The 288,358-nt window shown below is 40.5% G+C and overlaps 1 protein-coding gene across 2 annotated transcripts; it reads left to right on the forward strand.

The window, feature by feature from the left end:
- Window positions 1-1,010: 1,010 nt before the first annotated feature.
- hsd17b4 (hydroxysteroid (17-beta) dehydrogenase 4) lies at window positions 1,011-122,650 on the forward strand. Of its 2 annotated transcripts, XM_072281451.1 has the most exons (24): window positions 1,011-1,208; window positions 5,450-5,503; window positions 11,686-11,793; window positions 20,144-20,203; window positions 25,078-25,099; window positions 30,707-30,753; window positions 32,202-32,286; window positions 32,405-32,592; window positions 35,428-35,519; window positions 35,625-35,649; window positions 49,868-49,996; window positions 52,141-52,241; window positions 53,405-53,638; window positions 67,422-67,473; window positions 69,694-69,765; window positions 71,487-71,587; window positions 74,278-74,343; window positions 76,282-76,351; window positions 95,076-95,182; window positions 96,742-96,828; window positions 106,112-106,201; window positions 113,850-113,988; window positions 120,238-120,365; window positions 121,963-122,650. In XM_072281451.1, the coding sequence occupies exons 1-24, from the start codon at window positions 1,151-1,153 to the stop codon at window positions 122,050-122,052; spliced, it is 2,205 nt and encodes a 734-aa protein (XP_072137552.1). In that variant the 5' UTR covers window positions 1,011-1,150; the 3' UTR covers window positions 122,053-122,650. The 2 variants fall into 2 exon arrangements, with proteins under 2 accessions (XP_072137552.1, XP_072137553.1); XM_072281452.1 differs by lacking the exons at window positions 1,011-1,208; window positions 5,450-5,503; window positions 11,686-11,793 and adding an exon at window positions 19,699-19,901.
- Window positions 122,651-288,358: the final 165,708 nt, after the last annotated feature.

Genomic DNA, 288,358 nt, shown 5'->3' on the forward strand with positions numbered 1-288,358 from the left:
GTTTTGGAGATTGGGATTGTCTGAGTCAATTGTGGTTGAAATTTGGGGAAACAACAGTAAAGAACATAAAATAAAATTTTATAGCTCTTGTCAATACATAACACCTGATATATTGGAAAGGCTGGGCGGAAATGGGAAAAATTAGGTTATATGGTGTGGGGATTTTAATGCTCATAGTACTCTGTGGAGTAGAAACGACACAAATGTGAGTGGGATGGTAATTAGAAACTTTCTGGAAGGAAAGTGTCTGGTGTGCCTGAATGATGGCCAAAGTACAGTAATAAATCTATTTAACATCTCTGTTTCTGCCAAAGATCTTGCACAACTATCTGAGGACATAACAAATGTGTGTAACTGGGAAGTATATAATGATACAACAGTGGGGAGTGATCATTTCCCCATAATATGTACAATGGGAATCGATGCATATCAGAGAAAAGGTTCTAATCCCCAGATGGAATTTTTAAAAAGTAAATTGGGATATATTTGATGCTTTATGCGTAAGTGGATTTCCTAATAATTTTGTAAGGATATCGAGTTGAGTAAGTTGTGCCCTGCACTCAGCTCAAGAGCTAAGAAGTCAATTCCCAGATCACTGGGAGATAATAAACGGAGAGCTGCACGAATGGAAGTAAAGGAGCTGTGGAGTGGAATAAATTGCTGTATCAAGATCTTTGGGACAGACACAATTTAACATGGGAAGTTTGTTCGGATATCACTGCCAACTAATGTATATTAGTAAACAACAGGAATTCTGCAGATGCTGAAAATTCAAGCAACACACATCAAAGTTGCTGGTGAACGCAGCAGGCCAGGCAGCATCTGTAGGAAGAGGTGCAGTCGACGTTTCAGGCCGAGACCCTTCGTCAGGACTGTATATTATATTAGTGTCTATTCGACTCTTGTTTGAGGTTTTTTCTGGAGGGAGGGGAAACTTAGTAGGTATATTTCCTGTCTCTTTGCTCCATACTCGAATGCACCTTATGTTGGTTTGCCAATCACCATTAAACTTTACAAACAGAAGAAGTTAACGCTGACTGACCACGTCCCCCTTGGTTGGCGATGCATCGCAGTTTGGAACTACACCACCCAGGGTGCAGTGCGTGTCAGTATTGCGTCTGCTCAGCGGCGTCCGGCTCAGGGCTGCGAAATGGTCGTTCCTTTGCGCTTCGACGGAAAGGTGGTACTGGTGACGGGGGCTGGAGGAGGTCGGTAAATGTCGGTGTACTTTGCGTTTGCTGAGGTTTACAAAAAATGGTTCTGCATGTTAGGAAACGGCGAAGTGTTGAAATGAGGGAGCCAGAGCAGCTGGGCCGAGGTTAAAGGCTGGCAATTTGCAATCACTGATAGTGCTCAGGGTTTACAAACTTGCATGAATTCACTACTTTTAGTTTTTATTTGCTTTTCTTTGATGATAGTATGTTTTTTTCCCCAAATCCATGTATTCTGCTGATGTGTGTTGTCATTTTGAGTTTAAAATGGCACTTTCTGCTCGTTCTGTTTATTCGAAAACATAAGTACAGCTCTTTGCATTTAAACAGGTTCATTAACTATTCTGGAAACATCACTAAGCTAAAAGCTGTACGTTTGGCCTTAACATTTACCTAGAACAAATAATAAACACAACAAGTGATGCAAGGAATTGACTCCCCAAGAAGCTAATTTATCTTTTAAAACATTAAACATACAAAATAAGTGGTACATTCTTAGGCAGTTTCTTGTGATTGAGGATGACATCTGCTCGGTTATGGGGGTTCTGGAGAGGCCAATGTGGTATCCAGTGGCAGGACAAGAGGTAGGTGGTAGATAGTGTTCCTTTTGCTTGTTTTGTAGGGCTTCTCTGTGCTTGTAATGCAGTGTTGGGAAGGTTCAGCAGGTTGGCCAGCATCTTTGTGGATAGAAGCAGAGTTGACCTTTCATCAGATGATCTGCTGGAAGAGCTCAGCAGATTGAGCAGTATCTGTGCAGGCAAAGAGGTGGCTGACAATTCAGGCGGAGACCCTGCATCAGGACGTTGGCTGTGTACTTGCCTCTGCAGATGCTGTTTGACTACTGAGTTTCTCCAGCAGTTCTTGCTCCCAAGTTCCTCTACCTGCAATCCTTTTTGTCACTTTTAATTAGACAATCTTCAAATAAAAGAGGACATACAACTTAATGTTAGCAAGCTGGTAACAGTTGCAGGGGTTCCAATTTACTTTTAGGAAATTAACTTTTTTGCTTTAATTTTTTTTTAAATTAAGTATGCTTTGTTTCATAGTGATTCCAGGAATGAGGCACTTCGGTTAAGTAGCCCATAGTTCCTGCTTGTTCCGCTCTACTGAACTTGTATCCTTGTATCTTGACTCCATACTCTATTAAGTCTCTTCCCACTGACATCCTTGCATGCTTTCCACCACTTGATCAGCTTTTAGTACTCTGGCCCCTAACTGCCTCATTTTCACCATGGATATGTGGTCCTTGTATGCTTTCACTCACCCCTCCCCCTTTAGGAAGCTCTTGGGGCTCTCAGTTTCTTTCTGGATAACAGACCCAACTAGCTCCTCCACCTCTAACCTCCTCCATCTGGCACAACTGATGTTTACGCTCATTAACTCTTTTGGATCCTTGCACTTTCTCCAGACCAAAGGTGTTCCCACGGGCGTGCGTATGGGCCTGAGAAATACGTGTCTTATTGTTGGCTATGTGGTGCAATGCCTTTTCCAATTCTACACCGGCAATGCTCCCCAACTCTTTCTCCACTGCACTGACAGTTGCATCAGTGCAAAGCTCGTCAGTTGCATCAACTTCTTTTTAAACTTCCACCCTACCCTCATATTTACTTGATTAATGTCCAACACCCCTCTCCTTTCTTCATCTCACTGTCTCCATTTCAGGAGACAGAATCCCACAGTTACCTTGACTATGTCTCTTCCCACTCTGTTGCTTGTAAAAACATAATTCCCTTTCTCTATTCTTCTGTCTGTTACAGAAAATGGGATCTTCCGTCTTCCTCACTGCACATTGCTAAAGATGGAGCCCTCACCCGTATCTTCCCTTACCTCATTACACCTTCCTCCCCAGCCCCCCATCAGCCTACACAAGCTATCCTCTGCATCTTCCATTATCTCCAGTGGCATCCCACCACCAGGCACTCTTCCCTGTACTCCAAGCGCCATGTCCTGCAGGGAACCCTCTCTCCATGACTCCCTTGTCTGCTCCTCCTTCCCTTTCCAGGCTCTTATCCCTGCAACTGGGCTGAGTGTTGCACTTCAGTTCTGACGAAGGGTCTCGGCCTGAAACGTCGACTGCAACTCTTCCTAGAGATGCTGCCTGGCCTGCTGCGTTTACCAACAACTTTTATGTGTGTTGCTTGAGTGTTGCACCTGCCCCTCTGCCACCTCTTATCACCAGCATTTGTGCACCTAACAGTCCTTCTAGTCCTGGCCAGCTACTTTAAATTCATTTCTCAGTCCCACACCAACATGTATGCCCAGGGCCTCCTACCCTGCTGAGTTGATCCTGGACACAAATTAGAAAAACACCATCTCTAATTCCACTGTGGTAGTCTCCAAACTGACAGCACAGATGTTGATTTCTCTAACCTTTGGTAACAATTCCCCTCTGACCCTTACCTTTCTTGATCTGATTGGCTCCTATCACTGTCTTTCTCCTCCCCTTCCCTATCTGCCCATCATCCACACAATCCTCTCCCTGATTTCCTTCTGCACCTGCTTCCCTTTATTTCATGGTCCACTGTCCTCTCCTATCAGATTCCATCTTCAGCCCTTTGCTACTTCCACCTTTCACCTATTTGCTTTATTCCCACTCTTCTCCCTTCATCATCCGCCAATTACACCCAACCCCTCGGCTGGATCTATATCACCTGCAACTCTTGCTCTACCCCTTCTCCCTTCCCCCTATCTTTTTATACTGGCCACCTCCTTTCTTACTTTCCAGTCCTGATGAAAGGTCTCAACCTGAAATGTCACCTGTAGATTTCCCTCTACAGGTGCTGCTTGACCTCTTGAGTTCCTCCAGGTTTTTTGTGTGTTGTCGTCATCTGTAGTCTCTGGTGTCTTTAGTTATGTGGAGAGACTGGGAAATCGAGTTTTACCATAAACAGGTAGTGCACTGATGGAGGTATTTAAGGGCATAGCATTGAAGACAAAGAGAACTTGATTTAGTTGATGGAGAAGTCGAGTGTTAGGGGAAAAAAACAGAGAACAAACGTGTTTAGCAAAAGAACCAAAACTGACATGATCTATTTACACAATGAGTGGTCAGTGGTTGGAATGTATCATCAGCATCTCCTAGTCTCATGCTGAAGTCATGTCTCAAAGCAGTAGTTGTCTGAATGATGTTTATAATTAGCTAGAATGTTTGTGAATGATTTAAGTGAATTGTATTGCTTGAGTAAAGGATTGTATTTTCTTCCATTCACAATTGAAATTGAAGATTTTAAACTGTAGAGCAGTTTTAACATTACAATAACCAATAGTGTGTTCATAGAACTTTATTGTTTTAGTATCATCTTACTTTCTTTCTTGTAATAAGTTTCACACTCCATTTTCCAGCTTATGGTTTTTAATATGCTAGATAATTATCATGATAAATGTTACTTCTCAAAGTAATTGAAATTCAATTAAAAGGAAGTCAGAGGAATTAGATATGGAAAGAGATGGTTTGGGATGAGGATTGATGTGGACTACTACCTACAGTATCAGTCTCCTTGTTTAAGGATGCATTAATGTATTCCAAAAAAGGTTCAATACATTAAAACCTGGGATAGACAGGGAAAGGTTTGAAGAAGCTTGTTTTGTATCTGCTTAGTTTAGAAGAGTGAAAGATGATGTAATTAAAACACACATTCCTGGGAGATCTTAAGAGTGGATGTAGATGGTGGCAAGAACATGACGACCTTTCGCAAGAATTAAGGAAAAGAGAACAAAATGGACAGGGAAAAGAACCAGAACTGACATGAACAATTCACACAGTAAGTGATTCGTGAATTGAATATATTGCCGGGGTAGTACTGGATGAAGAGTTCTAAAAGGAGTAGATGAATTTCTGAAAGGAAATAATCTATAAGGCTTTGGGAAGAGGTTGGGGGATTGGAACTGGCTATAGTTTTTTTTTCATAGACATCTGCAAAGACCAGTGGGGGGGGAAAGATTCTATGTTTCTATCATCCAGTGATGTGTGTGATCAGTTCCTAAGTTTTAGTGACAGAAGAAAATAATTTCTGTACTCTATCAGGTCATTAGGCATCTTCATTGAATTGCCCCAAAATCACTCTGCTAGCCAAAAGACTGCAAGCATAATTTATACATTTATACAAGTGGCTCATTGGGCCAGCTGCTTAATTGGGCCAAAGTGTACTGGTCCCACTGTGTTTCAATTAATCAAACTCCACTGTATAAAAATGTTTTTGGCTGCTCGGCTTTTCAAAGTTTACTTTTTGTTTTTAAAGGTTTGGGAAGAGCTTATGCATTATTATTTGCGGAAAGAGGAGCTTCTGTTGTTGGTGAGTGCTCTTGAAGGTCAGATTCCTATTCCCCATAATGTATATTCTGTGTTTTAAGTTGGTCCTAAATACCCCAGATCTTCTGAGATGTTGACTTGCTGGATTGTGCTGCTGTGGGCATGAAAAATGACTGATGTTTCAACTGAGAAACCATCTTCCATGTACTCTCAGCATTGGTGAGTTCCATTTGCCTGTATGACTTTGGAAGACACAAGTAAAACCATTACGATTGTTAGTGCTGTTTGTGCAAGCAATGCATTTTCTGCAGTCAAAGTAAGAATGTTGGTCAATTTTCTTCCACCTGCAGTTGTACAGGGCCCTGGTGAGACCACACCTGGAGTATTGTGTACAGTTTTGGTCTCCAAATTTGAGGAAGGACATTCTAGCTATTGAGGGAGTGCAGTGTAGGTTCATGAGGTTAATTTCTGGGATGGCGGGACTGTCATATGTTGAAAAATTGGAGCGACTGGGCTTGTATATACTGGAATTTAGAAGGATGAGAGGGGATCTGATTGAAACATATAAGATTATTAAGAGATTGGACATGCTAGAGGCAGGAAACATGTTCATGATGTTGGAGGAGTCCAGAACCAGAGGCCACAGTTTAAGAATAAGGGGTAGACCATTTAGAATGGAGTTGAGGAAAAACTCTTTCACACAGAGGGTTGTGGTTCTATGGAATCCTCTGCCTCAGAAGGCAGGGGAGGCCAATTCTCTGGATTCTTTCAAGAAAGAGTTAGATAGAGCTCTTAAAAATAGCGGAGTGAAGGGATATGGGGAGAAGGCAGGAAAACGGTACTGATTGTGGATGATCAGCATGATCACGGTGAATGGCGGTGCTGGCTCGAAGGGCTGAATGGCCTACTCCTGCACCTATTGTCTATAGTCTCACTGCTTGCTCGGGTGAGATTTTATTAACATTTTAGCACAGTTCAAAATTGAGCCAGGGTTTCCTGGTCTCAGTGCCTTAAGTTGTGTTCTCAAAGCAGTAATTCTCTGAATGCTGATTATAGTTAGATAAGACTGCCAGTGAATGATTTAATTGTATTGTTTTGCTTCAGTAAAGCGCTGTATTTTTTTCCTTTCACAATTGCAATACAAGATTTTAAACTGTGGGGCAGCTTTAACATTGTAATATATAAAAACCCGATAATATGTTCATATAACTTCATTGCCTTTTGGTATATTGTTATTTTCTTAAAAATGCTTCCTTCTAAGTTTTACACCACATTTTCAGCTTCTGGTTTTAATACTGAATTAATTATGTAGATATTGTTATTTCTCAAGGTGAATGAAATTCCATAATAAGGAAGTCAGCTGAATTATAGAGGGTATGGACCAGAGAACATTTGTTTTATTTGTCCTCATTGAAGGATGAATGTCTTGGGAATGAGTGTAGTGCACCTTAACCAGAATGGTATCAAAGGGATGTAGGTGGGTTAAGTAAGTGGAAAAAGATCGGCAAATGGAGTATAAAGTGGGAAGTATATATGACATTTTCCATTTTGATAGGATTTTTTAGTCGGAAAAAGAAACACGAGTTCTGAGGTGCAAAGAGGTCTTGATATTCCAGTGCTAGGATGCACATGGCAACAAGTAATTAGGACAATGTTGTTTACTTCGAGGAATTAGATTATGGTTTGAGAAGGGATGGATGAGACGACAGATAGAGTACTACCTCAGCAGTGGTTCTCAATCTTTTTCTGCTCATGGCCCACTTGTGATTTTCATTTACTCCCATGAATCCCACCCTCCATAGTTTCCATTAGTTCCTAATTTTTTTTTGGTCAACTGTACTAACTATCCTAATATACAGTCCATATTTCTGTTTTAGCAGGTTATAGGTATATGTTAAATATAATTTTACAGGTGTATATGAAAAATAAAATTATTTCAAAGCTCTGAATTGGATACTTTATAATATATATGATATTCTTTTAACAGCAATGAAAAAGTGTTTAATATTGTTTGGGTATTTAGTGAGATCCTTGTGACTGATGCAAACTAGCTAGTTTTTTGAATATCTGGTTGCAACTTGGTTAAAGATAATCAAAGATCATCTCTTTTCACAACATCAAAATAGTACGAGCTTTTGATAGCAGATGAAGAGCTTGACTAAAACCACACTCAGTTAGATGAGTGTTGGGAAATCCACTTATAAACAACTTTGCTTTCTCTCAGAACATCACTAATTATCCAGAAATTTTGCTTTCTGTATTCGAGTTTTGCTTGAGTTGTTATATCACTTTGAAGCTCAATAAGACATTCTTGCGATGTGGTGTCAACATCATTCACATTCACCTCAAATGGATCCACCACCCAATCTGGAATATGCATCTCCAGTAGGCCTCTGAACTGAAATTCCTTATCAGTGTGCAGTTGTTTCAAATGATCAAGATAAATAACCAGATCATCATTTGTAATTCTATATTAAAGTGGCCAGTGAAAGGAATTCCATAAACTTGTGACGTCCAATATTGCTGCTGAAAAGTTTGAGTTTTCCAAGGAAAGTGGTAATAGCCTCCTTGCATGATATGAGATTACAGAATTTTCCTTGTAACTGTTTGATTAATAAATTCAGTTTTTCAAATATATCTGACAGATAAAATCTGTCACACTTAGCAGCAATTTGTTCTCTAAGATGTTTATCACTTAGAAATACTGCAGTACTATCCTAAAGTGCAACAAAGCAGCAAGGCTTTTGATTACCTTTTGATTACCATCAGAGCTCTGTATGCATTAGTAGCCATTCAAAATCTTCAGTTTTCCTCACAAAGTTGATGGAAAAGACTATTTTGAGCCAAACCCCACGCCACCCCACCCATGTAATTCAAGAGCAGGGAGGTCATGCTGCAACTGTACAGGGTACTGGTGAGGCCACACCTGGAGTACTGTGTGCAATTCTGGTCTCCATACTTGAGGAAGGATATACTGACTTTGGAGGCAGTGCAGAGGAGGTTCACCAGGTTGATTCCAAGGATGAAGGGGTTAACCTATGAGGAGAGATTGAGTCGCCTGGGACTATACTCTCTGGAATTCAGAAGAATGAGAGGGGATCTTATAGAAACATACAAAATTTTGAAAGGGATAGATAAGATAGTAGGAAAGTTGTTTCCATTGGTAGGTGAGACTAGAACGGATAAGCAACCTTAAGCACAAATGATTTTCTGGCATGCGTTATTCATTAATATGAGGCAAAACATAACTAGATGTATTTAAATGGATAATTCCCATATTTCAAGTTATTTTTATGGCATTTATCTGGCCCACCGTCCGCTCATTAATACGCGATCCGGCCCACAGAGGCAAAAAGGTTGCCGACCCTTGGACTAGAACTAGGGGACATTGCCTCAAGATTCAGGGGAGAAGATTTAGGATGGAGATGAGGAGAAACTGTTTTTCCAAGAGAGTGGTGAATCTGTGGAATTCTCTGCCCAGGGAAGCAATTGAGGCTTATTCACTAAATATATTTAAGATACAGTTAGATAGGTTTTTACATAGTAAGGGAATTAAGGGTTATGGGGAAAAGGCAGGTAGATTAAGGGCTTAATTAGGAAAGGGAAAAAGATTATGAGAGAAAGCTGGCAGGGAACATAAAAACTGACTGTAAAAGCTTTTATAGATATGTGAAAAGAAAAAGATTGGTTAAGACAAATGTAGGTCCCTTACAGTCAGAAACAGGTGAATTGATCATGGGGAACAAGGACATGGCAGACCAATTGAATAACTACTTTGGTTCTGTCTTCACTAAGGACAACATAAATAATCTTCCGGAAATAGTAGGGGACCGAGGGTCTAGTGAGATGGAGGAACTGAGGGAAATACATGTTAGTAGGGAAGTGGTGTTAGGTAAATTGAAGGAATTGAAGGCAGATAAATCCCCCAGGCCAGATGATCTGCATCCCAGGGTGCTTAAGGAAGTAGCACAAGAAATAGTGGATGCATTAGTGATAAGTTTTTCAAAACTCTTTAGTTTCTGGATTAGTTCCTGAGGATTGGAGGGTGGCTAATGTAACCCCGCTTTTTAAAAAAGGAGGGAGAGAGAAACCGGGGAATTATAGACCGGTAAGCCTGACATCGGAGATGGGGAAAATGCTCAAGTCAGTTATCAAAGATGTGATAACAGCACATTTGGAAAGCGGTGAAATCAGACAAAGTCAGCATGGATTTGTGAAAGGAAAATCATGTCTGGCGAATCTCATAGAATTTTTTGAGGATGTAACTAGTAATGTGGATAGGGGAGAACCAGTGGATGTGGTATATTTGGATTTTCAAAAGGCTTTTGACAAGGTCCCACACAGGAGATTAGTGTGCAAACTTAAAGCACATGGTGTTGTGGGTATGGAATTATTGTGGATAGAGAATCGCTTGGCAGACAGGAAGCAAAGAGTGGGAATAAACGGGACCTTTTCAGAATGGCAGGCAGTGATGAGTGGGGTACCGCAAGGTTCAGTGCTGGGACCCCAGTTGTTTACAATATATATTGATGACTTAGACGAGGGAATTAAATGCAGCGTCTCCAAGTTTGCGGATGACACAAAGCTGGGTGGCAGTGTTAGCTGTGAGGAGGATGCTAAGAGGATGCAGGGTGACTTGGATAGGTTAGGTGAGTGGGCAAATTCATGGCAGATGCAATTTAATGTGGATGAATGTGAGGTTATCCACTTTGGTGGCAAGAACAGGAAAACAGATTATTATCTGAATGGTGGCCGATTAGGAATAGGGGAGGTGCAACGAGACCTGGGTGTCATTGTGCACCAGTCATTGAAAGTGAGCATGCAGGTCCAGCAGGCGGTGAAAAAGGCGAATGGTATGCTGGCATTCATAGCAAGAGGGTTCGAGTACAGGAGCAGGGAGGTACTACTGCAGTTGTAAAAGGCCTTGGTGAGACCACACCTAAAGTATTGTGTGCAGCTTTGGTCCCCCAATCTGAGGAAAGACATTCTTGCCATAGAGGGAGTACAAAGAAGGTTCACCAGATTGATTCCTGGGATGGCAGGACTTTCATATGATGAAAGACTGGATCGACTAGGCTTATACTCACTGGAATTTAGAAGATTGAGGAGGATCTTATTGGAACGTATAAAATTCTAAAGGGCTTGGGCAAGCTGGATGCAGGAAGATTGTTCCCGATGTTGGGGAAGTCCAGAACGAGGGGTCATAGTTTGAGGATAAAGGGGAAGCCTTTTAGGACCGAGATGAAGAAAAACTTCTTCACACAGAGAGTGGTGAATCTGTGGAATTCTCTGCCACAGGAAACAGTTGAGGCCAGTTCATTGGCTGTATTTAAGAGGGAGTTAGATAAGGCCCTTGTGGCTAAAGGGATCGGGGGTATGGAGAGAAGGCAGGTACAGGGTTCTGAGTTGGATGATCAGCCATGATCATACGGAATGGCGGTGCAGGCTCAAAGGGCCAAATGGCCTACTCCTGCTCCTATTTTCTATGTTTCTATGTTTCTAGATGGAGCTGAGTTTACAGACAGATCAGCCATGATCTTATTGAATGGTGGGGGAGGCTCAATGGGCCGGATGGCCTACTCCTGCTCCTATTTCTTATGTGCACATACTCATAGACTAAGCTGTTTTGCTGCCTCATTTTTATCATTAGCATATTTTCACATTTGTTTCGTTCGGGTTTCAATTAAATTACATATATTTGTTTTTTATTTATATATTTTAGTAATATTTCATTAAAACAGCAAACTTATCATGGTCCATTCAGAAACTCTTGTGACCCCTAGTTTCTTCTATTTTTTACTTGTGGCCAGTACGACATCGGCATGGCTACCTGGGTGTCCATATGGCCCACATTGTGAACTACAGATGTACATGTTAATCTCTTTATTTAAGGAATAAATGATACATTAGATCCATTCTGAAAAATGTTTAGCAGACTTGGAATAGACCAAGATATGGACTGTATTTGCTGGAGTTTAGAGGGATGAAAAATGATATAATTAAATTGAATTTAGATGAGGAGATATTATATTTTAATTTTAGGAGATGTACAGAGATACTGTTAAAATGAAGTATACGTTTCTAAATTTCCTAAAATATTTTTTTTAGGAATGGGGAGTTCAGGGATTGAACTTGCTACTCTTGCTTATGTGTCCCTGCCCACATCATAGAAGCTTGAAATAATGCTTTCTGTCTGTAATATGTATCATTTTTTTTTCTCTTCAGTAAATGACCTTGGTGGTGACATCAAAGGAGAAGGCAAATGTTCATCTGCTGCAGATAGAGTGGTGGAAGAGATAAGGGCAAAAGGAGGCAATGCTGTGGCCAGCTATGGTATTGTGTTTATCTTTTTTTAATTTCAGTTTAACAAGTTCCCTTATTTTACTGTAGAAATGCATCAGTATCTGTTTCCTGACTAGGCTGTAGAAGATCATAACAGTTTAACTACCAAGAAAAATATATTTGAGACAATTTAACTATTCTTTTTAACTATCAACGTACAACAAATTGCAGCTTTTGTAAATGTCCTAATTATATCCATTGTTCCCTCTAAGGTGTGCACATCTTTTGCTACTAGCGCGCAAAGGAATTTGAACTGCGCAAAAAAGGTTGTAACCCAATACCTCATTGGTATGTTAAGTATGTTTTACGATTGTATGCAATTACATTCCCTTTTCTGGTTTGTCATGTGGACGGTGTTGACAACTTGGAGTTTGCGATGACTGTCTGCAGTTTTTAGAACTGGCTTATTTATACTCCTTTTATTGAAGGAGGAGGAGAAGATGGCAGCGCGATGCAGTGCGCATGGCCACTCTGGTGAATGATATCTGTAATCTGTCAAGTAGAGTACTGTGCACAATTCTGATTTGATGGAGACAGACGTGAGAGTATGGAAGAACATCTGGAGAAACTTCTGAAATGCCCGCTTCGCTGCCGCTGCTATTGTGTGGTCCGGAATCTCCGGAGGAAAAGGCCCCGAATCCTCGGCTATGCTTGTTTTGGCGGCCGGGGTGGGGACCGAGGCGCTCGGCAGAGGATGGTGCTCGGGAGGCTGTATCGGAGGGGCTGGTTGGAGGCTCGAAGTTTTCGGATGGATGGACTCAGTGTCGGCTGTTGTCGGGTGCTTCCAATGGATTGGCAGTTGTCGGTGCCTGGAGGTTTATGGCAGGGAGTTCCTCCCTTTTGTCGCCTACTATCAGGGACTCGGGGGTCAATCGGGACTTGGAGACTTTTTTTTTACTGTGCCCATGGTCTGCTCTTCATCAAATTATGGTATTACTTTGCACTGCTGTAACTATATATTATAATTATGTGGTTCTGTCAGTGTTAGTCTTTGGTTTGTCCTGTTTTTCTGTGATATCACTCTGGAGGAACACTGTATCATTTCTTAATGCATGTATGCATGTCTAAATGACAATAAACAAGGACTGAGTGTTATCATAATCTAAATTATTCAGTGCGCACATGTTGTTGTCACTGGGCAAAAAAAATGCACAGCACAAGATTGTTGCGCACACTGGTCATTACAAATGAGAGAGAACATTGATTATATCCTTGATAGAATTAGGCTTGAAGTCTTCAGTGAAGAATGATTTCATGATGTTGTAACAATAGGTTGTGGTCATACTGTTGCGGTTTTATTTTTGGCATAGTTTTTTTGCTTATTGTTTGTTTACCTTACTTTGCTATTTGTAGTGGGGGAAAAATTACCAGTCTTTCAGTCAATTAAAACAGAAAGTAGTGACAATGTTGATTGAACACGGCATTTTGAAAATGGTATGGCATGCAGTCTCTTCTGACTTTACCAATAAAAGGGTGAAAATTCTACTTTTTTTTCCATCCGTATTCTTGGTGTTGCAAAAATTGCATTTGGGTAGGTAATTGAGCTAGATAAATTCTGGCTAATACTTGCTGTTAACTAATTTGTAAAGAATGTGTCTGAATAATGTTGTTTGACAGAGTGTAAATTCTGCCAGGATGACTTTACTTTATACTTTATTGTCGCCAAACAATTGATACTAGAGCGTACAATCATCATGGCGATATTTGATTCTGCGCTTCAAGCTCCCTGGAGTACAAATCGATAGTAAATATTAAAAATTTAAATTATAAATCATAAATAGAAAATAGAAAAGGGAAAGTAAGGTAGTGCAAAAAAAAAACGAGAGGCAGGTCCGGATATTTGGAGGGTACGGCCCAGATCCGGGTCAGAATCCATTCAGCAGTCTTATTACAGTTGGAAAGAAGCTGTCCCCAAATCTGGCCTTACGAGTCTTGAAGCTCCTGAGCCTTCTCCCAGAGGGAAGAGGGATGAAAAGTGTGTGGCTGGGTGGGTTGTGTCCTTGATTATCCTGGCAGCACTGCTCCGACAGTGTGCGTGTAAAGTGAGTCCATGGATGGAAGATTGGTTTGTGTGATGTGCTGGGCTGCGTTCACAATTCTCTGCAGCTTCTTCCGGTCTTGGACAGGACAACTTCCATACCAGGTTGTGATGCACCCTAGAAGAATGCTTTCTACGGTGCACTTATAAAAATTAGTGAGGGTTTTAGGGGACGGGCCAAATTTCTTTAGCTTTCTTAGGAAGTAAAGGCGCTGGTGGGCCTTCTTGGCAATGGACTCTGCTTGGTTGGACCAAGTCAGGTCATTTGTGATATTGACCCCAAGGAACTTAAAGCTTTTGACCTGTTCCACTTGAGCACCACCGATGTAAATGGGGTTGTGCGGTCAGCTACTCCTTCTGAATTCAACAACCAATTCCTGCGTCTTGCTGACGTTGAGGGATAGGTTATTGTCTTTGCATCATGCCATCAGGTTCTTAATTTCCTCTCTGTACTCAAACTCATCATTACCCGAGATGCAGCCTACAATTCTGGAGTTAACAGCAAACTTACATATTGAGTTCGATGGAAACTTTGCTACACAATCATGGGTGTACAGTGAGTACAGCAGGGGGCTGAGTACACAGCCTTGTGGGGCACCAGTGCTCAGAGTGATTGTGGAGGAGAGTTTGTCCCCTATTTTTACAGCCTGGGTCCTGTCTGTGAGGAAGTTGAAGATCTAGCTCTAGATCTGAGTGCTAAGGCCCAGGTTCCGGAGCTTAGGAATCAGTTTATTTGGAATGATGGTATGGTTGGAATGAAGGCAGAGCTGTAGTCAATGAAATGGAGCCTTACTTATGTGTCTTTATTCTCCAGGTATTCTAAGGAGGAATGTAGGGCCAGAGAGATGGCATCTGCCTTTGACCTGTTGCTCCGGTAGGCGAATTGCAAAGCGTCGAGGTTGACCGGTAGACTGTGGTTGACGTGTGCCATAACCAATCACTCGAAGCACTTCATAGCAATTGATGTCAGAGCCACATGTTGACAGTCATTCAGGCATGCCACCTTGCTCTTCTTCGGCACCGGAATTATCGTCGCCTTCTTAAAACACGAGGGGATCTTAGACTGAAGCATGGAGCAGTTGAAGATGACAGCAAACACTCCAGCTAACTCGCTTGCACAGGCCCGGAGAACCCGTCCCGGGATGCCATCTGGGCCCGTTGCCTTCTTTGGATTTATCTTCAGGAAGGCCCTTCTGATGTCCTCAGTGATGATGAATCTTGATGCCACCAGGTCGGGTTCATCTGGAGGGAGGGGGACGCTCCTCTTCTGTTTGAATCTCGCGTAGAATACGTTAAGTTCGTCAGGAAGAGAAGCGCCACGGTTATTGATATTCCCAGCCTTTTCTTTGCGCCCAGTGATCTCATTTAGACCCTGCCATAGTCTACCAGCATCCCTCTGGTTAGCCTGGGCTTCCAACTTGGCTCGATATTGCCTGTTGGCTGCTAATGTGTTGGCAGCATCAGTTTGAGTGGCTTCCTGCTTACGATGAAGCCTTGCACTCTTCCACCTACACTTGCTTCATGTGATTCTGTGCAACTAATTGAATAGGAGGACTGCAAGTGTACTGTTACCTGAAGCCAAACGTTTGTCAAAGGACACTAGGCCTTTGCCTGGCAACCTGAGCATCACCCTTCCCACACCTCCCCAAAAGAAATATGGAAGTCATTTCATTGTTTTCTGCTGTCAAGAGGTCTTTCTTATTGTTTTTAAAACACTTTGATGGTAAGATGCATTCAAATAGTTCTATTAAAAAAGGTGCAAGTAATTATAAAAAATAAAAATACTTCAGCTACTAGAAATGAATATTAATGAATGATAAAGTAAAATAAAATCAATGATTTAACTGCATTTTCTTTTGTAATCAAGTTCAGTAACCTGTTAAAATGAATGGGCCCATGATAGCTGCACCAGCTATAAGCAATGGCAGGCATAAATATTGTACAGGTGAAACAAAATGCACCTGGTTACTTGGCTTAGCAGGTGATGCCTCTCAGCTGGACTGAGAAGTCAGGGATGCTGGTGGCTTGTCATCAGAGTCTTGAAGACACAAGGTATAAATGAATCAAACATGTAGAGCTGCAATGTGTGGATATTCAGTCTGAGGTTCTTTGGGATATGACTAGGGTGACTCAATTCTGATTACTTCAACACTTATTTTTTCAAATGTAGAATTACGGTTTGCAGATGTAATGTTGGGATTCATTGATTTTGAAATTAGTATTGTTTTAGAACTTCTGTGCAACTCCCTTATTTTCCCTTGCTGTACACTCAATGGGCACTTTATTAGGTACACCTGTTAATACAAATACCTAATCACCCAATCAAGGCAGCAACTCAATTCATGAAAGCATGCAGCCATGGTTAAGAGGTTCATTTGTTGTTCAGACCAAACATCAGAACGGGGAAGAAATGTGATCCAAGTGGATTTGACTGTGGCAGGATTGTTAGTACCAGACCTAGTGGTTTGAGTATCTCAACAATTGCTGATCTCCTGGAATTTTATGGCACTATAGTCTCCAGAGTTTGTACAGAGAATGATGTGGAAAACAGAAAACCACCCAGTGAGTGGCAGTTCTGTGGGCAAAAACGGCTTGTTATGAAAGAGGGCAGAGGAGAATGGCCAGACTGGTTCAAGCTGTCAAGAAGGCAATAACTATGCGTTACAATGTTGGTGAGCAGAAGAGCATCCCTGAATGGAGAACACTTCAAACCTTGAAGTGGATGGGCTTACAGCAGCAGAGGGCCATGAACAAACATGAGGTACCTAATAAAGTGACCACTGAGTATCTACATGAAACATAAGTTTCTGAGCCGTTTCATTCTAGCCTGTAATGGACTTGCAGCCCCATCAATATTTTCTGGTGCCAGTGTCTTGATCAGTAATGTGAAATAACTGTCTGACATTTTATCTGTCAAGCACATTCCAATGCTAGGCTACTCCTATTTAAGAATCCCCCCATCTCCTAGAGAATATTTTATTTCTGCCTCCCTTTATAGGGGTTCCTAATGGAGATTGATGCCCCTGTATTTCAGCACCATTATTTTGGTAACCATTTACTCTTCTCCTAATTTTTCCATCATTTCCTATGTTTGTTAATGGCTGAGTATTTATAAATCATTGGCTCTTTTTTATGGTAAAGGCTATGTTACTGTAGTAAATAAAAGCAATTGGCTCAGCTGTTATTGACTGTACATGGGCTATAACTGAAAATCACCAGTCTTTGCTGCACCATCAAGTATAATTAAAAGATAAATCATTCTTAACTGTAGTCTGGTGCCTCATATATGCTGGTTTTGGATTTCACAATGTGTTGCATACCCTGTAACAAAAATTACTTTGGGTCGTACAGCCTTAAGGTTGATGAAAGACTGAAAGAATGGAATGGACAAGTGCAGCTCTGTTATGCATCCATCAGTCTGTAAATGTGAACCCGAGCTTCCAGTGTCTCCCATCGTGTTCTCACACTGCACATTTGCCTTCTTCATATTGGATCTTTGTTTAGTTTCTGATCCTTAGGGTTCTTCTGGGAGTCAAAGATGGCGAGCAGTCATAATTGGAAGATTTTAGTTTATTTCAGAGTACAAACAGACATACAAATCCAAAGTAAGCTAAAGAGACCGCTGAGAAATTATGCCAATGAACACAAAAGGGTGTAAAAGGAATAAAAGACAGCACTTCTGAAGAATCTATCAATTTTATAGATGAGATAAAAGAAATTCCTTAGTGATAAGTTAGTTAAGACTACATAATTAACACAGTAACATCAAGTGGGTAATGTGCTAATACTTGTAACATAGAACATAGAAATTTACAGCACATTACAGGCCCTTTGGCCCACAATGTTGTGCGGACCTTGTAATCTACTCTAGAGATTGCCTAGGATTTCCCTAGCGCATAGCCCTATATTTTTCTAAGCTATCTAAGAGGCTTCTAAAAGACCCTATTGTATCAGCTTCCACCATCGCCGGCAGTGCATTCCACGCACCCACCACTCTCTGTGTGGAAAAACTTACTCCTGACATCCCCTTGGTACCTATTTCCAAGCACCTTAAAACTATGCCCCCTTGTATTAGCTATTTCAGCCCTGGGAAAAAAGCCTCTGACTATCCACACAATCAATGCTCCTCATCATCTTGTGCACCTCTGTCAGGTCAATTCTCATCCTCCATCACTCCAAAGGGAAAAGGCCAAGTACACTCAACCTATTCTCATAAGGTACACCCTCTATTCCAGACAACATCCTTGTAAATCTTCTCTGCACTCTCTCTATAGTATCCACATCCTTCCTGTAGTGAGGTGACCAGAACTGAGCACAGTATTCCAAGTGGGGCCTGACCAGGGTCTTGTATAGCTGTAATATAACCTCACGGCTCTTGAACTCAATCTCTTGAATTTAGCCAATGAAAAATGAGAAAGGTGATAAACTACTGCTTTGGCTGCTATACTGCTTTCTGCCAGTAAGTGTGAAAAATACATGAGTTTGTTAAAAAGTACAAATCTTATAAAAAGTTATTAAGAAAAGTGTCCAACATTGGCTAATTCAGCTAAGATTAACATAAAACTAAGAAACAGCGAATTCTGACTCACATCTTGCCACACTGAGTTTGGCTATTCCATATCATCTGCATTTGGTGTTTACATTCCAGATTTCCAGTGTTTGTTTCTGAATTAGACTGTTTTATATTTTTACTTTTTATTAGTACCTATTTAGGTTTATTAGTATCAACTTAGGTAATTTTACATTTTCCATGCTTTTATTACTTAATCTCTTTTGTTTTCTCTTTCCTTCTCCATTTTCTCTGTACCTTGATCCCAATGTGTCTGTAACAATGAACATAACAGGAAATCCTGGAAATATTCTGCATGGCTGTCTGCGTTTCTGGAGATAAAAGAGAACAAGGCCTTATAACCTGAGTGGCTTAATTCAGCCTTTCTCTCTTGTATACTGCCTGAGTATTTGCAGCTCTTTTCTTTTAACATTTCACTCTCCATGGCTTGTGTCTCTAAACTGATTTATTTTCAAAACCAACATTTGACTGCTGCACTAGGGCATCTTTGTTTTGAAAATCAAACTGCATTATGATTGAAATCTTAAAAATTATTTTCGAAGTTGTCTGAGATGTGTTTCTGGATCTCAGAATTTTTATGGGACTGTTTGACTTTGTATTACCAGAAAAGCATGTTTGGGCTGTCAGTCTGTTCCAAGTTTATGACTATAGCAGTGTCTTCTGAGTTACATGAAATTAATAAATGTACCCAGGATGGAAAGAGAGCTGCTGTAGCAGCTCTAAAACAATATTAGCCTGAAAATCAAAATGGAATACTAATCCAACCACTGCATTTTGTAAGTTTACTTCACATGGAGAAACGAAGAATAAACATGTAAGGATTGACGTGGCACAGTATTTCATAAAGTTATTGTGACAGCACTTCCTTTGGCCTTCAATATTGCTTTGCTTTTCTGTTCTTGTTTCTGCTTAGTTCATCACTGGTTTCTGTAAATATTCCCTTTCGCACAATTGCGATAGAGGTGTTTGTTGTGTTAGAAATACGTATTATGTTTTATTGATCTTTAAAATAGAATGTAGGCATGGGTTGTGTTAGATGCCAAGTAATATTTGGATGAGGCTAACAGTATGTTCTAATAATAAGGGATAGGTTCGGTTTGGATTTTTTTTTTAAACCGCAATATGTTCCACTGTATTATAGTAGCCTGTGGGATCTGTGCGGATCAAGCTGTTTCCTGAAACTATGAACATCGTGAAATGATAAAGGAAAAAGATGTAATACAGTAAAACTCTTAACTGTCTGCTGTCCAATTATTTGAAAATCCTAATGGTTTGGTAACTGGCTCGTTAAGTAGATGTTTTCTACCCTCCCTTTTCTCTTACCTGGGTTTTGGTTCCCAACTCATTCTAACGCATTCAGACCCTGATTTCTGAGCTACATTTCCATTACTTGGCTCTGGTTTCCGTGCTCGCTCTAGCATTTCATGGCTCGTTCCCATGCTCCTTTGCTCAACGGGGCTCTGATTCCTATCCTCTCTTCCCAATCACCAGGTCTGTGATTCCTTTTAAAGCACTGGCAACTGATTTAATTAATCTGTGGCAAATGTTCAAAGACTTGTTCAGTAAATGCATTAACATTTAGAAAATTGAAATAAAATTAAAGCTATGGTTGAGTTGTGCAATAAAAATGCAATATGCATTCTATGCACTTGGAATTCTGAGGACTTTTTACAAGCAATATGCAATTTGACTTTCATTTAGCAATTCTAAATGTGGTTTCCTGTGACTTCCAGATTCTGTTGAAGAAGGAGAAAAGGTTGTTCAGACTGCTTTAGATACCTATGGAAAGATTGGTGAGTGATGATTTATTTGATGGTATTTACACTTAATGACGACCTACAAAAAATGAGCTTGTTGCAATTTAATGGGGCCAGTATGTTGTCCATGTCCTTTGGGATGTTAGCTGGTGCTGCTTGTGTTGTATTGAGGGAGGTTGAATTAATTTGGTGGGGGTGGGGGTGGGGGGGAGGGGATGGATGCAATGGGCTTAAGCAGAGAGAGGAGACAGAGTACAGCAGAGAGAGATAAGAAAAAGAAAATATTCAGGGAAGTAATAATATAGTAATGGGGTGAATGAGACAAAAAGTTACAGGTTTGTCTAAGAAGGTGTTACATGTATACTGTATACTTACAAATACTTGTAAGTCTAGTCATACTATTGTGGACTGCAGGCACAAATAACCATGTGCCATTTTGATACAATGGCATTAACTGAGGACTGGCTCAAATGCAGAATGTGCACTTCCTACTTGGGAAAAATGCAGGAGTTGGAGTAGTAGAGATAATGAGAGAAATTTAGTTATCCTATTAATAATGAAAATAACACTGTAAAAGGAAAAGTAGAGTGATTCCTGAAATTGTACAAGGGAACATCCTTGGTCAGTATGTTTTCCAGTCCAGTGAGAGAAGTGTTAAAGAGAGGAATAAGCTCTCATTCCAATGGTGGATGAGCTAGTGGGGTTAGTGAAAGTCATTTGGGGAATGGTAATCATATAATTAGGATTAGATGCGATATGGGAAAGAAGAGGATAAGGAGGAGGGATAATTTCAGTGAGTTGTTAAGTGATCTGGGCATGTTTGTAATCAAAGATTATTAAGCAAAATAGTAAATGAACAACAAGTCACCTTCAGAGAAAATAGTCTGATTGAAAATCAGAGACATTACCACAAAAGGAAAAAGGAAAGTCATTGTAAAAGCTTCTTGGTTTATGAAAGATATTGAGATTAAAAATAAATAAATGAAATTTATGATAATTGTTGGGATCATAATTTAAGAATCTGGCTGAATTTAAAAATTATATGGGGGGGAGAAAAGGAATCACAGTGGAAGTAGTGATTAACTCAGATAGCACTCAAATCATCGTAACAGCAATCGGGTAGTTTTTGTTAAATATGGATTGGGTTGATTCATGGTCAAATAGACAATTGTTTACTGTTGTTTAAGGTCTACAACCTACAAGAACAATTCCATTGCTTTTCAATTATTTTAAGTTAGAAAGTTTGATTTAAATGTTGAGGACTTGGCTCTTCACTTGCATTGCATAAAAATAGAGATGGTTGGTAGCAATGAAAATGTACAAAGGTCACATTAACCAGGTAGTTTGCATCCCAGAACACTGAGGAAAATAACAAAGTTAGAAATTATATACCATTTGACCAACATTTTCTGCTCTAGTAAGTGAAAATAAAAAACAGGTACTGTAAATCTAAAATGGAAACAAAAATGGTCTAAATATTTATTAGTCAGGGTGCATCTTGGAGAAGAGAAATGGCTAAGGTTTCAGGTTGAAGGTCTTTGTAAGAAATAGCAAGTAGACAAAAGCTCGAGAGAACTATAGTGTGGTGATACTTGTTTGTAAAAGCAGTGTGACCATGGGAATAAGCTGCAAACAAGATTATCTGGTTAGTAAGTGAACAGGAGCAGTTAGAGTGAGAACATGGACAAAAGTATGAAAACAAAGAATGTAGGAATAGCAGAATCAGGTTTATTATTACTATCTTATGTGAAATTTGATGTCTTGCAACAGCAGTGTAGTGCAAAAACATAAAATGACAATTCAAAATAAAGGAATAATGAGGTATTTTTCATGGACTGTTTAGCAATCTGTTGATGGAAGGGAAGAAGTTATTCTTGAATTGTTGAGTGTGGGTCTTCAGGCTTCTGTTTCTCCTCATTAAAGATAGTAATGAAAAGAGGGCTGTCCTGGATGGTGTGGCCCTTAATGATGGATATACCTCTTTCTTGAGGCACTACCTCTTGAAGGTGTCCTTGATGTGGGGAGGGTTGTGCCTGTGGAAGTCTCCAACCCTCTGTAGCCTCTTGTGATCCTGTGCATTGGAGCCTCCATACAAGGCTGTGATGCATCCAGTCAGAATGATCTCCACTGTTCATCTGTAGAAATTTGTAATGGTTTTTGGCAACATAACAAATCTCCTCAAACATATAATGAAGTAGAGCTGCTGGTATGGCTTCTTCGTGTTCATTTCAGTGTGTTGGGCCCAGGACAGTTTCTCTGAAATGTTGACACCTAGGAACTTAAAGCTATTCTACCTTTGTATCACTGGCCCCTTCATGAGAACTGGCGTGTGTTCTCCTGAGTTCCCCTTTCTGAAATCTGTGATCAACTCCTTGGTCTTGCTGATGTTGAGTGTGAGGTTGAGATTATCTCATTCCTGTACATCATCTCTTTTCCATCTGAGATTTTGCCAACAACCATGGTGTCATCTTTAAATTTATAGTTGTTATTTGAGCTGTACCTAGCTACACAATCATGAGTGTAAAGAAAATAGAGCAGCGGGCTAAGCTCAAGCCCTTGAGGTGTGTCTCTGTTGATTGTCAGCGAGGAGATATTATCGTCGCTCTATACTGACTGTGGTTTTCCTAAGAGGAAGTTGAGGATCCAATTCCAGAGGGAAATACCGAGCCCCAGGCAGGTAGGGAAAAAAAGAGGAGGGTGTGTGATTATTCACTTTATTAGAATAAATAGAAAAGGGGATTTTTTTTTTGTTTAAATCGAAGAGATTGGGAGGTGATTGTATCGAGAGGGACCTGGATGCCATTATACATATTGTAATGGCAAGTTCAGATTCAGGTTCAAATTTACTTGTCACAGGATGAAGCAAACAATTGGGAAGGTAAGTAGTATGCCAAGAGGATTTATTACAAGAATAAAGACTTTTTATTGTTAGAAAGGGCTCAGATGAATAAATTAAATAAATAAAATAAAAACAGTTTTGGTATTCCTATTTAATAACAGACAATGGTTCATGAGATAAATCCTACTTCCCAGAACCTATCTTGTGATCAAATATTAAGTAGCACAAGTCTGTACTCGCTTGGGTTCAGAAGCATGAGAAGTGATCATACTGAGACATAATTCTTATTGTGCATAAAAGGGTAGAAACAAGGATAATGTTTCCCTGGTAGAGTGTTCAGAATTAGGACCGCAGGTTCAAAGTAAGGGTGTTAATCATTCAGGACTGACGTGAAAAGAAGTTTCGCCACCCAGAGTATTAAACCTTAAAATTCTCTACCTAAGAGGGCTGTGGAGATTCAGTCACTGAATACTCTATAGAAAGAGATCAATAAAAGGATAGATTGTCAGTGCAGGGAGGTTCCTAACTCAATTTATTGCAGCTACTTCTGATCATCTCACTATTGGGTAACTTGTCGACAGTTTCAGAGGGTATTTATTGGGATGGTAGTTTGTGAGAGAGGTTATAGAAATTGAGATTATTTCCTTAAAGCATAGATGAAGAGATTTGTTAGTATTGATGGAACCTGCTTTTACTATACTGTGGGGAGAGGGAATAATTACCATTCATAGGGAATACTTTAAATCTGATAAATTGTCAGAATTGTTTGCATTTGTTATGTATTGAATTCCAATGTGTCAATTTTTATAATCATTTGTATTTTCTGGAGTGAAAATTAGCTGGTGTTGAAGCATGATGTTCCTGAGTATGTTGTTGTATAAATTTAATACATTTTAAATATTTAAAATATGGTGGTGATATCACTCTCACTGAATGATTCAATGGGAGGCTTTTTCCTTTAGGAAAATAAGTGTAGTTATTGAGTTGAATGTCAGAGATGACAATAGTGGTACATGTTTCATAAACACAGACTGTGACTACTACTCATGACTCTGCTGTTGCTTCCAGATAGGGATGCTTGAGTGCTCTTCATTCGATAACATCAGCAATGACAGATTACGAGAGTGATCAGTTGGAGCTGGAGCAATTTTTTTCTTCGCTCATTTATCTTGCATTGCTAAACCTGTGCTTCAGCTTGTCTGTTTCATTACTCTGTTTCTGAATTCCTGTTCCAATAGGCTTCATTGAAGTTTAAAGAAAATATTCACTAGAGTCATGGAGTTGCAGGGTCTGCAAACAGGCCATTTGGCCCACTGACTATGATTTTCATCTATGCTGGTCCCACTTGCCTGTATCCCTTTAAGCCTTTCCTATTCATGTACTTATCCAAATACCTTTTAAATGTTGTTAACTGCTTCAATTACTACTTCTGGTAGCTCATTACATATATCAGCTACCCTCTGGGTGAAAAAGTTGTTCCTTAGATTTTTAATATGTCTTTCCCCTTAGATTTTTAATAAATGTTTCCCCTCTCACATTAAACCTATGCCCTTTTTTAGTTCTTGATTCCCCAACTCTAGGAAAAATTCTATGCACATTGAGCCTATCTATGCCCCTTGTGATTTTATACACATAATATCACTGCTCCTGTCCTCTAATGAATAAAGTCTAAACCTGCCCAACTTCCCTTCAAGACTTGGCAACATTCTTACAGATCTGTTCAAGATTAACTGTCAGCTACATCAGACATTCTTGTTCTCCTTGCTTCAGCCCTTACCTTGTGTTTTAGGAGATTTTGTTACTCTAGGAAGAATGGCAAGTGAGAAGTTTCAGGGGAATTTTGGAAGCTTTGAAAGTCAGGCAGGCAGGTCACTCAGATAACTCAACCTTTTTTAAATATGCTTTTATCATTGAATATTTCTGGCACAATATTATAGGTCTTCATCCCCACAATTTCAGGTTGGTATTCTGGATGATTGTGTCATATTTTGAAAACATTTTTGAAAAATTGATTTTAAATTCTGGTTCAGCCTTCCAACTTAATAAATTCTTTTTTTCTTCTTCCTTGTAGATATTGTTGTTAACAATGCTGGGTGAGTAGTTTCTGCAATACCTCATTTATTTATCTTTTCTAAGTATTTTGATTCTAATTGCTGGCTACCATAAATGTTGTACATATGGAAATGCTGATGAAGGTGAGCATGTTTGACATATATGCACTGATTAAATATTTTTTTGAAACAGCGCATGTTCACACTGAGAGTGCTGGAGGAACTCAGTGGGTCAGACAGCATCAATGGAGGGAAATGTTTAGTTGATACTTAGTAGACCTTTCACCTGGAGCTATCTGACATGCTGAGTTCCTCCAGCACTTTTTGTTTTGCTCCAGGTTACAATATCTGTAGACTCTTCTGTATCTATGTTCAGTCTGAAGATTTAATGTGAAGTACCTGCCATAAAGTTGCGTAATTCAGTGTGGCTCAAAAACCTAGTGAAATGACACAAGTTTGTTTGGCCTTGGCACTGAGGTGACCCACCAGTCCCAGACATCCCACCCTGCAAAAACTCATTTTAGGGAGGTAGCACCATCAATTTGCAGGAGACTTCCGGAACTTCCGGGAGAGGTGGGATGTCTGCAATAGAGTAGCTCCTTAGCAGCTAGTCAGCTAGTTTAAATAACGTTAGCTATGCTAATGAACGAATGACATCTGTTAAACTCACCTCAACGTGTCTTTTACTGTCTTAACCCACCATGGGCAATAGAAAAGTCACTGTTGCAAACAGTGCAGTGAGCAACAGTGTCATTATTTTTGACCCCTATTAGGCAGGGGTACACTTTAGTGTAGTCTGGGGTGATGTACATTTTATATTTTCTTTTTTTGGAACACTGTGCCATGTTCTCTCCCTCTCGTGGTCGTGTGCTTGCTCTCTCTCTCTCGCTCAAAAAAATTGATTTCTGGGACATTTTATATAATTTGCGGGCATCAGGGAGCCACTATTAATATGTGGGAGGCTCCCTGAACTTCCGGGAGAGGTGGGATGTCTGTAGTCCCATAGCATTGCTGTGCTTTGCCTGACCTCTTTTCAACTTCCCAGTCAGGTTTAATTATTGATCTCTCAGTAAAGAAAGCCTAAGGAAAGAGTAATCATTGCTTGATAGAATTTTGAATTGAATTTTAGTGTGTAAAGCTTTGGTCAGATACTATTTTAAACTCACTAACAAGAAGAAAATGTACTACAGGAAGAATGCAACATCCACGGTCAACTAAGCAAGTTAAGAGTGCTAGCAAAGTTGAAGAAGAGGGCTTACAATGTTATGAATGTTAGTGGTAGGCCAGAGGATCGAGAAATCACTAGAACCAAGCAAAAGGTGCTGAAAAAATTGATAGTGAAAATTAGGTTTTGTGAGTAATGTAGCAGATTATTAAAAAATCTTAGCTAATCATTTCATCTATGTCAGAACAATTTTTTGTTTCCTTAAATTATAGAACTGTGAAATAAATAATGGGTAATAGGTTAAGAATGTCAGAAATTCAAAATAAATTCAGTCCTCTTGGTAGAATATAGTAAAAGATTTAGTGATAATAGATAATCAAAGAGGGGAAAAATATAAAGCAGAATGAAAAGTACCATGCAAATTAATGAACGATTGTCCAGCAAACCACCTGAATTTAATGGCTCACATCATAGGGTTTTATAGGAAGTGGCTGTCTGGTGAATATTTTAATTGTAATCTACCAAAAATTTCCAGGATTCAGGAAAGCTCCAAGTGTATTGGAAAACTGAAAACATAAGACCACTATGAGGAGGGAAGTGGATGGTGAGCAGGAAACATTTTTAAGGAGGGGCACTAGATTCCTTAATTAAGGTGGAATAGCAAGATATTTGGAAAAGCGCAAGACAAACAAACAAGTTCAGTTTGACTTTTAGAAAAGGTATTTTAAAACAGAATTTAGTGTTTTGTGGGATGTAACACAAAATGGATAAAGGAGTATTAGCAGAAGTGAGGTATTGCCCTGCAGAGGGCACATAACAAGTTACTGTTATAATGCTGTTCAGCACATAACATCTTCCACGAAACGTAACCTGGGACTGACTGTAATTAGGAAGGTATGAGAATCTTAAGGGCTATGGAGCATAAAGGGAAAGAGGATTTGATCCAGCTTTACCAGAGCTGGATACGGTGTACTGCCATTTTAGTCTTTAGCCTTCTTGGGAAGGATGTGCTTGTGTTGATGACAATGTAGAAGGTGGTTCATTATGTTGATTACTGAGATGAAGGAATTGACATTTGAAGAAAGGTTGAGGAGGATGGCCTTGACACATTGAAGAAAAGAGAAATGAGAGGCATACTGACTAAAACATAAGAATTTGAGTGGGATTGACAGGATATATAATGAGAGGAAATTGCCTTTTGTGGAGATATCTAGAACTAGGTTGCATAGTTTCGCAATATGGGATTGCCTATTTAAGACTGAAATGAAGGGGAATTACTACTTCTGTGATTGTGAATCTTTGGAATTTATTATCCCATGGAGCTGAGGAGGGAGAATTAGAAATTGCAGACTGAGACGAGGGATGTAACTAAGATGGGAAAAGTGGTATTAAGGTGAAGGATGAATTAGTTGCGCTCTTATTCAATGATGGAGCAGACTACAGTGGCCAGTGGTCTGCTCCTGCTCTTATCTTTTAGTGTATGTTCACAATCCTACAGATCAAGGAGGAGACACAGAAAGGCACTTTTGACTGTGTCTTTTCTTCCTGTAGACCAGTGGTCCCCAACCACTGGGCCGTGGACTGGTACTGGGCCGCGAGGAAACGATATGATTTAGCGATATGGGTCAGCTGTACCCTTCCTCATTCCCTGTCACGCCCACTGTTGAGCTTGAACGCACGTGAGGTCATTACCCATGCCAGAGGTCATCAGTCAGTATGAGTAAAAAACAAACGTCGCTTGAGAATTCCTTTGAAAGAGGTGGAAGAGGACATAAAAGCTCTAATGATGATGTTAACACAGACAGCTGAGGCAGAGACTGCAAAAAAAAAAGAAAGCTTCCTTTAACAGAAAATACGACGAGTTGTACATAAAATAGGGCTTTATTGCGACCGGTGACTCGCACGCTCCAATCCCTCTGTGTGTGATATGTGAAGACAAGCTGTCTAATGAGGCAATGAAGCCTTCAAAACTGCTTCAGTACCTTGAGTCCAAGCACCCTGCACTTAAAGACAAACCCGTTGAGTTTTTTCAGCAGGAAAAAATGTGAGCAAGTGGGACAGAAGTAAGTGCTGAGAGCCACCACCTCCACAAATGCTGCTGCTCTGAGAGCGTCGTAATTAGTGGCTGGCCGTATTGCTAAGGCTAAGAAGCCTTTCACTGTTGGTGAAGAATTGATTCTGCCTGCTGCCAAGGACATGCTGTGAACTGTTGGGAGAAGCTGCAGCTAACAAGATGGCACAGGTTTCTCCTTCAGCTACCACAGTTTCAAGGAGAATCAATGACATAGCGGAGGACATCGAAGCACAGCTGTTGGAACAGCTTAACGAGTCACCATGGTATCCTATCCAGGTCAACGAGTCTACTGATGTCGACAACAAGGCAATACTGCTGGTTTATGTGTGGTATATATTTCAAGACGACGTGCAGGAGGATACGTTGTGTGCACCACCGCTGCCAACTAACATAACTGGGGCAGAAGTATTCAACTTTTTGAATGACTACATGTCAGGCAAACTGGACTAGTCATTCTGTGTTGGAATATGCACAGACAGGGCTGCAGTTATGACTGGACGGCTGTCTGGTTTCACTATCCGAGTCAAAGAGGTTGCTTCTGAATGCTAGTCTACACACTGTGTCATACACAGGGAAATGCTGGCTAGCCGAAAAATGTCACCTGATCTTAACAGTGTATTGAGTGACGTTGTTGAAGTTATCAATCACATCAAAGCAAAAGCCCTTAACTCAAGTCTGTTTGAGCAGCTTTGCGAGGAAATGGATGCAGAGCACAAACACCTTCTCTTTCACACTGAAGTCAGGTGGCTATCAAGGGGGAGAGGCCTGGCCAGGGTTTTTGAGTTAAGAGAGCAGCTACAGAAATTTCTTTCAGGAAAAAAGTCACCACTGGCAGCACACTTCAGTGACGAGGAGTGGATACCAAAACTCGCTTATCTATGTGAGATCTTCAACCTGCTCAGTGAACTCAATTTGTCACTTCAGGGGAGAATGACAACTGTCTTCAAGTTGGCAGATAAAGTATCTGCTTTCAAAGCCAAACTGGAAATGTGGGGACGGTGAGTGGACGGGGGCCATATTTGATGTTCCCAACATTAGCTGGGATTTTGGGACAGACTGAGGCTGTACCGTCTTTCTCACAGCTGGTGTGCGATCACCTAACTTCTCTGTCGACAGAATTTGAGCGTTACTTCCCAACCGCAAATGACCCAAGACGTGCAAAGGAATGGGTCCGTGACCCATTTGTGAATGTCCCCGGTGAATCATCCATGGTAGCGCGGGAAGAAGATCAACTCCTCGAGCTTGCAAATGACGGTGGGCTGAAAAGTATGTTTGACATAACACCTCTACCGGCATTCTGGATCAAAGTCAAGGCTGAATACCCTGAGATAGCCACGAAAGCACTGAAAACGTTGCTTCCATTTCCAACGTCATATCGCTGCGAAGCAGGATTTTGTGCAAAGAATGCAACGAAAACTAAATTGCGGAATAGACTGGACATAAAGGAACCCCCTTCGACTATCGCTGTCTCCCATCACCCCTTGATGGGACCACCTTGTTGCAGGGAAACAAGCCCAGGGCTCCCACTGATTCAGCGATATTGGTGTGTTGCAATGATTTTATATGTTCATATGGGGAAAATATGTGCTGTGTGTTTAATATCCAAACGTTACTTAAAATGTTATGATGCTATTGCGTTATAAGTGACTTATAATTGACTTATCACTATATTTATGGGAGGAAAATCTGCGCTGTATGTTTAATAAGTTCGTTAGATAAATCCTTTTAGAAATGAAATTGAGTGTATTATTAGCCACTTACAAGTGACATATATTTTCACCTATATTCCAGTCGTGATAACATCCCCTCTACCCTCCGGTCGGCCAGTCCGCAAGGATATTGTCAATATTGAACCGTTCTGCGGTGCAAAAAAGGTTGGGGACCCCTGCTGTAGACGACTCCCAAAATGTTTTTAGAAACAGTCCCAGAGAATTTCTGGAAAAGGTGCTTGAATGCTTATTAAGTCTTAATGAAGTATTCCAGAAAGTCTTCCAATGTGCTTTAATTGTGCTCTTCAAATCTCCTGCAGTGTATTATGCAGCACATAAGATCCTGTGCAGAATAATTTATTCCTGATTAGTGAAGTGCGTTAGCTACCCAAGTACCTTGAAACCTCTTTGATGCATGGCAGCATAGCAATTAGTTGTCCAAATATCCCATGGCTGGATTTCTTTAGTGCAAGTTTTATCTCCTTTACAAAAAATAGTATATTTCCTCAAATATGGACCAGTTAAATATTTTACATCCTAGTTTTGCCAGCACTTCTTTGGCATCTTATGCGGAGGAAAATCATCTCATGCAAGTTTGTCTTTCTTTTACATCTTTAGAATTGAGTTTGTTTTTTAAAAATTTTATTTGGTGATATTTGATTAGTTCGAAATAGGTTATCATTTATTTTTAATATTTTCAGGATTTTAAGAGACCGTTCTTTTGCAAGAATAAGTGATTTGGATTGGGGTGAGTATGCGCAGAAATGAGCTGTGGTTTGAATTAAACCTTGTAACCAGATTTGCTACACAGCCAAGCTTTTATGTGAATCATTTTCCCTTATTAGATTTTCATTTAAATTATTCATCTCTCATAAGATATTTAATTATTTACAACTATTATATGAATTTATTGTAACTGCATAAGCAGACATGGTAAGTGTTGTTATACTAATGTCAGATCAGATGACTACATAGTATTTAGCACTATTTATTGGCTTAGAATTTTTGCTACAGTTTTAATTAGTTTAAAACCAACTATTTTTTTAAAGTACACAAATTTCTACAGGAAAGTTCAATAAGCTTTCAAATCAATTTAGACATTACCAACAGCACCTCCTGTCGGTCACCTTTGAGTCTGCAGCTTATTTCTCAGTTCCAGCATTTTCAAACCGATTGCTCTCTTTAGGAAGCTATTTCCTCTATATGTATGTGTTTAATTAAAGGTTCTAAAATTGAAATACTATATTTGTCCATGCATTTATTTTTAGTAGGCTTGACTACTCTGTAATGGTAATAGGTCTCTGTAAAAAAAAAATCCCTCAAGTGGCTGCAGCTCATTCAAAATGCTGCGGTTAGAGTCCTTACTAAGACCAAGAAAGTAGAGCACATCACTTCCGTTCTCAGATCACTACACTGGCTTCCTGTCCATCGGAGGATTGACTTAAAAAAATATTACTACTGGTTTACAAAGCACTAGGGCCAAAATACATCTTTGATCTCTTGTTGCATTATGAACCTTCTCGAGCTCTCAAGTCATCTGGGGTGGGTCTGCTTACTGTCCCCGGGGTCAAAACTAAACATGGCGAAGCAGCTTTTAGTTTCTATGCTCCACATATCTGGGATAATCTTCCAGAGGGTCTGAAGTCTGCTCCAACTTTAAGCTCTTTTAAATCGAGGCTTAAAACTTCTCTTTTTGTTGTAGCTTTTAATTAGAACCTCCTGCACTATAGCTTTTATTTCTTTATTTTTATGTTTGATTTTATCTTTTTATATTGTTTGAAATTTAATGTTTGATTTTTATATCTTGTTGTACGTAAAGCACTTTGAACTCCCTTGTGTTTGAAGAGTACTATACAAATAAATGCCTTGCCTTACATTGAACCTATACTTTCTTGCTCAGCTTTCACAATTCAATATAATACTATCTTCTGAATTTACTGTATCCATTCCTTATATTATCTTGTGTATCTCTGAGTGATCATTCTCTTGTTGCCATTTTGTTTGGTAAAAAGCAGGAATTCAATTATTCCTTAGAGTCCTGATATAAGTATTCAGCCTGGTGACTTTCTCCCTCCAAAGCACTTTAAACATTTTAATTAATATTCCCTTTGACTTGAATGAAAGCACTTTGTTTTTGTAACTTATTATGCACTTTTTAAATTCAGCCACTGTTTAAAAGAAATATTTGCCTTTAAGATTTAATCCAGAGAGTTCACTTGAAGGGTTCATTCAAAGTCACAAGGGCAGCATGGAACTACATGAAGAATCAAAAGTATGGCAGGTAAAAAACTGAAAAATATGGTCCTTTTATTTAGTTGCAGTTTTATTTTGAAGACCTATTGCATTGTTTAGTCTGTTTTTTCAAAAAAGTCTTAGAGTTTGAAATTTTTTTTTGCTAGAATTATTATGACCACATCTGTTTCTGGAATTTACGGTAACTTTGGACAAGCAAATTACAGTGCTGCTAAACTAGGACTTCTGGGTCTGGCAAATACCTTGGCTATTGAAGGTCAAAAGTACAATATCCAATGCAATACTATTGCTCCAACGGCTGGTTCCAGATTGACCCAAACTGTACTTCCTCAAGGTAAGTAACGTAGGAGCATTAGAGAGCTGCTAAAGTTAATTGTTAATGAGAGTTGTTGTTCACTAATACCTCCTTTAGGACCTCTGTTAGGCAATCTCTGGGGACTTACTTCCACTTGGGTTCTGAGGTATCTAATGGAGCCAGCTGAACTCTGGCACACGCTGGAGATGAGATGCCAGACGGGATGGACTAGTTGGTTAGTTTGTGAGGTAGTCCACTACTGCCATTGTGTTGGGCTTGCCTGTGTATTTCCAAAATGGACAGGAGTTCTTGATTCTAACCCAGATATCCCTCCTCCATAGTGATTGGTCATGAACCAATGATTTCTAAGTGATGGTGGGGATCTGTGTGTTTTTCAAGGAGGCTTTGAGAAATCCTTGAATCCTTTTCTTCTGTTAGTCTCTTTTTCCAACAGAGTTCATGATACAGTGCTTTGGGGGCGCAGGTGAGGTGGCCTGCAAAGTATAGCTGAGTGTAATTTGGGATCTCAGTGGTGGGGAAATTGGCTGGAAGAGTACACCATTGTTGGCCCATGTTTCCTTATAGTAGATTCAAATGTTTCTGAGGAGAAAGCTCTGATGGTATTTCTGAGTTACCTGCTGTAGCCCATGTCTCAGAAGAATATAGAAGAGCAAGGATATCAAAGATGGCAGGCAGACAGTGAATTTTGTTGCATTTGAACTCTTGACCTTAACATCCTTGTGTTCAATTCACCAAAGGTTGTGCTGGTGCACTGAAGATAATGGTGAATTTCATCTTTGCAGAGAAGTGTTTTACACAATCTCGAGAGTGGTCTGCATTTTCCAGTTTTTTGGTGTGAACTGTTCTCATCAACGGCGACTTTAGTACTGCCAGCACCTCTTGTTTGACAGGTGTTCAGTCTAAGAATCATCTTTTGCTATGGTTCGGTAGACTCAGACCTTAGTCTCCAAATATGTGCCAGTGCAGATCCCCTCTGCATGCTGTAGCTAAACTGCAGAGGTCCATAGAATATCATTTTAGTGGCTTGTGGAGTATTCCCATTTCAATAATCTCATTTGTGGTAATTATTGTGAATATTTAAACATGTATTTCCTTTTAAATAAGCCAATGTTTTGAATTTAATGAGCATTTTTACCACGAATTATGTGATGTCATTTTGGGATTTCAATCAATTAAAGATTTTAGGCTCAACATTATGAGTGACATTTTCACAGGAAGCTAAAAGTTCCTGTTTCCTTGGCAATGTGTATTCCTTGACTGTGGCTGCAGAGATGAGCACAATGGTGAAACTCATTTTGTCCATGATTCTTATAGCCAGCAGAGAGAGCAAGAAGCCTTCAAAAAAAATCAGATGAGTCTTGACTTTAGCTCAGAGGCACAGCATACTCTATCTGCAATCTTTTTTATTTGTTAACAGTTAATGCTGTATTTTAATTTAATTGTCTTTCCTTTGACAAGAATATAGTGACTTCATAATTAGATTAAATTCAAACTAAGATCAAAGACTTAATCAAACCATTTATCTTCAGTTAATAGTCCAGATGATAGTAACTTTAAGTTTGTGGTCATATGTGCCTTTGTTGTTGACCTTATCCGGATCCTGTATTGTTCGTGTAAATCCAAGGCTATTTTTCATCTTGATGTGCATCTTTCTGATATGAAAGCCTCTGCATATGGTACTTAGACACACCTGTTAGGGTTGCTATTTCTGAGATGCATCATTCTATTTAAATACCTAAGGTGACAAAAATAATTTAAATAAAAAACCAAAAGGAGTTAGGTCTGGATTTCCATCAGTGGAATATAAACCATATCCTTTAAATTGCTGTGAAAGGCTGTCCATCCAAAAATCTTCTCTTCCCATAGAAGATTTTTGGATGGACAGCCTTCCAAGGTGAAGTAAACTTGGGTTTACTATATTTCAATCTTAGTATTGTGCAGAGGTATTGCTCAGCTGAATTCCTTTGGCACCTTATCTGATGCAATGATGATAATGTCACAAAGGGCAAATACCACATGATAAGTTCATGGTCTAAGGTAGAAGGAGTCAATTTTAGAAAACCTAGCACATTTATTTTTCAACATAGTCCCCTCCTACATTCACACTCTTAGTCCAGCGGTCGTGGAGCATACAGATCCCTTCTTTGTAAAGTCGGCGTCTTGGACCTCCAGAAAGTGGTCCTCAACAGGGCTGATTGATAAGTTCGTGGCCTAAGGTAGAAGGAGATGATCTATTAACTTCAAACTTTCTGCATAATCACTCAAAGAGTTGAACTGCACGTGCATGTAACGAGAGCTGTATAACTCCTTCTACCTTAGGTCACAAACCTATCAATCACACCTGCAGTGGACCACTTTCTGGAGGTCCAAGATGCTGATTTCTGCAAAGAAGGGATCTGTGTGCTCCACGACCGCTGGACTAAGAGTGTGAATGTAGGAGGGGACTATGTTGAAAAATAAATGTGCTAGATTTTCTAAAATTGACTCCCTCTACCTTAGGCCACGAACTTATCAATCACCCCTCGTAGAGATACTATGGTGCTGTTACGTGTCCATGCAGGAATAGATCCTGAGGGGGAAAAAAATTACTTGCCATTCTACTTTCACCAGTTCATTGGGCAGACCTGCTTCTGGACTTTATTTTTAAATGCAGCTTAAGTTTGTTTTGAGGGTCCTTTAAAGTTTAGTTATCTGCAGAATGCTGCATATGAGCTTGGAATTTAGGGGTAGTTGAGTGGGGAGGGAGAATGATTCTGTTTTAGATATTTGAAGAATTGGTATTGGTCTTGCATCTTGAAAAATGGTTACACTTTTTAATTAGATACACAAATCAATGTATTCTTTTCATTCTAGACTTACTGGATATTCTCAAACCTGAGTTTGTAGCACCTTTGGTGCTCTGGTTGTGCCATGAAAGTTGCAAAGAAAATGGCGGCTTATTTGAGGTAGGATATTTATCTCAATTTTGATCAGATTTCGATTCATCTTTTGTTTGCTTTTTACATGCAAATATGTTGAGAAATAACATTTCATTTTTATTTTTCAATCAGGTGGGAGCAGGCTGGATTGGCAAATGTAAGTGATGATGTACGCTAGAATGTTATAGAATAATCTTCAGAAATGCTGATACCGTAAAGCTCCATTAATCTGGCATGCTCACAACTTTGGTACTAGATAGGCATATTTTCCAGACTATTGATGTTATTCCTATCAATTACTCCAACTCAATTTACTTTCTTGGACTATATTGCCTGTCGACACATTTTGCTGTAGGTTTTGATGTACATATGACAAATAAAACTAATCATTAACAAATCTTCCATTGAACCCTGAGTTGAATGGAAATGTATTAATGATTAGTATGGGATGCAGGGCCCTGACAAGTTTAAAAGGAGTGCAGAAACTGATATGTTAATAGAGAATTGTCAGCCTGCATGTCAGATAGGTTCCTAAGGTTGTGTCATAGGCGGGGGTGGTAGTGGGGGTAAGCTCCCACTACCTATAGAGTGCGCCAAAAGCCGTGCATCTCTAACAGCCTCTGACAACCAAGTCCAACTCTTGACCTCCAATTGTGGCTTAGCTACTAGGCCCGGCAGAACTGCTTTTATTGGCGAGAAGGGACAAAGTAGGATCACTGGCGCCTCAAAACGAATTGCTTTGGGCAGGTGGGGCTTGTCAGTCTTGGACGACAGCCCACCTAGGAGAAGGAAAGCTCTGATTTTAAACCTCCGCTGCCTTGCGGCCATACTCACCCATAGGAGAGGCTTTGGGAGTAAACCCTGAGGAAGAAATCTGGAGCAGGGGACCATTGCAACTTCACTCTGGCAACCTCTGCGACAACATTGGTTCCAAGCTGTGTTGGTGCTTGTCCTTCCCTTGGACTACATCAGTGACATGGAGAGGGGGAACCCGCTGCATGGGCAACAGCTGGTTCTTCAGAGGACACAGAGGCGCAAACCCATGATCCCCTGGGATTGACAGCTGCCTACCATGCCAGATGTTGAACTATCTCACATTTTTCATGGAATGCATATTGGATTATTGGAGTTTTACTGTAGTAGACATTTCATACTTTATGCAGATATTTGTGCAAGTCAAAAAATCAATTTGAGAGGATTTAAAGTAAAAAAAAAGTTTTTAAAACTGGAAAGTTTTAATGTGGGTTTTAAAAAAATCTTGGGGTTCAGTGTTTTAAGCTATAACTTCATGATTTTTAACTATTGTGGCATTTCTCAAATGGCTGCAGTAAACATTTAATTTTGTACAAATGTTACAGTTGTCCTTTTTTGGTAGAGACAGTGTCAGAGACTTGAGCACTGACACAACAATCCATATTGAAGCAGTACTGTAATTTTAGATTCTGGATAATTTGTATATTTGAGTTATTAAATTTTAACTTTGTCACCTGCATATATATAAAAAAAATCATTGGACAATTCAAAGAAGGGTAGAAATGATCCTATTTGACCTGGCTACTAATAATATTTCAGCCAGAATTTTGAAAGTAGATGATCTATTTCTGTGACACTTCTGTTAGTACTTGGTTATCGAGTTGTAGAACACTACAGCACAGAAGCAGATCCTTCAGCCCTTCTAGCCTATGCTGAATGACTAGTCTGCCTAATACTATTAACCTGCACCTGGACCATAGCCCTCCATGGAAGATCACCTCAAGATAGGAAGCACTGTATATACTCTATATGGTTCATGACCTCACTGCTAATTTGCCTCATTTCCATAGACTCTTATGTCCACCTCCTGAGTAAATACAGATACAAAAATTGTCCCACCTCTTTCAGTTCCCTGTATGGATGACCACTCTGATCTCACAGAGCCCATTTTCGTCCCGTGCTATCTTTTTGCTCTTAATATATGTTGAATCCCTTTGGATTCTCCTTCACCTTGTCTGCTAGAGCAGCCTCATGCCTACTTTTAGTCCTCCTGATTTCTTTTTTATGTGTTACCTTGCATTTCTTACACTTGTCAAGTACATCATTTGTTCCTACCTACCTATACCTGCAATACACCTCCTCCTTTTTCTTAACCAGGGCCTCGGTATCTTAAAAAACAAGTTCCCTAAACCTGTTATCCTTGCTTTTTTATCTGACACAAAAATACAAACTCTGTACTTGCAAAATTTCACTGTTTCACTTACAAAGTACGCATTTGCCAGAAAGCATCCTGTCCCAATCCACACTTGCAAGATCTTTTCTAATACCATCAAAACTGTCTTTCTCCAATTTAGAATCTCAGCCTGACAACCAGACCTACCCTTCTCCATAATTATCTTGAAACGAATGCCATTAGCTGCAAAGTGTTCCTCTACACAAACTGTCACCTGTACTGTCTCATTCCCTAAATCGAGATAGTATTGCACTTTCTCTAGTTAAGACTCTATGTAAAGATTAAGAAAATTTTCTTGAACACATTTGGCAAACTCTTTCCCATCCAGTCCTTTTACAGAAGGGGAGACCGAGTCAATATGTGGAAAATTAAAATTGCTGCTATCACAACCTTATGTTAATTGCAACAGGCTTCAATCTTTCTACAAATTTGCTCCTCTGGCATCAATAGATAAGCTCTCCGGTCTCTTCTTTCTGAACGCTGCCATGCCATTTTCTCTGAGTAGTAATGCCATCCCTTCTCCTTTAATCCCTTCCACTCTATCATGTCTAAAGCAATGGAATCCCGGAACATTGAACTGCCAGGTCTGTAACCAGGCCTTGCAATCAAGGCAACAATGTCATAAGTTCGTGAGCTGATCCATGCCCCAAGCTTCTGACTTTGTATGTAGGTTTAATTACATCTTTTCCCACAATCACTCCACTATCTGCTCTGGTTCCCATCTACCTGCAACTCCAGTTTAACCCCCCCCCCACCCCCCCGGACCTCACTTCCCCACTCACCATGTGGTACTAGAAAACCTTCCCCTGGGATATTAATCCCTCTCCAATTTGGGTGCGAACTGTCCTTTCTGTAGAGGTCCCACCTTCCCTGGAAGTAAGCCCAATGGTCCAAAGATCTGAAGCCGTCCCTCCTGCACCGTCTCCTTAGTCACATGTTAAACTGTACTATTTTCCTAGTTCTGGCATCACTAGCACATGGCATGGGTTGGGTAGCAATGCTGAAATCACAACCCTGGACATCTAGCCCTTTAACTTAGCTCCTAGCTCCCGGAACTCATTTTGCAGGACCTCGTCACTTTTCCTACCCATATCATTGGTACTGATGTGGATCACAAACTCTGGCCACTCACACTCTGAATTAAGAGTGTTGTGGACTCGATCCGAGATGTGTCTGATCCTGGCACCTGGGAGGCAACAGATTATCAGGGAATCTAGTGGTCCACAGAATTTCCTATCTGTTTCCTTAACCAATGAATTCCCTATTACTACAGCTCGCCTCTTCTCTCTCATTTCCCTTCTAAGCCACAGAGCCAGACTCAGTGCCAGAGACCTGACCATTGTGATTTTCCTCTGCTAGGTCATCCCTACAACAGTATCCAACATGGTGTATCTGTTGTCGAGGGGAACAGCCACAGGGGAACTCAGCACTGGCTGCCTATCCCTTTCTCCCTCCTGACAGTCACCCGTTTACCTGTGTCTTACACTTTGGGTATAACTTCCTCCCTGTATTTTCTGTCAATCAGGTCCTCAGCCTCCAGAATGATTTGTAGTTCATTCAGCTCCAGCTCCAATTCCTTAGCATGGTCTGTAAGAAACTGCAGCTGGATGCACTTCCTGCAGGTGTAGTTGTCAGGGCACTGGACGTCTCCCTGCTTTTCCACATCCCGCAGGAGGTGCTTTCTACTATCCTGCCTGGCATCTCCACTGCTCTAACTCAGCAATAAGAAAGAAAGAAATATTAAAGAAAAACATTTGTCTACAGCTTCCATCTCTCCTTGCCGAAGTCTTGGAGTCAAAGCCTGAGCTCCCCACTCAAACAATGGCCATTCACTTATACCTGTCTTCTTTTTATTGGATCTTGACAAGTGCCTAATTACACACATTTCAATGTTTCCTTGGGAATTGTAGTGTGCAGAATGTCCCGACTCTTCCCCCATCCCGCTTGCTCGTTTTGAAACCTTTCTCCTGCTGTGCAATCCCATGTCTCCTCAGGAATTGTGGTGCGCAGCTTGTTCAGATTACTGCTGATTCCACAGTACAGAGGTGGCCATAAACAAATCTCTTTTGTCTTCATAATGTGAAAAATATTGATAGACAAGATACATAGCTAAAATGTATAATAATTCTAAAAATTTAAGTGTCACTGTTGATGTTAACGTCCTTTGTAGAGCTGCGTGGCATATTCCTCTGTGTTCATTATTTGTGAGACCTTTTACACCTACATGGATGTGACTCTTTGTCTCCTTTATTTTGTATTATATCTTGCATAATATGTGCAATTCATATTTTCACTGACATGTGTCTTGTTCTGTATTTTAGTTTATTAATATGTGGTGCTTCTTTCCACTGGTCTGAAACTGAAATTCTTAAGTCACTTTGCCTTCAAAATGTATGGCACGTATCTTGCAAGCAAACTCCCAGATGATCTGTTTTAGCGACATTGATTAAGGGATAAATATTGGTCAGGAAAACGGAAAGCAACTCCACATCTTTCCTTCAGAATAGTTCCATGTGATCTTTTACATCTGTCTAAGACAGGAGTTTAAAGCTCAGTGTAAAATTTCATCCAAAAGAAAGCATTTCTGTTATTTAGTACACAGTCAGTTCTGTATTTGAATGCCAACTAAGATATTTGTGCACAAGTCCTTTGGCACAGTATTTGAAACTAACACATTGATTTGGATGACTTGAGCATTGGATACACTTAAAAAATGTATGTATATAAATTCAGAAATGTATGAATGGTCCTGCTTTGCAAGTGGAATGAAGCTTCCTCTTGGTGGTGCTATAGGTCAGTTTTTTTACAATATGATCATCTTGTCGCAACCATTTTACATGCTAAGTGGCATTCATCATGTGATTTGTCCAGAATAGTAGCAATTACATATATTTTGAAACCATCTTGTCAAATCAACATTGAAATAAAAATGGAATATATTTTCATTTGACTACTTAAGAGTTTTCACTGGATAGAGAAGAGCCAATGTGCTTGATAGTAAGTTACTTATCCCTCAGATTTTGGCATGCTGTTAATCACTCTTTGAAAATGTGATCACTAAAGTCCTTGATAGTATTTGTAGATTTAACTGTGAATTAGAATAAGTTGGAATTTGGAAACAATATAAGAAATGTGAAATTCAATCTTTTGACGTGGAAGGTAATTCATCATTTGATAAAAATGAAATAACACTAATCCAAGTATAAAATCAGTTATTATTGTTTGGTATGCCAATACCAATTTTTTAAAGATGAGAATTATTAGATTAATCACTTCTTATATCCCTGCAATATGTTTGGTGTACATTTGGTTGAAGGACAGCTTATATCTTGCTGTAATAAGGCTATTAAATTTAGCAGTATGGACTCTTGACCTCACAGTCTACTTTGTTACTGCCTTGCCCCATACTGTCTATCGGCACTGCACTTTTTCTACAACATTATAACATTTTGTTCTGCATTTGATGTTGCTTTCCCTTGAACTACCTCAATGCTCTATTGTAGTGAATCAATCTGTATGGAAGGCATGCAAAACAAAATTTTTCACTGAACCTCGGGTTGTGTGACAATAATAAATGGATTTTCATTGCATCCAGCTTTGGGGCAATGAAAATCTAAAGACCTAGCTAAGGCTTGTTTTAATTGCAAATTGACAAGCAAACTGAAGACTTATAAAAGTCAGCCACAGTTCACAATATGGTATTTTTGTGGCAGTCATCACACATACTTTGGTTGTAATGCAGCAACTCTTAAATTGCATTTTTTTGTGATGGCGTTAAGTAACTTGTAAAGTTCTTATTAAAGAGTATAATATTTTGAATTAATTTGAAGCTATTTTGAATGGTAAAGACTGCTCAGTACCATCAATATCTTTCATGGTAGAAGTCTGGGAATCGAGCACTGAAATTGGCCACCCTCTCATCTTTTTTCTAGCACCTCTTTTTTAGCTCTTCCTTCCACCCACACATTGTAATCCTCAACTATATGCACGAAAGTATTGTACTATAGGGATTTCTTTTTAACTATTAAGTGTTTTGAAGGTTGCAGTTTACTGGATTGTTTGACTTTTCTGTTCAAGTAAAATACTATATAGGCCATAAAGAGCCTATACCGATTTATTTGTGCTGCTTTGAATCAACTTCAGACCATTTGAAATGTAATTACAGACAAAATTATACAGAGCTACCACTTCTTCATTAGGACTCTCTACCAACTTTGTCACCTTATCATTTGAAGCTTGTAAACCAGTTCTTTGCAGAACCTGTACCCCAAAACAGTCCGAAATCTATCCAGTCATAAACAAGTTACCCTTCAGTGGAAAAAATAGAGATATTTTGACAATTGATTATCTGGAAACTAATGCCCAAGGCAAAATTAGCATTAAAACGTTTGACAAAATGTTATTTGGTCTGATCTGAGGTTTCTGAATAAACCAAGTTTGTCAATTTATCAATGAAATACAGCTTTTATTAACAAGGTTAACAGCATGTGTTAATCGATTTGCACTTTTGTTGCAGATAAGCAAATAGTTAATAAGCCTTCTGGAAAGAAATTGGATAATTTTTGGCAAATTGCCCAGTGTTGCTGATAGCCTGAATAGATTTATGAGAATTTTGCCAGGTCTTGGGACTGAATTATGGGGAGATATTGGGCAGGTTTGGACTTAATTCACTTTACGGTAGAAGAATAGGAGGTGATTTTATAGCTGTGTTTAAAATTATGAGGGACATAGATAAGCTCAGTGTGTACAGCCTTTTTCTCAAGGTTGGGTTATCTAGAATTAGAGGGCATAGATATAAGAGGGGAGCAATTTAATAGGAAACTAAAGGGCCATTTTTTCACTCAGAAGATGGTTCATATATGCAATGTGCTGCCAGCATCTTGGTGATGATGAGCAAAAATGAAATTCATATTTGTAAATGACACTTGGGGGGAAAGAACAGCCTCTCTAGCTAATTTTCAACCACCCTGCATAACAGGCTATTGAAGTCAGAGGATTTGTTACTCTAGTCCAGCCTTTCTCAAACTTTTTACCTTGGAGGAACTCTTAAAATAATTTTCAGGTCTTGGGGAATTTCTGCATAAAAATTATTATATATACAACTCACAGTACGTTAGTGTAATCAGTTAGTTATAGGTATAGTAATACAAGAATAATTGTCAATGCCTTTTTGAATAGAGAATTAGTTTTTAGCCAACGTTTCTTGGAAAAAAAAGGTAGTTAAGTTTAGCTTACCATTCTTGAAATTATTCTCTTTCTTTCCCTTTCATAAATTTAAAAAACTTATTTTCACTAAGACTCGACTTTCTGATATCCTTCCTCACTCTCAAGCCCGAGTAGCAGTGGAAACATTTCAAGATTTCCTTTTGTAAAATGATTTTTCCAAAGATTTAGTTTCCTTTTAAATCCAATGATCTTCTTGTCACTTGAAGTCAAAGCATTTTCTCCAGGGGCTTGCAGATTTGTTCAACTGGTTCATATGATGGAAAATGTCTGCCAAGTAGATTAGTTTCTACAGCCATTCTTCATCCTCAAAGCTCTCAGCAAAATCTTGAAAGTACCCTTGCAATTCACCTTTCAGCTCAAACACCGTGTTGAGAGCTCTTCCTTTGCTAAGTCACCGGATTTCTGTATGTAGCAGGAGATTGGTGTGCTCTTTGTCCAGGTTTTCACACTGTTTTTTAAATGTTCTCAAGCTGAAAAAGTTTTAATCATTATTTGCAAATCTTACAAATGCTACAATTAAATTTATTGTTGAAGTCTGTTAACTTATCAAGCTAGATAGAGAAGCTGTTGTTTTTCTGTTTAGCACACAAAACCTCTTCATTATTGTGGCATGTCATCAATGTGTTGACTTACTGTACTGTTTGAGAGTGAAACCTTTTCAATTTCTTGTACTGCATCTTCTATCATAGGAGTTAATAAAATATAAAAAGGATAGGTATTATAAATAACGAAATGAGAAAACCGTAAAAAATACGGAAACTTCACAGTACAATTCACCTCGAACCTACACAATTCACACTCTGCAACATTTACAACAGCAAAGCAGCAATCCAGCAATTGAATTGCAGTGCATAAAAAATTCTTTCTTTAGAATGAAAATTTCCCTCCAATTTTCTCCTACACCGGTAGGGTTTGTTCGCTCTCATAAGGGGAAGTTGGGTAGGATAATTCGGGGGAGAGAGGTGACGTCGCAACCTAAGTTGGGCGAGTCCATTCAATACTCAGAAAACGCTCTTCACGCTCCTCACCAGCCGACCGTCCTCTCCTCTGTGCAATAGAGTGCTCGCCAATTATCATCGGCCTCCCCTACCTCGCATCAAGAAGAATGGACTCAATCCAATAAATATGGTCCTACTGTGCACTACCATACTGGGCTGAGAGACCAGATTGCTAATGGGGCTTCACGGTCACAGTACACCGCTACGAGCGCTAGCATCACGAGTAGCACGAAGTTCAAAATCTATGTTTTTTTTTAATTGATCTCTGGTGGAACCCCTAGTGACCTCTTGTGGAACCCTGGTCGAGAAGCCCTGCTTTGGTCAATGGTGTTGACTATATGGGTAAATGTTGCTGGAGGAAATAGTTGAGGCAGGCACAATAATAACGTTTAAGAGACATTTGGGCAGGTATGTGGATAGGAAAAATATTGAGATATATGGGCCAAATGTAGGCAACTGGGACTAGCACAGAAGGTTTTCTTGGTTGACATGGATGATTAGGGAACAAGGGACTGTTTTTTGTGCTGTATTACTCTGGACTCTAGCCCCATCAATTTACTTTTTATTTTTCATCTGGTGGTAATTATTCACAAGACCTTAAGACAGAGGAGCAGGAGTAGGCCACTCAGCCCATTCAGTCTGCTCTAGTATTCTATCATGTTTGATTTATTTTCCCTCTCCACCCTGTTCTCCTGCATTATCTCTGTAATCTTTGATACCCTGACTAATCAAAAACCTATCAGCCTCCACTTCGAATATACCCAATGACTTGGCTTCCATAGCCATATGTCTGGCCCTATCCTCCCCCCAATGTAGGAAAAGTCCTTACCGCATTCACTCTATTTCGGCTTTTCAATATTTGACAAGTTTAAATGTGATTACCCCGCATTCTTCTAAACTTCTGCAAGTATTAATGCTCTTCATAACCTTTTCATTCCTGGAATCATTCTCATGAACCTCTTCCGAACCCTCTCCATTGCCAGTACATCTTTTCTTAGATAAAATTGTTAACAGTGCTCCAAGTAAGGTCTGACCAATGCTTTATAAAGCCTCAGCATAACATCCTTGCTTTTATTTTCTAGTCCTTTCAAAATGAATGCTAACACTGTACAAGGACTCCCAAGTCCTTTTGCAGATCTGGTTTTTGAGTATTCTCCCCACTTAGAGAATAGTCTATGCCTTCCAGCAAAGTGCATGACCATACACTTCCCAACACTCTATTCCATCTACCACTTTTTTTCCCATTCTCCTATTCTGTCTTAAAGTCCTTCTGTGGACTCTCAACTTCCTCAGGACTACTTGTTCCTCCACCCACCTTCATATCGTCTGCAGACTTGGCCACATAGCCATCAATCCCGTCATCCAGAGTGTTGACATATAATGTGAAAGAAAACAGTCTCCACACGACCCCTTTAGGGCACCACAAGTCACTGGAAGCCAACCTGAAAAATGCCCCTTAACTTCCACTGTTTTCCTCCTACCAGTCACCCAACCTATCCATGCTGGTGTCTTTCCTGTAATACCATGGGCTCTGATCTTGTTAAACAGCTTCATGTGCAGCACCTTGTCAAAGGCCTTTTGAAAATTCAATAAACACCCATCCACTGACTCTCCTTTGTCTATTCAGCCTGTTACTTCCTCAAAGAATTCCAACAGATTTGTCAAACAATATTTCCTGTAAAGGAACCCATGCTGACTTTGACCTATGTTATGTGTCTATGTATATATCTAATCCACTATGATTCAATGTTGTAAAACAATAAGTCATGGAAAACCTTTTGACACCGATCAACAGAAAAAGACTCTTGTGTCAAAGTGAAAACAGATCTGTACAAAGTGATCTAAATTAATTACAAATGTAAAACACAAAATAATTGATTGCATAAGTATTGGCCCCCTTCAAGTCAGTATTTAGTAGATGCACCTTTGGCAGCAATTACAGCCTTGAGTCTTTCTGAATACGTCTCTCTCAGCTTTGCACATCTGGACAGTGCAATTTTTCCCCATTCTTTACAGAACTGCTCAACCTCTATCAGATTGCATGGGTATTGTGAGTGAACAGCCCTTTTCAAGTCCAGCCACAATTTCTCAATTGGATTGAGGTCTGGACTCTGACTTGACCAATCCAGGACATTAACTTTGTTGTTTTTAAGCCATTATTTGGCTTTGTGCTTGGGTCATTGTCTTGCTGGAAAACAAATCTTCTCCCAGGTCGCCGCTCTCTTGCAGACTACATCAGGTTTTCCTTCAAGATTTTCCTGTATTTTGCTGCAGTTATTTTGCCCTCTACTTTCAACCAGACATATCATTTAGTCTGATGGCCAAAAAGCTCAATTTTGGTTTCATCAGACCATAGAACCTCTTCCAGTTAACTTCAGCATGTCCCACATGCCTTCTGTCAAACTGTGGCTGAGATTTCATGTAGCTTTTTTTTCAACAGTGACTTTCTCTTTGCCATTTTCCCATAAAGCTGCGAATGGTATGCTCTTCCAATTCTCGGTATCCCCCTCCTGCTTTTCAATAACGATTTTGCGGAGTTGCTTGGAGTGTTCTTTTGTCTTCATAGTGTAGATACTGATTCATCAGCAGTTAGACCTTCCACATAAAGGTGTATTTTTTACTACAATCATTTGAAACACCTTGACTGCACATGGTGATATATATATACTTTTGGTATGCTCTTTAATATTATTGTTTAACTTACCTTCATCTTTCCTTCTGGCTTTCGAGTTACCTTCTGTTGGTTTTTAAAAGTTTCCCAACCCTCTAACGTCCCACTAATACTTGCTATATTATATGCCCTCTCTTTTGCTTTTATGCTGTCTTTGACTTCCCTTGTTAGCCATGGTTGCATCATCCTCCTTTAGAATACTTTTTCATCTTTAGTGTACATCTACCTTGCACTTTTCGAATAGCTCCCTGAAACTCCAGCTATTGCTGTCTGCCATTATCCCCGGTAGTGTCCCCTTTCAATCAACTTTGGCCAGCTCCTCTCTCATGCCTCTGTAATCACCATTGTAACAGAATACATCTGACTTTAGATTCACTCTCTCAAACTGCAGGGCAAATTCTGTCATATTACGATCACTGCTTCCTAAGGGTTCCTTTACCTTAAGCTTCCTAATCAAATCTGGTTCATTACACAACACCAAATGTAGAATTGCCTTCTGAACGGGGCTCAAACTCAATGGACCTTCTACAAATTCCCTCTTTTGGAATCGAGCATCAATCCAATTTTCTCAATCTACTTGCATATTGAAAACCCCTATGACTATTGTAACATTGCCCTTTTCACATGTCTTTTCTATCTCCCATTGTAATTTGTATTCCACAACCTGGCTATTGTTTGGAAGCCTATATATAACTCCCATCAGTGTATTTTTACTCTTGCAGTTTGTTAGCTCTACCCACAAGGATTCTACATTTTCTGACCCTATGTTACCTCTTTCTTAGGATTTTATTTGTTTTTTTTTACCATCAGAGACACCCCGCCTACCTGCTTTTTGATACGATGTGTATCCTTGGATGTTAAGTTACCAGCTATGATAATCTTTCAGCCTGAATTCAGTGATGCCCCAACATCATAACCTCCAATCTGTAACTGCACTACAAGATCATTTATCGTATTTTGTATAACGTGTGCATTCATGTATAACACCCTTTTAGATTTTGCCCCTATGTTACACTTCAAATCATTCCACTGACTTCAATTTTGTCCTATCATCTGCTAGCCTTTCCTCACAATCTCACTTCACGCTGTATCTACTTGTATGCTACCTGTCCGATTCTCACCCCTATCACGTTGGTTCCCACCCCCGGCTAAATTAGTTTAAACTCTTGCTAACAGTTCTAGCAGACCTGCCCGCAAGGATATTGTACCCCCTTTTTTTTGAGTCATACCTTCCCCAGAAGAGATTCCAATGATAGAGAAATCCAAAGCCTTGCCCCCTGCATCAATTCCTCAGCCATGCATTTATCTGCCAAATCATCCTATCTTTACCCTTGCTGATGTGTGGTACATAGCAGTTCAGAGATTCCTACTCTGGAGGTCCTGCTTTCAGCTTCCTACCTTAACTTCCTATGTTTCTTCTTCAGGACCTCCTCCCTTTTCCTATGCATGTTGCTGGTGCAAATGTGTATTATGACTTTTGACTGCTCATTCTCCCCCTTTAAAATGTTGTGGACCCAATCTGAGGCATACCCGATCCTGGCATCTGGGAGGTAACATATCATCCAGGTGTCTCTTTCGCATCCACAGAATCTCCTTCTGTTTCTCTAATTATGGAATCCTCTATCACTACTGCACTCCCCTTCTTCCCCCCGCCCCCCCTTCCCCCTGAGCCACAGAGCCAAACTCAGTGCCAGAGAAGCTGTTACTACTGCTTCCTCCTGGTTGGTCATGCTCTCCCCCCCACCCTTCCCACTCCAAACAGAATCCAAAGTGGTATTGAGGGGGAACTGCCACAGAGCTACTCAACACTAGCTTCCTATTCCCTTTCCCTCTCCTGACAGTTACTTTGGGTGACTACCTCCCTGTAGCTCCTTTCTATCACCTTCCTATTCTTCATTATGAGTTGAAGGTCTTTGAGCTGCAGCTCCAGATCCTTAACATGGTGTCTAAGGAACTGCAACTCAATGCACTTCATAAAGATATAGTTATCAGAGAGACTGGAGATCTCCCAGAATTCCCACATCTCACATGAATGACTTGTGTCTAATCCTGGACCGATTCTCTCCACATTATGTACTAATTGATAAAGAAAGAGGAAAATTATACTTACTAGAAATTTACTTTGAGCCTCCATTTGTTGTCCCTAAAGCCTCTTGAACCACTCTAATACTGCTTCACTTATGCCTCGCTTCTTTTATTGGCCTTTGCTGACTTCCTAGTAGATTGTTACGATTGCAGCCTGCTGAAAGGTCCTGAAAGGCTCAGAGCTCTTTTTAAATATTGTGTCACCTCAGCCAAATAAGTGACTGTTCATGATGATTACAGCCCGCCTTAGATCAAATATTGAAAGACCTGGGTGATCAGGTTTTTAATTTTGAATGAAATTGAAGGAGTACTTGGAAAGAAACATTGAGATGCAATAAATTGGTGATTACCCTTCTTTAAGTTCAGAACCTTTGTTTCTGAATTAACTATGTCAGTCTCCATCTTAATGAAGAATTCCACCATATTATGGTCGCTCTTACCCAAGGGGCCTCGCACGACAAGATTGCTAACTAACCCTTCCTCATTGCTTAATACCCAGTCTAGAATGGGATAATATCAATACCATTAAGATAAACAGCCATGTTGTTTTGAGGAAACTTATTTTGCCAAGATGTCAACAGCTGATTGTCTGTTAGAATCAGCAGAATATCACTTATAAAGATGCAAATCTCCTCCTGTACTATATGGAAATATAAAAGGTTTTAGCCAGGTTGTGTGCTGGAGCTCTGTGATGAGGTTGAGGCTCTAGTATGTTGATTTTGAGGTAAGTGCTATTACCTGAGGCAGGGGAGACAAAAGTAACTATTTTGTCAGTATTATGACCAGCAAAAAAATGATGAAGATGTTGACATGTGCCAAGTTCCTTTAATCTAGAATGGTGGTATTTTCAGGGGGCTTATTCTTTCACAAAACTAATTTGGTTTGGTAAAAACATTTTTAAATTGAAATGCTCCGTATATAATACAAGTATTATTTGAATCCTCATATCAATGCACTGTTTGCTTAGAAATTAAAATTAGTATTTCTCTATCTCGAGCTATTTGTTTTAAGTTGCATAATTGTGTTCAAACTTTTGAGAAATGTTTAGAAATGAAACAAATCTCTCGTAATTTTGAACAAATTTTATAAAAGTTAAAAGTTTTCTCCTTCAAAGGCAATAGGAATCTTGGAAACAATTTCTATTGTGCTTGGCTTAATTTAGCAACCTTTTTAATTGTTCTCTTTTAAGTGCGTTGGGAGCGAACTCAAGGTGTTACTGTAAGACAGAAGAATCAACAAATGACCCCCGAAGCCGTGCGTGACAACTGGAAACAGATCTGTGACTTTGATAATGCATCGAAACCCAAAAGTGGTCAAGGTAATTCTTGAAAATTTTGTAAAAAAAATATTAAGAGTTTGTGAAAGTGCAAGAGCCAAGTATTTGCTAGGGGTAGAGCTCTGAAATGGGCCACATTTAAGGAGCTAATTAAAATAAATATCACTGTGCATTGATATCATCAACAGTAAAAGAGTGATGCTTAATATTGTTGTGACTAATAATAGACTTGAAATGAGGTATTTGGTGATTTTTGACGCAATTTTGGAATGTAACATGAAATTGCATAGAAGGAGGTCATTACACCTATTATGCATGTATTGGCTTCTTGAAATATGACCTCTGTATAACTCTGTAGACAATGTTTCTTCAAATTAAAGCACTATCCCCAAATACCAGCCTGTAGCATCTGATTTAGCAATCATTCCAGTGTTTATTGACCTATATTGCCTTGATTTTTAACTGTTCCTATTTTTGTACGTTCAAAGGTTCAAAGGTCGAATTTAATGGCAGAGAAATGTATACAATATACATCCTGAAATGCTTTTTCTTCACAAACACCCATGAGAACGGAGAACTGCCCCAAAGAATGAACGATAGTTAAACGTGAGAACCCCAAAGTCCCCCTGTGCATAAGCTGCAGCAAGCAACGATCCCTCCCTCCCCATCAGCAAAAAAAAGGCGCATTGATACCGTCACCAAGCTCAAGCGTGTGCTAAGCAATAGCAAAGACACAGACCAAAGTTAACCCAAAGGCTTCGCATTTCATCCGACGTTTGACAAACCACAGATTCTCCCTCTCCCTGGCAAGGGAGAGGGAGGTGTCCCCCATTTTCACAGCAAGCAGGAGAACATAACAATAGCCCACTGGATAACGGTGTTAAAAGTCCGCTTCATCGCTTTGTTCAAGCTCTGTGTCTGAAGATCGCAAAGACTCTTTGGGCCCATAGCGAAAGATTTTCCAGCCTCCCTGACGACATACGAGTCTCCTGCCATGACACCGACTCTCGATCCGCCCGCCTCCAGAGCCCCGAGATCTTAGGCTTCCGACATGATCGAGACTCTCAGGCCAAACTCTTGGCATGTGGAGTATTGGCCAGTCGTGGAACCCCGAGAACAGGTCCCATTCCTGCAAAGGACCAAAGCCTGTGTGTAACTCCAGATCAGGGTCTGCAAAAGAACCCCGAAAGGGGAAAAGTTAAGATATTAAAGTGGAAATAGAGCTATTTCTGAAGATGCAAGCAAAGGAGTTGCCGTTAAGCGCCATTATCCCTCCTAAGCTCAGCCTATGTATGCACGTATGTTGAATCCCGCCATAGCTTTGCTGCGCCTCTTACCTTCTGTACAATCTAGTCTTTAAACCATCCAATATCACTGTGCTCTTCCAATTCTTGGTTCTTTGTCCTCAGTTTTAATTGTCTGACTGTGCCTTCAGTTGCCTAGGTTTTAAGTTCCATAATCCTGACCTTTAATTCCTTTACCTTTTTTTTTTATGATGCTCTGTAAAAGTCTCCAAATGTTAGTCATGAAGTAATAACTTTTATATGGCTACTGCTAAATATTGTTTACTAACCTCTGGGAAGCAAGGAATTAGGATACTTCATGATTATAGTTCTTTTTAAGATGTACCTAAATCTTGTATCAAAGTTAACATGGAATTGGTTCCACTATCCTTTCCGGCACTTGACGCCTGTGAGTACTAGAACATTGTTAATCTGCTTATTCTATGCTCAGGATTACCTCAGACAATTCTACTTTCTTGCATCGATACTAACTGGATGTTCAGATGTTGATTAAGTGACATTCTCCCCCTCCCCCCCCCCCCCCCCCCCCCGTGCGTAGTTAAGGGGTCAGGGTTTGGTTCTCCTGCTGTTACAGGTTGAGGGGGGGGTTGCTGCTTGTGCAAAGAGAGGGGGGCTTCGGAGCTTTGATGTTTCTATCATTCTATGGGTTTTTTTATTTTTTGCATTTTAATGAAGTAGATGAATTTCAGGTTGTATCTGATGCTCCGATATTAAATGTACCTTGAAACCTTTGTTACTTTGTTCTGCTACTCACTAAAGCAGATATGTATATATTATTTTAAATTGCCTAGCCAAATGTAGCTCACAAGGTTTATAAATGGTAAAAAAAAAAAAAACATGTGAAGTATGAGTTGCAGGTTATGCTCTTGTATTTTGTTGCAGATGCACTTAATGAGCTACTGAACAAGCTGGACACTAAAGAGGGAATCTCCACAAATCTGACCAGTAGCCCAGTGCAGACTAACACGTCAAACATCAGTCCAGTAAGTGCCATGTGTAAATATGTTGCCAAAATAATTATCACAAAGAAAGTCCTTCTATATCAAGTACTTGTCTAGAATATGATCTGTGCATTTTTGTTCTTAAATTTGTCTTTAAGGACTTTGCGACAGAATGCCAAATAATCCAAGTGGTTTATCTCCTTGGAATAGTTAGCTCGTTGGAAAAGGAAGTTTAGATTGTGCTTTATCTTCATGTACGCTACTTCTGTCACCAAGGTATCGAAGAAGAGCTAAATTTTCCTATTACTCATGTCCTAAAGTAAATCAGTATAGATAGTGACCCAAAAGTATTTCAAATCTATAATGGACTCTTCAGATGTATCAAATATATCTTGAATCTCTGCTACATAGGTTATCTAAATTTCTTTGTTCTACTCATTTAGATTTAACTTGCTAAAGAATTCAACTCATTAATTGCATCTCCCTTTTCATTTGCATTCATTTCAAACATTTTTCTTAGTTCCAAGTACTTAAACGTCTTAATGTTTCAGTGTCTTATCCTTGTTTGAGTGCAGGGCGGTCTCCATACCTATGATATTTCATTATTTGAAACTCTTGTGGATGCTGCTTTTCCCAAAGTTGGAAAGCTTCTTTTCAGGCAGCTATGTAATTCTGGAAATTCTCGAGGAGGAAGTCATTCTTGGTTGCTCAGGCACTCAGTTCTTTTTTCAGTTCCTCAGATATGAATCAGTCTATATATGAATGCAACAAGATTCAAGTGGAACACCAAATGGTGAATAACATCTCTTGCTTCTCCTTGATAGTTAGTAACCACTGTCAAATTTTATGCCTCGATCCCCTAGGGTGGTCACCACTGACTTGCCATTTAACTTGGCCAATTGCATAAGTGCGGTAGCTTCTAGTGCTGACCAGAAGCTTGGTGTTATCTCTTTCTTTGTATTTGTGATGTTTTTCATTGCTGTCTGGGACTATTTTCTGCAGTTGAAGACATTGGTATTTAAATGTTTGTAGTCTTTTGCCCTAGTCAGTGGTCTGAAGGGCTATAATCTGATCTAGGAACCCATTAGTAGTGTGATACTTCTGTGCTTCAAAAATTATAGGTGTTTTTTTTCACCCCTAAATCTTTGTTGGAAATTGGTTTGAAAACTGCAGATTTAATCAACCTCAATGTCTTTTTAATACAGGTTGAAGCTATCGGGAAAAAAATGCCTTTGAAGGTATATACCTACAACAATCTTCAGCCTATTCTCTATGCTCTTGGAGTTGGCATGACCACAAAGGATCCAGATCACTTGAAATTTCTTTATGAAGGAAATGAAGAGTTCTGTTGTTTGCCTACTTTTGGAATAATTCCTGCCCAAGGTTCTGTTTTTGATGGTTTTGGATCACTTCCTGGACTGAATATCGACTTCACAAAGGCAAGTCTGGTAGTGATTTTGAATAACCGTTCACAAATTTTTGTTGTTCATGCATAAATTTCCTACAGTTAGTTTCTTGTAGAACCTTGTCATCCGTAGTAATTGTGGGATTTAAGACTTCATGGTATTAAGACTCCACTGTGTTAATATAACTTAGCCAAACTCATTTGTGTTTTTGACGCTGTCAAGATCAAGCATATTTAATCATAATATGTGTAAAACTTTAGTTATGTATTGGTTGTTGAATGTTTCTAGGTGCATTATTCTTTTTGTGTGAAAGGAACAAAATGAAATTTGTCTGTATTTTACTGCCTACAACCCCAGTATCTAAAGTCATTTTGGAAACACTACTAGTTATTTAGCTTTTTTCCACCACATAATTTTCTGTTATTTCCTATTGCTGTTAGGGTCTGACATTAATACTGAAGTATAATTCCATATGCTTGTACCTTTATATAGAACTTTATATAGAACTGCAGGATATAGAACTCCATTAAGGACAAAGCCTGAGGTTGAAATGGAGATTGTAATGATTTACCTGAATTGGTCAGTTTGTTCAGTTAACAGTTCATCCATCTACAAATATGCATCTTAACATGTATAATAATGAGTATATTCATAAATTGTTATTTTGAAGGAAATAATGTTTTTTTTTGCATTGGGAACCATTAGATATCTGATCTAAATATTGGGAAGCCATTTTCTCCTTTACTAATTGATTATTCCACTGATTCTGGAATGGTTGAAAGCTGTGACCATACCTGTTTTCCAAATTGAGATGATTTGCAGTTGCTAATGGGATAACCAGTGATACCTTGTGTAAGACATGATGTACTTAAGGAATGTGATATTAAATATGTAAGAATGAAGATCCGCAAAAGACTTGGCAGGCACTTAGAAACCTTGAATGCAAAAGTTAATATAAATTTGCTAATTTTTTGACAATTTATATTTGTTTTATTGTTTAAGCTTAAGTGTATTTCTTAGAGTTTGCAGAAATGATTTTTGCACTAGATGTTTCATATTGTTTTGTCTGACCAACACTTTGTGTAGGAGATCCTTTAATGCTTGGAGCCAGAGATTAATGTATATAAATTTAGCTGATCTTTAACCATCAGATTCATACAGTAAAGCTCAGTTACATAACATGGAGTGAATGATTCTTCTAAACACTGATTTATCCAACCTGTAGCTCCAGAGCTATCAGTTGACTCTCAATTCCAGTCAGTTTAACATTCTTCAACAAATGTACAAACTTCAATGGTTCCATTTAATATCAGAGAATATATATAGTATACAACCTGAAATTCTTACTCTTCGCAGACATTCATGAAAACAGAAGAGAACCCCAAGAATGAGTGACAAAAAATGTTAGAACCCAAAGCCCCTCTTCCCCTCCCACACACAAGCAGCAGCAAAGCAACAACCCTTCCCCACTTATTTCAACAGAAAGCATCAGCACCCACCAGCCACCAAGCAAGTGATAGCCAAGCCCCCAAAATAAGACCATATTCTGTGGTCCAACAAAATCTATTGTTCACCTGACAATTCAACATGCCACTGGCTATCTCTCTCACTAACAAGGGACAGAGAGGTCCCTTTCCACAGCGAGAGAGGAGACCAACAAAACAAACAGCTCGCTGTTATGATGTTATAGTCTGCCACGTCGCTTTTATACCGAGTTTCTTCCAGGCCACTCCTGGAGCTATCGAAAATGGCCAGTTGGGGAACTTATCTGTTGTGAAGAACCACAGCTGTAGATCATGGACTCTGACACGAACTGCAGCCACCCTGAAAAGGAAAAAAAAGAGACATTAATGATAAGAAATTAAGTTGTGTTGCACATGAACTCAGAGAAGCCATCCTCTATCAACATCTTAGCTCAGCCTCAAGCATGTAGGTTTTTGTCTAGGTAGCATTTCATTTTGTGGAATTAAGAAGGAATGTTTTGTTGGGAGGGTGGGTTGGGCAGTGGGGAGAAGAATGGTGACCACATCATGGTGAAAACCTTCACTTATAAAACCTTCACAAGTCTCCTTTCGGCAGCCAATGGAGTAAGACGCTTGTTGGCGCTACTTTTTCCTTTCACAACTTACTTTCCACCAACAACAGGAATACTGCAGATGCTGGAAATTCAAGCAACACACATCAAAGTTGCTGGTGAACGCAGCAGGCCAGGCAGCATCTCTAGGAAGAGGTACAGTCGATGTTTCAGGCCGACCTTGGCCTGAAACGTCGACAGTACCTCTTCCTAGAGATGCTGCCTGGCCTGCTGCGTTCACCAGCAACTTGGATGTGTGTTACTTTCCACTGCTAGTTTTGTTTAAACTTTGAAGATTTATTACTATTAGTGAAGGATTTACGATTTAATCACGATGGCTGGATCCCAAACTGGAATCGAATTAAGACGTGGCAAAATTGTTTCCAAACCTGAACAAACTAAAAGGAGTCAGAAGAAGTCTCTACTTCAGAAAGAATGTTTTCTCTGATGCAAGATATTAATATCACGATCAGAATGGTGGACACCAAGATTGATAAACTGACGAATGCTAATGAAAAGCTTGAAAAAACCGTCTCTGCTGTCTAGGAATCTTTGAAAAATCTGGAATTTCAGTATCAGACAATTAAAAAGGACACTAATAGAATCGGAAGAGAACTGGAAACTGTGAATCAAGTGATTAATGAACAAGAATTAAAGATACCTACCATGGAAAAGAAAATTTTTGAGCTTTCTTCGGAAATACTGAGAATTAAGAAGAAAACAACTGATCTGGAAAGCAGAAGTCGTGGGATGAATTTACCTATACAGGTTTCCCCCGCTATCCGAAGGTAGAGCGTTCCTATGAAACGGCTCGTAAGCCAGAAGGCCCTAAAGCAAAGAAGCAATTACCATTTATTTATATGGGAAAAATTTGTGAGCGTTCGCAGACCCAAAAATAACCTACCAAGTCATGCCAAATAACATATAAAACCTAAAATAACAGTAACATATAGTAAAAGCAGGAATGATATGATAAATACACAGCCTATATGAAGTAGAAATACTTCCCTACAATCATTGCCTGCACTGTTCTCCGTAGCGAAAATCTCACACAAGCGCTGTCCAGTAACCTTTAAGCTATGAAGCTGCCAAGTCATACCAAATAACGCATAAAAATACACAGCCTATATAAACTAGAAATAATGTATGTACAATGTAGTATCACTTACTGGAATTGGGAAGACAGTGCAGAGCACACTGATGATGGTGTGTTAGGCTGAGCTGTCGGAGGTTGGGGTGGTGCAGTGGCCCCCACCCTCCAGGCTGAGGACCGATCCTGATCCGCGAAGCGTACAGCGGTAGCCGGGATGCACCCAGCACATCTTTAAGAAAAAAGCCGAAATAACCAAGCTAATTAAGTACGTGCCGGGCGGCACCTAATTAATTAGCTTGTTTATTTCGGCTTTTTTTCTTAAAGATGTGCTGGGTGCCTCCTGGCTACCGCTACATTCTCTGCGAATCGGTATCCGTCTGCGGCCTGGGGGTTGGGGTGGTAGGACACTGGGGTGTTGACTGTTTCCATCGGGGCAGGCAGGTCATCTTCTTCTGTGTCTGCCTGCCTCGATGTCGAAGGTCGAGGTTTGTCGTCTGCTGTGGCTGATGTGGAAGGCTTGCTTGACTGCTAGCCTCGCGCATTTTTCTATCATACAGTTCTTTGTATGCACTCAAGCCACCTTGCAAATATCCCCTAAACCGACGTACCCTTCCAAAATTAAAGTCGTACTTTTCTGCGATCATTGCAGCGAAAATCTCACGCAGTTGCTTCATGTTAAGTTCCTGGACGACTTCACTTTCGGTCCATTGGCTACTACATTTGGTTTCGATTGTTATCCTTTCCTCTTCCAATTGCATCTGCTCTTCATCTATCAGTTCTTGGTCTTCAGCATCATCTTTGTCAACTTCCACAAACCAAACTCATTTTGTCCTTACTTCATTCACCACGATTGAAACACTTAATTATGTCTAGCTTTACGCTAAGTGTAACACCCTTACGAGCTCTTTTCGGCTTTTCCAATACCTTAGAATTCATCTTGCGAACGGCTGCTCACAGACACGTGTTTAAGCAATGCTGGCTAGAATGCAGTTCCAAATCCGGGGGTGAGCGGGCTGCTCGGGGCATGCGCTGCTTTTTTCGCACGCTGCCTTTTTTCATAATGGTGAAAACGCCTTCTGTTAGTGAAAACAGGGAACTAATGTAGGTCTTTCGTAACAGTGAGGTTTCGTAAAGCGAACATTCAAAAAGGGGGAGATACCTGTACTGGGTTTGCCTGAAAACATGGAAACCGGTGAGCCACTAAAGTTTTTCATGAATATGCTACACTCACTTTTTAGTGAGATACTTGAAGCTCCTCCAATGGTAGATAGAGCTCACTGAATCCTCCGCCGGAAACCTTCTGTTGAGTTGAAACCTCGCCCACTGATTGTATGTTTGGATTACTTTACTACTAAAGAAGCAATACTTCGAGATGCTAGGAAGCGGTGGAAGCTAATTTATAATGGAGTAGAGATTCGCATAGTTGAAGATTTTGCCCCAGAGGTTTATGCAGAAAGAATTAAATACCGGGAAGTGATGGCTGAACTTTATAAGAAGATCTGTTGCCCCTCTTTGCGTTATCCAGCTCGTTTGAGAATTTCCCTGTCTAATGTTCACCCAAAACAATTTGATTCCCCAGAAGAGGCTTAGAAATTTATCAAGGGGTTTAAGCCTGTCTTGCAAGCAATGTAAGCAACTTAAACACTTAACCCTCGGCTGGAAGTTGTTTGTAGCTGGATTGCTGAAAGATTAATCTGCGTTTTATGTCTGCCCAGACATTGTTATGGCTGTTTTACTTTTTCCTTTAGGATTTGTAAGAGTTTAACACTGGTCGTAACATATTATTTGGTTGGATCTATCTTTTTTGAACATATGATCTATTTTTATTAAATGAATTTAAGATGGCCACTGTTAACTGCGTTTTATTTCTCCTTTAGGATTTGTAAGAAATTAACACTAGTTGTATCATATTATTTGATGGGATCTATCTTTCTTGAATATATGATCAATTTTTATTAAATGAATTTAAGATGGCCACTGTTAACTACGTTTTAACCTCTGTTAGACATAATATCAAAATATTTGGAATTTGTTTACTTTATGTGTTGTGTCTTTAGTCAGGGGTGTTAGCGTATAACTTTTTAAAAAAGAGTCTGCCTATTGGAGACAAGGGGTTAAGGGATTATAGTTTAACATGCTGTCCGCCTATTGGATGGTTTTTGGGCTTTGGGGGGAGGGGTGGGCTATTAGTTTAGGTTTTTTCGACTGGGCAGTCCTGAGAGGTTTTCCTGTCAATCATGTTTTTTTCCCCCTCTGATCAAATCCATAATTTGTTCTTCCCTGCGGGTGTGGTTTGTGCTGGCGCACTAACTTATTTTATTAAACCTTAAGTTAAAGCCTTATTATGGATGTTATTAAAATTAATATAATCTCTTGGAACCTGAATGGCTTGAACCAACCTATTAAGTGTAGAAAGATCCTTAAGAAATTAAAAACACTTCAAGCTGATACTATTTTTGCGCAAGAGACCCATATCCGTAGGGAGGATGAAAACTGTTTTTTTCATTTTGGAGGGGTTTTCAGTTTCACTGTTCATCAATAACTAAAATTAGATGGGTATCTATTTTTATTAATTTTAAAATCCCTTTTGTACTTCTTAATACTGTCACTGATTCAATTGGAAGATACTTAATTGTTACTTGTTTGTTATGTGGTCAAAAGATGGCTTTGCTGTGCGTGTATGCACCTAATGTAGATAGCCCTGAATATTTTAAGAGGTTATTTTCTGTGTTGCCGAATTTAAATGAATATAAGTTGATCGTGGGCGGTGACTTTAACTGTTGCCTCAATCCTTCGATTGATAGATCATCGACCAATCCATGGCTTCCTAACAAGGCTGCGACCTGTATTAATTCTTTTTTACTAGAATACAGCCTGGTTGATATTTGGAGATTTCTTCACCCTAAAGATAAGGATTTTTCTTTTTTTTTCCACATGTACATCATAAATATTCAAGAGTTGATTATTTTTTGTCGGGTATGTGACTGGTGCCTTTTGTTGCTGACTGTGCGTATGACGCTATTGCGTTGTCGGATCATGTGCCCACGAAACTAATACTGAAGTTCCCTGATAATATAAGGAATGCACCTCAGTGGAGATTTAATGCTACACTGCTGCATGATTCAGCATTTGTAAGTTTTATTAAAGAGCAAATTTCTCTATTTTTTGAATTAAATACAACTGAGGATATGTCAAATTTAGCTATTTGGGATGCAATGAAATCTTTTCTTAGGGGACAGATAATGTCATATTCAGTAGCTTTAAGAAGGAAAACTAAAGCGGAACTTTTGGTGATTACTAACAGGATTAAAGAAATAGATAAAGTTTACTCAGTAACACCTAGTGAAGATCTATATAAGGAAAGGGTAGAACTTCAAACACAGTATGATCTGCTTCTGACTTTTTCCATTGAGCAGCAACTTTTGAAATCTAAAAGTCAATTTTATATAGATGGGGATAAATCAGGTAAATTGTTGGCTGATCAACTTAAAGCACGGGTCCCCAACCTTTTATGCACCACGGACCGGTCTAATATTGACAATATTCTTGCAGACTGGCTGACCCGGGAGGGGCGGGGGTGTTCAAGTAGGGTTAAACTAAAGATTAACTATGAAAGGAAGCTAGCAAATAATATCAAAGAGGATACTAAAAGCTTTTTCAAGTATATAAAGAGTAAAAGACAGGTGAGAGTGGATATAGGACCGATAGAGAATGATGCTGGAGAAATTGTAATGGGAGATGAGATGGCGGAGGAACTGAACGAGTATTTTTACATCAGTCTTCACTGATGAAGCCATCAGCAGTATACCGGACACTCAGAGGTGGCAGGAAAGAGAAGTGTGTGCAGTCACAATTACGACAGAGGAAGTACTCAGGAAGCTGAATAGTCTAAAGGTAGATAAATATCCCGGACTAGATGGAATGCACCCTTGTGTTCTGAAGGAAGTAACTGTGGAGATTGCGGAGGCATTAGCGATGATCTTTCAAAAGTCGATAGATTCTGGCATGGTTCCGGAGAACTGGAAGATTGCAAATATCACTCCGCTATTTAAGGAAGGGGCAAGGAAGCAAAAAGGAAATTATAGACCTGTTAGCTTGACAATGCTCCTTTGTCTTATCGTCTTATGGTCTAAACTCACCTCAACATGTCTTTTACAGTTAGGGTAGCCAACTTTCTTACTCATAAATAAGGGACAAAAGTAGCAGTCAAATCCCGGTACACTTTACCCCAGGAAAGACTACAATGACCATGAAGCCTTGCGCGTGCACATGCGTGATGTGCGCATGTGATGTGCGCATATGTGCCGATTTTTCCCCACAAATTGATTTTGCCGCCTTCTTCCTGACTATACTGTATGTACATTATTTCTACTTTATATAGGCTGTGTATTTATCATATCATTCCTGCTTTTACTATATGTTAGTGTTATTTATTTTCAGTTTTATGTGTTAATTTAGTATGATTTGTTAGGTTATTTATTGGGTCTGGGAATGCTCAAAAAATTTTCCCATATAAATTAATGGTAATTGCTTCTTCGCTTCACACCATTTCGGCATGAAAGGTTTCATAGGAATGCTCTACCTTAGCAGGGGAAATACGGGACAAGGGCAGCCCTGTATGGATCAAACCAATTTAGCTCAATATATGGGATGTCCCAGCAAATACGAGACAGTTGGCAACCCTATGTTCAAGTTCAACAGTGTGTGACAGGGAATGAGGAAAAGGTGCAGCTTCCTCACGGCCCGGTAGCACATGCTTTGCGGCCCGGTGGTTGGGGACCGCTGACTCAAAGCATCTATGGCTGGAAGACAGATTTTGAAAATACGAAGAGCTGATAGAACTGAAATGTCAGATTGTCAGGAAATTAATAAGGTATTTCTGGATTTTTACCCTAACCTTTATAAATCTGATTTTCCAGACAATCCTACTTTTATGAATAGATTCTTACAAAGACTGAATATCCCCAAAATTTCTATTCAGGATATGAATACATTAGAAGCGCCTATTAAAGGAGAGGAAATAGTAAGGGCTATATCCTCTCTTCAATCAGGTAAAGCTCCGGGACCGGATGGCTTTACAGTAGAATTTTTTAAGACTTTTACTGAAATACTTACACCTTATTTATGCCAAATTTTCACTGGTTCTATATCCTCTGGGACACTTCCGAAAACTTTCTATGAGGCATCAATTTCATTAATTCCCAAAAAACAAAAATATTTATCAATGTGCCGCTTACAGACCAATTTTCTTTTAAAATGTGGATTCTAAAATTCTGTCTAAGATTTTGGCCAACAGGCTCGAGAATATTTTACCTAAGGTTATTTCTAAAGATCAAACTGGATTTATTAGGAATAGATACTCATATTTTAATATTCAGAGGTTATTGAATATTATTCATACCTCTCCATCTAAAGAATCTGAATGTGTTGTTTCCCCTGATGCATAGGGTAGAGTGGTCCTATTTATTTGAAGTTTTAGAAAGATTTAATTTTGGTCCAGGTTTTATTTCCTGGATTAAGCTGATCTATCAAGCTCCAATGGCAGCAGTTATAACTAACAATCAAAAATTTCCTTATTTTAGGCTATACAGAGGTATCGGCAGGGTTGTCCTCTTAGTCCGCTGTTATTCAATCTGGCTTTAGAACCTCTTGCTATTGTCCTTTGGGACTCCAAGAATGTTCAAGGTATTAAGGGAGGAGATAAAGTGCATAAGGTTTCATTGTATGCAGATGACTTGTTAGTTTATATTTCAGATCCTAAGAAATCTATTCCTTCTCTGTTACTATATTTTCTGAATTTAGTAGTTTTTCTGGATATAAATTAAATTTGCACAAAAGTGAGGTATTTCCTATTAATAACTACTTGGATCAATGCGATCAAATTCCTTTTAGCATTGCTAAAAATAACTTTACCTATCTTGGTATTAAAATTACCAAAAATTTTAAGGACCTGTATAAATATAACTTTCTTCCATTAATTGAATAAACGCAACAAATACTTTAAAATGGTCTCCTATGACATTATCTTTAATTGGTCGAATTAATGCTACTAAAATGATAGTGCTACCGAAGTTCTTATATGTATTTCAAGCAATCCCTTCCTTTGTTCCTAAACAGTTTTTTGATAGAATAGACTCTAAAATTTTATTTTATATTTGGAATAATAAAAATTCTAGATTGAGTAAACCTCTGTTGCAGTAATTAAAAAAGCATGGCTTTGCCAAATTTTAGAATGTATTACTGGGCAACTAATATTTGATATAATTCGTTTCAGCTTCATTATTCAGACATACATGATTGTCCTTTATGGGTAGATTTGGAGAAGAACTCAGTGAATGGGTATTCTTTGGCCTCTTTACTGGGAGCTTCTCTTCCTTTTTTGCTTTCTAAGATTGATAGCTGAGACCGTAATCCCATTATTAAACATACATTAAGAATTTGGTTTCAGTTTCGTAGATTTTTTGAATTTAATAACTTTGTTCTTTCTAGTAAAATCCATCTTAATTATTTTTTTAAACCATCAATTTCTGATCAGACCTTTTTATTTTGGAAGGCCAAAGGAATAATAACTTTTTTGGATTTGTTTATGGGCGATTGTTTAATGTCTTTCACTCAGTTAGTGGACAAATATGATTTATCTAATGCACACACTTTTTCAGATATTTACAAATTAGGAATTTTTTACGTAGTTTACTTCTAAATTTTCCCTCTGCTTATCCACCCAATATGATAGATACTCTTCTTCAGGTTAAACTGTTTCAAAAAGGACTGATAGCTATCATTTATAAATGGTGTAGCCCCCCCCGCCCCCGGCCACCCTCAGGGTCGCACAGCTCGCTGTCGTCTAGGGAAACAGCCTCGGCCTCGCCAAACTGGGTAATAGTTTGTGTGGATGCTGTGTGATGTACCCCACCCCGCCCAAATAACAGACAATACACCAGATACGATTAAATCATTTACAGTTTACAGATATTACTGGAACTATATAATTAATAGAGATTAAAATATAAAAGGAAAATAAAAGGCGCCACACTTATCAAAGTTCAATCTCTTCGTGCACAAAACAGTTGGAGCTCAAGGACCTTCTTCTTCACGCTGCGACCCCTCGGACCACCTCGACCGGCCACCTGGGACCACCAACGGTGGTCGACCAGACGCTTCACACGAGTCCGTCTCCGTCTCCTCGCCGAACGCCCTCCTCGGGGTCCGACCCCATTAGCGGACATCACAGCACCTCGTCCATCCTCTGTCTCGCTCTCCCGCCTTCTCCCCAAAACCTCGCGCATGCAATATCTTCAAATACACCAAAACCATAACAACTATCCCAATTGGTTAATAGCCCTCTGTTATCACACTCTAAAGCAAAACAAGCTGCTAGCGCAAACTTTCTCAGCTTTTAACACAACAAAGCCGCATTCCCCAGATTAACGTAACAAAGACGCCATTTTAATTAGCCTCCGCAGTAATATAAAAGTCGAAACCCCCTTACAATGGTTATTGAATTTGCGAAAGGTATCTAACGATAAAATTCAAGGTGCGTGGGAATTGGAATTTCGAGAGTCACTTTCAGATAATCAATAGGATAAAATTTTTCATTTGGTAAATACCTCATCTATTTGTGCCCATCATTCCTTGATACAGTTCAAGGTAGTACATCGGGCACATATGTCAAAGGATAAATTAGCCCGTATTTTTCCAATATTAATCCTATTTGTGACAGATGTACAAACGTTTGTAATATTGAGGTGGCTACTTTAACTCATGTGTTTTGGTCTTTTATCAAGATAGACAATTTTTGGAAAGATGTCTTTTAAACTTCATCAAAAGTTTGGAATTTGGACCTACAACTGAATTTATTTACAGCAATTTTTGGGATCATTCCACCGGAAGCAGGATATGTTCCTGTTTCCGCTCAATGGATTATAGCTTTTACAACTTTATTGGCTAGGAGAGCCATTTTGCTTAAATGGAAGGACTCTAATCCACCTACTGTTTTTTTATTGGCTTTCCTCCATTATGTCCTGTGTAAGGTTAGAGAAAATAAGAAGTCGGACACTTGATACATCCTTTAAGTTTGAAGAAATTTGGCGACCTTTTATTCAATATTTTCATATAGTTTGATTTATTGCTCTCCCAGTTACTCTCTTGAAACTTCGAATTTGATCAGAAAGTTTTTCTTTTTTGCTTTACTGTCAATATGGGCTGCCCAGTCCCCTTTTTCTTCCCTATATATAAAATTATAAAAGTTTCTTTATCTTTTTTCTCTTTTTATGAAATGATAAGAGGAGAATTGAGAATTTTATTTTTTATTATATACTATTAGATTAATACTATGTATGATCTTGATGTTTATTTTACCTTATATATGTATTGTTATCGATATAGATATCTGAGATAATCCTCCTCTTGTTTGTATATATGTACTTTTTAAAATTAATAAAAAAATTGATAAAGAAAAAAAGAAAGAAAACCTTCACTTGAGACAAGGTAGTGATTGTCCTTTGAAAGAGGGGGACCCATTTTCTGAAAAATTGAACCGGCCGTTCTCCATCCCACTCACCCAATTCATCTGACTGAACTACAGCTATTCTTTATAATCATGTCTAGTTCAACCTAGCTGCCTTGGGCCTTGTCCATTGCATCTTATGGTTTTTGTCTCTTAGAACCATAGAACCATAGAAACTACAGCACAGAAACAGGCTGTGCTGAACCATTTTCTGCCTAATCCCACTGACCTGCACACGGACCATATCCCTCCATACACCTCCATATACCTCTTGTAGGAATTGTTATTTTCAAATAGATGGTTTATAGAATGTGGTCAACATTATTGGTCACTTTTTGATGTCTGAAATATTTCTGTTTAGGGTACATCTTAATTGTGCTGTAATGTAGTCATGCTGCATGATTTTGTAAACAGTTCTTGCACTCGGGTAAGTGCAATGTTGACTTGGGGTTATAGGTCAGAAGGTGGGATTAGCAATGGCCAGAAATGAAGATAGTGGTAGTAGTTAACAGAGTTGAAGGATGTGGTGTACTGTTCGTTTGCAATAGGCTTTGGCTTAATATGAGGGGACAAGAGGAGTATTCTAGAAAGTTGAACCACTGCACAAGTCTGTGGCTTCCTGCACTATTACAATAAGACTGAATGTAACTTGACAAACAACATCTTTCTTTCATTTGAGCACATTGCAATTTTCAGAACTCGATAACAAATTATTCAAATTTGAGAAAACTGTTCTTTCTTTCCATTTGTATCAGAACCAGTCATTTCTGCCAGTCATCGTTTTGGCTTGGTTTTACCCTTTTTTAAAAATTTCTGACCCTTGCTGTTAAGTAACAACATATGTGGTTAGTTAACACTAACCATGCTATTTCTTGTTTTCTTAATATCTTCTAAACTTCTTCTTACTTTAGCTAACTAGTCTATGCTTATCCATGTTTTACCTTCCTCCCCCTTCTTAAAGTATGGGATCATATTTGCTCATTTCCAATCTGTGCTGTCTCCATAGCGAACTCTCTCCCCCTTGAGTTATAGTTCATCAGCCCTGAGGATTTATTTGTTTTCAGATCCATTAATTTCTCCAATACTGTATTTTAGTGTTTCTTTTTAGCTCCTGAACACACTATACATGTTGCTCTGAACTATTTTAAGGGTTTGTTTTACTGTCTTCTTTTCTGAAGGCAGAGTTAGAATATTTGTTTAATTTCCTTGCCATTTCCTTTACCCTCAAAACAATACAAGTGTCCCCTGCTTTTTGAACGTTCGCTTTACGAAACGTCACTGTTACAAAAGACCTACATTAGTTTCCTGTTTTCGCTAACAGAAGGTGTATTCACTGTTACGGAAAAAGGCAGCGCGCAGAAAAAGCGTGTGAAAAAAGTAGCGTGCGATAAAAAAAAATAGCGCACGCCCCGAATAGCCGCTCTCCCCCGGATTCGGTACTGCATTCTAGCCGACATTGCTTAAACACGTGTCTGTGAGCAGCCGTTTACGACATTCCGGCGATGAACCGTTTCATAGGAATGCTCTACCTTCAGATGGCGGGGGAAACCTGTATCTTCATTGTGGGTCTGTAAATAAGTCACTTTACTTTTCTCTAATGTTTTCCTTTTTACTTGCCTGTAGAATTTATTACTGTCTGTCTCTGTGTTAGACAATAGGTGCAGGATTAGGCCATTCAGCCCTTCGAGCCAGCACCACCATTCACTGTGATCATAGCTGATCATCCACAATCAGTATCCTTTTCCTGCTTTCTCCCCATATCCCTTTACTCTGCTATCTTTAAGAGCTCTATCCAACTCTTTTTGAAAGAATCTAGAGAATTGGCCTCCACTGCCTTCTGAGTTGTATCTGTCCCTTTCGATATTAAAATTTTAATGGCCCTTTCCTGGCTTCTGAAACTTCCAGTTACCTTGCTTGCTGCTTTTTTTTTTTGAATTCTTTCATCTGACCTAATATTACTTCAACTTGTTAACTAATAGATCACTTTTGCTGGTGACTTTTTGTGCCTTAATGGTTCGCATTTGTCGTGAACTATGTCCTGATCCACTTGATTGTGCTATAATTTAAAAGCCTGTTTAAGTCTTAACTTCTTGTTTTGCAAGAGATTCACAAATGTGTGTTGGATTTTCTTGATTTATTATAGATGTTACATGGGGAACAATATCTGGAACTATACAAACCTCTGCCAACTTCAGGTAACAGCAATTTTTAGAAAATCTGTTCTTGTTTGAAATTATTCCAATATAGTACCTTTCAGTGAAAAACTAATATCAATACAATAGCTTTGATGGAAGTAGATGAGGATAAGCTGTTCGCTCTATCAGGAGGTCCAGTAACCAGAGGGAACTGATTCAAACTATTCGGAGAAGTACTAAATAATAGATGATTTACATAACAAATGTTAATGATCTGCAGTCATACCATGATGATAGTGACTGTCAAAACTAAATTGAACTTGAACTAAATTGACTATATACTTGGAAAGTAAAGTAGAAGAATGAGGAGGCATCTCATTGACACTTCTCTAACATTGTAAGGCCTGGATACAGTAGATATAGAGAGAATGTTTCCAATTGTGGAGGAGTCTAGGACCAGAAGGCACAGCCTCAGAATAGAAAGGCACCCCTATGGAGTAGAGATGAGAAATTTCTTTTGCGAGATGGTGGTGAATTTGTGGAATTCATTATCACAGGTGGATGCAGAGACCAAATCATTGGGTATATTTAAAGCAGAAGTTGATAGGTTGATTAGTAAAGGTGTCAAAGGTCAATACTGCTCCTATATCTTGTGTCTTAAATGTATTATAAATATTCCTTATAAGCATTAATGATATGCACAGTAAGCTGAATGATCTTTGTTCTGACATTGTATGAAGTCAGTTTTTCCAGCCTGATTTCCTTGAATACAGTGTGAAATCCTTAAAGAAGAAAATAATCATAAATTACCTTGAAAAGACCAAATAAAATCTTGTTTTATTTGAGATTACAGTTAAATGCTATGGCTAAGAAGTTCAATTGCAACAAGTAACACAAAGAAGTATTTGGTAGTGATCATTTGAGTATTATAGTGGTCATGGTACTTGTCTTGCAACTAGAGAATTGATTTTATAAATCTGTTAACTTGTTTCTTAGAACCAAGAAAATTGTAAAGTTGGTGCCTTTCATGGTAGAGAAGCTGCCACTCATCCATGGTTTGGCCAATATTTGATGGGGATCTTACGCTTTGTGAATGACTCTTAAACACTACAGTGGAATTGGAAAAGCTGATCACGTCCAACCTCTTTCTCAATGCTGAACAATTTAGGTTCTCAATGAACGTGCTTTTCAAGCAACGAATTAAGCAATTGAATCCTTTGATCATATTGCAGTGCCTTTTATGCAGTGTATGTGTAATTTGTGATCTGAATTCATGCTTGTACATCATGGCTTAGTTTCTACCTCATACCTTTTGTTAACAACAGTCTATCAATCAAAGCTACTAATTGACCAAAACGTTTTCCAAATTTCTTAGCAGAGCTTTAGACTAAACACAAAGAATTGAATTTTTTCTCATCAATGTGTAACCTTTAGAGCAGATGCATTGACAGTTGCACCACACATACGCATGGACACAGCCATATACTTCTGAGTTCCACCAGCAGATTGTTTCTTGCCTTCAACTCTATTTGCTCCACCACTCACAGATTGATCTCTTTTTAGCCTCTTCCCTCTTGCCCTCTTGTTGCACTCTTGGTTTTATGCAGGCTATATTCCATCTTCACACTTAGCCCTCATACAGGGTTTTGACCTACAATGTTGACAATTCATTCACCCAACCACCTTCCCTCCAAGATTCCTGCTCAAATCGCATTTTGTTTGGTGCTTCAGATTCCAGTATCTGCAGTCTCTTGTGTAATGAAAATTGTCCTTTCACACTCATTTCTCATTACCTTCACAGATATTTCTCCATGGTTGAATATCTAATACTTGCAGTCATCTGATCTTACTTAAATGCAAGTTTTGCTGCTTGCATAATCTGTAATCTCCTGCCTGTTCAGAACACTTCGCCTTTACAAACACCAACCTCCTCACTAAGCTCTCCTGGGTTCTCATTGTCCCTGAAAACTAAGTTCATGATTCTTATTTGAAACATTAATTTCTTCCATTGGAACTCAGCGCACACCTTACTCCCACTGCACTCCGAAATTCTTTATTGCTTTCGGTCAAACATTTTCTTTGTACCTCTTAGGTACTTGTGCATTTTTTCCCAGTAGTTAGAAATGTATGGATTGAAAGTTGTGTAATTAACATTGGTGCTTATTGAAGCTCTGACTATTGATCTGTTGGAAAGTGAAGCTGTTTTCTTAAGCAGCCTAAATATTTTAGAGAAAAGAAGTTTATTTTTTTAAGGCTAACTATGTTTGTTGTAATTGATAGGGACACTGAAATCAGAGGGTACCATTGCAGATATTCTTGATAAAGGATCCGCTGCTGTTATAATTCTAGATGGCAAGTTTCATATCATTAATATTTTCATTTTGTGGTTATTGTATATATTAACTACTTAAACCAGTTTTGCACTTTCTGTTTGCCTTTGGTAATTTTTTTTTCCTTTTCTTTAAGATTGTTTGCTATGTTTTTAATTAATTGTCAAAATGTAAAAACATAGGCCATTCCGTTGGTTCAGATCAATCTTGACTGTTGCATCCTGGATGTCTACATTCAGACGATATGCAAACCAGGGCCATACGATATAGAGAGCAAGCTGTTGCCCGTGCAGTTGGCTCCCCCTCCAAGCAGCTGATGAATCAGAAGGAACGGCAGGGATTGATACAGTTTGACATCAGTGGTGTTGCAGGAGTTGCCAGTCAGCATTGAACTCAACATAGAACAGCTTTAGGAACTCCAGCTTCGGAGTTTTTTTCTTTGAGGTGTACGTCCGAAGTGTTCCCCATGCAAGGCAGCGGAGGTCTGAGATCTGGGTTTTCCTTCTCCCAGATAAGCAGATGGCTGAGAAACCCCATCTGCCCAAAGCAGCTGGTCTTAAGGCACCAGTAGCCCGCCTTCGCTCCTCCTCCTGTAGGTAAAAGCAGTTCTGCTGGGCTTAGTAGCTAAGTCACGTATGAAGGCCAAGAGCTGGGCCAAGAGGTGCTTTGAGACGCACACTATCGGGAGCTTATAATAGGTAGTGAGAATTTATCCCCACTACCCCCTCTACCACAGCTATGACAGTCTTAAGGAAAATATAGTATTACCAATAATAAAAAGGGATATTGGGTGAAAATAATGTTGTTAAAAAGTTCTACTTTGAATATTTGCCCAGAAGGTTACACATTAAAGGCTCCTTATTTCAGTGTTTATCTTTGTACTGAAATAACCTTTTTCATTGGGAAAAATGCAATAGAAACCATATTTGGGTCAATTTGCACCACTTTGGAAATTCATTGAGCACTTCCTTGTGAGATTCACACTTTCTGCATCAAATGCTATCACTTCCCCTTTCAATCATTGCTTAGGAAATTGGTTCATGTTGAGTTGATCACTGAGCACTCCCAGGACATAGACCATAAGCCAAATGAGTGTTAATTTGTTTCTCTGGTATGGGACCCAGCTAATGCAAGCCCTGTTATTTTGCTGTCCGCCCCTGCTACCACAGTCGTCTTGCTGGCTGCAGCCCTGAATTTTCCTTGTTCCAATAGCCCTTTCCCTTCTTCCACTCTCCAGATACAAGACGTCTTGATCTCCAGATAGCAGACTATGCCATTCTCTTGGAATCAATCTCCAGACTTCTCAACCACAGTCACCACCATTAGCTCTCCCATAGCTCTTTGACTACTGGGTTTCACTTTTATTCCACCTTTTCAGCTTTTGAGATCTAGCTTTGTTTTTGCACCTGCAAAGGCAAATGTGAAGTGAGGTTTGCTGTGGTAGACCAACAGCCAATTTTGAGATACTGTCACCTTGTTTGGAAAGCATTTGTATAGAAAATATCTGTAGTATCCTGCAATTGAAAAGAAGAAATGGGGTTAGACCAGCAGGCTGCAGGTTTTTGATTTCCTACATTCTAGAGTCGAAGGGTATGAGGTTATAAAATGCCTTGCCAATTAAACAAATATTAACCTTCTTTGTGTGCCATTAGATTTGTGAGTTTTTTTATTTTCAGTTCAATTACTGAAGCTTCCAGTGGACTGAATATATAGGAAACTGACAGTAATGCTATTTATTTTCAGTTCATACTTACAATGGAGGAGACTTGATCTGCTATAACCAGTTCTCTGTGTTTGTTGCTGGAGCTGGAGGCTTTGGTGGAAAAAGGTCTGGCAAAGTTAAGGTAAGTATGCTTGAAGAATTTTTAAAAATCTCTTCTGTCATGTTAATTTCAAACAATTCGATCATAATAGTGTGTATGTGAGTACAAAGCATGTACTTCCAATCCAAGCACAATGAATATGTGATTCAATTAAAAACTGGCCATACCAAACATGGAATATTTCATAGTAAAATTTGTGAGCCTGTAGATTCTTGAACTGGTTATAAACTATAATCTTTGACTTCTTAAATTTTAGCAGTAACATTTTATCGTCATGAGTTAAAAATCACTGCAGTCACAAGTGCTTGGAATACATACTTGGTCAAACCTGTAATCTGCTTTTTGTTGAGTTTTACCTTCCTCATTTTGTCTTGGATGAGCTGCAGTTATCTCCAGAACTGACATCTTTGGCCCCATCCTGACACAAATATGTGGCCATTGTCACAGGCTGAACCAGAACTTCTACATTACTAGAATCTTTTTGACCCCTGTAATTCCAACCTGATATATATCTATATCTATATATATAGTGTTGGCGCATGGCGAAGTGGACATCGGTGGCATGGAGAGGGGAGACTTACAGCATGAGGCAACTGCTGGTCTTCCATACAATCTTGCCTAGGCCTGTGCCCTGGAAACCTTCCAAGGTGCAAATCCATGGTCTCATGAGACTAACGGATGCCTATATATACTGGCTCGTTTTCTGGTAATCTTATCTGTCGTTTTGTTACCTCACAGATTTGATTATTCTCTTCAGGCTTTCTGTCATCTTGTATATTCCCAATTCTTGCCATTTAAAACTCTGAAAGTGCAGTGGATTCCAGTTAATTAGGGCATATCAGACAGTACATTTTGGTCCAATTAAGTAGCTGCTCCAATTAGCCGAAGTTACATCGAACTAGTTAAAAATGTATAAAAAAAGGCAAACCACCATTTAATTGAGAAACAAATTGTATATTTAAATGAAATACAGAACGAATTAGAACACTATCAATACTGCTGGTTGTTGTCGTATGTCCGTCGGTGACAGGATATCTGTGCAAGACAGTTTATAAAGCAGAAAAGCCACTGGGGTAGTTCTACACTCTCGACCTCAGAAGTCTGGGTCCAGTGGGACAAGCAGACATCACAACTGGGGTCTTCCATGGTTGCAGTGGATGACCGTAACTTCTTCTGTGCCTTGTGGTGTCATTTGCTCTCCATGTAGTTGCAGAGTCTTTGGATCTCCGCTCGGTTCACTGGAGATGACCGTGTGCTAGGATAGGCATGTCCCTATCTGACTGGGGTATGAGAACTGCCAGCTACTGTAACCTGACATGCACAGGACTGATGCTAGTTAGAATATGTTCAGCAACAATATTCTGCCCCAATTAAACGGCATATTGTCTCAAATAAACAAAGGGAATTCCAGCTATTTTCTCGATTTGATTTTTGTTCTTTAAGAGTTGCCCCAAATAAGTGGCTGCCCTGATTAATCAATGGCCCAATTAACCAAAATCCACACACCCCCTCCTGTTCATTCATCACTTTTGTGCATGATGATCTGTGTTAATTGCCTGAATTCCCCAGAGGCTTAGTCAGTCCCTATTTCTGTCACCTCCTCCAGATATATCATCATTTGAAAAGTTGGGATTTCTCTATCTTTTTCATAGGAATCATGGTCCCTAGATATAAATTGTGCCTTGTGGGCAGCCTCGGGAGAGACAAAGTCTACGGGGGATAAATCCAAACAGCAAATCCAGAGTGGAGCCCCTAAGGCGGCTGGACATTATTGAACTTTATTCCAGCAGCTCCTGCGGCCAAGCTGGTGCCAAGCATATTGCTTCATAAGCTTTCCTTTGGTCTGCTCTGGCGAGGCCAAGAGGGAGATTGCCATATCTTCCACCTCAGCTTGTGATGATAGTCATCATCACCCACTGACCTCCAAGTCAGACGGATGCCAACAACAAATAAAACTGATAGCAAGGAATAATTTCCCAACTGCAGGAAAGCACCTGTTGTCTCATTCAGTGGACACCTAAATTAGTTCTGAAGAAGTATGCAGTTTTGCATTTTGGTAGAATAACCATGGTGAGGAAGTAAATGATAAGTATCAGAAGCTAAACCATTTGGAGGAAAATGAAAGGCATTTGGAAGGCATTCAACTGATCCCTGAAAGTAGTGAGAAAAATATGTAAGGTGTTAAAAAGGCAAATTAAATATGGCTTTACCTTTTCCATTGGTTACATTTCCCCACTTAGTTCCATGTAAACAATTCTCTCTTACATGCCGCCACATACACTGTGGTTTACAGCAGTCTATTAACCTGTCAGTCAATATATCCTTGGGTGTGAGAAGAAACCTGAGCACACAGAGGGAATGTATAAACTCTGTATAGACAGCATAGGAGGCAAATTGCTGGAGCTATGAGGCAGCTGCATTGTTGCAAACGCAAAATACTCTGCAGATGCTGGGGTCAAAGCAACACTCACAACACGCTGGAGGAACTCAGCAGGTCGGGCAGCATCCGTGGAAACATTGACTGATTGTTTCCACGGAAGCTGCCCGACCTGCTGAGTTCCTCCAGCGTGTTGTGAGTGTTGCATTGTTGCAACATTGTGCCACCTGATGCATTTCACTCAGTACATATTGTGTGTCAATTATTCATTGGTTTTGCAGTTGAACATTATATTTTGTGAAAACATTAATAAAATAAGTCTTGTTTTGTCCAGGTTATTGTGCAACCTCCCAATAGACCGCCTGATGCTGTAATCAGTGATGTAACTAGTATAAACCAGGTATATCTTTCTTGCTTATTCCAGTTTTATAAGCTTTCTTTCAATAGAAAATCCATTGTAATGAGGATAAATTTAAAATGCTTCTTTGTTTTTATAACAATAGCCAATATGCTTTCAATTCATTATATTTTGGTAATATACTTATTACAGATCTGCCATATTATAGGAGCAGAAGATTGACATTGGAGACTATATAAACATGGAGCAATTCATTCAGTTTTCAACATTAAGAATTCTGCTAAATGTTATGTTGTGGGATGTGTGCAATTGATGGGAGTAAAAATATGGATCAACATGTTGTTTTCTTGTAAGTTAGATGTAACTTAGAAAATAAAAAGAACACAGGGTTACCTCAATTGATTGGATGAAAGGAAATTCGGTCCTTTTGCATTATATGTTGAATAACTCATTGTCTTTCATCCCACTTGTATATATGATTAGAATGTTATTTTAAACCTAAAGTATTCCTATGGTACAGTACTGACTGCATGTAGAACAGCTATTAACATCAAAGCAATATTTGGCATTAAGAAGTCCTGGTGAAACTTAAGTTATCAAAGGGGAAGCATTTCAGTGTTTTGAGGCATACCTTGTCTAAAGAAAGGTGGTTGTGGTTTTTGGAGGTCATTATCTCAGCCCCAGGGCAACACAACAAAAGTTGCTCTTGACAGTGACCTTGGTCCGAGCACCTTCAGTTGTTTCAATGAGATTCCTTCCATCATAAGAGAAAAACGTGAATATTTATTGTTGATTGCATAAATTCAGTGCAACAATGAAACAATGCTGACCTGCATACCCAGGGAAGCCTGTGTGCATAGATTCAGAATTGGCTTGCCCACGGAAGGCAGAGTGTGGTTGTAGATGGAGTGTATTCCGCCTGGAGGTTGGTGACCAGCAGTGTTCTGCAGGGATCTGTTGTGGGACCACTGCTGTTTGTGATTTTTATAAATGACTTGAATGTGGAAGTGGGAGGGTGGGTTACTGAGTTTGTAATTGACAGGAAGTTTGATGGTGTTGTGGATAGAAACTTGTTGAGGCTTACAACAGGGCATTGATAGGACACAGTGCTGGGCTGAGAGGTGGCAGATGGAGTTCAGTCTGAAAAGTGTGAAGTGAGTCACTTCGGAAGGTCAAACTTGATGGCAGAATACAGGGTTAATATCATGTTCCTTGGCAGTGTGTGGAGAAACAGAGTGATCTTGAGGTCCACGTACATAGATCTTTCAGAGTTGTTGCACAAGTTGATAGGGTGGTTAAGGTGAATGGTGTATTAACCTTCATTACTCAAGGGATTGAGTATGTGAGGCAATGTTGCAGCTCTTCAAAACTCTAGTTAGACCACAGTGGTGTATTGTGTCCAGTGCTGGTTGCTTCATTATAGGAAGGATGTGGAAGCTTTAGAGAGTGTGCAGAGGAGACTTGCCAGGATGCTTGCCTGGACTGGAGAACATATCTTATGAGGTGGAGCAAGCTAGGACTTTTCTCCTTGGAGCGAAGGAGGATGAGAGGTGACTGGATAGAGGTGTACAAGAGGCATAGGTTAAGTGAAAAACTAGAAACAAGGTGGCAATGACTAATATGAGGGGCATATTTTTAAGGTGATTGGAAGGAAGTATGGGAGGATGTCAGAGGAAAGTTTTTTTTACACAGGGTGATGGGTGTGTGGTACACGCTGCCAGGAGTAGTGGTAGAGGTAGATATTTTAGGGATATTTAAGAGACTCTTAATAACATTTAGGCTATGTCCTTAATCTCCACAGATCCAGCCTCTTAATTATAATGGTTACACAAGTAAATCAGACTAATGTAAAAAGCACAGAAAATTTAATTGAATATGAAATACGTGCTGAAATATTGCAAATTTGTAATGCATGACATGCACTTTTGAATGTTATGAAATACTGTACTGAATAAGAAGGGAATAATTCCTTTGTTACAGGCTGCTTTATATCGACTGAATGGAGATTGGAACCCTTTGCACATTGATCCAACTTTTGCATCTTTTGGAGGTAATGTTCTTTCATTCCATTAACATCCATACATATTGATTTCTACTTTGAATGAATACTATTTTGGAGCTTGCATGGCCTTCTAGGATAGTGAATTCTAAAGTTTGACACTCTGAATGAAGATATTTTTCCTTACCTTAGTCTTGAGTGCCTACCCATTGTTCTGAAACCATATACCCTGATTCTGGTTTCCTTTCCTTTCAACTAGCCTATCAAGGCTTTTCAGAATTTTTAAAGTTTCAGCTTAGTTGTATCATTGGCAAATTTATAGGTGGCGTTTGAACTGTGCCTAGCCACGTAGTTGTGGTTGTAGTGAGAGTAAAGCAATGGGCTAATACACATGCTTGAGGTCTGCCAGGTTGATTGTCAGTGAGGAGATGTTATTTCTGATCTGTAATGACACTTTTTCTTCCAATGAGGAAAGCAAGGATACAGTTGCAAAGGGAGATACAGAGGCCCAAGTTTTAGAACTTTTTGATTACTACTGAGGGTATGATGATTTTGAACACAGAGTTGCAGTCAATAAACAGCAGCTTGATGTAGGTATTGCTATCATCCAGGTGATCGTAGGCTGAGTGGAGAGCCAGTAATATTGTATCCTCTGTAGACCTATCTCACGAGGCAAATTGCAGTGGGTCCAGGTCCTTGATTAGGCAGGAGTTGATTCTAACCATGATCAACCTATCAAAGTACTTCATCACAGTAGATATGAGTACAACTGGTTGAGGCAACTCACCCTGCTCTTCCTGGGCAGTGGTATGATTGTCATCCTTATGAAGCAGATGGGAACCTCCGACTGCAGTATGAGAGACTGAATATGTCCTTGAACACATCCACCAGTTGGTTGGCACAGGTTTTCTTTCTTTTTCAATCTTTTTATTAGTTTCAACAACGAACACGTTACAAAAAGTACATAATAATTGGAATTATGTTAATTGATAATAATTACTAAAGTTTACAGTCAGGTAGCACATAGTTAGAAACATCCCAAAATCACACAGATTAACAACAAAATATAAAAAGAGTATGCATAAAATATAAAATATCGTAAAAAAAAGAAAGAAAAAAAAATCCTCTAAAAAAATAATCTACCCAAACTAAAGAAAAAAAAAAGAAAGGGCTATTATGATATCTCAGATAGAACCAACAGTGTCGCCACTTCCGCTCCTCTCCCTATATATTGAAATCACAAAATAGATTGGCAAGGGACAAATTACATCATGTGGAAGTATCGAATAAATGGTCTCCAAGTCTCATCAAATTTAATAGATGGGTCAAAAATAACACTTTTAATTTTTTCTAGATTTAAACAAGATATAGTTTGAGAAAACCAATGAAATGTTGTAGAAGGATTAATCTCTTTCCAATTCAATAATATAGATCTTCTAACCATTAAAGTAACAAAAGTGATCATCTGACAAACTGAAGGGGTCAAATGATGTTTTTCAATCATTGGTAAACCAAAAATGGCAGTAATAGGATGAGGTTGTAAATCAATGTTCAAAACAGTGGAAATAATATCAAAAATATCATCCCAATATTTCTTCAATAAAGGGCAAGACCAAAACATATGAGTTAATGAAGCTATCTCCGAATGACATCTATCACATATAGGGTTTATATGAGAGTAATAATGAGCTAATTTATCCTTAGACATATAAGCCCTATGTACAACTTTAAACTGTATCAACGCCTGTTTAGCACAAATAGAGGAAGAATTAACTAATTGAAAATTTTTTTGCCATTCCTCAGTAGGTAAGGTAAGCTTAAGTTCCCTTTCCCACTCATTCCTAATTGTATTGGAAACATCTGGATTTATTTTCCTTATCATATTATAAATAATTGCTGTTGAACCTTTCTGAAAAATGTTTAAATCCAAAATTTTTTCCAATATATCAATAGAATATGAAATCGGAAAGGTAGTAAGAACAGTATTTAAAAAGTTTCTGATCTGTAGATATCTAAAAAAATGTGATCTAGGTAAATTATATTTATTAGATAATTGTTCAAAAGACATAAAACAATTATCTGAAAATAAATCAGAAAAACGTATTATACCCTTTGTTTTCCAAACCAGATATGCTTGATCCAAAAAAGAAGGTTGAAAAAGAAAATTAGATATAATAGGGCTAGTTAAAATGAATTGATTCAGTCCAAAAATTTTTCGAAACTGAAACCGTATTCGAAGAGTATATTTAACTATTGGGTTATCCATTTGTTTATCCAGTTTAGAAACGTCGAAAGGAAGTGGGGTCCCTAAAATAGAACCCAACAAAAATCCTGAAACAGAATTGCATTCAAGATTGACCCATTGTGGTCTTAGAACTGTATCCCAATTCCATGTCCAAAATTTTAAATAACGAATATTAATCGCCCAATAGTAGAACCTGAAGTTTGGCAATGCTAAGCCACCCTCCTTTTTGGGCTTCTGTAAGTGTCTTTTACCTAATCTAGGATTTTTATTCTGCCATATGTATGAGGAAATTTTTGAATCAACGTTATCAAAAAAGGATTTTGGAATAAAAATTGACAATGCTTGAAATAAATATAGAAACTTAGGTAAAATGATCATCTTAACAGCGTTGATCCGACCAATTAATGACAAAAACATTGGTGACCATTTAGTTATCAAACCTTTAATCTGATCAAGTAAGGGTAAAAAATTAAACTTAAATAAATCCTTGTGCTTCTTAGTAATTTTAACTCCTAAGTAAGTAAATTGATCAGTAACTGATCTAAATGGTGAATATTTATAAATTGGAACCATCATATTTAACGGAAAAAGTTCACTCTTATTAAGATTCAGTTTGTAACCTGAAAATTTACTGAACTTATCCAACAAGGATAAAGTTGCAGGAATAGATTCTTCTGGGTCAGACATATATAATAGTAAATCATCTGCATATAATGATAACTTGTGTATCTCCTTCCCACGAGTAATCCCAAAAATGTTCGGTGAATCTCGAATTGCAATTGCTAAAGGTTCTAAAGCAATATCAAATGATATCAAAGGACTTAAAGGACAGCCCTGTCTAGTGCCACAAAATAATCGAAAAAAGGGAGATCTTTGATTGTTAGTCAATACCGAAGCTAAGGGAGTATGATATATCAATTTAATCCAGGATATAAATATCGGGCTAAAATTAAGCTTCTCAAGCGTAGTAAATAAATATGGCCATTCAACTCTGTCAAAAGGTTTCTCAGCATCTAATGAGATAACACATTCTGGAGTTCTCAGTGAAGGAGTATAAATAATACTTATTAATCTCCTAATATTAAAGGATGAGTAGCGATTTTTGATAAATCCAGTTTGATCCGCAGAAATAATTTGAGGTAATACCTTTTCTAACCTAGATGCTAGTATTTTAGAAAAAATCTTGGAATCAACATTCAATAAGGGTATCGGTCTGTATGGCGCACGTTCAGTGGGATCCTTATTTTTCTTTAAAATTAAGGAAATGGAAATGTGAAAAAACAAAAGTATAATGGAAAGAAGAAAACAAAATGCCATCTTAATTATGCCACGGGAAAAAACATAATATTCCCCCACATACATTATTAAAAAAAAAGAAAATAACGGTAAAATTAAGTATAAAGAATAGCAACACTACTGATCAAAACTGAAAGTCTTATACTTATAAAAGTCAATCTTCAAAAATGAATCGTATGATTAATAGAAATTGAAAAAAAAAACACGAGATGCCAAAGCCAATATCCCAAAGATCGTATATTAATTAAACCGTGGTGGCTGATTCAAATTCTTCCAGAAATCTTCGAGCAGCACTTTAGAGTTGAAAAAAAGTCGTGAGCTGTTCAGAGGAGAAATTCTTAAGCGAGTGGGATACAGTAACGCTGGTTTAAGATCTTTTTGGTAGCATTCCATCATCAGAGGTTTGAAAGCCAATCGCGCTCTCATTAACTCAGGGCTGGAGTCCTCATACAACCGGAATTGATGGTTTTCAAATTTAATCATTCCCTGCCGACGGGCTACTCGTATGAGTTGCTCTTTAACATGAACATAATGAAATCGGATAATTACTGGTCTCGGTTTAGCTTCAGAATCTGATTTATTCCGAAAAATTCTGTGAGCACGGTCAAGCAATGGAGGGTCATCCAGGAACTCAGAGCTAAACACAGTCTTTAAAAGTTTCGAGAAGAATACTGAAGGGTCTCCTGTCTCAACTCCCTCGGGGAGACCAATTAAACGTAAATTCTTTCTTCTGGATCGGTTTTCCAAATCAGTAATCTTAAATTTAAGACTCGCCAACTGTTTATCTGTCGAAGAAACTTCTTGTTCCAAACTCTTGATTTTTTCGTCTTTCTTTCGTGCATCTTCCTTCAATTCAGTGATGGTGTTTTGTTGCTGTTGAACTTGATGATCAAGCGCACCAAAAGCTTGCAAAATTGCTGAAATCTCTTCTTTAAAGCTTCGGCGTATTTCATCAGCATGATCTCGAAACAAATTCGTCAACACTTCTTAAGTTATCTCAGGATGTTTAGGATCGGGTTTCTTTTTTCCGTCGCCATCAGTGTCTTTTGCAGGTTTAGTGTCTCGAACTTCCGGTTTTGTAGCTGGTTCTCTACTCATCTCTTCGAAGTTCAAAATCCAGAGCTAAAAATAGAATTAAATAAAGGTGATCATAGGTATAAAATGAAAAAGTAACGGAGTGAAGCCAAGAAGTGACCTCACTGCGTGAGCGCCATCTGGAGAATGGCACAGGTTTTCGGCACCCTACCAGGTACACCATCAGAGCCTGACAGCTTGCGAGAGTTTACTTTCATGAAAGAAGTTCTGATGTCAAACTCTGAAACAAAGTTACGGAGTCACCAAATACTGCATGGACTTCCATAGATGTAGTTTCATTATCTGTTTCAAAGCCTGTATAAAAGGCATTGAGTTCATCTGGAAACATCACAGCCATTCATGATATTAAGTTCCTCCTTTTACGATGTAATGGCCTGTAAACCCTGCCAGAGATGATGTGCATCCTATTTGGTCTTTATCTTCAATTGGAATTGCTTTTCCGTCGCACTTGGACTTGTTGTATAGTTCTGGATCACCAATTTTGAATGCCGCAGATCTAGCCCTCAGCAGACTATTAATCTCCTGGTTCATCCATGGCTTTTGGCTTAGTTACGTTCAGTATGTTCTCAAAGGCAGACTATATAAGTGCAGTAAGAATCTGTAAGGAGTTTGTAAGTTTGTACATGTTTGTACATTCTCCCTGTGACAAAAGGGTTTCCTCCAGGTGCAATGATTTCTTTGAGCATTCCAAAAATGTATGGGTTAGTAAGTTGTGGACATACTATGTTGTTGTCAGAAGCATGGTGACACTTGTAAGTTGCTGCTTGGACTGTGTTGATCATTGACACAAATTTCACAATTTACTGTATGTATTGATGTACATGTGACAAATAAGGCTGTTCCTTATCTTTGAAAGGCTTCCTTGCCTCTGAAATCAAATATCTTTTGGTAAAGGCTAACATACCATTTGCCCTCCTAAATTGCTGTTCGTACCTGTGAATTGAGCTTGTGAATCAGTGCACCCAAGTCTCTTTGAATATTGACCTTGCCCAATCTTTCACCATTTAACAAATTGTGTACTTTTATGTTAGGTGCACTGAAATGGATGACCTCACACTCTCACATTGTATTCCATTTATGTTTTTATTTATTTGCTTGTCTTCTCCATGGCTCCTGAATCCTCTTTACATCTTTCTTCAAGTTCATAACTTGGCACATTTTGTGTATTTTCTTCTTAAAGACAGATGCAAATTAATTGATCTCACTGCAGATTCCTTATTCCCAATTATAAATTGTAAATACTTCTGCCAGTCTCTGCAATGGGACCACATTTGTCCATGCTAGCCTTTTGCTTTTAGTTCACGTATAAAAACTTACTAATTTTTTAGAAAAACGAGATTCTGCAGATGCTGGAGATACAGAGCAACATCCACAAATTGCTGAAGGAACACAGCAGGTCAGGCAGCATCCATAGAGGGAATAAACAGTCAATGTAATGTTTTGGGCCAAGACCTTTCATCAGGGTTAGAAAGGAAGCCAGAATAAGAAAGTTAAGGGAGGGGGGGGAGGAGAAGAAATTGTTCAACAGCCTTTACATTTTCCACTTATCACCTCCCAGCTTCTCACTTCATCTCTCTTCCCCGCCATTACCCACCCACCTTCCCCCTATATGGTTTCACATATCACCTGCTAGCTTGTGCTCTCTTCCTCCCTCCACCTTCTTATTCTGGCTTCGGCCTTCTTTCTTTCCAGCCCTGATGAAGGATCTCAGCCCAAAACGTCAGCTCTATTCCTCAGCATAGATGTTGCCTGACCTGAGTTCGTCTGGCATTTTGTATGTGTTGCTCTAGTAAATATTTAGGTTTTATGACTGTGTACTCTCATCTTGCCTTTGTTCTTCCTTTGCTGAGTTGTAAATTTGTCCCAATTCTCAGGACTACTGCAGTTTCTGGCAATTTTACAAGTTTATACTGTTGGCTTAATACCATCTTTAATTCTTCTTGTCACTCATGTTTCACTTTTCCTCTTGGGTTTTGGGGATATGAGGCTGTGTCCACTATTCTTATCTTAGCAATATAAATCAAAGAGATATGATGTGTCAGTAAAAACTTTGTGAGCTATCATAGTGCTTGAGAATAATACATTTTGCAGTTATCCTACAGCTGTGATAGACTAAAGGATATGAAAAACACAAGAGATTCTGTAGATATTGGAAATACAGAGTAACACACAGAGCACTGGAGGAACTCAACAAGTCAGATATCATCTGTGGAAATGAATAAACAGTCAACATCTTGGGCTGAGACCCTGCTTCAGGACTGGAAAGGAAGGCGTGAGATGCCAGAATGAAAAGCTGGGGGGAGGGGAAGGAGGGCGAGCTCAAAGGTGATAGGTGAGGCCAGGTGGGTTGAAAGATAAAGGGCTGGAAGAGGAGGAGGAGAAGGATATCAATGGCAATGACTTGAGAATTGATATGAGCAAGTTGCTTCTGCTTGGGTGGTGTCGTTACCTCATTATTGTCGCAGTGGTATTGTTTCTGGTAATCAATGAATATGAACTTTTCAGATAAGGGAAAGACTGATGGGTTACAAATTGAGCTACCAGTCACTGTTTCTGTCCTTGTAGCCATGATGTTGAAATAATGATCTGACTAGATTTTGGGCAGTAATAGTAACAAGTTGTAGGCGGTAGTATCTTAGTCAAGAAGGTAAGTAGCAATAAACTTAGCTTTATTTTTTGTTAAAATTGTTTATATGCATGTTAACTGGCAAATGTAAACCAGTCATAAGACCATAAGACATAAGAGCAGATTTACAAAATTTGGCCCATCAAGTCTGTTCCACCATTCAACTCCATTCTAATGATTTCAAAGGTTCAAAGGTCCAATTTAATGTCAGAGAAATGTATACAATATACATCCTGATGTGTTTTTTCTTTGTAAACATCCACAAAAACAGAAGTGTCCCAAAGAATGAATGAGAGTTAAATGCGAGAACCCCAAAGTCCTCCCCCAGCTTCCCTCCTGCATAAGTGGCAGCAAGGCAACAATCCCCCCTTGCCCCCCAACAAAAAAAAGCGCACCCGCTGCTGAGCACAAGCATGAGCTAGGCAATAGCAAAGACACAGACCTTGCAGTTACCCCAAAGACTATCGCATTTCATCCGGCATTCGACAAACCTAATAAAGGAGAGGGAGTTGTCCCCCATTTTCACAGCGAGCGGGAGACGTAACAGTAACCAGCTGGCTTACTATGTTAATAAGTCCTTTTTGTTGCTTTTAATGAGCTCTGTAGCTGCCGATTGTAAAGATCTTGGGTCTTCGGGCCCACAACAAAAGATTTTCCCGATGACACACGAGTCTCCTGCCGTGACACCGACCCTTGATCTCCAGAGCCCTGAGATCTTAGGCTTTCAAATACAAGCCGGACTCACAAGTTGAACCCTTGGCGTTCTGAACAATGGCCGGTCCTGAAACCCCGAGAATGGGTCCCATTCCCGCAAAGAACCGAAGTCTGCATGTAACTCCAGGTAGGGTCTTCAGAAGAACCCTGAAAGGGAAAAATAGATTAGATTAGATTATGAGGACACGCAGTCCTCTTTTATTGTCATTTAGTAATGCGTGCATTAAGAAATGATACAATATTCCTCCGATGTGATATCACAAAAACACAGGACAGACCAAGACTGAAAAACTAACAAAACCACATAATCATAACATATAGTTACAACAGTGCAACAATACCATAACTTGATGAAGAACAGGCCATGGCACAGTAAAAAAAAGTTCAAAGTTTCTCGAAAGTCCCACATCTCACGCAGACGGGAGAAGGAAGAAAACTCTCCCTGCCATGCCCGACCACAGTCTGACTCTGAGTCGTCCGAAAACTTCGAGCTCTGATCAGCCCTCTGACACCAGTACCGAGCACCATGTCTATCCGAGCGTTTCGACCTCAGCCTCGGTCGCCAGCAGCAGGCAAAGCTGGGGATTTTGGGGCCTACCCTCCAGAGATTCTCGATCGCTCAGTTACAACAGCAGCGAACCAGGCATTTCAGAAATTTCTCCAGATGTTCCTCTGCTTCTCACGTCTGTCTTCATCAAATCAGAATTGTCCATGGCCCCTATTTAACAGATACGATATCATTTCACTGGAGAGCTGCGCGCGCTGCGTCACACTGCCATCTTCTCCTCCCTCCAATTAAAGATGGAAATAGAGCTGTTTCCGAAGATGCAAGCAAAGGAGTCGCCGTTTAGCGCCATCGTCACTCCGCCTCCATCTGAGTTCATGTCATAATCTTTGATGCCCTAACTAATCAAGAACTTATCAACCTCTGCTTTAAATATATACAATAGCTTGGCCTCCATAGCTATCTTTAACAAAGAATTCCACAGATACACCACCCTCTGGTGAGTGAAATTCCTCGTTCTCTCTGCTCTAAAGGGATTCCTTTCTATTCTGAGGCTGTACCATCCTTTCTTAGATAAGGGGCCCAAACTGCACACAATACTCCAAGTGGGGTCTCACCAGTGTCTCATAAAGCTTCAGCATTGCATCCATGCTTCTGTATTCTAGTTCTTTTGAAATGAATCTAGTTGCATTTGTCTTCCTTTCCACTGACTCAACTTGCATCTGGAGTATTGCCTTCATTTCTGCTCACCCTATTATAGGGACAATGTCAAAGCATTGGAGATGATGTAGAAGAGGAGGGTGAATCCACGAAAAGCATTGGCCCAGTTGGGTACCTGATCAAGTATTAAAGACAGGGTCTGGTAGCACTTACATTTACAGTTAAGTGTCTTGAAAGTTTGGCGATGAAACATATCAACTCCTGCCTGCAACTTAGATCTGTTTCAGTTTGCTTACTGAAGTAGCAGGTCCACAGCAGATGCTATCTCAGTGGGAACAACACCCTCCCCAATTCAGGACATACTCTCCTCTCGCTGTGGCCATCAAGACAAAGGTACTGGATCCTCAGGACTCGCGCAACACCACGTTCAGGAACAGTTACTACTCCTCAACAGTCAGGCTCTTGAACCAAAGAGGAATAACTTCACTCACCACATCATTGAAATGTTGCCTCAACCAATGAACTCACTTTCAGGGGCTCTTCATCTTAACTTCTCAATTTTATTGCTTATTTATTTATTGTTATTACTACTTCTTCTTGTACTTGCACAATCTGTTGTCTTCTGCACTATGGTTGAACACCCTAGTTGGTTGGCCTTTCATTGATTCTGTTATGGTTATTATTCTATAGATTTATTGAGTATACACCAAGAAAATGAATCTCAGGTCCATACATGGTGACATATATGTACATTGATAATAAATTTATTTTGAAATTTGAACCAGGATGCTCCCTGTATTAGTGGTCGTGTGGTGTAAGGAGACGTTGGATAAACTTGTGTTGGTATCTCTGGAGTATCAGAGACTGAGGGGAAACCTGATGAGATTTATAAAGTTGGGGCATAGATAGACAGCCAGTGTTTTTTCTCCGGGTTAGTATCCAATACTAGAAAGCATGTATTGAAAGTCAGAGGAGGTAAGTTCAAAGGAAATCTGCAGGGCAGGCGCTTTTTTTACAAAGAGTAGTTTTATGTTTTGAGCATTGATTTTTTTCACTTTCTCATTTGATTTTTTTTTTCATTTTGTTTTCCATTGTTTCTTTAAAAACATAAGACTGTAGGCAGGGATGGTAGCGGACTAGTAGTAGAAAATGCGAGCATCTGTTAGGAGATTCAGATACAAAACAATCCTTAGAACAGCTTCCTATGGTGGGGTAGTGGCGCTTCATGATAATTTGTGTTGCTATTGGAACTAAGGCTGGAATTATCAGTAAACAGCTCCATTCATAGTATGACAAAGGTATATTGTTTAGCATGTTGAAGGTGGAAGTTCTTCATGAAGCATCCTGTAGACATAGCTTGGTGACCTGCAACTGTAATCACCTTACTGCACCTTGGTATGATTTCAGTGTAGAGAAAGTTTTTCATTTCATTCTGATTGGCCAATTTATTAGGGCACCTTGTTATCATGTTTTAGTGAATGCTGCTATGATATTAAGAGTAACAGCTCTCACCACTACTTTTAGGTTTGTGATACTTTCAAAAAAAATCTATCAACTGATTTGATTGAAAAGGTAAAAGAAATAGGATATTGTTTTAGTCTTTTTTGTAGTAGGTTTTGTTTAATGTAATGTATTAAAATAAGGTTAAAGACAATGTAAGAAAAACTGATTACTCAATTCAACATTTTACTCAATGATTCATTTTAATACAGTTCCTTCAAAGCAAACAGGAAATAAATATATAAACAGATAGGACATACAACATAGGGCAGTACTGTGCTGTACTGTTCTGTAGCCCAAAATTCTGCACTGACCTTTTAACGCTTCCCTCTCACATAACCCTCCACATTCTTTGATGAATGTGCCTCTACTACCTTGGCAGCATGCTTCACGCACCTACTACTCTACGTTTAAAAAAAAAACAGTACTTCTGACCCCCCCCCCCCATACTTTCCTCTAATTATAGTAGTCCTTTGGTATCCGCGGGGGATTGGTTCCAGGACCCCCCGCGGATACCAAAATCCGTGGATGCTCAAGTCCCTTATATAAAATGGCATAGTATTTGCATATAACCTACGCACATACTCCCGTATACTTTAAATCATCTCTAGATTACTTATAATACCTAATACAATGTAAATGCTTTGTAAATAGTTGTTTTACTGTATTGTTAGGGAATAATGACAAGAAAAAAAGTCTGTACATGTTCAGTACAGACGCACCCATCGTAGCTCTTCTGGGAACGCTGATGCTGCCAATGCCGATTCTCCCGTGATCTTTAAGTTCTTGTGGCTGTAGCGCTTTACATAGCTAGCCAGCCATTCCTTACTAGCCTTAAACTCTTTCCTCTCGCTCACAACACAAGTAGCAAAGGAACGAGACGTGAGGCAAGCAATGCTCAAACGAGTGCCAGAGAGAGACTGAGGATCTGTGAAATGGCGGGAGGCTACAGCAGGGTATGCCTACACATCACTTCATTCGCGTGGATTCAGCGTAGTGCTTGGTGCGTGGCAAATTCAAGTTTTGCTTTTTGGAACTTTCTGGAATTTTCTTTTCAAATATTTTTGATCCGCAGTTGGTTGCATCCGCCGATGCGGAACCCGTGGATACAGAAGGCCGACTGTACCTTAAATTTATGAACCCTGAATTTAGCTATTTCCACCTAAGGGAAGGGTCTGGTTTTCCACTCTATCTGTGTCTTTTATCTTATACACTTCTTTCAAGTCACCTCTTACCCTCCTTTGCTCCAAAGGGAAATCCCCTAGTTTACTCAACCTATCGTCATAACAAATGCTCTCTAATCCAGGCAGTAGCCTGGTAAATCTCCTCTGCATCCTCTCTAAAGCTTCCACTTCCTTACTGTAATGAGGGAACCAGAACTGAACCCAATACTCCAAATGTGGTCTCATTAGAGTTTTATAGAGCTGTAACTCAAGAGTTACAGTACAGCAAATAAGACACCTGTAGCTGTGCAGGAGCTTCCTTATTTCAGTGGAAGAAGGCTGCACTATCACTACAACCACCTACACGAAGTTGCAACATGTATCCTGTACATCTTGGCAATGGGTTCAACATAGGTGTTGAGGAGAGGAACTTCCAGTGAGGGCTGATAAGAGATAAGCTAGCTGACAAGCTTTATTTACTATTTGGCAAGCAAGAGCCATGTGGTATGGTGAAATATAGCAATTCAAGAATAACTAAAATGTGTGTTGCAAGAAGCAGAACAGCCACATGTTAAAGCTGCAACCAGCAAATGGTCATATGCAATTTGGGATCTTACCAAGGCCAAGCCATGAGATACTCTATAATTCATGAATTTATTGGATGCACATGAGAAAATAATTCATCCATCTTATTTTAGCTGTTACTTTATATCTTGTATATAGTAGTAACTCGTGTTCACTCCAAACGTTATTTTAAAACTTCAAGAAGTATAGGGAAAATATAGGTCTATAGGAAAATTCAGATACATGAAGAGTAAAAGAGAGATGAGAGTAGATATTAAACTGCTGGAACATGATGCTAGAGAGATAGTAATGGGGGACAAGGAAACAGTGGACGAACTGAATAAATATTTTGCATCAGTCTTCACTGTGAAAGACACTGGTAGTATGCCAGAAATTCGACAGTTGTCAGGGAGCAGAAGTGAGTGTAATTGCTATTACTGAAGAGAAGGTGCTTGTGAAGCTAAAAAGTCTGAAGGTAGATAAGTCACCTGGACCAGATGGACTACAATCCAGGATTCTGAAAGAGGTGGTTGAAGAGATTCTGGAGGCAATAGTAATGATCTTTCAAGAAATGCTAGATTCTGGAATGGTTCCAGAGGACTGGAAAATTGCAAATGTCACTCTCGTCTTTAAGAAGGGAGGGAGGCAGAAGAAGGAAATTATAAGCTAGTTAGCCGGACTTCAACGGTTGGGAAAATGTTGGAGAATGAGGTTTCGGGTTACTTTGAGGCACATGATAAAATAGGCCAAAGTCACTATGGTTTCCCTTGAGGTGAAATTTTGCCCGAGAAATCTGTGGAATTCTTTGAGGAAATAACAAGCAGGACAGACAAAGAAGAGTCAGTAGATGTTGTTTACTTGGATTTTCAGAAGGCCTTTAAAAAAAATGCTGCACATGAGGCTGCTTTAGATAAGAACCCATGGTATTACAGGAAAGATAATATCATGGATAAAAGATTGGCAGACTGACAGGAGACAGAATGGGAATAAAAAGGAGCTTTTCTGTTGTCTGCCAGTGACTAGTGGTGTTCTGCAGGTGTCGGTGCTAAGACTGCTTCTTTTCATGTTAATATCAATGATTTGGATGACAACTTTGTGGCAAAGTTTGTGGATGATACATAGATGGAGGGGCAGGTAGTGCTGAGGAAGCAGGGAGTCTGCCGAAGGACTTAAATAAGGAGAATGAGCAAAGAAGTGGCAGATGGAGTATAGTGTAAGGAAATGTATGGTCATGCACTTTGGTAGAAAGAATAAAGGCACAGAATATTTACTAAATGGGGAGAAATTCCAAAAATCAGGGTAGAGTGGGACTTGGAATTCCTCATGTAGGGTTCCCTAAAGGTTAACTTGCAGGTTGAGTTGGTGGTAAGGAAGACAAATGTATTTCTAGCATTCATTTCAAGAGGACTAGAATATAAAAGCAAGGTTGTAATGCTGAGGTTTTATAAGGTATTTGCCAGACTGCAATGAGTATTGTGAGCAGTTTTATCTAAGAGATGATGTACTGCCATTGGAGAGGATCCAGAAGTTCACACGAATGGTTCTGGGAATGAAAAAGTTAACGTATGAAGAGCATTTGATGGTTCTAGGCCCGTACTCATTAGAATTTAGAGGATTGAGGGGGATCTCATTGAAACCTATCGAATATTGAATGGCCCAGATAGAATGAAGGTGGAGAGAATGTTTCCTACAGTGGAGTAGTCTAGGAGCAGAGGACACAGCCTCATAATAGAGGGTTATCCATTTTGAACAGGGATGATGGGGCATTTCTTAAACCAGCGGGTACTGAAATCTGGAATTCATTGGAACAGATAGTTATGGAGTCCAAGTCATTGGATATTTATAAAGTGGAGGTTGATAGGTTCTTGTTTAGTCAGGTGTCAAAAGTTATGGGGAGAAAGCAGGAGAATGGGGTTGACAATGATAATAAATCAGTCATAATGAAATGATGGAACAGAAGATATGGGCTGAATGGCCTTAGTCTGCTCCTGTGTCATGGTCTAAAGTCTCAGCAGGAAAGTTCAGAACATAGGTTAGGTTCTATGGCATATTTTAGCATGTATTTTTCTCTAATTTGATCTGTGTTCTAATAAAAAGATCAGGTTACTCTTCTGCAGCTTCAGGATTACCTTAAATATCTAACACTATTTAGAAGCCTCAGTGTTGAGCACATGACTTACCAGGTATTGACTGCTGACTTGTCTTCCAACTGACTGGGATCTTGGTCCCTGTGCACGCTATAAACTTACCAGGTTCACTGGAAAAAATATTGTACTACAGTGCAATAGCTTAAAAAAAGTCAATTAAAAGTAACTTGGATATTGATGGAATAACAACCAACAGTCCAGAAAATCTACTTATCTAGCACCTTCAAAGTCCCAGGCATGCTGGTTCATAGGATTTTAACTCTATTTATCTATTTCTTTAACTGATCAAAAGGAACAAAAACTGAAATCATTGCGCTAATCATCAAAATATCAATTTTTGGCATTGATTGCTTTCAGCACTATTTGCTATCCTGTAAATTAAATGGTGTTTAATTCATTTTTTTAAGAAGTTGGACAGAAACTGATATTGAACAGATTATAAAGATGCAAATTTACACACCTTAAAAGAAAATCTGACTGTCAGCCACAAAAGTCATCAGATGCTGGAAATCCAGAGTAACACACAAAATGCTGGAGGAAGTCGGCAGGTCAGGCAGCATCTGTGGAAAGGAATAAAGAGTCAACGTTTCAGGCCGAGACCCTTAATTAGAACTCAAAATAAAGGGAGGAGGAGACAGAATAACAAGGTGGAGGGAGAGGATGAAGTACATGCTAGAAAGTAATGGGTGAAGCAGGTGTGGGGGGGGAAGGTGCATGGATGGTGGAAGGGGAATGAAGTGAGAGGTGGAAAAACTAAAGGGCTAACAAAGGAGGAGTCTGATAGGAGAGGAGAAAGGGAAGGAAGGGGGCACAGGAGAGAACTGATAACTAGTAGATAGATAGATGAACTGATTATTGGCTGTAGGAGGAGCAAATTGAAGGTCCATAAGCCTGTCCTTATCAGGGGATCAGAGTTGGAAAGAAATTATTATTTCAGAGGATTTGTCTTAGATTCAGTGCGGAAGTGCCATTACAAAGAAGACATGGCAACTCATCTACTTTCATAGTAGTTTGCACAGATTCCGCATGTCATCTAAAACTTTACGAATATATATAGATACACTGTTGAGAGCATCTAGACTAGCTGCAGCACAGCCTGGTGTGGAAATGCCAATCCGCATGTACAGAAAAGCCTGGTAAAAATAGTGGTACAACGTAGTCCATCACAGGGAAAGCCCTCCCTACAATTCAGCATATCGATAAGGATTGCTGCTGCAAGAAAGCAGCATCCATCATCAAGGACCCCCCATAATTGAAGCAATGCTCTTTTTTTGCAGCTGCCGGCAGGAAGGAGGTACAGGAGCCTTGGGTCCCAATAATCATCAGGTTCCTTAACTAGTGCGGATAACTTCACTCGCCTTGACACTGAACCGATTCCACAACCTTTAGATTCACTTTCAAGGACTCTAGAATATATATTTATTTTTATTATTATGTTTTTCTTATTGCATTTACACAGTTTATCATCTTTTGCACATCACCAATCTTTGTAGTTTTTCATTGATTCTATTCTGATTCTTTGTCTCTACTGTAAATGCCTGGAAGAAAATGAATCTCAGGGTAGTGTATCATGATATGTACAGTACATACTTTGATAATATATTTACTTTGAAATTTGATAGGCGGGGAGATAAACAGAAGAGGTAAGAGGGGAGCCAGAATAGGGAATAGAAGCAGAGAGAAGGGGGAAGGGAAAGAAATTACCAGAAGCTGGAGAAATTGATATTTATGCCGTTAGGTTGGAGGTAATATCTTGGTAGTCGAAGAGCTATGACATGTCAGAATGAGAATCGGGATGGAAATTAAATCATGTCAAGTTAAGTCAGGTTTATTGTCATTTAACTATATACATACAGTGCCTATGAAAAGTATTCAGCCAGCATCCCTTCCATACCCGCCCCCGGAAGTTTTCATGTTTTATTGTTTTATGACATTGAATCACAGTAGATTTAATTTGGCTTCTTTAACACTGATCAATAGAAAAGACTCTTTTGTATCAAAGTGAAAGCAAATATCTACTAACCAGTCTAAATTTATTACAATTATTAAACACAAAATTATTGATTGCATACTCACCTCCTTCCAGTCAGTACTTAGTAGATACACTAATTATAGCTTTGAGTCTGTGTGGATAGATCTCTATCAGCTTTGCACATCTGGATACTGCAGTTTTTCCCCATTCTTCTTTACAAAACTGCTCAAGCTCTGTTAGATTGCATGAGGATAGGGTGTGAACAGCCCTTTTCAAGTTCAGCCACAAATCCTCAATTGGATTGAGGTCTGGACTCTGACTTGGCCACTTCAGGACATTAACTTTATTGTTTTTAATCCATTCTTTTGTAACTTTAGCTTTATGCTTGGGGTTATCGTCTTGCTGGAAAACAAATCTTCTCCCAAGTTGCAGTTCTCTTGCAGACTGCATCAGGTTTTCCTCCAGGATTTTCCTGTACTTTGCTGCATTCATTTTACCCCCTACCTTCACAAGCCTTCCATGGCCTTCTGCGGTGAAGCATCCCCACAGCATGATGCAGCCACCACCATGCTTCACCATTGGGTTGGTGTGTTTTTGATGATGTGTGGTGTTTGGCTTATGTCAAACACAGTGTTTAGTCTGATGGTCAAAAAGCTCAGTTTTGGTTTCATCAGACCGTAGAACCTTCTTCCAACTTTTGTCTTCATGGTGTAGTTTTTGCCAGGATACTGATTCACCAGCAGTTGGACCATCCAAATAATGGTGTATTTTTACCACAATTGACTGCATACAGTGATGTCTGTTTAACTAATTAAGTGACTTCTAAAACCAAATGGCTGCACCAGTGATGATTTGGTGTGTCATATTAAAGAGGGAAAGTACTTACGTAATCAATTATTTTGTGTTTTAGATTTGTAATTAATTTAGATCACTTTGTAGATATCCGTTTTCACTTTGACACAAGTCTTTTTCTGTTGATCAGTCTAAAAAAAGCCAAATTAAATCCACTGTGATTCAATGTTGTAAAACAATAAACATGAAGACTTCCAAGAGGGGGTTGAATACTTTTTTTAGGCACTGTATAGATAATGTATTTAACCATATAATGTATATAGATTAATCTCACATAATGACAAACTAAAGTAAGCAAATTGAACATTGTAAGGTATGAAACAGGTTAACCAGCGACACTTCAAATATGATGCAGCAGGGGAGTTCAAAAGCCTAATGGCTTGAGGGAAGAAACTGTTTCCCACCATGACTGTTCTTGTCTTTATGCATTGGAGTCTCCTGCCTCATGGTAGAAAGTCAAAGACGATACTGATGAATGGGATCCTTAATACTAAGGGCCCTAGGTACACAGCACTCCTGATAAATATCCCCAGTGGATGGTAGGGAGAACCCTATTGTTCTCTCAGGTGTTCTCACAGTCCTTTGTAGCACTTCTGGTCTGATGCTTGGCTGCTCCCATACCAGATGGAGATGCAACTTGTCAGGATGCTCTCAATGGTTCTCCTGTAAAATGCAGTTAAGGTGGGGGAGGGGGTGAGCCTCGCTTGCCTCAATCTGCTTAGAAAGTGGAGCTGCTGCTGTGTCTTGTTCAGGGGAGTGATTTTAAGGAACCAGGAGATGTAATCTGTGATGTGAAATCCCAGGAACTTGGTGCACTTAACTCTCTCCACGGAGGAGCCATGTATTCACAAATTGGTTGGCCATTGGGAGATCCTCCTTGTTGCAGATGGAGCTAAGGTGCTCGACAAAGCAGCCTCCAAACCTACATTGGGCCTCAATGTAGAAGGCTGCACCAGATACAGCTGATGTCCTTGACAGACTTAAACGTGAAGTGTTGCCTCATCTAGATGGACTGTTTGGGTCCCAGAATGGAGGTGAAGGGGGTGGTGAAATGGGCAGGTGTGGCACTTCTTTCACTTGTAGGGATAAGTGCCAGGAGGGAGATCAGTGGGGAGAGATGAATGGACAAGTGAATCAAGGAGTGAGTGTTCCCTGCCGAGAAAGCAGAGAATGGGTGAGAGGTAAAAATGTGTTTGGTGGTAGGATCCCACAAAACATGTCTTTACCTGAAGCTAAAGCTTACAGTCTTCGGTAGAATGAGAAAATTGCAACATTTGTGCAACATCTGCAATCCTTTGGTGAAGGATTATAGCAACACTGAAGCCTGTTAAAAACTATAACAGTGGCAGGAAAATGTATATATTATGTAATATTTTAGTCTATTAGAACTATGAAAAAATATCAGATTGATCAAACTTTTTTTTTATTCTATAAAGGGTTCAGAAAGCCTATTCTGCATGGATTGTGTTCTATGGGGTTTGCTGCACGGCATGTCTTAAAGCAGTTTGCAAATAACGATGTGACAAAATTCAAGGCAATCAAGGTATAAAGCTTCAGATTTTATATCTGATGTGGCATTTGTATTGTCTTATTCACTGAGCACTGGATTGGTTTAGCTCTTTGTGCAAACGTGTTTTATTTATCAATTATACACAAACTGTGGTGTTAGAACATGTGCTCGTTCAGTTTCTTAAATATTTTTTAGAGTACCTGATCCAGCAACCTTTCAGGCAGTGTGTTCCAGACTTCATCCACCCTTTGAGAGAAAAACTTCTACCTGAAATCCTTCCTAAACCTCTTTAGTCACCCCTTCCCCACCTCTGATTCAGCCATCTCTGCTGTTCGGGTTGGGGTCAGGGGCAGGAATGCCTCTATATCAGTCCTATCTAAGCCCCTCATAATATTGTACACTTACCAGGTCCCCCCAGCTTTCTCCATTTCCAGGAAAAAAACCTAGTTTATCCAATCTCCCTTCATTCCATTGTTCAATCCAGGCAACATCATGATAAACTTCCTCAGCATTACTTAGTGCAATAACATCCTTCCTGCAGTGTGGTGACCAGACATCTGCAAGGTATTCCTTCTGTAGCCTAACTTGTGTATTACGAAGTTGAACCACAACCTCTTGCTCTGATATTCTGACAATGAAGGCATAATTCCTATAGGATATAGATATACTGCCTAAACCACCTTTGCTGCTTGTGCTACTTCACTAGGTGGATTCATGGATGCTAATACCAAGATACCTCTGTTCTTGTACTTCCTGGAATCATATCAATTTGTTCCTGCCATTAGTAGTCCTTCTAAAATGTAAAATCTCATACTGTTCAGGATTAAGTTCTTTGTGTCATTGCTTTGCCTAAGTTACTAACTCACCAGTGTTGTTCTCCAACAGAGGGTTAGTCTTTTCACTATCAACTGTACCATCAATTTTAATCAGATTTATAAGTTTACAATACGATTTGTAAACTTATTCATCTTGCCTCTCATACATCAGATTGGAGTGTTAATGTGACAAAATGCAAAGGTTCCTGTACTGATCTCTGCCACATGCCACTTGTCACAGATTTTTAGTCACAAAACACACCTTGATTGTCACCCTTTTCATCCAATTATCAAAACAATTTTGGTTCCAGTTTCCAAATCCTGGGCAATGTGATATGACCTAAATGCCTTGCTTTTCTGGAATAATTTTGCTGTCTGCCTCAGTAGTTAAAACTAGGTTTATATATTTCCTGCTTCAGTGGTTTGTAATTCAAAGTAATTTGCAGACTTCATGTTGGCAAGAGAAATATGGTAAGTTTGTTATTAATTACAAAACCCATAATGCATTTGATTAAAATGTGCAAAATTATGTGCAAGAATAACAGGAAGAGCTGTCCTTGCATATAAATCTGCGGGCATGTTGATGTGCGCATTATCGGTAACTTAGGACTACACATTTCTATATATTTTGGTGTTTTTTGGAAATGTATCTATTTATGATGCAACAGACTTGACGATTGTTAGGAGCCAGTACATTAAACTATATTTACCTTTTCAGTGGCTGTATATTCTTTATAATGTTAGAATGGTTACTGTTAGAAATAATCTTTTCAACAGGTTCGTTTTGCAAAACCAGTCTTTCCTGGACAAACAATAGAAACTGAAATGTGGAAAGAAGGAAACCGCATCCATCTTCGGTCAAAGGTCAGAACTTTCTGATCTTCATTAGCGAAATGTTTTACATTAAAAACAATACAAGTAGTAAACAGACTTCAACTATTGCCTAATTATTTGTTTTACCTGATTGGAATCAGCTTTTTCAGTAAGGGGCTGATGTGTATGGAAACTCCTTTTCATCCCAGTCTTTGAAAATGTGAGATAGCTACAGTAGTAGAGGTCAGAGTTACAGGGATGTTTTTTTCTCTGCCTGTAAGATATCCTGAAAGAAAAGTTAGAACTCCTCAGTTTTATCTGAGAATAAATCAAAAAGTATTTTATTACGTCAACAGAGAGAGAAAAAAATAACCTTTATATTTTGAATTCACAAAGTCCTGGTTGAAAAATTGTTTTCGTGCCTGAAAGCATAGATCATATTTTAACCCATATTACAGAATCACCAGAGGTTAAAACACTACAAAACACTTTTTTTTAAAAGTTAAACCAAGCTCAAGGATTATTTCATGAAGGATAGAATTATAAAGTGTAAGCCAAGCAAAACTTGCATCATACATTCATTCAATGAGTTTTCAACATTGTTCTGGTTGCCATATTATAAACAAGATAAGGAGGAATTAGCGAACATATAGAACGCTCAGCAATAAGATTATCAAAATTGCAGACCATATCCACCAGGAAATAGTATACAGGCTGGATGTCTTCTTAAAATAAATGGTTGAATTGCCATCTTCAAAAATTTTTAAGGGATTGAATAAGAAAGGGATGAGTTTTGCTTAGACAAGCAAAAGCTATGAATACAAGGTGACAGCACCAAGATATCAAGCTCCAATTTCTGATGAGATGTGAATTTATTATTACAGGAAAGATAGGGTGAATAATTCATTTAAGTTTAAGTGAAATTTACATAAACGTGTAAGGGTAAAGAGAATAGATTTCTGTACAAATGTGCAAATTACGAGCAGGAGTGAGCCATTTATTTCTTTTTGTCTTCTCTGCCATGTAAAAAGTTTAAGCTGATCTGATTGTCCCTTTGACTCCATATTTCCACCCTCCCTCATTAACCTTCAACATATTGATAATATGATATCTCTGCTTTTAAAACTATTAAAAATATGCAGATGCAAACCAGGCCAATCCAAACTTACCTTTGTCAGCCCCATCCATTTCGGGTTTCAGTCTGTTAGATCTTTGAACTGCTTCCAATGCATTAACATCCTACCATTGATAAAGGGACCACTGCAATATGTGGTCTCATCAGTGCTCTGTATGACTGCATAAGTGTCTTTTGGGAATTGTGCACAAAGACATTTGGATCCATCTGCATTAATGCTCTGTAATCTTTCATCATTAAGGTAGATGCATTTATTATTTTTCCTGTCAAAGTGTGCAGTTTCTCACTTCCTATTGTTGCACTCTATTTAACATATCTTTGGAAACTTAAGTATCTATAATGCTGCTTTATGTATTTTTGTGAGGCACATTCTATGTAGCATGGAAGTTGGATGCCTGCCAGTCATCAGTTCTCTGCCACTTGGTGGAAAATATCAAGCAACAGGTGATTTATATTTGCAGCCTTCTGAGATTAGTGTTTTCTGTAAACATTTTCTAACAGAAAATAAATGTGTGAATTCTTGAACTGTTTTAATAATAATAAATATTTTAGAATGCATTTTTTATCTGTCTTAAACTTGAAAAGGCCTAAATGGGACAGTACTAGAAAACAGACACAAGCATTCAAACGTGGTATAAGTTTTCATTTCAGTTTTTGAAGGAAGCATACGTAAACAGACTCGGCGATTGTTGCATAGAACACATACACTCAGTCTGAGCTCCTGGTTGCAGACCATATCAGATCCCCCTCCTGTTCCTACACACTGACTTGTCCATCCTGCGCCGCCTTTTCTTTTTTTCTCTCTCTCTGTTTCCATCTATCATTCACCTGCCACAAGCTTCCAACTACATCCCAGCTCACCTCCCTATCTGGCACTACCTGCTTGTCATCTTACATTTCTCTTCAGTCCACCAATTGCCTCGGAATCCTTTCTTGCCACTCCCCTTTTCCTTCTCCTCTCCATGCTGGCCATCTCATTTACCACCCTCCTAAATCCATGCCTGCTTTCTCTCAAAATTTTGAGGTATCTTATTCTCTACTGTATTGAACTACGACAGGATTGTCATCACTTGTGATTTCAATATTCATAATGATCTTTCAAATATGAACTCTATGGCAACTGAATTCATGAGCTTACCCTGCATGTCACTGAGCCCACCAATTGACTTGGCAATACACTTGACTTAATAATGACAAAAGGTTCTCCCTGTCTGATAACACCATCTTTGATCATCTTTGTGTACTTTTTGATGCCCTCGTACCTGTTGACCATTTGTCAACAGAACGAGGCTAGGAAACTCACTACGCCAACTGCACTTTATCGGCTGTGCACAAACAACAATGTAACTATGTTGGCCCCAGGCCAACAACTTAGTACATGAATTCTACTGTTCCTCTGTACCAATACTCACTCAGACAACTTTTCCAATTTATAATACCGAAATAGGGGATCTCTGCTGGCCGGATGATCAATCCTTTCTTCGCCCAGCCCCTGGCATGGAGGTCCTTCCTTGCGATGATGGGTCTTTTGAGAGTTATCGCTGATAGCACACTTGAAGTATCCACTTTTGTATTCCTTCCTTACCAATTCAAATACTGCATTCCAGTGCCATTGTCTGTAGGTCATCTGATTGACCTTTAACACCTTTCTATTGGCTCTACTCCAGGGCAGCATCCATTTATTGCCTTATCCCAGCAAGTGACACATGGTAATTTATGGCTATTTGGTCAGTAACCAATCTGAATCACTCAAGGCAGGCATCAACCCCAACATTCAAAAATCTGCATGTTATATTATATCACCTCACAAATAACTTTTTTGGAAATGATCTCTAATTCAGCAGGTTACCTGAAACATAATTGTGTCTACTTTAAACCACAGAAAGCAAAGCAACTTCATCTCACAAAATGGAGGACATTAAACAGTTCCACAAAATGGCAGCCTCCATCCTCAATCACATGGCAGGAGCAAAGACAATTGATCTGTCTGCTTCCACTGTCCATGACCCATTCGAGTTTGACATTTTCTTCCATATTTTAAATCCACCATGGCCAACATACCTAGAGCCAAGACCATGAAAAAAGTAGTTAAAAAACAGTTTCTTGATGCTGCAATACAACTAAGTTGTTTGAGCTGGGTGGTTTATCTGACCCATGTGATCTAAACTGCTCAGTAAATAAAATAGTTGATTCTTTCAACAATAACTTGACAAATATATTAAATACAGTTGCCCCACCTAGGGTTAAAAAAAATCACTCAGTAAAATATCACCTTGGTTAAATAATTCTGTCTGCAAACTCAAGCGATCATGTAGAGTAACTGAGAAAATGGAGGAGTACTAGGATAGAAGTCCACCACAATATTTTTGACGAAAAACTAGTCTCCTTTAATGCTGCTATCCGCTCTGTAAGAAGAGCCAGTTTTTCCAAAATTATTACAGAGAATAGATGCGATTGAAGAACATCTTTTTTTCAACTATATACTGACTATTGAACCCTGTTCCAATCTGTAATGTCCTCAGTCGAGCATATGCCGCAAAGTGTGAGAAATTTGTGATTTTTTTTATCAACAAAATTATTTCTGTTAGGGAAAGTATTGGTACCGATACTGGTAACCTTTATAGTCAGCTTTGTAAAGAGTCAGCAAAATTTACCAACTATTTCCATTTTGGACCTCTACAAGATTGTAACAAAGTGTAACCTGTCTACTTGCTGTCTCACCCCTGTCCCTATCATACTTTCTAATGACTTTTTTAATAGTGTTTTCAATTAGGAAAATTATTAACCCTTACCTTGAAACTGGAGTTTTTCCAGATGCCTTTAAAATTGCTGCTGTCAAACCCCTACTTAAAAAGCCAAACCTTGGTAGTGAGGTACTGGCTAACTACAGGCCTATGTCAAATCTTCCCTTCCTGGCCAAGATTCTTGAGAAAGTTATTTTCAACAAACTGAACACCTTTCTGAATGAGAATAATAATCTCAAAAAAAATTCAGTCAGGTTTTACAGCAAACCTGAGCATGGAGCCGGCCTTTACCAAAATTGACAGTGACCTTAAGCTCAGCACTGATGCCAGCAGACTCTGAGTTCTAATTCTTCTGGATCTATGTGCTGCGTTTGACACGATTGACCGCAACGTTTTCCTAGATTGCCTTGAGAACTGGGTTGTTCTCTTTGGTACTGCGCTTAATCAGTTTCATTCATTTATCTTAGAGAGAAAATTTTTGTCTTTCTTGGAGACCAATTTTCTAAGAGGTACAGTGTACCTTTTGGTGTTGCTCAGGGAAGTTGTCTTGGTCCTCTACTCTTCTCCTTGTACATGCTGTCCTTCGGAGATAGCATTGAAGAGCATAAATGTGATTTCCACATTTAGATTAGATTAGATTCAACTTTATTGTCGTTGTGCCGAGTACAGATACAAAGCCAATGAAATGCCGTTAACATCTGACCAGAAATGCAAGGAATAGTATTATTTACAAAATAACTGTGAATAAAAATTAAGTGCTACAGCACAGGAATATAAAAGTACTGAGACAGTACAATATGGCTGCAATACTGCTTAGCGCTGTGATGTGAGGTTCAGCAGGGTCACAGCCTCAGGGAAGAAGCTCTTCCTGTGCCTGCTGGTGCGGGAGCGGAGGCTCCTGTAGCGCCTACTGGATGGGAGGAGAGTAAAAAGTCCATGGTTAGGGTGAGACGCATCCTTGATAATGCTTTTTGCCCTGCCCAGGCAGTGTTTATGGTAGATGTTCTCAATGGTGGGCAATTGGGTGCCGATAATCCACTGGGCAGTTTTCAGCACACGCTGGAGTGCTTTGCAGTCCAATATGGGACAATTGCCATACCACACTGAGATGCAGTTGGTGAGTATGCTCTCAATGGTACAGCGGTAAAAGTCCATCAGTATCCTGGGACAGAGGTGAGCTTTCTTGATGCGCCGCAGGAAATAAAGACACTGTTGCACCTTTTTGATCAGGATGGAGGAGTTCAGGGACCAGGTGAGATCATCGGAAATGTGGACACCAAGGAATTTGAAGCTTGATACATGCTTCACTACAGCTCTGTTGATGTAGATGGGGATGTGAGTGTGGTTCCTAGCATGCCTTAGGTCCACAGTGATCTCCTTGGTCTTCTGGGTGTTAAGGTCCACGTTGTTGTCAGCACACCACGCAGTCAGGTGCCGGACCTCGTCCCTGTAGGCCGTCTCGTCATCGCCTCTGATCAGGCCAACCACCGTGGTGGCATCTGCGAACTTGATTGTGGAGTTAGAACCATGTACAGGAACGCAGTCATAGGTGAAAAGGGAGTACAGAAGAGGGCTCAGCACTCAGCCTGGAGGCATGCCGATGTTCAGGGTAAGAGTGGAGGAGGAGAGGTTGTCTAACTTAACTGATTGGGGTCTGTTATTTATGCAGATGACACACAATTGTATATCTCAGTTGAGCCTAATGATGATAACACTTTATCTTTTCTGACTTCTGGTATAGTAATAAACAATAGATAATCAATAATTTCCTAAAACTAAATGAAGATAAAACTCAGATACTTTTGGTTGATCCCAAAGCCAAAGGAGATAAATTCTTTGAAAAATTTGGGAACTTGGCTTGCCTTGTAAATTGAGAAGTAACAAGCTTGGGTGTTATCCTTGATTTGGATTTGAATTTTAAATCAGTGCAGCATTTCTACACTTCAAGATTCAAAATTGTTTAATGTCATTTCCTGTATAAAGTGTAAAGGAGAATGAAATAATTGTTACTCCAGATCCGATGGAGAACAGAAAAATATGCTATAAGAAAAAGAATGCGATAATACTAATAAATATACTGTAAATGCATAAGATAGCTTATGTACATTGATTGTATGTTAATAAAGTGATGCTAGGCACAGGAATGTCTACGTAAGTGACTGACAGGAAATGATAGAATAATGGTTGTTGGAGACATGGAGGGTTAGAGGGTGGAAACCTAAAAACAATTGCAAAGGTACATCCATTTCTGTCATGCGATGATGCTGAAAAAAACTAATTTGTGCTTTTTTTTATTGCATTGAATAGATTACTACAATCCATTTTTGACTAGCTTTCTAAAGCAATCTATTGACAAATTTCGACTCATTCAGGACACCGCTGCTTGACTTTTAACCAAAACCTGGATGAGGGAGTATGTCACTCTCACCCTAACTACTCTGCATAGGCTTCCTGCTAACTTTTAGAATTAATTTTAAAGTTCTCTTACTGGTTTTTAAAGCTCTTAATGGTCTGGGACCGGAATACATCATAGAACACAGAATCATTTTCACCTTATTATCCTGCTTGAGCTCTCGGATCTTCTTCTGCAGGTGTCTTAAATTTAAACAATCTCCCTCAAAAGATAGATGGCAGGTTAGCTTTTCTGAATTATGCTCCTAAACTGTGGAATTCAATACCTAAAACCCTAAGGGATGCTGACTGAGTTGACACTTTTAAATGTCAGCTCAAAACCTTTTTATTTAACCTGCTGTTAACTAACACCTTTTTGTCTTTATTTACATGTTTATTTTTATTTTATTTTCTTGTTACACTTTATCCCATTGTAAAGTACTTTGAAATACGTTGTATGAGTATTGCTCTGTGAATAAATTATTCCTATTATTACTTTGCCTCTGATGCAAGAGTTTCAACCTGAAATGTCGATAATTTCTTCTCACTGATGCTGCTAATCCTACTGAATTTTTCCAGGAGATTATGTGTTGATATGTATTCCCACCTCATTATTACAATTTCGGTGTCCAGGCCTTGGCATTTGTGCATGACACAAGAATCACTTTAGTTGGTGGCTGAAGTAATTGAAATCAGCTAGCTTTGAAACCATCTGTACACCTCTGGCAGTTTGGATGCAAGCAAATGTTTGGGGCCAAGATAAGCAAGCATGAGAGCATGATGGCTAAAATACAGCTTTAGAATTCCAATAGCACAATGCTGTGACAGCTCGGGGCATCAGAGTTTGGAGTTCAATTCCAACGTTGTCTTTAAGGAGTTTATATGTCCTCCCCATGAACATGTGGGTTTCCTCTAGGTTTTCCCCCCGCTGCATTTGTTAGTAGGTTAATTGGTCATTGTAAATTGTCTTGTGCTTAGGCTAGGATTAAATAGGTGACTTGCTGGGCAGTTTGGCGTGTTGTCTGGAAGGGCCTGTTCTGCTCAGTTATCTCAAACGAATACAATAAAATAAATATCTGGACTTCAAAACCCGCCACATTACATAGATGTATGAAAATTAGTGGAACTTTTTAAAAGGCTAGTTTTGCTAATGATTACTGTAAATTCTTACACTTCAATTCATTCAACAAACAGAAGTCATTCAGAACTCTTTTAAATAGTAGAATGCATTTTCTGTTGTATGGTTAAATAAGGTGTTAAGCGAAATCACTGTGGCCTGGTTTTGCAAAACCTTGCTAAGTCAACTGCTTACTCTGCATACTTCAGGCTTGCCATGCACACACTAGCACCCTTTCTTAAAAAGAAATTGTTATTTATTTGTAGGTTCTGGACGTTGTTGGGAAATGTTAGCATTTATTTTCTGTCTCTGATTTCCCACAGGCAATTTCAGAGAGCACTACCACCCTTTCCAATTTGTGCAAGTCTCGATACAAAAGTGCAACTTTGAATCAAATCTGCACCCATAATGTTGAAACTTAAATAAACCAAATAAAATTAAGTTTCTCTTAAAGGCCCAGTCACTTTTTTTCCCCACAAACCTACTTTGAATATTTACTCACCTTTTTAATGGTATGTCGTGATCAAAATTGAAGGCAAATTTCAGAAAGTTTCCTCATTGATCACTGCACTCCCTCATTCGTATTATGCTGTTTGATACTGTTTCATTATGTTTACTTTTAGGAGCTATTTTATTAGTTAATTAGCTTCAAAAGAGGGAATGGTATTTGGTTTGATTTTGCAAGTGCTAGTGGTTTTGAATGAAACCATTTGGTTTCAGCCGATTAAGTGAGAGTAAATCTTGGGCTCAAAAGCAGAAACCTGAAACTGGCTAACAAATAAGGAATACTTTATAAGTTACACTATATTGCATCTAAAAGTTTCTTGATTAGAGAATGCAGGACTTGATGGGCTGAACGCCCTCATTCTGTTCCTATGCAGGGACAAATATTGTGCTAAGATTCCTTGATGTTTAAGCTAGTCAATTGCCCAACTGAGCTTGGAAAGAATTCCAGACAATAAGGATTTGAATTGGAACCACAGGATTGCAGATTGGGAGTTTTAAGGAAAAATAATGCCTTGTGTTTTGAATTAGTTTGCTTTGGTTGAATGTTCTTAATTATGTATTTTTGGTTAACATTTAATTAACAAATATATTTTTTTCTGTATTTGCTCCGATTTTAATTGTTTTCGTTTTCTCAGTCTCAGACTTGTTTTAAATAAGTTCTAAATAACTTTGATTTCCAAGAAGGTCAGAAGCATGTTAAGGCTTTCTGAAGCATTTCAGATGGGAATTTTGTACAATTTTTATTGTTCAAATTATATTGCTAGAGTTTGGGACTTTTTGGAGTCAGTGATATTGGATCTGCAGTGGATCAGGTTAAGTGCAATGATGGGAGGTAATATGACAGGACGATCAAGATTAGAACATATTACCTTGTTAAAGATTGCTCTTCATCATGTACCTCCCTCCAAGGATCATTACTTTGTGGTGGAGAGGCTTGTGAGTTCCTTTGATCCCAGGAGCGATGCAGTATGGAGTTTAGCCATCAGGCACTTAGCTTCTGGTAGGGTCACCCATGGCGGTAAGGTCAAGGGGGAGGAACAAGAACCCAGTGGTGGAGCTGGTAGCAGATGATGTCTCAAAACAATGGCAGTGAAGGTGGAAGAAGGCTGCAGCAGTAAAAGTTCCTTAATCATCTTGCATTCCATGCCACTGGACCCTGATCCCAGTCTATCAAGGACCATGTGGTGGCTACTGTGCATCACCCTCCCCATGTTGAACATGTTGCACACAGGCATTCTCCATTAAGGAAATCCATCCTAACATCCTGGATTAACACCTTAGGAGAACATCATACCCGACTTGAGTGATTGCACTATTATACCTATCGACTTGTATCGTACTGCTTAACATTCAACTTCGTGATTTTTGTTTTTAAAGCTTGTATTTCCCTTTTGAATTTATTTTTAATATTTTGTTTTTTTTTTACCCTCTTTTACTCAGGTAAAAGAAAACAATGAGTTTGTGCTTACTGGAGCATATGTGGATCTGCAAGACACTGTGTATAAGCCCAGAGCTAATGATACTGGCATGGTAAGCTGTATTATTCAAAGGGTGGAAAACACCCTGCTCTCAAATGCCATTGATATTACGTAGTACATTACCTAGTGCTGCAAGGGATGTGTGAGTGATAGTAGAGACTTCAAAAAATTTGGAAGAATTTCTTCACTATGCTTAAAATTGATTCTTAATACAGTGTGTGAATTATTTCAGAAATAATTAAAACAAAGGATACTTTAGTCATAATTTTTGAATATAAAGACAATAATCAATTGAATGAGCATGCAATAACAAAAATCACTAATCATAATTTTGCAGTGTTTTGAGACGTTCTGTATTGAACGTATTATAAAAAGTGTTCACCTTTAAAACTGCTTTTTCTCAGACAACTAGATTGCATGTTTGGACTGAAATTAATACAGATTTATAGAGCATTGCAACAGGCCCTTCAGCCGGCTGTTTTGCAGACCTTCAAGTTTCGTTCTACACTGAACTTTGTAGCACTTGATCTTTTCTACCATGTTTCAGATGCTCATTTAAAAAATTAAAGTTTTGAGACAGTTCCCCTGTAACCACCCCTTCAGGCAGTGCATTCCTGATTTCAAACACACTCTGTGTGGAAAAACTCTTCCTCAAATCCCCTCTAAATCTGTCCTGGTTTCTAATGCTAGTTCATACCCCTTCCCATAAATTATGGGTGGGACAGGGGCATAAACTTTTTCACAGATGTTTAGACAGATCCTTGTGTGCCCATGAATAAAATATCCAAAGATCTTGTAAGAATCTGAGAGTCATAGAGAGATATACATGGAAACAAGCCTTCTGACTCACAAAACTGTGTAAGCTATCACACATCCAATATTACAATGATCCTACCTGGCTCATTTTATCCTCTCCGCATCCCCATCAAGATCACAGATTTTACCTTTGCACTGGCTTCATTTACAGTTGTCAAGCAACTTACCAACCCGTATGTGTACTTTAATATGTAGAAAGAAACTGGAGCATCCTGAAGAAACCCTGCACTCACAGGAAGAAGCTGTAAACTTCAAACCAGACAGTGCCACAAGTCACAATTGAAGTCAAGTTGTTGGCGCTAGGAGGGGGTAGCTCCACCATCTGTGTTACTCTATCATTGCAAATTTTTGAATTTTGACTTTTTTTTGTTTCATTGGTAATTCCAAAGTACTTGTGAAACATTCTGAAATTATTTGGAACTTTTATAGTTGTCCATCTTCCTTCATAGTAGATGAAATGAGGAAAGTACAAAGGGTTGTGTAGCTAGCAATGCCAGTTGAGGTGTGTAGATACCTTTGCCCTGCAAATGTATTTAAGGGTCATGACAGAGAAAATAGACAAGTTAGTTATGCTTTTTGATGGAGATTGTCCACCTCGCAACAAGGTATGTGCCCAGCTGTTACAATATTTTCTATTATTTTGCCTGTGGTTCCTTCCACAGATCATATAGTGTCACATAGTAGTAGGAGAGAAAATTTATGAAGCTACAATTTAAAATTAATTGCTCAAGAATCAATCACAATTCTCAGAAGAGGTTTCCAAACTTGTATCATTCATGTTGCCTGTATAAGTACGGGTCCACAGTCCCTTATCTGAAATCCTTGGGGCCAGTTGCATTTTGGAATTAAGAATTTTTCAGATTTCAGAAAATTGATCATTATATTGATAATTAATCTGTCTCAGTGCAGGTGGACTTTAGGACCCAGGGAAGCTCTGGACCTACGCATATCCTCCCGTATACTTTAAATTATCTCTAGATTACTTATAATACCTAATACAATGTAAATGCTATGTAAATAGTTGTTTCACTGTATTGTTTAGGGAATAATGACAAGAAAAACAAGTCTGTACATGCTCAAACAATGAATGCTGGAGAGAGAACTTCCGCGTTTTCCCGATCCGCGCTCTTTTACAAATATTATTACAGTTTATTTATAGAGTAATGTATTGATAAATGAAATAGTGGGATAATTATAGACCATAAATACACTAGTACATTTTATTTCCAACAAAACCACTCAATAAAACATAAAAATATACAGCTTCAAATGAACTGAATCAAACACATGGGAAATGACTTACTGGAATAAATGTAGAACATAAATACTCTAGGACATATACAGGTTCAAACTAAACTGAATACGTACAGGTACCTCTAGTTAAGCTGCATTACGTCTGGCAAACAAAGCTAAATACTCTACAGGTACCTGATGGGCCAGGAACAGGATTCTCAAGTTATGAAGCAGCACTACGACCGACGGCGTTTTAAAAGACTTCTTCAAGTGTCATCTGTCTCATTAACATAGGTTTATGTCTAAGCAATCTCTCTTTAACTGAGTAAACTGCCATAATCTCTTGCTCACTGATAAATGCACGTTGCTCAAGGCCAGCAATTAACTGATCATACATTTTCACCATATCGTCTATGGCGATTTTTTTCACCTGTGTTCACTATGTCATCATCATTACTACTATCTTCATGCTTATCTGTATTTAACACCATTTCAGCAATTTCCCCATCACTCAAGGAATGCACAACCGGTGCATCATTGCCAATCTAACTTATGTTTTAGGTTAGATTATGAGGACACGCAGTCCTCTTTTATTGTCATTTAGTAATGCATGCATTAAGAAATAGTATAATGTTTATTTTACAATATTTGTGAAATAATACAATATTTACATTTTTGTTTGATAACATTTTAGCGTAAGTTACGAGGTTTGATATCATCATCTCATTAGTGACGCAAAATCCTTCAAAGTCTTGATCTGTAGGTTCATTTACATCAAACATCGTTGTAGGCCAAAGTCTGTGCCAAGCGTTTGTTAATGTTAATTTATCAACATCATTCCAAGCATTAGCAACTGTGTAAATGGCATCCTTAACACTGAACTCTTTCAGGAAGTCTTGGATTCCTACTCCTCTGTCGACTGCAGAAAGCATACAATTCAAAAAATAGTCTTTATACTTGCTGTTCATTGAGTGTAAAATTTCTTGGTCACAAGGCTGTAATAGAGATGTCACACTGGGGGGGCAAGTAAATTGTGAAAACATTACTTTTCACAAGAAGTTCAGCGGGGTATGTGTGGAGCAGTTGTCCAGGAACAATAAAATTTTACAGTTTTCTTCCAGTCCAGCTTGCCTGCAATGAGCTCGTGCCACTGGTATAAAGTGGTTATTGAACCTCTGAATATTGACACTCACCTTCAATGTTCAGTTCTTCATGGTATATTCTAGCTTGTTTCATGATCAACATGCCATTCAGTGGCATATGCTCACTTCTTCGTTGTCTAATCCACTCAATCAATACATTGTCAAGATCTTCATTTTTTGCCCTATGCAGTGTTTTCCTATTTTTCATTAGTTTATGGTCATCACTCTCACTATAAAACTTCAGTAACTTGTCCTTCTGTTTCCTTAAATCATATACAGTGGTAGTTCCGACACCATATTCTTCAGTAAGATGCCACACAAACACACCATGATCAAGCTTCTGCAATAACTCCACTTTCTGCATTGTTGATATTGATAGATGCTTCCTTCTCCTTTTCTCATTGTTACCTATGGGGGTATCTGCAGCTCTTTTTGACATTTTCACAGTGAAATTAAACACAAAGTCAACAGTGAACACAAAATATCAGCGAACAGCAAATTCACGTGTAACCAGTACGAGTGCTGAGCCACAACTGATGTCTGGTGGCCTCTGCTAGTGCTGCCACGTCACACCTGAGTGACGTCAGCTGTTGGCACGACAAGTCTTGTTACGACACGCTCCACACTTCATGAAAAAACTTTGGTTTTCGGAGCTTTTCGGATTTCAGAGTTTCGGATAAGGGATTGTGGATCTGTATTTTTTTCTGAAACTTTATCCAGTCCTAGTTATCAGAGTGGTTTTCTACCTATCCTATTTATTTCACTTAATATCCTGAATAAAATCACACCCCAACTTCTAAATTCCAAGTATCGCGTAAGGTGTTTCTTCTTTTATGTTACTGAGTATGTTAATCAAAATGGCTTCTTTGTTATGTTAATCTTTTATGTTACTGCATATGTTAATTAAAATGGCTTCTTTGTTATGTTAAATTCTGATAAAGTCTCTAGCTAGCACTTTGTTTGGGTTATAACAGAGTAAATGAACCAATGGGTGTCCATGTTATTCTTTCTTGGGATGATATGCTGTCTCATATGGCTGGGAACCAGGGGGTTTTGGCGGGGAGTCGGAGGAGAGACCGTGAGGACGATCATATGGCTGGGAACCAGGGGGTTTTGGCGGGAAGTTGGAGGAGAGACCGTGAGGACGACGGACATGCGGGGAAAGCTCAGGTTGATCATTCCGGGTGGTCCCAAGCTGCGAGTCGACGGGGTCAGGGTGGTCCCAAAGAGGTCCCCGAGCTCCAACGTGTGCACGAAGAAATTGAACTTTGATAAGTCTGGCGCCTTTTCCATTCCTTTAAATAGTGTTCTTTTTGTGTGATTATGTTATGTTATCCATTTGACCTGATAGACACCGGATGTGGAAATATGAAGATGAGGGAAGTGATGGAGTGATCTGAACTTGAGCTAATGTCCACACAAGATGCCAAGAAATGTATTGTTTGCTTATGACATTATTTCATGCAGGAAGACAATGAAGGCAATTCGTTATCTGCATTAAGTGCGCTGATTTTGTTCATCAAAAGAGCATGGTAGCATTAACTCAATGAATTCTTCTGTCAATAATTATTAGGAACTAATACACATTTTTGTAGTACTGTAGTAGTATTGCGGCTGACTGTATCAAAGGCCTTGGTCAGGTCGCTGAATGCTGCGTACAATCCCGTGTTCTGTTCACGGCACTTCTGTATCTGGCACAGGATGAAGATCATGCCGAATATGCCTCTGTTAGCTCTGAATCCACACTTGACTGTCTGACGTTGCTGTCAACAATGGTAGGGATGATTCTATCTCAGAGAATTCTGGTGGGGATTTTCCCGGTGGTGGACAGCAGAGTAATGCCTCTAGTTTAAGCAATCTATTTTCTCCCCTTTGTTCTTGTACAGAGAGACAATTACAGTGTTGTTTAGGTCACTTGGGACTGAACCTTTTTCCCAACGGAGTGCAAACGGGTTTGTGAGTTCGCTCAGGAGAATGTCTCCACCTATTGTGTATGCATCCGCTGGGATCCTATCAATGCCTGGGGCTTCATGGCATTTCAGCTTGGAAATTGTGGTGTTTACCTCGTTGAGATTTGGTGGGCTGTCAAACTTGAGCCTGATCTCATGTTGGGGGTCATTTCAATGGTTGGTTCTTATACTTGATGATTATCCATGAAAAGGCTCTCGTAGTGCTCTGTACATCGCTTCATGATGGCTTCCTTGTCTGTCAGCAGGCTGGAGCCGTCAGATGAGCATAGGGGGGCTTGAATCTGACAAGTTGGACAGTACACTACATACAGCAATCTGTAGAAGGCTCGATTGTTGCCAGTGTCTGCACAGTGCTGTGTTTGCTCTGTTAGGGCAGTCCACCAGTCGTTGTACATCTGTCTCAATTTGGCTTGGAGGGTTCTGTGTGCAGCTCTGTATTCTGTCTTGGCCACTTGATCGTCGGGTCTAGGCAGCACCACTTGATGGGAGGAGCGTTTCTTCTAGAGCAGGTTTGCGATGGTCTCTGGGAGATTCTGTTGAACCGCATCTATCCCCCAAAATCCTTCACCATCCTACAGCAGCTCCATGAAGGCCAAAGTGGTCAGGTTTAACACCTGTCTGTCCCTTTCCCCATCAGTACCAGGCTGTGTTTTGGCACCAACACTCTTTGCCATCTTTTTCAGCATGATGTTACGGGAAGTGAAAGAGACCACCTTGGAGAGCATCTACATTTGATTCCACACTAACGGAAATATTTTCACCCTCCGGCACCTTCTTGCCTGACCAAAAACCATGCAAGAGCCCGTGTTCAAGCCACTATATGCGGATGAATGTGCTCTCCTCATGCACGCAGAGGACCCGCAACAGGCTACAGTTACTCAGTTCACCAAGGCTGCAAGGGCTTTTGGGTTAACAGTCAGTTTGAAGAAAACAACGATCCTTTATCAGAAGCCCCCTCGTGGCATTTACAACCCACTTTAGATCACCAGTGATGGCCATCCTCACACCACAGTTGATCAGTTCACTTACCCGGGCAGCATCAACTCCAACAACGCTACGGCAGTAAGGGGCATTGACAGTCAACTTGCCTAAGCCAGAGTGCTTTGGGCACCTCCAGAAATGTGTGTGCAAGAACCACCAGCTATGTCTGTCCACAAAAATCCGTCTATACAGGGCTACCGTCGTCACAACAGTGCTATACGGCTCCGAAGCCTGCCTCTTGTACCACACGCAAATTAGTTGCTCGAACGCTTCCTTCAGCGCTGCCTCTGCTCCATCATGGGTATCAGCTGGCAAGATCGTGTCTCCAACAATGAGGCCCTGGAGAAAGCTCAACTTCCAAGCATTGAAGTCACTTTACTGTTCAAGCAGTTCCACTGATGTGGCCACATGTCTTGCATGGACAACTCCAGGTTACTGAAAGCAGTACTCTACAGAGAGCTCTCTCAGGGCAAGTGAGATCATGGTGCCCCGTGCAAGAGTTATAAAGACCAGCTTAAGTAGCAGTTCCCTCAGGCAAATATTGAGGTCAGCGAGTTGCAGCAGCTGGCTTGTGACAGAGATCACTGGAGAACGCTGATCCACAGAGCTGCCAAGAATTTTGAGGAATCCAGGGGAGTGACTCCTGAAGAGAAGAGGAGACGCAGGAAGGATCCTACTACCCATGTGACCACATCCCTGTTGTCACCGTGTCCCTACTTTTCCAGAGTCTGCAGATCCAGAATTGGCCTCTACAGTCGCCAACGATCGTGCCATCGCTCCTGAGGATTCTTCTTCCCTCCTGATCTTCGCAAGTGAAGAACCACCCAACATCAGTAGTATTGGTGGTGCTCTAATTTGTTCTGTATTTCAATTAAATACATAATTTGTTATTCAGTTAAATGGTAGTTTGTCTTTTTCTTGTACTTGTAAAACTATTTCCTTGAACCTTTGGGGCAGTCACTTATTGGGCCAAAGATGTGCTGGCCCTGATGTGTTCAGCGAAATTCACTGTATCAAGTAACTTCATTGTTTTAAGTATCTGATTTTAAAGTGTTTTTATTTGTTATTACCATTTTGGAAATGATAGTAATACAGTATGTAATAACATGTTCAATCTTCGATAGTTTTTGGCAAGCTTTTGACTCAGTTTGTCTAATTGAAGTGCTTCTATTGGTGGGTTAGGCAATACTGGAATTTCTGCTGAATATCCTGGAAGCCTTGCTGTCAAGAATCTTGCACTGTGACAACCATACTGATAAAGTTATTTAATCTTCTACCTAGTTTAATTCTGCCCATTTTTCTAAGATTAACAATAGTAAGTCAGATATTGGGCAGTGTCTAGAGAGAAAAACATTTTTAATCCTGAGTTATGGCATTATTTGTGTTCCCAAATATTCATCAATTCTAATAGAATTATGTTTTGAAAATTGTCATGTTTAAGCAGTACCATTATAAATTGTGCTGACATTGCTGTTCCAATGGTAGTGTTCATTTATTACAAGTAGATTTTTTGTGAACTTGTGAATATGCTCAAAGTTGTATTATTTTCTTTTAACAGAGAGCAGACCTGCAAAGTGATGTAGTGTTTGCAGAAATTAGTCGCCGCATTAAGGATGTTGGCAGGGAGATGGTTAAAAAAGTGAATGCAGTGTTCCAATGGGATATCACTAAAGATGGGAAGACAGCAAGACAGTGGAGTAAGTTGTACAGTTTCATAAGATGATATGTATTTTCAATGTAACAAATGTTCTCCTCTTTTAACCTTCCTGACTACAGGGATTACAGCATTTGTGGCAAGTGCAATTCAGATAAAAAATAAACCAGGATGGGCTAGATGGGTTGAGCTTGAAAAGCCCAAATGTGATTGTGAGGTGCACCACAGATTGTTTCCAGGGATGGTTGCTTTGTTGTTTGAGGAAAGATTGAGTAAAATAGACCTTTAAAGTCTTGAGTTTGGAAGAATGGGGATTGATTGATCTTACTAAAACTTATAAATTACCAGAGTAGTTGCAGGCATGATGTTTCAGTTACAAAGATGAAAATAAATTTCTTCATGTTAGTTATAGTGAATCTTTGGAATTATTTAACTTAGGGGGCTGGAGAGATGCTGTTTAGTATACTTAAAAAAAATGGTTCCTAGGTTTTTAGATATTAAGGGAATCAAGAAATGCCAGGTGAGAAGTGCGGATGCCACAGATCAGCTTTGACCTTTTGAATAGCAGAGAAGGCACAAGAGTTAAAATAGCCATTTTCCTGTGTTTTTTATACCATTGGTATAACAAAAATCATGGACCTTGAGTAATAAGCTCAATGAATTACATTTAAATTTAGGTTTAACTTGTAATGAAATAAAATTAAAACATGTCAAATTGGAGAATGTACTAAAATAGATAACTAGGTCTCAGCTGGTTGAATGGTGTTGCAACAGTGACATTCTCACTCATTGTCAGCAAGAACAAGGAATTGATTGTGGATTGTGGAAGGAAAAGTTGGGAGAACACACACCAGTCTTCATTGAAGGATCAGTGATAGAAGAGATGAACAGATTCAAGTTTCTGGGTGGCAACATTTTGGAGAATGCTTCTTGGGCCAAACATGTTGATGCAATCATGGAGAAGACATTCCATCAGCTGTACTGTGTTAAGAGTGTGAGGGAATTTGGTATGCCCACCAAAGACTCTTGCAAGTTTTTATGGATGTGTGGTAGAGAACATTCTGACAGGTTGATATAGAGCAGTGTTTCCCAACCTTTTTTAGCCCATCACCCCCATAAAGCACTTTCATGATTGTCAACGCCTCTCTTAGGCACAGTGTACTTTCTGGCACCCCCGTAGTGTAAAATTATGTCTACCATATGTTAACACGAGAAGAATGATTTTGCATAAAATTTTTATTTGTCTTTAAACCTAGCTTCTTCAGTACTTGTGCGCTGTACAGCAGCTTTCATATCAATGTGATCCTTGGCTTAATGGTTTTTAGCAAGAGCTGAAATATCTGGCTCAAGTTTTGGCAGCAAAAACCTTAAATCCCCAGCGTAACAATGTCCATGTGGTTTGTTTTTGGTGAGTACGTGGTTCACTGCCCTGAATCCTTTTTCAGCAAGGTAGCAGGATAGAAATGCAATGAGGAGCAGTTTGGCTCTTTTTCAAACACTGGGAAACTTCATATGACAGTGTAGTCACATAACACAAAAGCTGACATTTTTTGAAAAGCATTTTTGCTTAATCATCATTCTGAATTTGGATAACTGCAAGCTGTCTTCCTGTTCTTCCATCTTGCAAAGAAAAATGGATTGCGGAATTTCCAGATCGTTCAAATCCCTGAATTAATTCTGAAAATCCTCCTCCTGTGACTGCAGGTGTTAGCAGTACTCTTGCAAATCACCCTTTGAGAAAGAGAGTGTCGTAATTTCCATTCAGGGAAACTGTAAGAACATTCTTTTCCCAATATTTTGCTTATGTATTTCCAATTTTCTGATAATAGTGGACACTGCACTTCTTACCTGGATTACATTGAAATCCTGACCCTGCAGTTTCATATTTAGAATTTTTTTTTGTCATACAGATTGGCTAGGTATTCCACATCTCCATGTAGAAGTTCCATCTCGTTTTTGCCTGATTTATGCATGGGAAACAAATGGGTTTTTGGGCTATACACAGAAAAACTCCAGTGCATTAAGAAAGGGTGAAGTCTTAATTTTTAGATGTGATCTGATTAGAAAATTTAATGTTTTTTGAAAAACAGTATTACATAGATCATCTGATGAACTTGTACTGAACGATGGTTAGACCATATGTAAAGCATCAAGTGCAGTTCTGAATTTAGTGGTACTGGAGAGGGTGTAAAAATGATTTATAGAATGATGCCAAGTATCTTTTAAGTCAGGCTGAACCTATTTTTTTGTTTGAAAAGAGAGGTTGAGGTTGACCTAATAGAGATAAATTCTAACAAAATATCCTTATATTTGAAACATCAGGCAGAGTATATTCCCACTTGTGGTAAAGATGAAAACTGGGACCTTTAAGTAACTTCAAAGAAATATTTATATAATCTCAACAAATTTGGATTCTACTGAGAAATTAAAGCTCCATGCAGAAGTATTATTTTATGGCTGACTAAACAAGTTAATGATTGCACTGGATTGAAATAAGAGCTTATGATATTACAGAGTTAGAAGTTGTGTGAAGGAGAATCAATGGATTTGGTATGCCTGAGACCTGGAACAGTAGGGCACTCTTATTGAGTGGAACGGTGGAATGACCGTACTACCTCTGGAATTTAGAAGAATGGTAGGTGATCTCATTGAAACACAAGGTTGGCTGTGCCCCTTTTCAGGCAAAGAAAGAATGCATTCTCAGAATGAGGGGTTGGAAATTAAAATTAATTTCTTAATAAGGTAGTGAACATAGGGAATTCTTGAAAAAGGATCTAGTGCTTTTCTGGCATATATGACAAATAAACTCTTCTTGGCTGGGTAGAGGTATTGACTTTAACTGATGTTTCAATGACAAATTCTGCCGCCTTCATCAAGGGTGATGCCTGGACACGTCTAGTCCGGTGGTATATATACCCCCGTCATCTGTCCCTCCTGATTGGTTAGTCCTCATCCAGTCAGTTTCTACTGTCCCACCTTGTTTACAATCGAATTCCAATTTTTCCTTAGAGCGAGCCCTTCATCTTTGTTAAAATTCTTTTCTTCTAGTTTTATTTCAATGGCTTCCTTCACCAGGTGGTCCCAAAAGCCATTGGCGTGGCACAGTAGTTTTTGTGCTGAATCCTGTGGCTGGTACGAATGCAATGTTCTACTGCTGATTCCTTTGGGTAACTGAAACAGATAGACCTCTTATGCTCCTTGATGTGGGTCTCTAGCGTGCACCCCTGATGAAGATGGCAGAGCTTGTCATTGGAACTTCAGTTAAAATTACCTGGCTGGTAGCCCAAGAAGAGCTTGTATGGAATTCTTTATTCCAATGGCTTGTTGATGGTCAGTCATTGTATTCATTCAAGACCAAGTGTGACAGATTTTTGGAATCCACTTGAATCTAGAAATGTGGGATTAGTAGAAGACTCCGGTTAAGGAAACAGATCTGTTGGATGTGGCTCATGGCCTTGCAGCTTTTTCTTTCCATTTTGTTATTCTTATATAATGCCTTCAAGTTTTTTTTGTTCCCTGTGAAATGGGTGTACAAGTATCTGGGGATTTAAATACCGAGGGAACATCATGTTGAATGGAATTACTTGGAGGAGAAATTCACTTGAAGCTATAAAGTGAGCAACAGTTAATCGGCTGCTTGTTACACTCACATGATTTTCCTGTCTGTTGACTTTAGTGAATCTTTTCTGATGGCATTTTGCATCCTGCCACAGTGAAGTTTCATTTACTGCAACTCAAGAAGAATAAATTTTTTAGTAACACACACAAAATGCGGCAGGAACTCAGCAGGTCAGGCAGTATCTACGGAAAAAAGCACAGTGGATGTTTCAGGACCTGCTGAAGGGGGTCTTGGCCTAAAACGTCAACTGTAATTTTCTCCATAGATGCTGCCTGGCCTGCTGAATTTCTCCAGCGTTTTGTGTGTGTTGCTTGGATTTCCAGCATCTGCAGATTTTCTTGTTAATTCTTTAGTGTTATTTTTATTTTGATGAAGTTAGTGAAGAGTTTCTGCTTTAGTTGCAAGGAGTGAATGAAAATTGTAATATTTATTTTAATTTAGCATCTATTTGACAGTCTGACCTATACAGATAACATAATTAAATTTTAGGAGGAAATAACTTGTTTGTGCATTTGATTTCCTAACAGAAGATTAGTGAAACCATTGAAGTTAACTGCAATCTGCAGAATACATATTTCTGGATGTTTTGACTTAAGGATTAATCAGTAATTGATCAAGTAAAGTTAAGACTAATGTTCAAGTAACTTTGTGTTTTGCATTAAAATGTAGATGCTGACATGGAATTCCAAAATTTTACTTGTGTTCTATATAACAATGAATGAGTTTAGTCATTTATTACTGTAAAGTGAACGCAGTTGTTTTGAAGATTATTTGAGTTTATGCAACATTTCTGGTGTATTAGTACAGTAATAGATGTAGTGAACATTTTTTAAAACTGTTGACATTGATATTAACATTCAGTACTCAAGGTTTCTTTCGAAGCATCCAAATTATTACCATACAATGACAAAAATAAGCCTGTTTCAGAATTTCATTCTTCATTTTCCCCAGGTATTTGACAAACTAACCCTCGAAGGGATCCACAAGATGTGTGACCCCAACACCTTCCCCCCTTCCCCCTGGCCAGATGCTGCAGACCATTTACTGAAAAGTGGCCATTTGTGTTGCTGGCACCTTCTGCTACATAACTTAAATAAACCTAGGTAAGAAACCCCTAGGTTGGTGTTGGGGACCTGACACACAAATGGAGAACTCTCTTTAGTTAACATTTAACAATTGTTAACTCTAATTGTTTTGCTGCATTTTCCTTAATGGTCTGCAGCATGCTTTTCAATTACTTACTCCCAGAGGCTGCAAAATATTGACTGTGTTCATCGATATTTTCTGCCTGTAATGTACCTGATGCTAAATGGGTTGTTCATTTCTGTTGTCACACACGTAATGTAAAATCTGTTATCTGCATTGTGGCACCAGTGAGCTACAGAAATGACAGCTATAGAAATAATTTGAACCCTTTTAGCTCATTATTGTCATATATGACAAGTTGAACTGAAGCATCTTCAGTTATTGTCCTTGAGGCTGGGGAAAGTGAATTTGGCAGGTTCAGGATGATGTAAGTTTTACTAGGCCATAGCAGAAAGGAAACAGCACAATTTCAATCCTACATAGGTATCTACAGTATCTTGGGGTGAAAGAATATAAAATACTGGAATTCCCCTTTTCTGTTGGCTGAAGTTGGTGCATTTTCACTTATAGAGCCTTTCTAAATTTCAATTTGCTGTTTACTAGTTGGTTTCCATCTACTCAATGAGAACTCTGTCCTGGAGAAGCAGACTTTAAGCCAATTTTCCTTGTGAAGTTCTTTCCTTGGGAATTTTGAATTGACTTCTAGAATGTTGACAAGATTCTGTGTAAAGAACAATAAAAATAGTCCAGCTAAAAGTGATTTAGGTGTCAAATTGATGCCTCTGAATTTAAAAGAAAAGGTTGGTATTTGATTTACATTTCCAATGTTGCGTTGTTTCATTCCAAATTTTAAACATTTTCAGATTATTAGTGCCTATGGACTATAAAGCTCTCCAACCTGCAACACATGAAGGAAAAATCAAAAAATACAACTTTCTTGTTTGATCAAAGGATAGAACAGTTTAAATTTCAGTAAAGACCAAAACCTAAAACATTGTTTGAAAATGATAAAGATGTCTCATTGTTTTTCCTCATTTACTTGATGAGCAGAAAACTGAACAAATTTCATAATAGTTGTTTTATTTTATTATACTCCATGTCATTCAATTGGATTCATTTACAGTCAAAATTGACTTTTCTCTATCTTCTGGACATCTTAAAGTAGAATGGAATTCTATTGAAGCATTCTGTTTACTATAAAATGTTGGATGGCACTTCTCATTTGTATTGTAAAATATTTCACCTAGAATATGTGCAGAATTACTTATTTTTGCATTATAAATGAATCCACTACTCTTGTTGTATAGGGCATTTTAACACATATTACTGTCAAAAATATAACTATTTTATAAAATTAATAAAGCTATGTTGTCTATTAGATTTTAACCCAAAATAGAAACAGAACAACAGTTTGTTTTTACACATGTTATATCTGTTTTTAATTTCTAACAATTTTCCCATATTTAATTGTGCATGTTTAATTTGACAATGCACTTTTCAAAAATCAACTTAAAAAATTCTGAAATGTTGGTATTAATCTAATAGCCTTTTTCCTCAATGTGTCTTCTAATAATCTGTGTCTTTCAGCTATTGATCTTAAGAATGGTTCTGGAGAATTGTACCAGGGAGTGGCACGGCATCAGGCTGACACTACCTTCAAGTTATCAGATGAAGATTTCATGGAAGTGATATCAGGAAAGCTTAATCCTCAAAAGGTAGATCTTAAAAATATAATTAAAAAAGAGAGAAAGATGTCTTGACGATATGTTAACACAAAATGGTCTAAGTGTTCCTCCTTCATCTGTGTCATGGTACTTTGGACAATATATTGTATAAGTATCCAATTGAGAAGGACTTAGCTGATCCCATTAACCAAAACTTGGTCCATATCCTTGATAATCCAAGTGCTTACTTCAATATTGTGAGGGCACCTGGCTGCATTATCCAGTCAGGGAATGCATTCCAGATTACATCTCTTGGGTAGAGAAGTTCTTTCACAGATCCCCACTATTTTTCTCATTCCATAGTTTTAGATACTTTGCAATGAGAAAACTTTCCTATTATCTACCCATGTAAGCCTATCATAATTTTGTATCGAGTATCCCTTCAGCCTATACACTAACTCAACCAATCCATTTCCTCCTCTTATACCAAGGGTTGGATGTGGCAAGGTTTGTCTTTAAGATCTCAAATTCATTAAGGGTTGAGCAGTAAATTCTTTGTTTCTCTGTTAGATGGTGCTAAAACCTATTTGACGGGAGTAGGTTCAAAAATTATTACAGACCCTTAAATTATGACAACACAAATTGATTCAGGAAAGCTTTACTGTGCCAATAAGAGAGGATACTTCAGAATGATCTGAGGTCAAATGGATAAAGCACAGGGACAAAAATTCCATTAATTTTGCAGACTTGGGACGTTGGTGCTGAATTGGCAGGTTTCCTGATGTTTTAGATGTTTTTCCTTTTGATATATTTTTACTTCTCCTTGTTTTACAGTGTTGCACTGCAGTCTAATACATTTTCTAGTGAACACAGTAAATTTAAAGGGAATGTTAGAAATAGGTCCCTGGAGTGTTTCCAGGGAAACATGGGAAATGCCATTCTGGTGCATTTAAAAGGAGTAAGGGACATATCACCCAGTGTGCAAATGCTGAATTATTAGGAGTCCTACATAATCAGAGGTTTATGGGGAGTTTTGCTGTGCTGCTTTAAAAAAAAACTTATGCAAGGTAACTAGTCAGAAACTATATATATTGTAGACTTTTACAACAGATTTCAATGTCCACCTAAGACCTGCTGCCCTTCCTGTCCAGCTTTAATAAATTTGAAAATGTTTTTGCCAGACGGATCTTGTTCTTGTATCTGGATTCATGTCAGCTTTATTGTATAATACTGGTCTTAAAATAAATTTTCACTTAACCACACAAAAATAGTCAATTTTTGATAACCTGATGCGTCAGGAACAGTGGCTGGTTTTGTGCCCTCTCAGAAAATGGTCTTGTTGTTGCTGAAAATGGATGAGACCTCCAGAGGGTAACCTTGACAGGTTTCCTAGGAAATAAGGTGGAAGGCATGTGATGTTTCTGGCAGTTGCATGCCATTCAATTATTTTTGCCTGTTCCTGCCGCCATTTCCACCCACGGGAAAAAAAAATTTCAAAATAGCAAAGAGGTTAAAATAATGTTCTTTCTTTATCTATTTGCATGTGGTAAATGCAAATTAGAATGCAACTTTTTTAAATTTTAGGACAACAATTTTACCTTCTCTATTATCTTGATACCTACTTGAGTTATTGTGTTTTTTTCAACAGGCTTTCTTTTCTGGCAAGCTGAATATTAAAGGAAACATCATGCACAGCCAGAAACTTGAAATGTTCCTTAAAGATTATGCAAAACTATAAGAAAATCATGACTTTTGAGAATATGATGCTGTTTCTCTGTAGCACCCAAAGTCTTTGAAGTACAGTAGTAAAACTTCTCAAATGGTATTATGTTCTCTTTTTTTCATGCATAGCTATCGCTAAAATAAACTGACTTTGTTTCAAATGGTAAATTTGCCCAAATTACTCACTGGCTAACAGTTTTGTGCTTTTCTCTCATTTCTGTTTGCTTCAGATCGTGGCAGGATGATCATTTTTAAATCACAGAAGATAAATTGTCTATTATTTCTGTACTCTGCGTAATGGCCTTGACTTTCTTAATGTTTGTATTATGTACAATGTTCAGAACAAAAATTGTTCTGTTTTTTTTTTGTAAAGCATCACTGTTTTTGAAGAATGGAGACAGTTGGGAGAGCATCCACTTATGTGCTTGCTTCAGGCGGCTGCTGGATTTAAAACATTCAGAGGAAGCAGTTTTTGACTGAACAGTTGTATTTATATTCTGGGACATTTTCTCAAATTAGAAAGGTAACTTGCTGCTACTGACATGCCTTCCTCCCTTTGTTTCAGTTTAACTTTTAATTCTGAATAAATTATCATTTAAAATTTATGAAAAGAACTGTGGATGATGTTGCATACGTGTATCTTTTCCAAAAAAACATTTTTATATTAATTTTAATGTGATAGAGATGTAATATAGATAGGTGGTTTTGTCTTTCACTGAACGCACACAAAATGCTGGTGGAACGCAGCAGGCCAGGCAGCATCTATAGGAAGAAGTACAGTCGACGTTTCGGGCCAAGACCCTTCGTCAGGACTAACTGAAAGAAGAGATAGTAAGAGATTTGAAAGGGGGGGGGGAGATCCGAAATGATAGGAGAAAACAGGAGGGGGAGGGATGAAGCTAAGAGCTGGAAAGTTGATCGGCAAAAGGGATACAGAGTTGGAGAAGGGGGAGGATCATGGGACGGGAGGCCTAGGGAGAAAGAAAGGGGGAAGGGAGCCCAGAGGAAGATGGAGAGCAGGCAAGGAGTGATTGTGAGAGGGACAGAGAGAGGGAAAAAGGGGGGGGGGGGGATAAATAAATAAATAAGGGATGGGGTAAGAAGGTGAGGAGGGGCATTAACGCAAGTTAGAGACATCAGTGTTCATGCCATCAGGTTGGAGGCTACCCAGACGGAATATAAGGTGGTGTTCCTCCAACCTGAGTGTGGGTTCATCTTGACAGTAGAGGAGGCCATGGATTGACATATCAGAATGGGAATGGGACATGGAATTAACATGTGTGGCCGCTGGGAGATCCTGCTTTCTCTGGCGGACAGAGCGTAGGCGTTCAGCGAAACGGTCTCCCAGTCTGTATCGGGTCTCATCAATATATAGAAGGCCACACCGGGAGCACTGGACACAGTATATCACACCAGCCGACGCACAGGTGAAGTGTCGCCTCACCTGAAAGGACTGTCTGGGGCCCTGAATGGTGGTGAGGGAGGAAGTAGAAGGACATGTGTAGCACTTGCTCCGCTTACAAGGATAAGTGCGGGAGGAAGATCGGTGGGAAGGGATGGGGGGGGCGAATAGACAAGGGAGTCACGTAGGAAGCGATCCCTGCGGAAAGCAGAGGGAGGGGAGGGAAGGATGTACTTGGTGGTGGGATCCCATTGGAGGTGGCAAAAGTTACGGAGAATTATATGTTGGACTTGGAGGCTGGTGGGGTGGTGGGTGAGGACAAGGGGAACCCTATTTTTAGTGGGGTGGGGAGAGGATGGGGTGAGAGTAGATGTGTGTGAAATGGGAGGGATGCGTTTGAGAGCAGAGTTGATGGTGGAGGAAGGGAAGCTCCTTTCTTTAAAAAAGGAAGACATCTCCTTTGTCCTGGAATGAAAAGCCTCATCCTGAGAGTAGATGTGGCGGAGACGGAGGAATTGCAAGAAGGGGAAGGCATTTTTGCAAGAGGCAGGGTGAGAAGAGGAATAGTCCAGGTAGCTGTGAGAGTCTGTAGGCTTATAGTAGACATCAGTAGATAAAGCTGTCTCCAGAAACAGAGACAGAAAGATCTAGAAAAGGAAAGGAGGTGTCAGAAATGGACCAGGTAAACTTGAGCGCAGGGTGAAAGTTGGAAGCAAAGTTAATGAAGTCAATGAGCTCAGAATGCGTGCAGGAAGCAGCGCCAATGCAGTCGTTGATGTAGCGAAGAAAAAGTGGGGGACGGATACCAATATAGGCGTGGAACATGGACTGTTCCACAAAGCCAACAAAAAGGCAGGCGTAGCCGGGACCCATACGGGTGCCCATGGCTACACCTTTAGTTTGGAGGAAGTGGGAGGAGCCAAAAGAAATTATTAAGAGTAAGGACTAATTCCGCTAGACGGAGGAGAGTGGTGGTAGAGGGGAACTGGTTAGCTCTGGAATCCAAAAAGCAGAGAGCTTTGAGACCTTCCTGGTGGGGGTTGGAGGTATATAGGGACTAGACATCCATGGTGAAAATAAGGCAGTGGGGGCTAGGGAACTAAAAATCGTTGAAAAAATGCAGTGTGTGTGTTTCACTGTTGCGAATGCACTAATTGAAGTCTATGTCTATTTGGCTCAATTGGAAGAAATGAACTATGCTAAGCAATCTAAATAAAGGACACACTGAGGACCAAATAGAGACTGAGTTTATTTAATGGACAATCCAAAATGGATTTTTTTTTTAACTTTGTGATGGTGCAAGGATCCAGTGATTAGCATAGTTCCGTGTGTATTGTGAAAATCTGTTATTGATTGAATTTCAACTTACTTCCATTTGTGTAAATATAAAACTGTGTTTATCATAATATAATCTCCAATGTGGGAACATGATAAATTATATTCTGATCAAGTAAAGATGAGTAACACAAACTGATCTTTTGCCTTAGATTAAAAGTAGATACCAACCCTGACAATTGGTTGAATTCCACAAGTGGGAATGAGGAAGGCTGTTCTGGGCCAGATTGCCCTGCATACTTTACCCCAGGTGCAGGTAGAGAACTTGCAGCTCTAATAATGGGAGCCAAGAAGGGGATATAATTCACAAACTGAGCATATTTTGATGGTTTGAGATTTCGGAATCCAGAAGATGGTTAAGATTAGTAAGCTAGCAGTATGTATTCCACAAACAATTTTTCCATTGCAGTTGAAACAACAATGTCTATCTGAGATGTGGAAAATTGTCTGGGCTCTAATGAACATAGTTAACTATTACCCAATCTGTTAACTATCAATCATGATCTATATTTGAAGGTGACATCAAACTTGATCTATGATGCTCAGTTATGTTTTTCTTGAATCAAGCAACTCCAGACACAGCAGAGGTTTGGGCAAAACATGGGTTGAAGAGCTGAATTCTGGGGATGGTGTGAGATTAACTGCTCTTAATATCAAGATAGCATTTAACTAAGTGTGGCATCAAAACAGCCTGAAAAAACTGAGTATCAAAGAAAAAATATTTCACTGATTGGAGTCATGTTTTGCAGAGCAAGGTAGGAGGTTGATAAATCTCGCCCCAGAACAGAGTTCTTAGTAAAATGTGGGACCAGCTGTCCTCAGCTGCTTCATTAACAATCTTCCTTCCATAATAAGGTCAGCTGTCTGTTCATGGTTTCACGATGTTCAACTCTTTTCACATCTTTTTAGAAAAGGTAATAGTTCACACTATGAGAGCCAGACAATCAAATAGCTTTTGATTTTTATTTAAAAAATGCATGTAACATTTTCATTTAAAGAATGGTAATCTAGCTACCAGCCTATGATAATTGAAACTATCTACAATAAGTCAGCAGCTATGTGAAAGAGGTGGTATGTTGTTACAGATGTAGATACATTAAAAGATTGTTTCAGCAGGAAAAGAAAATAGTCTTTTCACCCCCCCCCACCCCTGCCTGTCCAAGGAATCTCGCAGTTATACCCATTTCCAATATTTTCATTCCACACGTATTGGAGTTTGTTTTGTTTAATTTCCTCCATGGCCAAGTGGTTAAGGCATTGGACTAGCTACCTGAAGGTCGTGAGTTCGAGCCCCAGCCGAGGGAACGTGTTGTGTCCTTGAGCAAGGCACTTAATCACACATTGCTCTGCGACGACACTGGTGCCAAGCTGTATGGGTCCTAATGCCCTTCCCTTGGACAACATTGGTGTCGTGGAGAGGGGAGACTCGCAGCATGGGCAACTGCTGGTCTTCCATACAACCTTGCCCAGGCCTGCGCCCTGGAGAGTGAAGACTTTCCAGGCGCAGATCCATGGTCTTGCAAGACTAACGGATGCCTTTTAATTTATTAGATTAGATTATGAGGACACTGAGTCCTCGTTTATTGTCATTTAGAAATGCATGCATGCATTAAGAAATGATACAATGTTCCTCCAGAGTGATATCACAAAAAAAGGACAAGCCAAAGACTATCACTGACAAGACCACATAATTATAACATATAGTTACAGCAGTGCAAAGCAAATAACATAATTTGATAAAGAGCAGACTATGGGAACGGTAAAAAAAAGTCTCAAAGTTCCGATCGACTCCCGATAGTCCCCGATAGCAGGCAACAGAAGGGAGAAACTCTCTCTGCCATAAGCCTCCAGGCACTGACAACTGTCGATGCATTGGAAGCACCTGACCACAGCCGACCCTGAGTCCGTCCGAAAACTTCGAGCCTCTGACCAGCCCTTCGACACCGAGCACTGATCTCCATCTCTGCTGAGCACTTTGACCCCAACCCGGCCGCTAAGCAATAAGCAAAGCCAAGGATTCAGGGCCTTCCCTTCCGGAGATTCCGGATCACACAGTAACAGCAGTGGCGAAAAAGGCATTTCAGAAGTTTCTCCAGATGTTCCTCCGTTCTCTCACGTCTGTCTCCATCAAATCAGGATTGTGCACGGTCCCCTACTTGACAGATTACAGATATCGCCACCGGAGTGGCCACGCGAGCTGCGTCGTGCTGCCATCTTCTCCATTTCAATAGAAAATCAGGGGTTAATCAAGAGGGAGAAGCTTAAAACAATCCCATTTGAGGGAAAAAATACGATGTAAATTAATTGGACCAAAGGCTGACATTTCGTCAGGTCTCGCTATCTTGCATCTTAAAATAAGTGACTGCATTGCTTGTGTTCTTTCAAAATCCTCAAGGCCCAGTGGACTGGAAAATGGTAAACATGAATCTATTCATAAAGGAGAAAGGCAGAATGGAAGAAACAATAGGGCAGTTAACCTGACACTGAATGGGGGTCTAATATTAGGAAGATAGAAAAAAATCATGCAATTTAGCAAAGTCAACCTAGTTTCATGGAAAGGAAATAAAATCAAAAACTTCAGCAGGTCAAGCAATATCTGTGGAGAGAGAAACAATAGTTAAATGTTCAAGGAAGATAATGTTTCATCGTGATTAGCTCATTTCCTCCTCTCTGCATGTGGCCTAAATTTATAATGATTGCAGTATTTTCTGTTTTTTACATGTTGGGTTTCCAGTTTGTTGCTTTTTGATTTTCAAAACATAGTTCATGTTAGACAAATTTATTAACATTCTCTAAAGATAGGTTAAGTGGGAACTTGTTGAGTGTTCATGGTAGTGCCACGTAAAAGATAAAAGTTAGAGGAAGGTAATGTGGATAAAGAATTGGCTAGCAGAATCTAAGGCTATACAACATATAAATGCAGTGAAAGATTGTGCTGGCAGTTACCAATGAAATAATATTAACCTTTAGAGTCAAAAGATGGATAAAATTACAAGATGCAATTGTATTCACTAATCTTAAGTCATTGGTTTGTACTATTCTGTATATTGGCAGGAACCAAGTGCTTCTAACCTTGCTTTCTCTATTTAAAAGGGATCTCTTTGCTCTTGTATATCTAGGTACATTACTAACAAGTTGTGTATAGACCCTCATTATTAATAAATTTTTACCATCATGTTGGGATAAAATTTAGATCAGACCAAATGACAGGAACAGAATTAGGCCATTTGGCCCATCGAGTTGGCTCTGCCATTCAATCATGGCTGATCCTTTTTTATCCCCCATCCTTAGCCCCACTCCCCGGCCTTCTCCCCATAACCTTTGATGCCGTGCCCAATCAAGAACCTATCAGTCTCCAGCTTAAATACACCCAATAACCTGGCCTCTACAGCTGCCTGTGGTAACAAATTCCACAAATTCACCAACTTCTGGCTAAAGAAATTTCTCTGCATCTCTGTTTTAAATGTGTGCCCCTCTATCCTGAGGCTGAGCCCTCTTGTCCTAGACTCCCCCACCAGGGGATACATCCTTTCCACATCTACTCTGTCTAGACCTTCCTACATTTGACAGGTTTCAAAGTGATGGCCTTTCATTCTTATAAATTTCAGCTAGCACAGACCCAGAGCCATCAAATGTTCCTCATTTGATAGTCATTTCGTTCCAAGTATCTAGCTTTTGAAGCTTCTCTGAACCTTTTCCAATGTTGGCACATCTTTTAGATAAACAGCCCAAAACTGTTCACAATACTCAAGGAGAGGCCTCACCAGTGTCTTTTAAAGCCTCTGCATCACATCCCTATTCTTATAGTCTAGACCTCTTGAAGTGAATGCTAATATTGTATTTGCCTTCCTCTCCACTGACTCAGCCTGCAGGTTAACCTTCAGAGTGTTTAGCACAAGGACTCCCAAGTCCCTTTACAGCTCAGATTTTTCAATTTTCTCCCTATTTAAAAATAGTCTGCACACTTATTTCTTCCTCCAAGTGCATGACCATGCATTTTCCACCATTTTATTTCATTTGCCACTTTCTTGCCCATTCTCCTAATCTATCTAAGTCCTTCTGCAACCTTTCTGTTTCTTTAACACTACCTGCCCCTCTACCAATCTTTATATCATCTATAAACTTGGCAACAAAGCCATCTATTTCATCATCTAAATTATTGATATAAAGCATAAAAAGAAGTGGTCCCAACATTGACCACTGCGGAACACCACTTGTTACTGGCAGCCAACAGAAAAGGATCCTTTTATTCCCACTCGCTGCCTCCTCCCAATCACCCATTGCTCTAGCCATGCTAGTAACATTCCTGTAATACCATGGGCTCTTAACTTGGTTAACAGCCCATGTGTGGCACCTTGTCAAAGGCCTTCTGAAAATCCACATATACAACATCCACTGCATTCCCTTTATCTATTCTACTTATAATCTCTTTAAAGAGTTCCAACAGGTCCATCAGGCAAAACTTTTCCTTAAGGGAACCATGCTGATTTTATCCTATCTTGTCTTGTATCACCAAGTACTCCATAAGCTCAACTTAAAAACTGACTCCAACATCTTCCCAACCACTGAAGTCAGGCTAACTGGTCCATAATTTCCTTTTTGCTGCCTCCTCCTTTCTTAAAAAGTGGAGTGACATTTGCAATTTTCCAGTCCTCCGGCACCATGCCAGAGTCCAATGATTCTTGAAAGATCATTACAAATGCATCTACATTCTCTATCACTGCCTCTTTCAGAACTCTTGGATGCAGTTCCTCTGGTCTGGGTGACTTATGTATCTTCAGGTCTTTCAGCTTTTGAGCACCTTCTCCCTTGTAGTAGTAACTCCACTTCTCTTCCCTCAAACCCTTCAACATATTGCATACTGCGAGTGTCTTCCACAGTGAAGACTAATGCAAAATGCTCATTTAGTTCATCTGCCAGCCCCTTGTCCCCCATAATTATTCCTTCAGCCTCATCTTCTAGTGGTTCTATGTCCATTCTCATCTCTTTTTTTATATATACTTGAGAAAGCTTTTCCTACCCGACTTGATGTTGTTTGGTAGCTTGCTTTCATATTTTATCTTTTCCTTCCTAATGATTTTTTTAGTTGCTTTCTGAAGGTTTTTAAAAGGTTCCCAATCCTGTTATAGCTCCACCAATTTTCCTGTATTGTATGCCCTTCCTTTTGCTTTTACGTTAGCGTTGACTTCCCTGTCAGCCATGGTTATATTATTTTGCCATTTGAGTTTTTCTTTGTTTTTGGAATACAGCTATCCTGCACCTTCCTAATTTTCCCCAGAATCTCAAGCCATTGCTGCTCTGCTGTCATCTCTGCTAGCATCTCCTTCCAATTTACTTTGACCAACTCCTCTCTCATACCACTGTAATTTTCTTTACTCTGCTGAAATACTGCTATGTCAGACTTTGCTTTCTCCCTATCAAATTTCATGTTGAACTTAGTGATATTGTGATCACTTCCTCCTAAGGGTTCCTTTACCTTAAGCTCCTTAATCGCTTAAGATCGGTACATAACATCCAATCCAATATAGCTGATCCTCTAGTCGACTCAACAACCAACTGCTCTAAAAAGCTATTTCTTAGAGACATTCATCAAATTCACTCTCTTCGTATCTATTACCAACCTGATTTTTCCCAATCTACCTGTATGTAAAAATCTCCCAAGACTATTATAACATTGCCCTTTTGACACACCCTTTCAATGTCCCGTTGTAATCTCTAGTCCACATCCCAGCTACTATTTGGAGACCTGTATCTAACTGCCATCAGGGTCTTTTTATCCTTGCAGTTTCTTAACTCAATCCACAAGAATTCAACTTCTTCCACTCCTATGTCACATATTTCTAATGACTTGAGGCCATTCTTCCCCAGCAGAGCTATGCCACCCCCTCTACCTACCTTCCTTTCCTTCCGATAGGGCATGTCACTTTGGACATTCAGCTCTCAACTACAACCACGATTGAGTGATGCCCACAACATCATACCTGACAAACTGTAAAACTGCAATAAGATCATCCACTTTATTTCTTTTACTCTGTGGATTGAGATATAACATTTTGAGTTCTGTATTTGCTACCCTTTTTGATTCTGCATCTCCAATTCACTGATAATCACCCTGCTGGCTACAATTTTGTCCTATCATCTGCCTGCCTTTCCTGACAGTCTGGCTGTTTGCTACCATCCATCCTATCCTGCGTCCCTTCCCAACCCCCTGCCAAATTAGTTTAAGCCCTCCCCAACAGCTCTAACACATCTGCCTGTGAGAATATTGGTCCCCCTCTGGTTCAGATGCAACCCATCCCTTTTGTACAGGTCACACCTCCCCAGAAGAGATCCCAATGGTTCAAGAACCTGAAGCCCTGCTCCCCGCACCAACTTTTCAGCCACACATTAATCTGCCATATCATTCTGTTTCTACCTTTCTGGTGCGTGACACAGGTGCAATCCAGAACTTACTACCCTGGAGGTCCTGCTTCTCAGCATTCTGCCTAGCTCACTAAATTCTCTCTTCAGGGCTTCTGTGCTTTTCCTTCCTATGTCATTGGTACCAATATTTAACAAAACATCTGGCTGCTGTCCCTCCCCTTTCAAAATGCTGTGGGTGCTATCCAAGTTGTCCCTGACCCTGGCATCTGGGTATCCTGTTCACATCCACAGAATCTCCTGTCTTTTCCTCTGACTATTGAGACCCCTATCACTACCACTGCCCTCTTTCCCTTCTGCACCATGGACCCATGCTCAGTGCCAGTAACCTGGTCTCTGTGGCATACCCCTGGGAGGTCATCCCCATAAAAGTATGCAAAATGGTAACCTGTACTTATTATTCAGGGGAATGGCCACAGGGGTGTTCTGCACTAACAGCTTATTCACCTTCCCATTCCTTCTCTTGACGGTCACCCCACTAGCCACCTCTTACAACTTACAACCTCCGTGCTGTGTGCTGCTCCCGCCACTGATTGGGTTGCTGAAATTTAGATGAGAATGTATAGGTATGTCAGTTTGGACAATGAAACTTAAGTAATTTAAAAACTCATCTTTTGCACTGATGGTTGTGCTGCAATTTGTTAACAAGTAAAGTTATTTACACAAGAATCATTTTACTGAATGAGAAGGAATGAATATATTTTCCTATTCTCTTTCGTTCTGTTTAAAGTGCAGATTAAACACTAAGGCACATAAGCAGTAAAGGACCAGAGGAATTGAAACAGATTGTACAGTAAGTAAATTACTATGCAGTAACTTAATTCCCCCATGTGGCGGTGCTCTTTATCTCATTAGGCCTTGGGGAAATACATTTATAGATAAAACATTCAGTGGGTGCCTAGTTTGAATATAATTAGTATTTGCATTATACTTAAAGTGTGATTTTGAGCATAATGCGAATGCCAATGCTGATATGGTGTCTATTGAACACAGAATGAAAGTTTAATATTCAAGAAGTTTTATTGGACGTAACAAACAGCTTGAAAATGAAGCCAGCATTCACTACTGTTTAACTGATGCAATTTATGAAAACTCAGAGAATCATGTCAACAGCATAAAAAAAGCCATGCTAGCTTCTGGTAGGGTTCATTTGCAGGATTAAAATGGTGCAAATGTGATCTGTGGTGCACATTTCTCCTATGGCAGTCAACTGCGCTGCCATTATTTAATCGAAGGTCTAACAAAAAACTTTAAATTAAATGCGGCATTTTACATGCCTAAAATGCCTCAAGGACTTCACAGCCAATGACATACCTTTGATGTTTACTCACTCCTTTAACTCAGGAAATGTAGCAGACAATTCGTGCCTACATTGCTACCAACAGCTTCGCAATAATGGCCTGATGATGTTGAATTAAGGATAACCATTGGCCCTGGCAACAGGAATTATTCTGCTCTTTTTGAACGAGTGCTATGAGAGTTTCATGCCCATCTGCGAGCAGTTGTACTTAATTAAATAAGTCTTCAACAAGCAATACTCCCTCAACTCTCCACCCAGTGTCAGCCTAGTTTTTTTGTGTGTGTTTTTTTAAAGCTTGTTCATGTAAGGTAGGCTTCACAGGAAATTCCAGCTTCCAACTCCAGACTGTCAACCGCGTAAAGCAATGTGTAGTGTAAGGATAGCAGGTGGCATAGCAGGACAGTTGCTAAGATTTTAATGTTTATTATTATTGAGACCAGCTTAAAAAAACAGATATACTTAAACAACCTGAATTTTTAATTTCCAATTGTCTTTGTCAATTTGCACTTGCCTCTGGATCTCTTAACTGTTATGTCAGCAGGCTCTGGACAAGGAATATAGCTTAATAAATTATACCGAAAGTAAATGTAGTCTCCAGCCAATAACCTGAATGTGTCAGTGGTTATAGATACCTTGAAAGGCACTGAAGCAGAGCTTCTGAAGTTTAAAGATTAGATTTACTTATTACATGTATATTGAGCTATTGAAATATGCAGTAAAAATCCATTGCTTTGTGTCAATAACCAATGCTGTACAAGGATTGTACCGGGGCAGCTCGCAAGTGTTGCCATGCTTCTGGTGCCAAAATAGCATGCCCACAACTCACTAATCCTAACTGTACATCTCTGGAATATGGGGGGAAGCTGGAGCAACTGGAGGATGTCCACACGGTCACAGGAAGAATGTACAAGCTCATTATAGACAGTGGCAGGAGTCGAATCCTGATCAGTGACCACTGGCATTGTAAAGTGATTGTGATACATGCTGCGCTGTCGTGCCACCCTGAAGAACAAATAAACCCCAGCTATTGAACAGATGCCACTGGTAATCAAATTTGTGCTGTCTGCTTGTAGAGTAATGATTTCACTTCAACACATACAAAGTGATGGAGGAACTCAGCAGGTCAAGCAGCATCTATGGAAATGAATAGACAGTTGACGTTTTGGGCTGAGACCCTATTTAATCAACTTTTTACTGCAGCAGGCCACTTCTGTGAGTAGGTTGCAAACCTGCATAACTTATCAGGAAAATGTAGCGGCACTGGGCAACTTCCAAATGACGCTGACCAGGGAATTGGGAATAGATCAGTAATGGCACAGTATGAGCAAGCACATTCCATGGTTTCCCAGTGAAACTGTAGAAAATGGAACATTAATATCCAAGTTCTACAGGTAAGTGAGAAGATACATTTGGAAGCCAAAACAGGAGTTTGGCTCTAAAAACCACTCAGATTTTGTAAAATGTTCAATAACACATGAATGATATTGAATAAATTTTCACAAGTACTGTCTACAAGCTCTATTAGCCTCTGACATTGCTCTATGCACAACATCCCCATCACTTTACCCAAATACCCATGTTTACAAGTTCCACTAGACCCTGGCATCATAGGCACTGATCCTAGATTCATGCTTGCAACTCCTGCTGGCCGCACAGGCAGATATTTAATCATGACCGGTACATTCCTCAAATATTACACATCACACTACCATTCCTCCCTTTTTTTTGGTGCTATGCCTCAGGCCAGTGGTGTCACCTTACTACTGTAGAGGAGATTCTGCTTACTGTCACTGAAGAGGTGATTTTTTATTAAGTCTGATGACTGGCAGGGCAAAAGCCAAAACTGCTGGTGGTATCATTGTTCCCAGTTTACATCGTCATGTTCCTATCCACAAGTCCTCTGATTTGCCAGCAGCTAATATTATAAGCTTGCATTACATCATCTTCCCCTTTACATCTCCCCTCATCTCACCTTGTGCTTCTTCTTTCAGGTAGCGAGGAATATTGAGATAATGTGAAAGAACATGTAGACACTCAAGATGAAGACATGCCATCTCTCAGTTTTATGCTTTATACTGAAGCTGCATGAGATTGAAAGATTCAATTAGAAGAGTGAATTTTTATGTATTGAGAACTATATGTGAATGGAATACTGTCAAGAAATGGGTCAAGAAGGGACTCAACTCAAAATATCTAACAGTTTATTCATAGATGCTGCCTGACTGCTGAGTTCCTCCAGTGTTTTGTGCCTGTTGCTCAAGAAATGAGTCAAGATTAACTGTGGTGCCAGCTCATTGTAGGGTGAAATTTCACGCCAGTTCTGCTGCATATGAAAAAAAATAGTTTTTGGTGGTGCAATCTAAAGAAGACGACAACAAAATGAATGATGTATTGGCAGAGCTGACAGGAAGTCTACAACAATATCACAGTAATGGAAGACCCTGGCACCAACCCTGTAAAAGATTTTGTGCAGAGCCTGAAGCGGTGGACATCTCAATTAGACCAGACATCATGTAGCACCTGGTGGCCTATGCTTTGTTGTTTTCAGTAGTACTAGCAGTGGATTCCCAAGAGCTGTGTGCTGCAGTGAGAGATCTGGCATCTTTCGTTATAGCTTTTATTGTCAGTGTTCAAAGGTGCTTGCAATGTCTCACAACATTCCTACAATACGTGCTTCAATGAGTTACTAAGATTGCTGAGAAGTTGGCTGTGGAACATGGATCTACCACCCACTTTGAGGATGATAACTTCACTAATTTCACCACTGACACTCCATCAGTGCCCTTCCTGCTGCCTGTCAGCCAAATCAAACTATTGCTGTTTATTCTGGGAAGGTAAAATCTGAAGACAGGAATTTCCCATCCTTCAGGACTCTTTTTCATTAAAAGTCAGCAATTTTCATCTGCCAGTATGGCAGCCACTAGAACAGCACTGAAGAAGAGCTCTGGAACTGGCAAAGATAACTGGAAAGACAGGCAGCAAGCATATGTGTGTGGATTACTTTTGGTTTTGTTCTATTTGGCATACTTTGACTGAATAAAATCCATTTGGTTTATTTATTTAGAGTTGGCTTTTTTGTAGCACTATGGGAAGTAGATTTTCAGCACTAGGGAGAAGTCAATGAATAAGGAACTGGTTATGTGCTTTACTGGTCAACAAAGTTGGTGGTTGCATAGCTTGTCACCCTCTTTCCCCCTATACTTTTCCTTTCTCACTTGCTTCCTGCATCTTCTTCCTCCTGCTTAAGAGTTGCTTCCGATACAATGGATGGCAAGGCTTGAACACCCATAATAATGAGGTTGTGTAGCCATACACAGATAGTGAGGTCCATGTTGTCAAATTTTCACCATTCTACAAGGATGGTACAGGCAGTGGAACTTTGGTTAAAACAGATAATCACTGTTCATTTGATATTCATGCTCCTCTGATGCATGACACCAGGCTCTGACAACTCACCTGCCTTTAGTCCCATTAATTTATGCAATACTTTGTCCTTTGCGATAGTGATTGTTATAGGTATTTCCCTATTGTTTGAAACTAGTCTCTCAGAAATCTTTGAGATATTTTGTGAATGCTAATATAAAATATTAATTTAACTTACCTGCCATTTCCTTGTTTCCTGTTATTAATTCCTCTTTCTCACTCTCATGGCATCTCACACTTTTTCTTTTTATACAGCAAGAGAAATTCTCCCTGTTTGTTTTGATATTTCTTGCCAGTTCTTCTCATAATCAATTTTCTTCCACTTTATTCATTTTCAGTCTCTTATTACTGTTTCTTCTAAAATTCCTTTGGTCTATCACAAGCCCATGCCATGTTTATGCTCCAATTTCTGATTTAATATTTTTCTAGACTTTTTTAATCATAGATGATTCATCTTAGTTTTGGGACTCCTCTTTATAATTGGGATAAATTTCCGCTGAATCTTTTAAAGCAGTTGTTTTAATATGATGGCAGGGATGACAGCAGAGCAGCAATGGCTTGAGATTCTGGGAAAAATTAGGAAGGAACAGGATAGATGCATTCCAAAAACAAAGAAATACTCAAATGGCAAAATAGTACAACCATGGCTGACAAAGGAAGTCAAAGCTAATGTCAAAGCAAAAGAGAGGGCATACAACAAAGCAAAAATTACTGGGAAGGTAGAGGATTGGGAAGCTTTTAAAAACCTACAGAAAGCAACTAAAAGAATCATTAGAAGGGAAAAGATGAAATATGAAATCAAGCTACCAAACAATATCAAGGTAGATAGTAAAAGCTTTCTCAAGTATATAAAAAAATAAAAGAAAGATGAGAGTGAATTATAGGACCACTAGAAAATGAGACCAGAGAAATAATAACTGGGGACAAGGAGATGGCAGATAATCTAAATGAGTATTTTCCATCAGTCTTCACTGTGGAAAACACTAGCAGTATGCTAGATGTTGAAGGCTGTGAAGGAAGAGAAGAGAGTGTAGTTACTACTATAAGGTAGAAGGTGCTCAAAAAACTGATAATCTAAAGGTACGAAAGTCACACGGACCAGTTGAACTGCACCCTAGGGTTCTGAAAGAGATTGTAGAGGCATTAGTAACGATCTTTCAAGAATCATTGGACTCTGGCATGGTTCCAGAGGACTGGAAAATTGCAAATGTCACTCCACTCTTTAAGAAAGGAGGGAGGAAGTAGGAAGGAAATTATAGACCAAGTAGCCTAAACTCAGTGGTTGGGAAGATGTTGGACTCAATTGTTAAGGATGAGGTTATGGAGTACTTGGTGACTCAGGACAAGCCAGGACAACATCAGTATGGTTTCCTTAAGGGAAAATCTTGCCTGATGAACCTGTTGGAATGCTCTGAGGAGATAACAAGTAGGATAGATAAAGGGGATGCAGTGGATGTTGTATATGCTGATTTTCAGAAGGCATTGGACAAGGTGGCACACATGAGGCTGCTTACCAAGTTAAGAGCCCATGGTATTACAGGAAAGTTAGTAGCATAGTTAGAGCACTGACTGATTGGAAAGAGGTGGTGAGTGGAAATAAAAGGATCCTTTTCTGTTGTCTGCCAGTGACTAGTGGTGTTCCACAGAGGTCAGTGTTGGGACCGCTTCTTTTTATGTTGTATATAGGTAATGTAGATGATGGAACAGATGGCTTTGTTGCCAAGTTTGCAGATGATACAAAGGTTGGTGGAGGGGCAGGTAGTGTTGAGGAAACAGGTAGGCTGCAGAAGAGGAGAATGGACAAGAAAGTGGCAAATGAAATGCAATGTTGGAAAATGCATGGTCATGCACTTTGATAGAAGAAATAAATGTGCAGACTATATTCTAAATGGTGAGCAAATCCTAAAATCTCAGATGCAAAGGGACTTGTGCAGACCATCCTAAAGGTTAACTTGCATGTTGAGTCGGTGGTGAGGAAGGCAAATGCAATGTTAGCATTCATTTCAAGAGGTCTAAAATGCAAAAGCAGGGATGTGATGTGTGTGGAGGCTTTATAAGGCACTAGTGAGGCCTCACCTTGAGTATTGTGAACAGTTCTTGGCTCCTCATCTCAGAAAAGATGTGTTAGGTTCAGAGGATGTTCACAAGGTTGATTCCAGGAATGAAATGGTTTTCATATGAGGAATGTTTGATGGTTCTGGGCCTGTACTCATCAGAATTTAGATGAATGAGCGGAGAATCTCACTGAAACCTTTCGAATGTTGAATGTCCTAGACAGAGTAGATGGAAAGGCTGTATCCCATGATAGGGGAATCTTGGACAAGAGGGCACAGCCTCAGGATGGAGGGGCGTCCATTTAAAACAGGGAAGTGGAGAAATTTCTTTAGCCAGAGGGTGGTGAATTGTGGAATTTGTTACCACAGGCAGCTGTGGAAGCCAGGTCATTGGGTGTATTTAAGGCAGAGAATGATAGCTTCTTCTTTGGCCATGGCATCAAAGGTTAAGAGGAGAAGGCCAGGGAGTAGGGATGAGGAGGGGAAAAGAAAGGATCAACCATGATTGAATGCAGGAGCAGATTCCATTGGCCAAATGGTCTAATTCTGCTCCTATGTCTTATGTTCATATCTGTACTGCTCATTAACTGAATTTTCCCTTAGCTTATTTCGTCAGACAGATCAACCTTCCTACTATTGTTATTGCCTATATTTGAGGTAATTAGTTATAGACCCCGAGTTATTGCCTTCAAAACGACTCTACAATTCTACCACCTTTTGAACAGTACTTGCAAATCCTTAACCACTTTGTATTTTTTTCATCCTACCTCATTGCAGATAAGCAAGATCTGGTTGTTATTGTGCACAGATTGCAAAAAGTTATCAGTTGGTACAGGAAATAGGGAGGCAATGATCATATTTGGTTTTCTTGCAAGAGGAATCAAATTTAGAAATAGGGAACTGTTATTACAATTGTTCAGGGTACTGATGCACTCTGGAGTACTGTGTACAATTCTGGTCCCTTTATTTAAGGAAAGATAGGCTAGCATTGGATTCAGTGCAAAGGAATCCAAGTGGCTATCTCATGGAATGAATTGAGTCACCACTGAGCACATCTACATTAAATTCTGTGGTAGGAAAGTAGCATCCATCATCAGGGACCCCCACCACCCAGGACACACTCTCTTCTCACTGCTGCCATCAAGATGAAAGTACAGGAGCCTCAGGACTCACACCGTCAGCTTCAAGAACAGCTATTACCCTCAATCATCAGGTTACCCCAAAGGGGATAACTTCACTCAACTCCCTTTGCCCCATCACTGAAATATTCCCACAACCAATGGACTCACTTTCAAGGACTCTTTGTTTCATGTTCTCTATATTTATTGCTTATTTATTATTACTGTTATTTCTTTCTTTTTGTATTCGCACAGTTTGTTGCTTTTGCACTCTAGTTGAACGCCCAATTTGGTGCCGTCTTCTATTGATTCTGTAATGGTAATTATTCTACAGATTTATTGAGTATGCCCACAAGAAATGAATCTCAGAGTTATATATAGTGACATATATGAACTTTGATAATACATTTATTTTAAATTTTGAATTGTGTTCTATGCTTGACTATCCTTGGCAGCAGGACAGAGCAGATGTCAATGATTCCAAATGTGTGGAAATCTCTGATGATGAGACATTAAGAGACAGTATTTTTAACTGATGCATAGGATCATCTCACAGGTGGTGGTGAATCTCTGGAACTCTCCATGTTGGAGCAGTGGTGGAAGAGAGATTATTAGAGAAATTTGAAGCAGAAATAGATACTTCTTTAAAAAAATTGGGGAACTGAGGGCTTTGGAAGACTGGCAAGGCAGTGGACTTGAGGCCTGAGGCAGATGAACCATATCATTTAAAATCTTGAAGCAAACTCATGACCAAGAGGCCTATTCCTGCTATTTTCTTATATAACCTGAGGGGACATGCTTAAGATAATTATTGAGAGAACCAAACATGGCATGAAAGCAATAAAATATACATAACAAATTGTTGTGATCTAAAATATACTACTGCAAGTGAGATTAATGCACTTTTTTTTAGCTTTAAAAGGTTTAGTGGATAAAAATGGATTTAGAGTGAAAACTTTAGCAAGACTAAGGGAAAAAGCAAGGAAGTGAGGTGAATGAAATAACTTTTTCAGTGGTGTATGACAGCCAAAAAGAGCACATTCTGAAATGTATCATTTCATGATCTGCGTGAGTAGATTTGATTTGTATGATGTCAACCGATATTAAGTGGAATATGTCTGCTGACAGTTTAAGTCAAACTAGGGGAAGTAGAACAGAGCACTGCTGGCAACAGTGTCTGAAGTGCATTAATGTCTCAATTCGCTCTAAGTCCCTTTTGGCACCTCAAATAGATTTATAAAATTTTAGTCCTGCACACTTTCATCTTCTGTAATTCATCACTAACAGAAAAGCCTATGCCTGAGTATTTTAACCAGTTTTCACTCAGCAATTTCTTATCACTTTGCTATTTTATTCAGCTGCAGTACTTTGTGTAAGGGCATTAAAATCCCTTCAGTTATGGTGCAGTCCCATTTGGCATTTCAAAGCAATTAGGATTTGTACTCTAAAAGCTTTACAAATCGTGGCGGATGGAATGCAGTGTAGGGAAGTGAATGGTCATGCACTTTGGTAGAAGGAGTAAAAGTAGGCTGTTGAATATTCATGTATATTTTGACCCTTACGGGTTGCTCTCAAGCTTCCCTGCATGTTATGTACTGAACGGAACATGAGAGGGAATTCTGGGTAGATGACTTAAAGAAAAATAAAGAGCTGAACATTAGTTCCTCACCTCTCCGTCTCTCATGTATGTCTTCCACAGCCGCCCTGCTTCCTAGTTCCACAAACATACTGAAACTGGCGACGAGGTGATGAGTCCTCATGATATATTTATGGTTTTGTTCCCTTCCTTCCAATGCTGGCGGTGTATTGCTGTGTAATGTGGGTAAGTGTAAAGAAGCCACTGCATGCCACGGGTTGCTGTCAAACATAATGCGAGAGGATATTTTGGGTAGATGACAGGCAAGCAAATTAAACAACTGCATGTTTCTTCCTCATCTCTGCATCTCTCGTGTTAATCACGACCACCTGGCTTCCCAGTCCCTCAAACATAACGGACTATTTTCTAAAATCAGAGGGGCTAAAGGACTTGGGAGTTGTTGTGCAGAATTCTTGAAAGGTTAACTTGCAGATTGAATTGGTGGTAAGGAAGGCAAATGCAGTATTAGCATTCATTTTGAGAGACTGAGAATATAAGAGCAAGGATGTGATGCTGAGGCTCCATAAGCTTTTGGTCAGACCACACTTGGAGTATTGCGAGCAGTTCTGGGCACCTTATCTAAGAAAAGATGTGCTGGCATTGTCGAGAGTCCAGAGGAAGTTCACAAGAATGATTCCGGGAATGAAAGGGTTAGTGCATGAGTTGCGTTTGATGCTCCGGCCCTGTTTGTGCTGGAGCTTAGAAGAATGAGAGAGATCTTATTAAAAGCTTTTGAACATTGAAAGGCCTAGACAGACTGGATGTAGAGAGGATGTTTCCTGTAGTGGGTGAGTCTAGGACCAGGACCAGAGTGTACAGTTTCAGAACAGAAGGGCATCCATTTAGAACAGAGATGAAAAGGACTTTTTTTTCAGCCAGAAGGTGGTGACTCTGTGGAATTCATTGCCGGGGATAGCTATGAAAACAGGCTGATAGGCACTTGGGTAGTCAGGGTGCCAAAGGTTGTAAGGAAAAGGCGGGAGAATAGCTTTGAGAAGGATAATAAATCCGTCATGATGAAATGGCAGAGCAGACTCGATGGGCCAAATGGTCTAATTCTGCTCCTATGTCTTATGGTCATATGGTCTAAATTCTGTTGAGCATATTAAATAAATTTTCAGCAAATCTAATTATCATCTGCAAGGGCATCTGAGCAACTGTATAAAAATATAAACTTCTTTACAAAGTATATGCAATTAAAAAGGAAAAAGGTAATGTTGGAACATTTATCCAGATAAGAATGATGTGCCTTACTGTTGAGCCCTAGAATTTGTTTAACATGAGATTATAATGAAAATTTGACATTCATAATTAAGCACAAAATCAAATGACTGCAGACATTTGAAGCTTGAAATAATTTGGTTCCAAATTTATTTGCATGTTGATATTCTAAAATCCCTATCTCATCCTCAATATATTTATCTTCAACTAAACCAACACATTATATTATTATCCACAATAGCTGAGGTTAGAGAGACAAAATAGAAATTAATTGAGGAGTCTTCAATATTTATTGACAAGATTTGAGTTTAGCAATAAATTTCTTTACCTTCTTTTAATTTTGAAGCCAATATTTGATATTTGGATTGATTCATCTACTTTACGAGGTTAATAAGTATGATTAGAATGCATCATAATGGGAATGGTATTTGTGAAAAGTTGTTAAAATATTTTTACAAAATGTTGTACAAATCTACCAGAATGCCAGCACCTATGAATTAAATAACAATTAATTTGAGCATTAACTACCGACTCTATGCCTGTTCTTTACTGCTTTTGGCAGTAGAGTGAACATCACTTTTCAAAATCCCTGACTTAGGAGAGAAACATATTCCCCTTCTTTCCTTCCAAAGGCCTTTGTATCAACGTTGCAGCTTCATTCTTATTCAGACTGAATAAGCAGCACCTCTGCAAATGTTGTAAATGGTGCACTGACAAAAATGTATTCTTTGAATAAAGTTCCTTTAATGTAGTTCTAAGTCTGTGCTATCAGTCTAAAGGGATAAGCTCATAATAATAAACAAGCATTCAGACAACCCTCTTTTTCCATAAACTAAGAATTATATTTAGCAGCAAGAATACATATTAGTAAAGCCATTGTGTGAAAATGGAATCAGTGACAGTCATTGTTCAGGTGCTACAGAAACAATTTTGGAGACCTAACTGATGTATATATACATGCATAGTCATTAAGAACAAGAGCTGGCTGCTGTACAGTATGCTCATGTTCTTCTTGTAGTTTAAACTTCCTATGCTTGCTTGTATTTTTATTATCATACTTCAAAATACGAGTGTAAAGAAGAACAAAATTGTTGTTACTCCATACGATACAGCATTAGTTCAAAGTTCAAAGATCCAAAGTGCTGAAAACCTCCAGCTAGTTAGCTGCATCTGGTACGGAGTCTTGAAGCCAAGTTTCTGTGAGATTGAGTGCACAGATATTCTTCATCTCTCACTGGTTCAGTCTCAGGCGTAGGTGGTCCAGTTTGCTTTAAAGTGCACGGACGTTTAGCAGGAAGAACAATAGGAGAGCTGGCCTGTAGGGTTTCGATCTGAGTTTCTCCTGGATTCCAAAGCTCTTCTCCCTCTTTAGCTTCTGATAGTGTGTCCCGCGGATGTCTGTAGCAGCCGATGGCATGGGCGGTAAGCCCAAGCTGCAGAGCCCCTCTGAAATCCAACAGTTCACTAGCAAGCTGGAATTGCTGTGCACAGTACATTTAAAAGGCAGCAGCGTTTTCCGATCAGAGCAAAGATACATTGGATATGAACGAACTATTACAACTGGAGAGGTTCAACATAAATTTACTAGTAAAATACATATAGGTCACCATATACAATCCTGACATTCATTTTCTTATGGGCATACTCCTCAAATCTATAGAATAATAACCATAACAGAATCATTGAAAGACCACCCAACTAGGACGCTCAAGCAGAGTGCAAAAGAAAACAGTGCAAATACTAAAAGGTGAAACAATAATAGTAAATAAATAAGTAATAAGTATCGAGACGGTGAGATTAAAGTGAGTCCATTGGTTGTGGGAACATTTCAATAATGAGGCAAGTGCATTTGAATGAAGTTATCCCCTTTGGTTCAAGAGCCTGTTGGTTGAGGGGTAATAACTGTTCCTGAACATGCTGATGTGAGTCCTGAGGCTGTTGGAGCTTCTTCCTGATGGCAGCATCAAGAAGAGAACATGCCCTGGGTGGTGGGAGTCCCTGATAATGGGTGCTGATTTTCTGCGACAGTGTTTCATCCAAATATACTCATTGACTTGGAGGACCTTACCCATGATGGACTGGGCTGTATCCCCTTTTTGTAGGATTTTCCATTCAAGTGTTTTGGTGTTTCCTTACCAGGTTGTGATGCAGCCAGACAATATACTCTTCACTACACGTCTATACTTTGCTTTACTTTACTTTATTGTTGCCAAACAATTGATACTAGAGCGTACAATCATCACAGCGATATTTGATTCTATTCCTCGCGCTCCCTGGATTACAAACCGATAGTAAATATTAAAAACTGAAATTATAAAAATAGAAAAGGGAAAGTAAGGTAGTGCAAAAAAGAAACGAGAGGCAGGTCCGGATATTTGGAAGTTTGTCAAAGTTTTAGATGTCATGCTGAATTTTTGCAAACCCCTCAGGAGATGCTGCTGTGCTTTCTTCATAATTGCACTTACGTGCTGGGCCCAGGGTAATTCCTCCGAAATAATATCACCTAGGAAGTTAAAGTTGCTAACCCTCTCTCCTCTGATCCTCCAATGAGAACTGGCTCACAGACCTCTAGTTTCCTTCTCCTTGGAACTGGTTGAGAGGTTTTTTGTTATGACACCATTCAGCCAGATTTTCAATCTCCCCCCTATATGCCGACTCATCACCACCTTCAATTTGGCCAGCAACAGTGGCTTCATCAGCAAACATGCTTGGAGCTGTGCTTATCTACACAGTCATAGTATAAAGCTACTACTGTGGGGCTAAGCACACAGCCTTGAGGTGCACCTGTGCTTAAGCAGATAGTGGACAATATGCTGTTGCCAATCCAAACCGACTGGAGTCGGCAAGTGAGAAAATCCAAGATCCAATTGCAGAAGGAGATATTCAGGCCAAGGTCTTGGAGATTATTGATTAGTTCTGAGGGGATGATAGTATTGAGTGCTGAGCTGTAGTCAATAAAGAGCATCTTTGCTGTCCAGCTGTTCCATTAAAAACACAAAAAAGCATAAAGAACACAATAAGAAAACAACAGAAAAACACAATAAGTATAAAAATAAATGCTATCCTTTAAAACATATGTATAAATAACTATTACTTATACAATGATTGATTATATATGTACATAGAGGGACGCTAGGTGAAATGTATGTAGTAGTGGTGGGGTGCGTTAATGGTTGGAGGTGTTCATCAGCCCGATGGCTTGGGGGAAGTAATTGTTTTTGAGTCTAGTAGTCCTAACATGGAAGCTGCATAGTCTCCTCTCTGATGAGAATGCGACAAACAGACTCATAAAAGGGTAGGTAGGATCCTTTGTGATATTTATGGCCTTTCTGTATATATGTCCTTGATGGCAGGTAGGCTGGTGCCATTGATGTGTTGGGCAGTTTTAATAACCCATTGCAGAGCTCTATAATTGCCTATGTACAAGCAATTGTTTAGTAAAACTTTCCAGTAATTGCAGTATAGCTGATACTGTATCATTCTAGAAGCATTTTATGTTTAATGAAACCTGTAGCATATTTTATTGAACTCCAAAGTCTAAACACAAAAGTGCTCTAAAAATCTTTACGTAATCACGTCTTCACATCAGACCAGCCTCTTAAAGTGAAAGCCTAACTTCAATGTCGGTGGTTGTGCATTATGTACAATTTTCCCAATTACCTTACCCTACACAGGTCCCTCCTAGAGTTCACTAAAATCAGCACCGTGAGCCTGTCTGGAGCTCGGAAGAGCTGGCCAGTTCGGGTCCTGTGTTTCACGGGTGGAGGAACAGCAGGTGCCTCTGGGTGCCTCTCATCCAGGGGTGTGTTGACACGCTCATGGTCGTGTTATGACGGCAGGGGCATGGCAGCAGAATACTCCACGGATCTTGGTGGGACGATTTAAGGTGATCTACCAAAATACATTCAGGTTTACCCTTCTTAGTTGTGATTAAAATCTTTTCTCCCCTTTCCAAAATGTGGAACGGGCCATTGTAATGGAGCCTAAGGGGATGATGGATGAAAACAAAGGAGATGGAATATAGTTTCCATAGGAACCCAGGAGTGTTGTAGGCCATGATGAGAGGTAGGCATAGTGAAAAGGAATTGAATTTACTGAGGGGGGTGGAATGCTGTTCAAAGGCCAACCAGACGGTTGTGGTGTCAGGAATGGGATCACCTGGCATTCGTAATGGCTGCCCATATACCAAATCTGCCACGGACGACTGCAGGTCCTCTTTTGGAGCAGTTCTGAGCCCAAGCAGGACCCACTGGAGATGATCGTGCCAACACTCATCATTCAGGAAAGCCCTCAGAGCAGCTTCTAAGGAACAGAGAAACTGCTTGCATAGGCCATTGGACTGTGCATGATACGCCATAGTGTGATGTAGCCTAACGCCAAAGTTCTGGACGATCGCAGCCCAGAGGTCTGAAATGAATTGGGGACCGCGGTCACAGGAAAATCAGATGGGGTGTAAAATTGAGCAAACCAGGTACTGATGAATGCCTGAGCCACGTCTGCATCCATCGTCAGTGCTAGAGGGATGACCTCTTGCCACCTGGTGGTATGGTAGACTATGGTAAGAAGGTGCATGAAACCGTGGGAGTAAGGTTCACATTGATTATGGTCAAACCGTCACTCAGGAACCTTAAAGGTACCAGTGGTGCCTGAACATGATGCTTAATTTTTACCTGCACTCCAATCACACATGTCCTTTCTGAGGCTGTGCCAAACAAGCATTAGTGCAACCAGTTTCTGTGAGGCCTTCTGGCCCAGGTGCAAGAGGCCATGTATGGAGTGGAAACAGTCTGTCTCCAGTCTGCGGGCACGATGGGGCGAGGGCATCCGGTTGAGACATGGCACAGAGAGAAACCTTAGCTTCCCTGAAATGAATGCCAGCCAACTGCAGGCTCGTGTCTACGGTTCGGTAAGCCTGGACCTTTGACTCAGTGGCTTGGTTGGCTGCCATGCCGGCATAGTCAACTCCTATGTATACGGCCTCATCGGCTGGCCATGAGGTGCAATCAGCCAAGGCATTATTTTTCTCCTTGATACGTTGTATATCAGTTGTGAACTGTGATATCTAGGCCAGGTGGTGTTGCTGAAATGCAGACCAAGGGCCTGACATTTTGCCCATCTTGTGCATGAGGGTTTTGTGGTCAATGAACGCAGTAAAGTGGCAAACCTCCAGAAGTAAATGAAAATGGCGGAAAGCCAGATAGAACCCAGAAGCTCACTGTCAAATGCATTCTGGGGGACGGAGCTGCCAGCTGAAGAAGACGAGTGGCTGCCACATGCCTCTGATCAACTGTTTGTGTACAGTATCTACAGCCTAGTCTGAGACAGCAGTAGTAATGGCTATGGGGAGCTGGTGTGCCAGTAGGGTCATGTTAGAAAGGGTTCCTTTGGTATTATCAAATGCTCTGGTCATGTCCACTGACCAGTCAAGCACTTGATTAGGGATGTTGCCTACAAGGACACTATACAGGGAGCATAAGTTCAGCAGGTTGCAGAATGAAGCGGTTATTGAAATTTACTGTACCTAAAAACTCCTGTGGTTTTTTTATTAGTGCGGGGCAGTGGGAAATCCATAATAGCAGCTACTTTTGATGAGAGGGTTTTGCACCTTCCGCGGAGATGCGATGGCCAAGAAGGTCAATTGCTGACAACCCAAATTGGCATTTAGCAGGATTAATAATCAACCCGTGTTGGCTTAAGCACTCAAAAAGTGCGTGGAGATGAGATCATGATTGGATTTGGATACACTGGTGACAAGCATGTCATCCAGGTAAACAAAAAAATTAAGTTTTTTAATACAGAGTTCATTAGCCGTTGGAAAGTCTGTGCTGCATTTTTCAGTTCAAACAGCATGCACAGAAACTCAAAAAAGACAAACAGGGTAATCACAGTTGTTTTGTGAATGTCCTCTGAGCACACAGACAGCTGGCGGTAGCCCCGAAACAGATCAACTTTGGAAAAAATTAATTTTCCAGCTAAACATGCAGAAAAGTCTTGGATGTGTGGGACTGAGTAACAATCGGGGGAGGTTCCCTTGTTAAGCTGTTGGTTATCACCACATGGGTGGCAATCACCACTGGACTTTGGGACTATATGAAGGGGTGAAGCCCAGGGGCTGTATATATATATATATCTATTTGACTGGCATACAATGCTGAGTCTTTCCAGGCTGGCAAACCCAGCCTTCGCAGTTGCCAGCTTTTCTGGGTCTAGTCGATGTGCATGGACATGGACTGGCAGGCCAGTTGTGGGAAGAGAGGAAGAGCGTTCAGCCTCTGTTGTTAAAGCAATGTGTCAGTTCTCTGCAGTGGGGAAATCAGAGACAAAGCCATGGTGTGATAGAGCTGTGGATCATTTGGGAACTTCTGTTTGTGTCATTCCACAAGCTTATTGCAACTTGACCACTCTGGATTTGGAGCAGTTGCCTGCCTTGAGTCCTGCAGAATTGGCAGCAGCCCAGTGAAACAACCTCTGTACAGGTGCCATTTTGTCATCCGTTGCAGAAGAGGATATGGCTCAAGTTGAAAAATCCTACTATACCCCTACCGATGAGAAAATGCAACAAACTGAAGTTGAGGAACCAGATTTTATAGAGGGTCACATCTCCTCCAGACAGTCCTTGGCTTTCCCAGTTGGTTTTGTCTGAGAAGCTTTGGAGAATTGTGTTGAAGTTACTTCATGATGATTCAGGTCATTTGGGGTTTGACAAGACCTACGGATTAGTCCGAGATCAGTTCTAATTGGCCCTGGATGAAGCCTGAGGTTGGGGTCGTGCATTTAATGTATTTGGAGGAAGATGCTGCCTATAAGAATTGCTCCATTATCCCATTTACAGAGTGCCGGGCCACTTGATTTGGTGTGCATGGATTTCCAGCGACACTGCGAATGACTTCACCATCACTGATCACTATACCAGATATGGTCAAGCCTTTCCCACAAAGGATCAGAGAGCATCCACTGCCACCAAAGTGTTGTGGGAGAACTATTTTGTTCATTATGGCCTCCCAAGAAGAGTGCACACTATTCGGGGAAGGGATTTTGAGAGTCAGCTCATACATGAGTTACGGAGCATGCCTGTAGTCAAGAGGTCAAGGACCAGGCACAATCATCCTCAGGGTAATCCCAGGCCTGAAAGGTTCAAACAGCCATTGTTAGACATGCTTGGAACCCTGGATATCAGCAAAAAGAGCAAATGGAGTCAGCTTACTGGGCATTTGGTCCACTACTACAACTGTATACAGAATGAAGCTACTGGATAGTCGTCATACTAATTGATGTTCAAGTGCAAAGCCAGAATGACCGTAGATCTCTGATTTGGAGCCGGTGATGAGGACTTGCCACAGAAGATATATCTTAAGTATATGTCTGACATGAGGAAAGAACTGCAGAAGGCTTATGAGTTAGCAGCAGTTTCTGCTACCAAGCAAAATCAAAGAAGCAAGAGGATATGATGTAGAATCAAAAGATTAGGTTTTCTCATATGATTTTTTTTTTAAGCATATCGTACCATACATTCAGCCATTCTTGTCTGGCACATGGTGTCAGGATTAACCGGGTCACGTTATGAACGTTCCTGACTCGACCCTTGTATTTTTTACGAGGCCGAGTGGCTAGCTCGACACTCAACCCGGCACGGATGGAAAGCGTGCGCATGGGTGACCCGACCTGAATTTGAACTCGGGAACCTTCGCTCCAGAGTCTGTGCTGATCTCACTGCGCCACCAGCCGGCCTCATCCGATGTCTGGAGACAAGAGTTTTAATAAGGAATTTGGGGCTACCAGGGAAGCATAAGCTGGCTGATCGCTGGGTGTCTATTCCTTATGTAGTGGAGAGCCGTATGTCAAATGCGGAGGTTCCTGGGTGAAGCCAGATGATGGAAATGGCCTTGTCAAAATTCTCCATCGGAACCACCTTTTACCCCTAGGGCAGGAGGTTCATGTTGACCCAGAGCCTGATGTGGAACCTACACCTGGTAGGAGAACTCTGCACAGAAGGAGGAGAACGGCAAGGCAATCAACAGAAAGACCTGAAAGGGACCCATCCGCAGAATGCTGTATGAACTCAGAGGATGAGGGAATGGGTATGTGGTATACATTACCCTATGCAAACTCCCCAGGAAATGATGAAGAGATTCCTGAATTTCCCAACCCTGACTCAGAGGTAATGGGGGAGACGAGCAGTGGACAAGCAGACCCGATGCTAGACAGTGAAGGGAAGCTGGGCTCCAATGTAATTGGCAATGAAGCCGAGCTCAGTCAGGTGACGGGGACCTGAGTTGCCATAATGGACAGGAGGAGGCATCCCCAAGTAGACAGGGGTGCTTGAAGCTGAAGAAGCTGAGGATGAAATAAGTAGGTCTAGAGAGTCTAGAAACCCCCAGACAAGCTGGCATATATTGCACCAAGGAAACTGAGCATGCATCTATTCCCATAGAGAGATATGGTACGAACATTTAGAAATTGGTTGGGGGCCTTGAAATCATGAAATTCATTTGAATAATGTGTTAATGATAGTGGTTTGATAAATTTCAAAATCTTGAAGACATGCCTATTTTTGGTGGAGGGAGAATGTAATGCCCTGATTAAGATTTTTACTGCTAATGCTGTAGCATTTAGTAACTTTCTGTAAAAGCAGTATGTAGAATGTTTTGGCTTCAGCTAAAGATAAGGGGCTATAGTGTTCAATTTAGGACTGTTGCGTCAGCCAATCAGGATGGTGGAATTGGGTTCTAGAGAGAGCTAGGGGGAGAGAAATTTATGACGAACACTTGGGGGGGGGAGGCTGGGGTCCTTTTTAATGGGAGATGCAGAGAGGAGAAGTCAGGAGAGATGACTGTAGGATTTGATCTGATAGGAAGACATGATTGCAAGGAGTGCTTCATGAGATGAAGGAGTCCAGGATGAGAAGTACTAGTAGTGACTGGTGATGAGAATTCAGCATCGTGAGTGATGGTCATACCCAGCTTTTGGACAATGTGAGCTCCAACGCATGTGCACATTTGGACGGGTTTAATTGTAATGGGTTCTTTTATTTTTTCCTTCTCTTTGTCTTTTTCTCTTTTAATAACTGTTTGATAAAGCTGAAATTAGTAAATACACTTCCTTTGTAATTGTGAGTGGTGTACGATCTATTATTTCTTGCTGATGGATGATTGTGTATGGGCAGTATTTTCACAACATTCGCTCAAATCGGGGTTCGGTTAATCAAAACAGCCCAACTTTCCTGCTTGGATGAACCCAAATCAGAGAATTGAATTGAGTTGAATTGAATTGACTTTATTTCTTACATCCTTTACATACATGAGGAGTAAAAATCTTTATGTTACATCTCTGTCTAAATGTGTAACATGCAATCATAGTAATTTATAATAATTTATAATAAATAGAACAGTCAATGTAACATAGAAATACACTCAAATCAGCGTGAGTTAATCAGTCTGATGGCCTGGTGGAAGAAGCTGTCCTGGAGCCTATTGGTCCTGGCTTTTATGCTGTGGTACCGTTTCCCGGATGGTAGCAGCTGGAATAAATTATGACTGGGGTGACTCGGGTCCTCAATGATCCTTCGGGCCCTTTTTACACACCTGTCTTTGTAAATGTCCTGAATCATGGGAAGTTCACAACTACAGGTGCGCTGGGCTGTCCGCACCACTCTCTGCATAATCCTCTCAGCAATTAAGGGAGGTACAGTTCCCACACCAGGCAGAGATGCAGCCAGTCAGGATGCTCTCAATTGTGCCCCTGTAGAAATTTCTTAGGATTTGGGGGCCCATACCAAACTTCCTTAACTGTCTGTGGTGAAAGAGGTGCTGTTATGTCTTTTTCACCACACAGCTGGTGTGTACAGACTACGTGAGGTCCTTGGTGATGTGGATGCTGAGGAACTTAAAACCATTTACCCTCTCAGCCCCAGTTGATCTATTGATGTCAATAAAGGTTAGCCCGTCTTCATTCCTCCTGTAATCCACAACCAGCTCCTTTGTTTTTGCAACACTGAGGGAGAGGCTGTTTTCTTAACACCACTGTGTCAGAGAGATGACTTGTTCCCTGTAGGCCACTCCTTATTGTTTGAGGTTAGGCCAATCAATGTAGTGTCGTCAGCAAATTTAATTAGCAGATTAGAGATATGAGTGGCGACACAGCCATGGGTATACAGGGAGTAAAGGAGGGGGTTTAGTACACAGCCCTGAGGGGCTTCTGTGTTGAGAGTCAGAGGGTTGGAGGTGAGGGAGCCCACTCTTACAACCTGCTGGCAATCTGACAGGAAGTCCAGGAATTAGCTGCACAAAGCAGGGTCAAGTCCAAGGTCTCTGAGCTTCCTGTCGAACCTGAATGGAACTATGGTGTTGAATGCTGAATTGTAATCCAAGAACAGCATTCTCACATCAGCATCCCTCTTCTCCAGATGTCTAAGGACGGTATGTAGAGCAATGGCTATTGCGTCCTGTGTTGATCGGTTGATTGGTTGGTGAATTGTAGGGGGTCCAGTTTGGGTGGTAGCAATCCTTGACCAGCCTCTCAAAGCATTTGCTTATTATTGAGGTGATTGTGACAGGACGCCAGTCATTCAGGAATGTTACCTTGGTCTTTTTTGGAACAGGGACAATAGTGGATAATTTGAAGCAGGAGGGCACTCTACACTGGGAGAGGGAGAGATTAAAAATGGCTGTAAACACACCTGCCAGTTGTGCTGCGCACATCATGAGTACTCGCCCTGGGATGCCATCCGGTCCCGCAGCCTTGCGACTGTCCACTCGTTGGAAACATCTGCATACCTCAGCCTCAGAGATGACCAGGTTGCAGGTTGTAGCGGTGCTTTCCTGAGAGGCTCAGAGTTAGCGACGTCGAACAGAGCGTAAAAGTGATTGAGCTCAGCTGGGAGAGAGGCTGTGATGTTGGCAGAACCACTACGTTTGGCTTTGAAGACTGTGATGGTATGCAGCCCTCGCCACAAGTCACGTATGCTATTCTTTGTGAATCTTGACTCAGTCTTGTCCCTGAATTGTTGTTTTGCAACCGTAATACTGACCCTAGATGTATGTTGTTTAAGAAAGGAGGCCTTCTCACCGTTGAGTCCAGTGGCTGTTAGCAGAGCGAGCTAATGGGACAAGCTTGCATACGAGCCCAGAGACGTGGGGGATGGAGTACAGAAAAAGAAAGTCTGTCTTCAATGGGTTATATCTTATTTTGAAACAATGACCACTTCTTCTAGATCCCACTAAAATGAAAAAAGTCCACTCCACATCCACCCTGTCAGGTGCTTATATGTTTCAGTCAAGATGCCTCTCATTCTTCTAAACTCAGACATATACAGGCCTAGCAATTGTTTTCTCATAAATTATGCAATATTTATTTTATTAAAGAGCAAACACGAAACACGCATTTCCCCTTTTTAAATGAGAGATTAGGCTTCTCCATATGCATACAGGATAGTCCCTTCTTTTGGTTCCTGTTGACATTTTGGTTTGACTTCAGACACTTAATCTCTACAACGTTTGCAATCTCCAAACACCATTAGGTAAAATAAAAGTGCTACCACCATAGCTTCCAGCTCCAAAACATATGGATTTGCCCCAACTCCACTGCTAGACCTCCCAATCAACTCAGCTGTGACTTTCTAACACCCACATCTAATGGTATTTCTGATACCCAATGGTGCTCACAAAGTTTACCTAGCCCCAGACAACAGTGCTGAGCACTGAGAATTGTATCCTCTCATCTTCCAAAAATACTCCCATAATTCATGATATTTTTAACTGTTCCTGCAATAAATTCTATTCATGGAATATAAACCCAAATTATCCTCCAACAATTTTCACTACTATCATCCAGGAAGTCTATAGGTCAGCATGATCTGCCAGATTCTCAATTGTGTAATGTGCTTAAGAAATCCTTGACATAAATCTGAATTCTTTACCCTGTTAACTCAAGTCAGAAAGTAACTGCAATTTTGCAAAATACAAACAGGTTATATCCTGTTTTTCTTATGTTTGGTAAAGAAAGATCATATATTGCATCTACTGCAATGATGTCATTCTGAGCAATTTTACATTTAGGAAATTTTTTTTAACTTTGTAAGCCATAATGTATCTTGAGACTGGAGGTCATTATCGTTTTATAAATGTCAAGCGTGAATGTAATTAACTCATACATTCCTTGTGGTAGTTGCTGACGATTGGTTTAGCAGTCCACTCATTTCTAAAAAGCTGTTCTGAGATCTGGCAAGCTTCCTCGCTTCTTTGACCTCCCTTAGTTAAGTGCTTAAGGGAAAAGACTAACAACATGGGAAGATTTGTCACTTTTCTTTAAAGAGAAGTTGAAACACCAGAGAATTTTGGGGAATTTTGCCCCACAATTTCATGGCAGCGGCTAGCCTCCATTGTCGGAATGTTTCCTTTCTACTGGGTCCACACTGAGATCAGATCGTCACGAAACAGCTTTCTGACCAAAGCCGGTAAGGCACTATGTGACACAGAGTGTTCCAAATGTGAATAGCATTTACAGGCAGGCTTAACCAAACCCTAATCATGGAAATTATTTAATAGACATACCTCCATATTAATCTATCCTAAAATCAGTAATGTTTCTAAATGTCTTTGAAATTAAGTATATAATTCACTTTTCAATTTTTGCAAATAAAAGATGGCAGCACCATCACTTACGATAATCAAAACAAGTACATATACCAGGAGTTCCCAACCTGGGGTCCACAGACCACACAATTAATGGTAGGGGTCCATGGCATAAAAAAAAGGTTCAAACCCCTGTTTTAGACACACAGGCATTGCAATGTTCAATGGAAGTCCTAGGAGAGAAAATCTCATTCAAGTTGTGCAGGCGTTTGGGAAGCTGATACTGGGGCAAAACACGTTTTGTGTGCTGTGGATGTCAGTGCTGTGTTGATTCACTCGGATGATTCCTGAGATGAGGAAGATGTCCTTTGATTCACTCTGCTGTTTGGATTTCAGAAAAATTATACTGGCAGGGTAGATAATAGGCCACTGTTCCCTTAAAACAGCAGAAATAGTGGTTGGAGGTGGGGAAGCATAGTGGCACTGTTACAGAATAATGGACAGTCATTCAGGACTGAGAGGAGATTTTTCTATTTTTACTCTTTGGAATCCTCTCACTGGGGGCTACATAGGCTTTTCTCTTTTGTATGATAACTGGATCAGAATGACCTGACAGAACGATAGAGCAAGCACAAGCATTGTATACCCTCCCCCACCCTGCACCTCTCCCCTACTCTGACTTCTTATGTCCTCCACAATGCAAATGTCAACCTGACCGCGCGCTTATTTTTCTAGGCCATATTCTGCTTGTAGAGGAGATGCTAAAATGAAATTAAATATGTTGTCATGGAGAGTTAACATTTTGGATAGTTATTTTCAAAGCACAGCAGTGAATTCTCTGAACATCTGAAACAGGTTATATGATCATGTACTTCTCTGCTATTTCTGGGTCCCTGCTGTGCACAAGTTAGCTTCCGTGATTTCTTACTCTGAAGCAATAAAGACTCGTCAAAAATAGTTAATTGAAAGTGATTACTAGGGATCATTCTGTAGTCTTGAAAAGAGGCTTATGCATGTTGTTTCTTTCTGCCTGTTCTTTTAATATTTTATCTGCATGTCTTTTATTATACCTTGATATCATTGCATACTAACCAAACAAGGATTTAGAATAATATTTCATTTTAGAACTTAAAGAAGAGTGAGAACTGTCAGAAATGAAGCTCAGAGAGTCAGACCTAGATCAGAAATTTTACATTTTAAGTCCACTAATAGAGATGGAAAGCAAATTCTTGGTTTTGTTATTACTCCTAAAAGCACAATGATTTTTTTTTTCTCTGCAGGTCCTTCATGTGAATGTGCTCGATTAGGTTTCCCTTCTGATTGCCTTTCTTCACTAGTGAATCAGAGACTACATTTTCTTCCGGTGAATTTGACACTCTGGGAACAATCTGATGTATTTTGATTAAGAGTATCATCACAATGGAGAGTTAATGTTTATTTTAGAAAATAAACTTGATAGATAAAACAGAAGTTTGCAGAACTTTTTAACTTAATGTTTAGTCATTTGAAAAATGATCTGATGAAGAATTAAATAGTTGTGATGTAATACATGTTTGAAAAGGTGCTTGTACTGTTTTGCTGGTCTTCATTACTTATTTCATTAAGAACATTAAAGAAATGTGAATAGAATAATAACAGACTCCACACAGACCATCAAGTATTTATATACACTAAATTTATTTTATTTATTATTGCATATTTCCATCAGCTCCCTTCAGATTCTATCACTCATTCGCTCTCATTACAGTGACCAATGAACCTAACGATCTGCATCTCTTTGGGATGTAGGAGAAAATCGGAGCCTTGGAGCAAATTGATATTGTATAGGGAGTAAGTACAAACTCCAAATAGTACCAAAGGTCAGGATGGTACTTCCCTCCTCATCTATGCAGTTCCAATCTCGACAGTTGAAACCTTAGAGAGGAGGGTTAGCAACCACCTCAGGAGATGGCTGGGGCTGCCAAAGAGCCTGAGCAGCATCGCACTCTATGGACACCACAACAAACTACAACTGCCCTTCAAATCCTTGGAGGAAGAATTCAAGGTAACAAGAGCCAGAGAAGTGCTACAGTATAGGGACTCAAGTGACCCGAAGGTGGCTAGAGCAGGGATCCAACTAAGTACTGGCAGGAAGTGGAGGGCAGAGGAAGCTGTTCAGGAGGCAGAGGCGAGGCTGCGTCACAGGGGGCTGGTGGGAGTGGTCACACGAGGCCGATCTGGGCTAGGATCCTTTCCAACTCCCCAAATGGACACCAGAGGGAAGGAAAGGCGTTGTCTAGTTCAGGAGGAGGTGAGAGCAGTAGTGGAGGAGATGAAAGCCTGCAAGGCTGTGGGAATGAAGCAACAGGGAGCTTGGACAAGATGGGAGAATGCGGTTGAGAGGAAAGTGACCTGGGCTGATCTTTGGAAAGCCGAACCACACCGCATCCAATTTCTCATCCAGGCAGTGTACGATGTGCTTTCAAGCCCATCAAACTTGCACACATGGGGCAAGGCAGAGTCATCTGCATGCCCACTGTGCTCCAAGCGAGGAACCCTGGAGCACATCCTCAGCGGCTGTGCAAGGGCACCTGGTGAGGGACAGTACAGGTGGAGGCATGATCAGGTCCTGAAGACTATTGCTGAAGCCGTCAGCGCAGGAGTTGAGTGGGCGAAGCGGTCCCGACCCTCCAAGCAGACCATTGCCTTTGTCAGAGCTGGGGAGCAGCCAATACCTGCCAAAAGGACATCTGCAGGCATTCTGACCGCTGCAAGGGACTGGCAGCTGTTGGTGGACCTCGAAGGGCAGCTGAAGTTCCCCAACCATATAGCAGCCACCACCCTGTGACCAGACATTGTCCTAGTGTCTGAGTCTACTAAGCAAGTGGTGCTGCTGGAGCTGACAGTCCCATGGGAAGATAACTTGGAGGAGGCCTTTGAAAGGAAGCTCTCCAAGTACGCAGGACTGGTCAGCAGCTGTCAGCAGGCTGGATGGAGAGGGAGGTGTCTCCCAGTGGAGGTTGGTTGTAGGGGATTCATAGCCCGTTCTTTAGTTAGAGCCTTCAGCATTTTGGGCATCGAGGGAGAGAGGAAGAGGAGAGCCATCCGCAGTACCACCGATGCGGCAGAGAGGGCCTCAAGATGGCTGTGGCTCAAAAGAGGGGAGCCACGGAGTCATAAGTAGCTAGCCATCTGGACACAAGCTGGGGTCTGATCAGCCACGGCTGGGTCACCTGGAGGAGGTTGTATGATGTTGAAAGACCCGAAACACCCGATGATTCCAGGAACATCACTGAAGATGTGTCCAGAAGCATCAATAGATGTATGTACACAGACTGCTGAAGCTGTGGGATTCTACTAGTTACACCACTGTGCTGCTTCACCGAGAAAGTGCAATAACTTGACAGCCAAATGCAAGAGGTCATTGCCAATAGATGTACGTTGAATTTGTGTATTAGGTGTAGAGATCAGTTCCAGTGAAATGCACTGAGATTTCCTGCTTGTACTGAATGCATTATTTCCATGTAAGACACAAAATGAATTGTATTATAGCTTATACCAAATAACGCCTGTGACTACTTCAAGAAGTTTTAAGGGGGGATATGAAGAATATTTGAGCGATTTGCAATTGAGATTGTGGTACCATACGGAGAAATGAAAAGCAGTACTTTTTGAGAGTTACAGTATCTGCTACTGTATATTGCATTTCAATGCTTTAGCTTTACCTGAGCAAGATCTCAAGGATTTAAGACCATAACACCATAGGATATAGGAGCAGAATTAAGTCCAGCCCATCGAGTCTGCTCTGCCATTTTATCTTAACTATATTCTCCTGCCTTCTCCCCCATAATCTTTGACACTCTTACTAATCCAGAGTTCATCAAACTCAGATTTAAGAGCTTAAGAAGAAGCAAGTGCAGTTTATTTGCAAGTAAAGTGCCTTTACCTGGCCTATTTTACTCAAAGATCTCTAGTAAATTAGTAAACCTCTACCTTCTTTTCATAAAATATTGGTAACACTGCTTAGTAAATTTTATGATCTTCGAGATGTCCGACTACTACCTCCCCAGACATTTTCCCAATTACGGATTCTACGCTAACTAGACCATTATTCCTAGTTTCTTTCTTCTTTCTTAAATGGTGATGTTACAATTGTGTTTTTCCATTCCTTTGGGACCTGAGGTTACCTATTTTATAGAGCTCTGGAAAATGCATTTACAGCGAGATTGTTAGAAAAAAGGCCTTATTTTCTCTTTCTCAGAATAAGCACCAAGGTCACATTATCTTTTTAATTATTTAATAACCCAATTATTCCATTATTACACTTGATACCCCATTGGTCAATATCACACCCAGAGCTTCCTATTCAGAGGTTTAAAAAGAAAGTTCTTTTTTATTCTCCTTGAAGTTACGATTAGCTTCAACAGAGTTCCCGAGGTAAAGAACAAGTAAAAACCCCAAGACATCAAATGCGAAGCAGCTTGCAAGTGCACGTCTCTGGATGCAGTGAGTTGAAACAGATATTCATTCTTCCTTAAGTTAATCTGCTGTAAGCAGTCAATCCAATTCCCTTGTTCTGATCAAAAGCACTGCAATTGCAGAAATCCAATTTGCATAATTAATAGAATGTGCTAAAGTATATTGTTATTTGGTTCCATTTCCTCAAATAACATTTTTTCTAGGATAGAATGATTAACATTTTGAAAAAATGTCAAATAATAAATTATGTATGTGAATAAACAAGACCTGAAAAATGAGAGATGGTAAGTTGATTTTAACCTTACTCCTATTGAATTCTGGGATTTAAGCAGAACGAAAAATGCCTAGAGCACCATATCTATTCCAAGTTATCCAGATACTCTTTGACTCCATGTATTTATTTAAGCAGCTTTGTGTTAGAATGGGTAAGTTAGAGAGTAAAGAAGTATCTGGGTTTATTATTGATTTACTTTCTGGAATCTGGGCATCTCTGTCAAGGCCCATATTTATTTTCTAATCCTATTAGCCTTGAGAAGGTGCAGAAGAATTTCCTTTTCCTTGTCTTACCCTACTCTATTCTCTTTCACATCCAGATAGCTCTAGATTTGGTGCTCCCTCCCTTTTGGTTTGTGGGAAAATTTCCCCCTGAATTCCTTCTCGAATAACGACTGCTGCACTGACACTGGTTTGCCTTCTGATGATTTGGAAACCTTCATCTTACAGTATTCCATTTTTGTCTTTATCCTTTTCCATCAATGCTGTACATTTAACTGAATTAGATTTCAACCACAAAATGCTTTCTCCCATGTGTATACTTCAGCTTCATTCTCAAAACCTGAATCCAGAATTGTTTGAATGTTATTTAGAAATCCTGTGTACGCTGTTTTCAGATTAATAAATCCCCTGGCATGACTACTTGGGTAATATTGAATTTGCCAAAAAATTTGCCTGCAAGTTCACTCTTTTCTCTCATGTACTATTTGTAATTCTGTATAATTTACTCCCAGAAAGTGATTGCCTCCTTTTTCTTCTTTAGTTTAATCCTTAAAGTCTTATTTGATGATCCTTCTAATATTCATTCTTTCTCACAATTCTAATTATTTCTTTAACCAACAATCAATGAATGTGACGTTAGTTCTTGCTAATGTATACTACTTTAATAATAAATTTACTTAGAATTTCGAACCTCCTCTCCTCATTGATCTACCTTCCAATCTGCTTGGAGAACCCTGTGGACAGGAGTGTTAATCTGCCACTCTTTCACCTTTCAGTAATCGCTAAGGGATCATTGTTCTTCTGTGTTCTTGTCTCTGCCTCTGCTCTCTTGCCTTTTTTTAATATACACTCACCATCATTATATGCTGTGTTATATGCCGTAGGCATAAGTGTGGGCACGTGGCCAAGTGGTTAAGGCATTGGACTAGCGATCTGAAGGTCGTGAGTTCGAACCCCAGCTGAAGGAACGTGTTGTGTCCTTGAGCAAGGCACTTAATCACACACTGCTCTGCGACGGCACTGGTGCCAAGCTGTATGGGTCCTAATGCCCTTCCCTTGGACAACATTGGTGCCGTGGAGAGGGGAGACTTGCAGCATGGGCAACTGCTGGTCTTCCATACAACCTTGCCCAGGCCTGCACCCTGGAGAGTGAAAACTTTCCAGGCGCAGATCCATGGTCTCGCAAGACTAATGGATGCCTATCATGGTCTCATGACCATGATTACCCTCAGCAAATTTTTCTACAGAAGTGGTTTGCCGCTGCCTTCTTCTGGGCAGTGTCTTTACAAGACGGGTGACCCCAGCCATGATCAATACTCTTCAGAATTTGTCTGCCTGGGATCAGTGATGGCATAACCAGGACTTGTGAAATGCACCAGTTGCTCATATGACCATCCACCTCCTGCTCCCATGGCTTCACATGACCCTGATCGGGGGGCTAAGTAGGTGTTACACCTCACCCAAGGGTAACCTGCAGGCTAGTGGAAGGAAGGAGCACGGTACACTTCCTTTGTTAGGGATGTAACTCCACCCCATCACCCACTATATACTGTACCTCTTGTATCTAATCATATACCATTACATGCCAACTCTGCTTTGTTTCTCTTCCATTCTTTGTTTTCATTATATTCTAAATCTCTCACTACTTGACTACTCATTGCTAAAATGACAAACTATTTTAATTCTACTTCCCATTCCCATTCCAACATGTCAGCCCATGGCCTCCTCTACTGCCATGAGAGAGGCCACTCTCAGGCCGGAAGATCAACATCTCATTCTCTGTTTGGGTAGCCTCAAACCTGACAGCATGAACATTGCTTTCTCTAATTTACTGTAACTTATCCCACTTCCCTCTATTCTCTTGTTCCATTCCCGATTCTGGCTTCCCACTTAACCCTTCTTTTCTCACCAGCCCATCATATCCTTCTCGTGCCCTTCCTCCTTTCCTTTCTCCTATGGTCCTCTGTTCTCTCCTATTAGATTTCTTTTCCTTCAGTCCTTTACCTCTTCCACCCAACTTCTCACTTTGTCTTCCCTCCCCAACCCACCGACCTTCTTCCTCACCCAGTCTCATCTATCATCTGTCAGCTTATACTCCTTCGCCTCCCTCCACCTTCTTATTCTGGCTTCTTCTGCCTTCCTTTCCATTCTTGCTGAAGAGTGTTGGCCTGAAATATAGACTGTTTATTTCTCTCCATAGATGTCACCTGACCTGCTGAGTTACTCCAACACTTTGGATGTATTGATTTGGATTTCCAGCATCTGCAGCATCTCTTATTCTAATTTTCTGACTTCTATTTCCAGCTCCGCTTTTCTCCTTTCTGAATCTTTGCTGAGTGAAGAATGGAATTAGTTTTCAGGGGCACAGGGGCAGACTCATGGATGAATGAGGGTATGGCAGGTGAAATATAATCTTGAAAAATGTGAAGTCATCCAAATTGATAGAAAAAATAAAAAGGCTGGAGATTTTTGAAAATGATGAGAGATTGAAATTTGTTGGTGTTGAGAGGGACCATTGCTCATAAATCACTAGAAGTTAACGTGCATGTTCAGCAAGTAATGAGAAGACAAATGTCTTTGAATACAATAGTGAAGATGTCTTCCTGAAATTATCTCCCAGAGAGACTGCAACTAGAAGATTTGTGCAGGTCTAAGGCAAGGTCTGAGGGAGTGAAGTGAAAGTAAGATCATAAGACCATAAGGTATAGGAGCAGTATTAGGCCATTCAGTCCATCAAGTCTGCTCCACCATTCCATCATGGCTGATCCCAAATCCCACTCAAAGCCATACACCTGGCTTCTCGCCATATACTTTGATGCCTTGACTGATCAGGAAACAATTAACTTCTGCCTTAAATATACACATGGACTTGGCCTCCACTGCAGTCTGTGGCAGAACATTCCACAGATTTACTACTCTCTGGTTAAAAAAAAAATCCTCCTTATATCTGTTTTAAAGGATTGTCCTTCAATTTTGGGGCTGTGCCCTCTAGTTCTGGATACCCCCACTATAGGAAACATCCTCTCCACATCCATTCTATCTAGACCTTTCAATATTTGGTGGGTTTCAATGAGATCCCCCGCATTCTTCTAAATTCCAGTGAGTACAGGGCCAAAGCTTCCAAATGCTCTTCATATGTTAGCTCCTTCATTCCTGGAATCGTCCTTGTGATCCTCCTCTGGACTCTCTCCAATGACAACACAACCTTTCTGAGATACATAGAACATAGAATAGTACAGCACAGTACAGGCCCTTCGGCCCACAATGTTGTGCCGACCCTCAAACCCTGCCTCCCATATAAGCCCCTACCTTAGATTCCTCCATATACCTGTCTAGTAGTCTCTTAAACTTCACTAGTGTATCTGCCTCCACCACTGACTCAGGCAGTGCATTCCATGCACCAACCACTCTCTGAGTAAAAAACCTTCCTCTAATTCCCCCCTTGAACTTCCCACCCCTTACCTTGAAGCCATGTCCTCTTGTATTGAGCAGTGGTGCCCTGGGGAAGAGGTGCTGGCTATCCACTCTATCTATTCCTCTTATTATCTTGTACACCTCTATCATGTCTCCTCTCACCCTCCTTCTCTCCAAAGAGTAAAGCCCGAGCTCCCTTAACCTCTGCTCATAATGCATACTTTCTAGACCAGGCAGCATCCTGGTAAATCTCCTCTGTACCCTTTCCAATGCTTCCACATCCTTCCTATAGTGAGGTGACCAGAACTGGACACAGTATTCCAAGTGTGGCCTAACCAGAGTTTTATAGAGCTGCATCATTACATCGCGACTCTTAAACTCTATCCCTTGACTTATGAAAGCTAACACCCCATAAGCTTTCTTAACTACCCTATCCACCTGTGAGGCAACTTTCAGGGATCTGTGGACATGTACCCTGAGATCCCTCTGCTCCTCCACACTACCAAGTATCCTGCCATACTAGGCCCAAAACTGTTGACAATACTCCAAGTGTGGCCTGATTAGTGTCTTATAAAGGCTCAGCATTATCTCCTTGTCTTATATTCTATTCCCCTTGAAATAAATGCCAACATTGCATATGTCTTTTTTACCATAGACTCAACCTGTAAATTAACCTTCTTTACTTTACTTTATACTTTATTGTTGCCAAACAATTGATACTAGAGCGTACAATCATCACAGCCGTATTTGATTCTGCTCTTCGTGCTCCCTGGAGTACAAATTGGTAGTAAATATTAAAAATTTAAATTATAAATCATAAATAGAAAATGGAAAGTAAGGTAGTGCAAAAAAAAACTTAGAGGCAGGCCTGGATATTTGGAGAGTATGGCTCAGATCTGGGTCAGGATCCGTTCAGTAGTCTTATCACAGTTGGAAAGAAGCTGTTCCCAAATCTGGCTGTACGAGTCTTCAAGCTCCTGAGCCTTCTCCCGGAGGGAAGAGGGACAAAAAGTGTGTTGGCTGGGTGGGTCGTGTCTTTGATTATCCTGGCAGCACTGCACCGACAGCGTGCGGTGTAAGGTGAGCCCAATGATGGAAGATTGGTTTGGGAGATGTTAGTTCTTGGAGTCTTGCACGAGGACTCCTAAGTTCCGCTGCACCTCTGATGTTTGAACCTTCTCCCCATTTAGATAATAGTCTCCACTATTGTTCCTTTTACCAAAATGCATTATCATACATTTCCCAACACTGTATTCCATTTGTTACTTTTTTGCCCATTCTTCCAATTTGGTCCAACTTCCGTTGCAATCACATTGCTTCCTCAGCACTACCTACCCCCCACCTGTCTTCATATCATCCACAAACTTTGCCACAAAGCCATCAATTCCATTATCTAAATCATTGACAAACAATGTGAAAGCAGCGGTCCCAATACTGACCCCTGAGGAACAGCACTAGTCACCGGAGCCCAAACAGAAAAGGCCCCTTTATTCCCACTCACTGCCTCCTGCCTGTCAGCCATTCTGCTATCCATGCCAGTATCTTTCATGTAACACCAGAGGATTTTAACTTGTCAACCAGCCTCATGTGTGGCTCCTTACCAAATGTCTTCTGAAAATCTAAGTAAATGACATCCACCGCCTCTTCTTTGTCCATCCTGCTTGTTACTTCCTCGAAGAAGTTAACAGATTTGTCAGGCAATTTTTCCTTCTACAGAAACCATGCTGACTTTGATTTATTTCATTATTAGTCTCCAAGTATCTAAAAACCTCATCTTTAATAATACTTTGTAGACTCCAACACTTTCCCAACTGAGGTTAGGCTAATTGGCTTATAATTTCCTTTCTTTGGCCTTCCTCCCTTCTTGAAGAGTGGAGTGACAGTTTTCCAGTCCTCTGGGACCATGCCAGAATCAAGTGATTCTTGAAAGATCATGACGAATGCATTTGTTATCTCTTTTGCAAACTCTCTCAGGACTCTGGGATGTAGTCCATCTGGCTTTGGTGACTTATCCACCTTAGGACATAGAAACATAGAAACATAGAAAATAGGTGCAGGAGGAGGCCATTCGGCCCTTCAAGCCTGCACCGCCATTCAGTATGATCATGGCTGATAATCAAACTCAGAACCCTGCACCAGCCTTCCCTCCATAACCCATGATCCCTTTAGCCACGAGGGCCATGTCTAACTTCCTCTTAAATATAGAAAATGAACTGGCCTCAACTGTGGCAGAGATTTCCGCTGATTCACCACTCTCTGTGTGAAGAAGTTTTTCCTAATCTCGGTCCTAAAAAGGCTTCCCCTTTATCCTCAAACTGTGACCCCTCGTTCTGGACTTCCCCAACATCGGGAACAATCTTCCTGCATCTAGCCTGTCCAATCCCTTTAGGATTTTATACTTTTCAATAAGATCCCCCCTCAATCTTCTAAATTCCAATGAGTATAAGCCTAGCCCATCCAGTCTTTCATCATATGAAAGTCCTGCCATCCCAGGAATCAATCTGGTGAACCTTCTTTGCACTCCCTCTATGGCAAGAATGTCTTTCCTCAGATTAGGGGGCCAAAACTGCACGCAGTACTCCAGGTGTGGTCTCACCAAGGCCTTGTACAACTGCAGTAGTACCTCCCTGCTCCTGTACTCAAATCCTCCTGCTATGAATGCCAGCATACCATTCGCCTTTTTCACCGCCAGCTGTACCTGCATGCCCACTTTCAATGACTGGTGTATAATGACACCGGGTCTCGTTGCACCTCCCCTTTTCCTAATCGGCCACCATTCAGATAATAATCTGTTTTCCTGTTTTTGCCACCAAAGTGGATAACCTCACATTTATCCACATTAGATTGCATCTGCCATGAATTTGCCCATTCACCTAACCTATCCAAGTCACCCTGCATCCTCTTAGCATCCTCCTCACAGCTAACACTGCCTCCCAGCTTCGTGTCATGTGCAAACATGGAGATGCTGCATTCAATTCCCTCATCTAAATCATTAATATATATTGTAAACAACTGGGGTCCCAGCACTGAGCCTTGCGGTACCCCACTAGTCACTGCCTGCCATTCTGAAAAGGTCCCGTTTATTCCCACTCCTTGCTTTCTGTCTGCCAACCAATTCTCTATCCACATCAATACCTTACCACCAATACCGTGCGTTTTAAGTTTGCACACTAATCTCCTGTGTGGGATCTTGTCAAAAGCCTTTTGAAAATCCAAATTTCCACATCCACTGGTTCTCCCCTATCCACTCTACTAGTTACATCCTCAAAAAATTCTGTGAGATTCGTCAGACATGATTTTCCTTTCACAAATCCATACTGACTTTGTCCGATGATTTCACCGCTTTCCAAATGTGCTGTTATCACATCTTTGATAACTGACTCTAGCATTTTCCCCACCACCGATGTTAGGCTAACCGGTCTATAGTTCCCTGGTTTCTCTCTCCCTCCTTTTTTAAAAAGTGGGGTTACATTAGCCACCCTCCAATCCTCAGGAACTAGCCCAGAATCTAAAGAATTTTGAAAAATTATCACTAATACATCCACTATTTCTTGGGCTACTTCCTTAAGCACTCTGGGATGCAGACCATCTGGTCATGGGGATTTATCTGCGTTTAATCCCTTCAATTTACCTAACACCACTTCCCTACTAACATGTATTTCCCTCAGTTCCTCCATCTCACTAGACCCTCTGTCCCCTACTATTTCCGGAAGATTATTTATGTCCTCCTTAGTGAAGACAGAACCAAAGTAGTTATTCAATTGGTCTGCCATGTCCTTGTTCCCCATAAGCAATTCACCTGTTTCTGTCTGGTGGGGACCTACATTTGTCTTAACCAATCTTTTTCTTTTCACATACCTATAAAAGCTTTTACAGTCAGTTTTTATGTTCCCTGCCAGTTTTCTCTCATAATCTTTTTTCCCTTTCCTAATTAAGCCCTTTGTCCTCCTCTGCTGGACTCTGAATTTCTCCCAGTCCTCAGGTGAGCCGCTTTTTCTGGCTAATTTGTATGTTTCTTCTTTGGAATTGATACTATCCTTAATTTCCCTTGTCAGCCATGGGTGCACTACCTTCCCTGATTTATTCTTTTGCCAAACTGGGATGAACAATTGTTGTAGTTCATCCATGCAATCTTTAAATGCTTGCCATTGCATATCCACCGTCAACCCTTTAAGTATCATTTGCCAGTCTATCTTAGCTAATTCACGTCTCATACCTTCAAAGTTACTCTTTTTTAAGTTCAGAACCTTTGTTTCTGAATTAACTATGTCACTCTCCATCTTAATAAAGAATTCCACCATATTATGGTCACTCTTACCCAAGGGGCCTCTCATGACAAGATTGCTAATTAGCCCTTCCTCATTGCTCAATACCCAGTCTAGAATAGCCTGCTCTCTAGTTGGTTCCTCGACAAGTTGGTTCAAAAAACCATCCCGCATACATTCCAAGAAATCCTCTTCCTCAGCACCCTTACCAATTTGGTTCACCCAACCTATATGTAGATTTTAGTCACCCATTATAACTGCTGTTCCTTTATTGCACGCATTTCTAATTTCCTGTTTAATGCCATCCCCAACCTCACTACTACTGTTAGGTGGCCTGTACACAACTCCCACCAGCGTTTTCTGCCCCTTAGTGTTATGCAGCTCTACCCATATCGATTCCACATCCTCCTGGCTAATGTTCTTCCTTTCTATTGCCTAAGGACTTTTTCTAAGGACCTTTGAGTTTGCTTAGTACTTTAACCTTTGTAATAACAATGGCACTCCCTCCTGCTCCCTGACACTCACGGACCTCTGGCACACTTCTGGTGTCTTCCACAGTGAAGGCAGATTCAAAGTACTCATTAAGTTCATCTGCCATTTCTTTGTCCCCCATTACTACCTCACCAGAATCATTTTCCTTTTGTCCAATATCAACTCTCACCTCCCTTTTACTCTTTATATAACTAAAAAAACTTCTGGTATCCTGTTATATATTATTGGCTAGTCTGCCCTCATATTTTATCTTTTCCCTTCTATTGCTTTTTTAGTTGCCTTTTGTTGGATGTTAAAAGCTTCCTAATCATCCAATTCCCACTCACTTTTGCTACCTTATATGCCCTTTCCTTGGCTCTCATGCAGTCCTTAACTTCCTTTGTTAGCCACGGTTGCCTACCCCAGCCATTTGAGAACTTCTTCCTCTGTGGGACGTATATACCCTGCACCTTGTGAACTATTCCCAGAAACTTCAGCCACCTCTGCTCTGCCCTTATCCCCGCCAGTATCCCCTTCCAATCCACTTGGGCAATCTCCTCTCTCATGCCTCTATAATTCCCTTTATTCCGTTGTGATACTGATGCATGTGCATTTTGCTTCTCCGTCTCAAACTGCAGTATGAATTCAATCATATCATGATCATTGCCTCCTAAGGGTTCCTTTAAGCTTCCTAATAAGATCTGGGTTATTACACAACACCCAATCTAAGATTGCCTTTCTCCAAGTAGGCTCAAGCACAAGCTGCTCTAAAAAGCTATCTTGTAGGCATTCAACAAATTCCAGCTCTTGCGATCTGACACCAACCTGATTTTCCCAATCTCCTTGCATGTTGAAGTCCCCCATTACAATGTATAAGGCAATCAGATCAATTCCTGACAGGACAGCCTTGCCCTCTGAAGAGACTGTGCCTATCCTTTCTTAACGTACCAAATCCCTGTGGGGCTCAACAGAGTAGATGCAGGGATAATTTATTCATCCTTTGGCTGAGGTGTCTCGAATTGTCTTCAGTTATTCCGCTTCGGTTGGTTGGCAGACGCTATGCAGGCTGCCTGGGCACAGTGCAGTGCAGTGCAATGGGGTTTTGTGGAATCACTTTTAAGAGGGTCGGTGCTTTGACTTAGAAGGGATCTCAAGCTCTCTTGCTCTTTACACATATCCCACCCCTCACTCTGTTTTCATGTGTCATTAGATTTTCGGAGAATGAGAAGAGATATCATTGAAATATGCAATATTCTGGAAGACTAGAGAATCGTGGGACATCTAGAAGGAGGGGACACTGCCTTACGATGCAGATAAGAAATTTAGAACTAAAATGAGGAAAAATTTCTTCACTCAGAAGGTGATGATCCCTTGCCATCTTCTATCAAGGAAGGCAGTAAAATTCAAGTCATTGAATATATTTAAAAAAAAGACAGAAAGATTTCTAGACATAAAAAGCATTAAGTTGTGTGCAGAAATCAGGATTCTGGTATGAGGATGGAGGAACACTATTGAGTGCAGAAGCACTCTCAAATGCTGGCTTGCTGCCTCTTGGTTCAATTTCCTATGTGTCCCTGTTTCATCTTTCTCTTTCAGCTCTCTCCCCATTCTGGCAAATATCTAGAGCAGTATCTGACTAGCAGAATATTGTAGTCTTCAAAACTATTTATTACCCCCTCATGCTTGTTTGGCAATATCTTCCATGAAGATTTGCTTCTGAGGAAGAATTTAGTTTTGCTTTTTCCATGCTGAGAAACATAGGTAGGAAATACTTACCCTCAGCCTGCCGAAATTCAAGGTTGTGCGTGTCATGTTATCTCAGTGACATACTGTATAACTAATAAGAAGTCAGGTTGAGCATGGTCACTGGTTGGGTGGCGGGGTACGCCACAGGTCCAGGCTAAAACTAGCTAAAAGGATGAATGGAACTGAACAGAGCAACTAAGTATCAACCTAGCATTGGACTCCAACTTGGATATGATTTGTCTGCTTTAAATTTTCAGATTCAGATTTAAATTTATTTCATTTATTGCATATACATCAAAGTATACAGTGAATTGTGTCATTTGCATTATTGACGAACACACCCAAGCATGTGCTAAGGTCAACCGTGAGTGCTGCCACACATTCTGATGCCAATGTAGCATGCCCCCCCCCCAATGAACAACACAGAACACCACAAAGCAGAACATACCAAGCATCATAGTAACGACAGCAAAACAATCCTCGTTCCTCCCTTCCACCCATCCATGCACAGACACAGCCCTCTAGCTCCAGGACAGGCTGCCTTCTTTGGTCTGTAGTGGAGTCAAGGATTTCAGACGCTGGGCCTTGACTTCCCCAATGGACGCGCAGAGATTTGCAGACCCAGGTTACAGTCTTAGGGCCTCAACTTCTAGACTTCCGATCAACTTTCAGGCTTTGATCTGCACTTCCAAGAGCCCTTTGGGATTCAATTTGGACTTCCGATTGATTATTGATTGTAGGGATTTGAGGCAACACTGGTTGAACAATCCCTTAAATATGTTTTAGGCATGTTTATGGAATCATCCAGCATTTCAAAAGCTGGATGAACCCATCAGTGATAGAGCACAACGATAAACAGTCTCCACTAGGAAGGAGCAATGATAGTGTATTCCATGAATTAATGGTATCAGATCAACCAATAACAAGAACACCTCCCATTGAATGCCACCCTCAGCTGCTGAATCAACTACATTCTAAACCTAAAAGAGTCCTTAGATCTGATTGTTAGAACAGCCCTAATTAGGCCCGAAGCCTCAATATCAGTCCATCATATTAGCGGGCACAGATGTCTGTCTTTATAGCCTCAGCACCACGGAGAGAGGAGTGAGCTAAAGTGGCTCTCACCTCTGATCCTGACATACTGTCCAGTATATCTGGGCCAGGATTTAAATTGCTCAAACAGCAAAATGTACCTTGCACTAGCACCTGGTCACCACTGCAGCGATAGGCTCCGTGCCTAATTGTGCCAAGCAGCCTGAAGCGGCTCTGGATTTCTCCAAATCGGTTTGGCTCCCAGGGCAATCCAGGCTCGCACCTGGGCCAGTGGCAGAGGCATCGGAACTCCTCTGCCTCAACTCCTCCTCTCCAAATGGCTCACTCCATCTGTGTCGATTCTGCAACATACCAGCACGGTTCATCCCCCAAATTTACTTTGCCTTCACTCACCTCTTAATTGATTGCAGTGATAATTTACTGCAAATTACTTCAGGAAAAGTGTTATTAGTAATGCTTTTAGTCAAGATTTTGCCTTTTAAACTACCATTGAGCTGTTGCAAATGTTCGGTAGTGCTATCTTAAACTGGACTTCTTGTGTTACTTCGCACTGGACCATTTAGGTTTTGGCCTGAGGGTTATCTAGTGACCCCAGACTGTTAATCACAAATATATACAGTGGATAGAATGGTTATAACTTGCACATAAGTACCAGTGGTTCTGGTTCAATTTGGTTACAGAGGATGTCCACTAGACTGAGTAAAAATCTAAAAGAGATGGGAAGTTTGATTGCACTAATGCCACTATTTGGCACTGGAATACCAGCTAAACCCATTGGATTAATGTTATTAATAGCTAACCTCCAGGTGATCAAGAGAAAAGTTGATGCATTAAGGGTAATTCTGACCTACCCAAGAGAACTGAAGGATTGTTATGTGCCATGTCTCACTGAAACGTGGCTTACACCTGCTTCACTTGAATGTGCCATTCAACCTGAGGGCTTCTCAATTCACCAGATGGACAGTATGGCATCTTTGGGCAGAGGTAGCTGTGGAAGAACTGCTTCTTAATCAGCTCCTTGTACAACTCGGTCATGATGGTTCTGGTGAGCTCCTGCTTACCCAGGTTGGAATATCTAGTGGCGAAGTTTTGCCCATACTATCTGCCATGGAGTTCACTTCAATTATCCCGAAAGCAGTCAACATCCCACCTCAGATGGTCAGAAAGCCTGCACTCAATGAACTAAACTGTGCTCAACAACCTTCAGACAGGATACCCAGAGGCACTTTTCATCTTTGCTGCTGCTTTTGACAGGCCAGCAAGCGTTAACATAAAACTACCAGCACTTCTTCTGTGCCACTAGGGTCCTAACCATATTCGACATTTGCTGCACAAGCATCAAAGATTTCTACCAAGCCAACCATCCACAATTTGGTAAATCAGGCCACCAGATTGTGTTGGCGCGTGGCCAAGTGGTTAAGGCATTGGACTAGTGATCTGAAGGTCGCGAGTTCGAGCCTCAGCCGAGGCAGCGCGTCGTGTCCTTGAGCAAGGCACTTAACCACACATTTCTCCTTTATAGCCCAGTGGCGGCCGTTGGTGCAGTATGGACGAGACAAGACTGTGCTCTTACTCCCTGAATACAAACAGTCGGTTGCACTTTGCTGTTGTGAGGAAACATGTGCTTTCAGGTGATTGCTTTGAATCAGTAGACTGACCCATATTCAAAGGCTAACTGCCAGGCTAGATGGGTAAAGAGTGACAACTATCATGGACTTCACCAGCAAGCATGTTGAGGAAGACGTACTAAAAGACAGTACCAGTCTAAAATCGAATCCCACTCCTGACATCAGCTGTGGCAGAGTTTACATACAATATCAGATTACAAAACAAAGTCAGGTAGCATTGCTGACAACAGCAGATCCCTTCCCAGTGAGCTTAATGCATTCTATGGACATATTGAACAGAGGGAGTGGGTATGTCACCATACATTCTAACTACCTGAATCTACAAAGTAAGATCAATCACCCAGGATAATGTCCTTCGATCTTGTGTAGATCACCTGGCAGGGGAATTTGCAGACATCTTTAACCTCCCCTTGCTTCAGCCTGTGGTTCCCGTCTGCTTTAAGAAGACCACTATCAACCCAGTACCCAAGAAAAATAATATGCATTAATGACTATTGTCTAGTGGCTCTAACATCCACCATCATGAAGTCCTTCAAGTCATGGCACATATCATCTCCCGCTTTCCAGATAATCTCGATCCACTGCAATTTGCCTAGCACCAAAACAAGTCCACGATGGATATCATCTTCCTGGCTCTGGTCCATTGTTTATTGTTTATTGACTACGATTTGCCTTCAATACTATTTTTTCCAAATGTAATCAAAGCAGCCAGTATTATTAAAGACCCTACTCACCCCAGAAATTCCCTCCATCAGACAGAAGATGTCATAATGGTGGGCGCATTGGGAACAAGGGTGGACTCAAATGCAAGACACATCTTGTGAGGTTAATTAAATTTAGTTTATTGTTCGATACCAGGAGAGCAAGGCAGGAGCAGGAATAGCGAACTGGACAAGGAATCAGGGCTACGACTAGGCTGGGACTAGGGGTCTGGGCTGGGACTCGGAAACGGATCTCAAAACTAGAGGCGAGATGAAGAGGCTGCGGTATGGACTCCGAGCCAGGGACTGGGCAGGGACCCAGTACCTGGGTCTTGCCTCAGGCTCGGACCCCAGAACCAGGCATGGATATGACATGGGCTAGGGAGAGGAGGAACATGGAAGAACAGAGCCTTGGTCTTGGGGAGCAGGTAGATGGAACCATGGACATATACACAGAACACGGAGTCAGGACCCCTCCTTGGGGACAGGACATAGGGCCGGGACTCATGACCCCCTGTGGGACAACAGCAAGATGGCCTGACTTATCCCACGGAGGCGAGGACAAGACAAGACCAACACAAAAGAACACCAGACAGTACCTATCTAGCTCCAGCGACAGAACTAGACCGAGGTGCAGGCGAGGGCTGCAGATGAGGAACTTGGATGCCGCCAGGACCAGGACTTAACTCGGAACTTGGATACCGCCAGGGCCAGGACTTGACTGGGTACTTGGATGCCCCCGGAGCCAGGACTTGACTTGGAGCCTCCGGGTAGTGGCGAGTTCTCGTCTTGGCCTGGGAGCAGTAGACGGCGGTTCTTGATTCCCTCCAGCGGGTTAACTGACGGACCCACCTCGGTGAGGAAACTTTGCAGGCTCGCTTTAATGAGGTAACTTGACAGGGTTGCTCCGGTGTGGAAAAGCCAATTACTGGCACTCGCTTTGGGCGGAGACTAGGCTTGCTCCGGCCAGATGACATTGGCACGCCGTACCTTTGGTGACTTTGCAAACTCTCACGTGTTGAACGGCTGAAAGCCGCAGACTATAAACTACCGGTTTAGTGGAGAGTAAATTGCCTCCAATCACCAAAGCCGAGGGGCACGGGAAAACAGGGAACCAAAGGGAAACAGGGAGTCAACGGTCCGGATTGTAACATAAACAAAGTAAATTTAAAGGGACCCCGATCCGGACCATGACAGAAGATACAGAAACAGCTTCTATCTCACTGTTTTAAGACTATTGGATGGACTTCTAGTATGATAAGATGGACTCTCGGCCTTACCACCTACCTCAATATGATTTTGCACTTTATCTGTGCTGCACTTTTTCGGTAGCTTTCATTCTAAATTTTTATTGTTATACCTTATGCACTATGTGATGATTTGATCTGTATGAACAGTATGCAAGGCAACCTCACTGTATCTTGGTACATGTGACAATAATAAATCACACCAATATAAATCTCAGTCTACTCAATAATCACTGGACAACCTTTGCCAGATGTAAAGTTGAGAGTAAGGATTGCATAAATTATATTACAGAATCCAACAAAACACAAGAAATAGGATTTTGCTTGTGGTTACATTTAACAGGCTAGCATCATTCATTTGCAGATTATGTTCCCATCTGCTCTGTAGTTAGGAAAACAGTGCAGACGTATGAAGGAAATCTTCATATGTTTCCTTTACACTTGCAGCTTAATTATTTTGTATTCAAAAGGAGAAACTGCCTTGTGCCAGGATCTGAATACAAATACAACAGCTTCTACTCTGTGCCAAAGGAGATCCATGCTCTGTCAAACCAAAATGCACAACATCACGATTTTACCTTTACAAAAACTGGTATCTAACCTCAGCCATATGAAGGATCAAGATTGACATGAATAGCAAACATCCTCTTTTCACAGAAAACTCATTGTATCTTACTCTAGTTGAGAGTCATATTGAAATTGCTAATCCAATGGAAAGCATATTTACTTGCAGAGCACTGCAGGCAGATGAGGATCAGCTCTCCTGTTAATATAAAAAGAAAACCAGCACGAGCTACATGGGAAGTCAATTTCAACACTGTCTTTGTTTATGTGTGGTTTGTCATTCTCTGGGTGTAGTTTGCTTGTCAATCGTGTGTAGTTGCTTGTTGGCCTTTGTATGTAGTTTTTAAAAATTGACTTTATTGCATTTCTTTGTTATACTGTAAATGACTCCAAGAAAATTAATCTCGGTGTAAGATATGGTGACGTGTATGCTCTCTGACAATAAATTCACTTTGAATTTTGAACATTGGAAGAGAGTTAATATTTGCACCTGTTGAATATCATTGTATCAATCTGTATATGAGCTTCCTTCATACCCTCTTGAATAAGAAGGATTCATTCTGGAGCTTTAACACCATATTTTGTAATTTTGAGTTTACAGGAAAGCATAATCACTGAAGCACCTTGGAGAGGCCAAGCCTCCTGAACAGTGCAGCAAACCTGCATGTTCATAATGAGTTCCTGGCAACTGGCAATGATGGAAATAGTTGATTGATTTGGCCATGTTAGAGGGGTGTAAAGGGGGGAATGAAATGAGAGGTATCTTAATTATGTGTAGATTTCACCACATTTATTCTCTCTGTATATTTTATCTCTTCCTATTGTTTGAAGGGTTTCTAAGTATAATAACCTCTTCTGCACACAGCGCAGATGTGACCCCGAATCTTAAGTGCCTATTGTTAACTCTGAAAAAACTGCCATCAGGTTTTGCTTCACTGTTACAGGGTAAATGCAATATTGTTAGATGGCATTGCTTACTGTCTGAAACATAGATTATACTTGTTTAATGTGGATCAAGTACTCTAGGTATCAGAAAGCAACGTCATGAAAATCAGATAAATAAAAAAATTGCTAATTCTTATAATCAAAATGACAATTAAAATATGCTACGTCAATCAAATTTAGAAAAAGAAAAGCTTTAGTGCCACTCACAAAATGCTGGAGGAACTCAGCAGGTCAGGCAGCATCCGTGGAAACGATGAGTCGACGTTTCGGGCCGGAACCCTTCATCAGGACTGTAGGGGGAAGGGGCAGAGGCCCTATAAAGAAGGTGGGGGAGGGATGGAAGTAGAAGGCTGGTAGGTTCCAGGTGCTTCAGGATGTGGTCGAAGAGTCCTACCTGCCTTCTCCTTCCAACCCTCCCCCACCTTCTTTATAGGGCCTCTGCCCCTTCCCTCTTCAGTCCTGATGAAGGGTTCTGGCCTGAAACGTTGACTCATCATTTCCACGGATGCTGCCTGACCTGCTGAGATCCTCCAGCGTGTTCTGAGTGTTGCTTTGATCCCAGCATCTGCAGATTATTTTGTGTTTAGCATTAGTGCCACAACTGATGAGATATTTTTGAGGGACATTAGTGTCAGAATCATTAGTCTGTTGTTCATTTTCAGATGTTGTTATACATAATATATTTCTATCTTTTTCTGTTTTATATAAGAATATAAAAACATAAGAAATAGGAGCAGGAGCGAATAGTACTCCAGAGCGGCCTCACCATTCTGCTATACAGTTGCAGCATAACCTCCCTGCTCTTAAATTCAATCCCTCTAGCAATAAAGGCCAACATCTAGCCCATTGAGTCTGCTCCGCCATTCAATAAGATCATGGCTGATCTGGCCATGGACTCATCTCCACCTACTTGCCTTTTCCCCATAACCCTTGATTCCTGTACAATGCGAAAATCTATACAAATTTGTCTTAAATATATTTACTGAGGTAGCCTCTATTGTTTCATTAGGCAGAGAATTCCACAGATTCACCACAGTTTGGGAAAAGCAGTTCCTTCTCATCTCCATCCTAAATTTACTCCCCCAAATCTTGAGGGTATGTCCCCTAGTTCTAATCCCACCTATCAGTAGAAACAACTTTACTGCCTCTATCCTATCTATCCCTTTCATAATTTTGTATGTTTCTATAAGATCTCCTCTCAGCCTTCTGAATTCCAGCGAGAACAGTCTATTGTGACTCAATTTCTCCTTGTAGTCTAACCCCCTCATCTTTGGAATCAACCCGGTGAACCTCCTCTGCACAGCCTCCAAAGCCAGTATATCCTTCCTCAAGTAAGGAGACCAAAACTGCTTGCAGTACTCCAGAGTGGCCTCACCATTCTGCTATACAGTTGCAGCATAACCTCCCTGCTCTTAAATTCAATCCCTCTAGCAATAAAGGCCAACATTCCATTTGCCTTCTTGATAGCCTGCTGCACCTGCAAACCAACCCTTTGTGATTCATGCACAAGCACTCCCAAGTCACTCTGCACAGCAGCATGCTGCAATCTTTTACCATTTAATTAATATTCTGATCTTCCACTTTTCCTTTCAAAGTGGGTAACCTCGCATTTACCAACATTGTATTCCATCTGCCAGACCCTTGCCCACTCACTCAACACATGTCTGCAGACTTTCTGTATCCTCTGCACAATTTGCTTTTCTACTTAATTTAGTGTCATCAGCAAACTTAGCTACACTACACACGGTCCCCTCTTTCAGATTGTTCATGTATATTGTGAATAGCTGGGGCCCCAGCACCGACCCCTGCAGTACACCTCTCACCGATGATTGCCAACCAGAGAAACACCCATGCATCCTAACTCTCTGCTTTCTATTAGTTAACCAATCCCCTATTCATGATAATACTTCACCTCCAACTCTATGCATCCTTATCTTATGTGGCACCTTATTGAACACTTTCTGGAAATCCAAGTAAATAATGTCCATCTGTTCCTCTCTATCCACTGCACTTATTATATCTTCAAAGATCTCCAGTAAGTTTGTCAAACAGGGCCTGTCTTTGCTGAATCCATGCTGTATCCTTTTTTTTAATGATAGCTTCAAGCATTTTCCCAACTACAGATGTTAAACTAACTGGCCTGACTTTTACCTGACTTTGACTACATCCTTTTTTGAACAGTGGCATGACATTTTCCTTCTTTCAATCTGCCAGGACCTGTCCATAGTCCGGAGAATTTTGGCAAATGATCGCCAAAGCCTCTACTATAAATAAACGTCGACTGTACCTCTTCCTAGAGATGCTGCCTGATCTGCTGCGTTCACCAGCAATTTTGATGTGTGTTGTTTGAATTTCCAGCATCTGCAGAATCCCTCGTGTTTGCGACTATAAATTCTGCCATTTTTTTCAGTACCCTGGGATGTATTCCATCAGGACCAGGGGACTTGTTTATCTTTAGGCTCACAAGTTTGCTCAGCACTACCTCTTTAGTGATAGCCACTGTATCGAGGTCCTCACTTCCCATCGCATCCATGTCATCGCTCTTCAGCATGTTAGACTTATCCTCCACTGTGAAGACCAACACAAATAGTCATTCAAAGCTTTGGCCATTTCCTGATTATCCAATATCAATTTCCCTTCCTGTCCTCCAAGGGACCTACATTCACTTTGGTCACCCTTTTCCCCTTTATATAGTTATAAAAACTTTTACTATCCATTTTTATATTAAGAGCTAGTTTATTTTCATAATCTATCTTCCCTTTCTTTATTGCTTGCTTAGTGATTCATTGTTGCTTTTTAAAGTTTTCCCAATCTTCCAGTTTCTCACTACTCATGGTGACTTTGTACGCACAAGCTTTTAGTTCGATGCCTTTCTTATTTCCTTAGTTATCCATGACTGGCTCTCCCCACCCTTACTGTCCTTGCTTTTAGCTGGAATATACTTCTGTTGAGCACCATGAAAAATCCCTTAGTAAGTCTTCCACTGTTCCTCAGCCGTCCCACCATATAACCTGTGTTCCCTGTCTACCACTACAAAAGCCTTATCTGCTACTTAACTGTGCCTCCTCACTGAAGCCTCTTGAACCAAAGTTGCTAAACTCCGCTCTCTTTAATAGATAACCATTTATCTATAATTTAATAGGCTTATATCATCAATCAAAATGTGTTATTCAGAAAGTAGAAAACAGCAAATTGTATCAGTTTAAATTTTATTTACTTTATTTTATTTAGAGATACAGCATGGAACAAGCCCTTCTGGCCCAATGAGCCACACCACCCAGCAATCCTATTACAATGACCAATTTACCTATTAACATCTTTGGACTGTGGCTGGAGACCGAAGCACCTGGAGGAAACTTATGTGTTCATGGGGAGGACATAGAAACTTCTTACGGAGAATGCTGGAATGAACTCCGATCTCCAATGTCCCAAGCTGTTGCAATGTTGTGTTAACCACTTCACTACCATGGCAACCTCCATTAAATACTTCTATAGAATGTTGTAGGAAAATAAACTGATAGTTCTAACCTTTTCCCAACTCTGCAGTCTTAACTCTGGCTGCTAAAGCAAACTGCATTTTGCTTTAACTGTATTTTGAGGTCCATTGCATATGCACTACAGTACCTCGGATCTGCCCAGACTAAATATTGTTACTTTATTTATAAATCTTTCAAACCATGACTTATGATTTAGTCTATGCATATTTTGAGCAGTAAGTAATCATTTCAATACATGTAGAGAGAGATATTCTTTTATGTTTGGCTTTTAAAATTAAAACTAGAACGCAAATATAATGAATAAGTATTATTTGGGAATAGATTTTCCAATATTTTTACTTTTCCAATATTTTTATTAATTTACCTATAAGAATACAGAGAACAGGAAAAAATATATATATCAATACATTATACTAAATCGCATATAAAGACTCCTTACCCTATATTCATACAGGTTAATTAATTCGTAACATTGAAATGTAGTAATTTTATTATATAAAAAAAATCTAACCCACTACCAAGACTGAAGCTGATTAGTAAAGAAAAAAAGGAAAAAAAATTAGTCATCATCTGTACTTTAACAACAAATCAAAGGTTTTGAAAATAATTCAGAAAAGGTCCCCACAATGTTTGAAAGTCTTGACTAGATTCAGAGATTGAGCATCGAATCTTCTCTAAATTTAAACATGACATCACATCACGTAACCATTGGGCGTGAATAGGAAGGGCCACATCTTTCCATTTAAGCAAAAGCATCCTTCTGGCCATAAGAGACATAAAAACCAGCATGTGCAAGTCAGATGACTCCAAAATAATATCCTTTCCTCCAACAATACCAAGTAAAGTGGTCAAAGGATTAGGCTTAAAGTTTACTTTAAAGAGTATTGAGAAAGCTTGAAATACTTCTTTCCAATATTTTCCAAGACTCGGTCTATACCTTCATACAAGAGGTCTATTTAGTAGCCTTATAACACTGAGCCCGTTGGCATCTTCTGCCCAAAGGGAGGAGGGAGAAGAGAGAATATCCATGGTATATGGGGTCTATCAGTGGACCATACTTCAGTGAAGGCATATAGGCCCTATCTTGTCCATGCCATCCTTGTGTTATCTACACTAACTCTATTTAAATGCACTGTTTCTGCTTCACTCCTCAGTGACTGCACCCTCTTCACATTTCGCCAACAACTCCCAGTCACCCTGTTCTCGGCTACTTACTGTTCCACGTTTATTGGCTAGTTGCTTCGTCAGTCAGTCTGTCCTTGCTCCTGGTTCATCCTACACGGCCCGTGGGGCCGTCACCCTTCCAGGTCTGCTTGAGTTCCAACCTATCTGCTTGCTCATTTCGTGGGAAATTGGTAATAGTAATGATACACAGTGGAGCTGGGATCCATCTGGAAAAAGGGTGAGAACAACGTTCTAGTGGAAAGGATAAAGTGAGTGTCAGTAAGATGTTAAACGTAAAAGAACTAATAAGAAGGGAGGAGAAGTCTGGTTAAAGTAACAGATAGGAAAATTACTTAAAACCTAAATTCAATTTAGTTTTAATAAATAATAATATTTATATTTGGGGCCTTTCTCTCTGGAGAGAAGGCAGATAAGAGGTGACGATAGAAGTGTACATAATGATGGTGGGAGGCGTAGATTGAGTGGACAGCCAGAGATTCATTTCCAGAGCAGAAATGACTAATATGTAGAGGCATAAATTTAAGGTGATTGGAGGAAAGTATGGGGGGATGTCAGAAGTAATCTTTTTTACACTGAGAGTGGTGAGTGCATGGAAAATACTGCCGGGGTGGTGGCAGAGGCAGACACAGCTGGGAGATTTAAGACACTCTTAGATAGGCACATGGATAATAGAGCAAAACTTACAGTCATTTAAAAGTTTGGCACAATATGATGGTTGAAGGGTCTATACTGTGCTGTAATGTTCTATATTCTATATTTAGGAATCCAAGAGCTTTTCCTTGCTTACCAGTGTAATAGGCAGATTATTACAGTGGTACTTAGGAATAAGGCAAATAGAGATTATCTGAACAATAGTTGGTCAGTCAGAAAAGATATGACAGTGAATATACATGGTGACTTTCGAAATAAGAGGTTGCGGGGTAACTTTATACTTTATACTTCATACTTTATTGTCACCAGACAATTGGTACTAGAACATATAATCATCACAGTGATATTTGGTTCTGCACTTTCACATTCCCTGGATTACAAATATTAAATATTAAAAATACTAAAAATAGTTAAAATTAGTAAATATTAAAAATTTAAATTATAAATCATAAATAGAAAATAGAAAAATGGGAAGTAAGGTAGTGCAAAAAAACCAAGAGGCAGGTCCGGATATTTGGAGGGTACGGCCCAGATCTGGGTCAGGCTCCGTTCAGCAGTCTTATCACAGTTAGAAAGAAGCTGTTCCCAAATCTGGCCGTACGAGTCTTCAAGCTCCTGAACCTTCTCCCGGAGGGAAGAGGGACGAAAAGTGTGTTGGCTGGGTGGGTCGTGTCCTTGATTATCCTGGCAGCACTGCTCCGACAGTGTGCGGTGTAAAGTGAGTCCACAGACGGAAGATTGGTTTGCATGATGTGCTGCGCCGTGTTCACGATCTTCTGCAGCTTCTTTCGGTCTTGGACAGGACAACTTCCATACCAGGTTGTGATGCACCCTAGAAGAATGCTTTCTACGGTGCATCTGTAAAAATTGGTGAGGGTTTTAGCGGACAGGCCGAATTTCTTTAGTTTTCTCAGGAAGTAAAGGTGCTGGTGGGCCTTCTTGGCAGTGGACTCTGCTTGGTTGGACCAAGTCAGGTCATTTGTGATATTGACCCTGAGGAACTTAAAGCTTTTGACCTGTTCCACTTGCGCACCACCGATGTAAATTGGGTTGTGTGGTCCGCTACTCCTTCTGAAGTCAACAACCAATTCCTTCGTCTTGCTGACATTGAGGGATAGGTTATTGTCTTCGTACCATGCCACCAGGTTCTTAATTTCCTCTCTGTACTCAAACTCATCATTACCCGAGATACAGCCTACAATTGTTGTGTCTTTATTTTTATTTTTAGGAGCTTAGGAATCAGTTTATTTGGAACGATGGTATTAAAGGCAGAGCTGTAGTCAATGAATAGGAGCCTTACGTATGTGTCTTTATTCTCCAGGTGTTATAAGGAGGAACGTAGGGCCAGAGAGATGGCATCTGCCATTGACTTGTTGCTCCGGTAGGCGAATTGCAAAGCGTCAAGGTTGACTGGCAGGCTGTGGTTGATGTGTGCCATAACCAATCCCTTGAAGCACTTCATAGCAATTGATGTAAAGGAGATAAATAAAGTGAACTCTGCCTGGTTGGACTAAGTCAGGTCATTTGTGATATTGACCCCGAGGAACTTAAAGCTTTTGACCTGTTCCACTTGCGTACCACCGATGTAAATTGGGTCGTGCGGTCCGCTATCCTTTATTTATAAAGGAGATCTTTTAAAATTGCATAAGATATTGAGTGCAAATACATGAAGGAGTGAGAGAGAAAGACTTGTTTGTGGGACAGAGTAAAATCAGACAGCGATGATACAAATTGAATAGGAAATGCAGGAAAATAAAACATTGTTAAATCCCAAGGTGGTAAAGATATAGAATTTGCTTTTATAGAAAGTTTGGGGAATAAAGGTGACTTTAAGGGAAATCTAAAGAAAACATGTAGGGAGAAGGTAAAGGAGGAATGGTGATGGAGTTAGATGAGGCAAGATGGAAGTCATACCAGCATGGTATAATGAGAATGGAAACAGAACAGTAGCATTGTGGTTGTACAACGGAATTAGTAATCTAGTGTCCTGAGTTCAAATTCCCATCACAGCAATTGGAAATCTGAATCTAGGTAATTAAAAATCAGTATTTAAAAATGGCATTAATAACAATAGTCATGGAACAGCTGGACTGTTGTAAAATTACTTCTGGTTCACTAACATCCTTTTGAGAATTAAATCTGCTATCCTTACCTAGTTTGGCCCATATGTATCTCCATACTTGTAGTGCTGTGGTTGATTCATAAGCTCCTGTATAAGTCACCTAGTTCAAGAGCAATTAAGGAGGCACAATAACTATTAATCTTCCCAGTGGAATTTAATCCTGTGAATAAATAAAAGGGATGGATTGTTCGAGCTGAATGTCTGTTGCTGAGATATTAATTCTATCTAATCTACCTAACTTTGGTAATATCACACTTTGAGTAGACTGAAGCGTTCTGCTTCCTAAATCATTGAAGGCACGAGAAAAAGTGGAGAAAGATTTGTCAGGATGATTCTAGAAATTAATAATTATACCTAACAGGGAAGATTAGTCAGACTGGGGCTCATTTCTTATCAAATTCTTATTGGACTGACTTTCAAGGGTTCTACAGCTTATTGCACTCACTTTCAAGGACTCTGCAACTCATGTTCTCAGTTTTATTTATTTATTTATCTGTTTATTGGCTCCAATGATCCCGAGCGGATCCAAAACCCACTGTTGCTAATGCTGGTTCCTACAACCCTGGATGCCTTCAGACTGCAAATAGTGTGGCCTCTAGCACCAGCTCCAGCCTGGACCTTGACCACCAGTACTTTTAGGTTGAGACATTACTCTTTGCCGTTGGGACCCCGTTCTCCCCTTCCCTCACTACCACTCTCCAAACCCGTGTTTCTCAGGCTCCACAGTCACTTCTTGGGTCCTCAGGGACTCCATTTTCCTCCCACCCCACCTTTTCTGAACACCCCAGCCTCCTCCCTCCTCTGGCACCACCAACTCTCATTCCCCCACCCCCACCACCCCGATCCCAGCTCTAATCCTTGCTGTATCTTCACCATTCCCTCCACCCTTCCCCTCTCTGAGGCAGAATGTTCTGTCCTCAGAAAGGACTTTACCTTTGTCGCCCTTCAACCACCCTTCAACCACCCTTCAGTGAGTTCTGTGTCCACCACAATGCTGAGCTCTACTTCCATCACCTCCATCTCTGAGCCATCTCCAAGTGGCATGAATTTCACACCCCGCACTGATGGCCCCTTCTCCCATCTCCAGCCCTCCTCCTCTTCTTGAATATCCTGCTCTGGTTCCCTGCCTGCTCTGGATCTTTTCACCTTGAATTGCCGATGAGACATCAACTGTCTTGACTTCAGCACTCCCTTCGTTCCTCGAAATATACCCTTTGAAACTCACCGCCCTCCACTCTCTCTGCACCAATCCCAACCTTTCCACCAAACCCGCAGACAAAGGGGGTGCTGTCGTAGTGTGGTACACTGACCTCCACCTTGTTGAGGCCAGGTGGCAAATCTCAGACATCTCCTTATACTTACCCCTAGACAAGAAGCTCATGCCTGACCGTCAGAAAACTGTTTCCGACACCATCACTGACCTCATCCACTGCCGTCAAACTTACCCCATACTGCTCACTTCTACCTCCTACCCAAGATCCTCAAACCTGTCTGGGTAGGACTATTGTCTCTGCCTGCTCCTTCCCCTCTGAATTTGTGTCCTCATACCGCGACTCTATTCTCGCCACCTTGGTTCAGTCCCTTATCACCTATATCCATGACGCTTCTCATACTCTTAATTTCCTCAGAAACCCTCAACACTGTGGCCCTGACCACCTCATTTTCACCATGGATGTTCAGTCCCTGTACACTTCTATCTCTTATCATGAAGGCCTTAAAGCTCTCCACTTCTTTCTTAATAAAAGAACCAACCAGTTCTTAACTGGTTATCATAACTGGTTGTTATGCTCAACAATTTTTTCTTTGGCTCCTCCTACATTTTCCAGACTCAAGGGGTAGCCATGGGCACCTGCATGGGCCCCAACTATGTCTTGTCATGGCTATCCTTTGAGGTTGAGGATGATAGTCTTTGTTCTGAAGAAGTGGCCCAGAGAGTGAAGACACCTGTGTGTGTATTTGTTTAACGTGTACTTGATGTTGCACTCCAAGAAGCACACAAATCAACCAACTGATTCCAAAGGCATGGAAACCACGACCATTGGAGCTGATGGATTTGTTACAGCCTTCATCCACCTTCACAGCCGTTGAGTTCGAAGTAACTTTGTCTGCCTGTTCCATCGTTGAGGTCTTTGTTGGACTGTTCTTTGTCAGGGACCTCACCCTTGACCTTACCGCCATGGGTGACCCTACCAGGAGCATAGCTCCAGACGGCATTGCTCTCGGGATCACAGGACCACACAAACTTCTCCACCACGACAAGGTGGCAATCCATGGAGAAGCCAACTATGTCTACCTCTTTGTTGGCTGCATATCTATGTTCTAACCCTTCCCTGTAATGCTCCTCAACGCTTCCTCCGCTACATTGAAGACTGCATTGGTGCTGCTTCACGTACTCATGCTCAGCTCATCAACTTCATCAATTTTGCCTCCAATTTATATCCTGCCCTTAAATTCACTCTGTCCATTTCTGATACCTTGCTACACTTCCTTGATCTCTCTGACTCCACCTCTGGAGACAAACTGTCAACTGACATCTTTCATAAAGCTACTGGTTACTATGGTTATCTTTGACTATATCTCTTCCCACCTTACCTCCTGTAAAAATGCGTTTGCCTTTCTTGGTTCCTTGGCCTCTGCCATACCTGTTCCCAGGATGTGGTTTTCCTTTCCAGGACATCAGAGATTCCTTCTTCTCAGAACAGGATTTCTCTTCCTCCACTATTGTTGCTGCCCTCACTTGCATCTTCTCCATTTCCTGAACATCCATGCTCGTAGAGTCATAAAAAATGACAGCTCAGAAACAGGCCATTTGGCCCATCTAATCTGTACCAAGCCACTTAAACTGCCTACTCACATCGACCTGCTCTGGGACCATAGCCCTCCACACACCTAACATCCATGTACCTCTCCAAACTTCTGTTAAGCATTGAAATCAAGCTCACATGCATCACTTGTGCTGGCAGCTCACTCCACACTCTAACAATGCTCGGAGAGAAGAAGTTTCCCCTCATGGTCCCCTTAAACTTTTCACCTTTCATCCTTAACCCATGACCTCTAGTTGTAGTCCCACCCAACCTCAGTGAAAAAAGCCTGCTCACATTTACCCTATCTATACCTCTCATGATTTTGTATACCTTTATTAAATCTTCCCTTAATCTTCTATGTTCCAAGGAATAAAGTCCTAACCTATTCAAGCTTTCCTTGTAGCTCAGGTCCTCCAGAGTGGGTGCCATCCTTGTAAATTTTCTCTCTACTCTTTCAACCTTAATTACATCTTTCCTGTAGGTAGGTGACCAAAACAGCACAAATACTCCAAATTAGGCCTCACCAACATCTTATACCACTTCAAGTTAACATTCCATCTCCTGTGTTCAGTACTTTGATCTATGAAGGACAATCTTCCAAATGATTTCTTTACAACACTATCTACCTGTGACACCTTTTTCAATGAACTATGGACCTGTATTCCAGATCCCTTTGTTCTACCCCACTTCTCAGTGCCCTAACATCCACTGTGTACAGCCTACCCTGGGTCATCCTACCAAAGGGCAACACCTCGCATTTGTCTGCATTAAATTCCATCTGCCATTTTTCAGCTCATTTTTCTAGCTAGTCCAGATCCCACTGCTAGCCGTGATAGCCTTCCCCGCTGTCCACCACACCGCTAATTTTGGTGTCATCTGCAAATTAGCTGATCCAGTTAACCACAATATCATCCACATCATTGATATAGATGATAAATAGCAATGGACCCAGCACCGATCTCTGCTACACTCCACTGGTCACAGGCCTCCAGTCAGAGAGGCAAACATCTTCTACCATTTGTCTTCTCCCACAAAACTAATATCTAATCCAATTTTCTACCTCATCTTGAATGCCGAGTGACAAACCTTCTTGACCAACCTTCCATGAGGGACCTTAATAAATGCCTTGCTAAAGGCCATGTAGACAACATCCACTGCCTTGCCTTCATCCACTTTCCTGGTAACTTCCTCGACAAACTCTATCAGATTGGTTGGACATGACTTACCACATGAAGCCATGTGACTATCTGTAATCAGTCCTTGTCTATCCAAATACTCATATATTCAGTCTCTTAGAATATCTTCCAATAACTTTTCTGCTACTGATTTCAGCCTCACCGGCCGATAATTTCCTTTATTTATTTTCAGAGCCTTTCTTAAACAGCAGAACAACATCAGCTATCCTCTAATTCTCCAGTCTTTCATCCTATCTTCTTGATGTCTTAATAGGGATAGAGTTCACCTTGACCTTACCCAGCATTCTGTGAGCCTCCATATCTAACAGATCGTCCTCTGCAACTTCCACTATCTCCAATGGGATCCCACCACTAAACATATTTTTACACATCCCCCCCAAGCTTTCTGCAGGGATCATTCCCACTGTGATTCTCTTGTCCATTCGTCCCTCCCCACCAAGCTTCCTCCTGGCATATCCCTGCAAACAGCCCAAGTGCTGCACCTTCCCCATTCACCTTGTCCCCCAACTCCATTCAGGGCCCCAAACAGTCCTTCCACATGAGTCCACACTTCACTTGCGAATCTGCTGGGATTGTCTATTGTGTCCAGTGCTCCTGATGTGATCTCCTCTACACTGGTGAGACCTGTCATAAGTTGGGGAACTGTTGCGTCGAGCACTTACGCTCCATCCACCAAAAGCGGAACATCCCGGTGGCTAATTTTAATTCCAAGTGCCATTCTCGTTTTGACATGTCGGTCCATGGCCTCCTCTTGTGCCAAGAATAGGCACCCTCAGAGTGGAGGGACAACACCTTATATTTCATCTGTATAGGCTCCAACTTTATGGTGTGAATATTGATTTCTCTTTCCTGTTTTAAAACATATCCCTCCCCTTCCCTTCTTCTTCCATTCCCCACTTCAGCCTTTCACCTCTTCTCATCTATCTATCACTTTCCCCTGGGTCCCCTCCTCTTTCCCTTTCTCCTATGGTCCACTCTCCTTTCCTATCCGATTCCTTCTTCTCCAGCCCTTTACCTTTCTCAGTGATCTGGCTTCACCTATCACTTTCTAACTAATCACCTTCCCCTCCTCCCACCTTTTTATTCTGGCATCTTCCCCCTTCTTATTCAGTCCTGAAGAAGGGTCTTGGCCTGAAACATCCAATGTTTATTCATTTCCATAGATGCTGCTTGACCTGTTGAGATCCTCCAGCATTTTGTGTGTATTGCTTTGGATTTCTGTAGATTTTCTTGTGTTTTTTTGTTCTTGTATTTGCACAGTTTGTCTTCTTTTGCATATTGTGTATGTGTGTGTGTAGATTTTAATTGATTCTATTGTATTTCTTAGTTCTACTGTGAGTGCGTGCAAGAAAATGAATGTCGGATGTTGACATATACATACATGGATAATAACTTTACTTTAAACTTTGAAATAAGAATGCTAAAAGGTTGCCTGACTGAGCTGTTTATGCTTATCAGCCAGTGACAACGGTTCAATTCCTGCCACTGCCTGTAAGGAGTTTTTACGTTTTCCCCTTGACTGCATGGGTTTCTTCCTGATGGTCAGTTTCCTCCACAGTCCAGAGACATACCAGTTGGTATATTAGTTGGTCATTGTAAATCGCCCTGTGATTAGGCTAGGGTTAAATTGGGGGATTTCTGGGCAGGGTGACCTGAAGGGCCTATTCCGTGCTGTAGCTCAGTAAATAAATAAATAAATAGAAGTTTGCTGGTTTACATGGAAGCTGTTTCATGATATTGAAACTAAGAAAATAAGTCTAAATCAAGTTAATTAAATCATTAACAAATCTAATTGCAAATTCTGTAAAAAAAAATTTAGAGCCTGGTAACAATGTGGAACTCTTTACAACAAGGGGTAGTTGAGCTGACAAGTAGAGATGTATTTAATGAGAAGGCAGATAGATTTGCCATTTTGTTCTCCATATCAAGACTGAATTGACAATGCAGGATAAATGGGCAGTTCAAACTTGTGGCTTAGTGATTTGCAGAAGTATTGTATCCTCAGTAGATGGATTACCAAAGCTTCATCCTTGTTTGCAGCAAAGAATTTTGCTGACAGATTTTATGGTCCTGATGGATCACCACTGGGAACACCCCTAGAGTAAAGCAGTGTACAAGAAGATTATTTGGCCCGTCATAGCTGTGTTAGTTCTTTATAAAGGTTATCCAATTCATCTAACTTCCCTGAATATTTCCCACTTTTATACAGTCCATAGATTGGGTATGAATTGTAGCCAAAATTGTGCCTTGTTTGTAAATGGCATTTTTGCTGGAATTGATGTTTATGCCTATAGGCCATGACCCAATGCTGGTATTTTTAAACATTTGAACAAAATTTAGCTATTTAAGATTACTCTTTATGGAAATTAGTTACAAAAATAAATCTTCATTTAGAAGTGGTGGTTGTCCATCATGTCCGATGATGACAGGAAACCTGCGTGGGAGAGTTCTGAAAGTGGAAAAGCCGTTGCACTGGGGCAGTTTCACTCTCTCGACCGCAGAAGTCCAGCTAGTACGAACAAGTGTCACAAACTGCGGTCTCCCTTGGTGTTACAATCACGAAAGGCAGACAAGTTAAATCAATGCCAATCTGCCACATTTGAGTTACTTGAAAATTATGCAAAGTTACTATTAAGGCTATTCAGAATTATTTGTACTGCATTACAGTACTTACATTTTTAATGCATTTAAAAGCACCGTGTTTAAACCATTTCAAACCCGCTTTGAGTGTCCTCATGACGTGTTTCAGTTTAATTTTCAGGGCTAGCTCAAAAGCCTGCAAATCAGCACAATTAATCAGCAACTTCCAGTGATGGTTAATTAACCCTGAGGGCATGGCAAGTTTTGAGGACTGGAATGGCTTTTCAAAATTAATGAAAAACGTTACAGATACACAAGTTTTGCTAATTAAAAGTAAAGCCTAAATTTTGCAACAAGGCTGTGGGCATATTAAAAATGAACTGGATTCGTAAGATTCAGTGAGCACAGAAACAGGCCTAGCTATGATAATCGTATTTGTCTGCATTTGGCCAATCTCAGAATCAGAATCAGGTTTATTATCACCGGCATGTGACGTGAAATTTGTTAATTTAGCAGCAGCAGTTCAATGCAATACATAATTTAGCAGAGGGAGAAAAAATAGTAATAATAAAATAAAACATGATAATAAATAAACAAGTAAATCAATTACGTATATGTGTGAAGTGCAAAATGTGCAAACACAGAAATACTGTATATAAAAAAAAAGTAAGGTAGTGTCCAAAGCTTCAACGTCCATTCAGGAATCGGATGGCAGAGGGGGAGAAGCTGTTCCTGAATCGTTGAGTGTGTGCCTTCAGGCTTCTGTATCTCCTACCTATTGGTAACAGGTACATGAATGTTTCTTATCCATGTACAATACCTGTCCTAATGTCTTTTTAATGTTCAGAATCAGAATCAGAACCAGGTTTATTATCACTGACATAAGTAGTAAAATTTGCTGTTTTGTGACAGTGGTACAGTGCAAGCTTTATAAACTTACTAAAAGTTACAATGAAGAAAGTAAATAGTGCAACAGAGGAACAACGAAGTACAGTTCCTGAATTCATGGACCACTCAACAATCGGACAGCAGAAGCTGTACCTAAAGCATTGAGCGTAGGTCTTCAGGCTCCTGTACCTCCCCCGCTGTTGGTAGTAATGAGAAGAAGGCATCTCCCAGGTGGTGAGGGTCATTAACCTTCTTGAGGTCTTCTGAAGATGTCCTCAAAGGTGGGGGGTCTTCACTGCTTCCTCTGACAGATCGTTCTTTTTTCCTATCCTCCTCCGCATGAAGAATGTATTTATCCTTTTTGCTGAGATACAGCATGGAATTGGCCCTTCTGGCTCTTTGAGCTATGCCACCCAGCAACCCATCTATTTAATACTAGCCTAATCAAGAGGCAATTTACAATGACCAATTTACCTACTAAATGGTATGTTTTTGGAATGTGGGAGGAAACCAGAGCACGTGGAGAAAGACATTCATCGGAAAGACATACGGACTCCTTACAGATGACATTGGAATTAAACCCTGAGCTCTGTCATCCCGAGCTGTAATAGTGTTGCACTAACCGCTACGTTACCACGGCATCCATCAGATTCCCTTCAATTTATGCTCTTCTCACCTTAGATCTATGCCCTCGAGTTTTAAACTCCCCTACCCTCGGATAAAAACTCTGATCCACTAGCTTATCAATGCCCCATGTAAAGTCACTTTTCAGCCTTATTCGATCCAGAGAAAGATTTTCAGTCAAACCAATCTCTTTGAATATATCAGACCCTTCTTATAACTCCTTATAAATCAACCCCTACTGAAGTTAAAAGGAAACTTATCTGATTGCCATCATGAATTGATGCTTTTACATCCATTTATCATCAAAATCAAACTTAAACTTAAAAAAAATGAAGATTCAAATTCATCCATCTGGCATAACTTTGTATCTGAAATAGGCGTTTAACCCATTTTTGATCAATGGGAAGACTGTTCAATTACATGATCTGTTTATAGTATGCTTAGTTAGTGCTGGGATATCTCAGGGTAACAAACAGATGAGAAAATAAATTAAAATATAAAAATTACTAACAGCTATAAAGTGATGCTAGTACATGAACATACCATGGGGAAGATTGTGCTGGGATGGCATCTAAATCACAGTCCCAGGGAAATCTCTGTAAATACTATTAATCACATTAATGGAAGATCTTTCTCCATGGACTTACTATTTAATAAGCTATGCAACTTGACAAGAGATCATATGAGACATTAGCTAAATAATTAGAACACTACTGTGCATCCCCAATATTTGAAACATTCCAACTGGCTTCCAGCAGCTAATTGCCATATGGCATGCAGATTTTATTTTATACCTACAAGTGCTACATCATGTTGCTCACAGTGTTGTTTCTGAATTACTCTAGATGACTTAAATCAGTGGCTTATATGGTCTTTACTTTAAGATTACCGGCCATGTGCCTCTGGAAGATTTGACGTTTGATTTCTGCACAGAAGACTAAGTACTGTCATTGAATTTTGTGCACAGAAGTGGACTACTTGGGTAGCTGTGTACTTGCCAGATACAAGCACCTTCCAATATTTGGTTCTTTAGCCAGGGAAGACTGTAAAATGATGGTCAGATCCTTTGCAATAACTTTTCTCACTTCTTTAATGTTGTTAAGTGATATAAATGTGCATCCCACTCTAATTCCAGTGCTTGGCTTAGATATCTGCATATGCTGTCTCTTCAAGGACACATCAAGTATGATTTAGGTATGATGATGTTTGGGCAGTAATTTCATGTTCTAGAAGCACATTTTTCCCTCCTTCCCCCCACTCTCTGTTTTACTTACCTCATTCTTCACCACATTTAGGGTCTAAATGGTCCTTCCAGGTGAGGCAACACTTCACCTGTGAGTCTGTTGGGGTCATCTACTGTATCCAGTGCTCCCAGTGTTGCGTCTCCTACATTGGGGAGACCTGATTAAGATTGGGAAACTTCTTTATTGAGTACCTTCAATCCATCCGTCACAAAAGGCGGGAATTTCTCGGTGCATTCCCATTTCAATAAACTTCCAATTCTCATTCTGACATGTTGGTCTATGGCCTCCTCTATTGTCACAATGAGGCCAAATTCAGATTCAAGGAGCAACACCTCATATCCATTTGGGTAGCGTTCAACCTGATGGAATGAATATCAATTCCTCCAACTTCTGGTAATTTCCTCTCCCTCCTCCTTATCTCTTTTTCAACTCGCCATTCTGTCTCCCTTCTTATTCATTCTCTTTTCCTCACCTGTTCATTACCGCTCTCTGGTGCCCCTTCTTCTTTTCTTTATCCCATGGTCCACTGTCCTCTCCAATCAGATTCCTTCTTCTTCAGCTCTTTATCTCTCCCTCCTATCACCTCCTAGCTTATTACTTCATCCTTACTTTCCCACCTACAAACCTTCCCCCTCATCTCATTGCACCTATCACCTGCCAGCTTTAATCCTTTCTCAGCTCCCACCTTCTTATTCCGGGTTCTTCCAAATTCATTTCCAGTCCGAATGAAGAGTCTCAGCCCAAAATATTATCTGTTTCAAACAAGAAAAAATCTGCAGATACTGGAAATCCAAGCAACACACACAAAGTGCTGGAAGAACTCAGAAGGCCAACTGGAGTTCCTCCAGCATTTTGCGAATATTATTCCTTCCCATAAATGCTGCCTGACCTGCCGAGTTTCTCCAGCATCTTGTGGAGTGTTGCATAATATTTCTAGGATCTGCAGAATCACATTTGTCCAGATGAAAAGTGTTATAATCTGTACATTAAACCTGCACATTTGGTTTTTGCTCCTTCTGTAAAGGTTGTTTTTATTATTCTGTTTAAACCCCTCACAATTTTAAACAAATTAATTACCTTTGCTCTGCGTCCTCTGTTACAAAACAACATTAACCAACCTTCTCCTGACAATTATCTTGTAAAGCTGTTTTGCACCTAATTCAGGGTAATCACATATTTCTTCTTAGTGATAACTAGGGTAATATAACCTTCTTGGTGTTATATTCTATATTTGAACTAATAAAAGAAAGAATTCCAAATGCCTATCCAACCATCTTCCTGCATTCAAGAATCTGTAAACATACACTCAAAGATCCCTTTGTTTTTCAAGAGCAGTAAATACCCTCCCATTAATTGTACATTCCTTTATCTTGTTGTGCCTCCCCAAGTACTCTTCTCTAGATTAAATTTCCTTTGTTATTGTTCAACCTAACTGATTGGACAATGGCATGAAAGTACAATTTAAACTTTTCACTGTAAACCAGGTGGCAATTTTGTAATCTTCAATAAATGTCTAAAAGTCTTTATGTTAGATCTACATTTACATTCATCCATATATATTACAAAAATAAAGCTAATAACTTCAGACTCCTGTGGAACCTCCCCCAGCTGGCAACAGATTTCCAAATGACTGGTGTGACTTTGCATTCTGCCATTAAGACAGTTTTAGACCAATTTTATTTTAACCATACTGTCTTGCAGGATCTTGCGAATAGTTATCTTTATTAACCACAAAACACTACTCTAATGATCCTTCTTGTTTTCTCTTGAAAAATATCAATGAATTTGTTGAAACTGGATTTCTTTTCAACAATAATTTAAAAAAAGAGAAAATTCTAGAAACACTCAACAGGTCAGGTAGCATCTTTGGAAAGAAAAGCAGAGTTAATATTCCAAGTCTAGGGCCCTTCATCAGAGCTGTATAAATGAGACGACACGTTAGTTTTAAGTTGCAAACAGGGTGGGAAGGGATGGGTAAGACAATGAGATCATCTCAGGGTGAAACAAGAGTAGCCATGGTTATAAGGTTGATAAATCCATCTGGTTACTAGGCTAATGAGGACGACTGGAGAGCGATTGAACATTCTCTTTCTGAAATCATATTCTACACTGGGTCACCAGAGTGGATCTGGAATACTCTGCTGGTTCTCTAAAATTCTTCTGAGGTGAAATTGGTTCTATTGTCTTACACCAGTTACTTTGGATCTTTCGTTCAGCAAAAAGGTTCAAACCATTTTAGTAACTTAAGTTAGTAATTTAAAACATTTTCTGGGATATGAACATTGTTGGGAATCCCTCCTGAAGGTACTGATGCTGAGACACAGAGCAGTGTAGTTTAGGATCGGTCCATACTAATCCATACTAACGCCATCTGTCTGCACATCATCTATATCACTCCATCCCCTGCTTGTTTCTGTGTTTGTCCAATTGCCTCTTAAGCATTACTGTTAAATCTGCTTCTATCTCTTGCCCGGGAGCTCTGTGTAAAAACAAACAAATAAACAAAAAAAAACTCGTGTCATAAATCTCCATTAAACTTTCCCCTTCCTACCTTAAAGCAACACCCTCTAATATTTGATACTTCTGACCTCGGAGAAAGACTCTGACTCTCTACCCTAACTATAATTTCACATGTTATTATCAGGTCTGTCTTCAGCTTCCAGTATTCCAGTGGAAAACTTCTTGATCTGTGGCCTGTTTCTGTGCTGTAATGCTCGATAGCTCTGAGTCTCCTGGTGAACATTAACCCACAACGTGTTTGCATCAGGGGTAAGATTCATTGCCAATGAAGCACCAGCCAAATATTTCTAAGTCTGGTTTGTGTGAGACTTGAAGGGGAACTTGCTGGAGGTGGTGTTCTCTTGCCCCTACTGCTTTTGTCATACTTATGGTAGGGTTTTTGGGTTTAGGTTGTGCTGTTGAGCTTAAAATTCAGAGATTAGCTTTATTTATGGGAAATGTGTTACTTGTGTCAGATCATATCAGCAAGGATTGTGTGGGGAGTAGACCACAGGTGTCGTCACAACAGAGGCACTAACCATACACCTCTGGAATGGGGAGGAAACCCACGCAGTCATGGAGAGAAAACACAAACTCCTTAGGACAACGGTGGGAATGGACCCCCAATCTTACAATCTTACAGCTGGCTGACATAAAACACTGTGCTAACTGCTACGCTAACATACTGTGAATGTTACAGGAGCTTGGGCACGTAACTGCCTTGCATTTTGTAAATGGTATGTACTGCAATCTCTCTATGCCAGTGGTGGAAGGCATGAATTGGTGGATGAGGTGCATATTTCCTTCCGAGCTACGCGGGTGTGTGGCTGCGCTGTAACAGAAATGCTCCCGTGCACATACCCTTTGTTGCTGTGCAACTGGAATAAAGGCAGACGAGAAAAAGTTTACAAAATGTGAAAGATTTTCCTTGTTGCACTGTATTTCATCATACTCTTCAATTAATAAATAAAATAAAAAGTATGTGATTTTTCAATTTTCATTCTAAATATTCATAGTTTGCATATTACAAAAAAAGAAACATTTAAAGTGCTGGGCAGTTTTCAGACCATGTAAAAATTTCCTGCTGAAAGCAGGTCCATACAACTGCAAAAAATATTAGAGGGAACATTGATGAGGTTCCAAAAAGAAAAAGGAGCTGCTTTGTCCAGCAGTGTCTGAAGCTTACTGAGGATTGTTTGAGCTGCACCCATCCATGCAAGTGGAGAGCTTTAGTTTAGTAGAAAGACCTTCTCTGGTGTCTCTGGTATTTTATACTTCAGCTGAATGGGAAATTATAATTTACAATTATAAGCAATCTTATCTGTACACAAGTAAATTGCTTCTCACAGTACAATGTCTTCGAAGTGCTCTCTTATTTACAGTTATTATCATTTGTGTGTTTTTGTACTCTCACCATTCAATGTACTTTCACACATTCTCTCTGTATTTCTGTGGATATTAGCTAACATATAAGATTTTTTAAAAAATGACTTGTAGTTGATGGAAAGGCTTTCGGGTGCCAGGAGGTAAGTAAAGTATGATTGAGGAATGAGTATGAGTTTTTAGAGTCCAGTTAATCTGCATTGACAGAGGGAGGGGAAGATCGGGAATGATGTCAGAAGCTGGGTGAGATAGGTGTAAGTGACAATGGGCTGAATCAGAACAAGGTTTAATATCACTGGCATACATTGTGAAATTTGCTGTTTTGTGATCAAAGCTATAAATATAAAAATTAAATTAAATAAGTTGTGCAAAAAGAGAGGAAAAATAAAAAAAAACTGAGGAAGTGTTCATGGGTTCAATATCCATTCATAAATCTGGTGGGGCAGGGGAAGAAACTGTTCCTGAAAAGTTGAGTGTGTGTCTTTAGGCTCCAGTACCTCCTCCTTGATATTAACAATGGGAAGAGGGCATGTCCTGAGTGATGGGTGTCCTTAATAAATGATGTTGCCTTTTTGAGGTGTCACCTTTTGAAGGTGTCCTGGATGCTAGTGACCATGGCGGAACTGGCTAAGTTTACATCTTTACGCAGTTTTTTTTCTCATCCTGTGCAGCGTCCTGTACATACCACATGGTGACGCAACCATGTTTTCCATGGTACATCTGTAGAAATTTGCGACTGTATTTGGTGACATACCAATTCTCCTTAAACTCCTAATGAAGTATAGACACAGTTATGCCTTCTTTGTAAATGTAACAATATGTTGGGCCAAAGATAGAACCTCAAACATATTGACACCTAGGAATTTGAAACTGCTCTTCCTTTCCACTTCTGATCCCTTGATGAGGACTGGTGTGTGTTCCCTCAACTTAATATTCCTGAAGTCTACAATCAATTCCTTCCTCTTACTGATGTTGAGTGCAAGATTGTTTCTGCGACACCACTCAGCCAGCTGATCTATCTCACTCCTGTACGTCTTGTCACCATCTGAAATTCTGCTAGCAATACTTGTGTTGTCAACAAATTTATTAATGGCACTTGAGCTGTGTCTGGCCACACAGTTGTGGGTGTATACAGAGTAGATCAGTGGGCTAATGACACATCCTTGACATATGCCAGAGCTGATGGTTAGTGAGGAGGAGATGTTATTTCCTGTTCTTACAGACTGTGGTTTTCCATTGAAGAAGTCAAGAATCCAGTTGCAGGGGGAGGTATGGAGGCCCAGGTTTTGGAGCTTTTTGATTAGAACTGAGAGTACGATTGTGTTGAATGCTGAGCTGTAGTAAAAAAAAACAGCAAATTGATGTAAGGATTACTATTGTCCAGGTGATCCAAGGCTGTGTGGCGAGTCAGTGAGACTGCATCTGCTGTAGATGTATTGTAGTGATAGACAGATTGCAGCACATCCTTCGTTAGGCAGGAGTTGATTCTAGCCATGACCAACTTCTCAAAGCACTTCATCAGAGTAGTTGTGAGAGCCACTGGGTGATTGTCATTGAGGGAGCTCACCCGGCTCTTCTTGGGCACTGATATGATGGTCACCTTGTTGAAGCAGGTGAGAACCTCCAACTGCAGCAGTGAGAGACTGAAGATTTCCTTGAGCACTCCTGCTGGTTGGTTGGCACAGGATTTCAGAGCCCTATCAGTTACACCTTCAGGGCCTGACACTTTGTGAGGGTTCGCCCTTTTGAAAGATCTTCTGATGTGGGTTTCTGAGATAGAGATCAGAGGGCCACCAGATGCTGCAGGGATTCAAGTAGATGTAGTTTTATTCTCCCTTTCAGAGAATGCATACAAAGTGTTGAGCTCATCTGGGAGTGAAGCATCACTTCCATTCATGATGTTAGGTTTCGCTTTGTAAGGTGTAATGGTCTGAGGTTAGAGATTCTGTCTGTAAACTCAATTGGAATCGTTCTTTTGCTCTTAAGGTCGTCTTCTTAGATGGTACCTGGGCCTCTTGTATAGTTCTGGATCTCCACTCTTGAACGCCACGGATCTAGCTCCCAGCAGACTATGATTCTCCTAGTTCATCCACACCTTTTGATCTCAGTATGCCTGGTATGTTCTCAAAGACACACTCTCATCCACACAGGTTTTGATTAAGTTGGTGACAACTGTGGCATAGTCATTCAGACTTGAAGATGAATCCCTGAATATCGTCCAGTCCACCAACTCAAAGCAGTCCTGTAGGTGCCCCTCTGCCTTCCTTGACCAAACCTTCTTGGCCCTCACCACTGGTACTGCAAGCTTTAGTCTCTGCCTATATGCTGGGAGTAGAAGTACAGCCAGACGATCAGACTCTCCAAAGTATGGGTGTGGGATGGCACAGTAAGCATTTTTGATGGTGGTATAACAGTAGTCAAGTGTGTTGGCTCCTCTGGTTCCACAGGTGTTATGTCGGTGACAGTTGTTCAGAGATTTCTTCAAGCTGGTTGAAATCTCCCACAATGATAGGGAAGGCAGCAGGGTATGCAGTTTCATGCCTGCTGATTAGATTAGCATGATTATGGAATCTAGTAGGAGAGGAAAGTTGAGTATGGAATGAAGGAAGGGAGGTTGAGAGGGGAACCAGTGGGAAGAACCTGTGGGTGATGAGCAAATAGAGAGGTTGACGAAGGGGACAGAGGGTGAAGAGAGCCAGGTGGATCAGGAGCAGAGAGAAAAGAGAAAAGGAAAAGGAGACAGAGGCAGAGTAGTTACTGGAAATTGGAGAATTTAATGTTCATGCCACCAAATTGGAGACGGCCCAAGCAGAGTATGAGGTACTGTTCTTTTCAGTGGAAGAAGTCAAGGACAGACATATTGGTATGTGAAGAGGAAAGGTAATGAATATGGTTGGCCTCCGGCAGATCCAGGTGGCCATGGTGGACAGAATGAAGGTACTCAGTGAAATGATCTGCATCTAGTCCTGCCGATATAGAGGAGGTTGCAATGGGAGAACCGGATGCAATAAGTAACACTGTAAGATAAAGAAGGGACATGAAGATTGACACTGAGAGTCTTATAATCATCCATATAGAGAAGTCCAATGCTGAAATGAATTTGCCACCTCACAAACTACCCACTTGCCCGTGTCATCAAGCACCTCCTGCCCCACCTGTGATAGAACCTGCAGATCCTACAATGTCCTCATTAGGAGTGAAGTAATCCTCAATCCTGAGGGATTGATTAAAACTGTACTTTTGGCCATAACAGCACAAATTCATAAAAGTTTTTGAACTAACAGAAAGACTTGAGTATGCCCCTTCTTTCCTTCCCTCTCAGAAGCTTATACTTGGATATTAAAGAAATGTTTATTCATTGAAATCATCAGTTATGTTTATGTAACAGGGGGCTTAGTTCAAAATTATAAACTATTTAGCTGAATGGTAAATTTCCAGATGTGCTTCAGAATGATCCAGCAACTAAAGAATCTTTACAGATTTATATTGCAGTGGAAATTAATGGACCATAGATTTGCAAATGGGCAGAACAGATGGAAACTGAAATAAGTTCAAGACCTAAAGAACTATTAACGTGAGAACTTGGAGTTAGTGTGGGTACCATTGACTTAGTGTGAGAGTGTAAAATGGGTGAGAGCCAATCAGCAGACCATTTGACAACACTCTCAGGAATTGTTTCCATGGCTTCTACATCACATTATTATAATAATATCATAAAATAAATGAATTATGTTTAAAAGTCAATTATTTTTATAGATGTGGGGGTTAAATAATAACAATATTTAAATTAAAAACTGCAGCATTAACTTTCTAAGAAAACTTGCAATACCTTTTGCAGAAAAGCTTTCTTCATTCTTTTGCATTTCTTGCTTCTGTTTTCAACTGCACAATGAAAATGAACATAGCATAAGATAAGATAAAGGAGCAGAATTAGGCAATTTGGCCCATTGATTCTGCACCGCCATTACATCATGACTGATCCAATTTTCCTCTCAGTCTCAGTCTCCTAGCTTCTCCCCCTATACCTTCACATCCTGACCAATCAAGAATATTTCAACCTCTGCCTTAAATATACATAAAGACAGCCACCACAGCTGCCTGTGGTAAAGAAGACCACAGATTCAGCACTCTCCGGATAAAGAAATTCCTCCTCATCTCTGTTCTAAAAGGACTCCCTTCTGTTCTGAGGTTGTGTCCTCTGGTCTTAGACTTTCCCACCATAGGAAACATCCACTCCACATCCACTCTATCAAGGCCTTTCACTATTTGATAGATTTCAATGAATTCACCCCTCATTCTTCTGAATTCCAGCAAATACATGCCCAGAGCCATCAAATGCTCTTCAAGTGACAAGCCATTCAATCCCAGAATCATTTTTGTGAACCTCCTTTGAATCCTCCCCAGTTTTAGCACATCCCTCTAAGATAAAGGGCCCAAACCTGCTCATAATACTCCAAGTGAAGCCTCACCAGTGCTTTATAAAGTTTCAAAATTATATCCTTGCTTTTTATATTTTCATCTTCTTGAAATGAATACTAACATTGCATTTGCCTTCCTTACCATAGACCCAACCTGCATATTAACATTTAGGGAATCCTGCACAATGACTCCCAAGTCCCTTTTCGCCCCAGGTTTTTGTATTTTCTCTCCATTTAGAAAATAGTCAACCCTTTCATTTCTCGTACCAAAGTGCATGATCATATGCTTCCTAACACAGTATTCCATCTCTCATTTCTTTGCCCATTCTCCTAATCTGTCCAAATCCTTCTGTAGCCTCGCTACTTCCTCAAAACCACCTGCTCCTTCACCTATCTTATTATCATCTGCACATTTTGCCACACAGCCATTAATTCCATCATCCAGATCATTAACATATGATGTAAATGAACTGGTCCCAACGCAGATCCCTGTGAAATACCACTAGTCACCGGCAGCCAGCCAGAAAAGGCTACCTTTATTCCCACTCTTTGCCTCCTGCCAATCAGCCACTGCTTTATTCAGGCTAGATACTTTCCTGTAATACCATGGGCTCGTAGCTTGTTAAGCAGCCTCATGTATGGCACTTTGTCAAAGGCCTTCCGAAAATCCAAGTACACAACATCAACTTATTCTCCTTTGTCCATCCTGCTTGTGATTTCTTCAAAGAATTCCAACAGATTTGTCAGGCAAAATTTTCTTTTGAGGAAAACATGCTGACTATAGCCTATATTATCATGTGCCTCCGAGTACACTAAGACCTCATCCTTAATAATGGACTCCAACATCTTCCCAACCACTGAGTTCAGACTAATGGGCCTATAGTTTCCTTTCTTCTGCCTCTCCCCCTTCTTGAAAGTGGAGTGATACTGTCAATTTTCCAACCTTCCGGAACCATTCCAGGAACTAGCACTTCTTGAAGGATCATTACAAATGCCTCCATGGTCTCTTCAACCACCTCTTTCAGAACCCTGGGGTATACACCATCTGATCCAGGTGACTTATCTACCTTCAGACTTTTCAGTTTTCCAAGAACCTTCTCCCCAGAAATGGTAACTTCACACATTTTATGACCCCTGACACCTGGAACTTCCACCATACTGCTCATGTCTTCCACAGTAAAGACTAATAGTAAACACAGTAAAGCTTATTCAGTTAATCCGCCATTTAGTTGTCCCACTTTGCTACATCTCCAGCATTGATTTCCAGCAGTCTGATATCCACTCTCAACTCTGTTTTACACTTCATGTATTTGAAGAAGCTTTTGGTATCCTCTTTAATATTATCGGCTTGCTTACTATTGTATTTCATTTTTACCTTCTTAATGACTTTTTTAGTTGCCTTCTGTTGGTTTTTAAAAGCTTTCCAATCCTCTAACTTACCACAATTTTTTTGCTCTATTATATGCCCTCTCTTTGGCTTTTATGTTGGCTTTGACTTTTCTTGTAGCCATGGTTGTGTCATTTTTCTCTTAGAATACTTCTTCCTCTTTGGGATGTATATATCCTGTGCCTTTTGAATTGCTTCCAGAAATTCCAGCCATTGTTGCTCTGCTGTCATCCCTGTCAGTGTTCTTTCCAGTCAATTCTGGCCAACTCCTCTCTCATGCCGCTGTAATTCCCTTTACTCCACTGTAATATGGATACATCTGACTTAGCTTCTCCTTCTCAAATTTCAGGGTGAATTCAATCATATTATGATCACTTGACCCTAAGGGTAGTTTTATTTTAAGCTCTCTAATCAATTCTGTTTCATTGCACAACACCCAATCCAGAATAGCTGATCCTCTAGTGGGCTCAACCATGAGCTGCTCTTAAAAGCCATCTCGTAGGCACTCTTGAAATTCCCCCTCCTGTAATCCATCACCAACCTGATTTTCCCAATCTACCTGCATATTGAAATCCCCAATGACTATTCCCCTTTTGGCATGAATTTTCTATCTCTTGTTGTAATTTGTAGGCCACATTCTTAATACCGTTTGGGGCTCTGTATACAACTCCCTTCAAGGTCTTTTGACCCTTAGTTCTGTCCACATTGATTCAACACCTTCCAACCTTAAGTCGCTGAACTCCCTTGGAGTGGTGAGCCAGCAGTTCTAACTGCTATGCCACTATGCCCCACACTAACAACCAGGGAAACGCAATCTATTGCCTGGAAATTACTTACCCTGATTTGAAACATTAAAGCTGGTTCAATGTACTCCAGTTCTTTCAAAAGTGATGTGAGAAAACTTGGCCGGTTCTCTCGCTCTTTGGCCAGAGAGTGGTGAACCTATGGAATTTGTTGCCGCAGATGGCTGTGGAGGCCAAGTCATTGGGTGTATTTCAAGCGGAAGTTGACAGGTTCTTGATTAGCAAGGGTGTCAAAGGTTATGGGGAGAAGGCAGGAGAATGGGGTTGAGAAGGAAAATAAATCAATCATGGTCGAAAAGTGGAGTAGACTTGACAGGCTGCTTGACTTAATCTGCTCTTATATTTTATGGTCTTATGGTCTAAGTCATCTAAGGGTATTCGTTGCTGACCATTGCACAGGGATCAACATAATCCATGTGCTGCCAATGACCATGTATCAATCATGCAGATCCCAACAAGATTTTGAATGTACTGCACAACGTGAAATATGTTTTGCTGCTAGGTGATGTGTGCACTAAACAGAGAAATTCAATCATATAATGCACAAAACAATTGCTCAACATGACTGAACCTTTCTGTCAGGCAGCATCTATGGAAAAGAATAGAGTCGCCGTTTTGGGCCAACACCCATCACCAGGACTAGAATGAAAGGGGAACGAAACCAGAATAAGAAGGTGGGGGGAGGGGACGTACGTTTGTGAGGGGTGAGGTAGGTGGCTGGGGGCGTGGGTGTGTAGTAAGAAGATGTGAGGTGATAGGTGGAAAAAGTCAAGGTCCAAATAAGAAGGAACCTGATAGGAGAGGAGACTGGGCCTTTCTCCCATGATATATTATTGGAAAAGATGGGTCTGGATTATAAGACTTATTGGTATTGGTTTATTATTGTCACATATGCTGAGATACAGTGAAAAGCTTGTCTTGCATTCTGTTCCTACAGGTCCATTCATTACAGAATTCAATGATGTAGACCAAGGTTAAAAAAAACTATGTGGAATAATGTGTAAAGCTACAGAGAAAGTGGAGTGCAGGTAAACAATGAAGTGCAAGATCATGGCGAGGTAGATTGTGAGGTCAAGGTTCTATTTTTATCATGCACGAGGTCTGTTCAAGTCAAGACAAGTCAAGTCAAGTCACTTTTTATTGTCATTTTGACCATAACTGCTGGTATAGTACACAGTAAAAACGAGACAATGTTCTTCAGGACCATGGTGCTACATGAAACAATACAAAAACTAGACTGAACTGCATAAAACAACACAAAAACAACACTAGACTACAGACCTACCCAGGACTGCATAAAGTGCACAGAACAGTGCAGCATTACAATAAATAATAAACAAAATGATAGGCACAGCGGAGGGCAGTAGGTTGGTAGTCCGATGGCTTGGGGGAAAACCTGTTACATAAATAAACAGCTGAATGGCGGTGTCTGGGATTCCATCCATTTCTGTACTCCCGCTGAGTACTTCGTTGGAGTTGGATGTAGTCCAACTTAATGTCTATTGGAGAGCAGAATGGGTGGGAGAGCCGGCCGGCTAGGGCTTGCTTTTTTCCTGCACGGACTCCTGCCCACTCGCCTTGCTTCCGCTTCCTCGCACACTGCTTACGACGTCCCCACCTCCAGCCATTGGCATCAGGCGACTTCGAGGACCACAGGCCTGATTCTCTCAGCGAGCCGAGGTTGCACAATTTAACCAGCAGATCTTCATGAAGGTTTGTTTTTGGGTGATCTCTGTATCGTAGCAGTAGCTGGCGATGGTAGACAGTCACCCTAAGCCCTAATTGTGCCTTAAAATTAAATTAAAAAACTAAATTAAAGTAGCACCAGATCCGAAAGGCCGTTGATGCCGTGCCGCACCGCCTGCTGGATATATCAAGAGTCTTATAGCAGTCAAATAGAAGCTATTGTTAAGCCTAGTGGTTTAGCTTTTGTGTCTCCTGCCTGATGGGCGAGGGGAGAAGAGGGAATGACTGGAGTGGACGGGGTCTCAGGTTTTGTGCTGCTTTACTGAGGCAGTGAGAAGTATAGACAGAAGTTCATTTTACTTTTGTCTGGAAGAAGTTTATTGGAGAATTCATGTTTCATTTTGCAGGTTCTGAGGTTTTTAATTAGGTTAGGTGGTGGCCATGAGATTTCAGTTGGTCAAGATGGTGAATTATTTCTGTTCCATAGTAGGTACTGTGGTCATTAGAGAATTAAAAAGCAACTGTCCCAAAACAAAAGAATGATCTGTGTTCTTCTGAAGAAATATTTTGAGGTTGTCATGTACAAGGACGGTCCATTGTCTGTGAAGTTCTCTGAGAAGAATGACAAAATATAAGCAAGAAGATTGACAATAAATTTAATTTAAAGAGTGAATCTATTCAAATGATTGACCAGAAGACTCTGAATGAGGAATTGTTTTGAGAATTCATCAGTGCAATAACATTCTGAAATAAATAAACTGAAACTTATCTAGTACAGGATAAGGGACAATCTCTCCAATATAACATTTTCTTAGCTTCACTAAGCTGCAGCCATAAACTAAGAAGTTAGATCCTTTTACTAAGACCTGAGGTCTCAAGGCCTAATTAATTGGAAGCAATGAGACTTGCCTATTGTTAGTAGTGAGAAAAAAAAGGGTCCACTCTGAGACATTTCATGGTCATGAGATCCATGTGGGGAAATGAGTTCTTTGTATGAACTCTCAAGGGCAATCAATTCCACACTCCTCTGAACCCAATTAGCTTAGCACCAATAACTAGAGTGCATCACAATTGGTGAAGTGGAAATTGAAGATACACTACGACAGCCAAAGGTTTAGCTGCATCAGGATGAAGATGTATGAAATGGGGCAAATGTAGACAAGACTGTTGATGTGATATGGCTTTGTTTGAAGAGTACAGAAGAAAAAGGCAGGGGATGTGTTTTGAAAACAGGACTTAACTGTTGACTAGAATCCTAGAGCAGTACAAGAAACTGGAAGCCTAGGATCAACACTTGCAAAGATAGAAACTGTGAGTCCATTGCACAGGGAGCTAAGGAACACCACAGGTTTGATCAAGACTGATTATATCATGATTTGACCTGTAGTATACTATGCAAGGTTTAAGTGTTTGTACATTGAATTCAATTAAGAGTTTGAAGAAAGCTAAATGTATGTAATATAAATGTCAATATGCAGAACAGCATATTTTCTCAGCATTTTTGATCCATTACTATATCTTTGGTTTCTATGGAGTGCTCTCAGCAGTCATGGAGAAGCCCTGAGAAACTCATCTTAAAGCTTTGCTCTTTAGCTCAATAACGTTCACATACTTAATTTGGCTATTCTCTGAGTGTGCTGGGAATAATAGGAACACCTGATCATCATATGAAATTATCAATGGAAAGGAGCCATTCAGCCCATTGAGACTGTGTTGGTTCTCAGAACAATGCCGTCTCTCTTCTTGCACCACTTATGTACCAGCAACCTCTCATATGTCCATCAACCATTCTCAAACAATTCTCCTGGCATATACGTCGAGGATAATTGACACTAGCAAATTACATGATCAAACGGCACATATTCAGAATTTGGGAGGAAACCAGAGCACCCCGGGGAAACCCATGCAGGGGAAATATGCAAACTTCAGAACATCCAAGGTCAGGATTGAACTTGGTTCCTTGGAATGGTGAGCCTGCAGCTCTGACTGCTAAGCCACCATACCCCGCATTAGCAATCAGGGAAATGCAATCTATTGCCTGGAAGTTATTTCCCCTGATTTCAAACATTAAAGCTGGTTCAATGTACTCCAGTTCTTTCAAAAGTGTCATGAGAAAACTTGGCAGATTCTCTTGCTGTCCCAACTATTCTTTTCTTCTTTTATGCTATGCCTCAGGTGGCTTTTGTGCAGTCTAAATATTAACCTTCTGAAAAATGAAGTTTCTAAATAGCAGCAACTTGAAACAAATTAAACCTAAATATCTTCCAGCGATTTGGCTCAATGTCAATTGATAGCTTTTTGACCAGTTAAGCTTACATTTGAAAGAATCTGAAATATTTATATTGCAATGACTGGATTGTCTGTGGGATAGAATTTGTGATATTAGGGAAATTGAATAAGTACACATCCATGCAGGATTAACTATTTGACTTGGAAGAACATTGGCTTCCTTCCAGACAGCCAGAAACTAACCTATGAAACTTTTGCCCCGGGCTATTTTTCAGAAGGTGTGATGGTCTTTTCTAGTTTCAACTGAAATTGATGCTGGTTGGGAACACTGTCGGTGAATTTCAATTTAATAGCTCCTATCACATGCTTTTGCCAGTGAAACATCCAAAGTCTTTCAATTAATTACTGGAGAGGATAAGGTTAGTGCTTTGCAGGTTCCTCTTCAGTCATACCATTATAGATTAATCTGCAATTGATAGATAATTAAAACTCAGCAGTGGTAATCTATGATGCCCCCCTTTTGACTAATTCTAGACAACTGACTGTACATCTGCTGCACCTCTTCCATTAAATCTGGAGCTGGCAACGATGAGATTATCCTCTGTATATAACTGTCAACTTTCATCATACTGTTCAGTAACATTTATGATTTTCAGTAGATTTTATCTGCTGACTATTGGCATTTCAACCTGCGGAGTATTTTGAGCTCAGCAAGTATATATTAAGCACTGATATTCTTGGTACTGAGTGATTAAGTGTACTGAGCACTTTTAATTTAAGATGGAATTGAAAAAAAAGCATTGATTCAGTAAAACATTTAAACCCTTCTCGCTTTTTCTTTCCTCATTCTGGCTCTCCTCTCACTCCTCTTCTCCTTACTTGCTATCAGCTCCTCTGGTACCCTTTCTCCTTCCATTTCTCCCATTGGCCACTTCTCTATCCCATCAGATTCCTTTCTCTTCAGCCCTTTGCCTTTTCCACCTATCACTTCCTAACATCTCATGTCAATCTCCTGTCCACCCCACCTACCTTCCCTATCACCTGCTTTCACCTATCATCTGCCAGCTTGTATTCCTTCCCCTCCCCCTGCCTTCTTATTTTGGCTTCTCCCCTCTTCCTTTCCTGTACTGTGAAGGATATTGGCCCACAACGTTGACTGTTTATTCTTCCCCATAACTGCTGCCTGACTTGTTCAGTTCCTCCAGCGTTTTGTGTGTGTTGCTCTGGATTTCCAACATTTGCAAAATCTCTTGTATTTAAATATTTAAACCAGTCAACTTTCTTTATTCCTGAAGGCTGGAGAGAGATTTCATAGCTATCTGTTGTGTCATCTGTAATTCTGGCCAACCTTGTTGCTATTCCTGCCACAGCCATTCGTACCATTCTTCACAATCATATCCATTGGGTGATGGTCAAGGTAAGCCCATGGTTTTTGCTTCCTTCCACAAACCACTGAGGGTGACTGCAGCACCTTTCTCACAACCACGTCTGAGGTGAGCTACTTCACCAAGTAAAAACAGAAAATTCTGGAAATACACAACAGGTCAGGCAGCATCGGGGGAATGAGAGAGACAGTTAATGAATGAACGGTCTTGACTTGAAATGTTAACTGTTTATTCCCCTCCATAGATGCTGTCTGACTTGCAGAGTGCTTCCAGCTTTTTGTGTGTGTGTCACGAGCTCTGCAACCTATGCTCCCTGCTCATTACACAGTGCCCAGTCCAAAATTCCCTTTTCACCAATTGACTCAACTATAAGCCATCTCATAGGCATTCTAAAAATTCCATCCCTTAGGATCCAGCACCTACCTGATATTTCCAATCTGCTTGCAGATTGAAATTTCCCATGACTATGGTAACATTGCCCTTTTAACATTCTTTTTCTATCTCCAGTAGTGATTTGTACCCCATATCCAGGCTACTGTTTGGTGGCCTGTATATAACTCACATCAGGGTCTTTTTACCCTTGCAGTTTCTTAACTCTGCCCTCAAGGATTCTATGTCTTCTGAACCTATGTCATCTCTTTCTAAGGATTTAATTAAATTTTTTTTTTACCAGCAGAGCTACCCTACTCCCTTTGTCTACATGCCTGTCCATAAGACCATAAGACCATGAGACAGACATAGGAGCAAAATTCAGCCACTTGGCCCATTGAGTCTGAAACATAGAAATCTACAGCATATTACAGGCCCTTCAGCCTACTAAAATACTCTAGAAGCTGCCTAGAATTTCCCTTTCACATAACCCTCTATTTTTCTGAGCTCCACGTACCTATCTAAGAGTCTCTGAAAACACCCTATTGTATCTAACTCTACCGCCATCACTGGCAGTGCATTCCATGCACCCACAACTCTCTGTACAAAAAAACTTGCCTCTGACATCCCCCTTGTACCTACTTCCAAGCACCTTAAAACCATGCTCCCTCATGTTAGCCATTTCAGCCCTGGGAAAAAGCCTCTGGCTATCTATATGATCAATGCCTCTCATCATCTTATTCAACTCTATCAGGTCATCTCTCATCCTCTGTCACTCTAAGGAGAAACGGCCAAGTTCACCCAACCTGTTCTCATAAGGCATGCTCCCAGTCCAGGCAAAATCCTTGTAAATCTCCTCTGAACTCTCTCTATAGTATCCACATCCTTCCTGTAATGAGGTGACCAGAACTGAATATAGTACTCCAAGTGGGGTCTAACTAAGGTCTTGTATAGCTGTAACATTACTTCATGGCTCTTGAACCAGCTATTTTCACCATTTCCTCATGACTAATTTATTATCCCTCTCAACCCCATTCTCCTGCTTTCACCCCTTAATCTTGATGCCCTGACTAACCAGGAACCTATCAACATCTGCCTTAAATATACTCAATGACTTGGCAGTCTGACCAATGCCTTAAAAAGCCTTGCTCTTATACTCCAGCCCTCTCAAAATGAATGCTAGCATTGCATTTGCCTTCATTACCACTCACTCAACCTGCAAGTTAACCTGCACAAGGAATCCCAAGTTCTTTTTGCACCTCTGATTTTTTAATTTTCTCTCCATTTAGAAATAGCTTGCACCTTTATTCCTTCTACCAAAGTTCATGACCATACACTTACCTAACAATATTCAATCCACCATTTTGATCATTCTCCAGATCTGTCCAAATCCTTCTGCAGGTTCCCTGCTTGCTCAACATTATCTGCTCCTCCACTTATCTTTGTATTTTCTGCAATCTTGGTCACAAAGCCATCAAATCAATCATCTGAATCATTGACATATAACATGAAAAGACATGGTCCCAATACCAACCATTGCAGAATGCCACTGTCACTAGCAGCCAATGAGAATAGGCCCCTTTTATTCCGACTTTTTGCTTCCTACCAATCAGCCAAATATTTCATCCATGTCGGTATCTTTCCTGTAATGCCATGGGCTCTTATCATGTTAAGCAGCCTCATAGAAACATAGAAACATAGAAAATAGGTGCAGGAGTAGGCCATTCGGTCCTTCGAGCCTGCACCACTATTTATTATGATCATGGCTGATCATCCAACTCAGAACCCTGCACCAGCCTTCCCTCCATACCCCCTGATTCCCGTAGCCACAAGGGCCATATCTAACTCCCTCTTAAATATAGCAAATGAACTGGCCTCAACTGTTTCCTGTGGCAGAGAATTCCACAGATTCACCACTCTCTGTGTGAAGAAGTTTTTCCTAATCTCAGTCCTAAAAGGCTTCCCCCTTATCCTCAAACTGTGACCCCTCGTTCTGGACTTCCCCAACATCGGGAACAATCTTCCTGCATCTAGCCTGTCCAATCCCTTTAGGATTTTATACGTTTCAATCAGATCCCCCCCCAATCTTCTAAATTCCAACGAGTACAAGCCTAGTTCATCCAGTCTTTCTTCATATGAAAGTCCTGCCATCCCAGGAAGCAATCTGGTGAATCTTCTTTGTACTCCCTCTATGGCAAGGATGTCTTTCCTCAGATTAGGAGACCAAAACTGCACACAATACTCCAGGTGTGGTCTCACCAAGGCCTTGTATAACTGCAGTAGTACCTCCCTGCTCCTGTACTCGAATCCTCTCGCTATAAATGCCAGCATACCATTCGCCTTTTTCACCGCCTGCTGTACTTGCATGCCCACTTTCAATGACTGGTGTATAATGACACCCAGGTCTCGTTGCACCTCCCCTTTTCCTAATTGGCCACCATTCAGATAATAATCTGTTTTCCTAATTTTGCCACCAAAGTGGATAACTTCACATTTATCCACATTAAATTGCATCTGCCATGAATTTGCCCACTCACCCAACCTATCAAAGTCACCCTGCATCCTCTTAGCATCCTCGTCACAGCTAACACTGCCGCCCAGCTTCGTGTCATCTGCAAACTTGGAGATGCTGCATTTAATTCCCTCGTCTAAGTCATTAATATATATTGTAAACAACTGAGGTCCCAGCACTGAGTCTTGCGGTACCCCACTAGTCACTGCCTGCCATTCTGAAAAGGTCCCGTTTATTCCCACTCTTTGCTTCCTGTCTGCTAACCAATTCTCAATTCACATCAATACCTTACCCCCAATACCGTGTGCTTTAAGTTTGCACACTAATCTCCTGTGTGGGACCTTGTCAAAAGCCTTTTGAAAATCCAAATATACCACATCCACTGGTTCCCCCTATCCACTCTACTAGTTACATCCTCAAAAAATACTATGAGATTCGTCAGACATGATTTTCCCTTCACAAATCCATGCTGACTTTGTCCGATGATTTCACCGCTTTCCAAATGTGCTGTTATCACATCTTTGATAACTGACTCCAGCAGTTTCCCCACCACCGACGTTAGGCTAACCGGTCTATAATTCCCCGGTTTCTCTCTCCCTCCTTTTTTAAAAAGTGGGGTTACATTAGCCACCCTCCAATCCTCAGGAACTAGTCCAGAATCTAACGAGTTTTGAAAAATTATCACTCATGTGCAGCATCTTGTCAAAAGCATTCCAAAACTCCAAGTAAGCAACTTCCACTGACTCGCCTTTGTCTATCCTGCCAGTTCCCCACCAGTGAAGTCAGGCTAACTGGCTGATAATTCCTGCCTCCTTTTTTCTTAAAGAGTTGAGTGCCATTTGCAATTTTCCAGTCCACAGAACCATTCCAAATCTAGTGATTCTTGAAAGATTACTACTAATGCCGCTACAATCCCTCCGGGTACCTCTTTCAGAACCCTGGGGTGTATATCCCATCTGGACCAGGTGAATTATTTACCTTCAGACCTTTCAGCTTCCAAGGCATCTTCTTAGTAATTGTAACCACACTCACTTCTGCCCCCTGACATACTTGAATTTCTGGCATACTGCAAGTATCTTCCACTGTGAGGCTGACACCAAATACTTATTAAGCTTGTTTGCCATTTCTTTGTATCCCATTACTATATCATTTTCCAGTGTTCAATACCCACTCTCACCTCTGTATTAATCTTTCTATGTTTGAAAAAACTTTTGGAATCCTTTTTGATATTTTTGACAAGCTTACCTTCATATTTCATCTTTTCTTTCCTCATGCTTTTTTTCAGTTGCCTTGTGTTGATTTTTAAAAGTTTCCCAAACCTCTAACTTCTCTCTAATTATTACTATATTATTTGCCCTCTCTTTTGCTTTTATACTGTCTTTGACTTCCCTTGTCACCTATGGTTGCCACACTCTCCCTTTAGAATACTTATTCATGTTTGCAATGTATCTGTCCTGTGCCTTCTGAATTGCCCATCCCACAGCAAATCTAGTGCAGTTGCAAGACCGTTGTGGAAAAGGATATGCCTGGTCCTTGGGTTGATTTTTTAAATTGGAGAAGGTCAAATTTGATGGTATCAGAAAGGGTCTGGCAAGTGTGGATTGGGACAGATTGTTTTCTAGCAAAGTTGTTCTTGATAATTGGGAGCCCTTCAAAACTGAAATTTTGAGAATGCAAAGTTTGTGTATTCTTGTCATAATAAAAGGTAAAGATAACAGGTTTAAGGAAGCTTCATTTTTGAGAGATATTGAGGCCCTGGTTAAGAAAAAGGAGATGCATGCAGGCAGGAACAAATGAGGTGCTTGAGGAGTATTAAAAATACAAGACAACACTTAAGAAGGAAAGCAGGAGAGCTAAAAGAAGACATAAGGTTGCTCTAGCAGACAAGGTGAAGGAGAATCCTAAGGACTACTACAGACATGTCAGGAGCAAAAGCATAGCAAGGGACAAAATTGGTCCCAATGGAAAATCAGAGTGGTAATCTATGCTTGGTGCCAAAAGAGATGGTGGAGATCTGCATTTACTTGGAAAAGTACACAAAGTCTAATAATTTGAGGCAATGCAGCAGTGAGATTATGGTTCCCATACAGTTTACAAAGGAAGAGTTGTTTGGTGTCTTGAGAGAAATTAGATGGATAAATCCTGAGGGCCAGAGAATGTGTTCCCTTGGATCTTGTGGAAGACTAGTTCAAAAATGCAGGGGCCCTAGTAGAGATACTTAAGCATCCTTAGTCATGTGTGAGACGCTGGAAGGTTGCCTAATGTTGTTCCACTGTTGAAGAAATGCTCTATAAATAAACCATGAAATTATAGTCCAGTGGGGCTGACATTAATAGTGGGAAAAAATTTGGAAGTATTCTAGTAGACCACTTTAGAAGTATTTGGATAGACAGGATCTAATTAGGGATTGTCAACAGGGCCTTGTGCATGGTAAGATGTGTCTAACCAAATTTAAAGAGTTTTTCAAGGAATAACCAGGAACATTGATGAAAGCAAGGCAGTGGATTTTACCTACATGAAACTTAACAAAGCCTTTGACAAGATCCCACATGGATCAAGAAGGTGTAGTTGCTTGGCATTCAAGATTGAGGTATTAAATTGGATTAGATATTTTCTTGGTGGAAGAAGCCAGAGAGGGTTGGTAGATGACCGTCTCTCTGACTGGAGGCCTGTGACTAGTGGTGTGCTACAGGGGTTGGTGCTGGGTCCTTTGTTGTTTGTCATCTACAGTATTGTGCAAAAGACTTAGGCACATATAGTTAGCTAGGGTGCCTGAGATGTTTGCTGAGGACTGTAGTAATTTTATGTATTGCACTGTACTGCTGCAGCAAAAAAAAATTCATGATATATGCGAGTGATGGTAAACCTGATTCTGATATGGGTTTCCATTGTGGATAGAGTATAGGAAGGGGGCAGGGAAAGGGGAATCATGGTTGGGAAAAGGGGAAGGGAGAGGGAAAGGTGTGTGATCATATTGGTTTATGATCAATAAACCACAGTTTTGGAATCAAGTGACCTTGCCTGGTGTCTCAGTGCTGGGCGTGTCTGCACCAGCATCATTCCTGCCCCTGGCCCTCCTTCTCTGCCACCTGTCCCACACCCCTCCCTCTGCGCTCCACCCTCACCATTCCCAACATTTGTTGCTCTCACTAGATTTACAAACTCTCTCTCTGCTCCAAGACTGTTCAAAAGCCTTAGGCATCCTAGCTATATATATGTGCCTAAGACTTTTGCACAATACTGTATGTTAAGAATCTGGATGATAAGGTGGTAAACTGGATAAGCAAATTTGTGGATGACACCAAGATCATGGGTGTAGTGGACAGTGAAGAAGACTACTAAACCTTGCAGTGGTATCTCAGCCAGCTGGAAAAGTGGGCTGAAAAAATGGCAGATGGAATTAATGCAGACAAATGTGAGGTGTTGTACTTTAGGAGGACCAACCTGGATTGGTCTTACTCGGTGAGTGGTAAGGCACTGACGATGTGGTAGATCAGAGGGATCTGGGAATACAGATCCATAATTCCTTGGAGGTAGCATTGTAGGTCGATTGGGTGGTGCACAAAGCTTTAGGCACATTGGCCTTCAGAAATCAATGTATTGAGTACAAGAGTTGGGATGGTATGCTGACATTGTATAAGACATTGGTGAGGCCTAATTTGGAGTATTATGTCTAGCTTTGGTCACTTACCTACAGGAAAGATGTACATAGGATTGAAAGACTGCAGGCAACATTTACAAGGATATTGCTGGGAATTGAGGACATAGTTAAGGGGAAATTTTGAATGGGTTAGGACTTTCTCCCTCGAATGTCAAAGATTGAGTGGAGGTTTGATAGAGGTACATCATATAAAATTATGAGGAGTATAAGTAGGTGAAATATAAGCAGGCTTTTTCCATTGAGGTGGGGGAAACCACAAATAGAGGACATGGGTTAAGGGTGAAAGATAAAATGTTTAAGGGGAACGTGAGAGGGAACTTCTTCATTCAGAGGGTGGTGACACCTGCCAGTGCAAGTGGTAGATGCAGGATCAATTTCAACATTTAAGAGAGATTTTGAGAGGTACATGGACGGGAGGAGTATGGAGGGTTATGGGCTAGGTGCATTTGATGGGACTAGGCAGATTAATGGTTCAGCATAGACTTGATGGGCCAAAAGGCCTGTTTCTATGCTGTAGTATTCTATGTTTCCATGACTCTAATCCGTGATTTTTACCAAAAAAAGTCACCTGGACATGTGTCCGGGGTTTGAAGCCTAATACTAAAATCTTAGCAAAGCAGACAGGAAATGTGGGTAAAATCAAACAAGAAGCATCTTTTGCCCATACCTGATTATCAGTTTGAGACACTCATTTGTAATCAGTTTGCCATGATTATTGTTTTAATTCAGATGCAATTGTACTGAATAGCCTACAGTTCATTTTTTCATTCGTTAATTTACATTATTGCAAACATAGATTTTCCAGTCTACAGAATGTAACCACTTTTTCCCATTAAAAGTGATCTTTTACATGTTTAACTGATGTTACTTTTATTATGCAATATCATTGTCCAGTCCTCTGGCTAGCAATTTGATATAAATATCAATTAAAGTTAGGTAACTTGACCTGTTCTAATTTTAATAAATTCATTGATTATGTATTCATCATGCTCTTAATATACTTTTCTGATCAGAAAAAAAGTTTTAGAGTTGTTGATGATTGGCTGCTTATATAAGCTAAATAAGCGTCAATTGAAGAGCCTTTTGAAATCAATACAATAGACAGACTCCTGCAATCCTAACCTGTGACTGTAGCTTTTGCATGGCCAGGCACTACCTAGATTAACTGAATCTGAATGAGTACACAAGACAATCAGAGTCAACATGATTTTATGATTTTTAAATAGCTTTTGAAAAAATTGCTTGAGATCTTTGAGGATGTAATAAGCAGGCTGGATTAAATGGAACCAATTGATGTTGTAAAGTACATTTGGATTTGCAGGAGTCATTTTAAAGATGAAAGATACTGCACAACAGCACGCAAGATTTGTTGCAATATCTGGCTGGATAGAGCAGTGGCTACTGCAACAGAACATCAATATAAATGGGCCATTTTTGCACTGGCAATCTGTAATTGCTTGCCACAGCGATCAGTACTGAGACCACAATCATTTACAATCTATATTAATGACCTAGCTGAAGGGAACAAGTTTACTGTAGCCAAATCTGCTGATGAAAGGAAGATGGTTTATCAAGTTAGGAGGAAGATATAGAGTCTGTAAATGGATATACGTAGGTTATGTCAAGTGAGTTTTACAAAGTTTAGCAGATGGAGTATAAAAATATAAGGTGGGATAAAGAGCAAATTATTTCTTAAAAGGTGAGACTACAAAATTTGATCTCTACTAGGCTTTTAATCACCTAGACATAGCAATACCTACATCAAGATGCTGCTTAGCAATTACAGCTCAGTATTCAATGCCATCATCTCCTCAGTCCTAATCAACAAGCTTCAAAACCTGAGCCTCTGTACCCTCCTCTGCAACTGGATCTTTGACTTTCTTATTAGGGCACCACAATGAGTACCAATTGGTGACAAAATCTCCTTGCTGACAATCAATACAAGTGCCTCTCAAAATGTGTACTTAACCCATTGCTCTACTCTCTCTCTCTCTCTCTCTCTCTCTCCTCTCTCTCTCTCCTCTCTCTCTCCTCTCTCTCTCTCTCTCTCTCTCTCTCTCTCTCTCTCTCTCTCTCTCTCTCTCTCTCTCTCTCTCTACACTTGTAGGTATGACTGCTTGGCTAGGCATAGCTCAAATGCCAATGATGTCACTGTTGTCAGCAGAATCTCAAATTCCAATGAGGAGGAATGAAATACATCAGCTGGTAAATGGTGTCCTGACAACCTTGCACTCAACAAGACCAATGAATTGATTGTGGACTTTGGGAAGGGAAAGAAGAGAACATCCGCCATTCCCCATTGAAGGGTCAGCATTGGGAAGCGTGAGCACTTTGCAGTTCCTGGGCATCAACATATCAGAGGCCCATGATATTGATGCAATCATGATGAAGGCACACCAGTTGCTGTACTTCATCGGGAGCTTGAAGGGAATGGTGTGTCACAAAAGACTCTAGCAAATTTCCACAGGTGTAACATGGAGAGACGGTTGCATCACTGTCTGGTATGGAGGTGCCAGTGCAGGGGGTTGTAGACTCAGCAGCTCCATCAGGGCACAAGCATCCCCAACACCGAGGGCAGCTTCCAAAGGCAAGCTGGCATCCATCATTAAAGACCTTCATCATCCAGGACATGCCTTCTTCTGATTACTACAGTCAGAGAGGAGTTTCTGGTGCTTGAAGAGCTACACTCAATTCCCCTCTGCCTTCAGGCTTTTGAATAGTCTATGAACCCATGAACACTACCTAATTATTCCCCTCTGGCACTATTGATTTGCTTATTTTATTGTAACTTATGCAGATTGGGCACCCCTTACCTGAAATCCCTGGGGCCAGAAGTGTTTTGAATTTCTAATTTATTTTGTATTTTGGAATATTGTGATCTATATAACAAGATACCTAGGGGATAGACTCAAGTCTAAACACAAAATCCATTTACATTGCATATACAGCTTATGCATATACCCTGAATGTAGCTTTATATAATATTTTTAACAATTTTGTGCATGAACCAACCATCAGAAAGGCAAGCTCTCACTACCTTGGCTGCCCAGGTAGACAGTCAGTGGCCTTTCTGGCATTGCCATCATTCCTGACTCTGAATTTATGTGCTACAGGTAAACAGGCTTTGTCTTACACTTGTTCATCACACTTGTGCATTGATTCAGCCATTCAACATATTATCAATAATGATCCTGGAAAAATTCATCAATAAATTTCTCTGCTGCTTCATGTTTAGCAGATACTTTATCGCCACATTATTTATAAATGGTATGTTGTGCCTTCTCTTAAATTTGTGCAACTAGCCTGCTGAATATTTACAATTAACTTCAGTTTTCAGTTTGTTGTGATAGATCTTTGCTTGCTTCATGATTGGCATATCGTTAAGCTGTTCAGTCCAACACTGATGAATCCACTCTATTAATACATATTTGAGATCTTCCTTTTTTGCTTTAGGCAATGTTTTTCTATTTTCAGTAACTGCTGTTCATTACATATATGAGGCCATTTCTCAGAACTGTCTGTGTTCGCAGAGACCTGTGCATTCCCTGGAAACCTTACCCGCATCTTGTGAAATTTTCCATTTGTGACGCCATGTGAGTGCTTAAAAGAATTTCAGATTTCAGAGGTTTTCAGACTTCGGTATTTCGGATAAGGGTTGCTCAACCTGTAGTAACTTGTTATGCTTGCGCTGTACTGCTGCTACAAAACAACAAATTTCACGATTTATGTCAGTGGGAATAAATCTAATTCTGATGCAGAATTTTGCAGAACAAAGGGATCTAGGGATCCTTGAACACAAAACGTTAGTGCGCGGTTAAGATAAGTAATCAGAAGGCTGATGGAATGTTTGCCTTTATTGCGAAGTGTGCGGGGAAGCCAAAATAGATCTTTACAGGGCATTGGTGTGATCACGTTTGGAATGCAGTGTACATATTGTCAAATCCTGATGCTTCAGGAGGGTCTGAAAAATTGAGGTTGAAGAAGTGGATGAGCCCACTTAATCCAGCTTCACCCCGATTTTCTCTGTATTTAACCTATTGGATTGGCAGCAGGGGTAGAAATGTGTTCTTCATCTCATGTAATAAATATGTATTGCATTCAGCTTCTGAAATTTTCATGGATGCAATTGAGGGAAAATTTTACACCAGAACTGTTCAAATTTAGAGATAGAATGAGCTATAAACATTTGAAAATCCCTTGATGAGGAAGAGATACAATGGAAGAGTAAAGAGTTCAGTTAAGGAAAATATTTAACAAGGCACTAAAGCTGTCATTATTACATTTATAAATATTTGCTTTCAAGATCTTTCTCTTCACTGCATTCAATTCTTACTGTACTTAGAGAGAGAGAGAGAGATATTAGCATCTTCTTACCAAGATGGTTGGAAATTGGAAAAAATGGTGTTTATGATGAATTAAATGGAATAAGTTGTTTCAAGTGATTGTCTGTCAAATTTGTGCATGCCTAAAATTAAACAAAGCAAACTTAATGAGAAGTTAAATATGTGGGAACATCAATGCAATTGTATCGCAGTTAAAATCTACTTTTAGAAATATAAAACTTAACAAGCTCCAAATGATTCCTGAAACATAAGGTGCATCTCAATGAAGTTGTAATTGTGTAGGCTTGTTTCAGCTAAGTGGATTGTTATTGTGTTGTTATCAGTGTACGTTTTCATCCTGTCTGTATTATGTGAAATAACAGGTATTCACTTGAAGATAAACATTAGGACCACCCACTCTTCAGGTCAAACAAAAGCACATTTTCTTTTAATGATCTTACACCTGCAAGTAGGAGAAAGCTGTTCATATTTTCTCCCCAATTATGGCATTTTGTTAGAGACTTTGTATATCATCTTCGAGTCATAGTGTCAGAAACTGTCACTGCATGGATGCATGCCAACTCATCTATGCTGATCAAGAGGTCTTACTGGGTTAGTTCCATCTGTCTACATTTGGCTGATATCACTCTAAATCTTTCCTATAGATGTACCTATCCAAATATCTTCCAAATGTTGTAAATATACTCACCTGTTCTGCATGTTTGACATAAGCATCTCCCTCTGTATGATAAGATGGTCCCTCAGGCCACCTTTACATCTATTCCCTGTCACCTTAAAGTTATCTTCACCCAATATGCAGATCTTCTCTGGTCAGCAAGGACCTAATCAGGTCGAGGTAAGCTCATGATTGCCTTGAGCCTGTGGGTCTACCTCCTACAGGGCCTGGTGTCCAGCACTGTTGGAGTAGAATGTGTTGTCCCTGCGTGTTTGATGACTGCACCAACCACAGGCTGGCTATCATTTGCTGCTGGTGTTGGTTGATTATTGTCACATGTACTGAGATACAGTGAAAAGCTTGTCTTGCATACTGTTCATACACATCAGACCATTGTACGTACATTGAGGTAAAACAATAACAATGTAGAATAAAGTCTAACAGCTACATAGAAACTCCAGTGTAGATAAGATTTAAAGTGCAAGATCATAATAAGGTAAATTCTGAGGTCAAGATTCCAACTTACCACACTGTAATAGTCTTATTACAGTGGGGTAGAAGCTGTCCTTGAAACTGGCAGTATGCACTTTTGGGCTTCTGTATCTTCTGCTCAGTAGGAGAGTGGAGAAGGCAGAATGTCCAGGGTGGGTGGGTCTTTGACTAAGCTGGCTGCCTTACTGAGTATAGTCAGAATCAGTAGAGTCAATAGAAGGGAGGCTGGTTTTGGTGATGTGCTGAGCTGAGTCTACAAAGCTGTGCAGTTTCTTGCTGTCACGTGCAGAGCATTTGCCCTGCCTATGGCATATTGATAAATAATGGTATGGGTTTCTTTTGCTTCCTGAGGGCCCAGAGGTTAGCTTTCCTGGTGCATCAATGTTGTTGGATCAGGGCAGTCGACTTACGATGTTCACAACTAGGAGCTTGAAGTTCTCAACACCGTAGATGTAAACAAGAGCCTGTGCACCATCCCCCTTCCTGAAGTCAAACTTTTACACTTACATTTCCTCCTAGGACATTGGTGTTTTTGGTTTCCAAAATGGGGGCTTTGTAAAATCCAATTCCTCACTGCAGCTTTTCAGAAGGCTAAACCTATTCATAATCCTCCTCTTAATTGTATTCCAGCAGAGTCTGTTTGGTCCTCCACTCTTCCTACCACAGCAAAGGAGAGAAGTTCTGATTTCCATCTCCTTTTAACGATTATCCTGCTTAGTTTTAGCTTCTAAGGCTATAAGACATAGGAGCAAAATTGGACCATTCAGCCCATTGAGTCTGCTCTGCCATTCCATCATGGATGATCTATATCTCTCTCAACCCCATTCTCTTGCCTTCTCCTCATAACATTTGGCACCTCGACTAATCAAGAATCTATCAACCTCCACTTTAAATATACCTAATGACATGGTCTCCACAGCCATCCATGGCAAAATGAATTCCACAGATTCACCATCCACTGGTGAAAAAAAATTCCTCCTCAGCTCTGTTCGAAGAGGATGTTCTTGTATTCTGAGGCTGTGGCCTTTGATTGTAGACTCCCCCACCATAGGAAACATCCTCTCCACATACAATTTTCTTGGTTGTTTCCCTGCTTGTTTACTTCCAGTACCAGGACTAACTGTTAATTGACTGAAGACAGTGATTACATATCGTTTATCTTTACTCATACAAAAATTAATCTTTTATGCCTGTCATCTTTACAGCTACGCTATACCGATCCTGATTAGGCAAGCTGTTCTGTTTCAAATCCAGAACTGGTGCCAATTGCAGAAATTGATTTTAATTAGGAGTTGACATTTGGGGACATTTCTACTTCTAAGGTAGGAAGATATTGAAACCCAAGAGGCTAACTACAAAAGATGTGGTGGTATAAATGAATATTATTTGATGCTTTATGCATTATATTTGCCTAAGCTATTCTAATTTACAGTTATTGCCTGAAAAAGCAATAACCTGATTTGCAAAATGATCAGGCAGAACAGAAATCCCCATAGCACCTAATTTCATGCTATAATCACATCTTTCTTTTCCAAACCTGTGTCAGATTAACAGCATCAAAGACTTGTGGAGTTGCGTGGAAACAGAATTTCTCCCACAAACCAATCCTCTTAGCAAATGCATATATACTGTAGACTCCTGTTTACAACATGAGTTTAGAAAGCAAATAAAGTCTTATGCTTAATATTTTATGAATCTATCTTATCGAATGCTAGCTTTTGGCCTGTTTAAATCAGATAAAGAATAAATTGACATTAAAACATGCAACCCACACAAAATGCCGGAGGAACTCTTTTCCACAGTTGCTGCCTGGCCTGCTGAGTTCCTCAAGCATTTTGTGTGTGTTGCTTGAATTTCCAGCATCTGCAAATTTTCTCTTCTTTGTGACATTGAAGCATGCTCTTATAAAATCATGTTAAAATTTCATTTATACTCACATGTTATTATAATAAAAACTCAATCCTAATCCTTGTATAGTGTATATGCAAAGTGTTGTGGACCAAAAGTGGCAGCAGTAATTTTCAACACTGTAGTCTTTAATCTCACAGGTTTGCAGATTCCCAATTTTACTGACACAATCAAGAAAGAGGATCAAATGTGCTTCCTTGAAAATATCCCCAACTTAGCAATAGTAGAGTTTAGCACATAAGGTATAATGAATAGTGTGTGAATAATGTTGGAACCATCCACCAAGATCCATCTTGGCTCCCACCCAAGATCTTTACTGTTAACAAAATGCTGGAACAATCAGAAAGATCAGAAAATTCTGAGCCATGGGGAACTGGCTCAGAAGAGGAAGCGAAGCCTGGATCAGATCAGCCATGCCAGTTCCGAATGGCAGAGTAGTTCTGAGAGGCTGAATGGCCTACTTCTGCCACTGAGCATGAAAATGAAGGCACTTGAGCAAATATAATCTGTTTCCTGACACTTATTTTGGGTTTCACCAGGACTTCATTCAGCTCCAGACCTCATCAATACCATGCTCCAAGGATGGACCAAACCGCTGAATTGAAAATATGATTAGCCCTGTAGTGTCCTGGTAAAAATGAAGTTAGTGGATGTTAAAGGGAAAGCATTCCAGTGGCTGGAGCCAATCCTCCCACAAAGAAAGGTGATTGTTGTTGTTAGAGGTCTATCATTCCAGTTTTACAATATCACTGCAGTTTCCAAGGCTCAGTCATTTTCAGCTGTGCCTTCCTGCCGACATAGAGTGATAGACAGGGATTTTAATTAATGATTGCACAATGTTCGAGCTCAGTCACATCTCCTGAACATCTAAAGCAGCCCATGCCTATGTGCAGCCAGAGGGAGACAACATCCAGGCAAGGTCTGTCATGTAGCAAGCAACATTTGTACCATAACATTGCTATGCAATGACAATGTCCGAGAACAAAGTGACTAAACTCCTATCCTTGGCACCCTTGGACAAGATGGCACCAGCAAACAATAATTTCTTGGGCAACATCTTCCATATAGTCAATCATTTCAGCTTTTCTACATCTTCTACTTATTCATTTTATCTTAATTTTGTTTTGAAAGCTGTTGGAGCCTGTGACCTAGAATCTTTAGCTCAATTGAGTGAGCTAGTACTCTGCTGTCCCCGAGAAAACTCCAGGAGAGAAATGCGAGCACGAGCTACCACTTGGAGAAGCTCAGAGATGAGACTAGGGGCCATGATCGACTACATTTCTCGCTGATTAAAGTGTTGGGGAAGATTAAAACATCATGGCAAATGTGGAGCGTTTCTAGGAGAGCCCGTTGGTTCATGTCGCTGCCACCGGAGGGGCTACTGGTTCAAGTCACTGTGGTTGGAGGAGCTGCTGGTTCAAATTGCTGCCATCGGAGAAGCTATTGAAATTCTAAGATTTATGGATTGGTCTGCAGTTCATATTGGCCTCTTCCAGTTCAATGTTTTATTCATGCACTCGCCCGTTCTTTCTTGTTGCGAAATGTCAGGCTGTGGGTTTAGGTGAATGGTTAGTTTTTGTGCAAGGGAGTAGTTGGGTGTGTTTTGGGGTTTACAAATCTTTGTTCCTTTTTCTTTTCATGTGGGATGGGGTTTGATGTCTTTCTTTCAACTACTTATATGGTTTTCTGTATTCTATGGCTATCTGGAGAAGACAAATCTCAGAGTTGTATTCTGCATACATTGATAATAAAATGAACCTTTGAACCTTTGAACCTTTAACAATGGCATTGCCCTTGTCAAATCCTTCACTGTCTAAATACTTGTGGTCACAACTGGACTTGCTATATACTGTAAGTACTATGGCCGCAGAACAGATCAGAGTATCCTGCAGGAAATGACTTTCCTCTGATTAATCCATTCTCTATAAGTCACAAGTTAACAGTGTGATGGAAAATTCCACATTTTTTTTGGATGAGAGTAGCACCAACTCCTTTCAAGAAGCTGAGCATTTTTTTGGACAAAACAACTCATTTGATTGACACCCAAGCAACTCCGTTAAATATTTATCCACCTGCCCACCACTGGCAAACAATGGCTGAAATGTATGCTACCTACAAACCATGCATCAGTTATTTATCCAGGCAATGAGAAAAACTCATGTTCTCAGTTATTTCAGAATCAGAATCAGAATGAGGTGTAATATCACTAGCATATGTTGTCAAATATGTTGTTTTGCAGCAGCAGCACAGTGCAATACATAATAACCAAACTATAGATTACAATATATACAGTATACTGCATATAAAATTAAATTAGTAGTGCAAAAAGAGAGCATAAAAAGGAAAAAATAATAATAGTGATGTATTGTACATGGATTCCTTGTCCATTCAGAAATCTGATCACAGTGGGGAAGAAGCTGGTCTTGAAATATTGAGTGAATGTCTTCCTTGATGGCAGCCATGAGAAGAGGGCATGTCCTGGGTGATGGGGTTCCTTAACGTCATGGTCCGGATCGGAGTCCCTTTAAATTTACCTTGTTTGGTACGATCCGGACCATTGATTCCCTGTTTTCCCGTGTCCCTCGATTTTGGTGATTAGAGGCAATTAAAGCTCGGCTGAACCGGTAGTTTATAGTAACACACATAAAAGTTGCTGGTGAACGCAGCAGGCCAGGCAGCATCTCTAGGAAGAGGTGCAGTCGACGTTTCAGGCCGAGACCCCCTCCGTCAGGACTAACTGAAGGAAGAGTGATAGTCTCCGGCTTTCAGCCATTCGGCGCGAGAGCGTCTGCAAAGTCATCAAAGGTACGGTGTGCCAATGTCATCTGGCCGGAGCAAACCTAGTCTCTGCCGAACCGAGTGCCGGTAATTCGCCCTTCCTCACCGGAGGAACCCTGTCCAGTTACCTCACCGAAACGATCCTGCAAAGTTTCCTCACCGAGGTGGATCCGTCAGTTAACCCGCCGGAGGGAACAAAGAACCACTGTCTACTGTTCCCTGGCCGAGTCAAGAGCTCGCCACTACCCGGAGGCACCACATCCAAGTCCTGGCTCCGGCTGCATCCAAGTACCATGTCCAAGTCCTGGCTCTGGCGGCATCCGAGTACCTAGTCAAGTCCTGGCCCTGGCGGTCTGTGATTCCTGTCCTACCCCCCCGTCTGAATCTCTTCTCTGCCCCTCTCGCCTCTAGCCCTCATCTGTAGCCCTCGCCTGCACCTCAATCTAGTTCTATCGCTGGAGCTAGATAGTAACTGTGTTGTTCTTTGGTGTCTGTCTTGTCTTGTCCTTGCCTCCGTTGGGTAAGTCAGGCTGTTTTGCCGTAGCCCCGCGGGGAGTCATGTCTTGTCTTGTCCTCGCCTCCGTGGGGTAAGTCTGGCCGTCTTGTCGTTGCCCTGTGGGGAGTCATGTCTTGTCCTTGCCTCCGTGGGGTAAGTCAGGCCGTCTTACTGTTGCCCCACGGGGAGTCATTTCTTGTCTTGCCTTGTCCTCGCCTCCATGGGGTAGGCCAGGCCACCTTGCCATTGCCCCGTGGGGGGTCATGTTCTGTCTTGTCTTGTCCTCGCCTCCGTGGAGTAAGTCAGGCCGTCTTGCCGTTGCTCCGCGGAGGGTCACGAGTCCCGGCCCTATGTCCTGTACCCAAGGAGGGGTCCCGGCTCTCCGTTCTGTGTGCGAGTCCCGGCCCTATGTCCTGTACCCAAGGAGGGGTCCTGACTCTGTGTTCTGTGTATGTGTCCATGGTTCCATGTACCTGCTCCCCGAGACCGAGGCTCTGTGTTCCCATGTTCCTCCTCTCCCTAGCCCATGTCATGTCCTTGCCTGGTTCTGGGGTCCAAGCCAGAGGCAAGACCCAGGTACTGGGTCCTTGCCCAGTCTCTGGCTTGGAGTCCATACCCTAGCCACTTCATGTCTCCTCTAGTTCTGGGATCCAGTTCCGAGTCCTAGCCCAGACCCCTAGTCCCAGCCTAGTAGTAGTCCTGAGTCCTTGCCCAGTTTGCTATTTCCTGCTCCTGCCTTGCTCTCCTGGTATCGAACAATAAACTAAATCTAAGTAATCTCACAAGATGTGTCTTGCATTTGGGTCCACCCTTGCTCCTAATGCCCCCGCCACTGTGACACTTAATGATGGAAGCTGCCATTTTGAGGCATTGCCTCTTGGAGATGTGCTTGATGTTGGGAAGGCTAGTCCCTGTCGTGGAGCTGGCTGAATTTGCAACTTTCTGCAGCTTTTTCCGATCATGCACTGTGACCACTCCATACCAGATGGCGATGCAGTTAATTAGAATGCTCTCCACCGTACATCTGTAGAGATTTGTGAAAGTCTTCCGTTGCATACCAAGTCTCTTCAAACTCCTAATGAAATATAGGCACAGTCATGCTTTCTTTGCAATTGCATAAATATGTTGCACATATTTTTAACACAATTTGCCTTTTTTTGCACACTGTTTGTTTGCCAGTCTTTGTTTATGTACAGGTTTTCATTAGTTCTATTGTATTTCTTTCTTTTCCTGTAAGTGTTTTCAAGAAAGTGAATCTCAAGGCAGTACAGTATATGATAATAGATATATAATTTGATAATAAGTACTACGGGAGGGGGGAGATTGATAAGTTTGTGGCCTAAGGTAGAAGGAGTCAATTTTAGAAAGCCTAGCACATTTATTTTTCAACATAGTCCCCTCCTACATGTACACACTTAGTCCAGCGGTTGTGGAGCATATGGATCTTGGACCTTCAGAAAGTGCCCACAACAGGGCTGATTGATAAGTCTGTGGCCAAAGGTAGAAGGAGATGAGTTATACAGCTCTGGTTACATGCACGCCTAGTTCACCTCTTTAAGCGATTGTGCAGAACGTTTGAAGTTAATAACTCATCTCCTTCCACCTTAGGCCACAAACCTATCAATCACCCCTTGTACTTTGACTTCGATTATTCTGACAGCAGCTCCAAAACTTATGACCTCCAGCATTAAGAAGGACAGTGGCAACAGGTTCATGGGATCACTTCCACTTGCAGATTTCCTTTCAAGATGCACACCATACAAACTTGGAAATATATCACTCATACCTCAGCTCTGGGTCCATGCTCTGCAAATATCTCCCCAATAGAACCTTCCACCAGAAAGACTGGATTGTTTTAAGAAGCATTGCACAACCATCTTCTCAAATGCAGTTAGGGATGGGCAATAATAGATGTTCTTTTTTTCAATCTTGCCCAGCTCCTGAGAATAAATAAAAGAAAATTATATTTTAATATAAATTTATCCCTTATCTGATTTAAAAATAATTCATAGGTCCAAAGATACGATTAGATAAGGGTGATTCATCAAAAGTTCTTTTGTGTCTCCCAGTTCATACAAGTAATCTATCCTCTTTCATTATTAAAGCATACAGACAGATGGAGCTAGACTGCAAAAACGCTGTTTAATATGAAAAGAGTGTGAAGCAATTAGCATAGTCAACATAGAGGAGTAAAAAAGATGCACCATGTTATTATGCAGTAAGGATATTACCAAATTTTTCAAATTTTGATCAGATTTTTCTTCAAATAGTGCAGTGTTTTATTTCTTACTATGAAAGTGCATGAGATATAAACATTTGCTGAAAAGAAGGCATTATATTCCTATGTTTCTGAACTGGAAAGAGAATGCATTGATTATAAAGAAATATATAGTATTATTGAGTTATCATAAACAAAATTTCATAAGCATTTATTATAAAGTATGTACAACGGATATTTCAATCAAGTCAGAATACACGGTAACACTGGTGCAGTCAGACGGAGAGGGAATGATGGGCATATGCAATGAGCGAGGTCGGGGGAAGCAATGGGAAGGGTGAACAGAGGGTGAAAGAAAACAAATGGGCAGATGAGTGTGTGCGTGTGAGAAGAGTGCATGTGAGGTGCAAGCTATCTGAAATTGAGAAGCTTAGTATTCATCCATTGGGCTGTTGTCTACTCAGCTACCCAATTGGAATATAAAATGTTGTTTTTCAAATTTGTGTTTTGCCTCTTCGTATCAATGGACATGGATGAGGACAGAGGGGTTGGTGTGGGAAAGGGACATTAATTAATCACATGAAACTGTAAAATTGCTGATAGGGAAGGTTGAAAGGATGAGGAAATCCTTAAGAGAGCGATCTCTGTGAAAAGCAGAAGGTGGAGATAGGCAGGGATAAAGGGAGATGTGAATGGTAGTGGAATTCTGTTGGAGCTGGTGGAAATGGCAGAGGATTATATGTTGAATGTGGAGAATGGTGAGATGAAAGATGAGGACCAAGGGAACTCTACTACTTTTTGCCTTGAGTGAGGGAGGATCAGAGCAGATATGCAGGAAATAGAGGAAACATCTGTGAGAGCCCCATCAACTATTGCAGAGGGGAAGCCTTGCTTCAGGAGGGAAGAGGACATTTAAGAATCTCTGGAGCAGATGGTGATAACAGATGAGATGGAGAAAATGAAAAAAAAAAGATGTCTTCCTTACGGGAGGCAGGGTGGGAGGTGACATAGTCAAAGTTTGCTATTGGAGTGGGAAGGTTTTTAGAAGATATCAGTGGCAAATCTGCTTCCTGATAAGGAGACAAAAGGATCCAAACAATGAATAGAAATATCAGAGATGGATAATCTGAAGACTTCTGCACAAAACACTGGAAAGTCCAAAGTCATTTTCTTTCGCCACTGGTGTGAATTCAGTGCCCTCGCCTTGATCCTACCTCCAGTTGGCAGTGGTCTCAGGCTAACCAGTCTGGGTTCTGTATCAGTGTCCTACTTAGTCACCAGTTGGCATCACAACCCAATATTTGTCTCTAGTATCTTGTATTGCTACTATTGTTACAACAGTGCTTCTAACCTTACCTGTCAAAATAAACTTTATCCATGTTCTTGTTCTCTCCAGAGTCAACTGTTTGAATGTTCTCCTGTCTATCTTAATATTATCCAACTTCTTAAACTTCACTTGGTCCAGAATTCTGTGGCTATCTCATAACCCTTAGCTCCTGCTCACCCATCTTTCCCTTCATTAATAATGTTTAATTATGCACTGTCTCAAATTGAAAATCCATTTTGCTTTGGTTCTTCTGTTCTTTTCTGCTTTTCAACATCTTTATCCATCTTTGGATACATTATCCTCCCAATTCCTTATGAAACTGCCTTTCTTCACCACTACTGGCATTCTTGTCTTTAACTACCTAAAGTTAAAGTACATCAGGATTCTTTTCCAAAACCCCTACACCCATCCTCTTTAAGGTCACCTTTACAAGTAACTTTTAGCCCATACTTTATCCTGTCTTTTTTAATCTTCCTTTTTGGCTCAATGTTTGTTTTACTTTTATCCTTTCGATTTTTGTTCTCTGCTGAAGAAGTTTCACACTCAGTGGACACTTTATTAGGAACCCTGTGCACCTGTCTGTTAATACAAATATCAATTCAACCAATCATTTGGCAGCAGCTCAATGCAGAAAAACATGCAGACATGCTCAAGAGCTTCAGCTGTTGTTCAGCTCAAGCATCAGAGTGGGGAAGAAATGTAATCTAAGTGACATTGACTGTGGAATTCTTGTTGGTGCCAGATGGGGTGGTTTGAGTATGTCACAAAGTACTGATTTTGTGGGATTTTCACACACAACAGTCTCTAGAGTTTTCAGAGAATGGTGTGAAAAGCTAAAAAAATACAGTGAGTGGCAGTTCTGCGGGTGAAAATACCTTTTTAATGAGAGTGGTAAGAGGAGAATGACCTGACTGGTTTATGCTGATAGGACAGTGACTGTAACTCAAATAACCATGTGTTACAACAGTGGTGTGCAGTAGAGCATCTCTGAGTGCACCAATGTCGAACCTTGATGTGGGTGGTCTGCAGCAGCTGAAGACCACACTGGGTTCTACTTCTGTACCTAAGAAAATGGGCACTTATGCATAAAGACAAGACATTGTGGTACTACACTAATATATATGAAAGAATCTTATGGTGATGGTGGTAAAGAATGTGATATAGTAAAATAAAATCAAGAGGTTGGTATTCACATGAGGTTTCTTCCAGGTAAGTTATACGTGAAGCTGATCATCATCATCGTTACGCATCGTGTAATATGACGTGGGCGCTCATGGTCTTTGACCATGATTGTTCTTGGCAATTTTTTCTACAGAAGTTGTTTGCCATTGCCTTCTCCTGGGCAGTGTGTTTACAAGATGGGTGACCCCAGCCATTATCAATGTTTTACAGAGACTGTCTGCCTGGCATCAGTGGTCGCGTAACCAGGACTTGTGATACCCACCAGCTGCTCATGCAACCATCCACCACCTGCTTCCATGGCTTCATGTGACCATGATCCGGGGTGGGGGGGCTAATCAGATGTTACACTTTGCCCATGGGTGACCTGCAGGTTAGCGGAGGGAAGGAGCTGCTCACACCCCTTTTGATAGAGATACACTGTATCTCTACCAATCCCCCATCTACTCTGTAAGCTATTCTGCATAAATTGCCTACTGCTTTTCCTGCCTCACCACAGTGAAATTACCTCAATGATTGTAAAGCGCTGTGCCATGTCCCTTGCAAATATCTTCTTCTTTGCTAAGACCCAGAAACAGTGACTGACTGCCTCCTCAAGGCCCATAAAACATTTAATTATCATGGGGGCTGGTTTCCTGGCAATTAACCCATACTAGTATTTTACAGAATTTCAAGGACTTAATTACTATTAATGTTATTAATAATGTAATCAATTTTCATGGATTTTAGCTGCTTTCAACACTGACTGTTGGAGATAATTCTGTTTGTGAATCAATTTATTATGTTGTATGAAAATTCTGAAAGTTGTTGATTGCTGGAACAGGATTATATAAACTGGATTATGAAAATGGAAATATGGAGAAATCAGAAGTATATTAAATTAACAGTGAGCATATAAACATAAAAATTAGACACAGGTGTCTGATCTTTTGAATATGTATACTAACAAACTGGTAACAGGACATGATATGGAGAGACTAATTAAATGTGCCAGGACATAGTATATGTAACATTATGGAGAAAAAAAATGGTGGCATCACCTTTTGTAGTAGTAATAGCAGAACCAAAGTAGTTCTGATATGTCTGTTGATTCTTCAAACATATGCCTTAAATTTATAAGACCATAAGACCATAAGATATAGGAGCAGAAGCAGGCCATTCAGCCCATTGAGTCTGCTCCACCATTCAACCATGGCTGATCCAATTCTTCCAGTCATCCCCACTCCTCTGCCCTCTCCCCACACCCTTTGATGCCCTGGCTAATCAAGAACCTATCTATCTCTGTCTTAAACGCACCCAATGACTTGGCCTCCACAGCCGCTTGTGGCAACAAATTCCACAGATTTACCACCCTCTGATTAAAGTAATTTCTCCGCATCTCTGTTCTAAATGGATGTCCTTCAATCCTGAAATTGTGCACCCTTGTCCTAGATTCCCCTACCATGGGAAATAACTTTGCCATATCTAATCTGTTCAGGCCTTTTCACATTCGGAATGTTTCTGTGAGATCCCCCCTCATTCTCCTGAACTCCAGGGAATACAGCCCAAGAGCTGCGAAATGTTCCTCATACGGTAACCCCTTCATTCCTGGAATTATTCTCGTAAATCTTCTCTGAACTCTCTCCAATGTCAGTATATCCTTTCTAAAATAGGAAGCCCAAACCTGCACACAATACTCCAAGTGTGGTCTCATGAGTGCCTTATAGAGCCTCAAAATCACATCCCTGCTCTTATATTCTTTACCTCTAGAAATGAATGCCAACATTGCATTCACCTTCTTCACCACTGACTCAAACTGAAGGTTATCCTTTAGGGTATCCTGCACAAGGACTCCCAAGTCCCTTTGCATCTCTGCATTTTGAATACTCTCCCTATCTAAATAATAGTCTGCCCGTTTATTTCTTCCACCAAAGTGTATGACCATACACTTTCTAACATTGTATTTCTTTTGCAACTTCTTTGCCCATTCCCCTAAACTATCTAAGTCAGGCTTTCTGTTTCCTCAACACTACCTGCTCTTCCACCTATTTTTGTATCATCAGCAAATTTAGCCACAAATCCATTAATCCAATAGTCCAGATCATTGGCATACATTGTAAAAAGCAGCAGTCTCAATATCAACCTCTGTGGAACTCCACTGGTAACTGGCAACTAGCCAGAATAGGATCTCTTTAATCCCATTCTCTGTTTTCTGCTGATCAGCCAATGCTCCACCCATGCTAGTAACTCTCCTGTAACTCCTTGGCTCTTATCTTGCTAAGCAGCCTCATGTGTGGCACCTTGTCAAAGGCCTTCTGAAAATTCAAGCACACCACATCTACTGCAACTCCTTTGGCTACCCTGCTTGTAATTTCCTCAAAAAATTGCAGTAGTCAGGCAGGATTTTCCTTTCAGGAAGCCATGCTGGCTTTGGCCTATCTTGTCATGTGCCTCCAGATACTCCGTAATCCCATCCCTAACAATCGATTCCAACAATTTCCCAACTACTGATGTCAGGCTAACAGGTCTATAGTTTCCTTTCTGCTGCCTCCCACCCTTCTTAAGAGTAACATTTGCAATTTTCCAGTCATCCAGTACAATGCCAGAATGTATCGATTCTTGAAAGATCATTGTTAATACCTTCACAATCTCTCCAGCTACTTCCTTTAGAAACTGAGGGTGCATTCCATCAGGTCCAGGAGATTTATCCACCCTCAGACCATTAAGCTTCCTGAGCACCTTCTCAGTTGTAATTTTCACATACTTCACTCGCTGACACTTTGAATGTCCGGTATTCTGCAGATGTTTTCCACTGTGAAGACTGATGCAAAATACGCATTCAGTTCCTCTGCCATCTCTGCGTCTCTCATTACAATATCTCCAGCATCATTTTCTATTGGTCCTATATCTACCCTCCACTCTCTTTTACCCTTTCTATCCTTAAAAAAGCTTTTAGCATCTTCTTTGATATTAGTCACCAGCTTCCTTTCATACAAGAAAATGGAAATTCAAGCAACACATAAGTGTTGTTCTGAGGAAGGGTCTCGGCCTGAAATGTCGACTGTACCTCTTCCTACAGATGCTGCCTGGCCTGCTGCATTCACCAGCAACTTTGATGTGTGTAGCTTCCTTTCATAATTCTTTTTTTCCTTCCTAATGATCTTCTTAATTTTCTTCTGAAAGTTTTTAAAAGCTTCCCAATCCTTTATCTTCCCACTAGCTTTGGCTTCCTTGTATGCTCTCTCTTTTGCTTTTACTTTGGCTCTGACTTCACTTGTCAGCCACGGTAGTGTCTTTCTTCTATTTGAAAATTTTTTCTTATTTGGAGTATATCTGTCTTGCACTTCCCTCATTTTTCATAGAAACTCCAGCCATTGCTGCTGTGCTGTCCTTCCTGCTAGTGTCTCTTTCCCGTCAACCTTGGCCAGTTCCGCTCTCATGCCATTGTAAATTCCTTTATTCCATTGAAATACCGACACATGGGATTTCTGGTAAGATGGCGATAGGTTAATTGCTTAAAACTGTTGCTCTGTTTCATTTCTTACCTCCGCACTTATCTTCGTTTTTCTACCCTAGACAGCTAATTTTTTTTTTTGTTTTCCTACCTGCCTGCAACTACGTCTGTCCTACAATGGCTTACAAGCCCTCTAAAGCAGGGAAAAAAGTCTCTGTGACTGTGACTGTCTCCAGTTCCTCTGCCGACATTATCACCATTTTCGATCAGCACCGACAAGAGATTACATCTGAATATGAGTCCTCTTTCAGTTCGTTGGAGTCAAAATTAGATCAAATTAATTTCAAAGTGGAGGATCATGCCGTTCGTCTCTCTCATCTTGACTCAGAAACTGAAGATTTAAAATGTTGTGTTCAGCAGCTGGAAGCCGTTTGCTCTAATTTGAGTGAGTATAACACCAAGTTATCATCTAAAATAGCTGATCTTGAAGGTCGGAGCAGAAGGCATAATCTACGCATACAAACTTCAAAGTTGCTGGTGAATGCAGCAGGCCAGGCAGCATCTCTAGGAAGAGGTACAGTCGACATTTCAGGCCGAGACCCTTCGTCAGAACAACACTTATGTGTTGCTTGAATTTCCAGCATCTGCAGAATTCCTCGTGTTTGCGTTTTTATAATCTGCGAATCCTCAGTCTGCCAGAGGCTATCGAAAGCAGAGCTCCTGTTGAATTTTTTTCTTCTTTACTTTGTGAGATTTTTGAAAAAGATACTCTTCCGAATTTACCCGAGTTAGACGGAGCTCGCTGTACATTTTGGGCCAAGCCCGAGTTAGGCTCTCAGCTACTCCCAGTTATACTCTGTTTTCATCGATATCAGGTGAAAAAACTTTTGTTTATGGAAGCACGTCGGAGAGGAAAATTGCATTATAAGGGTCATTCCATTCGTATTGTTGAAGATTATGCTCCTCAAATTTTGAGGCTGCGTGCCGAATAAAAAGTCGTTATGAAAGTGTTCTACAATCGTGGATTCAGGCCCTCTCTGCGCTATCCTGCCCATCTCCGAATAACTCCTAGTACTGGGGACAAACAATGGTTCAACTCTGTTACAGAAGCTCAGGAATTCATCGAAAGTCTCCCTGCCATTGCGACTGATTCAGACTCGATTTGATTATTTAAAATGGCCGATTACTACTTCTTTTTCTCTCTGTTTTTTTATTTTTTTCTTTTTAAATTAAATTTTTAAATTACTGAAAATGGTTTAACTCTGTTACAAGAAGTTCAGAAATTTAACTAAAGTCTCCCTGCCATGGCGATTCCTTCAGACTTGATTTGATTATTTAAAATGGCTAATTAGTACTTTTTTTTCTCTCTTTGGTTTGTTTTCGCTGTTTTCTTTTTAAATTTAATTTTTAATTACTGAATTCTTTTTTTTATAGTTTTTTTGTGGGTATGTTACTCTGGATTATTATTTTAACTTAAGTCTGATACTTTTTGATATTACTGTTTCTTTTTCTCTTTATGTACAATTTTAATTCGAAGTTCATAAGCTCTCTTTTTTTTATGAACTGTTAATTAAACGGAGCTTATGAAGATATTCAGAAACTGGAAGTTGGGTTTAGGGATAATTTTTTTCTGAAGAGCTTGCTGCTGTTCTTTGGTAGCTTTCTTGCTTTGGGTTTAGAAGGGAGGGTGGGAGGGTTCCCTAGTGCCAATACTATTTATACAACCTTTAGTTATTCTTTGTTGCTCAGGACTTTTTTTGTCCTGATTTTCTTGTCTTATACTTTTGCCCTAGAGCTGTTATTAGAATGTTTGTTCCCATTTATGCCTACTACCCTATATGCTTTTTTATATGACAATGGTTAGCCTGTTGAATCTTATAAGCTGGAATGTTAAGGGATTGAACCATCCTGTTAAATGAAGGAAGGTGTTTTCACATCCTAAGCAGCTCAAAGCTGACATTGCTTTTTTGCAAGAAACACATATTTGTAGTTTTGATAACTCTCGCCTTATGTCTAGGTGGGTGGGATAGCACTTCCATTCTGCTTTTCCGGCTAAAGCCAGGGGAGTTTCAATCCTTATTAATCAGAATATTCCCTTTGAGCTTCACAACAAAATATTGGATACAAATGGTCATTTTATTATTGTCTCTGGGAAATTATATAATAATAGGGTAGTCTTGGCTAACCTCTATGCTCCCAACTCAGATGATGTGGACTTTTTTGATCATTTTTTTTCTTTATTGCCTGACTTGAATTTATATTCCCTCATATTGGGTGGTGATTTTAATTGTTGGTTAGATCCAGTATTGGACCGATCCTCTTCTGTTCCTAGACTCCCTAGTAAATCTGCTTTATCTGTTCACTTTTTCCTTTCTAATTATGGTATTTCTGATATGTGGCATTTTTTTTCCGTCCTACTGAGAGAGATTATTCCTTTTTTCACATGTCCATCATACTTTTACTAGAATTGATTATTTCTTAATGGATAATCAGCTGATTCCATCTGTTCACTCTTGCGATTATCAGAGTATATTGGTTTCGGATCATGCCCCAGTTACCCTGTCCATAAATTTCCCTGGTTTCCCTCAAATGAACAAACATTGGCGTTTTATCCTGACCTTGCTGACGGATAATGATTTTGTAAAACTTATGAAGGACCAGATAACTTTTTTTTTTAAGTACTAACATGTCATCTGAAATCTCACCCCAGGTTGAAGTAACATTACTTCGAATCATTCTGATATTAATGATACATTTAGGAACTATTATTCTCGACTTTATACCTCTGAATCTTTAAATGGTAGTATCTCTGTTAAGCATTTTTTAAATAGTTTAAATATTCCTTCGCTCTCCTCCGACTTCAAAGCAAAACTCAATGAACCATTATCATTAGAGGAAATATCAACTGCCATCTCTGTATTACAGTCGGGTAAATCTCCTGGACCTGATGGCTTTTCCGCAGAATTTTATAAATCATTTTCTTCACTGCTTTTGTCTCAATTATTTTTAGTTCTATCTGATTCGCTTAAACATGGTAAATTGCCTGCATCATTTAACGAGGCATGTATCATTCTTTTAACCAAAAAAGGTAAAGATCCAACAGAGTGTTCTTCACATAGGCCGATTTCTTTGTTAAATGTTGATGTTAAAATTTTGGCTCGTAGATTAGGGAACATTATACCTTCTATTATTTCTGAAGATCAAATTGGTTTTATTAAAAATCGCCTTCCTTTTTTAATGTACGGCGCTTATTTAATATCTTATATTCACCCTCAATTGGGACTCCTGAATGTATTATTTCTATTGATGTGGAGAAAGCGTTGGATTGTGTGGAATGGAATTACCTTTTGCGGTTTTAGAAAAATTTGATTTTGGACAAAGTTTTATTACATGGATTAAGTTGTTATATTCATGTCCCACTGCTTCTGTTTTGACGAACTCTCAGCAATCCCAGTCTTTCAGCCTTAAATGTGGCCCTTGTCAAGGTTGCCCTTTCAGTCCCTTACTTTTTGATTTGGCTATAGATCCACTGGCGATTGTGTTTCGTAGCTGTGCTGAATTGATGGGGATTTGGAGGGGAGGTGTTCAGCATAAAGTTTCCCTTTATGCTGATGATCTTTTACTTTTTATATCAGACCCGACTACCTCCTCACCCCCAATGTATTCATTTCTTAATAAATTCAGTCAGCTTTCTGGTTATAAACTTAATTTATATAAGAGTGAACTCTTTCCAATTAATAGAGAAGCACAAGCTTTAGTATTCCATGACCTCCCTTCTAAAGTAGTTAACAATCAATTCACTTACCTTGGTATTACAGTAACAAGGAACTTTAAGATCTTTTTTGAGAAAATTTTACCAATCTTCTAAACTCAACAAAACAGAATTTGACACAATGGTCACCCTTGTCCATGTCTCTTGTAGGTCGAATTAATGTTGTTAAAATGTACATCCTTCCTAAATTTTTGTATCTATTTCAGTCTTTACCAATTTTTATTTCTAAAACATTTTTGATACGTTAGATTCTATATTTTGTCCTATTGACAGAAGGGTAAACGCTTTAGACTTAATAAAGCTCACCTTCAAAAATCTAAAAAGGAAGGTGGTATGGCCTTGTCTAATTTTCGTTTATATTATTGGATAGCCAATATTTGTTGTCTTATTTTTTGTTCTTTCTTCCATAATCAGTCTGACTGCCCAAAATGGGTGGAATGGAGCTGAACTCTTCTAAGGATCTTCCCATTTCTGCACTTCTCGGATCCGCACTTCCTTGTCATTTGCCCAGATTAATTGTTAATCCTCTTATTAGACATACTCTGAGAATATGGGCTCAGTTCAGAAGATTTAATGGTCTTCATGGTTTTTCTCTCTCTAGCCCTATTTTACACAATCATCCCTTCCTACCTTCTATGCGGGATTCAACATTTTACAATTGGTATAGAAAGGGTATTAGGGGATTTGAAGATCTTTTTATAGATAATTATTTTGCAACTTTTCAACAACTGTCTGTAAAGTTTAACCTACCTAATACTCACTTCTTCAGATATCTTCAAATTAGACATTTCATTAACCCTTTAATATCAAACTTTCCTGAGATGCCTGAGAAAGACGTTCTGGACCTGCTTCTTTGTATCATTCCATTGGGTAAAGGTTTAATATCTGCTATTCGGGATAAGTTAGTAATTTTGAGGCTTGCCCTCTTCGATAAAATTAGAACTGCCTGGGAACATGATCTAAGTATTTCCTTATCTGATGAGATTTGGGATTCAATTTTTAAGTCAGTTAACTCCACCTCTTTATGTGCTCGCCACTGCCTTTTGCAGATTAAGGTTGTACACAGAGCTCACATGTCTAAAACTAAATTGTCACGGTTTTACCCTAACATTAGTCCCATTTGTGATAAGTGTAAAGTGGGTGAGGCTTCTCTTATCCATATGTACTGGCCCTGTCCTAGTGTAGAGAAATTCTGGAGAGAAGTTTTTTCAACCCTATCTCATATTCTTAATTGCCATTTAGAACCTAACCCTCTGGTTGCTCTTTTTGTCACCTTAGGTGAAGTAGACATACACTCGAGTACGACTAAACATCGAACATTATCTTTTGCCGCTCTCTTGGCTAGATGGTTAGTTCTTCTTAGGTGGAAAGATGCTGCCCCACCCAATCACGCTCAATGGCTTAGTGATGTTATGTCCTGTTTAGACCTTGAAAAGCTTCATTATTCACTTCTTAATTTGAACATAAAGTTTCATAAGGTGTGGGGACCTTTTCTTGAATGTTTTCATAACTCCTCTTTAGGTTAAGTTTATCCTTTTTTTTGTATGCTACAATCCCTTACTTTCAGTTTTTTTTCTGTAAGTTTTACAGTTTTTTTGTTGTGAATTACATTATAGTTTTGGTAGTTGCCATTATATTTTCTTTTTTCTGATATATATTTACAGCTCTGTGGGGTCGAAAGCTCCGATTAATTTTTTTTTTCTTTTATACACAGAAGGGTTTTTTTTCAGTGGGAGGTTGGGGTGGACACTAATCTTACATGATTTTATTTTAGGTGCTTTTTTTATTGTTATGAATTATATATTGGAGTCGTTTGTTTTGCACTGTATAAATCTCCATCTTGTTGATGTTTTTTTTCTGTAGCTCTATTGTAGAAACACATAAAAAATTAATTAAAACAAAGAAATACTGACATATTGGAATTTAGTTTCTCCTTCTCAAATTTCAAAGTGAACTTAATCATATTGTGATCACTGTTCCCTAAGGGTTCCTTAATCTTAAACTCTCTTATCACCTCCAGATCATTGCACAACAGCCAAACCAGCACAGCCAATCCCTTAGTGGGCTCAACAAGCTGTTCTAAAAAGCGATTCCTTAGACATTTTACAATTTCTCTCTTTTGTGGTCCAGTACTGGCTTGGGTTTTCCAATCCACTTTCATGTTAAAATCCCCAATGATTATCATGATATTGCCCTTCTGACATGCCTTTTCTATCTTCTGCTGTAAATTTTTAATCCACATCCCAGCTGCTGTTTGGAGGCCTGTATACAATTACCATTAGGGTCCTTATTATAATATTTGGCTGAATCAGAGTTGCAGTTGTATCATTTGAGTGGGGTGAATTACTCTCTACCTTCCTGACTTCTTCCTCACCTGTCTGTTGCAGAAGGCTCAACAAAGAACATCTCTTACATCGGGATTTCTTTATTAATTCTCTGCAATAGGACAACTTTAAAACATCTTTGTTTTTATGGAATGCTAAAATGGCTGTTCATTTTATTATTAAATGTGAAACAATGCTAAGTATGCTACAGCAGGCTGTGTTAATATTGACTTCACCAAACTACAGACCTGCCATTTAAATTCAGTTGGGTGTGTCTATAGTTGTGATTTACAGCCTTGTGCAAAACCAATAGAGCTTTTGAATATATTGTAAAATTTAGTTGAATGAGGGGGGCATCTCATTGAAACCTATGAAACATTGAAAGACCGAGGTGGAGTGGATGTGGAGAGGATGTTTCCCATAGAGGGGTAGGGTACTGCCTCAGAATAGAGAGATGTCCCTTTAGAACAGAGATGAGGGTTAATTCTTTTGCCAGAAGATGGTGAATCTGCGGAATTCATTGCCACAGACTGCTGAGGAGTCCAAGTCATTGAATATATTTAAAGTAGAGGTTGACAGGTTCTTGATTAGTAAGAGCATTAAAGGTCACAGGGAAAAGGCAGGAGGATGGGGTTGAAAGGGATAATATTTCTGCCTTGATAGAATGGCAGAGCAGACTTGATGGGTCAAATAGCCCTATTCTTATGGTCTTAATAAAACCATGACCTCTCATCCCAACTTAATTTTCAGCAGTTTCCCTAAGTTTCTTGCTCCTTTCTTGAAACAATCAAGAGACTTTCCTTCAATCAGTAATGCTTCATTCCCAATTGTCACTTCAGCTGATCTGTCTTATAGAATTAATTTGACAGCATGTCATTAAAAATCACAGATTGCTGATACTGGTCTGAATTTCAAGTTGCTTTTACGAAGCGAAATGCAAGATGTTTCCTCTATTTTAACACTTCACTAAACTCTATGCCTAAGCAGTCATACTATATTTGACCAAATTCAATTACTTATGTTGGTTTATGGACTTCAGCCAATCTGATTGCGAGCTCCAGATTGTCTGCAGTTTCAATTTCAAATAATCTGCCAATTTCAGACAAACTGAAGATGGAGTTTGAGGGAATACACAATCATGATTCTTCAGCAATTTCAGTTCTAAAACAACTTCAATACTTACATTTGTCATACCTAATAGAACATGAGGTATAGTTAAGAGGGAGAGAAACTTAACAGCTGTGATGGGAGTTGGTTGACAGCCAACACACACATAGCGAGCTCTTGAATTATTCTGTGCTGCTCAATTGCCTGTAACAGGGGCCAATTCAGATTAGAATCAGATCAAGGGAATATTGTTTCTGATATACTGTATTCCATCAAGCCTTTGTCTCCTGCATCGTCACTGACCTCATCAACATCTGGGAATCTCACATCCTCTGCCACCAACCTCATAGTTTTCTTACCCCACACTACTCGTTTCTATCTCCTACCCAAGATCCACAAACCTGACTGTCTAGGTAGGCCCATTGTGCCTATCTGCTTGTGTCCACATACCTTGACTCTATTTTATCCCCCTTGGTTTAGTCCCTTCCCCCAATCCATCACACTTCACATACTCTTGTTCTCATCAACAACTTTCAGTTCTCTGGTCCTGATCACCCATTTTCACCATCATTGCCCAGATACTACACACTTGTATCTCTTATCAAGAAGTTTAAGTTTAATAAGTTCAAGTTTAAATGCCATTCAATCAGACATGAATACCCATGAATGATGTAACATTACTCTGGGGCCAAGGTGCAAAATACAGCACCAATAGTCATACACAGCACAATGTACATATAGCACAAATAAGAAAAGGAGCAAAATACTAAAAAAAAATTAGTCCAAGTTCCTGAGTATATGAATATTGCAGCGGTGTGCAATAGCTTGTCATCCACTGAGCAAACAGTGGAGGACATCACTGGCACCAACCTGGATGCTGCGCCACACCAATTCTGACACCTCTTTCCTGGACAGCTGCAAATAGGCGACACTCTGCCTTGAAGCCTAGTCTTCACCATGACTGCGACCACACAGCTCCCCCATTTTCTGTCCCACCAATAAACCAATGAATTGGACTAGCAGTATTCCACATTACCAGGTCTTAAAGCTCTTCAATTCTTTCTTGACAACAGACTCAACCAGTTCCCCTCCAATACCATCCTCCTCTGTCTGGCAGAACTGGTCCCCCCTCACATACAACAGCTTCTCTTTCAGCTCCTCCCGTTTTCTCCAAACCCAAGATGTAGCCATGGGCACCCACATGGGCTTCAGCTATGCATGAGTTTTTGTTGGCTATGTGGAGCAGTCCATGTTCCAAGATTTTCTGGTAATGTTGCCCAACTCTTTCTGTGCTACACTGATGATTGCATTGGTGCTGCTTCATGCAGCCATACTAAACTTGTCAATTCCATCAATTTTGCCTCAAACTTCCACCCTGTCCTTAAATTCACTTAGTTCATTTCTGTCACCTCTTTCCACTTTCTTGATCTCTTTGTCTCCATCTCTGGGAACAAACTCTCTACCAATATCTTTTACAAACCTAATGCCTCTCACATCTATCTTTATACTTCTTCCCACCCTATCACTTGTAAAAAATGCCATTCCCTTTACTCAGTTCCTTTGTCTCCACCACATCTGTTCCCAGGATGAGGTTTTTTTCTTTCCAGAACATCAGAGATGACCTTCTTCCTCAAAGAACGGTATTTCTTTTCCTCCAGCATTGATGCTGGCCTCACCGACATCTTCTCCATTTTCTGGACATCTGCCCTCACCCCATCTTCCTGTTACTTTAACAGGGATGGAGTTCCTCTTCTCTTTACCCACCAGCCCATGAGTCTCCACATCCAGCACGGCCTTCTCTGCAACTTCCATAATTTTCAATGGGATCTTACCACCAAGCACATTTTCACTTACCCGTCTCTCTGCTTTCCATAGGCATCACTCGCAATGATTCCCTTGCCCATTCAGTCCTTCCCATTAATCTCCTGTCTGACAATTATCCCTGCAAGAGAAAGAATTACTACAACCCCATTCACCTCCATCCTCAACCCCATTCACGGCCCCATTCAGTCGTTCCAGGTGAGGCAACACTTCAACAGGACATGTTTTGTGGTCTACTGTATCTGGTGTTTCCAGTTTGGCCTCCTCTACATTGGTGAAAGCAGATGTAAATTGGGGAATGCTATATCAGAATCAGAGTTTGCACCTTCACTCTATGCTCAACAGGAAGGATTTCCCAGTGCCCAGACATTTTATATCTGATCCCATTTTCTTCCCACATGTAGGTTCATAGCCTCCTCTTCTGGCTCAATGAGGCCACCCTCAGGTTGGAGGAGCAACACCTCATATTCTGTCTGCGTAGCCTCCCACCTGATGGCAGGAATATTGATTTCTCTAACTTTTTGCAATTTTTCCTCCTTCCCCTTCCTCCTTCCATTCCACATTCTGGCTCCCCTCTTACCTCTTCTCTTCTCCTCATCTGCCTATCACCTCCCCATGGTGCACCTCCTCCTTTCCTTTCTCCCATGGCTCATTCTGCTCTCCTATCAGATTCCTTCATCTTCAGCCCTTTTCTGTTTCTACCTATCACCTCCCTGCTTCTTACTTTATCACCCTCCCCATCCACCTGGCTTCACCTATCACCTTCTAGCTTGTCCTCCTTCTCCTTCCTCCCCACCTTCTTATTCTGGCATCTTCTCCCTTCCTTTCCAGTCCTGATGAAGGGTCTCAGCCTAAACATCGACTGTTTATTCCTTTACATAGATGCTGCCTGACCTGCTGAGTTCTTCCAACATTTTGTACATGTCATTCTGTGTTTAAATTTTGGATCAGAATATTCCAGTATTGTGGTGGCTGTGTTCATGTTTCTGATCTCTGTACAACAGACATTTGAGTAAACAAATTCTCAGCTGGAGAAACTCTCCAGTTTGAGCAGTGTCTGTGGGAGAAAATGAATTCTTGATGTTTTGCATCAAAACCCTGCTTCAGGACTGAGAGTGGAGAGGCAAGAGGGCCAGTAGAAGGAGGAGTGAGAGTGTGGTGAGGCAGAAGCCTGAGGTGATTGGTGGACTGAGGAGGTGTGAAGGATGATGGGCAGGCAGAACTAGGTAGGGGAGGGTAGAGCAGAGCTGGGAGGAAGAGGCAGCTGGATAATGAATGGAGGCATAGAAAAACAAACAGGCAGAAACAGTGTGATGGGGAGCAGGAGAGTAAAGTTGGAAACAGGTGCTGGAATGTTTGGAAACATCCTATCAACTATTTAATATAATTGTTATGTCAGTCCACTCCTGCTGTTACATACTAGATCAGAACTTGCCCTGTGAGGTGGTAGGTGCTTCATGTTTTGTGCTGAGTAGAAAGGATCACATTGTCCAGCTGTCAAATCCATAAACATCTGATCTGGGTGGTCTCCAGCCCTGTTACAGCTACATTTCATTTTCCCAGGATGTAACCCATCAGCAATTATTTGTGATTCATTTCGAGATGCAGCATGTAATTTTAGCAAGGGCATCATACGTATCCCAAACTAAGTTCTCTCAATCCCATCCTACCTCAACCCACTATTTATCCATTTACAACAGGCAAAGGCCTTTGCACTCTGACAAAACCGAAGGTATCACAGAATGGGATCTCAATGAAAATATTAAAACCCTGGAACTTCAGGATCAGGCTTTGTTTCTTCTTGACTGCAAACCACTTTTTTAAAAACATGAATGAAAGTAGGGTGTAGCTAGCTCTAGCCAATTACGTAAGATGAACAGATAATTTTCGACATGAGCTGTGTTGATGAGCATTAGGGTTTACTGATTCTGAAGGTGATTGTTAGCTGAAAAAAGCACATGTGAAGTGTCGTTCATAGATTGGTGCTGGTGGTCCGATCTTTTTAAAAATAATTAACGAGGGGAAATGGTCCGATTCAGAATGGGTCTGGACAGCAGGTGGCAAATGTTAGCATGCCCTAAAACAACACATTATCAAGCTGGGATACTTGAAGCCTCAACAATATCAGCAAGTAATGTATATGTCACTCAGTGATTGTGTGCTAGCTGTGCCATTTCTAAGTATTTTCCCCCAGTGAATCCTGGTGCTGTTGATTCACACAGCTGCTGCCGATAAAACCAAGCACAAACAAATTATTTTGCTGTTCCGCTGAATCGGTTTGAATATGTTATTTGGAAGCCAAAGTAAAGGGTGCCACTGCAAAGGCCAACAGATCTAAGGACAGCATTTTCTTAAGCATTCAAATAATGTTGTTTGAAAAAGTTTTTATCAATTTCCTTTGGATTGTATCCTTGACAGTGCACACTTCCAAAATTATATGGAGATACATTTCATATTCTGTCATGGTAGACTCCAATTTGATAACATCAATATCAATTTCTCTAACTTCTGAAAACCACTTCCCTCTTTTCCTGGCCCACACCCACCTCTCCTTGTTTTCTCTTATCCCCCTGGCCTCTTTACCACTTTTTTCCCCCTTCCCCGCTCTCACATCCTGCCCATCCCTTGCATCTTCGTTCTTCTGTTTCCCCACCTCCATCCCTTTATTTCATGGTCTACTCTCCTCCCCTATCAGATTCCACCTTCTTCAGCACTTTGCCTCTTTCACCTATCACCTCCGAGTTGCTCATATTGTTCCCACACACCCCCACCTACTTCACCTGGATTCACCAATCACCCACCAGCTTGTGGTCCCCCCCCCCATTCCCCCCACCTTTTATAGTGGGCTCTGCCTTCTTTCTTTCCAGTCCCGATGAACTATCTTAGCTCAACATGTCAGCTGTCCATTTCCTTTTCATTTCACCCTGCAGATGCTGTTTGACTTGTTGAGTTCATGCAGCACATTTGTGTGTGTTGCCCATATGTGCCGCCCGGGAGAGGCAAGTTTACAAGAGATAGTCCCAGGTGTTCAATATTTTATAAAGTGGTATGTCCCAGCATGGTGTTATCCTGGAGTGACAATGAAATCAATGGAGCATCAAGTAGATCTAATTAGCACTCAAGTTTATGAAAAATATGTCATACTGTTGAATGGCTGTCCATGGAGGAAAGCATTTTAATTGAATGAGCAAAATAGGTGATGTATAAAATGCTGGATGAAGCACAGCAAAGGTTTTAGGCAGACTGAGTATGTTTTTTCACAAACACAAGAAAACCTGCAGATGCTGGAAATCCAAGGCAACACACACAAAGTGCTGGAGGAACTCAGCACGTCAAGCAGCACCTATGGAAATGAATAAACAGTCGATGTTTCTGGGCAAGACCCCTGAGCGTTTTGTGTGTTTTGCCCTGAGTATGTTTTTTGAAGAGTTCTTAAGTTTGATTGAATCACAAGCCAGTGAAGAGAAAGGCCTCCCTAATTAATTCCTATCCACAATGATGTAACTATTGCTGATAGATCCTTTACTTTAACTCAACTTGCTTTTATTATTCATGATCTGTTATAATAATTCATTATATATGCTGAAAGGTTAAATATTTAAGGGGGACATGAGGGGTGGTGAGAGTGTGGAAAGAGCTGCCAGCGGAAGTGGTAGATTTCAACATTTAGAAGAACTTTGGATTTGTACGTGGATGGGAGGCGTACGGAAGGCTATGGTCTGGGTGCAGGTCAATGGGACTATGCAGAATAATAGCTTACCATGGACTAGATGGGCCAAAGGGCCTGTTTCTGTATTGTAGTAGTCTATGACTCTATGATTCGATATTCTACAAGTACAATGTTCAAAGGTTCCACTTAATCAGAGAATGTACACAATATACAATCTGAAATGTATTTGCAAATTAAAATTAATGAAGATTGGGTTAATTCTGTATTAATATCATTTGGTAGCTAATGATCCATTAGTTCCCATTTGTACTTCCTTGTACCTGGCCTATTTTGTTGTAGATTCTGAAAGCAAACTGTAGACGTTTGAAATTGGCAAAGTGAAGCAAGTGTTAACCAAAGAATTGTTAAATCCATTTCCAAATATCCAGACAAGTGAAGATCTACCCTGTCACCACTAACTACTGCATTGACTAATTTGAAGAACATTTCCGCTTGCATTCATTCCTGTTTCTTCATTCCATTTCTTAAGGATGTGAGTCATACTGTGCTTCTTTTCCACAGAGGAAGCCAAGGGTTTTCCCACATATTGTCCAACTGTCCAATTTTCAGCCACTAGTCTAGACAGTGAGTGTTACTGTGGGGCATGAGGTAATTATTCCACAGTTCTTTTAATCGCCTTTTCAGAAATAGCACATTAGTAAGGCAACATTGTGTTTTCCTTTAGCACTCTTCTAGGCAAGTGCACTAGAGGGGAAAGTTGGATTTCCTGCAGCATCAGTTTTTCTGCCATTTGGGACATTGGGCAACAAGGGTTTCATTTGTTTTAAGCTTTAAAACTTCACTTAAATTGATATAAGTCCAGACCTCTAAAACTTACAAGAAGTGAGCCAAAGCTTCTACTTATGTTGTGTTTTCTTTTATTTATTTAGCTCGAAAGCTTGTCCATGAAGTACAATATTCCCACAATCCCACTTTCCACTTCCTAAACAGATCTGAGGTGGTCTTTGTGGTGATGGAGAGCTGGTAGTGAAGTGAAGTGGAACTCTATTGGATTGGATATTGGGTATCAATTTCATGGAAGCAATTACGAGACCAGTGGAGCTCAGTCCCTCATTTTGAGAATGATGAAGAGAAGGAGTGGTGTTGTACGTGAACTTTTATTGAGGTGCAGCACAGAACAGGCCCTTCCAGCTCTTAGAGACACACTGTCCAGCAATCCCTCAATTTTAATCCTAGCCTAATCACAGGACAATTTACGATGACCAATTAACCTATTAACTGGTACATCGCTGGACTGTTGGAGGATACCAAAGCACCAAGAAACACAAGTAGTCAAAGGAAGAACGTACAATCTCCCTACAGGCAGCGGTGGGAATTGAACCCAGGTTGCTTGTACTGTAAAGCATTGTGCCAGCCATTCTGCTACAGTGGCAACCACTATATGTGTAAAAATTGAGTTTCAAACTGGACACTGCCAATAATTGAGAATTTAACTTCTTCAATAAAACATTTTCTGTTGGTATTAATAAGCCCATAGATACTACAATGATCTTGGGATTGGGCCATTGCTATCTGATGGAGTGGAAGGACAGTGATTTGGCATGAAGTAAATAGAGAACAGGTTTCTCATAGTAGAGCATGGACAATGACAGGCAGTGGATGAGTTGCACATGCTCGCGAAAGGTATGAAGGGGCTCAGCGGTTCTCATGGCAAATAGAATTATTGGAAGGCTCTTGAAGGCAAGTGATATAATCAAGCTTCTGGGGAAGCTCACAGAATAGAGAACCACAGCAGTATAGATGAAGAGGAAGGTGATGTCACTATTATTAACTGTGCTGAAGACCTTGGGTTTCCTCACTTCACGAACTACGGATGAGATTTCATTGGATGGCATAATGAAAACTTTGAAGAGATATTTTAATCTGACTTGGTTTGGACTTTTAAGAGATAAAAGTCAAGCACATGCAACTAGAACACCAAAAGAAAATAAGTGGTGATAGTTGGTTAAAATGAAGACACTGTCAAAGAGGTACAGTTTTTGGATATTTAATGAGAGGTTATTGTGGTATTCACTAGTGGATAAATAAGTTAAAGAATTTGGGTGCAATTATTTGAAGTACTGGACTTAATGTTCAAGGAAGCTTTTGGGTTGGACACCTGTTTGGATGTGCATGTGACAATGTCAGGTAGTTTTGTTTGGGCACAATTCTGAGGGTCAAGCAGGGAACAAACCCACAGAATTGGCAGTGGTAGTGTGGTCTCCTTTAATACTGAGGGCCATGGAACCTGCAAGAGAGGTTGGAGAATATATCATAGGAGTGTTAAAAGCAGGAAAAGAGTAGGGTATAATGCATGGCTGAAGATGTCTGGAGAAAATAACTGCTGCTGAAACTGATGGGCCAAATTTCCCGTGGATTCCTGACAGCATATGCATAGAACAGACCTGTTAGGACATTGCATATAGATAATAAGGAGATGAAAATAAATGTGTTGGATGGTATCCATTGTACAGACAAAAATTATGATCTTTGGTACATTTGAGACCCCTTTATTGATTGAAGAAACTGTATCTTGAAACACTGCAAGGTGATTGCAGAGATGCCAGTACAGAGAGACATAGGTACACAGAAAGGTGCTGGAAAAGAGTCAGTAACATCATGAATGATCCCACACACTGTTTGTCCCACTCCCATCAGGAAGGAGGCTACAGAGCATCCATGCCAGGACCACCAGACTCAAAAAAACAATTATTTCCGTAAACAACAAGACTGATCAACACTTTCAGCCACTAACACCTCCTCTAATTTATTATTTCCCATCAGTCACCTGTCACTTAGCATAACGTCACTTTGTGAACATACAATCAATCTGTGTATATAAGCCATCTTATGTATTTATATTTATTGTGACTTTTTATTATTGTGTTCTTTATCTTAGAATGATTTCTTTTGTGTTGCTTCGGATCCGGAGTAAAAATTATTTAATTCTCCTTACACTTGTGTACAGGAAATGACATTAAGCAATCTTCAATCTTGAAACACGTGGGGGTATTTGTCTACCATTGTTATGTGCCATGGATGTAACTAGTAATCGTGGACATAATTTGAATTTAGACAATCAGGCTGAGGGACAGTACTTTGAAAGTCTTGTGGCACTGGGCAAACAGATCTAAGGACCACTTATGCTTCAGTTGTACTAAGCCCATAATGGAATCACAGAATGGGGTATAGTATAGAAGATGGCTCTCTGTCCCATCAAATCAGTACCACACCTAATCAAGGATTATCCAGTTCCTCCTGTTCTGTTATCCTCTCTATATTACTCAGCAAATTCTTCCCTTTCAGATACATACCTAGCTCCTTTCTGAATGCTTCACTTGAAACTCCTCCATACCCAAACCACTTCTGACAGTTACCTTGTGGGGCAAGGTAATTGGTAGAAATGTACATCATTCACAACCACTGGCATTGAGTTGGCTTCACTTTAAGAGGCTGGTCTGTCATGATGTTATATTTATGTGAAGTTCTGTTACCCCGCTCGTATTCAGTGTTTGCAGTACAATAAGTGAGTTGTTACAGTTTTTATTAAATATAAAATGCCTCACACTGTTTTATTTGCAAAAACCTACATTGGTGACCCTGATACTCTAGGACAACTCTAAAGTTATTGAACACCTCGGTCAATGCAGTTACTTTGAAATTGCTGGAGTTTTGGAAACAAAATGTTGTTGTTTGGTTTGCGTGGACCACGCCAAATTCTACTATGTAGTAGCATCCCTCAGAAGTTCCATAGCATTGAAAGTGGTGAATCTACTAGAACATCCACCTAAGCACGATAAATACCCATCGCTGAAAATCCACCTTTTACAGACTTCTGGATTATTGGAGTCAGAGCATGCCAAACAGTTGCTGTCCTTGTCTGGCCTTGGCAATGCTAAACTGTCAGAGCTAATGGGCCACATGCTGTCTCTCCTGGGAAATCACCATCCGTGTTTTATTTTTAAAGAACTCTTCATGCAGCAAATGTCTGATCAGGTTTGCATAGCCCTCGCTAAGGCACCTGTGAAGGACCGTAGTGAGCTTGCTAAAACGGCTGATAGTCTACACTCCTGGAGGAGGTGCTACTCCTCCTCATTTCCTTGCTTCAATAATTCCACTCATCAAGGCATCAAACAGGCATGCGACACAGACTACGCTGGTGTGTGATTTTACCATGCTCGCTTTGGTATGAACATTAGGAAGTGCAAACTGCCTTGTAGCTATGACAGTGCCAGCGCATCAGACATCAGAAGTCTGTGAAGACCACGGGTTCCAGTTGCCCGGGACATCTACTGCTCATTACGGATACCCTTTAAGGACAAAACTTCCTGTGTGACACAAGAGCTCAAGTGAGTGTGCTGCCAGCATTGTCTATTGATGAGTAAGTGAAGAGCAGCAAAACCTTGCTGGAGCCTGCCAACAGCAGCAGGATCCAGCCTTACGGGACACGACAGGCGACGCTCTGCTTCAGTGGGTGACAATACACATGGGACTTTGTCCTGGCTAAAATGGCTGGACGTCTTCTTGGTGTAGATTTCCTACGTGCCCAGGGACTGTTAGTTGATCTTAGGAACTCCCAACTTGTAGATGTCAAGGACTTTGGGTTGTTACCCTGCTCCGCCAGTAAGTTCTCCACACCAACTCTGTCAAGTGCATGCACCTCCGTATGTGAGTTTACTCGAGTGCTGGGTGAATTCCCAAACCTCACCAAGCCCACGTTCTCCACTACAATCACAAAACATGGGGTTAAGCACCACATTTCTACAACTAACCTGTCAATCCATGCCGACGTGCGTAGACTGGACCCAGAAAAACTGGCAACTGTGAAGACTGAGTTTGACATCATGGAAAGACTTGGAATTGTATGCCAGTCAAATAGCCTTTGGGCATTGCCCCTCTATTTAATCCCAAAGTCCAATGGTGGTTGCCACCCATCTGGCAATTACCAATGCTTTAACAAAGTTACTTCACCCGATTGTTATCTGGCCCCACACATCCAAAACTTTTTGGCACATTTAGCTGGAAAGTTAATTTTTTTCCAAAGTTGACTTATTTAGGGGCTACCATCAGATGCCTGTGTGTTCAGAGGACATTCCCAAAATGGCTGTCATTACTGCGTTTGTCCTCTTTGAGTTCCTGTGCATGACCTGGAAAATGCAGCACAGAATTTACAAGGGCCGTTGGACTCTGCATTAAAAGACTTAGAATTTCTTTTTGCTTACCTGGATGACATAATTGTCACCAGTGCATCCAAGTCCTAACAGATATCTCGACTTTGTATACTTTTCCAGTGCTTATTAACCTTGCTAATTGCCAGTTTGGGTTGTCAACCATTGACTTCCTCAGCCATCGCCTCTCTGCAGAAACTGTGAAACCCCTCCCATCAAAAGTAGCTGCTATCCCAGATATCCCTCCACCTGCACTACTAAAAACCTGCAGGAGTCTTTAGGTATGGTGAATTTCTATCACCTCTTCATTTCACGAGCTGCTGACCGTATGCTCCCCCTGTATAGTGCGTTTAAAGGCAATATCCCTAATCAGGTCAGCAGACATGTTCAGGGCACCTGATGAAACCAAATAAGCTTATTCCAATGCAACCCTACTGGTGCGCCCTCTCCCCAATGCAGCCATAGCCACTGCTACTTAAGCTTCAGGCTATGCTATCGGTGCTGTGCATGAACAGTTGATTGCAGGCGTGTGGCAGCCACTTGCCTTCTTCAGCCAGCAGCTCCGTCCCCTTGATAGGAATATAGCATGTTTGATCTTGAACTTCTTGGTTTCCATCTGACAATGTGCTATTTTTGTTTTCTTCTGTAGGGTCACCATTTCATAGGATTTGTTGATCACAAACCCCTTGTGCATGTGATGGCCAAAATATCCTTCGTCTGCATGGCAGCAATGCCATTTGGCCTACGTAACAAAGTTCACAACTGATATGCAACATTATCAAAGGGAAAAATAATGCTGTGGCTGATTGCCTCTTGTGGTCAGCCACTGAGGCCATACACATAGGGGAATGGTAGCTGACCAAACTACTGGCTCAGAGGTCCAGACTTACTGAACAGCAATCATAGGCTTGCAGATGGCTGACATTAAGTTTAGGGAAGCTGCGGTTTCTCCCCTGTGCAATGCCTCAACAAGTCCCCCCTCACCCCCACAGTGCCCACAAACCAGAGGTGGACTGTTTTGATCTCCATACATGACCTCTTGCACCTGGACTAGAAGGCATTCCTGAATCTGTGTGCAATAAAGTTTGTATGGCACGGCCTTAGAAAGGATGTGCGTGATTGGACTGCAGCTTGTGTGGAGTGCCAGCGCGCAAAAATTCACCTTCATATTCAGGTGTCATTGGCACCTTTTGAGGTCTCTGAATGGCAGTTTGACAATGTCAATGTAGACCTTATTGGTCCTCTTCCTGCTTCCCATGGTTTCATGCACCTTTTTACCATAGTGGACCATATCATCAGGTGGCCAGAGGTTGTCCCTCGAGAATTGACAATGGCCACAGAGGTGGTTCAGGTGTTCAACAGCACCTGGGTTGCCTATTTTTGGCCCCACATCTGATATTCCTCTGACTGTGGTCCCCAATTCTCTGAGCTGTAATGGCCCAGAACCTCGGTGTTAGGCTACGTCACACCATGGCGTATCATCCACAGTCCTATGGCCTACACAAGCGGTTTCACCGCTCCTTAAAAGCTGCTTTCAGGGCTTCCTTGATGGATGCATGTTGGCATGATCTTCTCATGTGGGTCCTGCTGGGTCGCAGAACAGCTCCAAAAGAGGACTTACAGTTGTCTGTGGCTGAGTTGGTATATAGGCAGCCATTATGAGTGCCAGGTGATTTTATTTCTGATAAAATGGCCTGGTCGACCTTTCAACAGCATTCCATCCTCCTCAGTTAATTCAATTCCTTAGCACCTATTCCTACCTCCCATCATGGCATACAGCACTCTTTTGTTCCTGTTGACCTACATTCCACATCGATTGCTTTTGTCTGTCATAATGCACACCGACATCCCCTTCGGCCCCTTTATGATGGCCCGTTCCATATCTTAGAACGGAGAGAAAAGACTTTTATCATGGGTAAGAGCGATAATCCTTAATGTGTTTTGGTACATTGCCTTAAACCGGCCAACCAAGATTTGGAGGATTCCAGTAACATGCCCCTGTGGTGTTGATATGTTAACACAACTCTGGATGAGTCAGAGGCATCTGCTGTTTCTCCATCTATGGGACATAGGATCTGAGCCGGGAAGCTTGTCCGAGCTCTGAACAGGCTCTCAATGCCAGTTTTAGTGAATTCTGGGGGGCGGGGGTTGGCTGTGTAGGGTAACGTAATTGATGGAAACATAATTTATAGCCACCGACATCGAGTTGGGGTTCACTTCAAGAAGCTGGTCTGAAGTGATGAAGTAATTCTGTGAAGTTCTGTACTGAATTGAATTGAATTAACTTTATTTCTTAAATCCTTCACGTACATGGGGAGTAAAAATCTTCACGTCACGTCTCAGTCTGAATGTGTAATGTGCAAATTATAGTAATTTGTAATAAATAGTATGTACAGTCAGATATAGAACAGAACAGTCAACATAGCTTTGAAATACAATTGTGTCGGCATGAATTAATCAGTCTGATGGCCTGGTGGAAGAAGCTGTCGGTCCTGGCTTTAGTACTGTGGTACCGTTTCCCGGATGGTAGCAGCTGGAACAGTTTGTGGTTGGGGTGACTCGAGATTCCAATGATCCTTTGGGCCATTTTTACACACCTGAGTTTGTAAATGCCCTGAATAGTGGGAAGTTCACATCTACAGATGCACTGGGCTGTCAACACCACTCTCTGCAGAGTCCGGCGATTGAGGGAAGTACAGTTTCCATATCAGGCAGTGATGCAGCCAGTCAGGATGCTCTCAATTGTGCCCCTGTAGAAAGCCCTTAGGATTTGTGGATTCATGTCGAACTTCTTCAACCATCTGAGGTGAAAGAGGTGCAGTTGTGCTTTTTTCACCACACAGCCAGTATGTACAGATCAAGTGAGGTCCTTGGTGATGTGTATACTGAGGAACTTAAAGCTGTTCACTCTCTCAACTCCAGATCCATTGATGTCAATAGGAGTGAGCCTGTCTCTGTTCCTCCTGTAGTCCACGACCAGCTCCTTTGTTTTTGCGACATTGAGGGAGAGGTTGTTTTCTCGACACCATTGTGTCAAGGTGATGACTTCCTCTCTGTAGGCTGCCTCGTTATTATTTGAGTTAAGGCCAATCAATGTAGTATCATCTGCAAATTTAATTAGCAGGTTGGAGCTGTTGGTGGTGACACAGTCATGGGTATACAGAGAGTAAAGGAGGGGGCTTAGGACACAGCCCTAGGGGGGGGGGTTCCTGTGATGAGGGTCAGAGGGGCAGAGGTGAGGGAACCCACTCTTACCACCTGCCAGTGATCTGACAGGAAGTCCAGGATCCAGCTGCTCTGTGTTCAGTGTTGGCAGTACAATAAATGAGTTGTTACTGTTTTTCATAACCATAAAACACCTCACGCCACTTTATTTACAAAAACCTACAATCTTAATTCTATGTCCCCTAATTCATGATCTCTCCCCCCGCCCCTATTGGAACATAAAGTACATGCATTGTAATCCTAATATTGATTCATTTCAATACCACAGGGATGATTATTAAGTCTTTATGAGGCCACGCATTTTGTTTCCTTTTATTCATATTCCTTTTAGTCCTGTGCAATTTTAAGCTTCCCCAATTCAGGCCTCTTAAGTATTTCAGCTTTAGTCCCTCTGCTAATGGTTAGGAGTTCAGCTGCTTTAGCCTAAACTCTGGAATTTTATCTCAAATTTTCTCTCTCTCTCTGATCCTTTAAGATGTTCATCAAAACCTATCTCTTTGAACTAGATCTTTGTTCTCTTGCTTTGATGCTGCTTTTAATCGATGAGTCAAATTTTAGTTTGACATTACTTGTGCTGAAAGACTGGTACGTTTCAATATATCTGAGGAGTTAGATATTATTTAAAGAAGGCTGTTAATATGTTGGAAGCAGATCAGAGAAGTTTTACTGGACTAATACCTGGAATGAGCTGGTTGCTATGTGAGGAAAAATTGACAAACTAGACCTGCTGGAACTTACAAGAGTGGGGGTGGGAGTCTTGATTGAGATGTGAGAATCTGGAGAATATTTAAGAGGTTTGACATGAGGATATTTCAACTTATGAGGGAATCTATAACTAGGGGGACACTGTTTAAAAATACAGAATTGCCGATTTAAGACAGAGATAAGAGGATTTTTTCCTCTCAATGGTCATGAGTCTTTGGGATTCTGTTCTCCATGGATGGTTGAGAGAGTCTTTGAATTTGAATTATTTTTTAAGACAGAGATGATATATATACAATGTACAGATAAATAAATAAATATACACACACACACACACACACACACACACACACACACGGGGTGATTGATAAGTTTGTGGCCTAAGGTAGAAGGAGATGAGTTATATGGCCCTTGTTACATGCACATGCAGTTCAACGCTTTGAGTAATTATGCAGAAAGTTTGAAGTTAATAAACTCATCTCCTTCTACCTTAGGCCACAAACTTATCAATCACCCCTCGTATGTATGTGTGTGTGTGTGTGTGTGCGTGTGTATGTTCTTGATTTGTGTTGACGTGTGGCCAAGTGGTTAAGGCATTCGTCTAGTGATCTGAAGGTCGCTAGTTCGAGCCTTGGCTGAGGCAGCGTGTTGTGTCCTTGAGCAAGGTACTTAAGCACACATTGCTCTGCGACAACACCGGTGCCAAGCTGTATGGGTCCTAATGCACTTCCCTTGGACAACATCAGTGACGTGGAGAGGGGAGACTTACAACTGGGCAACTGCCGGTATGCCGGTCTTCCATACAATCTTGCCCAGGCCTGTGCCCTAGAAACCTTCCAAGGCGCAAATCCATGGTCTCATGAGACTAACGGATGCCTATTAAATTATTAAAATGTTCTTGATTTAAAAGTAGATGAAATATTACCACAGGTGGATGGTAATGCAGAATTTGGGTTACAATCAAGTCATCCATGATCTTGTTAAAAAACTGAGCTTTCATTGGTTTTCTCAAACTATATCTTGTTTAAATCTAGAAAAAATTAGAAGTGTTATTTTTGATTCATCTGTTAAATTTGATGAGAATTGGAGACCATTTATTCAATACTTCCACATGATGTAATTTGACCCTTGCCAATCTATTTTGTGATTTCAATATATGGGGAGAGGAGCGGAAGTGGCGACACTGTTGGTTCTATCTGAGGTATCATAATAGCCCTTTCTTTTCTTTTTCCTTGGTTTTCTTTAGTTTGGGTAGATTAGTTTTTTGAGGGGATTTTTTTTCCTTTTTCTGTTTTTTTATGATATTTTATATGTTATGTATACTGTTTACATGTTTTGTTGTTAATCTGGGTGATTTTGGGATGTTTCAACTATGTGTTACCTGACTGTAAACTTCAATAATTATTATCAATTAATATAATCCCAATTACTATGTACTTACTTTTTGTAATGTGTTTGTTGTTGAAACTAATAAAAAGATTGAAAAAACTGAGCAAGTGTGTTAGTCTGAGTGGTCCAATATTCAGAATCAGAATCAGGTTTAATATCATGAGCATATGTCATGAAATTGTTAACTTAGCTGTACAATGCAATATGTGATCACATAGAAAAAAAATAAATTAATTACAGTAATATATATATATATGTACATTAAATAGTTAGATTAAAATAGTGCAAAAACAGACATAATGAAAAAGTGAAGTAGTGTTCATGGGTTCAATGTCCAGTTAAGAATCGGATGGTAGAGGGGAAGAGTGTTTCTGAATCACTGAGTGTGTGCTTTCACGCTTATGCACCTCCTTCCTGATGGTAACAATGAGAAGGAGGCATGTCCTGGGTGATGGAGGTCCTTAATAATCGACACCGCCTTTCTGAGGCACCGCTGCTTGAAGATGTCTCGGGTGCTACAGGGGCGAGAACCCAAAATGGAGCTGACCAAGTTTACAACTTTCTGTAGCTTCTTTAGATCCTGTGCTCACTGACACCACCCCCGCCCCACCCCATACCAGATAGGGATGCAGCCTGTCAGAATGCTCTCCACGGTAACATCTGTAGAAGGTTTCAAGTGTTTCAGGTGACAAACCAAATCTCCTCAAACTCCTAATGAAATATAGTCACTGTCTTGCCTTCTTTGTAGCTGCATCAATATGTTGGGACCAGGTTAGAACCTCAGATATATTGACACTCAGGAACATGAACTTTTGTTCCTGATTCATATGTTTGTATGAAAGTACTTGCTATTATATTATAAAAATGCTGCCCAATGCAAAATTTAAAAAAAGTGAAAAATGGTAGATGAGACAAACTCAGTTTCCATCAGGTAAAGAACATTTGCAAGATAAACAGTTCTAAGAAAAAAAACTTAAAAGCAGGGTTATGAATTATACATCACAGGATGGATGTGGAGATGATGGAAAGGTTAGAGGTGCAAATTTTGATGGTATTAGAAAGAAACTGTCAAATATGGATTGGGACTCTCGGTTTTCTAGCAAAAGAATACTTGGTAAGTGGAAAGTCTTCAAAAGTAATCGATGCATGGAGCCAAAAGAGATGGGGAGATCTTAAATGTATTTTTTGCGTCTGTATTTACCCAGAAGATGGACACAGAGACTATGGAAGTGAAGCATCAACTTCATGGACCCTGTAGAGATTTCTGTGGAGGAGGTGTTTACTGTCTTGAGGTAAATTAGGGTAGGTAAATCTTCAGGGGCTGACAAGATGTTCCCTCAGACCCTGTGGGAGGCAAATGTAGGTCCAACGCAGGTAAGGGTAAGACAATGAGGAGTATGATAGAACAGAGGAATCTGGGAATACAAGTCCATAATTCATTGAAAGTGGCATCACAGGTAGATAGGTTTGTAAAGAAAGTTTTTGGAACATTGGCTTTCATAAATCAAAGTATTGAATACTGGAGATAGGATGTTAATGCTGAAGTTGTATAAGACGTTGGTGAAATCTAATTTGGAGTATTGCGTGCAGTTTTAGTTACCTACCTACAGGGGAGATAAAAACAAAGGAAGGGTTGAATAGTTTAGGACTTTATTCCTTGGAACATAGAAGATTGAGGGGGGATTTGACAGAGGTATACAATGTTGTGTTGCCCTTAAGGCATCTATTTGACCTTGTTGGGTCTACGTTTTAAATGATTTGTTTGTAACTATTTTCTAGTTAAAGGTTGATAATTAAGTTACAGTATAACAAAGGTAAATTCATTGTCAATGGTATATCACGGCATGTGATGACATCACCTCCGGTTTCGCTGCGTCTTGGTCCGGAGAAGGTGTGAAGGCGGGTGCCATGTGTGTAGCATGATCATGTAGAGCTCAGTTTTCACCCACAAAGAAACATTATAGAAGCGATGCCATAAGTTCATAACAATGTATTTGAAGTAAAAATATTAACGCGGTTTCTGTTAAGGAAGCGGCGGCTGGGGTGGCGCGCGTGCCGGGTTTTCAATTTCAAACGCGGGGTGGGCTCGAGCCCGATGGCGGTTTGATGCGACCCCCTCGCCCGCTAGTCGGGGCGGCTGGAGACTCTCTCTAAAAGAAGAGAGTGCGAGTGGTCTCCAGAATGAAACAGATGCTCTATATATTTGCAAGCACGAGGAATTCTGCAGATGCTGGAAATTCAAGCAACACACATCAAAGTTGCTGGTGAACGCAGCAGGCCAGGCAGCATCTCTAGGAAGAGGTACAGTCGACGTTTCGGGCCGAGACCCTTCGTCAGGACTAACTGAAGGAAGAGTGAGTAAGAGATTTGAAAGTGGGAGGGGGAGGGGGAGATTCAAAATGATAGGAGAAGACAGGAGGGGGAGGGGTGGAGCCAAGAGCTGGACAGATGATTGACAAGAGGGATATGAGAGGATCATGGGACAGGAGGCCCAGAGAGAAAGAAAAGGGGGAGGGGGGAAGCCCAGAGAATGGGCAAGGAGTACAGTGAGAGGGACAGAGGGAGAAAAAGGAGGGAGAGAAAAAGAATGTGTGTATATAAATAACGCATGGGGTACGAGGGGGAGGTGGGGCATTAGTGGAGGTTTGAGAAGTCAACGTTCATGCCATCAGGTTGAAGGCTACCCAGACGGAATATAAGGTGTTGTTCCTCCAACCTGAGTGTGGCTTCATCTTTACAGTAGAGGAGGCTGTGGATAGACATATCAGAATGGAAATTGGACGTGGAATTAAAATGTGTGGCCACTGGGAGATCCTGCTTTCTCTGGCGGACAGAGCATAGGTGTTCAGCGAAATGATCTCCCAGTCTGCGTCGGGTCTCGCCAATGTATAGAAGGCCACATTGGGAGCACCAGACACAGTATATCATCTCAGCCGACTCACAGGTGAAGTGTTGCCCCACCTGGAAGTACTGTCTGAGGACCTGAATGGTGGTAAGGGAGGAAGTGTAAGGGCATATGTAGCATACACATATATACACACATTCTTTTTCTCTCTCTCCTTTTTCTCCCTCTGTCCCTCTCACTATACCCCTTGCCCATCCTCTGGGCTTTCCCCCCCCTTCCCCTTTTCTTTCTCCCTAGGCCTCCTGTCCAATGATCCTCACATATCCCTTTTGCCAATCAACTGTCCAGCTCTTGGCTCCATCCCTCCCCCTCCTGTCTTCTCCTATCATTTCGGATCTCCCCCTCCCCCTCCCACTTTCAAATCTCTTACTAGCTCTTCTTTCAGTTAGTCCTGACGAAGGGTCTCGGCCGGAAACGCCAACAGTACCTCTTCCAATAGATGCTGCCTGGCCTGCTGCATTCACCAGCAACTTTGATGTGTGTTGCTGTATATGTTTGTATTTTTTATCAACAGTTTTCACCATACAATGTTAATGTGGAAGAGTGAACAGTAAATTGTTAATCTTACTACGACTCTGTCTTCATTGGCTCCGGTTTGATTTGGTGTTTAGTCAGAGTTTCAACACACTGCACGAGAACACTACAAAAGTTATGAGCAGTACAGATAGGGTAAATGCAGACAAGTTTTTTTCCAATGAGGTTGGATTAGACTACAAGAAGAGGTCATGGGTTAATAGTGAAAGGTGAAAAGTTCAAGGGGAAGCTGAAGGGAAACATCTTCATTCAGGTTGGTGGTAAGAGTGTAGAACGAGCTGCCAGTGCATGTGGTGCATGTAAGCTCGATTTCAACATTTAAGAGAATTTTGGATAGGTACCTGGATGGTAGGGTTTTGAAGGGCTATGGTCCAGATGCATGTCGATGGGTCCAGGCAGTTTAAATGGTTCAGCATGGTCTAGGTGGGCCAAAGGGACCCATCTGTACTTTCCTATCACTATGGCAATGTTGTAGAAGTTGTTTACCAGGATGCTGCCTGGATTCGAGGGCATGATCAATCAGGAAACATTGGACATACTTATATGGTTCATTCTAGAGTGTCAAAGACTGAGGGCAGAGAGGCTTTCATCTATCAGAGACATAGATATGATAGACAGAATCTTTTCCACTGAGTAAAACACCAGAGAGTGTTCTTTTAAAGACAGAGGGGAAGTATAAAGATGACGTGAAAGGCAAGTACTTCATGCAGAGAGTGTTAGGTGCCTGGAGTGGATAACCAGCAATGTTAATGGAAGCACACAGTTTGATAGAGTTTATGAGGCTGTTTGATAAACATAGGTGTTGTATCTGTGCACAACTACATATATATTAAATAAAAGTATGCGTGCGGGAGATGGCTTTAACTGGTTCATTTACATTGTAGTGAGAGAGAGAGAGAGAGGGAGAGAGAGAGACAGAGAGAGGAACCACACTGCATGCGTAGACAACAGTGCATGTGCACACAACAGATGAAAACATAGTGATGGGGGGGGGGGTCATTGCTGTAAGAGAAATAGATCCATACATTCCACATCCTCCACCTTTAGATTAATACAACATAAAACTATTTCTGTAAAAGATATTCAATTTTCCTTTCATAACCCATATTCCAAATAAACATGCCTTCAGAATAACTGTCCATAACTAACTTCACAGTTCTAAAGGTTCAGTCTTATGGGAGTGGCTCTGTTTCTTTCAGGATAGTGCCTCCGGACTTGTGGAATGGCGTCAGGTTTGGCAGATGTCTTACCAATGATAGCATTCTCATCGTGCCTCTGGTCTTGTGGAATGGCGTCGGGTTTGGTAGGTGTCTTTCCTAAGACTATGATCTTGGTTTCCCATATCACATTGCTGTCAGTGACAGGATCATCAATGAGAGGTAAGACTGGTGATTGTAATGTGTCTGCCTTGTCGGATGCAGTCGACTCAGGCATTTTCTTTGGTTGAACATTCAGTAGCTGGTCCACATGACACCTATATGTCTGATCTCCAACATCCACTGTGTACATCAGTGGTCCAGTTCTTGTAGCTATCCTACCAGGTGCCCACTTGTCTTCTTGATCATCACATGCTAGGATCTCAAAGCTCCTTGCTGCTTCACTTGGCAACTGGCTAAACTGTTTATTCTGCACTTTCCTCTGGAGATCTGGTTTCAGGAGGTCTATGCAAGGCCTCAGATTCCTGTCCATGAACCAGCATTGCAGGTGTTTGATTTTTCTTCTCATGAATAGAGTTCTGATACACACAGGAAGCTGTCCACCTTGTGCTGTAGAGAAATGTCCTCCTTGTCCATCACCTTTATGGATTTCTTGAAGCTTTGGATAAACCATTCAGCTGGCCCATTCATTGCTGGTGATGAGGAGCTGACTTGAAATGGCTGATGCCATTTTTCTTCATGAACAGTTGGTATTCTTCTTATGTGCATTGTGGTCTGTTGTAACTCACAATTTGTTCAGGTAAGCCATTTTTTGGTCCTCAAAGTGGATGCAGTCTTTGCTGAGGTGGTTGACTTCACAGGTCTAACCTTCAGCCATGGGTCTTATGGTGCCTGTCGGGGTGCATTTTGAACTTCTTGGCATCCCGGGTAGCTTTTGGCCAACTCTTCAATCTGCTTATCTATTCCTGGCCACCACACGTTGCTCTGAGTGAGACTCCTCATCTTGACTCTACCCAAGTGGCCTTCATGCAAATTTTCTAACATTCTGATGTGCAGTTTAGAAGGAACCACACATCAGTGTTCTCTGACATACCGGCAGCTGGTCTCACCTTGCTGAGAATTCTGGAAACAGAGGATGGCCAATTCATCTGTTTATGAATTTCATCTGCCACTTCATTGTTGGCAATCAGCTCAGGAAGCCTCAGGGAAAAGTAGTAGAGATTCATGGAATGTGTATTGTAGTGTTATATCTGTCCTGGATAAAAGGAAAAAATCCTAAACTTTATATGTAGGTTAGTTAAAAGCCACTATTGATGCTGCCCCTAATCACATCTCCTCCATTTCACAGACATTCACCCTCTCTCCATCTTCCTGCACCTTAACAGGTATAGAGTTCCTCTTGTCATCACCTACCATACCATGAGCCTTCATATCCAACACATAATTCTCTGCAACTTCTGCCGTCATCACAGGACCCGACCACCAAATACATCTTTACCTCCCCACCCAAACTCTGTCGGTTTTCCTCAGAGATCACTCTTTCCGAGATTCCCTTGTCCATTTGTCCCTCTCTGCTAATCTCCCCTCTAGCACTTACCTCAGAAAGTGGAAAAAGTACTATTCACCTCCTCTATCACTTCCACTCAGAGTCTCAAACAGTCCTTCCAGATGAGGCAACATTTCACTTGCAAATCTGTTAGGGTCATCTATCGTATCTGGTGCTCCTGATATGACCTCCTCTACGTTGATGAGACCTGATGTGAATTGAAGGACAGCTTTGCTCAGCACCTTCACTCCATCTGCAAAAAGCAAGATTTCCAGGTGCTAACCCTTTTAATTCTAATTCCCATTCCCATTCCAACATGTTGGTTCATGGCCTCCTATACTGCCACGATGAGGCCACTCTCAGGTTGGAGGAACAACACCTCATATTCCATCTAGGTGGCCGCTAATCTGATGGCATGAATATTGATTTCTCCAACTGATCTATCCCTTCCCCCTTCCCTCCTCTTCAATTCACCACTCTGGCTTCCCTCTTACCTCTTCCCTTCTCCTCACCTGCCTATCACCTCCCCCTCCTCCCCTTTCCCCCATGTTCCACTCTCCTCTCCAATCAGATTCCTTCCTCTCAGCCCTTTACCTCATCCACCTATCGCCTCCCAGCTTCTTTCTTCATTCCCCTCCCCCACCCACCTGGCTTCAGCTATCACCCTCTAGTTTGTATTCCACCTCCTTAATCCGACTTCATCCTTCTTCTTTCTCAGTCCTGATGAAAGGTCTCAGCCTGAAACATTGACTGTTTATTAATATCCATAGATGCTGCCTGACCTGCTGAGTTCCTCCAGCATTTTGTATGTGTTGTTCTGGATTTCCAGCATTTTGTGTCAACTAAAACAGTGTTGCTTTTAAAAGTAAATGCAGAAAAATCAAAACTGTAATGCAAAGAAACAGCATGATCTGGGTAACGAACTATGAGACTTGTTAGCATTGAATTAGATGTTTGCCAGTGCTGCCATAGCATAGCTAGTAGGTTATTTTGTGTTTTAGAACTTTTGAAATATAACTTTGACTGCAAACTTTGATGTTTTTTTCTCAGATGGTGGTGAAAGCTCCTGAGTATTTCCAGTGTGTTTTGTTTGTATTTCAGATCTTTGTTTTTTTTTATCCATCAGGTTTATGACTGTGTCCATGAGGTAATATTGCTGCAGTTAGTGAGCCATAAAGTGGGTTTAAATAAAAGTTAGTTTCACTTTATCAGTTGCTTTCCCATCCAGGAACAAAACAACAGCTGGAGACCCATGCGCACTTGCAAAGTGAGTTGAGTAAAATAAATGATTGAAATTTAAAAATCAAAGGTCTATTAGCATCTGAAAAGAGAAAAGATTAATGTTTTCATGTTTTACGCCTGCAGCCTTATCTGATGATCTGTGAATTTTGTTGCTTAATTTTTCAGACTTCCAGGTTTTGTAACAACTTTGAGCTGAATGTTCTCAAAGCCACCGAGATGCACATTGACTTCAGGAGAAATGCAACTCTTCTCCACCCACTCATCATTAACAACTCTGCAGTTAGCACCATTTCAACGTTCAGCTTCCTGGGCATCAATATTTCACAAAATCTCATGTGGGAGAACCACTCAACAATTATACAAAAAGGCTCAGCAGAAGATGTACTTCTTACGGCAGTTAATAAAATTCTATCTTCTCCAGATGTCACGTGACCGGCAACAATGAATATAGAAATGACTCAGGTTTTATAAAAACAAATAACCATTTATTAAACTCTGCTCAATATTAGTAAAAAGATAAACAAATGAAAACCTTAACTGGAAGAAAACTGCTCTGCGGCCATTTAACAAACTGCCAAACTCAGTACTAGTTCTTAAAGTGGTAAATGCGGACGCAGTATTAAAGTGGCAAATTCAAACACCGTTCTTAGAATGGTAAATTTGAAAGTTCAAGATATTTACACAGTCAATTAGGAGAGACTTTCCTGAAGTAAAGAATTCCTCGAAGGCTTGACGTTACGCTGATCCCAGCCGGAGCCTGCCTTGTCCACAGGATTCACAACGATGGAAATAAAACGGTTTAAAGGAACTGACCTTCTCCTCTGTAGAAAACCTTTTCTGCTTTAGCAGAGGTTATCTCATGCAGATCACTCTTTCTTGAATGAAAATTCAATAATGGTCGATCCTCTCCAATACCGCTGAACGATATCAGCTTCACTCGACTCCTTCAGGTTCCGTACCTCAGTAATGTCTTCACTCTCCAATACTACTGAAAAGGTACACCAATAAATCTGGCAGCTATTGGTGAAACTGCTGGCCCAACACTCCTGTACCTTACAATAGAAAGTAAAACTCCGTTCTAAAACTAAATTGAGTCGTGGGACAAATACGCAGCATTTGCGAGTACCTGACTGACGATTTAACTGAAAACTAACTGCGTCACCAGGGGTCTGCCCTTATATACCTGGTGAGAACAGGTCATCACGTGACCTCACATCGATGGGAAAATTACATTACGTGACCTCCGCAAGACCATTACATCATCCTCATAAGACAGTGACAAGATATCCATGAAGTACGTAACACAGAACATACCAGAATTGTACACTGCCATCATGAGAGCATCCTTATGTCTGCCATTACCGTCTGGTTTGGTGAAACATCTTCTCACAATGTATGAAAAATGCAATGAAGCATCAGGGCTGCAGAAAAGGTCATTGGCTCCAGTCTGCCAAAACTTCAGGATTTGTCCAGGTCCAGGACAAATAAGTGGGCAGGAAAAGTAATAGTGGATGTTACCCACCAAGCAAATTACCCTTTCAAAAACCTCCCTTCTGGAAAGCACTATTAAAAGAAAAGCTTCACAACATTTTAAAAGTTTCTTCCACCAGGCAGATCATCTGATCAACCATTCTACTTAGCTGACCCCACCCCTCTCTATCACCTCAATCACTGCATTGCACTGTAAACATTTTAAACCACTTTATATAATGCTGTTTACATTTTAAATACATGGTGCTGCTTATGTATATATGCCCATTTTGTTTCGTATCTGAACTGTTAACTTTATTTTTATATAATTCTTTATTCTGTACAATCATTGAATGTTGTCATTTTTGTTACATGCAGTGCTAACACACCACAGCAATTTCCTGATACATGTAAGTGTACATGGTGAATAAAGTTAATCTTTGAACATTGTTGATTCTTTTGTAGATTTTTATTTCTGAGCAAAATAAGGACTGATAAAAGTAAAGTTTTTCATGAAGTGTGAAAAATGCTTTGGATTAATCTACATAGAAAAACTGTGTAAGTATAACGGCACAAACTCTGTCCCTAAGCTTCCAATATGATGGGTAGAAAATGCATATTTGTTATTATTAACCTATATGCTGCTTAACAAACAACTATCCATAAAGTATGTTACTGTTGAGGGCTGCCAATTTGTTGTTGACTTATTGTGACCCTTTGGATGATATAGTTGTCCATAGGGTTTGTGTGGCAAGATATGGAAGTAGATTGTCACGCCTTTCTTCCACGTAGATACTGCTGCAGGTGAGGCTGGATCCCGCTGGAGTCAAACTCAGGACCATCCACTTCAAAGTCCAGCGCTGATGCCATCACACCACAGGCTGCCCTGCACAAAGTCTATGCATACTTAATAAAAATGGTCAATATATGTAAAGTAAAAAGAATCTAACATCTTTGTAAAATTGGGTGGCTAGAGATGCAGCTTTAATCCTACATTTCTAGGCCTTATCACACTTTGTCTCTGATATCTATCTTCCTCCAATTTCTACACTCAGTGGCCACTAAATGAAGTACAGGAGGTATGTTTGTGGTCTTCTGTTGCTGTAGCCCATCCACATCAAGGTTTGATGTGTTGTGCATTCAGAGATGCTCTTCTGCAAACCACTGTCGTAGTGCATGGTTATTTATGTTACTGTCACTTCCCCATCGCTTGACCTACTCTGGCCATTCACCTCTGACCTCTCTCATTAGCAAGGTGCTTTTGCCCACAGAACCGCCACTCACTGGATGTTCTTTGTTTTTTGCACCGTGCTTTGTAAACTTCAGAGACTGTTTTGCATGAAAATCCCAGGAGATCAGCAGTTTCTGAGATGATGAAAACCACACCACCTGGGAGCACCAATCTTTTCACAGTCAAAGTCACTTAGATCACATTTCTTCCCCTTTCTGATGTTTGGTCTGAAAAACAACTGAGCATCTTGACCATGTCTGCATACTTTGATGTATTGAATTGCTGCCACTGACTGGCTAATTAGATATTTACATTAACAAGTAGGAGTACAGGTGTACCTAATAAAGTGGCAACTGAGTGTACTTCATCTACTCTTTCTATTTTCAGTCCCTTGGTTTATCCCAGAAAAAGTTATTCCCCTTTTTTTCTACTTACTGCTATACTTTACGTAGCCTATGGAATAATAGGCATCCGTTAGTCTCGCGAGACCATGGACTTGTGCCTTGGAAGGTCTCCAGGGCGCAGGCCTGGGCAAGATTGTATGGAAGACCAGCAATTGCCCATGCTGCAAGTCTCCCCTCTTCGTGACACCGATGTTGTCCAAGGGAAGGGCACTAGGGCCGATACAGCTTGGGACCGGTGTCGTCACAGAGCAATGGGTGGTTAGGTGCCTTGCTCAAGGATACAATATGCTGCCTCAGCTGAGGCTTGAGCTAGTGACCTTCAGATCACTAGACCGATGCCTTAATATGTACTGAAATATTTTATATCGAGGGTCCAGGGGAGCAGTTTTTTGGTGGTAGACACAAAGTGCAAGATTTCATGTACCAAATTATCACTGATCCTAGACCTCTATGCAGTTCTCCATAGATACCCTACACAGTGTCAGGGTTTGCACCAACAGTTACAAATACAATACAAGCTCTACAGATAAAGTCCTCAATTTATATCAAAGAAAATATATTATCAAAGTACATACATACCACCATATACAACCCTGACATTTGTTTTAGGACCATAAGACCGTAAGATATAGGAGCAGAAGTAGGCTATTTGGCCCATCGAGTCTGCTCCACCATTCTATCATGGGCTGATCCATTTCTTCCAGTCATCCCCACTCCCCTGCCTTCTCTCCATGCCCATTGATGCCCTGGCTAATCAAAAACCTATCTATCTCTGCCTTAAATGCACCCAATGACTTGGCCTCCACAGCCGCCCGTGGCAACAAATTCCACCGATTTACCTCCCCCTGTCTAAAGTAATTTCTTCGCAGTTCTGTTCTAAATGGACGTCTTTCAATTCTGAAGTCGTGCCCTCTTGACCTAGACTCTCCTACCATGGGAAATAATTTTGCCATATCTAATCTACTTAGGCCTTTTAACATTCAGAATGTTTCTATGGGATACACGCACATTCTCCTGAACTCCAGGGAATACAGCCCAAGAGCTGCCAGACGTTCCTCATATGGCAACCCTTTCATTCCTGGAATCATTCTCATGAGTCTTCTCTGAACCTTCTCCAATGTCAGTATATCCTTTCTAAACTAAGGAGCCTAAAACTACACAACAATACTCCAAGTGTGGTCTCATGAGTGCCTTATAGAGCCTCAACATCACATCCCCGCTCTTATATTCTATATCTCTAGAAATGAATGCCAACATTGCATTCGTCTTCTTCACCAGCGACTCAACCTGGAGGTTAACCTTTAGGGTATCCTGCACAAGGACTCCCAAGTCCCTTTGCATCTCTGCATTTTGAATTCTCTACCCATTGAAATAATAATCTGCCTGTTTATTTCTTCCACCAAAGAGCATGACCATACACTTTCCAACATTGTATTTTGTTTGCCACTTCTTTCCCCATTCACCGAAATTATCTAAGTCTGTGCACAGGCTGTCTGTTTCCTCAAAACTACCCGCTCCTCCACCTATCTTCATATCATTGGCAAATTTAGCCACAAATCCATTAATCCTATAGTCCAATCATTAACATACATCATAAAAATCAGCGGTCCCAACACCGACCCCTGTGCAACACGACTGGTAACCGGCAGCCAAACAGAATAGGATCCTTTTATTTCTACTGTCTATTTTCTGCTGATCAGCCAATGCTCTACCCATGCTAGTAACTCCCCTGTAATTCCATGGGCTCTTATCGTGCTAAGCAACCTCATGTGTGGCACCTTGTCAAAGGCCTTCTGAAAATCCAAGTACACAACATCTACTGCATCTCCTTTGTCTGCCCTGCTTGTAATTTCCTCAAAGAATTGCAGTAGTCAGGCAGGATTTTCCTTTCAGCTTCCCCCTCTCCACGTCACTGATGTAGTCCAAGGGAAGGGCAAGTGCCGATACAGCTTGGCACCGGTGTCATCGCAGAGGCTGCCAGAGTAAATTTGTAAACAATATCAAACTGCCTTAGGGACCCCGGTTCCAGATTTCTTCCGCGGGGTTTACTCCCGAAGACTTTCCCATGGGTGAGTATGGCTGCAAGACAGCAGAGGTTTAAAATCAGAGTTTTCCTTCTCCTAGGCAGACTGCCGTCCAAGGCTGACGAGCCCCACCTGCCCATAATGAAAGACCGCACCCAAACAACCAATATGCAAAAGACAACAAACTGTGCAAATAAAAAAAGAGAAAATAATATTAATAACAACAGTAATAATAATTGTCATAACAATAGTAATACATGATAAACAAGAAAGAACAACTTATTTAATTATAGCCATTCCAACCACACATAACTTACAGAAATCAATATGTGAAAAATACCAGAAATATGCTGAATTAAAAGAGAAAATTGAAAGTTATTGGAACATGAACAAGGCATATATTGTCTCAATAGTAATATCTACAACTGGAGTCATCCCAAAGGCACTACACAATAGCATTACACAATTAGGGCTACACTGTAATATCTATGTAAATCTTTAGAAACTACAATACGAAGTGTACCTAGAATAGTCTGAAGGTTCCTAGCAAATCAGTGTGCTTGGCTAAGCCCGTACCGCAGGGTTTACCAGCTTAAGCTGAGAGAAAAAAAATAATACTTGTATTTCTACTTTAGGTGTGATTTCATTTATGAGTTTGTATTTTAAAGCAAGCTTTTGACAAGTGATGATTGCCACTTGATTGTGCCTGGGTTAAACTGTTGCAGGATCCAGTAATGTGTTGGATTGTTTCTGGTTTTTCTTGGCATTTTCTACATTTATTATCTTGAATTTGTTAGTCTTTTATTCTGTATTTTTGATATTTTTTTCTGTTAAACACCTTGTCCTGTATTGCCACAAGGAACCCTTCTGTTTCTGGGAAAATGTCTCCAACTTTGAGCCAGGCATTTGACGTTTTTGTGTCAACATATCTAGTCAGCTCAGATCTGGCTCCGCCTGTCCCCAGATTGGGCGGTGCCCTTGTCAGCGCCAGTTCTCCACGTTAGGGGCGGTTGAAACTAAAACCTGTCTGTAGGTATAGGAAATAATACCCTCTTGCTTTAGAAATGGAGAGATGTCTGCGGAATAGAGTGATAGGGCTGTTGCCTAGGGATTGAAAGGGCGTACTGGGAGCTAGCGCTGGGCATCACAGCGAACCACTAGTGGTGCACTGTTGAATAGGCAGGCAGGCTCCAGGAAACCCAAAAAAGATACTGCCAGCTTTCAAAGTAGCCCACCAACATTGTGACCGCTGCAGGTGTTTCTCAAGGGAGCAGTCCAATTACAACTCAGACCACTCAAGCAGTTAAGAGAAGAAAGACACACAAGGAATGATCATTAGAAGTAAACACACTTGTAATGTGTGTATATTATGGAGTAATAGAACTTGACACTGATAGGACAGGGCCAAACTTAGTCCACAATTTATAGCACAATATTCCTCCAGGCAATTAAATGCACAATGAATAGCAGATCAACGTAGAGTGTTAGTAAAAAAAAATCCCTATAGACTTATTAAACCAAATAAAACATGAAGTTGCTCGAGAGCTAGAAAGACACCAACCTAAGGACCACAACAATACTATGCAAGAAAATAATGAGAATGCAACCCTCTGAAGCATTGATGAAAGTACAATTACTTCAACTGCTTTACAATTGGATGCTAACAGCAGCAATACAGTTCCAGAGCCTCTGCAGAATGCTGATGATGAAGCTGAATTACCCTACAGTGGCAGAACATATAGGCATTGGCCCAACAAAGAGACCCTACATATCAAAACAACATACGTCATCAAAATTTGCAAATATTGTTAATACTCTCAACAATATCATATTATCTCAACATTAAGGAAAACTTGAAACATTTTAAGAACTACACACAATAACATATTGTGCAACATCAACAACAGTACAGTGTAATGCCTCCAAAATTGAGGTATTCATTAATAGAAACTCAAAGCTGAATAATGAAATGAGAACACTGAAATGGCAGAAGAGACTAAAAAACAAAATTGAAGCCTAAAGAGTAGAAGTAGCTCACCTAATGGAGTATAAAAAGGATAACCCAAACAAGAAAGTTAAGAGAAAAGCTAAGGAAATACTAAAGAAATATAAGGTCCATACAAGATACGATCGGCCTAACAAAAGCACTGTAGAGTTTATAGATACACTAAACTAAAAGCGTAGTGTACACAAACCAGACTGAATAGATACATGAAATGCACCAGACAAAGAAAACAGTATTTTCAGTTTGGAAACAATGAGATAGGTTTATATAGGACATTGAAACTAAATTTGACACACTAAAATGTCACAGAATTACCATCAAACACAAAGATAATAAACTTTTGGTCTAATATCTGGTCACAGAGGGCAGCACACAATTGAGAAGCAAGCTGGATTAGGGAGGAAAAAGAAAGCACACACATGATTGAAGAAATGCAAATACCTGAGGTCACAATGAATGTGCTGAAAGAAGTTATAAAAAATATCCACAACTAGAATGTACTGGAGGCGACAATATTCATAATTACTTGTATTAAAAATTAGCTTGCCTTTGTCTATATCTATTAATGCATATCAACAATTTTCTTAAAAATCCTGAAAAAGTGCCTGAATTTTTGACAGAAAGTGAAACATGTCTTTTACCTAAAGGGGAAATCACAAAACATCCATCAAAGTATCACCCTATTACTTGTTTACAAACGATATATAAAATTGTAACAGCATGTATTTTGCAACTAATCACCACTCACTTATACTTATGGAAGAATAGAAAGGATGCTGTAAGGGTATGAAAGGATGTAAAGAACAACTGATAATAGATTCCAATATTCTAAAGCAGAAATCTTTCATGTCGCTATATTGAATACCAAGAGGCATTTGACTCTCTCCCACACTCATGGTTATTAGAAGTTCATAACATATATAAATTACACCCAATGCTGTAGAAGTTCCTGCAACATCTGATGAAGCATTGACATACTGTAATCACCCTATCTATAAAGAACCAAAAAAGAACAACCTCCGAAATAAAATAAACTAAGGCATTTTTCAGGTCAACTTTCTAAGCTCATCATGGCTTTGTCCAGCTTTAAACCCACTCTCTAATTGACTGAATTGGACAAAAATTGGGTATCAAATCAGCTACACATTAACACTCCTTTTCTACATGGACGATTTGAAATGATATACTCCTTCATCAGTTAAGTTAAACCAAATAATTCAAATAGTAGAACTATTTTCAAAAGATATAAACATGAATTTTGGACTGGATAATGCAGAACATTAAACATAAAGAAAGGTGCAATAGAGCTGGTAGAATACAAAACAGAGCCGCAGGATACAATAAAACCAATTGATGAAAATGAAACATATGCGTATCTGGGATATCAACAAGGAAAGAAAATAGATTGTAGCGCTATAAAGGAAAAACTTTTGACAGAATTCACTTAAAGGCTTAAGAAAATCTGCCAAACAGAGCTCAATAGTAAATATATAACAAAAGCAATCAACATCTTACGCTACATGCATATTAATGTATTCGTTTGGCATAGTATCGTGGTCCTAAGCTGATCTGGAACATTTACAAAGGAAAATAAGAACTGAAATGTCAAATTTCAGAAACCATTATGTACATTTGAATGCACTTAGATTAACACTACCCAGGACAAAAGGGGGAAGAAGAATAAAAAGCATTAAAAATCTGCACTACAGTCAGATAAACTTCTAAGGATATACTTTCACTAATGAAAACAGGAATCAGCACTTCTTGTAAGCATATGCAATTCTGATAAAAAAGTATACACCACGAAACATGTGAGAGCACAACCCAGAAAAATGAAGACATTATCACTATTGAAGAAAAAATTAACCAATGGAAGAGCCTGACCCCCATGAGCTGAGCAGACTAGATGTCGACGAGGAAGCATCAAGCGCCTGGTTCAGAGCTCAAAGTTGTTGACCTTCTCCAGCTTTGATCCCCACATGAGATCTGGATCATGGATCTCCAGTTTCTTCTTCCTGAAGTCAATAATCAGCTCTTTGGTTTTGCTGACATTAAGTAAGATGTTGCTGTTGTGGTACCTCTCAGCCAGATTTTCAATCTTCCTCCTAATACTTATTCATCACCACTTTGGATTTGGCTTATGGCAATGGTGTCATCAGCAAGCTTAAATATGATATTGGAGCTGTGCTTAGCCATACGGTCAGAAATGTAAAGTGAGTAGAGCAGGGGCTAAGTAAACAACTGCTACCATATGTCCCCAGCCCCACCATGGATCACACTCTCAGGCCCAGAGAGAAGTGCAATGGAAGAGTATATAGAGGAAGCTCTTGCCACGAGCTTCATTTGGCCTTCCACCTCACCCGCCGATGCAGGTTTCTTCGTATAAAAGAAGGATGGGAGCCGGCAGCCATGTGTTGATTATAACTGCACAATGGTCAAAATCGCTACCCACTTCCACTCATGAATACGGCTTTTGAGAAGCTCCAAGGGGGCGTGGGTAGTTCCAAAACTAGACCTATGGAGTGCATATAATCTGGTCCGTAATAGGGAAGTTGATGTGGAAGACTGCTTTTAGTACATCGACAGGGCACTATGAGTCATGCCCTTTGGCCTTGCGAACCCTCCAGCTGATTTCCAGGCCTTTATAAATGAAGTGCTCTGGAATACTCTCCATAAGAATGCTTTTGTCTACCTGGATGATATCCTAATCTTTCTGAAGTCCAAGGAAGAACATGTTAATCACATCAAGGACATTTTAAAGAGGCTTCTAGATTATGGACTTTATGTCAAGTTGGAGAAGTCAGAGTTTCATATGATGGTTGTTTCATTTTTACATTTCATCATCTCCAATGGCAATCTCAAGATGGACCTTACCAAGACCCAGGCAGTCAGAGACTCGACACAACCATCCAGTATCAAACAAGTTCAGTGATTCCTGGGGTTTCCAAACTCCTACTGGAAGTTAAACAGGAACTTCAGCTCAGTGACAGCTCCACAGATGGTGCTAAATAAGAAATCCACGGTCCCTTTTATGTGGACTACTGAAGCAGAGGCTGCTTTTGCAGAGCTTAAATAGTGGTTCACAACAGCTCCCATCTTGGTTTCTCCTAACCCAGAACTTCACTTCATCGTGGAGGTGGAGCCTCAGACATTGGAGTAGATGCTGCCTTGTCTCAGTGATCACCTTCAGATGGTAAACTTCACCCACGTGCATTCTTCTCTGGCAGAGAGAAACTATGACATCAGGAATTGAAAGCTTTTTGCGGTTAAGTTAGCTTTGGAGGATTGGCATCACTAGCTAGAGGGGGCCAGGAACCCTTTTATCATTTGGACTGATCATAAGAATCTGGCTTATATTCAGGAGGCCAAGAGGCTGAATTCCAGGCAGGCCAGGCAGCCTTTGTTCTTTCACCACTTTGAATTTATACCGCCCTATCTACCGGGTTTAAAGAACCAGAAGCAAGATGCCCTGTCCCATCAGTCTTGATGAACTGAAACAAGAGGAGCAACCTATCACCATTTTGCCCCAGACCAGGGTGGTAGCACCAATTCACTGGGGAATCGATACTCTTGCTCACAAGGCCCACGCACAAGGGGAGATTCCTGGGAATGGTCCTCCGGATTAGCTGTTTGTCCCAAGTTCCACCTGGTCCTAGGTACTCCAATGGCGATATTCGTCAAGAATGACCATTCACCCAGGGATTGCCAGAACACTCGAGTTTATCAAGAGGAGGTATGGGTGGCCTGGAATATCAAAAGAGGTTCAACAATACGTGCAGACATGCGAGGTGTGCGCTTGGAATAAGCAGCCCTATACCCGACCTCAAGGGCTCCTCCACCCCTTTCCAGTTCTGGAAAGATCTTGGGCATACATCTCCATGGACTTTGTCTCCAAGGGGAAATCGGTCATCATGATAATTGTTGATTGGTGGTGTCCCTGTGGCTGAAGATTTTATCCAACACTGCAAGCAAAAATGGATTAGGGCAAGAGAGAGCTTGCTGACCTCTACCCAGAAAGCGGAGACCAAGGAAAACGGAAGGAGAAGTCAGGGACCTGCTTGCAGCCTGGGCAACAGGTCTGGCTGTCCACTCATGATTTGCCTCTTCAAGTAGAATCTAGAAAGTTGTTTTTCAAGTTCGATGGGCCATTTAAAATCCTGAGGAAAGTAAACCTGGTGACTTACACCTGATAGCTCCCCATGACCCTAAAGATCAATCCCACCTTCCACATCTCTAGCGCCTTAGCCATCCACCATCAGTCCCAGAGCCACCCAGGTTTATCGAGGGGGAGCAGGTCTTCATGGTGAAAAGACTTTTGGACTCACGTACTGCTGGGGTGTTTGCCAATACCCCGTGGATTGGGAAGGATTTGAACCCAAGTAGAGGTTCTGGGTACCTGAAAGAGACACCTTGGATCCAGCTGTCATCCATGATTACCATCACTGCCTCTCTGAGCAGCCAGGGCTGTCAGGAGTCAGCCATAGGGGAGGGAGTCCTGTTAGGAGAGGCTCCCAACCCCACCAGCTTCCAGGATTTAGACACTCTAACTCTCTGGAGTGCGGATAGCTGGTGTAGTCTCTTTAAGGGTTATGGACAGTCCTGCTCATTGATAATCATGTTTTGTACCAAGAATTGAGTAATTAATGGACACTGGAACTGAGGATATGTGCTCAATTGTAAGCCCCACTACTGATTTCATCTGGCGTTTGTTTTGTGGTCAGTTCTCGATCCAGTTTGATACCGCGTCTCAATCCTGACTTCAGATACTCCAGTGTTTGGGTCCAAGCCATCCTTGTCAGGCGTCTCATGTCACAACAGCCTTTTGGTGCAGCTGTGCTGAGGGAGATTATGGAAGAGATGTTGTTACCAATCCGAACTGACTGGGGTCTGCAAGTGAGGAAATCGAGGTTCCAATTGCACAAGGAGGTATTGAGGCCAAGGTTTTCAAGCATATTGATTACCTTTGAGGTGATGATCCTATTGAAAGTTGAACTATAGTTGATAAAGAGTATCTTGATGTATGCATCTTTGCTGATCAGATGTTCCAGAGTTGAGTGAAGATGGCATCTGCTGTGGACCCGTTCATCTGATAGGCAAATTGAAGTGGATCCAAGTCACTTCTCAGACAAGAGTTGATAAGTTTCATCACCAACCTCTTGAAACACTTTATCATTGTGGAGGAAAGTGATTGTGGGAGGTTACCACGTTCTTCTTAGGCACCAGTATGATTGACGCCTGCTTAAAGCATGTGGTTACCTCAGATTGTCAAGGCAAGAGGTTAAAGATGTTGGTGAACACTCCAGCTAGTTGATCAGCACAGGTCGTAGTATCAGCCAGGTATCCCTTCTGGGCCGGATACTTTCTGTGGGTTCACCCTTCTGAAGGATGCTCACATGTTGATCTCAGAGACTGCACTTACAGGGTCATCAGGGGCAATAGAAGATATAAACTGTGTTATAGAGGAATTACCAAGATATTTATATCCCAAAGAATGGATCCAGTAGCAATTGGGGAAGAAAGGTTCACATAATCCAATGCAAGACAAACTAGAAAGTGAAAGACATATTGGAAAACAATGACAGCTAATAAAATGATGTTAGAAAGCTGAGGTGCTGATACAGCCAATGCAATAGCTTGTAAATGACACTATCAAACATGCAGATTTGGACGTGCAGTTTAATCATTACCTCTGTTTTACATTAGTAAAAGCTATTCACAATGTTATCAGGAAGTATTTTAAATAGTAATTGATATAGAATTTATTACGGAAGTATGGATTCTTGTTGCTGAAGGCTCATAGTTGTTATTTTGTTTTATCTTGTAGTAACCGACCCTGGCAGAGTCTGAAAATCCTTCACTTATTTACACCTTCAGCTGTTGACTGAAAAAACAAAGGGTTCTTTATTCTCCTTAACAACAGCATAAAACTAACATTGATCCAAAACTGAAGTTATGAGCAATTACTTCATATCCAGCTATGAGACTCCTTAGGTATTCACTGCTGTCAACTGGCGCTTACTGCTTCATTTTTTAGCTGCTTGTTCTCTATTTTGGTTGCAGGTTGGGAATAATCAGTTCTAAAGTTGACCTCAATTCCTTTGCACAAATAACTGTCCATTTATGGACTGCATTTTAATGTAGTAATTGAAGATGAACCAGGATACAGGAGACAAAGTGTGAGGTGCATTTGGATTTCCAGATATAGATTCTCACACGAAGAGAACAGCCCTCTTAGCATCTAACTTTTAAGCTCCCACAGAATATATAATGTTTCATTAAGGTCACCTCTCACTTTAACTTCAGACAAGCTCATCCTTTCACATTATCATGATTCCATTATCCCAGGAATTAATTAACTTCTTAATCCCTCTCTGAACTGTCACTAATACAATTAAGTTCTTCTTTAAACAAGGAGATCAAAATTGTACTCAAGGTGTTGTCTCAACAGCATCCTCTACAATTTTAATTAGACTTCTCTACTTTTATGCCCCATCCCTTTTACAATGAAGACTAATACTTGATTTGCTTTCATATTTCTTTGATATACCTGTGTGCTTCATGTAAAAGGACAGTGACATTACACCGTATCACAGGTTCTCTGGTGTATCTCCATTTCAGCAATATTCTGACGATTTATTTTTCATGCCTAGAAAAAGGGAGTTTACTTCAGGGTGAGAGTCAGTTGTTTCAAATGGAGCTGAGGGGAAATTTCTTTCTGTGGAGCATCATAAATCTTTGGCGTTTTCTAGTCTAGAGGTCAAGTCATTGAACGTATTCAAGACTGGTAGACAAGTTTCTAGTGAATGTACAGAAAGTGACATTTGAGGCTAAAATCAGATTAGGCATGATTCTACTGAATGGCAAAGTAGACTGAAGAGGCCACATGTTATATCATTGCACGATCTCCAAGCCAATCACACATAAATGCATCAAATATTATTGTATTTCATTAGAAATTTCCAGTGAAACATAGCAATAAAGAACAATGCAGTTATTATTTACACGGATGGAAAGCAGAACTAACCTCTCCAGTGGCCAACGTTTAGTAACTTGGGTGCAGAGCAATGTGTGATTAGAAGAGCTACTCTCTCCCTGATAGGTAGATGATCAGTAAAAACAACAGTAGGATGTTCCTTCGGGTGTAAATAAGCACAAGGTCTCGCTTGTTTTATTTTGTATAATCAGAGGGACCTGCCTTATTCACAATGGTAATAAAAACAATTACTGTTAAGAATCAGAGATCAATTCTTCAGGCATAGTTCATCATGAAAATGCTTTACCCAAGAATAATTAAATTTAAGGTTTTTTTATATTTAAATGGAATACCAGAGTCCAGTTTTTATACCATTTTAGGTGTAATACTCGAGTCATGGGGAGGACAACTTCAGATAGCAATACAGTGTCAAGTCTAATCAGAAGGAACATAATAATGATGTGAAATTTTTGTTGTTTGCATTTCTTCCACAACATTATCCTGTAAAATGAAGCTAGACGTTCAAAATTAAACCATTAAACCAAAGGCAAAGAAAAACGAATATTGTTTTCTTGTTAAAAGACAAATGATCAACCATTTATCAAAATTATAGTTTGTGGGATGCTACAGCATGTTGCATGCATTAGCATTCCCTTCACTTCCAGTGAAACTCATGGGACTATTTAGGATGTATTGAAGATGTTAGATAGTGGCAGGTAAATGAATACAGTAATATATTTACTCATTGCAAACATTTGGCGGAGTATTCCATTGAGGTCTGTATATGTACCTGGGAATTCCACCAATTTTCTGTCGAACAGCCTCCAGGAAATATGGTGGTAGTAGTAAATGGTAAATTAAGTGCATTTAAAGGGAATTCTGGGTAAGTGAACAATGGATGGAAATGTATGTAGAGGTGATTTGAGATGAGAGGAAGGCTAGGTGAGGTAGTGTAAAGGCTGATGCAGTCCCGTTTTTGATCCTTTACCAAAGGAAGTTTATTTAGTGATTACAGCAGCACATCAGATTAAAGTATTCCATGATTCACACTATTTACAGTCAATCGTTTCAAATTATAACACACTCATCTCTGACTAGAAAGCACTTGAGCCCCTGTAGTGCTAATTCATCTCCAATGTACCCCTGGGTGGCATTCTCCTTCTCTAAGGATGCATGGGCACAGACGTAATCCCAGAAGAAGGGCAAACAATCAACTCAGATAGAACCCTTAATTGCCTGCTGCCCGGACCATTGAGCGGCCACCTTGGGCAGGCCCAGGAGCAAACCAGCTAGGAGATCTCGTGACCGACCCAACCCCTCCACAATAGGTGACCAAAGATTGGGAGCACGGGGCTGAAGTGCAGCCCCTTCAAATACTCAAATAGTCTGCAACCTGGAGCAGCCCATGCAAAAAGGACCCAGATAAACTTATAGCTGCAGGTATGCCAGGCAATGATGCAGTTCATAAACAAATAAGAATCTGCTGCATCGTACTGCACTGTGCAACACTCTCCACCTCAGGTCCCAATATAAAGTGATGAAGTCCTGTTGGACCAAATGACATTGCTTTATTATAAACAACACACACAAAATGCTGCAGGAACTCAGCAGGCCAGGCAGCGTCTATGGAAAAGAGTACAGTTGATGTTTCGGGCCGAGACCTTTCATCAGGACTGGAGAAAAAAAGGATGAGGAGTCAGAGTAAGAAGGTGGGGGAAGAGAGGAAGAAGCACAAGGTGGGAGATGAAACTGGGAGGGGGAGGGGTGAAGTAGAGCTGGGAAGCTGATTGGTGAAAGAGATACAGGGCTGGAGAAGGGGGAATCTGATAGGAGAGGATAGAAGGCTATTGAAGAAAGAAAAGGGGAAGGAGCACCAGAGGGAGGTGATGGGCAGATAAAAAGATAATCTGAGAGAGGGATATGGGAATGGGGAATGATGAAGGGTGAGGGGCATTACTAGAAATTGGCGAAATTGATGTTCATGCCATCAGGTTGGAGGCTACCCAAATGGAATATACAGTGTTGCTCCTCCAACCTGAGTGTGGTCTCATTGCGGTAGTAGAGGAGGTTATGGACTGATATACTGGAATGGGAATGGGAAGTGGAATTAAAATGGTTGGCCACTGGGAGATCTTGCTTTTTCTGGCAGACGGAATGTAGGTGCTCGGCGAAGTGGTCTTCCAATCTCTGTTGGGTCTCACCGATATACAGGAGGCCCCACTGGGAGCACCAGATTCAGTACCTGACCCCAAGAGGCTCACATATGAAGCACTGACCCACCTGGAAGGTCTGCTTGGGGTCCCAAATGAAGTTCTATTAATTCTATTAAATTTCTATCATTAATGTTGAAAAGATATAAAAAAATAAACAACATAAATCTGAACTTTTAGAAATAAGTTGTTCAATATCTTACAAACTATTCTGGATTTCTCATTGAATAAATACAAATGGATGTGGAAATAAATAGTTTCAATTATCTGTTTTTTTGTTTTGTTTTAATTTAATGAAGCTATTCAGCCCATCAGGTTCATGTCAGCTCCCGGGGATCGATTCAATTCATCCACTTGCTCCTCACTTTATTTTTCTGTATTTCTATAACTAATATTCGCTCACATGTACCCATCAACTTTCTTTTGATTGTTTGTGCCACTTATTACGCTAAGGGGTAACTTTGAGAGGCCATTTGATCTACCAGTACATCTTTGGGATATGCAAGGAAAACAGAGTTTGGAGTAAACCCACACAATTAAGGGGAGAATGTAGACTCTACACAGACAGTGCCTGGAGCTGTGAAGTTGTGCCTTTGTTCTCCCACAAATCTGCAATTGTAATGTAGCATGCTCGATACCTGGAGAAAATAAATTCTGCAATAAAGTTTTCTAACTTTGGGATGATTTTTTCTAAAGGAATGTGTATTACATATCTCAGTCTTTATTAAACTATGTGTCACAGTCTAGGAAGTGATAGAAATTGATGATGTTTGCTGTATGTCATAAAGAGAAAAGGACTGTACTAAAGGAGCAGTCACTGGAGGCATTGATGGTTTATAAATGGTAAATAAGTAACTTGGTTTGAAGTGAATGCATGTGCATTACATGCATCTTCCTAATGGTGACAAGAAACAAAAAAAAAACATGCATCTTAATGAGGCATCCAAAATTCAGTGCCTTGCTTTGCTGCTTTTTGCACAGGAACCTTCAATTCTAAATGGTAATGGTAACTATTATCTGCACACAGAAGAAATGATTGCAAGTTCCACGGTGAAAAGTAAAGGAAGAGTCAAGCTTTCTTTTTTTTGTCTGCATCACTGGGAATCAGTGACCCCATTTTGTTACATTATTTCTGCTGAAAAGATAAGGCCATGGCTTCTCTTCTTTTGTTAAGAAGATGGCTGGATTGGAATTACTAATAGCCAGATGGCATCAATCACTGCCTTTCATGTCTGAAGATATAATCTAAACTCTATTCAAAGTAAAAATAAATCAATAATACTATTTCATCTTTTACAAAGAAGAAGATGACATGTAAATTTTAGAAGCAATGAGGGAAAGGGTATGTTGCGAGAATGATTCTGCATTAGGCCCTGAAGCCATCAAGTATTCCATAAACCCAAGAGATTCCGCAGATGTTGAAAACCTTGAGTAACACAAACAAAATGCTGGAGGAACTCAGCAGATCAGCGGCATTTATAGAGGGGAATAAATAGTCAAAGTTTCAGGCAAGAACCTTCATCAGGACTGAAAAGGAAGGGGGCAGAATCTAGAAAAAGGTGAGGGGGAGGGGAAAGCACAGGTGATAGGTGAAACCATGTGAGGGGAAGGTGGTGGGTGGAGAGGGGGGATAAAGTAAGAAGCTAGGAGGGCATAGGTAAAAGGTATAAAGGACTGAAGAAGAAGGAATCCAATAAGAGACGATAGTAGAACATGAAGGAAAGGAAAGAAGGAGGGGAACCAAAGGGAGGTGATGGTTAGGTGAGGAAAGAAGAGGGGGTGAGAGGGTAATCAGAATAGGTGATGGAAAAAGAAAGTGGGGAGCCAGGTCAGAAAAATCGATATTCATGCCATTAGGTTGGAGGCTTTCCAGACAGAATATGAGATGGTGCTCCTCCAACCTGTGTTTGGGCTCATTATGACAGTAGAGGGGGCCATTGACAGACATGTCAGAATGGGAAGTGGATGACTTTGTAAAGAGAGGTGATACTTGGTACAAGTACCAAGAGCACAACAATGAGTTAATATTAAGCACCCAGTAAACTACAAATCCAGAGGCTATTTTTTAGCTCTGGTATAAACAATTCTTGCTGTTATTTTGGCAACAACATCTGTGGATTAGAGAAGTAACACACAAATGCCAGTGAATGATTAAAAAAAAAGGTTTAAAAATTTTCAGTCCAGTTAACCATGAAAGTCTGACAACTGTGTGTTGACATTGGCTGGTTATAATACTATATGGCCTTGGGGAAAATCATGGACCTGAGACAAAAATGAATTAACTATTTCCTCTCTTGACTGGCCACACCTGCTCTTACAGCAACCATGTTATTACCAATAAACAGCATTTGATAGAGGCACAGATATAATGGTTCCACTGACATGAATCTGAAAATAGAGATCATGGCAAAAACAAAACTTGTGTTTATCCAAATTTATTTCAATAACAATATTTATAACATTTTTGAAAAATTAAGTTTCTGCATTTGAATTATGATTTGTTTTCAAGTGGAATGTAAAAGATTAGTTCTGCAGTGATTCCTTTTGGCTTTATCAGCCATAACTTAGGTAACCTTGCCCCATCAATCTCAATGTCTCCTCACAGTTTGCTAATAATAAATCACTTCAGATCTATTTGCTGCTTTTTATAAGTCACTCACTTATTTCTTGGCAGTAATGTTTGAACAATGCCATGAAAGGACTTATCCTCTAAACATGGTGAAAGGAGATAACTCCCAAAATAGGCACGGGGAAGAAGGGATGAGGTCTGAAACAGCAACTGTTTATTTTCTTCCATAGATGCTGCCTGAGCTGCTGAGCTCCTCCAGGGTTTTGTATGTGGTGCTCCAGATTTCCAGCGTCTGCAGTCCTTCTTGTGTCAAGGATGTAAACGTTGCCCATGCCACCTTACACTTTGCTTCGCTCTTCACCAATCACCCTGTGCCTCCTTTCATATAACTAAGGACTGGAACATACCCAGCAAAGAGGGAATGAGGATGGAGGTACATGATCAGATTAAATGTCTTCAACCTTGTTTCTCTTTCCATACATGCTGACTGACCTGCCGTGTGTTTCCCGCATTGTTTTGCCACTGTAACATAGCGGTTGGTGCAACACTGTTGCAGTTGGAGTTCAAAGTTCAATCAGCCATACACTGTAAGGAGTCTCTGTATGTCCTCCCCTTGGAATGCGTGAGTTTTCTACTGGTCCTTTGGTTTCCTCTCACAGTCCAAAGACATTCAGGGTAGGTTAATTGGTCAAAGTTCAAATTTCAAAGTAAATTTATTATCAAAGTACACGTATGTCACCACATACAACCCTGAGATTCATTTCCTTGTGGGCATATTCAATAAATGCAATAACCATAATATAATTAAAGGGAGACTACACCAACTGGGCATACAACCTGTATGCAAAAGACAACAAACTGTGCAAGTATAAAAAGAAAGAAATAATAATAATAAATAAATCAATAAATACATATGTAAACAGTAAATATCAAGAATTTGAGGTGAAGAATCCTTGAAAGTGACTCCATAAGTTGTAGGATCATTTCAAGGATGAGGCAAGTGAAGTTGAGTGAAGTTATCGCCTTTGGTTCAAGAGCCTGACGGCTGAGGGGCAGTAACTGTTCCTGAACTTGGTGGTTTGACTCCTGAGGCTCCTGTACCTTCTTCCTGATGGCATCAGCGAGATGAGGGCACGACCTGGGTGGTGTGGGCCCTGAGGATGGATGCTGCTTTCCTGTGACAACACTCTGTGCACGTATGCTTGATGGTGCGGAGGGCTTTACCCGTGATGGACTGGGCCGTATCCACTACTTTGTGTAGGATTTTCCATTCCAGGGCATTGCTATTTCTATACCAGGCTGTGACGCAGCCAGTCAATACACATCTATAGCAGTCTGTCAAAGTTTTAGATGCCATGCCAAATCTTCGCCAAGGCCTAAGGAATTAGAGATGCTGTCATACTCTCTTCGTAATTGCGCTTACATGCTGGGCACTGGACAGGTCCTTTGATATGATGACATTGAGGAATTTAAAGTAGCTGACCATTGATTCTATGATGAAATCTTGCTCATGGACCTCTGGTTTCCAACTCCTGAAATCAATAATCAGCTCCTTGGTCTTGATGGCATTGATTAAAAGGTTGTAGTTGTGGCAGCACTCAGCCATATTTTTAATGTCATTGTAATTGATTAGGTTAGGGTTAAATCAAGGATGTCAGGGGTTGCTGGGCAGAGCAGCTCGAAGGACCAGAAGGTCCTATTCTGTGCTGTGTCTCTCAATAAGATAAAATTAATAAAATATTATTGCTTGATTGAATAATCCCAGGCGCCAGCACAGATATTGATACAATTTAAGATTAGTTTCGAGGCAGTGCTTGTGCAGTGAGTCATAAAGGAAATATGATCTGTAGCCAGGACAGGTATAAAAGGATACCTGCAGGAGGGTAAGGTTGTTCGGGGTCTTGTTGCAGAAAAATCAGGTGAGCACTTTGATGAGGCTAGAAGAAGCCTGATAGTAATGAACAGCATGTTAATAAACCCTTGTGAATTATCAAGAGTTCAGCCCTAAACTTGCATTGTGCAATGCCCAGATCTTTTCCAGTGCATATGTGGTGGGCAGCTTACAGAATGATCCAGCGCCTGATGGCCAAAGTCCCTTGTATTAACACCAGCAGAAGCCGACCAGAATGATGTGCTGGAGTAAAAGCTGGAACCAGCACTGCAAGCACAGATGACTTCCCTGCAAGCTGTGACTGTTTGGCTGTGGTTACCAGTTCACTTCTCCGTGGATTGTCAGCTTGTCGTGGTGGAGAAGCTTGTGTGGTACTGAGATCCAGAGAGTAATGCCGTCTGGAGCTATGCTCCTGGTAGGGTCACCCATGGCGGTAAGGTCAAGGGTGAGGTCCCTGACAAAGAACAATCCAACCAAGACCTCAATGGTGGAACAGGCGGACGAAGTTACTTCAAACTCAATGGCTGTGAAGGCGGATGAAGGCTGCAACAAATCCATCAGCTACACTCGTCGTGGTTTCCATGCCATTGGAATCAGTTGGTTGATTTGTGAAGTATCGTGTGCTTCTTGGAGTGCAACGTCAAGTACACATTAAACAAATACACGCACAGGCGTCTTTGCTCTGTGGGCCACTTCTTCAGAACGAAGACCATCATCCTCGATCTCGAGGGATAGCCATGACCAGTGTTCAAAAGGACTTTGGGGGAGTGACATCTTTTCAACACAGGAGAACCCCAGCAATGACAGCAGCTTATTGGACATGAATCAGCTGTCATCCCTCAGGCTGGTATGTTGTTTGATCTCGCCATTTCTATTTCACCAATACCCTTGATGTTGCAATCAACAGTCAGCACAGATCCCTGTTGCTCGCTATGGAGTGTTGTCATCCAAATCTTGATATACCAAGAGTTTTGAAGTTGTCTTCAAAGATCATTCACCATCACCTCTGGAAAGCCGGGAAATCGATGGAATCGAAGGAATACTTGCTGCAGACATTGGAAAAAAATTAGCTTTTTTGTCAAATGTACATCGAAACTTTGAAATGTGCTGTTCGCGTCAACAACCTACACATTCCAAATATACGCTGGGGGTAACCTGTCAGTGTTGTCAAGTTCCTGGCGCTAACATTGCATGTCCACAATTTACTAACGCTAACCCGTAGGTCTTTGGAATGTGGGAGGAAAGCCATGCGATCATGGGAAGAATGTACAAGCCCCTTACAGACAGCGATGAGAACTGAGCACCGATCACTGGTTGTTCACACTGTAATAGCGTTGTATAGGGATACCCGCACATGCAAAGTCACATGGATGACAGGTATTGGGGGAATGGGTGTCATATGTATGACATTTGACTTAGTTTGAGAAGTCCACAGTCTTTGATGTCATGTGGGCTTTTATCATATATTGTGTTCAGGTAGATAGTCACAGAAGAAATGTAAAAGGGAATTTAGAAGTACAGAACCATAAGAGCAGGAGCAGGTCTTCCTCCCAGCAGATGACGGAGGTTGGCCTGACCTTGCTTCTGGAGTGTGGACAACAGATATTGAACAGTTTTCCATACATTCTGTACACTAGTTCCATTCAAGTGGAAACTTTGTTGGGGATGAAGTGTGACATTTTAGCAAGGATGGTTGAGATGACGGTAGGAAGAACAAGGCAGGAAGGAACAGAGATAGAGTCAATGGAGGAGAGGCCAGATTGAGTGATTAACTGGGTTTTGTTCAAAAACCTGCCGTGGTCTTGGGCAGTGCAATTGTACACTAGGCTATTGTTGGATTGGAGTATGCATCATACATTCAGAAAAAGCATATGTAGTTCTTCAGGCACTTGAAAACCTAAGCACAAAAGAATTATGGTCAAAAGAATAGCCGGTTGGTGAAAAAAAGCATGTGTCCAGCAATTTCAATAGTTCAATATTTCCATTTAATATCAGAGAAATGTATGCAATATGTATCCTGAAATTCCTGTTCTTCACAGACATCCATGACAACAGAAGAGTGCCTCAAAGAATGAGTGACAGTAAAAACATTAGAACCCCAAAGCCCCCTTTTCCCCCTCTCATGCACAAGCAGCAGCAAAGGAACAACCTCTCCCACTCCCACCCACTTCTGCAAAAAAAAGCATCAGCACCCTCCACTCACCAAGCAAGCAGTAGCAAAACCCCCAATGAAGACCATGATCTGTAGTACAACAAAAACTAATCATTCACCTGACAACTTGACATATCACATGCTCTCTCCGTCCCTAATGAAGGGAAAAAGAGCTGTTTCCCTTTCACAGCGAGAGGGGAGACATAACAAAACAACTCACTGATTTGCGATGATAAAGCCTGTTGTGTTGCTTTTCTCCCCCAAGTTTTCTGTCCCGAGAATCGCCAACTAGCTCTCTTCCACCAACAAGAGAGAGATAGAGAGAAATAGAGAGATTCACCAAGCACAGAGCCTCCGCTAGCTGCTTTGTTGCTTCCAATATTCCGTTTTCTCCCGCGACCCTTCAGTTGGTAGCACTGGCTTAGAATCGGCCCATTCACAGGGCCACAGAACCTAAGAACCACAAAAACATGTTTGTCTACTTGGCTGTGTCCTGAGGATTTTGAGAAGTAAAACATAAAAAAAACATAGTAGCTGGCCATGAGCTCCTAGGTGTGGGTTCCACCATCGCAAAGAACTGAAGTCTGAGTGTAACTCCAGCTCAGGGTCTTCAACAGAACCCCATCCACCCTGAAAATGAAAAAGAGAGACATCAAAGGTAAAAATTAAGCTGTTTCTGCAGATGAGCCCAAAGGAGTTGCTGTTGAGCACCATTGTAACTCTGCCCACAATTTGCTGATAATTATGACATGGGGAGAATTTTAATAGAAACTTGAGGACAACATTTTTTCACGAAGGGTGGTATTTTTGTGTAATGAGCTGTCAGAGGAGGTACAATGACAATTTTTAAAATATACTTGGACAGGCACATGGATTGGAAAGGCTTAGAAGGTTGTGGGCCAGTGCTGGCAAAGGGGACTAGTTTTTAAGAGGTGTTGTGTCTATGTAACTACATAACAATGAAATAAAAGCACCCACATGGGAGATGGCTTTAACTGGTGCATTCACATTGCAATGAGAGAGAGATCAATACACATACTTAGACAACAGGCCATACATAGTGCTGAGGGGAGTCATTGCTCTAAAAAAAATAGATCCATACATTACACTTCCTCCCCCTTTAGATTAATGTAATATAAAACTGTATATGTACAAAACATTCAAGTTCCCTTTTACAAACCATATTCAAATAAACATGCTTTCACAGTAACAGTCCATAACTAACTTCATAATACCAAAGATTCAATCTTTAGGGTGGTGCTCTGTTTCTTTCAGGGTAGTACCTCCGGACCTGTGGAGTGGTATCAGGTTTGGTAGGTGTCTTGTTGAAGACAACGTTTTTGGTTTCCCGTGTCACATTGCTGTTAGTGACATG

Source organism: Mobula birostris, chromosome 17 (genome assembly GCF_030028105.1).
Source record: "Mobula birostris isolate sMobBir1 chromosome 17, sMobBir1.hap1, whole genome shotgun sequence".
NCBI lineage: Eukaryota > Metazoa > Chordata > Chondrichthyes > Myliobatiformes > Myliobatidae > Mobula > Mobula birostris.

What these genes read in the sequence shown, in the direction of transcription:
- hsd17b4 (XM_072281451.1), top strand. Translation starts at nt 1,151, where the DNA reads ATGGTCGTTCCTTTGCGCTTCGACGGAAAGGTGGTACTGGTGACGGGG. An exon ending in AAAGGTCTGGCAAAGTTAAG is followed by an intron (nt 71,588 to 74,277) that starts GTAAGTATGCTT and finishes TGTTTTGTCCAG; the next exon opens with GTTATTGTGCAACCTCCCAA. An exon ending in GAAGACAGCAAGACAGTGGA is followed by an intron (nt 113,989 to 120,237) that starts GTAAGTTGTACA and finishes TGTGTCTTTCAG; the next exon opens with CTATTGATCTTAAGAATGGT.